The sequence below is a fragment of the Sebastes fasciatus genome, chromosome 10, assembly GCF_043250625.1.
Source record: "Sebastes fasciatus isolate fSebFas1 chromosome 10, fSebFas1.pri, whole genome shotgun sequence".
In the NCBI taxonomy this organism is placed as follows: Eukaryota; Metazoa; Chordata; class Actinopteri; order Perciformes; family Sebastidae; genus Sebastes; species Sebastes fasciatus.
The window spans coordinates 25,950,369-26,209,030 of NC_133804.1; the positions used below are offsets into that span (position 1 = coordinate 25,950,369).

At 39.2% G+C, this 258,662-nt stretch overlaps 5 protein-coding genes and 2 long non-coding RNA genes across 16 annotated transcripts; 3 read left to right on the forward strand and 4 right to left on the reverse strand.

Annotated features, from left to right (window-relative positions):
• Positions 1-14,730: 14,730 nt before the first annotated feature.
• Positions 14,731-72,885, reverse strand: gria2b (glutamate receptor, ionotropic, AMPA 2b). Of its 8 annotated transcripts, none has more exons than XM_074649179.1 (16): positions 72,486-72,885; positions 72,211-72,351; positions 41,857-42,096; positions 31,329-31,525; positions 28,762-28,815; positions 28,492-28,650; positions 26,417-26,584; positions 24,601-24,705; positions 24,329-24,436; positions 23,659-23,865; positions 23,198-23,565; positions 20,907-21,105; positions 20,242-20,489; positions 18,815-18,929; positions 16,581-16,715; positions 14,731-15,941 (listed from the first exon to the last, which is right to left on the reverse strand). In XM_074649179.1, the coding sequence occupies exons 1-16, from the start codon at positions 72,568-72,570 to the stop codon at positions 15,777-15,779; spliced, it is 2,694 nt and encodes an 897-aa protein (XP_074505280.1). In that variant the 5' UTR covers positions 72,571-72,885; the 3' UTR covers positions 14,731-15,776. The 8 variants fall into 8 exon arrangements, 6 of the variants coding, with proteins under 6 accessions (XP_074505280.1, XP_074505282.1, XP_074505281.1 ...); XM_074649181.1 differs by having other exon boundaries at positions 16,467-16,715; positions 72,486-72,700; XM_074649180.1 differs by lacking the exon at positions 18,815-18,929 and adding an exon at positions 18,210-18,324 and having other exon boundaries at positions 15,637-15,941; positions 72,486-72,700.
• Positions 72,886-83,350: 10,465 nt separating this feature from the next.
• On the reverse strand, positions 83,351-114,055 carry glrbb (glycine receptor, beta b). Its single transcript, XM_074649186.1, has 10 exons — positions 113,760-114,055; positions 110,369-110,507; positions 106,804-106,910; positions 105,072-105,139; positions 99,633-99,859; positions 98,392-98,474; positions 97,664-97,804; positions 93,063-93,215; positions 89,405-89,697; positions 83,351-85,437 (listed from the first exon to the last, which is right to left on the reverse strand). Exons 2-10 carry the CDS (start codon positions 110,488-110,490, stop codon positions 85,141-85,143), a joined length of 1,491 nt encoding a protein of 496 aa, XP_074505287.1. The 5' UTR covers positions 110,491-110,507; positions 113,760-114,055; the 3' UTR covers positions 83,351-85,140.
• A 1,647-nt stretch (positions 114,056-115,702) lies between these two features.
• Positions 115,703-228,151, forward strand: LOC141775628 (uncharacterized). Its single transcript, XR_012595638.1, has 2 exons — positions 115,703-116,010; positions 227,502-228,151. It is a non-coding gene; the product is annotated as an uncharacterized LOC141775628 (long non-coding RNA).
• Positions 124,293-178,407, forward strand: pdgfc (platelet derived growth factor c). 2 transcript variants are annotated; one of them, XM_074649188.1, is made up of 6 exons: positions 124,293-125,063; positions 160,053-160,245; positions 165,794-165,974; positions 175,812-176,019; positions 176,218-176,435; positions 177,253-178,407. In XM_074649188.1, exons 1-6 carry the CDS (start codon positions 124,952-124,954, stop codon positions 177,364-177,366), a joined length of 1,026 nt encoding a protein of 341 aa, XP_074505289.1. In that variant the 5' UTR covers positions 124,293-124,951; the 3' UTR covers positions 177,367-178,407. The 2 variants fall into 2 exon arrangements, with proteins under 2 accessions (XP_074505289.1, XP_074505288.1); XM_074649187.1 differs by having other exon boundaries at positions 124,294-125,063; positions 176,215-176,435.
• On the reverse strand, positions 145,254-146,001 carry LOC141774854 (uncharacterized). Its single transcript, XR_012595480.1, has 2 exons — positions 145,835-146,001; positions 145,254-145,730 (listed from the first exon to the last, which is right to left on the reverse strand). It is a non-coding gene; the product is annotated as an uncharacterized LOC141774854 (long non-coding RNA).
• Positions 216,723-227,461, forward strand: neil3 (nei-like DNA glycosylase 3). Its single transcript, XM_074649189.1, has 10 exons — positions 216,723-216,989; positions 217,071-217,180; positions 219,769-219,903; positions 220,304-220,517; positions 222,098-222,172; positions 222,479-222,645; positions 224,216-224,379; positions 225,851-226,265; positions 226,567-226,747; positions 226,938-227,461. Exons 1-10 carry the CDS (start codon positions 216,885-216,887, stop codon positions 227,118-227,120), a joined length of 1,749 nt encoding a protein of 582 aa, XP_074505290.1. The 5' UTR covers positions 216,723-216,884; the 3' UTR covers positions 227,121-227,461.
• On the reverse strand, positions 227,500-243,588 carry aga (aspartylglucosaminidase). 2 transcript variants are annotated; one of them, XM_074649191.1, is made up of 9 exons: positions 243,263-243,588; positions 238,404-238,557; positions 235,891-236,003; positions 234,658-234,770; positions 232,105-232,213; positions 231,297-231,372; positions 230,786-230,893; positions 229,236-229,369; positions 227,500-227,957 (listed from the first exon to the last, which is right to left on the reverse strand). In XM_074649191.1, the coding sequence occupies exons 1-9, from the start codon at positions 243,396-243,398 to the stop codon at positions 227,857-227,859; spliced, it is 1,044 nt and encodes a 347-aa protein (XP_074505292.1). In that variant the 5' UTR covers positions 243,399-243,588; the 3' UTR covers positions 227,500-227,856. The 2 variants fall into 2 exon arrangements, with proteins under 2 accessions (XP_074505292.1, XP_074505293.1); XM_074649192.1 differs by lacking the exon at positions 227,500-227,957 and having other exon boundaries at positions 229,357-229,493.
• Between the last annotated feature and the right edge of the window lie 15,074 nt (positions 243,589-258,662).

Genomic DNA, 258,662 nt, shown 5'->3' on the forward strand with positions numbered 1-258,662 from the left:
CAGCAATGCTTACTGTCCTCTACTTTACAGTTTCACAGACAAGAAAGTGATGTAATCTGACCACATACTGATCAAGGTCTGTCCCAGCTCGGATAACACAGCTGGGTTTTGCCTCACACTATACCTGGCACTGATCATGCTGAACAGGATCACAGATCAACTGTTAATAATGCATTTACAATGTGCCAGGATTCTAGCTGGTGGTCACCGAAATTGCAAAAGCTAGGTCACACCCACGTGTACTTATGTTTGTGCTTGCACCTACCAGCTGTAGACAAAGACAAGGAAACAATATAACACCTTCGCAGACTATTCCCCTTGGCTTCCCAGTCAGTGACGGTGCCAAAAACCTGGTGCTGCTGACAGACCTCCCAGCACCCTCAGCTGTTGAGTTGCACCTTGTCCAATGCATGGACAGATAAATAACTTTACCAAGATTGCTGCCACCATTGAGGGAAATGCCACAGCTTTATGAACAAAGTTGGTTGTTTGGTTGCATTTCATTGCCTTGTCAGATATATAAGGAAAAAAGAACATTGCAAGGCACTACTGCTGCTGCTATTGGTGTCTGTTCTCATTTTGGTACTGAAAATAAGGTGCAATTTTTATCTACTGCTAATAGGAGAGAATAGGGCAGGCCTTGGCTTCAGCAGTTACTGGTCATGGCCAACCAAACTGGGTGAATTCAGGCCAAGCCAAGAAGCATGGTGCTGTGACTTGTCCCTCGCGGATGGGAATCATCCTGCCGAACAGCGCCAGGCCACATCCTGTCCCAGTCCATCCCCATCCATGGGTATTTTCAACCCACCGAGAAAGGATGTCTCTCTCACTTCCTGTGGTGTCGGGGGGAAGATAGCATGAGTATCCACCTGCATTACACCCTTCTCACAAAAGTCCATGCTGACAGGTGAGAAGAGGTGGTTCCCCAGGCCAACAATTGGAGTTGGCAACGACAAGCGTGATAACACACTGTAGCTGGCTATGACTAAATAAGGGGATGGAGGATGAATCTAAAAATGTAAAAAAATCATCACAAAATCTACAACTAATGAGCTAGTTGTTGTAAATCTCAACCAGATCTAATGGGAAGACATATAAATAGCACAAAATTACAAGGACATTCCACATGTCATAAGAATTTTAGCCTTTTTGTGTGTCATTTGTACACCATGCAACAAAACTACGACAATGGCCGCAGTTAGGTTTAGGAAATACATTATGGTTGAGTTTAAAATAAGTACATAAACAAAGTGAAATATGTATAAAAAAAACGTAACAGAAGATACAGAAAACACATCACAAACGTCACCAATGTAACAATAAACAAATGACTCAACAACACTTTGGGACACAAACACTGGCCCCTAACACCGGTCATTGTCGGACGCATCCACTATAAGCCTATATATATAAACCTGTATCACACTTTTAACTACGTCACTAGCTCTGAGCTTAGCATATTTATGCGGATGCGTTTGCATTGCAGTCAATACAGACACAAATACATTACGTACAAATGACCATGCCAAAAGCCAGAACGGCGTTCTCACTTGCGAAACCGCGTCATTCATACGCCATTTAGTCCAAACAGGCTGGTAAATCTAAATATGTTGGTATGGTATGGGTGCTCAAAGCAGCCATAACTTTCCATTCTAAACATGATCAGAAGATCAAAACTGACATCAGGAAATATTTTCTGAGCCTCATGACCTGTTGGACATCTGAGCAAGGACACTTCCAAAAGATGGTAATTGAACATCTTTTTCAGCCTTTTAAAGGCAGCCCCTGAGGAGTCAGAATCAAAGTTTCTATGACATGTTTTATAGACATTTTATTAACATCAATGGAGACTTTCAACATACATCCTCATGAGATTCTAAATGAAAGTTTTGAGAACGCCTTTTAAGTCCTGTTATTAATGTTTAACAGACATCCAAAAGACATTTTCTGACATCATATGAAGGTTCCTCATTGATGTCCAAAATACATTTTTATAGGGTTCTGAATGAATGCTGTGAGTCCTGGTTAGACATCCAAGGCACCAGACTGACACAGACACATTTTCTGCTCATAATAATTCTTTCATTTGTTTCAAACACTTACAATTGGTTGTAAACACTGTGTTCTGTGAGTAAAAGAGAGCAGAAGTGTGATGATACTTGAAGCAACAGCAAAGAAGCCATATACTCTGAACACTGAGAAATGTACCGTCATCTAAACTTCCATTTTCTTTCACATTAGCATCTCATCACTGCCCTCACTGAACGCTACCATGTTACACAGATGTCCTGCTGAGTTCCACTGGGTATAGTAGGAACCATTAATCCAGTTGGGAAACTCCAGGTGGTTTGTACCAGTATGTTGCTGGAGGGGTTGTCCCAGTGGGGCTGTTTTTCATCCTATGACAAGCAATTTATGAATTTTTAGTCCACAGGGCTTTAAGAACCCATCCCCAGTCTTTTAATTTATGTTGTATGTCCTGCCTTCTTTCTTGTGCCCAGCTGTGTCTTTGGGGCTGGTCACTGCAGGCCAGAGCTGTGGGTGGATCTGTGATTAACAACCCAGTCGCCAGAAAAATATTGGCATAATACGTTTCTGCAAACTACGGATATGTTGAATGTGGACGTTTCTGATCCAAAACTAGGTTTCATATCAGCCTCATATCACGCTTTCAGAAACGCACAATGCCATGTGGTTGTGATTGGTTAGGTTTAGACAACAAAACTACTTGTTTAAGGTTAGTAAAAAGATCATGGTTTGTTTTAAAATAATAATGCAACAATGTAATGCAACATCCATAATGCAACATCTGTAATAACGTAAGCACGTAAATAAATAACCGCCCTTAGCAGACTTTAATTTTGGTTTCAGAAGGGACACTAACAGCGGCCTCCTGGATGAAAGTCCTGTATTTGTATTGTATTGTATCAAAGCACTTCGTCAGCCAGCATACCAACTGGTGGTATGTTCTCTGAAAATACTTCAGGGTTGCACGCAGGCTTCCTCCCTGAATGAATTAGATCCTCCTGAAGGAAAATCAATGGGCCTCCTCCTGAGGAGGTGTTTATGAGGGTGAAAACCGAGATGAAATCCCGGTAAGGAGACTGTATAACTGGTCGTCCATTCATGGAAACAGAGTCAATCCACCCTCACCTCCCCTGCCAAGTGTTGGCCTTCTGTTCTACCTTGGCTTTCATAGCCGAACCAGCCCATATGTCAAAAGCTCTCCTGGGACCATAACCATAACTCCACCTGGACTCTTGGAAAAATGAAAAAATGAATAAATAAAATAATGTTAAACGATATATGAACAGTATTTGAAAGTCTTTATTTAAATAAATGATGACACACAGGCAACCATCATTGAAATAATGCATTCCTTAGCCACTAAATCCCTGGTGTAACCAGCAGTTAAAACATCAAAGTTCCGTGGTAAAATTGGTGAACTTTGACCTGCAAATTTGAGCTATCTTGACAGTGCTGACCTGTAATGGAGCAGAGAGCCAGAGCATCTAAAATGAAGGAAGCTAGTGTTGCTTATTAGCTGTGTTGCACAAGCTACTTTTATGTAACCTTTCTGTATTGGGATATAAACTGCTCCACAAAAGAGTTATGGTTTGCTTCTTAGCTTGGAGAGCTTTTATTTCCTCTTCAAGTGACTCTTTATTTACTGAAAGTATGTACAAAAAAAAAACAACGCCATGTGCCAACTACAGTAGTACCAACTAGTCAACATACCACCAAGCTTCTCGAACCATATATTTTGAGAAGACACATCGATAAATTTTACTGTGCCAATTTTCGGAGTGACGGAGCCATAACTCTCACCTCAACCACCCTGCCTTGCACCTTATCTTAAAACTGATTGTAACCTTGACCTGCCTTTTGACAGCCTTTTGAAGCAGTGAGTAATGGCCGAAGTGCCCTCGCTTTCCGAACACGTCATCACTCTTAAAGGTCTAAAACTCAAAAATGGTCCTCACAATGATACAAGAACTAAAACAAACACACATATAAACATCCATCCCTCACACTTCTTCTCACACATGCACACACACACACACTCAGCTGCCGATCAGCAGCAGTATGAGCCTCTGCTCATGCATAGCTGAAAGGCAGTTTGCTCATGTGAATAGCATTGCAATCTACATATAAGCTACATAAATCAGGGCAAGCCAGGAGTGATGAAAGATTTAATCTTGGTGGTCTTCAGTGGACATGGAAGATCCATCTTCCCAGATGAGATGTCCATCTCCCCTGACGCCCCTGACAATGCCGGCTCCATCGGCAACTGAGACATTCGGAGGCAGATGGTGTCTGTCTGAGAGTGGAATCTTCCTTTGAAAACCAAATGAGTCCCGTTTCTAAACGCTCACCGAAGCCAACGCCTCATCTCCGGTTAGCATTTCATTTATTTCTAACTGAAATTAAGATTTTTGATTGCAGCATCAGTGAAAGATACACATTTCATATCAAGCTCAGACAACCGTCTATAAGATAAAACAATAAAACAATTCAAATTGCAGGTCTTTCTCAGTAGAAATCCATGTTTTTGAATAAAGGTGGACTGCAAATAGCAAGGGTCTGACTTTTACAGCTCAAGACTTTTTTTTGGACAGATGGCAACACACTGTGACACACCCCAAACAGCTGCTGCATAATTTGTCCTTCGTCAGATGAGTTGCAATGTTGTTTACCAATTTCCTATCACAGTCATCATTATTTTGAAACTTCCTTCATATATCATTTATAGCGCATCAACTCATGGTGGCATTTTCCTGAATTAGGATTCTGTTTTGAGTCAGTATTTGATGTTTTCTTGCCTTCTGTATTCAATATTTCAAAATTTCTATTACAAACCTTGGCAACCTTAAGGCCCTGACACACCAAGCCGACGGTCGGCCGTTGGACAGTTTGGGGCCACTGGTGAGCATCTGTAGTCTGTCGTTTTTGCGGTGTGTCCTGCAGTGTTGGCTCTAGTCTGCCCGTGTCGGAGGCTTTTCGGCCAATTCAGCATGTTGAATCGGCGGCGCCCATTGGTGAGAGAAATCACTCTGATTGGCTGTTCAGCTTAAGCAGTGAATCAGTGCACGAGAAAATAGATGGAAGTGAGCAAAGCAAACCAACAATTAAAGTCAAGAGGAAAAAAACAGAAGGTTATAAGTTTTATTATTTCCCTGGCTTTTGAGGTTGGCAGATTCAAAAATAGATTGTATGATCAGTGTGATTTTGACCTTTGCTTACATATGTTAATGATTTGTCAGTTTTCCATGAAATGGCTCGAAGAAAATCCTGAAATATCCTGGTGTACAGATGATCAAACACTGGAACAGCTGTTAAAAACTGTTTGCTAACTGTATTATACAGGAAATGTGAATTTTTTTTAAACTTTGTTTTATGCATTTAAGGTCTGATAAACATTATTCAAATGTTTGAAAATATATACGCAGCATTCTGGATCTGGCTTATATCGATTTGCGGTGACTTATTTGCATGACACAGTGATAAGAATGTATTATTGATTCATACGGTTGTCCCCTGGGTTGGGTAAAGTGGGAAGGAAAAGTACATCCAGGGTGGATAATATCCATACAGTACATTTCTCTTATCTGAATTGTATCTGTTGGTATGACCCATTCTCTTGAGAGCTCGCAGCAGCATCTCAGGATGGCCTCCCTCTGTACATCGTCATATATCCTACAACGTTATGAGACAGACCATTAGTTTATTGCTCAGCCAGCATCGGCAAGCAAGTGAGCGTGAACAATGCGAACAATAATAAGGGGAAAGGGAAACATTCTCCACCGATAAATTGCGAGATAAGATGGAATTGTTTGTTTCGGTTCGGCTGTTTTTGTTGTGTTCGTGCTGCTGGCTTGAAAGTTATACCAAATCACCCTCAAACTGTGAAAAACGGAAATGAAGATGGATCTTTGGATACACACGCAGACACCTGATTGATTGCAGCACATATATTACTTAACCTGTCGCACCACTGAGGAAACTCATAAATTAAACAAATGTGATCAAAGTGCAGATCTTCAGTTTGCTTTATTTTGAATGTCACTGCTATTAAACACAGCTGCTGCGTCTGCTAAGTTGCATCTGTGACATTTGCAGAAGAAATGCCACCTCAAAGCTGCTCGCACACCTTCGACGTGCTCGAAGCGATAGAAAAACAACAAAACAACAGCTTGCCACGGTCCGTTACCATGGAAATGTGTTTCGACCTCGTTCAGGAGAGGAGCTCTCGGTTCATTTTGAATCACCCCTCACTGTCACTCCATCCTCTGACATTATTATAAACCTGCTCCACAGATAAAACACAAGAGCTGTTTGTTTTATTCTCATGGGTGACTTAAAATGGTGGTATGCATGGAAGAGCAGCAAACCACCCTCCCCCCCCTCGTGCCTCACGCGCCAACGTGCTGCTACAGGGATGACACGCTGTACTGGAACATGAGAAACCCAGCTAACACTGTTGCCATGACAACCCAGCCAGAGGATAACTGTTTTACAGCATATAACACCACCCACCTCCTTGGCTGCTTCAGGAATATGTTGCTCTGTATGGCAGTGGCGAGATGCTTTTGGTAGTCACTCAGGGTTTCTAATCACTCACTGTGGTGATTAGACTACTTTCCCCATTAGAGCAATAGACAAATGAACAGAGTAAACACTAATGAACCGTTCTATTGTTGGCTGTGCATAATGCTGGCAGAAATTAATCGAAAATGTCACATCTTCATTGGAAATGTCATTGGTTTTTAAGAGGAGTACCCCAAATCATAACATTATCCTTTCTGTTTCTCTTTAGTACCACTTTAAGACTAAATTAATGAACATGGCTATTGTTTATTATGTCACTATTTTATCAGGGACATTGTCATCTAGCCACTAGTTGAAAGAAAGTAATTATGTCTTTGTAAAACGTTTAAAAGCAAAAATTTGGTTTCAAGGAGACAAAAAGCCCTCTGTTACGTGTTGATGCTATTTTGTGGTGCTAATGGAGTCAGCAGGGTAAGTTACTTTAATATATTAACAATTAATACTTGAATTTTATGTTTGTAAATTCTTCCTCTTCTTCTTCTTCTTCTTCTTCTTCGTCTTATTATTACGGAGTGTCTATTTGCACCCGGGTGAGAATAGTCACATGGCAGCTATTTGGCTATTTACATGCGCTAATATTAAGAGTAATGTAAAAAACAACAAAGTACATGCAAGTTGCAGGTGGATGGATGTGTCAAACTCAAGACTTTCACCCTGGAGACTAGGGTTTTAGTCCCGTGAGAAGCTCACATAGTTGACCTATTATTTTCTTTTTCTTTCTTTTTTATTATTATTCTCAATATTGAGTAACAATTTGGTTAGGTTAAGGCACCAAAACTACATGGTTAGGTTTAGGAAAAATATACATATACAGATACAGTATCTAATGGGTGCCCTGGTTGGGTGCAAATAGCATTGTTGGTTACTGACAACTTGGTGCTAATAGCATCTGCCTTATTATTATCATTATGATTCTTAGTTTTTTGCAGTCATGATAGTGTCAATATATGTATGGCATAAATAAAGTGTAAGTCAGAGTTGCCAGTTTTTTTCTGTATTTCAGTATAGATTAAAAATGGGTTTGGTATCATCCTTTTTTCTTCACAACACTAATTAGCATGCATCTTCCCCCAGACAACAAGATAATTGATTGGCTAGCAGGAGAAGACATTTTGAGTTAATTGACTCCAAGGGCTAATCAATTATCCTATATCTCAACCAGTGTTAATAACCTTTGTACATTTGCTGCATATAACATTAGAATTGTGATTTATCTTTGAGGCAATACCAATTCAGAAATTGGTAATGCATCAGTATAGTGCACCAGCAGAAGAATTTCCTGGCGCACACACCACAGGTCATATTTATCTGATGCTATGAGAATTAAAGTACAATGTAAACATTAATTCTGACAAGACCTTAATTTGAGACAAAAGGAATTATTTCACATCTTCTTATAAGATAAAAAAATAATTATATTGTTCCCTAAGGTGAAAAGAGACTACAGTTAATTAGGTGAAACAATTATGTGTGACCTATTTATCAAAAATAAATAATACCACCAAAGGATATTCAAACATTCAACTGTGTAATCTTGCTCTGTTGTATAAACATCACTTTGCTGTTGGGCTTTGCAAGGCACAAACAAATCCCTGTCCATGGCCATCTGAGTCATTGTGATGTAAATGCATTTGATCCTGCATTAGCATTGCTGTAGCTCAGGTGCTAAGAGGACTGGACACTGCCATCCTCCACCTTTCATCCCCAACGACAGTAAACCTGAGCTGCTGTTTTAGATGGCAGAGCTGTCGTTGTCATTTTAGTTGGTTTTGAAATTGAATATCGAGACATGTCAAATCAATTATATGTTCCATGTACCATTGGCTCCTTAAATGTCAGTATTAACTTGACATAAATTGTCACCTTGATTGCATTCTGGTGACATTTAGGTAAGGCGTCACCTTCATTAAGTTCAGCAGGCGGACTGACTACTAAGCTGCTAGACAAACCACAAATGTCACTGAAAATGTACGATGGATCAAAATAAATGAAACCAAATCTATTGCTCATAATTGATTCTTTATTTTAAGCAAGATGGAAAAAATGACATTCTGTCAATTTGCTGAAACAAAAGGTTGAAAGTATATTTAAGAAGCCTATATGACAATGAGTTGACATTTGTAATCACTTCTGGTTGCGAAAGCATCTCAAATCTGCACCATCATTGCTGTGTGAGCATTTCTGTGCAATTGCTGCATTTTAATGAGGCCAAGGCAGGCAGTCGGGCCTTAGTTAATAAACCTGAAGATGAAGCATTGCCCTGGCTGTGCTATTGATGTCTCCTATATGAGGTGGCAGATCCAGGCCATTCCCTGTGTACCTTCTGTCATCATTAGCTTCAGCCCAGGGAGGATCCTATCAGAACAACCATTGACAACCAACAACGTGCAACGCTGGAGGAGGAGGAGAGAGAGAGCGAGCTCGCGCCTCTCAGGCTGATTGCTCACATGGGTGAAGATTCATTTTGGTTAACCATCCCTTCGTGCTGCGATTGGCTGAACTAATGGCCCATAAGCACACTTGATTACACAAAGGTGGTGAGACTGATTGGTGGAATGATAGTATCGCTCCTGGGGAATGTAACTTCAATAAGTCATTTCCACATAGAAGAAAAACAAAAGTAGTATCAAAGGTTGGTTCACTTTCTAAAGCGAGGCACCAACAACATACATATTCATGATATTTGCAGAACTAGTTACCTTAGTGCTGATAATATTACTCCAAAGTTCAAAAGCAATAAATGGCAAGAAACCTCAGGCTGCAGTTACTCTCATAAAGGAGCAAAATGTTTGCAATGTGGCCATGGGACAGTCCTAACCTTTAAAAAGTCATTGGTCTTAAAGTAAAGGCTAAAACTACAAAAAGCTGGGTTGATTAAGGTTATGCAAATTTCTTTATTTTGCAGCAATATGGTGCTTAAATATAAAGGAGCTTGTAAATTATTCAGTGGAAATACAGGGCAAGGTGGCCTCTATATAACTGAAATAATTGATGATTTAGTTTACATTTGTATTCGGCTTTAAGAAACATGTATTACTTTTACTAGATAATATATGTCTTTCAAATGGTGGTCTAATTTTGCAGCTAAATCCTTCCATCATTAAAGGACTGAGGATCATAAAGACGTACAATAGGAAGGCTTAATTCTTCAACACCTTTAAGCTGTAACTCTGACACACAACTTATCTACCAAATTCCAACTTTACCGACTTTTCTAATTTAATTTCATCTTATGAGATGATTCATATTCAAGCTAATAATCTTCTGGCCTTTTTCTCGTTTGGAAATAACTCCCAAGGGCCTATAAAAATTGTATTAATCTATGGAAGCATCTTAAATATAGACAGATTTAGCATTAAATTCTAGATATACTGTATATGTTGTGAAATATGAATGCTGGCGATGTGCGCTTGGGTTATCCTTTTATCATAAACACTCTTGCATATCATAACCCTGGCTGTAAACTCTCCATATATCATCATGCCAAAGATGGATATTTTCTTCTTGGCACAGTTCTTTAAAAAATAAACAGCTAAACAGGTTTTTATCCCAAATGCATGTCAACAATAGCAAACACAAAAGGACTGTTGAAGGTGAGACCTGAATTCAAAGAGTTGTCCACCCGGCAAAACCCTCACGATACAGTATGTTTAGGCTGACCAGATGTGTCCACTAACCGTGAGCCATCTGATCCAACTCAACACCAGATGGTGAGCAGCCCCTCTCTTCTGCGCTAGTGTTTAGATCAGGTTATGTGAGTGGAGTGGAGGTGGAGTATGGGGGTGGGGGGTGGAGCAGAGTGTGATTTTTGCCTGAGGCAAAGAGCGGCTTTTCAGAAAGTCAAAGTGTTTGCGTTTCCTTTCTCTTTAAGATACCGTCCTCCATCCCATGAGTCCAACACATCATATATGCACATTCTACATTGTAATGTATGTAGGCAAGAACATCAAAGATTGAAATTGAAATTTGAATGAACTCAAACAGTGACAGTGAACCCCTAGTCCTCTTCCCAAAGGGAATTCATTTTGGAATCATAGGACCACCTGGGCTACGGTCAAATAGTCAAAACAATCTCGTCCTATGTCTTTTCCTAACCAGTTTCCTTTGACCTCATGATGTTTTCCATCGAGATCAAGGAAAATTGGTTAGGAAAAGACATTCGGACGTCATTTTTGGAAGAAAGTTATGAAGGACAATTCATAAGGACTCAGGAAAAATCAACTGCGGTGCTAGAAAAGGAGTAGGCTACAATGACAAACTCAATGCTGTACAATTAAAAGGAGGATTCATGTCCAAAACAGACCCACACTTCTTAAGAAGGATGTTTTAGTGTATTATAGTGTATTAAACAGCGACGGCAGATGTTATTGACAGCCGAATGGTGTGTCACTTTAAATGTTGCTGCCACAAGGAATTGTGCGATAGCATGATCTTCTTTCCTTTCGCAAAGGATGGTCCAGTGCACCCTATGCTAAAGGAGATAAGCAAGGACGCATTGAAGCACCTTTCCTTTACATTTAGATAATTGGACCAGCTCTTATCATGGCTGCCACTTGGATACTTCCAGTATAATTTACACATTAAATTATCAGTGGTGACGTCCTTCATGTGGAACCCCATATTGCAGCCCTGGGAGACTTACTTATTGATAATAGTTGCTTATTGATGACGGTTACTGTGGCCTATAATTCAGCTCACACTCACAAGAACCTATTTATGTCTAAAATTTCAAACAATCGACCTCTTAAGCACCACTTAACCTAAAAAACAAAGAAAATACATAGGGGATGTTTTTTTGTTTGCTGTTCAAAGAACATTGATGAGTGCTGAAGAAATAGTCGATAAAGCATTGAGTAAAACGTGTGCTAGATCTGCAGCCCCTGGGCGACAGTACACTTACTATAAAGGAGCGAGTGTGGACAAACATGATTATAATATGATGTAATTAACTTCAAGGTGATGATGGAAAATTATTACAAAGAACTGGAGAGGAGCATATGGCCTGGGTGGGAGAAAAGAGGGATTATCTTTATGGAGCAGTGGGAAGTCAACCATCTTCATGGAGATATGTGACATTCATTACTGCACAGCAGAAGGAGGGTGGACAAAATAAGACACCTCATCACTCTACTGCTTTAAACTGCTTTAAACTCATGAAGCAGATTTATTCTCCTCCATGGATTGTAACACTCCACAAAGGCTTAGACTTGAGTTGGTGGACAAAATCCTCTATTTACAAAAGGAGTTTTTGATTAAAAAAAATAAATATTTTAATGTGTTTTACAGTAACACAATTGGTATGGTTTAAAATGTCATGAGAGCTGGGAATGCTGCAGGAAATAATTAGATTATCCTTGAACAGAGTAGGAAAACGTTTGCATTGGCTGTTGTTTAAATACCATGTGTTTGATATGACATTACTTTGGGTCGAAAACTGCTTCAATATGTATTACTTAAAAAAAAAAAAAAGAAGAAGGCATTTAAATAATCCTGTCAAAGGATGAACACATTTATCTACATCATGTGAAACTATTGCGCAGATGAAGGCCCTCCACACACCTACACAGGTGTTTTCAGTTATCTGGCTGATCAGACCTCTGCTCAGTGTGAAGTTGGGTTGAGCTAATCCATCTGAGCCACACTCATGTTTTGAAAATATTGCATACAAAAGTGCTAAAACTTCTTCTTTTGCATTGAAAAACCTCAAAAGAGAAGAAGAAGAAGAATCAGGCAATATTGTCCTTGTTACGTTCTTGCCAATAACGCATGTTGAATTGAATTGTGTGGCCCCAGTCGTGGCCAGGGTAAAGATTTAAAGTCGATCATGCAAAGTGAGTTTGTTGTTGACTAGATTTTTAGCAGCAGCAACTATGCTTGCGTGTCAATAAGTTCTGCCTAATTCAGTCTTAGTTGATAAAGCTTTAAATGGGCTGCTGGTGGACTTGTCTCACATTGCAATCGAAGACTGTTGATTGTCAACTTTTGTTTGGGACAGCCCAAAATTGCAAACATATTACAGGGCCTTGAAGCACCTGCACACCCTAAACCCACAAATTCATGCCATGACAAAATGAAGTGAATTTCACTTTATGGTGTGCCTGTCGCCTTAGTTCATTTAGTTTGGTGACGTCAGGATGCTTCACCCAGCCTCAACCAGAGCAGAGGGCTAATCAGCCAGAGAAATTGAAAACACATGTGTGGGTGTGCAGAGCTTTTAACAGGAGAGCTGGAGTGATGTCAATGAAGCACACCTGCACACAATCCTGAGGAGAGGTCTAATCAGGGAAAATAACTCACACCTTTGTGATTGGATCATGTGTGTGTGTGTGTATGTGTGTGTGTGTGTGTGTGTGTGTGTGTGTGTAGGGCCTTCAACAAAACCACAACATAATGAATTTGAGAGATTTATATTTCTCCAAATCTCTTTTTTTGGATGGATCAACTCTTTCATCGATAACATGACACTGTTCTAGGACTGTACTGACATAACGATTAAAGAAATTATGAATCCTCTAAATTAGTTTGATAAACTGATTAATGGGATAGTTTGGGTGTTTTGAATTGTTTGTATGAGGTACTTCTCCATAGTCAGCATGTAACCTGTAGTAGATGACGGTCGACAAGCCCCCAGCATCGAGAAACAGACAGGAGTACCGACACCGGAGCAAAGCAATGTACTGTTGTGGACGGGGATGGCAGAAAAACACATTTTAGTTACCTAAAAGAAAGGCTCACCTAAAAAAAAAAAAAACTGATATCTGTTTAAGTGTACGCTATTTTTAGAATATTTTCCGATGGCGAATAACTTTCACTTCCAGTTCAGTTCCGTGTCGGAAAGGAGAAGGAAAGGGCTGTCTGACTGCAAGGTAAAGCGGTGATAATATTCTAAATATAGCGTACACTTAAATGGATAATGACATTTTTTAAAGTGAACCTTTTTATTTTAGGTGGCTAAAATTTGTTCTTCTGCCGTGCCCGTCGGCACTCTATTGCTTTGCTCCTGTCTCTTTCCTCAAACTGGGGGCGCACCAACCGCCATCTAGTGAAAGTAATACACCTACACTGGATAAAAACCTCATACAACCCCTTAGCTCCTGGTTGTCTGAAAGACAGACCAAACTCACCGTTGGTTGTATTTAAGTAAGTTAACTAATCATGTTTCATCTCATTAAACCTTTCTGTCCATTTAAGACATTTAATTACCACGGTTAAAGAAAAAACCTTTCACTTGTTCTGTGATGATTTCCTCATCCTGAATAAATGACACACGCTCGGAGATAACAAGAGATCAGCCACTTTTATTTAGAAAGAGTCCCAAAAAATAAACAAGTTAGCACACATTCCATATACAAAATGTCAGTGAGAATAGCCTGAATATGCGATGAAATTGATAAGCAACTACGGTATATGTTTCTATTGTTGATTACAAAAACAACAGTGATAATAATAATACAGTTCACCTCCCTTTGTGTTGCAGTAGAGGACTCTTCATAGGTCAATTTCAGAAAATAAAATAAAATAAAATAAAAAGGTGTCTTATAATTAGAAGTGCTCGTCTGTATAAGTTTTGTAAGTAACTTATGGACTGAATAACTGAAACAAATAAATTAAACTGTAGTTTCTGAATAAGTAACCAAATTTAGTATTTAATGGAAGCAGAGTAGCTTTGACACCATAATGAAAAGGGGCTATAATTGTTCATATTCAAACTTTTTATATAAAATATATGTATATATGTATATATTGTATATATGTCTAACATTGTATTTCCAATTTCAAACAATTAACCTCACAACTTCAACATTAAAATGAAAATGCATGTTTGGCAGTAATGAAATAAACGTATGTAGTATCTGCGGCAACAACATGCAACTGGTGCTACTTTATTGTCAGATCAATTCAAAACACATGGAGACTGGAAAACAAAGCGTAAAGGCTATTGTATTAGCACTGTCATTGCCACCAACTGTACACCTAGTTACAAAAGTTACAGAATGTATCATTTACATTCACTGAGATGACAGTGATTGATTATATTAAGACTATATTCATATCTACTGGCACTAGAATTTGGCACTCTTACTTATTTGGCATTTTAAAACCACCACGTAAAACCATGTGGATGTCACTTCAAAATGTGATGCGATAATACCAGACCATACTATTTTTTTTTGTTGTTTTGCATTGATGGCGTGTAAACAGGTTAATTTCCTCTTCAAAGTAGAACAACCCTGGTTCTCGTCAGAAAAAATACAAACAACAAAAGCACTGAAGCAAACAAAGGGACAAAAGAATAAAGCAAAAATCGCTGCACCAACTCTAACAAGAAAAACATAGAAGGATTGATTCCAAATGTCAAGCATTGACATATATTTCATATCAACACCAAATGTTAAAGAATAAAATATACAGGAAAGTTTAGAATAGGAATTAATTACATGATTTCAACATCTCAGCCCCATATGCAATGTATTTGGCTTTAAAAATATGGAACTAGAAGCTGTTTAGTATTTTTTTCTTTCTTAATACTCACAAGATGTTTATATCCAACCAGTATGTAAGCAAGTTTATTTAAAAGCTATTTTGTGAAAATACATAAAAATATTTTTTTTCAATAAACTTTTTTCTAGATTTTCTTAGAAAAAAAAAAAGGACAATTTCACATCTTAATGCAGATGATATCAAGTGTGCTTGAAAATCCTGTTTGGCGGTGGTGGCTACAGAAACAGTGTGTTTTTGACGACATCTTCCCAAGACGCACACACACCCACGCTCTTCACACACACACACTCAGACACACAAACACAGTTGAGATGACTGAAACTCCCAGAAGCAGCCGTTGCCGTCAATCAAGCCCTCGTTTCCGTCTCAGTCCAGACAGTTAGAAAGCGTGATGTCATCAGTATAGAAAAAAAGAGCCTCCATTTTATATTCCGAGATGTAATTCCACCCAGAGAGAGAGACAGGTGTTTTATACGGTGAGAAATAGAGACAGAGAGCAACAATACAAGTCTTTGTGAGACACAAAATGAAGCCTCCATCTCCTACCTTTCCTTTTTCACCAGACAGAGACAGAAAAAGCGCCAGAACAGAAGGAGGGAGGGCAAGGACAAGAACAAAATCGCTCTATTGAAACCATTGTAAGGCACTCAGAAGTTTCTCATTGATCAGGACAGATCTGTCAGGCTGACGTTTAGTCCCATGTCAGGTCTCACGTAAGGGACAGCGTGGACAGCTTTGGGAAACTCTGGAGTCATCACCCGACCATTCTCCCCAGTACTTCCAGTGACGGAAAGTCTCGCTTTGTTCCTCATGGCGTCCCCAAAGGTCATCTAAACACACGAAAAGTCACGTGTACACGCAGACAGCAAGCAATCACAAACATTAACACATTCACACGCATACAAGAACAAGGAAGCAACATGTTAGGTTAGGGTATCTCCACATCTGTAAGCTTAAAAGATTATAAATGTTCAAAAACATGACAATGTAGATGAGAACTTAACGTGATCTCCATGGGTAACACAATGCGAGATTCAAATGATCATGTAAAGGCATTATGCATGGTCATTGCAAGCATTATTGTTGAAATGTGTTACTAGGACAGAGGTATTAACAATCATGGCCATCAACAGTCATACATGAAAATGGTTTCAAAATAGCAAGGAAACTTAAATGGACAAACACAGTTTTAGTCTTTAAAAAGGGGGATATCTCTCTCTCTCTCATTAAATCATAAATCACCATTACATACGATCCTTTGGCCAACCTCTTCATTCACTAACACTGAGGGATGGAACGGATGGAGCCAAAAAAGCGTGCATTTGGGGGGAATTTATGAAATCCTCGTTCCCTACCCCCTAAATTTTTACACTTTCGATCCCATATACGTTGTAACCTTCCTTATAAGTTGCAAAATTCTGTGAATTCTGCGAGGAAGTTGGGTTAATATTCTGTGCATTCTTTGCCACCTTCATTCGTTTCGCCTCGGCTCGGGACTTGTAACAGAACTCAATCAAGGCCACCAGCATGGCCAAACCGAGTCCTCCGACCAGAATGTAGAAGACCCCAGCCACGTTGCTCAGGCTGAGGGCGCTGGTCTTCTCCTGCGGAGTGCACACGAGACAGAGGTCAGCGGCGGGGCAAAGGCCAAAGGTTGAAAGATTTTAAAAAATGTACACAAATAAAACAATCACATCCACAACAAAAACTAAAAATGCACAAAAATGCACCACTATATTTAATATTTCTTTTGACAGCCAATAATATCTAAAAAGCACAGAAAATAACAAGACATAACACACAGGTGCTTTTTTTTCATTTTGGGTAAATTTAAAGCAATGTAGTGGGTAAGGTTAGTACTGTAATCATAATGAAATGCAGCAGCAGTTTGTTTGCAGTGCATATACAGTCTATGTGTTGTGGATCTTATCCGAAATTTGTACTGTAGAAGGACCATTTACATGGGTTGCCCATTACAAAGGGCTAAGCTGTTACAAACGTGCTCAAAGACCTTTACTTATAGACAGAGACAAGAAGGAAGACAGCTTAGTAATAAACCAATTGGGGTCTGACACATACAGTACAGTGAAGTTTTCTTTAGCGTATATAAAACACCCATGTATTCATTTAAGGTGGATGCCAAATGGATACATAGGGCTCTACCTTCTCAAAGTGGTGCACAATATATGTGTGTGTGGAAACAAGACAGCCATAGACAACACAGTTACAGTTACATGTTTAAAAGTTGGGAGTATTTAAGAAGTGACAAGACAGAGGTGAGTATCAATTATCAAGGAAAAGAAACAAGTGCCAACTGAGGAAAGAGAATCACTCAGATCAAAGTGCTTCATTTTTTTTTCACACGGATCATTTCATTAATAATTGATGTAATTGATTTCATGAACACTGGGAAAAAGGGTAGGTGAAGGAACGGTTTGCTATTTGATTTTTTTTTTTTTAAATGGTGGATTTTCTTATAATTTGTGATTAATTTGAAGTGAGAGGTAACTGTTGTCTGTGAAATCAGTGTGAACTCTATTAATAACACACTAAGATCAACACGAGGCCACGCAAATAAAAAGAAAAACACAAGACTCACACAGTACTACACAGTGAAAGACAGTGATACAAATACAACAGAGAGGACATTTAACACCATTGGACACCCTTTATAGATGGTCCAGAGATTAGCCAATCACTGTCAGATTTCAGTATTCAGTGCTGTGAGCGTTTTCCTTTGTGTATAGCTGCGTCCAAATTATTAAATTCATAAATATCTCATAAAAGCTTTTTTGTAAGAAAAAAGCTTTCCATTTCTTTGGAAATTGGGGAGCTGGAAAAAGAGGATTTAACGGGTCATTTTGATAAAAGGAGTGCACATTTCAAGAATGACATTGCATGCATTACTGTATTATAAAATAATATAAATGGTATTAATCATTAGTAAGTCTGCAGGCATTAGTAAATTACATCTTACCAAGGCATCTCATGCTTTGTTTGTGCATTTGCTTGAAATGATTTATCATTACTTTAAATGGGGTCATTCCCACTAATAATTATGAGTGTGCTTGAATCACATAGAACCTGCAGCGACTAACCTTACTTCCAGAGTCCTTGGCTCCACATTCACCCTTATCGTACCACCATTTGTTTTTCAGCTTGTCTAAGACTCCTTGCTCACTGAGTTTCAATACCGCAAGGTTTACTGGCGTTCTTCACGTGGAAAATAACATAAATAACATTATCAATGTTATTTTATGTTATTATTACATTTACACTGATTAAACTTTTTTTTCTGTCTTTGATTCTCTTTCTTACATTTCTTTCTCTTCTTTCCGTTGCAGTGGCGATAGACGTTGATGCGCCATTTGGCCTAAGCAAAAGCGAGTTTTGCAGAGCCAAATGTGCATTAACGTATCGCCTGAAGTAAGCAGCAAGGGCAACAGATATACTGTAGTACAGTGAGCCAATGGGAAGAGGCCAAGCTACTGAGCTCGTGGTACGCATCTTGAACTTTCTTTGGCGACCTGATTGTCGGCTACAGAATGTGTTGGTGATTCAGGTTGCTGAGGGTTGCTGGCTGTGCAGCTGATTCAGCAGGTGACTGGCCTGCTGTCAGTGTGGATTGGGATCCTGTGCTGGTTTGCTGCTTACTTTTGGGAGTTGCAATGAGTTACCCATCACTTTGCTCACTGGGGCTGACCTTGGAATCACCTCCCCCGCTGCCGCACTCTCCTTTGTCGTACCACCATTTGTTTTTCAATTTGTCCAACAGGCCTTGCTCATTCAGTTTTAGTACTGCGAGGTTAACCGCATTTCTTGAAACGATAAAACATACTTGTAAGACAGGGTGAGGCACTTATCAATTGTCTGTCTATCACTCCCTCATTTTAGAGATTAAAAAATAGTTGATTTACGTCTATTACCCCCCTCCCCTCTCATGGTATTTGGGTAGTTCTATCACAAAATAGCTATCTGATATATATAATCAGGATCAAATGTGTGCAACATGAATGTTTGTCAAAGGTGGCAGAGCTTAGCCGTAACACAACAGAGAGGACAGAGTGCTAAGACTAGGGGGACTAGTGGCTACAGCAACGTACTCACATCCACAACATACATATAACAGTGTCTGGCAAGTGACTCCACTAAAAGAGAGACAGCAGAACAGCAGTAATGGGGAAAAAATGGTTAGACCTCATGGAAATATGTCAAAAAAAGCATGCAACATTTCCCAAAGAAATCACCATCTAACCCAACTACCCATAATCTATACTATGTTTAGGGATGGAGGGAGTTTTTGGTGCAACTGATCCAATTGAGGGGCACGCTGAGCAAAAGGCTATTGCTATCTAAATCTATATCTAAATGGCTTCAATAATGAACATTATACAGTGAATATTAAATACATATTGAAACCCAAGCAGTGCCACAATTAACAGTTGGTATACCATTTGTTTGTTACTTCCAATTATTTTCCACAAAGGAAATGTTCATTAAGTCATTAAGAAAAGCGAGTGTACTGCAAGGGTTTAGCAAAAACACATTAAGTAAATATACATTTAACTATACATTCCTAAAATATCTTATCATAAATATGCAAATTAATCAATCATTCAAAGTTAATCATACAAGAAAAAGGGCAGAACAGCAAGGCAAAAATGTTAAGCATATTGAAACATAGAAAAAGACATAAGCTAGGACAGTACTAGACAGAAAGACTACAGGAGAGCAATCTAAATTTAGATTAAATGGGTGAAGCTATAGAAGAGGTTCAAATTAAGATTCAAAATCTTATTAATAATAGTAATTAATTAGAATAGGTCTTAAAAACCTCAGCTGAAATCCAGCCTGGATAGGAGTAATGATTCTCACTATAGTCGTTAACAATAAGAATTTGGGAAACTATTGCAGGGAATTTGTCAAATACTCAAATATTCAAAAAAATGACAAAACATTTTTTTGCAATTTATCGACTTACAATAAATTGCAATGGTGTTTAAAGAATTTGAAGGGGAATGGGCATTACCTCATCTCCTTATACAAACCAGAGACAAATAAGCAAAGCTACATCAGGGTAGGTGGGATACTATAACAACATTGGACACATTGTTATACTATTCCACCCACCTTAATGAGGATCCTTTGGGCGTGGCGATCCCGTAGCCTTTGGAGTCCAGGTTGCCTCCCACCTTCATGGTGTCGCAGGGTTTCCGCTGCTCGATGTACTCGTTCATTGTGGACTCTAGCAGGTAGGCGTACTTCCCCTTGGACTTCCGGACTCTCAGAACCCCCTCGGCTGTGGTTTTCACAAACACGGAGGGCTCCGCACTGCGCATGTATGTCCACATTTTGTCAAAGAGGGCAATTTTTGAGCGCTGTTTGGAAAAAAGACAATGGAAGAAGCACTTGCTGTTAATACAATCAAATTATAAAAGCCTCCATTATTTCTTCCTCCAAACATTGAATGTGATGCTGATATGATTTTAACTCTATAATATATATTTCTTGGAGGTTGGTCGTTTTTTTTTCATGACTTCAAGACTGCTTTGCCAGGTGCAGAGTTATGGCGTTGAAAACTCAATTTTCAGTCCATGTTTTGGGATAAAATCTCACCACATACTGGAATTTCAAGATACTCCTTCAAGGAAGATTTAATTTCCTTCATCAAGTTGTAATTTCAGCTGAGGAGTTTGGTTCACCGAGAAGTGAAGTATGTTTGCATTTCAGCTACTAAAGCTAAAACTTAAAACCTTGTTTCCACAGGTGTAGAATACAACAAGAGTACCTCTTACCCTAAAAAACTCTTTAGTAGAGCCAGAGTCCAGAGTCCCATACGCTATCTCGGTCTGTTTTGCCAGGTCTTCTGCACTTTCAATGGGAGAGACCATCCTCTCGACAGTTAGGAAAGCAGCCAGGTTGGCGGTGTAGGAGGAGATGATGATTAAAGTGAAGAACCACCAAACGCCGCCAACAATGCGCCCAGACAGAGATCTATTGGAAAAATAAATAAAGACATATTCGCTTGTGTTTGTTATCATTCAACGGTTACTTTACACTGTTTTAACAAATCATTCAGCATCAACAAAATATTATGCAACTGCAGTGATGTGGTTGGATGTGAAAACCCATTTCTTGAGGGATATTGTGATGCAAGTGAAGTAATCCACCATGAATTAGTACAAAAGATGGATGTTGTCAGATTATTACAAATTGTTTTAGAAGTAAACATGATGTCCCCCACAAATTAAGCCCCCCTTTGACCCATCAATAACAAATGTCATCTTGATTTGACTTATGACTAAAAATGTTCAGGGGTTAGTAGTTTGATTTCTCTGAGTTTTGTCAAAATCCTACACATTGTAACAAATGCATGAACAAACAAATTAATCTAAAGAAACTTTTCTATTCATACCCCTGATATCATCATAGTTGACAATGATTTGCTGCACCCTCTGCAGTGTGCAATAATATTAAATCTATACTTAAAGTAATATGCTGAGGTTCTGTCTAGGGTTTAATAACATGCCTCCAAGAAACAAACAAGCTCAACAAATGCATAGAGGAAAGACAGCCTTGCTTCAGTTGGAGAAATAAACTAACAATATATTGATGTGGAGTAATGCTGACAACCTTCACATCATCGGGATGAGATGTAGAAGACATGTTGATTCATCTCTGTGGAACACATGACTCTAACCTTACTTACAAGTGTCTGCTGTCACAAGTTATTAAATCTGTATTCACAAAACTTTATATGACACTGAATTAATTAAGGAGAACCATTTGCCCAGCTCTGTTAATAAATGCAAGCAAAGTACAAACAAGACTTATAGGATGTGTAGAAAATACAACATAAAAGCATGAACAATCACAGAGAACATTTGCAGATATTATATCATTTTTTAGCCACTGATAAATAAATGATTACACAGCAGGACTGCTCCTTCCAACACTGACCCTGCGTACGTTGAAATATTTACAGCCCTGCAAGTGGCCCCATGAGATTGTAAAGCTCATTACCAACCAGAAAACAACAGTGTTGGATGGCTAAATATCAAAAAGACCATTTTTTTAATAGTTCTAAAGATTCTTGCAGGAATAAGAAAAATGTTGTCTTGTGTGTGGCAGCAGAAAAAAAGTTATTGTTGGCTAAATTAAAAGAGTTTAATTGCTCTGCAGTAACTACACATGGCAATATACATGTCCATCTTTCCAATGGCTCCTTATTCCGAAACCCCAATAATCCAAAAAAGGTCCCATTTGACCAAAAGCCCAGTTGTCCAACAATTTGTCCATTATCCCATAACCAAACGGCCATTGTTCTGAAGGCCCATTGCTCTGCAAATACACATGTTTCTGTGCAACAAACGGAAGCACATGGCTAATTATTATGCAAAATGACATCATCAGACCTGCATGATTTTTTTTTACTGGCAAAGGCATGACCCACCACGCTGCCTCTTATCACTAGTTTCCATTGTTGGTTGGGTTGGTTAGGTTTAGGCATTAGTTAGGGTAAGAATAGCAGGGTAAACCAATCAGATTATCCATGTGGTTCTATTCGTAACACAAGTTTGTATTTTGGGAGCAATGGGAGTTTGTTTTCCTTTATCATGCTAGCATTGCAACATGCTCAAATTTAGCATTTTAGTATGATGTGCTGATATTTCGCATTTGATTATGCTAAAATTAGCTTGTTAGCAGTAATTTCAAAGTAGTTACTGTCATTAGGTTTAGAAATGTCCTTTCATTGACTAAAGGGTTGGACAGTTGAAAAACAGACCTGTTGATGCAGATAGAAATGTGAGTGAATTGACAAATTTAATCATCCTCCTTGTCCATTGATTCTAATAGATACTGATACTTCACTAAAGTGTTGGACCAACAGACCTCCAGCATAGCTAAAGATACATTGGTTGTCTCGCAATTGCAAAATCACAGCTGCCAATAACCACTGTGAGCATTTACTGTGAAGTGTGATGAAGCACACTTGTATTCCAAGTTATAAATGCATGATGTCACAAGTTATTTTTGGTTAATTAAACTGAGAAAAACACTGCAGTCGTTGATTGTTGTGACCTACCTAGGTGAGATGTCACAGCCTTGGCGCATGAAGGCTCCAAGGGAGAACCAGAGGCTGTTGAATATGCCAAACTCGTTAGTTGACTCATTGGTCTGGATCTGCCCATCTTCATACTCTTCAGTGTGCCACTCGTACGGGCTGAAGCGGCTGACGAGGAACAGCACCACGCTGACACCGATGTAGGCAAAAACGATACACATCCAGATCTCGTAGGCCAGCGGGTCCAGGAAAGAGAAGACCCCTGGTTTGGACTTCTGAGGTTTCTTTATCATGATAGAGATTCCCAGAGACATGAAGGGTTTGGAGAAGTCAATCACCTCCTCTCGTACCAAAGTGATGGTCAGAGGAGCGACAGCAATGTCTGCTTTCTATAAAACCAAAAGACAAAACAAAAGAACCAGAATGAGTGGCATGTGGTGTTAATCAATGACTGAAGTTACCTCTTGTTAAAGACAACTCACCCCATACACCAACTCTCCAACCATCCCGTTCCAGATTTTGGTCTCTGCATCTCTGGCTCCATATTTCCCATCGCTCACTATTTTCAGTTGATATTTGAAGCCGCAGTGCTTCGCTATCTCCGCCGCCAGATCTACACAGTAACCCTCATAGCGGTCATTGTCTACAAGAAGGTCAGAGTTCTTTTTCAGCATCACATACGGAGCTTCCTGAAGGACAGAGACAAAAACAGAAAACACTGATCAGCACAAGAGGCTTTAATTAGCCTACAATGTTAAAAGCAGCTTCAAAAACATGGGTTTTACATCACCCTGACAGGATATTATGAATACACTGGTCTAAAACAAAGCGCATTGTTGTAGCAAGGCATTAGCGGCCTTTTGTTATTCTGGTTACCAGTCTGAAGACAAGATTAATACAGAAGTATCCTCTCCTTAATGGAAAATGTGAGATTAAAATACCTCAATCATACAGCCAAATTCAGTCTAAATCAAATAAAGTTCTATGTTAAAATAAATGATTAAGGCTGTCCTTGGCATTGGAAAATGTGGCACCATATGTCGGATTGGGAGCCAACTGTTTCCCCAGCTATTTATCACCAGTAGGGAGACACTGCAAAGACAATTAAAGCAGTTTATACTTAGTTATGCAATCATATATTATAGTATTTACCAAGATGGTCGTGACAATAACTGTTTTGTTTTCCATTCCTGTTGAGTCATTTGCAAAGACATCCGATTTGGTGACAGCCATTTTGTCAACTTCATTCCAGTATCCAATCTGTCGGGAGGAAAAACAGTAATATCCATTAAACATGTGTATGATTAATCTTGCGTGCTACTGTACATAATCTGGTCCTCGAATTCAAACCATCCACAAGATAAAAAAATAAATAAAAAATATTTAAATTAATTTCTAGATAAGGTGACCGTCCAGACGCTTACCTTTACGGGACCGTTCGTCTTTAATTCCATTATGTTCACTGAGTAGTTGACTCGCTTGCCATGTTGATCGAACTGGATGTTTCCTGTCAGGCCTTCCACACGCACCTTTGAGACAGAAAATCAAACTGTTACAACATGGCATCTAAAAACTGGCTGACACAGCATGTACACTACGACCGCTCTGTCGCATGAAAACAGCTTTTTGATGTGTTTTGCATAATTCATCACACCACATTCTGATTGAAACAGGTAGTTGGATGTAAGTTAAAGTGGAAGGAGACATGTAAGCTTGCGAGAAGCCTCTGAACTTTGTTGGCCAGGAAGCACAGTGGAGATGGGCGTTCTGTTAGTCTCTCCTCTTCTACAAAGTTAATGCCATGATCCTTAATGACTTCAAATGGGGTTTCATGTCGAGGAAACTATCGCTGTCCAGCGTGTGTTGAGACACTTGAAAAACATTTTCCATCTCTTCTTTTATTGGCAGCCAACTGAAATAGCAAAATGGCCAAGGCAGAAAAGGACCAGAAGGAGGCTTGAAAGTATCCTGTGGAGTTTTCTTGTAAACACAGTAATGTTTGAATGCAGTTTTTTCTAATCAAAACGCATTGGGTGTATCCTTGAAGCCTGACAAACATGTTGAATGGATTTCATTTCTCATAAAACATGTGAATAAATCATGGGCTTACCATCTGACGTGTTTGATCCCGACCCAGTAACTCCCTGTCTTGTCCCCATGGGGTGGTTTAAGGCAGCTATTCCTCATCTTTTACATACATATCCAAACTTCCTGTGTAGCAGGCGATGGCATCAAAGCCAAGTACTGATCAAATCACCCCCGGCTCTCTGAAGCTCTGTACGGCCGAATTCACAAATATGTAGGGCATTAGGCTACAACAGACATTCCTGTAATCTTGAGTCGCAACGTCGGCTGTATTAGCTATGTGTTTACTACATGTTTATTTGCATATAGAGCGGGGAAGTGAGATCAAATCACAAGTGGTCACTCAAGACGCATTTGTGGAGACGCATTCTAATGCCAGGTGTGAACAAGGCCTCTGAGACATTACCTACCAACGCTCCAATCATCACAAAGCTCTCACCCTGGATATAGTTTAGTTGTGGATGTCCTTCTCCACGGTGCCTCATGGCCAATGGGGCGAGAACAGGGACTTTTCACAAGTCACAGTGGTAGAGATACAGATAAAAGGAAAATCTTTTGAGCATCCCGCCAGTTGGTTGATGACCCTGAACTGTTGGCGCAACATCATAGGCATTTTGTCTTCATAAAATATGATTCACATATTTGACAGGTACTTTTTCTTTGAGTATATCCCCTCAGATGCTGAAGGTTGTACCCCAATGTTGTAATTTCAGATAAAGTAAATGCTTTCTGAATATGAATAGCAGTAACCTAAAGTCCAGAGTTTCTATTGAGATCTGTTATCAGTTGCTCTTGGCTCAAAAGGCAGAATCACTTACATGTTTTAACTTGAATTCCAAGTTCAGAACTTGTAGCTACAACCTAAAGAAACACTTTGGATCCACTTTGGCTGTCAAGTTTCATTTCTCAGCAGGAAGGAATTTAATCTTGTCTTGATTCAAAGCTCAGAGGACAGTCTGTGGGTAGACCGCTGTTTCTCTTCTGAAGAATAGCTGTCAGCATATCTGCGCGCATCCACATGCACGGTGAAAACACCAGTCTTTAAATGTGAAGTACTGTCTGTGGGTGTTTTGTGCATTTCCTGAGGGAGATCTGCTGTTACCATGACAACAAGTCTTCACCAACAAAAGGATGTGAGCATATGTAATGTGTTACCTGTTTCAGTGCTCGCTCGATCTCCATTCCCTGAGTCCAGGGAACGGCAGGATTGGCCAGGCAGTCCCCATTGTTGGCCCTCCTGGTGAAGTCGATGCGCTGTTTGTGCAGGTGGCGGAAGGCCTCCGTCATCACCTGAACGGCGTCGTACGTCAACGCTGATGTGTACTAGGGCAAGACAATGGAAATAGATGTTGGGAATGGGGTTGTCAGAGAGGTAGGACTTCCTCAGCCTAACCCTAACTCCTAACCATAACGCTAGCTCTCTCCCAACCCTGATATAGTTTATTCCTGTGTTGTTCAAGAACTGTTAAAACTCATCAATCATCTATTCCGTTGCACTGGATGGCATGTTCATTCATTGCATAATATACAAGGACACTATAGTTTATTTTGAGTTGAACCCACACAAAACACAAAGTTTTACTCCCAATTGAGTAACATATTCTACAGCAAATTGTATTGGTTCTGGTCTTTTGGGATTTGTTGACACAAATCTAGGGTATTTTCAGTCCAAACAACAAATTACGTAAAAATTAAGTACCCATAAAAGGAAACTGCATTATGAATTATGTTTCAAGGGAATTTTGTTACGGATTACGTGTGTTTTTGACGTATCACAAAGATGTTTGTAATGATAGTCCATGTAAGTCCACATAAAATGGAGTTTGGGGTGGTGGATGGGTCAAACAAACATAGGACTTTCACCTAGAAGACTACTGTTTGAGTCCCGTGGGAAACTAAATGTCAACATTCACTTATTTAAATTTATCCGTAAATAACGTAAAAACCTTTCCCATTCAACATTTAGTTGAATGGGAACATAATTTTGTGGGAGACAGGGTTGTTTCAGTCTCATCCTTTAAAGATGTAACTTTACATGTTGAGAGAGAAATGAGAAGCACAATATATAATACTGGTGAGAGACCTCAGGACATAGTTATATTCTGTCACTTGTTATGACTGGACAGATTTCCCAACAACTTCATTCCATTTGGGTAAAACGAGCAAATCTGTGGGGTTGTAATTTGCAGGAATTAGATGCTTTGCTTCACTGATGGCTTTGTAACTCGTCCCAACAGCTTCCAGGTATCTAAATATCAATCTGCAATAGTTTGAGACAAACTGCATAGGAGGTGTCAGTTCTGTGCCTCAAGTCAAACCATGAAGGTTGAACACAACCTCGCCTCATCAATTTTATTAGGGTTCGAATAATTAGTCGACAAAAGAGGCTTTAACTCTAAGTTCTAACCTTAAATTCACCTATCCGACAAGTGAGGCAACCAACATGAGCCACTGATTGATCCTCTTCTGAAGTTCTAAACACAAAGACACACCCACACTGCACCACCTGTTCATTATCCTCCCTGGTATTTAAGCATCTTGTCCTAATTAGAATGCGTATTATAGCCTATGTCAAGTGGTCTTTTTATTTTTTCTGTTGTATTTATGGTCTGGGCTGCACTAGTTTGTTCTGCGTTGTAAATGTCAGAGTGATTTTTCATCCAGACTTGAACCACTTGCAGCAGCCTGGCTGTGTGGCAATAAAAAAGATGTTGAACTTCTCACAACTTTGCAGACAGAAGGTGGGAGAATATTTTTGGCGATGGCTGATATTTCAAATGTGAATGGTTTATAGTATCTCTTGGAGAAAAAGAGTGGGAGGCGAGCTCAGTTCCGAGAGCTGATACTATATCAGTTATATCATTATCATCATTAGTTACATAATTTTCACGATTCAATATCATAACATCCTGATTTCAATTTCATTACATGTAACGATACAATTTGTATTAAACATGCTGGCACTCAGCTCATGGGAACATGTATGTGAGTTTATGTAACAGTGCTTAAGAATCATTACTCAGAGTAGTGTATAATAATGCACACGGTGTGGCTGTAAAGGGGGTGATTCAGATGGAGACAGCATCCTTTACTTACATTAGAGCAACTGAGCCACATTTAAGTGCTTGCAAAGACATTTTCAACCAACTACCCCGCCGTGCAAATAAAGAAAAATAAAATATGTGAGTATCTTCACACGCACTGAGGCATGTGCGCATGCTTTAACTCACCCTTATTTTACTGTCGGCACCAGGATACTCCTTCTCTTCTAGGGCCTCCCATCTCTGGTCAAACTTGGACACCAAAGGATCATCGAAATCGACAATTTGAAAGCCCGACACGTTGGCACCGCCATACTGGATTTTGGTTAAATCCCCATCAATGAAACCCTGAAAACATAAAATTGAGACTCAGATGTTATCTCCCTATGTGAGACCTTTTATAAACATATAAAGTGATAACACAATCCTTGAACAAATGTAGAAGTTGTGTCAACTTACCAGATTGGCTATAATGTAGTGGTAGCCTTTAACATGTCTGCCAATTGTGATGACCTGCAGGGTTATGAGACACACAAAGTATAAGCTCCCACTGGAATAAAGAAATACATCTCAGGCAAACATTATAGCATTATAAAAGTGTCTGAAACAAGTTCTTCTATACAGCTTTCTTTTGTAATAGAGTTTTTAAAATCACTCACCATGTGATTGCCAGCTATGTCAAAGCTTGTTCTGTTATCAGTATTATTTTTGGACAACTTTCATTGTAATTCCTTAATGGATCGAGAGTGTGACAACCAGAGATAAGATATTATATTCAGACATTATAATTTGTCACTACCAACCCTAACATGGCTGACAGTCGTGGCCATTATCACTGAATGAAACAAAAGAACGGTGGCGTTCACAGTCACACATGCTGACAGAGATATCCAATTGCAAATACGCTTCCCTTATCAGTGGAGCAGAAAAGCGGAAAATAACAGAAATATCTCAGCTATGTACCATTTCTGTACCTCACATAAATGACACACCTGAAACTAATCCTGCTGCCTGACTGGCACCTCCGTTTGTCAGGGGCCGCAACTTGAAGCATATTTGAATAATGACGTCTTGTATCTCCTACGTGAATGTCTTTGACATGAAGCAAGAAACGTCCACCTGAACTGATTCTGTTTTTCCCAGATAAACAGGTACCAAGGCTGTGGGCATTGATTTCATTCAGCATCCAGCTAAACAGACGTTGGCATGCTTTAAATGCTAATCGATAAGCCTCTCTCCTGGGTAAAAGGTAGAGTAAATATAACCTGTTTATGTGCATCTGTTTTGCCTTTAATTGCAGTTTTGTTTACAGCTTAAATGAACAATTAGCGTAATTGTTATGATGCCTTTCTACATCTGCTGGGCTGCCAGCTCCATGACAATGTTGTTTTTCAAAGTGCTGCACCAATGCACATATTTTGTCTGAATATAATTTCCATCCTTCAGTACAGGAGTAATTAAAGGACAAAAGGGTTGTTAGCATTTCCTACATACAAATGAATAAAAATACTACAGATAATTTCCTAGTTATTCACACTTGTTCTATTCTCATGTAATGAGAGATTGTTTTATTTTCCCTGCTTTTTGGCTGTTTAAAAATTGAGTATCATGACCAGATACAAAACAGAATATACCAATTCTATGTTTTAATTGTGTGAAATCAAGCTTTATTTCCTGTTCAGTTTTATGAACTGTAGTTAATGAAAGTTTCTTGTTTTGGTTTATCTATTGGCTTGACTGAGTTGTGATTTACTTAGGTTACTTGGTTAACTTGGTCTGGTATGACCCTTATGGTGGCTAATGTTGGCAAACTTTAGGTAGATATTGCTGTGTGATTCATGAATCAGTTCGCTGACTCTTCTCTACTATTCTCTAACATCCTGTAAATTTCCATTGTGGCCATGGTGGCCACTATTCAGCAATAGTTAAATAGTCTCACTTTCAGTTGGGTCCTAATTTAACCACATTATTGAGAATCAGTTAACAAAATCAGTAGATTGTGTCGCTCAGCATTACTGTTCTATTGTAACACTGAAAACACAAATAAAAAACGATAGAAAATACAAAAAGGAAGGAAGCAACAAAACCCAATATCACACTCATTTACATAGTCATCTCCTTAAAATATCTTTGTGGATTTCGGAACAAAACAGGGCGAGTCAGATCTCTTAGCTTTATATGTCATGCAGGATGCAACATCAAGCCAAGCAAACACGTCAAACGAAAAACCCCAAATTAAGAAAAATATCCTATTCAATTGTAATAATTGGCATTCCGTCAGCTTTGTAAAAGGGAAACCGATATCATCAAAATATATTTAGACACCGCTCAGTAGATAATATCAGCAGCAACCCAACCCGAGCCTTATGTTGTCAACAGTGTAAGTGCTAGACATCTACGGAACCAAAAGTAAAGTAAAGAGAGGATCATAAGAAAAGACAAGATACTAGCTTCCTTGAGTTACCACCACACCAGAGTCCTTTCTCACGCAGTGTTTACCACAATCTTAAATTCTATTCCCACACCAAATCCAGAAGCCACATAAATGTGGAGTGGAAACGTTTAAAGGAGACAAACTGGACCTGAGCAACCCACAGCAGTCAGACTCCTGACAGCCGCTGTAAGTGCATTGTTTGTTCCAACAGCTGAAAACATGGCAGCAGTATCCCATATTATTTTACCTTAATCCCAGTACACCTAACCCGCTTGAATGTCTGGTGTCAGCAGTGAAATAAATAACTGCCTCACTTACTTTGACACATCAAAGAAAGACAACAACACCAAAACCCCTGTGCTAACATTGTTGATTTGGACAACAAAGCCATCCACATTATGTCAAGATAACACTAGTAGACCTGCTGCAATGAATGTCTGCAGTTATTTAAGTTTTGCTCTCAAAGTTCATCAGGTTGAATCAATCAAAGATGTTGCAGATTCAAAAAAAGGACCCACGAGGACGGTCAAAATACTGAACATTGTGCCTATGAAGCCTGACAGTAGTAGTAGTAAAAAACTCTACTCTTTACCTGCTCCATGATGTCTTTGACTTTGTCCTGTTCACAGTCCAGGATCACCCTCCTCTCTTTCTTGTTCTCCAAATCTTGGAACAGAGAGCGGTAGGCCTCATCCTTCCTCTCATCTTTCAGGTTCCCCACGTTGATTGCTGTCACATGCCACTTCCTCTCTGCTGCTGTGTCCAGCACAACCTGCAGCGTCGTCAGGCCTGAGGACAGAAATAAAGTGGAATTAAAATAGTGTTCATACTCTCTGTCTGACTGATTTATCCAGATGGTATTCTATGAAACTAAAGACTTTTGGAAAACTGTTGGAAGTTTTAGAGATATCCTGCTGACAAATGGGACCAAAAACATTGTATCACCTTGAAAGGTGGAAATAAAGAAGACATTATGCATGGTGTTTCAGCACAGTATGTTTGTCTCTTTGTTGCCTTTTCTGCTGAAGTTATGCATTGAATTCCTGATTTCCCTGAAACCAGCTTTCCGGTAATAGGGCGGTTTTGGGTGTATATCATTTCCTGTGGGCTTCTTGTAAGGGCACAGCAACATACAAACTTTAGAGGTAGCCACAAAAAAGGAAAGTCATGATAACAGAGCAAAAACACTAAGTGCAGAAGCAGAAAGAAAATATGAAAATAAACTCAAAACAAATGATGTGGCAGACAAGACTTATTCAAAAACCATGGGTGAACATATTTCTTTCACTTCAGACTATTCACTGTCTGCTTATTCAAACCCTGTGGAGGTTTTACAGAGACTCAAAGCCTTATGTAAAGAGCTCATCAAGATGAGTCACAGGTGTTCTAGCATGAACCTCACCAACATGTAGGAGGAAATTGGGTCTAACAATACAATTGACTGCATCAATACGGAAAGTTTTATATTGCTGATTCCTGTTTGAAAGCAAGTTTTTGAGTGTTTTTCTTCTCAGTTTTTGAAACAATTTAGTCATTGACAAAACAATCTGCACTCAAGGTCCACTTAAACTTGTCACCGTGTCGCACAGCCTTCATCAGCATCTCAGTTGTCATGGAGCTACAGATTTTCAAACTTTCAATTATTTCCATCATTTCTCATTATTCTGAGGACATTGACTCTCTACAAAGTATAGCACTTTTCAAGTCTTCCGACCACTCACAGCCAACCTGCCAACCGGCCCATTAGGATGTAATCTAAATACTCATTCACACAACAATGCTATGGCCTTTGGGAGCAATTTGGGGTTAAGTGTCTTGCTCAAGGACACTTTGACTTGTGGCCAACATGCGACTTTAACCAACATGAAGGAGAAGTCCTAAAAGTGCTCAGAATCACCCGCTTCAAATGTTATCAGTCAATTGAATAGGTGTTATCAGTGTTTGTCAGCCTCATAGATATGGGTTAGAAGGGGCCTGCTACAACTACTAGTAGGTTCAGAAGGCCGTTATTCTTCTATTGATGTGGTTGATCACTAAGCCGAATACAAGAAGACAAGGCCAACCTCTAGTGGCCATAGTAATTATGACTTATACGGGAGCAAACTAGGAAGTCAGGTGACATAGTATAAAGAGCGACAAATCCATTTGGAGTGGCGATCGATCTTTTCCTGACCCTAACCAAGTAGTTTTGTTGCCTAAACCTAGAGTTATTTTGTTGGAATTCACAACATTAAGTTCCACTTTCACTTTCACAACATGGGAGGTGCAGGTTGGCCCATCTGAAGCATTATAATGGTAGTGATAGATACTGATAACACCCATTCAATTGGCTGATACTTTGAAATGGGTGTCAGAATAATGGAAAGGTTGAACATCTACTGTTCTATGACAATTGAGCAAACATCCTCTATTGATGAAGAGCGTATGCTATGGCCAAAAGCTCCAAAACAAGTGAGTAAACAGACCTTGAATAGAGATTGTTTTAAGAACTGTTGTTTCCAAAGTCAAGAATAAACTGTGAAGAGTCGATTCCCTTTCCCCACCCTTCTCTTGGCCCTCATTGGCTTCCCACCAGTGAGAATTACTGAATGTGTTTAGTCGAAGCACTCAGCCTGGCTAGAGGCAACTTACCCCTGTTCTTTGTCGCAGTCTGTAAGTGTTAATAAAACAATCTTTCCATCAATACCATCCTATGCACTCACCTATTCCATTCTTTACCCCAAAACCAATAAAAGAAAATGATAAAGAACAGACAGATGCTGCCATATTCAATTCAATACATGTAGCACCTTTCCATCAATCTGAAGCGAAGTCTGTTAAAAGCAAAGACTACAGTCTCCATTTGAACTTATATTCCTATCACCCTCTCTATCTAATTTCACAGCTGAATGTCTCTCAGATATTGATCCCTGGTCTGCAGAGGGCCATTTGAGAGCGGTTTGATAAAAAAGGTTGAGTGTTTCCTTGCTACTGTGAGGTGAATTACAGATGTAATCAATTTCATGCGACACAGCGGTGGTTTTATGATGGTGGGGAGGAAAATGGAGGCTTGCAGTTTTATCTGAATGAACTATACATCATAATTACAGTAAGGCCGTTATGGTGTGGTTAAATTTGACTGTTTCATCAATGCTTATTAAATGAGATAATTAGAATTCAGAGTGATTTACAGAGAAGATATAGCAAGGACAAAAGCAAAATATTACCGTAAAGGTTGATTCTGCATTAATGGTGGTTAAGGTTAAATGATAATTAAAGGATTAGTGTCTTTGAACTGTATGTGAGAGTGGAACTGACCTTGAATCATGCATGTCAGTGTATAATGTGGTTCTATCTGTTGTCAGTGTACATTGCAAATTGCTTATCATACTTGGTGATTTTTATAATTTCTCATATGTTGAATGATATTTGCATTATTTTTAGATGGGTCTCACATGCAGCAGCCTCATCACAAAATTAATCACTCATAGCTGGAAGGCTACTCATGTTAGCTGTGACAAAGCTACAGCTTTACCCAAAAGTTGAAAAAGATAGTGCAAACATAGTGTAATTAAAGGAAAACTGTATATTGACCAAAATATAAATATATATAATATATATAAATATATAATATATAGACATAATCAGCTCAAGTCGTGCAGCATAAAAAAATATATAAAAATTAAAAAAAAAAAAAAAATGCAGTCTGTAGTCGCAAATACCCCAGAGCTCCATGCCTGTGTGGTCACAGGCTTTGTTGTGCATTATTTTTTGATAACCACCTCACTTATACAGTCGACACGGAAAATGTTTATTTCTTTTTGGCTGACAGGTCTTCATTAAAACTGGATAACTAGACATCTAAAACATCCTTTTACAAGAGTTTAACCAATATTCTATATTAGGGCGCAAGGTAACCACAGCAACACTGTTTTTCCTTCAGTCAAATCCCACTGGTGTAATGGACCTAACCATGAGTGCAAACAGCCACGAGCAAACTATAAAAAATATATGAAGATTCGAACAGAGTTAGTCATTTTACGTGGGTAAGAGGCCTTCAGTGTTGGGCAACTTACTTGGAAAAGTGTAATCAATCACTTGTTTTGTATCACTCAAGGAGACAGTAATTACTTTATTAATTAATCATTGGCAAAATTAATTAGATCCATTGTTTGTTACATTACTTGCGTTACTTAGTCCAGCTTCAGCAAATAAGCAACCAAAACCTCCAAAGCCTTCAGACCAACGCTCACATGTTGCTGTATTTAACATGTAAAATAAACTACGAGAAATGTTGGTTTAACAAGCAGCAAGCCAACAATTTGGTGGGATTCACTGATCATCAAGAGGTAACGCTAGTTTAGCCCCGGCAACTGCACAGCCCTCCACACGTCCTTTCCTTACAGTGAAGCTTTATGGTTTACATAGCCCCCCAGAACTCTGAACTACACTCTGGTATGGTACGTGCTGAATGTAGTTTCACCAGTGGCTTGCCGGCCAGCTAAGAACACACATAGCATGTAAATAAGACAATTTTGGAGTTATCAAAAGGTGTAATCTTCCTCTGAAGACGATCCTCTCCCATTCCATCCTTCCCTGTGCCAAGCTAACACATCTCAGACAAGTCTCTGTACTAAACACACAAAACGTGGTTTCAAGTAATGAATGGGATTGGTATCTGAAACAAACGTTAAACTAACAAAAACTTTAAACAAGTAGTATTGCATTACTGCATTTGTTTTAATATTGGTGCTTTGCTGCTTTTTGTATCTCTATTGTTGATGTTATTGATATTTTATTCCTGGTGATCATTTGCTTATTGTTTGTCTTATTGTCGATTCCATTGATGTGTTATTCCTGGCGATTTTGTTGCTTATTGTATGTTTTGTTGTTGTTTTCTTGTCACGTAAGGTAACCTTAAGTGCCATGAAAGGTGCTGTTAAATCAAATGTATTATTATTATTATTATTATTACTACCCATGGTATTAAAATGAAAATAGACTGGATTTATCTTTGTATTTACTGCTGAGTTATTGGCCATAAAGCTATCAAAACTTCACTAGACCAGTGCTTATAATAATTTGACTCTCTTTCTCCAATCTGCTGTACATCCCTCTACTCTAGATATTATCTATCTGTACAATTAATCTTGTGATATAAAAATAAATAATAAAAACCTCCGTTGCTGCTCTAAATCTAGAACTCAAGCAGAGACTTGGCTTCACTGATTTCCTCTGCAGTTCAAAGACTGCTGTAGGATGCATTTTCCCCTTGGATAGGAATGGTTTGTTATCACTTCTCTTCAGAATGAGACATATGTTATGTCTTGGTTTGCAGCCAACATCGTGCCATCCATTCAAACAGGCTCGGCACTGCTAATGCACTGGAGAGTAAAGATGTTATGTGACCTCACATTTACCACTAAGTGGATTTAAAAGGTCAGAGGAGAATAAGGGGACATGACCAGGTATGCAAAGTAGCATTGTGTTATTCAGCAATTTCATAAAGCATAGAGGAAATCATAACTGTGATTCAGGAGTAACAGCTAATCATAACTTCCTTTTTCCCAGTGAGAAGATTATTTCTTCTCTTCCAGTGATCACACATGCAGCCTTGACTGTAAAAGCTTAACTTCATGCTCATTGATCAACAACATCTCAATGAGTTGATATCTGTGGCTGTATAATCATATGCATAATATGATGGAAAACTATTCAAATGAGGCGAGAAAAGGCTCATAAATAATTCATTGAGGAAAGCAGTTCAATACCAACAATTGCAGCTTCACATTAGCTATAATCTCTTTGCTTCAAGCCATTGTTTCCTCACTCATCCACCGTGGTCAAAGGTCCAACATCCTTCCCCAGGTATACATGTCCACTTTCTGCATAATACCAACTGAAGCACCACTTAAACCAGTTGGTAAGTGGTTATAGTCTCTGTTTGAAAGATATAAGAGCAGAATTTGGTGATTGCATGCAGTGCTGCCATTAGAAAACAAACTTGAATCTGCAAATGGTAATTTCCTTAGGAAGAAGGAAAAGAGTACTCATCCTCTAATGGATGGCCATGACTTTTTGCACTCTTTAAATAGTATTTTAACAGGTCTAAAGGCCCTAAATATTGTGAAACATACTAATTAAAACAATCAGAGCATGTAAATGGATACATACATTGTCAATAAGTAAGAACAGGTTTTTGTCTTGCCCAAAGCAACAACCCAACAAAACTAGGTCAAATAAAATGTTATCATAACTATATACAACCCTATCACATCCAGCAGATACAGTACAGAGCAACATTAACATTCATTTGGATTCATGTTTCTGACCAACTGATGGATATAAGCCCAATATTCACTCTTCTTCTTGCTCCATTTTGCTTTCAACTAACTCCTGAGGAAAATACCTGCCTTTTTGTTCAACGGCCGAGCGCCAACTGTAGCCACTGGCTGTGACCACAGGGCAAGTGGCTGGTTGTACCTAGACACAGGTTTGACACTGAAACAAAACTTAGCTGTAACAGCAATGACACAAGCCATAGCTTCAAAACCGTAGTCTACAAACCAATGGGTGGCGTCACGGTGACTACGTCCACTTCTTACATACGGTCTATGAGCCACAGCAGCAAAAGGCAAGCTTGGCTTTCCTCTGAAAGCTCAGTAGAGCTGAGGGGGAACTTCAGTTCATCACTACTAGCGACCTCTTTCACATACACATAGTCATTTGATCCACTGTTAATTTAAAAGCATTGATTGTAGCAGCTTTAAGGTTAGAGCTTGACTAAGGATAGGCAACTAAACACTCTATTAAGGTTATGGAAAGATCGAGGTCATGGTTAAAAGAAAAAAAGTTTTGAATTGTAAGTCTGTGAGGGATCTCCCACTCACTACTTAAAGGGCACACTACTTCCTACATTGGCATTAAACGCTGACACTGGACATTAATAGTGAGGTGCAGAATCAAACACAATTCCAAAAGATACTGAGCTGCTTTTATAGGAATGGTGATCAAAGACCAAGATTGTGAAACAATTTCCTTTTCTTTCCTTCCTTTCTTTGTTCGCTTCTTATTAATCCAAGTGGCAGTGCTAAAGTATGAAACATTTAGTAAGAAAATGCATTTTTAAAAGTCTGAGTGAGAACATGTCTGCGAGCCAAAGGAATGCAAAACACAACGCTTTGAGTGCCTCTCCGCCCACATACAGTACATCCATTATCTAAACTGACTTACTGGCAACGGCTGACTATTGTGATGTTGGTTCATCCATTAGTCTCAATGTGCTAATAGAATTCATCATAACCAGTGGCAACTCTATTGCCCCATCTTCCGCGGCTCCCTCTTTGACCCGCTCAGTCACTTACAATCCCTCTCTCTCTCTCTCTCTCTCTCTCTCTGTGTCTCTCCACACTCTCCGGTTGCCATGGGAATGAGTGGATCACACTGACCTAATTAGACAGCCATGCAATGATGAAATATGCACAACAGGCCCTTTAGTGCCATCGCGGACGTACAGTAGAGACAGCAGGTCAGAGCTAGCACTAGCATGGGGACAATCTCAAACAGCTGCCTGGAACCTGCCCTCTAATTTGGGAGAATGACAGGTTCTTCTGTCAGTCAGAGCAAGGCTGACTGGGATGATTAGCAATGGATTCTGGGAGAAGAGGAAGAAGAGGAGGAAGAGTATGCGGGGTGCAGCATAAAGGAGATACTGTATAGATCAAGTGAAGACTTGAAGGAGCATGAGTGTGTGAGGGGGTAAAGCAGTGGGAGACTTTAAGTGATGTGAAACGATAAGTTAAAAGTAATGCAGAGCAGAGATGCACTAAATCCCTCCTAAGCCACTGGCACTGCACTGTTCAGCCTAAACACTAGTGTATAGAAAGTACTGAGCCCACTTCCTGTTACCTTAAGCCACTCAGTGTATTAGTTAAATGTTCTGGTAAGCCATCTTTGGGCATTCATCAAGTATCATTCAACACCCTCAAAGTGCTTTCTGAAAGCGATCCTAAAACTCCTCCTTTTAGTGTGCTGAAAATAAAAATAATGGATGATTTTCATTCTGTAATGAGAAGCTTAACAAGTGTAACCTGACAGCCGAACATCCCTATTAGACAGAAAGAAAAACAAAAGACCTGATAGTGTTATTCCATTGTAACCGGATACTATTGAGGTCTTAATTCTATCCTTTCATTGCAGTAACAGTATTAAAACACAATGGACGTCTATCTGTGGAAGAGATTTCCTTTTCAGTGCTGGACGTTCCCTCTGTGCTGCAGGAGGCTGCATTGTTCTCCGAGGGTACAAGTCACAGAATCACAATTAGCAGATGACACGACGAAATGAGTTACATGGCACAGCACAGCGAGATAACGCACAAGCTGCAATCCTGTGTTCTTTTAGGCTTTTTGCCATTATCGTCTTCACACGTTACACACCATGTTGTGTGATATTCAGACACTAGATGTGAGTGGAGAAAATGTTACAATTTTAAGGATGATAAAGGATGTGAAGAACCATTCAGAGAGTGAAGAAAAACGTCTGCTAAATTAAAATTTCCAGACTATATGAGTGTCGAATTGAAAAAAAAAAAAACTGATGAAAGGGATCAAAGAATAGAGAAGGAATATATTTGAATATGAAGTCAGTCTGGATATTTTTCATCTTGCATAAAATCCGTCCATGATCTTATCCACGACCGCTATTACAGGTGCAGAGGCTAAGCAAAGAGACACTTTTACTTCTGACTGCAAAATTAATGATTTTTCTTTACTTAGATGTGCAGACTGATAAATAATGAGTGTTATAATGATACCATCCAACTGATAGACTGGGAGGTTGGTGATGCTTGACATTGAGGTAGAGCTTGTGACCAAATAATCACCAGTTTAAATCTACTGACCACCTGGATGTGTGTGTGTGTGTGTGTTTGCATGTGTGTGTGTGTGTGTTTGGTGTGAGAGTATCTGTCTCCTCACTAAAAAGCACCATTGACCGAGACTTCAGTACAAGGCAGGGGTAGCTCCCAGGTGTGAATGTGAGTATACTGTGTGAATGTGAAGCAGGGCAGAACTGAAAAAAAAGAACATGAACTCAATGCCCAACAAACCATACCTATATAGAAAAAAACAAATTGTTTAATATCACATGTGAAAGGAAGTTCTTTGCTGAGAAGGCAAACGTTTATTTTGAAAAGACTGTATGCCTACAACAATCATTAAATTTACATGTTGCTGGATAGCTATCATACAAACTGTTGCATGAGGTCAAAAAAATACCTGTACCTAACCCTTTTTGTACCGTGTCATTATTTTTTGGAAAGTGCACATGAAGGTTGGGTAACTGTAACTCCTGAAATCCCACAAATTGTCCCCTCAACAATACCACAACTGGTTTTTGCAACCACAAATATCCAAATTTGTTACAGACCATTCCAAATGTGTAATTTATCCTTACTTAAAAATGTTATATACTGCATCCCACATCCAAAACCTTTTTTTTAAAATTTGGGGACAGTTCTCAGTGCTTTCTGTTGTTGCTATGAGTGCAAAAACAAAATAAGGAAGTGTATCTTTATATAATGTACTTAAATTATAATGAAAAATGATAGTAAAGCAATGAGAGTTCCTGTTTTCAGTGTAGTCTCATTGGTACGAGGCACACTGGTGTCTGAGGATTCCAAATCGGAAGAAGCCCAGCTCATTTCCGGTTTAACGGTTCAGATATCGTAACACAAGTTTAGCATTTAAAGATTCTCCTTTGGCACTGCTGCATAATATTCAACAGCTAACTGACTGAAAAATTGCATAGAGAAAGGTGTACCACTAGAGTAGGGACACAGTTTTAGCTGTGCACCCAGATGCAATGCTTCTGGCACTCATTGTTCATATCATAAACACACAATGCAAACAAACCACACCTCTATGTAGAACAAATGTGGAAGTCTACAACTGCAGGGCACATTCACCTCTACTGTACGTCAGCGATGACTCTGACTGCCTCCCCTCCCCTTGATATTACGTAAAACACACTCTCAACACAGGAGGTGCTATAGTTGATTGTATGTGACAAGCTCTTTGTCAGGAGCCAAATTGCCCTTGATTTACCTGTGTTGTGTTACGTGCATACAGTCAGTGTGTTTTGCATATATCGGTGTTGGTGCTGAAAGAAGCAGTTGGAACACATCTTTCGATTGCATGAGGTCAAACCATTGCCCCCTTTATGGAAAGAGATGTGATCACATTGTTTAAGTAAAGGGCAATGACCAATGTCTTGTTAAAATGAAAATCATGGTATTTTCAATCATGATAGAAATAATTGCCTGCTCTATCAACCTGGTCTCACTCCCAACTCCCAATTTAATGTCTGTATGGGACGCTTCGGGTTTTACACTAACTCCAATGTAAACTCATTCGCATCACTATTTGATGGGCAGAGCAAGTGACGTAGTATAAAGAGCGTGAAACTCTGCTTAGGGTGGGCGGAAGGGGAGGTTTGACGGGTCAAACAAAAACCCTAGAGACCTCTGTCCGTGTCCCTTGTGAAACCAAATCAACGTTTACCTTTTTTTCTTGTTACATAACTTCTGTACTTAATTAACACTAGTTATGTAACAAGCTTAGCTATTTTAAAAAACAAACATACTGATTTTAACCCCAACCACAATTTTATTTTTCTAAACCTAACTAAGTAGTTTAGTTGCATAAGTAAACCTAAAAACTAAGTAGACCTATGTATGAAGTTTATTTTGAAAAGAGACTGTATGCATGTAACGAGTGTAAACTTTGCATTTCCTGTGAACGCAAACGTTTATTTTAAAAAGACCATGCATGTAACGACCGAAAAGTGACATGTTCAAAACTGATGTTAGTGGGGTACCTATAGCATCATAGTTGGAAGCGTAGAGCCACTGACCAAGCTGCCATATTTGACGAGTTGGGAGTGAGAATGCATTGAGTAGCTATAGCGCCATATGTATTCCATAAGACCCTGTCCAATTTCCAATGGAAAACCCATCAAAACAGCTGCAGCTTATGTCTTTCGTTTAGGTATTTGCTTAATGCCAACATAGGTGGCAACTTTTGGGGAATCAGATCTGGAAAGATGCTTTCAAAAGAGAAATAATGGTGTGTATGACTTACCTCGATCACTGTCGTACAGGTAGGCAAACTTTTCCCACTTGTAGTACTCGATAAGGCTGAGGAGGGGCCCCTTGATATCAGGTCTCATCTGGATGATAAACTGCTGATTCCCATCCAGAGGGAAGCTGGGCGTGATGAAGGAGACGTGGAGCGTCCCGCAAAACGACGTGATGGTGTTGACAGACTTCTTGTCGTAGAATCCGAAAATGGCGTAGACTCCTCTTGAGAACTGTGAACAGACTGAAGCAGAGGAAAGAAGTTTGTTACTGTGTGTCGCTTTATATTTAGCACACATCCTCTAAATCCTGATGTCTACTTGGCTAAAGGGTCGCATGTTGTTGAGTTTTTATTTCATGCCAGGAGTTACATTTTTCCTTTTTGAAACAAACTCTTCCGACATTAAGACCTTTATCACAATCCTTTAGAGCACATTAAGTCTGCACACGACTGTTAAGGGTCACCTCTTTCTGTTTCTCTTTGGACTGATTAATAGATAGCTTTCCATAAGCTCTGCCAGGGGAGTGCTTGTATTCAACAGTAAAAGATCCACTGTACGCCAGTAACTCTGTGAAACTTTTATGAGTTGCCCTATGACTTTCTGATACAGTGGGAATAAGCCACGTTGAGTATGTCAAGCATTCGCCAAAACTGCACATTAATTCTTCATATGGGATATCCATCTGTGCTGCACCATGATATGCTGTAATGGTGCTGTCTTCTGTTTGATTTCTGCTCAGGCAGAAAACCATTTCAGGCTTCTCCTATGAGAATATGTTGCAGGGCAGATATGCTACAGCGAACAGCTTCACCACCCCCTATTAGCAGAGTATGCGTCCACGGTAGATTATATACCATACTTAATACATCTTCTTTGGAGGCCTTTAGAGCTAAATGATCACCTTTGTTAGGATCCCTTTAGGGGTATGCAACCAGCATTTATGATGACTCTGTGTGTTTGCATCAGGTTATTTGTATTACGTCCTCATCTTGTTGACTGTGCAAAATCACCTTTGTTCAATAATTCATGACCCATGCACAGGTACATAGAGTACAGTGCCTTTGCTGGCCTCCAACATCCATTATGCACAGACCAGAAAAGGGCATTGTGCACTGAAGATAAACATGAATACTGAATGTCTAAGCAACCCTGAGGTTGCAGGCTGCTTCTCAAACATTGGACCAGGGTCAGCAGATTGGCACGTTGCTTGTAAATGTGTATTGATCAAGTGTACGTTAATCAGGCTTATTGATTTGGACATATGTGTCCTCCAATGTAATTAATCCAATGAGTAATTTCCTCTTCCACAATATAACTGGGATGACTTGCTGACAAAGGGAACTGGAGTCCATATATCATATATTAGCTAGCTTGGTGTAAGTACTGTAGGCATACTGCCACGTCCGTACTGGCTGTGGCAGCTATCATTGATGAGTTGAAACATGCTGGGTTGCATAAAGAGTGACTGCTGTGGTCTTAGCAGCATGGGAATGAGGAATGATTGACATAGAAGCTTTGCTCTTCCGCCTTTATGTTAAGAGGGGATGTTTCAGAAAGGTTTATTCAATTTCTGGCTTTAATGTTTCACATATACACACAGCGAGTAGTCTTTACAGCCACTTTCTTGTACGGTTAAGCACCGAGCAGCTTCATTAGGGAAGTTTGGGTCGAAATGAACAGCAGCTCATTAAAATTTGTCTCTGGCGAATGAATCAAGCAGCCCGCAGTATTCGGTCTTCGTCTATTCTCAAACTTTGTCCCTGCTGAACAGACAGATTCATTTGGACCATGAAACATTTAAATGAAACTAAAACCTTCTTTCTCCAATAGAGTTGTGAAGTTGGAGGAGTAATTTCAGACACCCACTGTTCTTGAAGTAAAAGTTAAATTTAATAAAAAGAAAAGGAAAGACAAATGTAACATTAAAAAAGTAACTTAAAACCTTGCTCAACACAGTGTATCATTGTCTCACTTCTTTGGATGACAGTTTGAAGTCTGTTTCACCTCTTAGGTGTGCTCTTTAGCACCTGTAACCACACCAGTGATGTACACGTCTACATCACTGCTGAAAGTGGAGAAGTTAAACCACAAGAGGTCGGCAGAAACATGATCTTCACCAGTCATGTTTCTCTTTAATCAAAAATGAATTGAGTGTTGCTGGTTAATACATACAGCACTTGACAGCCCCACTAAATGCACCATCCCTTGGCAAGTGAGCCAACATGTTTAAAAGTAAGTTAATTGCTTCACTCAAGTACACCAAGTGATATTTTGTGAGATAGTGAGAGTGCTACTCATTCACTTCAAAATCAGATTTTCTACTTAGACTGACAGCGTCTTCATCCTTAAGGCTACTTCAACGCCTGCTGTCTTTTACCCCCCAGAGTCCCAAAACACGCAGAGCTCATCAAGAATGGGCCAAAATAAACGGTGGCATGGCCAGCTTTCGGCCACTGTGCTGCCCAAATCTTCACCGATCCGTCGAGTCAAGCAATTAAATGTTCATCACAGTCGTCGGGGACAAAACGCTAACGGCAGTCCGATCACCTCCATCAGTCTGTGGCACCGTTTCTAATCTTTTTAGCAGATGACAGTGGCCGGTGATGTGGCCACAGAGAGATCAGACCTCACTAATCTAATTTCACTTTTGTCTAACTGGGAGATAATAGAACCCAAAGTGTGTCTCGTCTGTTTAACTGTCGCAATCTAATTAATCTAAAATTCAGCGAAGGGGATGAAACATCCCTCAGAGGAGAGGTTAGGTTACATGTTAAACAAGCCATGGCACTCTGTTCATGGTTGAGAGATGAGAACAATGATTTTTTTTTTTTTTCATTTTAATTCAGTTTCAGGAATTACATTTTTTTATTAGTTTTTAGGACGGATTTGCTTCCAAATGTTGTGAAAAAAAACTGAGTGATAGTGAGGAAGGGAATATTAGACCAACCCCTATTAAATCTCCATTACATGTTCTTTTTATGATCAACACTTAACTTAAACCAACCAGAACACATTTTTCTTGATGTAGTTTGCTACGTAGAGGTAAGATACCTGATGGTTAATTAATTGATGGTTACTGTGATTGCTCTTCATTTAGCTACTGTGGCACCTGTGCAATTATACACATGTAAACAAACAGTAAAACCCTTCATCCATTCTATATTACTTTATAAATGTTCCCACGGCTACATTTGAAGTCACTAGTTACCTTGCAGATTATAATTTTTTCAATTTGTGATTTTCACCGGTTTGTATCAGTTGTCTTAAATGTATTTAGCTACAAGAAAAAGCTATCCACAGTAATAAACAGTAAATAAACAGTAAATTACATTGGTAGTTTTCGAAAAATGTATCATTTTAAATTTAACTTTACCAGGGTTTTTGTATTACTGATTTTGTTTTCCGATTTCCACCCATTTTCTGATATCAGAAATAAACATTTTCTCTCAAAAAGTAAAAGATGGAAATACTGATGATACTTAATGGTGCTCTGCCTTGACAAAGCTGTTGGACAATGTAGTCTATGCCTTGTTCTCACCAAGAGAATAACGTACTGTACTATGCATATCCTGTGTTTCACAATGGACTCCTCATTCTCCTTTATTCTGCAGCATTACACTCCCTTTATTGCATCAAACTATCTACTGTAGCAGATGAAATAGCAGTGCATGTAAGTTCATGTCATATTTTGTTTTGCAAAACATGACACTGATGGGACTTATATGCCTGACAAAGCTCACATCTGTTCTTAGAAGAAAAGAAAAACATCCTATCTCATCATGGCACCATAGAACAGAATGAATATCTAACTTCACCCCCTGAAGCTAACAGAGCCGTAGCGTTTCCATCTGTCCCTGTGTCACGTCCGTCCATTGTCATGTTTCTAAGTCTCTCTTCGCTGGCACACTCTCGCTGGTGAGCTTGCTGAGTTTGCCCAGGATTAAAACTCTCTGAGCTCATGCTTAGAGACTGGATATCCACCATGACTGTGCTGCAGCTTATGCCAGAGCGAACAGTTTGACAACATGTTACTTTATTACCAAATTCACATCCAGAGGCCATGCACTTCACCCGTTTGTCAATGCAGCGGCTGTTCAGAGACGATTTTGCTGGCTCTGGAATGTGACAGCAAAAGAATGAAACAAAAGAGGTTTTTAATGGGCAAGACATCTACGTGTGCCTCTTCAATAAGGAATTTAGAAATGTTTCATTAAGGAAGAAAAGCCTGCCACAAACAGTAATGTTTAGAAACAGTGAGGATTGTGGAAAAAGCCATTAAGCCTCTGTCACATCTGACCAATTTTCAATGAAACCAGGGAGTATTTGCCCTCAGAAGTCCTTCTCCGAACACAGAAAAAAAATTAAGTGACTGGGTAAATCTTTTTGTATAGTGTTGATGAGGTCACCCTAATTAGTCACAATGAGCAAAATGTTGAAACAAATCGTATTATTGCTCACCGCAGGGTCTGTAAGCTGTGTTAAAGACCAAGTTTTCCCTCTCTATCTTTCTGCTCAAAAAGATAAAATAAAAAAAAAATTCAGTTCTCACTTAATCTGGGAATGTTTAAGTAAGATAAACACACTGTCGACTTGGGGACTTGTAATCCTGACATTGTAGTTACAGACAATGGTGCATAGCGCATAATACATTGCATGTACACGTATGCATGTATGTCTGGTTTGGCTGTGTTTGGCTGTTGGTGTGAGAGCTGAAAATTCATCTTGAAAGTTTTTAATTTAATCCGTAAATAAGTAATGTCGCCTTTTGACGAGGATGTGAAACATGTGGTGTATGCCAAAGCGGAAGCTGTATGTAGAACAAGAGCAGGACAGACAATAATTACTGTACAGTATGTCTCGGATTTATTCAGCTGCATTTAAAATGTCATCAAAAAGGTTGGTGTTATTTAGAAAAAAAGAAAAAGTACAACTGGAGAACAACTCTCTAAAAGTGTGGAATAGAAGATGGCCATGCATTGACACTTTCTACATTGGAATATTTGCAAAGAAAATTACTTCTTTATCAAAACTGCCTAGAGAATTACATTAATGGAATCTGCAACACCATGCTCTTCAGTGAGAGCCTTGGTTTCTGTTTCCTCTGCCTTCAGACTAACATTTTTGATACAGCAGCTTCAAACACACCACATGCTTTAAGGATTCGGGATCCTTAATGGTTATTTCCTGAACTTTATTGTTTTATCTCCTGAGCTGTATTAAAGGTCAAGACATACCTTTAAGATTTAAGGTTCATAATTTGGCATTCTAATGTCCTTTTTTTTGACTGGATTTGACACATGCTGAAGCTTGCAAATGTATATCTACGTATATCCACACACTGCCTACAAGTGGAATTGTTTTCTCTCCATACACACATCCCTGTACTTCTATCTTTGTGAGGACCCTCATTGACATAATGCATTCCCTAGCCCCTTACCCTAACCTTAACCATCACAACTAAATGCCTAACCTTACCCTAAACCTAATTCTAACCTGAACCTTAAAACCAACTCTTAACCCTTAAACAGGCCTTTGAAGAAGTGAGGACTGGCCAGAATGTCCTCACGTTCCAAAAATGTCCTCACTCTGTTGGTTGAAAACTTGCTTTGGTCCTCACTATGTAGCAAGTACAAGAACACACAAACACACACACAAGCATGCTCACACACACACACACAGGTGAAACTGTTTGTCTGATTTTCTGAGTATGAGTGAAGAAACCAATTTGCCCTTGTGAAGTTTTTGGACTTTAAGTTATCTGTAAGATTGTTGGGTTTGCTAAAAAGGTCTTTCAGTAGATTGGGTTATCAGAGGCAGCTTTAAATGGCAACATTTGAACTTTCAAAATCCAAGATAATGAGCTTATAAACAAATGTGCAAAGTGACTAATTTTACTTCCACAGAGAAAGTAAACATATCCAAGAGATATGTTTAAAGACCTGGTGGTATTATAAGTAAGGGATAATGTACAGTGAACTGGTCATTGTTGTGAAAGAATCCCCGACAGGCCGATGCGTTCGCGGAGGGGTCTCTCATCGCCCTGAAGGGGATTCTTTCACAACAATGACCCGCTATCTGTACATTAACCCTCTTATTACTTAAGAAATCAATAATTTGACACAAAAGCGGTCCGACAGTCCGACATCTGCTATAAAGAAATTACAGACTGCAGAACGTCGTGATTGACCAATCAGAATTGATTAACACAGCTGTGTAATAAAGTAGAATAAAAGATGTATCTCTCAAAATCTTTGTGCATTTTACTTACTTATTCCTTCATTGGTTAATTAATTTCTGTTTTTAATATAATATTAATATAATATTATATATAATATTTAATTTTAATATATTATTTAGGAGAATGATTTATTTATTGAGTACAGTAAATGCTTAATGAATATTGATATAATATCAAGATAGAAAAAATGCAATGTTTGCTGTCTGTATCCCTCCAAAGCAACACCGAAATATATATATATTTTTTTAATAACTGGCTTCACTGAAATGTGCCATGGATGTAAAGCATATGCTCAGTGTAGACTACTGCAGCATTAAACATAAATCAACATTTATCATTTGCAGTTACAGTTTGTTAGTTTTGTTTGTGATGTCTAAAGTTGTGTTTTAATGGCTAGACTCTGGAAAGATTATCTTTAAAGTAACAACTTCATACATTAATCCTGCAGTAGTTCCTGTACATTATTTGTACCACAGGTTTATAAGCACTCATCAGGCACTCTGTGGTCATCCGAAGGTCCTAATCACCTCATTATCACCAGCATGTTAAATTTGTCCCAGCTGTGACTCCGGCTATGTGTTTCACCTTCCAAGGAGAAGGTGCACCCTGTGAAATATATTTAGCTGTCCCAATTAGCTGACCTCCTTTTCACCACCATGGCACTGAAGGCAACTCCACCACTCCACCACTGTTTGAATTACTGCTCTGTCACTGATCAGAGATTAAACTTGCATAAATTAACTGCTAATAAAACATAAAAATTCTGCTGACGCATCTAATATGCCTTGCATCAGTGTGAAATATTATGACAGATCCTGGTAATTTATTTAGTCTTTTAGCAAACATTTGTTTTTCTTTCTGTGTTCACTTCTTTGCAAATTAATTTAGTTTGATAATTTCAAATTATAAAGCCATTATTTTTTTTAATATTTTCTGTATGTTTAGATGTGATTGGTGTCATACCATGTTTAGGCTTAATGACGTTTGCAGTATGTTTAAATTAACATAACTCAACGTTCTAGAACACTTTGGCATGCATTAGTGCTTTTGATTAAAAATTAGTTTGAAAAGTAACTGTAAAAAATGAAATAAAACTAGCAAGAAAATGTTTAACTGCAGGGTTTACAGTAGGTTTTTATGCAGCTCTAATGATTAGAGAGGGCATTCATTGAATCAGCAGTGGACACCACTGATATTTAATGGAGGCCCAGTGCATCAGCAAAATGATGAATCAGTTTAACACTCTCACACACACACAGACCACGTCACTGTGGTGGTGATGATCATCAGCACTCCAGTCACATCTAACAGAACTGACTGTTAGATATCTCACCCTCTTCAACACGCCTGTTCTCACCACAGAGAAAAAGGCTTCTGGGCTTTGGGACTTTTATGTAAAACAGATCTGTCACCAGTTGGCGAGGCGGCTTACAGCCACCACCCCTTTTGTCAGAGCAACCTGAGCACATTTGTCACTGATATAGTTGCTGCACGGCTAGATTTTGACCTTGTATACCTAAAATAAACTGGACAAACTGGGTGGTTTGCCAGTGCCCTCCAAAATGACCCATATGACTGGTTTAAAAACAACTCATGAGGGATTTCTAACCTGCCAACTGATGTTTAAGGTATGGTTTACACAACTAAAACTGCTTGGGTAAGGTTAGGAAAATATCACTTTCAGGATTCAAGAAAACAATATGTTTACTGTTGGTGACTAACAGGATGAGAACCACAGTCTCCAGTGTAAAAGGCATATGCTTTTTATACCCGACCAACATCTCCAGACTTTTTCTTTTGGCTTTTTGTCATGATTCTTCTGCCTTAGATATTAAATGAAATTTCATTGCAAATGCTGTTGTATGTTTGTTTGTCTTTCGTGGTCATCGCCCATGCATGTAGACCAAAATATCCTAGAGGCAACCTTGTGACCTATAAAATCATGGTCAAGTATAGGACATTGTCATCAGCAAATAGTTTTATAGTAAACATAAGGATGATTAGGTTTCTATACTGAACATATCTGTAAAATGTTCATTGTCAACATATCTCATTTGTTAATTCCTGCAATATCTCCTTGTTACTAAATCCAACCCTTTCTCACTCTCAACCTGTCTGTTATGTGACGCATATAGCTTTCAACTAACTCTAATGTAAACCCATCCACGTAATTATTCGACAGGCAGAGCAACTGACGTGATATAAAGAGTGAGACAATCTGCTTACGGCGGGTGGGAAACCCAGGATACCGCTCTTTGTGTCCCGTATGAAACCAAGTCAACATTGACTTGTTTTACTGTAGTTTTGTTACGTAACTCCCGTGCTTTACTAATGCCAGTTACGTAAGGAGTGTAGTTATTTTACGTAACAAGCATACTTATTTAAAGCTATGTTGGAAGATTATTTTGAAAAGACACTATGCATGTAACAAGTGGAAAGTGGCACGCCAGAATTGCCAGAGTTTCTTAATAAAGATAAATAATAAATAAATTAATACATTTTGTATGTTTCTAATTAATCATAGGCAGCAGGCACCTTTCAAGCATTTGGCCTTTCAGAGTCCTCCTGTCTGACTTGCAATGAAACAAGGATAACTCAAAGATACTTTCGAAACCAAAATCGTTGCTGTCGTCCTCTTGTAATATCAGACTCTTTTCTTTATTAAATATTAACTTCCTTATCATTACACTTCAGACAGAGATGTTTCTGACTTGAGGCACTGACACAAGAACAATTTTGACTTTCATCTTCTATTCTCGTCTCTGTGAAGCCCTCAACTGAATTCCTATTCACATCGATCCCAAAGGATTTCTTTAAGTTAAGGGATTATAAAAGACCTTATCACCGGGCTGTAACCTGCAACACTTAAGGAAAGTGAAAATGTATCAATAAGCTATCAAATTGATGGAGCATAGGCAGTGTTTTATAACTTCTAAGAGCTTTTGTCTGCAGCCCGTAACAACATGATCTGGTTTCATTCCCTCTGTAGACTGTTGCCAGGGTAACATATTTCAGCCATGTTCCCTCTCTACTGCAGACAATATTCACCTCGGCATGTCATTTCATGTAGAGTTGAGGCTTTAAATGTAATTTTTTCTGAAAGCAACTGAATAAATAAGCCAAATGGGTTAGATTCCTGCTCCACAGCTCCACTTGTTTTAAGCCATTTCTCAAAATGACTATGAATGAAACATGTAAAAAGCTTCCTATATGACAAAGCAAACATACTACTGAAATCTCATCGTTATTAAAATTATTTCATTGGTAAGACAGGCATATATTGCAGTGCAGCACCGCAGGCTGTTGCCTTGGGGGACAGCTCTCAGTCACGCTCTCGAGTGGCCGATAGGAAGACTTCTGGGAGGTGTCACTGTGGGCCAGCGAGGCGTACTAGGAGGTGTTTTTGTCTGCCTTCGAGCAGCTCTTCCGGCAGCTGGTCTCTAGAAGAACAGTACAGCTCAGTTCTTATCAACTTCTGACTCCCCCCTCCTCCCTTCTCCCATCCTATTTCTCCCTGTCTCCTCTCTTTCTCCCTCTCTCGCTTTGTCCACTGACCTGTTTCCTGGAGGCTTTCTGACTGAGGCTGTGGATGGAGGATGGAGGTTTCACAAGAACGGAGTCAGATGAATGTTCTCTATACTAACGGCCCAATGTGCGATCGTTGTAGAGCACCCCCAATGTCCCGATCGTCCTTTCAGCTCTAGCCTTTTGTTGTTATTTGAATGCTTCACCAGTAGCTGGAGGCATGGGGTGAGGAGTGATTGTGTGTGGAGCCGTGGAAGCTGCCTGAACAGCTCTGATATGCCAGTTACTGACTAAGTTGGATGGCTGATTAGAGTTGCCACTTGCCACTAACTAACATTGTACTGCACTTGACAGCATTTCTCCTGTGCATATTGAATCAATAGCATTAACAGCATCAAAACAGCTCCACTGATGTTATACATGAAAGTCGGTTATTAGTCATGATTAGTATTAGTCATTCAGCCAATGAAAACAGTAGGTCTATAATTCTGTAGCTCTGGAGGAGCTTTTTTTAAGTTTGTAACCAGTAAGATTTTAAAGCAGCAGTGGGTAGAATTGGTGCAAATATGATTAAAAAAAGTTATTTTTATAAAACGGTCACTATATCCTGACAGAAGTTCATGAGACAGGTAATCTGAAAAAAAAAAATGTGTGCGTCTGTGTCCTCCGGTGCTCCTAATGGCATCTGCAAGATTTCACAGACCCGAAGAAAACAACCAATCAGAGCAGCTGTCAATCACTCGCGAAACTCGTCAAACTTGGCAGCGCTGATCAAATATGAAACAATATTCTGCTACTGTAATGCCTATTTCTCGCCTCAAATGTTTTCAGAAACATCTTGTAGGGTACGGTTTAGCTGTAAAATTAGAAAGTTTGTGACCCGGCAGCCATGTTGAGATCAGTTGAGGAAATACCAAGCACCGCCCACCAGCCAGAGCACCGCCAATAGGAACGCTCTCTCTATGAAATGACCTATGGTTGGCCAAAGTCTTCCATCACGGGCCAGATTTTCTAAAGCCTGAAAACAGAGCCATGAGGAGGCACAGAAGGCTAGTTTTCTCTCAAAACACTTGAATTACAATATGCTGAAAGGTTGTTATGGCATTTTTTCCAGATGATGCCAAAAACATTCTGCCTACTGAAGCTTTAACAGCTTGGAAAAATCCTTTACAACATCCTCTGCAATAAACTCAAACAAAAAGATGACATTTAGTTGCACTGGTGTAGGATCTGGGGTTTTTGGAGCTTAATAAAAGTGATAAAGTGTCCTCTGAACAATTGAAAACCACTCTTTATCTGTCTCTTGCGAGCACCCCGAATGTATGGAAGTGCGATAAGACTCTTTTAACATAACAGCTGTATCCTTAGTGATATAATAGTGTACGTAATAGCAGCTAACTTTACTGATATCTTCTAATAAAGCCAGGTAAACGTTTCCCTGTTTCCCCGTTAACCCCTTTACCTTTAAATGACTTGAATTCAGTCACTAAAGGTGTGCGAGCGTGTGTGTGTGTGTGTGTTACGCTCAGAGTAATCTGCTCACCAAAACAATTGTGTTTAATTCCCTGTTCAGTCATGTGAGACCTGTTTTAAACACTGATCTGGATTGGAATTTTTAATAGACAGCTTTTCTGGAGGACACATAAACTCATGTATAAATGCTGCATATTTCAAAGAACCACTATTATTGGTCCATCATGAGACACACAAATGTCTCATTAAGTAGCACCTAATCTTGCAAAAAGGTTAAACACATTTCCAATTAGTAGCAGCTCAGTCTTACATCTTAGATCTGAAAAAAGAGAAGCGCTGTGTTGTGTTGCTGTGCACAACCACGCCAATCCATCCCACTAAGCACAACACAGAATTCTTCAGCCTTATTGATTCGATGATGTCGGCTCATACATCACACACAGCTACTTTGTCCGCATTCCATCTGCCTCCTGTAATAAAACATACCGTATGTCCGCTGACCTTTAGCGGAAATACCAAAGCAGACTTTAGATCTGCTGCTCTATGTTCTAATGATCTTGGAACCTGCCCGAGCTAAATTAGTTACATCTATAAAAACACAGCTTCATCCACCATCTGAGGGAGCAGCTGCCATAGCAACCAGACACTGAGTGTTCGCTGAAGATGAATAAGGACCAACTCAGAGAGGTGGAGCGAGGCAAAGAGACAATAAACATGATCCTCTCTTTGATGGTTCCTGTTTAAATGAAATTTTTTATATCACCCTTGGCCTCTCATCAGCTTACCATCTCCATTTGACCCCCGACTCATCCCCTCTTCCGAGGCCCTGAGCTTCTCCCTCTGTCCCCGACCTTCACACAACCTTCTATCCAGCATCCATTCATTTCAATAATTGAATTAATACATTCAGTGTGCTGTGGTTTAGTGAAAAAAAATGGTATTCAATTTCGCATTCTTAGAATACACATTAGTTCTACTTTAACATGTAGAAATTACAACAGTGATGAAGCTGTGTGGTTATTTGAAAATATAGTACATCCTCCAGTATGTCAAAAGCAAGTATTGTCTTTTGCCATTATACCCTATTGGGTTGATTTAGGTTCTACATTAGGCTCTGCTACCATTAAGCAGGTATTTAATGAATTATTACGAGCCAGGGACAAGGCCAGCGCAATAAAATAAAGGTCTCTAATCAAGGCTGCGTAAAAGACGGTGAGGAAGGGTGGAATCGCTCTTAAAACTGAGCCCAATTAAGCGATTGACAGCCATAGTACATTTAAACGGCACTAATCCTGTAAGCGCTCAGAACGGGCAAGCGTTCCAAACGGCTGCCCTCCGAACAGGCACGCCCCTCCGACAACGCTGCAAGCAGCAATACCGGTGTTATGTTGAATACTGTTTCCCTGTCAATATGTTTCCCCCTACCTAAAGACTGGTTTCATACACAGTTCGTAGCTATGGTAATGCACTGTAATTTGTGTATATCCCACAAAATCATGTACCAGGAAATATAAAGAGCGGTGAACGCCGAGGAGGATTTGATGGTATCACGTAACTGACGTACTTGAGTAACGTCATTTCCCGGAGTTATTTGAAGCCAACCACGATCTGTTCCTAAGTCTAACTTAGACGTTTTGCTGCCTAAACCTAACCAAGTTGTTTCCTGTTAAAACAGAAGTTTATTTTGAAAAGACTGTATGCATGTAACGAAACAGAAATTGACAATTGTTGCTGGACAGTCGCAGGAAAATGAACGAAAAAGGAGGAATAACTTTTTTGTAAGATATCATAGGAACCGTTGTATGACAATACGTTGACCTAAACCTGAACCAACCCTTTATCCCTAACCTTAACCACAGAGGGGGGCACTATCATTATAACAGGAGGTAAACACTATTTGACGGGGGAACAAGCTTGGACATAACGCATTTGGCCACGCCCCAAGCGGGCATTGCACTAGTACTTATAAAACAGTATACATTATAAATAAAGGCCTGTATCTTATATAAGCATGTTTCAAATACAGCACTTAACTTAAATAAAGTATAATGTACTGTAAATTCCTGGCCAATATTCGAAAATTTACAGCATACAATACTATACTGTAATACATTATATTGGGTAACAGAGGATATGCCATAATTAAACATTTCTGAATGTTAAAAAGGAGATGATGAGATGCACACTGACTGTTATTTGCATGAAACATCCCACTGAGAGGAAGACAGCAACTCCTGTGTGAGTGGCTTCATTTTTAATACACAGTGCTCCCCTTGTACTGCTTAAAACACGTTTGACATTGCACCTTTGTCAAAGCGCCAGTGAAATCTCCCGTAGAAAAATATAGAGATTACACAATACTCCGACTTCAAAAGGAAGCAAACGGAGTTGTGACCTTCCGGAGGCCTTGGTTTTCAACAATAAAGTCAGCATGAAAAAGTAAGATTGAGGTTGCAGCTGCGACCCTTTTAATGGGATTTGATGTCTTCCTCACTGTGAGGGATTTTCATATGAATTGGACTTTTTTTGACAAACAAACCTGTTGCACAGAAGGCTGCTTTGTTGTGCACAACACAAAACAGAACTTGTAATGTTAAGGTAACAATGGACCGTGACATGCTGCTATTTTCTCAGCAGTAATGGATTTGCCTGGCTGAAAAGTTAATAGCATAGAGTATAGCGGTGTATTAAGGTATTCAATGTGATTAGGAGAGTAATGTAGTAGAAATTGTGAGAATTATGGATGGTTTAATAGGTATTTTCCTATCTTTGTTCAGTCAAACTTTCTTTGATTGAGTAAGTGCAGCTTAATGTAAGTGAGTTGATGATAAACTGAGCCAAGTATCTGCAATGGAGTCTGGATAATGAATCTGCAATAAATTGGCATGGTGAAGGCTATTGGCAGAATCCTCTTGTTTCGTTGTCTAGATCTTTGTAATAAACAAGGGTGACCCTGAATAGTTGACAATTCAACCTAAGGAGCTGGATTCCACAGCCAATCTTACAGCCAAAGCATCGCAGTGGCGTAAAAATGTGGTTATGAAAGAAAGGATTATTCCATTCGAGCTATATGGGGCTGCTGAATGTCCGATTTTACACAGAATTGCTTGGTTGCTTCCAATAAATCATAATATAAAGCCCAATTTGGTATAAATATCAGCCTATTAATAATACTGTAAATACAAGTTTGAAAATAATTCACATGCTTTCAATCAATCTCCTTAATGTGCATGAATAAATCACCATATAGACTTAATTGCACAATCGAAACTTGCAGGACCATTGGAGCAGCATCTTGGCGACAGCCTCAGAAAGGTTAAACAACAACAACAACAACGTAAGGCTGCTGTTTCAAAATCAAAGAATACATTAATTAATCAGAGCAATCTTTCTATAATTATATAAAGCTTAAACAGAAAAGATGATCTACTTAAAAAGACCACTACGATTGTCCAACATTAAATATACAACTATTACAACTAGACAACTATTGGATGATATACCATGAAATTTTGTACAGACAGTCGTGGACTGTAAGGCTGGGGCGATTCGTCGACATAGTCGACGAAGTCGATTACGTAAATACGTCGATCACCTGACAAGAAGGCATCCCGGAGCGCTGAGTGGAGAAGACAGCAGCAAGACACCGCTGTAAGTCCTGTTGACTTTTTCCCCACCGGATCTATTAAGATTGCAAAAGCGCGGGCGTGTTTCTGTTAGCAGTAGTCATTTAAAGTCGTTTTAAAATGTTTCTTCATCACCACCATGTTAAAAGTATTGTAACGTAACGTAACATTACACCATGCGCAGTTTTATTTTTTTCTGTTTACTTTAACGGCGATGTGTGAGTGACAAAATGGCTTAAAGTAACATTACATATTGATCTACAGTCTGTGACTGTTAGTCTGTAAATAGTTTCAATTATTTATCTTGGTCCACACTGATGCAAAAGTACATTTGCAAGTCTTTATCTAACTGTATATTATTACAGTGATTGAATAAATCCATGTCTAAACCATTTTAAGTTTTAAGTTAAGTACTTAAGTAAAAATACTGATGAGGCTTATTATTATTATTATTATTAGCCTAATGTCATAACACAACAGTGCTATGGAAATTAGACCGATTTTAAAATGTGCCACTATTATCATTATTCTAATGCTTTCTGTGTCTCTTTTTCAGGACGAGACAAAGCAGAGTGGAGGACTTTTTTCACAAAAACAACATTGCACTTTATTCCTTTTACATGAATTTACAATACAAGCTCTTATTTTTATTTTATTTTGGAGAAATTTTATGTTGGACTGAAAAAAGATTACCAGTAAAGACTGGGATATTTTTCGTTGTTAAATAATGCCATAATAATATTCTTGTTTTATGTATATGTTTATAAGAGAAGATATTTGAATAAAGTATTGAAATAATAATGAGTCAAGTTTTTGATATTTATTTACTTATTTATAAAAAAAATATTTCGAATAATTGATGAATTAGTCGTTAGATTAATCGACTAATCGAAAAAATAGTTGTTAGATTAATCGTTAAAAAAATAATCGTTAGGTGCAGCCCTAGTGGACTGTCAGGATGAAGCCCATTGACTCTGGTGATCCTCTGACTAGGGCCACCAGCAGGTCAAAGGTTTCACTTATCCTATGAAATATCACAACATCTACTAGACTGATTGCCACACAATTATATACAGACGTTTCATAGTTTTCACAGATGATGAAATCTTAATGACTTTGATGATCTTTCACTTTTCCTCTAGCGCTACAATGAGGGTTGACATGAAATGTCTCGACAGCTACGGTATTGGCAAGATCACCATGACATTTGGTTCAGACTACATTTGGTTCGGGCCTGACTCAATATTTCATTTTACAATTATTGTGGCCAAAATTTTCATGGTAAACAGTGTCATCACAATAGCATCGAACTTTCCCGAAATACTATTATATCTAAAATACTGATAAGCTATTTCACACCATATTCACATTGGACTTGGTCAAACCTGACAAACAAAACAATGAACTGTGTCATGTTGGGTGCTAATAGTTCAAAGGCAGAATGTTAGATAGAGTTAGTAGTTATTTACCTTTCTTTTTCTGACAATGATCATAAACTGCATTTGTAAAAGTGCCTTAAATTTGATCGAGTTACAAGTAGAAACAACATGATACAAATCTGAATATCCCTGTGTATATTATCTGAATTCCCATGAGACAGAGCTATAGAGAAAATAAAAGGTCAGCATTTGGATGTATTTTATTGGATGTAATGTTATTATTCTTTTTTTCTATCTGGCCAGAAAATGGTGAAATCAGAAAATGTCCGATAATTTATGCAGCTGCCCTCTTTTCCCAGTGTTTCTCCTGCTGTTTTATCACAGCAGGGGAGACGTGGAGCTGCTAAGAGATGCAAGGGCTGTTTTTTTCATCTTGTTTCATTTTGAAATGTTTGTGTTGGACTTTATTTATTTAACTGCACATCAACATATATAAATAATAACAGAATATGCAAGGGAGGCCAAAAGCCTAACAGGCTTATCACGGATATCCCCCCAGTTGTGATTAAAACAATCAAATGAAATAAATTTAACTGATTACAATTTTGAATAAAATAATAATAATAAAAAAGTCTCAGACAGATATGAAAAGCAATATATAACTAAATAATAATCATAGAAAAAAATAACTCCAAGAAAATAAGACTAAACCTGGACTAAATGGCAGTTTTAGGATTATCTAAAAAATATGTTACATCATACTGTAGGTCCAAACCCATCATGTTCCAAACTCAGAGCCCACCTGTCCATGAGCAACCTTACTCTTGTCTACTTCATGACCAACAGTCTCTTATCTAACTCTAGTTTCACTGTGTCAAAATAGGAGATGACAGTTGGGAGTCAGTCTGGAGTCACCTCTTGCCTGCTGCAACACAACACTCATCCTGTCTGCTGCCTGAATGTGTACGTGGCTGAATATATGTGCTCTGAGAGTGTGTCTGTATGTGTCTGTTTGTTTGCCCTTTCTCTCAGACACCTTTTGCACACAATGATCTCACCTGCCAGTGGACACGATGCTGACCTAGTTTGGCCCGCCACCGGCCAAAGTCCTGTCTGTCTGTGCCTCGTCATATTTCACTCCTATTTGTTTTCTTATCTCCTTCTAACCGTCCATGTCGTTGTCCATTTAATGGCTTTGTCTGAGCACCTAATAAATACTCGTCTGTCCTTGTGGTTGATCCCTCTTTGAATTGGTTTTACTGTTGGGAATTTGACTTTAAATGACGCTGAGGAGCACACTAGATCCAGTTAGACATTATGGTTTTCAATATATGGCGCTGTATCATATTGTTTTGTGATTGATTAATTTGCTCAAAACCTGAAGATTGAATGCTTTCTTATTAGCATTGTTGCCATTTCTGTTGACTACTTCTACTACTACTACCAATGGAGGTCCGCAACGAGAAAGAACTGACCTATTAAATGCCCCATTAAAAGGTCAGTTCACCTACATTATAAAAAAAAAAACATTTTTTGCACTTAACTGTAGTGGTATCTAGCCATGCAGATGATTTAGAATTTATGGTGAATATGATTTAATTTGGTGCGTCCAGCATTGAAAAGTACAAATAATATAAGTACGCCATCACCGTTTTTTTATAGATATAAAGTAAGTAAATAAAAACCAAAAACGTTTGCATTGCTAGATACTGTACCACCAGAGATAAGTGAGAAAAAATGTTGTTTGTTTGTTATTTTGTTGTTCATATTTTTCAGTTATTGCTATTTTGATAAAAAGAAAGCCTCCAGCATTTAACCTCCAAGCCTCTGAGTGGGCGAGTCAGTACAGTTTATGTCTGTGATTGACAGCTGAGCTGACAGAGACAACGAGACACTGTCGCTGGTAAATGTAGCTTACGAGCCAAGGACAGACAGTATTTTGTTGCATGAAAAATAAAGACCATAATTTAAAAAAATGACCAGTCAAATTAAAGCGTCTGTCTGCTTGTAGATAAGAAGGAGACATCAGCTAAAACGCAAATTAAGTTTACAGTTCAAAGTCTGTGGCTCTATCTGTGTTTTGTCTCAGACCGTTGTCACTGTCGCCATCAATAACATCAATAACACAATGGTGATGCCACTGTTGGTGCAAATGAAAACTCCTTCTATACAAAGAGACTCAATGTTATTCTGATTCAGTTGTTAATGCACAGCAAGGATTTGCCAAGATCAAGGGCATACTTTTGTACTTTTAACCTGCAGCTGTTGTAATCTCAGTCTTGGAAAAGGTTTGGTGGTGTTTGACTCTTTTCTGCCACCTTTGCTATTATTGTTTCCTTGTCTGATTTTGAAATGCTTTAAGAAGTTGGGAACGGACTGTTCTTTTTCCTTTTAGAGCAGCACAGTAATAGACCAAAACTACACAAGAAAACATAAACACAGAAGAGCAGAAGAACACCCCCGCACAAACCTTCCTGGTACAAAGACACAATGTAACATCTGCTGCATAGCCAGCCTAAAAACCAGACAACTGTCCTGTTTCCAATCCGTGAACTCCCTGTACATTCCACTGAATCCATCCCTGACTGATCCATGAGACAGGACCGATCAAAGAAAGTGCCCACGGACGGTGGCCTTACAGACCTTCACATGGTGAAACACCCAGGGTTCCTTTAATGGGGACAAACATCATCTGAGAGTCACGCACTACGGGGGGGGCAAGATGGCTGGCAACCAAGTCAACTCTCCCTGTGAACACTCAAAACTTCACTCGTCTGTGATGATAATAAACAGTTCTCTGCATTGGAAGCTTTTTCAACTTTATTATCACCAAGGGGAGATGTGTCCTGCAGACAGATCACACAGAGACTTAAACATGAAACATAAAACTGTTGTCGTGCAGGGAACAGCGCAGGCAGGAAGGACCCAAATGCAGACTCAGGCGGTCTGATACAAAGAAAATACTTTTAATAAAGCAAAAAGGCTTACAAGCCGAGAGTCCAAAAAGCTGGCAGGAACAGTGGGCAGATACAGATAAACAAAACTCCGTGCAGCAATGAAGACGAGGAAGACGAACTGAGAAAAGACAAAGGACATTCCAACACGTTCTCATCTCACCTCGTCACATACTGACGCTTTGTCAGACCTCTCGGCGTTACATTTCGGTTACAGTAAACACGTGCTTATTGTTGTTAATTAACAAAAACACTTGATGGATTAGGCAATAAAATGACTTAGTTAGGTTTAGGAAAAAACATATTTGGGCTTAAAATGTCTACATTTGTACAGTGAAAATGTGACTTGGCGTTGTGAACAAGGGACAAGAAACGATCAGCTGATTGTAAAGTGAAAGTGAAACGTAACTTACAGCACACAAACAGCGGTCTCCTGGATCCTGTGTTGGACCCGCCTGTCCCATGTGTCTCTTTTGCTTTTTATAATACGTCACCACAGCAATTTATCTGAGCGTTTACTGTTGCCAGAGATGGTTTTACATTGTAGTTAATGGAAAGCCCAGTGCATCTCATACTGGTGCTAAAGCGTGCCTTGTGCGGCGGAATCAAACGTCAACCTGTTGTGACAAAGCGTCGGTGTTTGACGCCCTGTGAATGAGAACAAGCTGAACATACACAAGGGAAGGATGAAGAGGAACAGGTGAAACTCATCAGGGCGGGGCAGACAATCACACAGGCGGGAAACAAACAAAGGTAGGAAGTAAATCAGGACACAAGAGGAGGACTTTCAAACTAAAACAGGAAACAAACACAAACAAAAACCCTAGGACCGCATGACCAAAACGCTTTCAGGGTGAAGACTCGATGTTTGATGATAGCTTGATATGAATTTCTTATCTTTCCAAAGTTATATTCTCACTTCTCACTGAGACATTCCTTTTATCACATTGTGTCTTTTTATTTCTATCATATGTCATTGTCAAGACATAAAACCATAACAGAGTGAGTTGAGGTTGTGAAACATGAATGATAAATATCAGATTTTCCTGTGGGTCCCTCATAATAAAAAATAAGACATTTTTTAGATACCGATTGTAAAAGACACAGAAAACAGTTCAGCCTCAATAGACCAGAATGCAAAACAGCCACAAGGCATGCGACATTCTTTTTAATATATATTTTTAACAACATTTTAGGTTTTTGCTTTTTCCACCCAAATACACACCCAAAGTCGAATTCAAGCTCTGTTTACTGAAGAATGCTGAAAGTCATTCTGGGAAAGGTAGGTAATCAGTAACTATAGAAGTAGGCAAGGTAGACAAAGAGAATACCAGTAAAATGCAATAGGACTGGGCAATATGAAAATTAAATATATAGTGACATTTTTGATTAAATACCTCGATATCGATATTGCAATGATATTGTAGGGTTGACTTTTGGTGCTTTCATAATATATTTAGACAATGAGATTTTTGATAAATAATAATCAGTAATGTGGATGAATGAAAGTGGTTAAAGGAAAAGAATAGAACAGCTGTAACAGTCTGGTAAGTTCAGAAAATTACATTATTGTACTATAATGCAGCCTTTAAAACCAGGAAAAGACAACACTTATTCCATATTATGATATTACAATAACCAGAATCTAAGACGATATCTAGTCTCATATCATGATATAGATATAATATTGAAATATTTTCCCAGCCATAGAATGCAATGAAAATTACATAATGTTCACATGTAATGTAAGAAAACCTTAAGTTTTACTTTTTATTTATTATATTCTGTATGAGCAGGGAACATAGACAGTGTTATACATTTATATCAGTTTCACAGCTTGCACCTTCTGATGCATGAAGCAAACTCTATACGATTGTAGAAAATGCATCTGACAAGCCAACAGCTGCTGAGATGTTGGCTACAGTCCAGATGAGTCCTTTTGTTTAAGTAGAGAAACCATCAGGGGACAAGCTCTTACAAGAGCACAATAGCAATGTCTGCAGAACAGACATTACTTAGCAGCACCGCTGACAACATACAGAAATGTTTCAAGTGGATCAAAGCTTTAAATTAAGTTGACAAAGTTAAGAGACAAGGCTGAAAATAAAAGAGTAGACCTTCAATTAAATGTATTCATCAGCCCTCCATGTTGATTTATTGGCGTTGTTTGTAGGAATGACACTGTAGGTGACACTTTCTTTAACGAAAGGTTAAGAAAACAGTTAGTGTGAGTCAACATTACACATAATGAGACAGGATGAATTATGCTACTAATTAGATAAGGTGAAACCATTATATACTGTATAATGCTCAACAAGGCCCTGTGGAAGTACTAATAAATTAATATCCTATTTGTTGGGTTTCACGAGAGGTAAACTGCTGTCAAATAACAGATACTAAGATTTTTCCCTGATCGTATCACCTTTAGCCTGAGTCATCCTGCCCTTTTTAAAGGACACAGCCAGCCTAAAGACAGTTGCGCTCACATTTACAATACATCTACATTATGCTCAGCGAGACTGAACATTAGAACAACACAGGAGGGTCTGTCTGCTCACTGCACTCTGCTTATCACACCGTAAAGTTGTTCTGGCTCTGTCCTGTCATTTTCATTCATCATTTCCTATTTCTTTATCTTTCTCTCTCTCTTTCTCTCCACACACACACACACACACACACACACACACACACACACACACACAACACGGACACCCACTCAAATCCTAATAAGTTTGACAAGAACACCCTGTAAGACCAGACAAGGCAACCGGATCAAATCTTAATCACCACAATGATGGGAAGGACAGGTTCTCTTCTATGCATACTGATGAGCATCCCCGTGCAGCAGAAAAGGTTACTCCCTGAATTAAAGGAAATTTGACTCATTCTTTAGTAAAGTGAACTTAAAGTCAACTACAAAATATTTGAACGTGAAATTGCTAAACACTTTAAAAGCTGTGTTATTTCTGTAAAAATTTTAACAAATCTTACTTGCTAGAATTTCTATGGCAATTAAAAGATAATAATTGTCTTTGTCTAGTTTTAGTTAAGTTAATGTGTTCTAATTTGAGCTTTTTACTGTTTTACTTTTTTTTCTCTCACTTTTTACTGTTTTACTTTTTTTTCTCTCACTTTTTACTGTTTTACTTTTTTTTTCTCTCACTTTTTATGGTTTAACTTTATTAAACATCTGTCTGCTAACGATGGCAATAAAAAAAACGCTGGAAAACTTCCATTAAATGGTTCTTGTGCCGATTTCTTTTTTTTGGCCTAACATTATTCAGGTGATTTTTTTCCATAATTTGGCAATGAAATGACAGTAAGATTTGGACAACACTTTGAAAAAAAATGAATTAAAATAAAAATATATATATTTTTTGTAATTCAACATAGATATGTAAATGATTTTATTCAATTTTTTTGAGTTTTTTATGGATTTTTTTTCTGTCGAATAACCTTGGTTTGCTGTTAATTAAAAGTTCCTAAGCTGAAGCCTAAATGACTTAAATGTTGTGACCATCTGCTCATGTTTTTATGCATCTTTACTGAATCTCCATTCAACCACAAGCTTTAGGGTAACAGGGAGGGAGACGCTGCTCTTCATCATATCAGTGATGAGCTGTAGATGACAGCTGATCTATAATCATTCTAGCTACCCTGCCTCTCCGTGACACAGTGCCTGACTCTGATGATGGATTTAGCTCTTGCCACGCCGACAGCCCTGCTCTGAAACCTCACTTACTCACTTCCTGAAACAGATGGCTGCTGCCGTTGATCATGCTGTTGTCGCTGTACAAGCTTTTAGAGCTCGATAAGAGGCTGCAGAAGAATGAACGAGTTGTTTTTATTTTACAAATGAAAGATATGGGAGGGGACATCTAGATAGAGGGCCAAGGATAAAGCCTCAGTTACATCTTTTTAGGATAAGGATCTGTGTTCTAAGGAGACAATCTCTGGATCTCTGCCAAAGAAATTCAAAGACATAAGTCTTGTAGCTCTGGTGCAGAAACACATTGTGCTGGTACCTTAGACAAGAGAGAAGTTTGTATGGTATAACCAGCCCAGTCACACAGTAGTTTGCAAAGTAGTCACAAAATAGACACGAAATATATTTTTTTCCGTGATGGCCAGCACAAAATCAATGTTATCCACATAATTATGAACCTGGAACTATAAAGAGCAGCGAACGCCATGTATGAGGAGTTCGAATGGTTGGGTCAAAAACACCGGACTTTCGCCCCCCGAGTCCGGTGTTCATGTCCAGTGACTAAATAGTTTTGTTGCCTAAGCCTAACCAAGTCGATATTTTCCTAAACCTTACTAAGTAGTTTTATTTTGAAAAGACTGGAGCGGAAATTTTCACTTGCGCCACGGGTTGCCGGACAGTCATTGGAAATTGCACGGAAAATTTGTTGTTGAAAGTTGTGCTGAGCGTCACAAAAAAGGAAAATATGTGTCTATATACACGAATCAAATACATTAATATTTGTGACTATTTCACGAACTGCTGTGAAACTGTGTTGCTCTAACACTGTTATTGAATGAATGAAACCCAATTTATAGTAACTGAAGTCAGTTATCTGTTGCTCGCTCAGCAATGAAAGCCTATTAGGTGACCCCATATTGCATCAATTGTGCGTCATGTACTGAATTTTAATCTGCTGCTGTTGGTGTTCATGACCAAGAGGCTGTGTTTCGTTGTGATATGAACAGAGGATGAATAGTAACTGGATACTCATGTGCAAATATGCTAAATGCCAACAAAAATAACAACAACCAAATGGAGAAAATAATTGATGAAACTAAGTGTGAAAATCCACATTTCATGCTCTTCATCTTCATCAGTGAAGTTCCATAGTTATGTTGTGTGATGTAGGGCCAGCATCTGGCAATACGATAAGTATCGATAAGTATCATGATAGGTTACAATTGAATATATTGCAATATATTGTGATACTGTAAGTAAGGCATTAATGTGATATTTTTAAATTTAATTTTAGGAAAGAAAACACCACCATATGCATAAATTCTGAGTTAAAAATATATATATATATTTTTTTATGCAATCAGAAGAGTTTGATCTGCATTTGTATTTTTTACAGTCCCTGTGCCATCCAACATCATAATCGGACTTTGAAAGGACACATCTCTTTGCAAATGAAATAAAGTATTGACTGAGTTGATCTTTGCATGTAAACTATTAATTAAAAATTGATAAAGTGTTTTTGAGAATCAGTACAGTATCACAAAACATTATGTCGCTACACTCAATATTTTTTCTTACACCAATAGTGTGATGACTACTGAGTCGACTCTATGAAAACTGAATAAAGTTGTTTCACTGGTGAAAACTGTCAGAAGCAGTTGAAAGCTCTGGATAACAGCACCCTGGTGACTCAGCCAGGAGGGAAACAAACACAAGCCACCAGTAAGATCCTCTGAAGTTAAGCTTTGTTTTGACAGTCCATCTACTAAATAAGTCATCATTTTAAGGTCTTATTCTGGTTTAAAACATGTAGTCTGTGTGTTTAGTGAATTTTGAGCTGCACTAGCCACTGTCGCTGGAGGACAAACAACTTTGCTTCCTGCCTAGCTTAGGGCAAAATCCTTTTTGAGCCATCTTCCTCACTGAGCAAAGTCATTGGATACGAGACAGGAGGGGACTTCCAGCCGAGAGGCTTTGAATCGTGTTGTAACTGATGCTATCTCAGTCTTGTGTTTTTTGAGGACAGAGCGATAAGGGCTTGGTTGGGGGCTGTATTCAGGGCAAGCAAAGATCCACAGAGGCTTCTTTAGCCTCATTTTCTGACCGGCCAGCTCCCAGGCCTGTTTAATATTTCACAGCTCCCTCCTGAAATGGAGGGAGAATGCACTTAATTAAGTGTGAACAATAAATTGGCTATAACCAATGCTCCGCTGTGCATATATGGTCAGTTAAAGCTTTTGATCATGCAGCAAGGTCCCTGAATGCGTACGTCCCTGAGATGCAATGTGCATGTAGATGCATGAAATCACAGTATGACGTGATTCAACCATGACGAACTAGAACTTTGAAGTGTTAAATCGCCGGCCGGCTGTCAGTGACCTCAAACTGCTGCTGCTCTCAGAGGAGGAAGAGAGGTTTGCTTTGAAAGAGGTGGGAGTCAGAAATAAAAGCATGTGAGCATGCTATAGCGGAATGTAAAGTTTAATTTGGCAGGCAAATGCACAGACGCACACATATGCACATAGCAGGGTGGACTGTGTAATATAAACACTTTTCATGTATTAAAAGAAAAGTTCATCCCTACTATAGATAAGTTTTCTCTGCTAATTATTATGAACTGGTGATGTCCATTTTGGTGTAAATAACTGAACGATTTGCGATGTATACCCAGAATGCCTTTCAATGATGCTGTGCTGGAGTTGTGTAGGTGGTTTGTCCAATTATAAAACAGTGTGAGGATGGTGTTGTGCCTCAGTTGTTCAAGTAACACAAAAGTTGTCAGCAAAGGTGTCAGATTTTGCACTGTGGATGACAAAAGTGCTGCGCTGCATTCTGGGGACTGATAATTGGATGTGCATGCAAACTTTAGCGACAGAGAGGTTCCCAACTATTTATGCTCATGACCCCCATAATACAAAATGTCACAATGCAAGGACCAGGACAAAGGAAGGACCCAAATGCAGACTCCAAAAAAGTCTTACAGATTCAAAAAGGGAGGCAAGAATAGCTGTCAGATAAAGAACAAAGAACTAAGGTGGTGTAAATAGTGACTGACTAATGGGGGAAGTGAGAACAGGTGAGCAGGAGGTGAGTGAGTGCAGGACTAGCGAGGGACAGGTGAAACTGATCAGGGCGGGGCAGACAATCAAAAAGGAGGGAAAACTCACAATGATAGGAACTGAAACCAAACATGACACATGAGCAGTGAACTTTCAAAATAAAACAGGAAACAGACTATCAAAAATCCCAGGGCCACGACAACAAAGCAATGTCTACTAGTGACCCCTCGTCAGAGGGTTCATAACTATGAGTTCAGAGTCCAATCGATGAGCGACTTTACTTTTTGTTTTATCTGAATGATTATGGATAATAATGTGAGGTGAGAGATTAAAGAAAAGTCTGATAAACAAGCATCAATTTGTGTAGCAGAACGGTTCGACTTACTTTCAGGCCTGATAATTATCTCACAACTCTTTAGATTCATCTTGTGACCCCTTGTGGGCTCAACACCCCCTGAAACTAAATCTTGTTTTTTTCTGTTGATGGTTATTTAATCCCATTAGAGCTGTTCTCCGCCTATTTAGTATAGCACTTTTATAGCTGGGGACTAAGCTAATGACACGTTAAAAAACAAGAATGGTCAAAATCACAGCAGATACTATATCCTGACTTGTAGTATGAGTCAAGCTCTTAAAACACTCATTCCTACATTTCCCATAATGCAACTGCATAGCATCTTTCATTAGACTCTACCTGCAAATTCCAACATCTTTCTTCATTTTCCAAACTAAATGCCCCAAGGCCAAGCTGAGATAACCCTGATGACATCATCAAGAGTTATTTTCTTAATCTTCCCTCCAGACTCACATAAAACACGATACAACTGTTTTCACAGGCTGAACTAGACTCATCACGATGAGGAAACTGGCTTCTATGTGTGAATTGATGGACTGTCGCTTTAATCTTCAATGCGGCTGTGCATAATGTCTACATTTGCAGGTTTCCCACAGAAAGAAAATGAGAAAGTACCACTTTCTAACAAGCGATTCTTTAGAAGTGCGTTGTATTGATGTATTATAGATCATAACCTGGCAACCAAAAAGCTGTCCTTATTAATAGATTATTGCTGACCTATAAAGCACTAATATACTATTAGATAGGGCTTATAAACCCTATGTAAATTGAAAAATACAACACCAAACAATAACATGCCTGGGGCCTTGTTATTGATTAAAAAAATGACAATACCAGTACAAAACCAGAACCCTTAAAGTCATACCGATACCAATAGAGTACTTCATCCACTCCATTGTTTTACCTCTTTTCTTCATTCCAGACCCATCATGTGAGTGGAAGCATTCAGTTGCATGAAATCAAATGTCACCATCACTACATTTATTTTTGTCAGACGCCACAGGCGTGTAGTATAGCCATACGTTTGAACTTTTTGGTGGCATCTTGGCCTCGCTGAACCGCCAAATCTGTCAAATACACCACGCTCGACTTCACCATACCACAGATTGTATGGGTTGTAGCTGCTGCGGTAGTGGGCCAATCACACATTGCATTAAATCAAAGAATACTTGTGTTGATTGGTTTCCAGTAAAACCATATAAATAGTCTTTTTTTTGCCTATATGTGGGTATAAAAGGATGAAATGCAGGTACAGTATCGTTAGACTGGAGAAGTACTTGGTACTGGGTTACATCGGTCGATACCTTAGTAGTGTTGTGTTTAGGGTGCATTAGTCATTTAACCGCACAGGGTCTCAGAGGTGATTCTATTCTAGGAAGTTTGAACAAGAATATTTTCAATTTATCGCTCTGGGTGGACGGCACAGCGATATAACTGCACACACACACACACACACACACTACATGCACACACACAGTCACAATGACTCCCCTGGTGTTGGCAGCAGATGCAGGCCTGTCCAGATGAACCGTTATTGATGGAGGAATGTATCATCCTCCCTCCCACTGTCTCCGACACACTGCATTGATGAAGTATGCTGCTGCACAGGTCAAGTACAACCAGAGTGGGATACGGCTGTGGGTTACACATTCATATGCTCCGAGTCTTATTTAATGATCTTAAATAATATCTTTATCCTGGACTGGATTAATAAAATATACAATTAATTCAATTTTAAAATATCTGCTGCTTTGCTATTTTAGGAAGCAACACTATGAGGGCAAATCTGTCACTCACTTCCTGCAGTCCACTTCAATAACATCTGATTTAGTTTCACATTTCCCTTTTCATTAAATACAAATGTGCTTTTGTTAGATCCAAAGTGAAAGCTCACACCTGACACACAGCCACAGTAGCAGCAACTCCTCGGTAATGGAGTGTGTGAGCCTTTAAGAACCGGTCGTTATGAAGTTTTAGCTTTTAATATGCCACGTCAGCTTCAATATTTCTCCTTTTATTCTCCACTGCGTGCTGTCTCATAAAGTACATTTTAACAAAAGGCAAAGTGGCGGATGTTAATGCCCTATAATTACACATGGAGGTGGATTGTGAGGCAGACTGCCATCTACCGGCTTAAAAGCAACCCCCCCCCCACACACCTCACCCCTCCTGCTTCTAACTCCCACTCAAGTAGTCGATTGGAAGAGAAAAAAACAAATGCATTCAGCCTGGCTGCTGTGTTGATGGTCAAAAACACCCTCAGACTATTATCAGTCTTTTCAATATTTAGCGTGACAGTCATTCACTCGGCTCAACACCACACATCATGCATTTGTTCATTTTCTATAGCCACTCATTCCCCCCATTCAGGGTCACTGGTGGAGGTTTTCAGTAATTTGCTGTCCAAATGTTAGCCCAACAATAACTGAACCGAAGCTGTGTTGTCGAAGTGGGAGTGAAATATCCCAAATGTCAGCTGCATCGTGCAAGAGCTTCAGTTAATTGCATGCACACTAAACGCTCTAAATGCCAAAATAATAGCTCAACAAATTTACAAGTATTGTAGTTCATTGATTTCACCAAAACTCTGACTCTACATTATTTGATTAGTTAATTTCTGGAAAGATATGTGGAAGCAGGCAGTCATCATTTGTGCCGTAAATTAGGAAAAGGAACTGCTGCATGCTGTAGTTTGTGTTTACTTTCTGAATTGTTGCATCAAGTTGACCCCCTGACCTTTCTGGAGCATGTGCAGAATCAAAACATTTAAAGAAATCAGACTCAGGTAATAGCTGCTAATACATACTGATGCAATTGCTGCTTTCAACAGTAGGCTAAATAAGAAAACAATATTTCCAGAGTACCCAAAAATGATTATGCTACATCTTTTTTCAGAAGGCTTAAAATGTTTTCAAACAGAAGAAAATGAATATCTCTATCTTGCACATCGATATGTCTCTGGCTGTGATCTGTCGGATGCTCTCCAAGCAGGAAGCTTTTATATGGTAATGAAATCGATTGGACGAGATGCGCGCACCAATCAGAAGCGTTTGATTTATGTTTAAGGGGCTGTTGAGAGGAGTAGTCGCCTGGCAACCGCCTAATGAAATGTTCGAGCCGTGGCTATTAAAAAAGAGCCACCTCAGAACCTTTTGTTGCTGCAATTTCAAAGAAAATAAATCAGCATCTTCTGATGAAAGAAAGGCACGATACAAACTGAAAACTCTGAAGTGATGGAGTTGGATGTGAGACATCTTTTGAGTCGTGATGGTTTTGATCTATTATCCTCTATACATGTTACCAAAGAGCTGAATTTTTTAGGAGCCTCGGCTGTTAAATCCTTAATCATCCTTAATCCTCAAATATATGTTAAAGCGTCGCTCATTGAGCATCGGTGTATGTTTGCTGTCATATAGGAGCCAACAATGGATGAACACACACAGCTCCTTCCGAGCTGAGAAAAAGACGTGACACGGTGCACACTGCAAAAAAAAAAATGTCCATCTCAGCAAATCCTATCTTTTTTTCTTCTCGAAACATGAAGGAAAAAACCCAATTAATGAATATATTTGTTGCAAATGCAGGTTTTCTTTTTCTCATGGAATATGGCTGAGCAAAATAAGTCACATAGAAATGACATTTGGTTCAAGAAACAGGTTGATTCATTGAAGTACAATCTTGACTTTAGTAAAAAATCATTCGCTTTCAAAGGCAGTTGGATGAAAAGAAAGGAGTGTGGATCGATATTTGTGCAGCCTTGTTTGATCTCTGAATCTGAAGGAATGGAAATGGGATGGATGTGACTGTTACTGTGGAAACCAACTTTCCTCCTGCCTCCTACGCGATCCTCCTTCATCCTCAACTACTCAGCTCAAAGCCTCAAAGCTCAGATGATTTCCATCTCCATCGATCAACCAACATTCATCCAACACTTATCTCATAATAGAAAAAACGCACAATACTGGCACAAACATCTTATGAAATGACATGAAAGATGATGTTTTTCATAAAAAAAATATATATATATTTTTTGTCACTTACAGCAGTTGGTTACAGCAAAACTGTTCGCCACTTCCAGATTGTCAATGTGGGGCGTCAATCTGAATTCTGAGGTGCCAAACTGAACCATTCCTATCCGAAATGCGCTGTACTCTTGATCCGCACCCCTTGGAAAGAGTCCTCCTGAAAACCCAAATGCAAACATCAGCTTACACTTTGCATATTGTTCTCTTGTAAGACACATTTTGCGCACAAAAAAATGCTTTTTTATCCAAGTCGGGTTTTTTTTTGTTATGTTGGAACTAATGGATACCTACCAATCTGAACACTGGGCGAGCCTCCCAGCGCGCATCCCCATAAAACCAGCAGAACTGAAACGGATAAATTCACTATCTTTTCCATGGTTCCACAGTTTCAAGGTGTCCACATCCACCAGGGGAGTCTGATATTCCTCTAATGTGTCTAGAGATGTTTAGATCCGACACATATTGGAGAGCCTTTGGAGAGAAAAAACAACTCAAATCTGCAGCAAAAAAAGGAGCGTTTTTTTTTTTTTTTTTCTGCAGGTGGCTTTGCTGTGGAAAAGGACGCCAGCAGTGAAGGAATGGTCGCCTGCGATGTAGGTCTGTCTTTGCTGTCTCTTCTTCCGCTCCTCCTCGTTGCTCCCCTCCTGCCGGCAGCTGATACCTCCTCCTCTAAGAAACGCACAGAGACACTGCGCGTCTCCGCTCCTCGAAGCGCCGGAGAGATCCTTTCAGCATCACACCCACAAGTGAGGAATGTTAATGAGAAAGGCGGAAAGAGACGGAAAGAGCCGAGCGGAAGCCACTTGGTGACAAAAAGTGCACACGGCTTACAATGGGAATTAAACATCTAGTCTGTTTTATTATGCTTTAATTAGGAGCATTAAGCCATGAAAACATGGGACATTGTTGATTCATAACATCCTATAGGGGTCACAAGGCTATAATATCCTCCTGAGACTCAGCCCATTGCCATGTGTCCTCTGTAGTGGACATGTTGTCCACATGCATATCCTCTTACTCTTTTGACCAACTCTATCAACCCCTGGTGAATTGTAAAGAGGACATCCTAGGCTTTCCAGTGATATGGCATGTGTGTTTTGTTTTAATCAGTTTGAATGTATTCTTCGTTTAATATCACTCTACAGCCATAATCTGTTCATTTTTTTTGTTTATTTCACACTGAAATAGTCCTGTAGTCCACTACAGTGGACAATAAAAATAAAGTTTAACAAGCTTGAATTGTTAAGATTTTCGTTTTAACCCTAAATAGGAAGGAAATAACAAAAAAAGTAATTGGTAAACACTTTTTTTTAACTCGGTTCCTAGGAGGATATGTGAGCAGTTAGGCCCAGTGTTTCAACAGGTCAATCTGCTTTTATGTCAGAGCTCAGTTGTTAAAAGGCTTTCCAACCCAACACCAAGAACCTCATGTGGACTGATTCTTCTTAATCTTCCCCACCAAACTTGTTAACTGTACCTTCTTTTCTTATTAACCCATTAGAGTTTGTTTTTTAAAAAAAAGAATACTTTATTGAAATTCATCATCTTCCAGACATTTGTTTACTTCAAAGTCCATTGCACATTTGACTATACTTTTTTATACAACTTAAATACAATAAAAAAGAAAAGAAAATAAAAGAACTAAGAGACACAACACAAACAGCAAAATAAAATTAAATAGAATTAAATAAAATAAAATAAAATAGAATGAGATAAAATAAAATAAAATAAAATAACATAACATAACATAAAATATAATAAAAGTAAAAAAAAAAAAAATTGGGGTGGGTATGATGGAGAGGTGGTATTGGGGTTGGGATGGGGAAGGAGTACCTGTTTATTGCCAATCTTGGGCTAGATAGAAATAATATGTTATTTTACAGAGTCTATCTTTGGAGAAAATATGATTCCATTTTTGATATGATCTCTGATTGATGATTAAAGTTATTGTTAAAGTCAATATTCCAATAAACAGACTTAAATATAGCCTATTTGTAGTATCATTTTTAAATGTTTATACTTCTGTCTATTAGTCTAGTCGATACACATTCATTGAAACTCAAAAATTTTGTTTTTACATTTCATGCACGTGACTGATACTCCCATACGGACTTTGTTGGGGCTGCAGCTAACAATTGTTTGAATTATCTTTTAATCTGCGGTTCATTTTTTGATTAAAAGTTTAAGTCGTGCATTTAAACAGAATGATACATACTGAATATTGAACAGACTGATGAAAGCAGCAAAACTGAGTAAAACTGGAACCAGATAATGTTTGGCAAGTTTGCTTGAAATGAAAAACGGGTGTAACAATAAAAAAGATTGTGAAAATAATTTTTTTGTCCATCAACTAATCAATTCGTAGGTTCAGTTTTGACCTTCATAATGAGTGAGCAGGTTGATAAAGGTTGCTCTAGATCACTTCACTCTAGCTGGAATCAGACTTATGACCTTACAAGTATCATTTGTACCGTGTACACTGAAGATGTACGTGCTTTAATCTTAATTCATAAGTGACTCAATGTGCTGAAAACCTTTAGCTTATGGATTTTAACCATCTGGAAATCATTTCTCCCCTAATAGTTCCTGAATGCACAATGGAATAAAGCCAATAGCTGAATATATCTGCGACCTTAAGAACTGCTTTGTATAATTGACAAAATGTCAGAAAAGCAGCACAAATATTGAATGGACAACTTGAATTGAGACCTTGAAATGTTTTTCGGCCACTTGAAAAACAAGTCTCCTCTACACCACGCTAAAGGCCAACATTTCATACTGAGAAAACTCATCAAGTGCATCAGCTGGAGGCCATCACTCATGCCCTCCAGGAATGAATCTCCTCTTTAACTTTGATCTAGTGCTTATTTGCACCCTCTGCATACAAATCCAATGCAAATCTATCGCTGGTTGTAGCTGCCATTTTAAACAGGGCTAAATGGAGGAGAGCTGCCTCACAGCTAATAGGAAATAAATGGCATTCCTGTCCCCTTGTTTTATGATATGCGTATCTCAGGCTGCATGGACAGATGTATATTAATCATTGGACGGTGTGAGATAGCAGTATGGGAGCAGACTAATGAGGCGGAGAGCGAGTGGGAGCTCAGGATGCTGGATGTTGGAAGCAACAGTGTGTTTCAGATTTCAGCACCACGGACAGCACATCACATGTAGCACTGGCTCCATTCAGCTCGATGAGTACACACAGGAGTAGGAACTTTAAAGGGCATTTTGTCCTTTATAACTTTGTTTCATTTCTATTGGATGCAACACAAGAAACACAAGCGGTTGGACGATCATATAGGTTGCAAACAAGTCAACAGTTTGGTCAGATTATCTAATTTATTTGGAAATAAAACTGAAGGAAAACAGTCTGTGTGCACACCTATGATCCAGTAGGTGTGGTATAGGTTAAAATTGAACTACAAAAACCTTTATTTTACAATTCTGTAGTCCCCAAAGCATTCCTTAATACTGTCCGACACGTTCCAATTATATACCCCTGAAAGTTTTTTTTTATATTTTCTTATAACTTTTTGACATCACTTTTTCCCTCGGCCAGTTCAAACCAGTGAGAAAACCAAGAAGAAAAACACAACTACAGAAATCTGTAAAAATCTGAGAAAAATGTGTGTTTGTTGGAGTCCTTCACTTATAGTAAGAGGCTGATTGAGAACATTTCAGATAAATATTAATTTATCTGCCACGGTGCAGTGAATTTTTGAACACAGATTGGACCCAAATGCAGAAAGTCGAGGAGACGGTCGGATAACTTCAATATTTTAATTACATGTAGCTTTCTGTTGACAAGAGTCCAGTTAATCAAAGTCAAAAGACAGGTAACAAGCAAGCAAGTGACAGAAAAACAGGTAACTGGTAATACAAACTCTACAAAGCAGCGATGACGATCTGACAACAGAACAAAGGAAGTGGACTGGTACATGCAGTGACTGATTAACGGGGAAGTGGGAACAGGTGAGCGGAGGTCTGGTGAGTGAAGTGCTAACACTGGGGCTAACAAAGGGACAGGTGGAACTTATCAAGGAGGCGGGAAACACATGAGAGCAGGAACTGAAACGACTGCACAAAGAAAGCATAACCTTAGAGCAGAGCACATCATGACATTACCATATATTTATTATTCGTAACGTTACTTTTCATGTTGAATTGTATGCTTGCCTGTAGACAAATCAGTTGTTCAGTTGACTTTCACTGCTTTTTACTGACTTTTAACGACTTTCAAGATTGCATTAACAATTAGTTGCAATTAATTAATTGGACTATGTTTTCCCTATAATTAGAATATATTTAGAGTTCTTTCCAGGAATCTTCTTGGAAATTATTTAGAAATTATGGACATGTAAAGCTGGGGTTTGTTTAAAACCTGTATTACTGCTTGATTTGTTTTTCTGCTTGTATTCCTTACAATGTCATACTTCTGTTCTAATTCTCAGGGTGTCAAATACCGACGCTTGTCACGCCCCTCGGCGTGTGACACCGACGCACAAGGCACCCTTTAGCATCTGTATTAAGAGACTCAACGGGCTGTCAGGTAACTACAATGTAAACTTATCCGTGTCAGTAGATGCTCAGAGAAAGTTGTCGGGGAGTGTGGTCACGTGAAGAGCTAAAAAAGGGTCCAACAAACACAGGGCTTTCAACCAGGAGACCACTGTTTGTGTACCGTTAAGTTTCACTTTCACTTTACAAAAGTAGTAATTTTAAGCCAAGCCATGATGTTTTTTTTCCTAAACCTAACTAAATGGTTTTGTTGCCTAAACGTAAGGAAGTGATTTTGTTTGAATTCACAATGTTAATCACAACCGTAGTGGAGCGCCACACTTTGACGCGCTAAGCAACCCAGTGCGTTAGAATGTGATGCCAAGGGGTGCTGACAAAGCGTCAGTATGTGACGAGAGAGATGTCAGCATGTTCTCAGATTTCAGCATTTCATTTGGTAGGTACAGTATTTATATTGGCAATAGGAACGATGGCCAAAACTACGAAAATGAAACTCAAGTTGTATGGAACCAGAATGTCCCTCTAACCGCTGACTCCTGGAGTTTAAGTGACAAACCTGTTGCACTCTGCATGAACTGGACACCCAAACCTTTGCTGTCTGATGTCATCCTCATAGTAAATCCGACTCATGGCAGAGTACGTAGCTCGCTCAGCTGCTTGTGTTCCACATACTCACATACTATGTTCATCAGTTTGACCTTGTCTGGAGCTTATGTCATGCATGGATTCACTCTGCTGCTGCTGCTGCTAGATTGAAATGTAATTTCAGTTTCATTATCTTACAGCACATTCCGCAATTTACTGAATTTGCAGCCTGCGAGATAATTTAACTGTCGCAGCGCTGAAGAGCGTTCTAATGAGTTTTTGGGAATGAAATGAGAGTTACTCATAATCAAATCATGAACCGCCGCTGGCTGTGTGAGAATGTTTACCTTTGAGTTAATTTACGTAAATAAGCAAACAGAGAGTGAGATGGACATTTTACACATGCTAATGAAAACTATGGCCCTCCTGGAGAATCCAGCACTTTGTAGCCGCTCAAACCAAGTGAGTGACCTTTTGAGAAATGTTTAACCAGCATCTTCTATGTCCCAGAAATTCTGTGCAACTGCCTCCTAGAAAGCATTTACATTTCTGGCATTTAGTTGGCGTTCTTATCCGGAGAGACTTACAATGGGGAGCATTTTAGTATCTCACTCAAGTGTTATTCTGCAACAAGACACTCAGCGTGTGATGGACAAACACTGGCTGTTACTGTGGGGATCTGACACATGACCTTTCCGTAACACAATTTAATGATTTTAATGAATCCCTTGCCGTCATTAGCAGCAGTACGCAGACACAATGGATACATGTTTCTCCAGTTATTGTCTTTTCTAAATCACTTTCTTCTCTCCTAAATTGTTTTATTCTACATTTTGGAATTATGTTTGGACTGATCTTCAAACATGGATTTTTAGAGAATCTCAAGAGATTTGGTCTTTTATTTTAAATAAAAAAATAATGAGGTGAATCTACTTGGATGCAAGAAAATAAAAGGCAGAGTGACTATACAGTGTGAAGTATAGATTTGTAGGTTCCATCTTATAACTTGTTCACACATTATAAAGAATATGTAGCTGTGTCATCAATTTTCTTAACTGTCTTTTTTACTTTCAGGAAGTTCCACAAGGCTGGAGCCGGTACAGCCTGCGCTGAGCAGGAAGCACAGAGCACTGTATTTCAGACACGTCTGCACTTAAACACTACAAATGCAAAAGTTTCCCATCTAGCTGAACTGCATGTCTAAGGAAAAAACCTAGAATTAAAATCCTGAGGAGACAGCGTTAACAACCAAGACACTGTGCTGCCCTCCGGGCACCTCCACTACATAATGTAGAGTTAAAAATTCAGCATTCATCTCCCTCAAGACAAATATAATGATAACTCCAAATTAACAACTGGACAGATTAATGCAGGGTATGAATTATATTACAGGAAATAATGCACATAATGCATTATCCATCAATACATTTGCATATTACTGTAATATGATTGCAGAATAGCATTACCTCAGGTAAACCACTGATGCCAAGTGCACCATGTCATTAAACAGCTGAGACCAAATAACACCTACAGTACAAACAGCGTGCAATAACAAAGCCGTTCCTGCTTTTGGCGTGTCATTTGTACGCCATGTAGTTTGTACTGACTGCAGTGTAAACGCATCCGCTACACTCAGAGCTAGTGACGTAGTATAAGTGACGTAGTATAACAAGTGATAAAGACTGCTTATGGTAGACAGGAATGGAGGTGGATGGGTCCAACAAACACAGGACTTTCAACAAGGTGAGTGGTGTTTTGTTTAGTAAGTTATGTTAGTGACGTTTGTGTCATGTTTTCCGTACTTATGTTACCCTGTTTTCATATGTATTTTACTTAGTTTATGTACTTATTTTAAGCCCAACCATAATGACTTTCCCCAAACCTAACTAAGTGGTGTTGTTGCCTAAACCTTACTGTGGATGTTACCATACAGTAGTTGTAGCATGTCATTTAAATGATTCGTCTAAAATGCGTCCTCATGACATGTGGAATGTCCTTGTAATGCATGCTGTTTATAAACCTTCCCATGAGATTGGGTTGATTATGCCAATGATTCATTTGTATAAAGAGGTACTGTATTTAGTGATATTCACACATGTGTAGCTAATTCTATGAACTGCAACTAGAAGTGAAATTACTAAAGAAACAAATGCAGCATGAACACCAAACTGATCTTTCCGCTTTATTTTGACGAGCCTTTGGTGATTCTCTATGTTTTGTCAATTGACCAGCAGTCCCTCTGTGACTTACAGTATAGTACAGTCGCTGCTGATGTAAGTAAGTAAGTAAGTAAGTAAGACTTTATTTATATAGCACATTTCATACAGGAGTTGCAGTTCAAAGTGCTTTATATAAAATAAATTTAAAAAAAAAAAAACAAGCAGCAAGAGCAGTGCATGGAGTCAACAAAATCATGATAAAAATAATAAAACATTTTAGAACAGTAGAAATAGTAAAATATAAATAGTGCAGGATAAAATTCGTAGTGCAAGTTACAGAGAAAATGCGCTGGTAAAAAGATAGGTTTTAAGATGTCTTTTAAAAATGTCTAGCGTGTTTGCTTCCCTAATGTTTATGGGTAGTGCGTTCCATAATTTTGGGGCATAGTTGACAAAGGCCGCATCACCAATCTTCTTACGACTGCTTCTGGTGACCTCTAATAGACTTGCATCTGATGATCGCAGTGTTCTCGCTGGTGTGTAGTTTGTAAGGGAGTTAGCAATGTAGCTAGGTGTAGATGTGACAGTGACTTACTGTAGAGTAATGTAAAGAGGTGATGTGGATGCATAACAAGACCTTTGGACACGCAGAAATTGCCAAGCCAAGCATTTACTGCCATTAGAACAGTTCTGGGGAGTTAAACCCTGCAGGGATTGGCCCCAAGGTCAGACAGAGTGCTGAGACTGGACACTTTGAATGCATCAGCTTACGTCAATAGCATTCAATCTGTACCAATGTTGCACTGGGCTCCTTTTATAATTTGACCTCTAAAACACTGATTCAGCCTCGGATCAGATGAGAGGTTCATAACAGAAAAACCCATTCAATTCTTATCAAAGTAATACCTTTAAAGGAAGTTATTAAAGGGAAATGTTCATGTGCACAGAGTTTTAAGAACACAGATTCCAAAACTGAAGATGCCATTCTGAAACTGACTCGTACTGGAAGTTGGGTGTGGGTGTCTGAGTCATATTTGCTCACAAAATAGCACATCATTAATGACTGAAACATCTACCAGCTGAATTTGTTGTGCTCAAACTGGGCTCCTATGAAAGCATGTGACAAATGTGAAGAAGTGTTGTGCTGATAAACAGCATTCATACGCTCATCAACAAGCGTAATAGTTTCCAGCTGTCTGCATTGTGTATTTCATCTCTTGCATCTATTTCGTCTTCCTTTTACTAATGATGCATCCTCCCGAACCGCTTGCTGCTTGATGGTTTTCATGTTTCCAGTTGAGCAGTCGTTGTTTTATGACCCATATGGTCACGAACACCCATTCAAAACGTCCGTTTCAAAACAGCAAAAGATGCATTGAAAGTAGTCAAATTGTCTTCAATTCTTGAAAATACAATTAGAATTGAAGACACTGTAGTTTAATTTGAGAGGGGCACATTGTCTAGCCATCTTCTATTTCCTCCACGATCTGTAGTGGTTGAAGGAAGCAGCACAAGCAGGGAGGACCCAAATGCAGAGATAGATTCAATGAAGATACTTCTAATTAAACAGAAGAGTCCCAAAAAGACAGACAGGTATAGCTTGCAGAACACCAGCAAACAAAACTCCTAGTGGCAACGAAGACAAACTGACAAAACACAAGGGACAGCACAGAGACTAAATACCCAAGGAAAGGGAAAGGAGGGAAATAACGAGGGACAGGAGATGACAGGGCTGATGAGGAACAGGTGAAACTCATCAGGGCGGGGCAGATAACCACACAGGTGGGAAACAAACAAAGGCAGGAAGTAAATCAAGAAAAGACACAAGAGGAGAAAAACAGGAAACAAACTATACAAAAACCCTAGAAATTAAACAATCAGGCTTTTCAGATGGTGCTATTTCACCTTCACCACCTGTCTTCACTCTCTCTTTTCTCTGATTTGGGCAGAACTAACTATAACGACGGAACCCAGAGTCATGGCTATTTCACAGATTGGTCGAGTCCGGCAGGAACCCAGAGCTCCTCGCCACCTCGACCTATGACAGGAAATGGCATCCTCCACACTTTCCTCCAGACTCCCACATTTCAAAGCTCTGCCAAACATTCTGCCACCAAACAGCCACCGTGCCTGCGAGGGAGTGGGAAATTGCGGCTGACCTGAAATCCACTGTGGCATTCGGAAAATAGCCTATTATGTCTCAGGTTTCGGATAAAACCGTGACAATTCCCTCACGACACTGTACAAACATGACAGTGAGTAAACAAAGAAAACAGAAGTCAGCAGGCTGTAAAGTGTAGGTTGATTCATGATATTTTGATAGAAAATGATTGACAACACCGAAGATAACATTAGAATAGAATAGAAATTCTGTTTACTCTGTATGTATGTATTTTTGGGGGCTGGGATACGGTTATAGAAGCACAACATCGGTGATGTGTGAAAGCCTTGTTCACAGTAAATGAGCTCCAAATAAGCCCTGTGGCCTCTCCTCCCCCACGGTTCCCCCACTAATCATTGCCTGACTGTCATGGTGGCTTTCTTGGTGGCCTGGGTGGCAGCCTGGTGAGAGGTCATGTTGGATTAGAAAGCACCCTGTGTGATATAGGTTGCTGCGCTGTGCTGCTAGCAGGGTGCTGGGGTGCGGGGGTGGAGCGTGCACAGACAAGAGACACATGAGTCACAAGGACATCTGTCGACCCGGTGTTGTGGGCTTAATCATTAAACCCCTTAATGTTATTTCCTTACACCATTGGTGATCTGTTAGCTGATCTATTAGGATGTTGTAATAATAATTTGTTGCAGTTAAGAGCTTAAGCTAATGACCACGGATGTAAAATGTTAAACAGGTTTTACTGCTAACATGCTAGACATCACTTCAGCTCCTCTAAAGGTTTTTTGGCATTAATAATTTACAGTTTCACCACTGAGAATATCTTATAATCATGGTTTATGTTATAACTGAACGCCTTTTAGTGCATACACCTGTATTTTATCATGAAAGAGGAAATTAGACTTTTTCTGACAGCGCCCCATAATCATATTTTACACGCAACCTGGCACTACATCTGTTTCTCTCCCTGGAGAGCATTTTATCTCCTTATTACATTAAACAAATATAGATTTGGCCATTGGAGGGCACTGCAATGCAGAATCGTTCTCATTGCATATTCTGTCAGAGCTGAAATGAGCTTTCAGATGAGTCAGAATTCAACACAAATAGATGCGTTTTTCATTAATCTGTGAAAACATGTGATGATTCATGTTTCATCTGGTGATTTTAGAGGCTTTTTCCACTTGAGTCTAGTTTCAGTCTGACTCCCCATTCTGTGTCTCGGGCAGGTTTTTTTTGTTGTGACAGACAAAATTCCCATCCCATGTCTGTAACCATGGCAGCCACAGACAGAGAGAGAAAGAGAGAGAGAAAAAAAAAATCTTGTTTTCTGATTTTGTGCTAACCAAAAAAAAAAATCCCAGCAAATGACAATTTCGCTCTCCTTCACATGAACAATCCTGGTGTCATTTGCCTCAAACTTCATTAATATGACCCTGTTGTCATGACATAAGGTCAGCATCCATCTTGCTTCATTAAGCTGGAGACAGATTTCATATGAGAAGTCCCGCAAATGATAGTCAGGGGTAATTTTTCCAAGGCAGGTTTGCATGAATAATAGATGGCTGGTGATGGTTGATTAGGAGAGGTCAAGCCTCGGTGGAAGAAACAGCTGTGTTGTTGTGTGATGTGCGGCGTGCATGTCGGCAGAACAAAGGGGAGATGCTGGAGATCTACGGAGTTTATCCACCTTTTGCAAGTCCATTGAGGATTGAAATACATATAAGAATAAAGAAGAACAAAAAAAGAGTCCAAAAATGACATGCTGTGTTCAAATATGTGTTAATTTTTAATCACATCAAATAGTGAAAAGTCATTTGGTCATTTAATTTGTCTTTGCTTGTAAATTTCACAGACACATGGTCATAGCTCACTAGTGACCCATTTACACACGCTACAGGTAGGTGATGTCAAACATTACATTAGTTGGAAAGGTGGCAGTGTCACAAAACCATCTGAACAGGAACAGAGTGTTTCACGTATCCATTTATCTTCTTAAGAGCAAATTATAAGAATAATACAATTTAATAAATCATTTTATATTTAGATTTTATCTTCATATACATGCAATTTTTTTTTTAAAACATGCAATGTAATAACAATGTTACACTTTGCATTGAAGCTTAAAAAAAATGTGTTAACTTATTCAACTTGCGGACAGACTCCCAGTTGGGAGGGGTGAAAAATCAAATAGCTATTTACAAATGCTCTTTTATAGATTAGTGCATCTTCTGCTCGGTTGTTACGCAGTCAATCTTTGTGGATCTCACAACCGTTATATCTGCAAACCTGTATTAACCTTTCAAGTACCATTATCAATAAATTAGGTATTTCAAGACAATATGCTTTATATGCATTTTAGGTAAAGAAAGATAAAGTTATAATCATTGTTTAATACACAAATAATGATAGTTGTCTATTTTCATGTAAATATATAAATGTAATAATAGATAGAAGTTGTATTTTCTTAGCAAATATTTTGTATGGGTTAGATTCCCAATTTTCCATGAGTACTCCGATAGAAACCTCGGCAGGTAAACGCCTTAAACCTGGATACTGTAATGGTCATTTATTCAGGGATATGAATAACCAGGTTTTTCATGTTCTATGTAAACACCATATCCCAAATACGATCAAAAACAGGACAAGGCCCGGATCAGACAGAATGTGTTTTAGCAGCGTGGGGCGGCTTTTTGTAATTTTTTTTTAATGAGATTGAAGCCTTTTCCCCGCTGCTTTTGCGTTGCTGAACACCTCGTGTTTATTTACCCTGAATGCCTCGAGTTGAAAAAAATTCAACTCAGAGCGGAAAAGCAACACAGTCTCACGGCAGTTTGTGAAAAAGTCACGACATTTAATCTATTTGATTCGTCTACATAGACACCGATTTCCTTTTTTTGTGACGCTCAGCATGACTTTCAACAGCATATTTTTTGTACATTTTCCTACGAATGTCCAGCAACACGTCACGTAAGTCTTTTCAAAATAAAACTACTTAGTCAGGTTTAGGAATAGATGGACTTGGTTAGGTTTAGGCAACAATCAATAGTATACGAATCAATACATTCAATTTCGTGACTAACTGCTGTGCGACTGGGCTGGGAAAAGCGTCTGACGTCATTAGCGTTTTTTCTCACTGTGGTGACTTTTGCTGGATACCCAGAGCTAAGGTTTGACTTAACCAACAGTAGTTACTATGATCTGAGCAGAAAACAGCAGTGCACAAATTAGTGCGGTATTTAAGATTCCGGGTAAGCTGTTTTCATTCATTTAAACTGTTGTTAGCACTCATTTGCTGGTTGCCAAGCAATATAGAAAAATGGACTAATAAAAAAATGCAGCAAACTGCAAAAAACGCTCTGTCTGATCGGGCACCAAAATGGCAGTGCGGTGCGCCTTGAGTTTTTCACCTGTCTGATCAGAGCCTAAGACTGAAAACCAGGATACTAGTGTGCCTTAAACACACTCCAGGTTCACTTTGGAATTAAACTTTTTGAAAATAATCAGATCAATAAATAACTCGGGGGAGGGAAGTGGGGGGGTTAACAATACAAATATTTCAAAACAATCACAAGTATACGGACCAGTAAACCACATTGAAGAAGAGAAAGGTGAAAGGGAAGAGGGCTCGAGCGTACAGGTCGACCCTTTTGGCAGCAGAGGGGATGACTGGTTTCGGAGGAGGAGGTCTCTTGTTGTGCTTGGCCAGGGCTTTGCCGTGAGCGCTTGCGATGTCGATGGGCTTCCCGTAGCAGTCAAAGTTTGACAGCTCAAAGTCCCGCGGGAGCGAGCCCACGATGCTGAAGTCGTTGGTCCGCAGGTCTGATTTGGAGGTGCACACCTTCTTACAGCGAGTCTCCGCCACCTGGGTACAGGAGAATAACACGAGGGAATACAGAATCGATTGTTAAATTATGCAGCATTTCAGCTGAAACATCGGCCTATACTGTAGAAACCAAGATAAGATTGGACTAATAGTCTGAAAGCGCTGCTGGCAGCCACCGAGGCAGTGTAACCAGACCAAAGTGGTTTAAAACTGACTGACTGAGCAGCAGACTGGGATTACTGTGCATAGAGCCATGCACGCTGACATGGATTATTCCATCCTGCAGAATGAAATAGTATGAAATACAGTGGTCCTAAACTTTATACTAACTGTTACTCCAGTTAAGACTCATTCTGTCTTCTCTTCTTTTCTACAGAACTATGTAGGACTACAATAAGAATGAAATACAGCAAAAAAAATCAATAAGTGTTTATCCCACCACATCCACATTCACGCCTGCACCTCATTCCCTCATTCCCTCATTATTCACCCAGTATATATACCGGCTCTTTTTTCCCTCAGTCTTTGACAGATCGTCTATAGCCTTAACATTCTAGCCCTTGTCCTAGTTATCTGCCTTACTGTTTGATTTTGTTTGCCTTCGCTTATTCACTACCTGTTACCAACCTTTGCTCCAAAACCTGACGCCTACAAAACTTTTTAATTTCACCTGATCTGTGTCTGACTTCTGCTTCTGAGTCAATGCTGTCGTAATGCCATCAACACTTAATCAAACATTTCAACCACAAGGTTTCCATCAGGGCATCATGACTGTGCACATTTCAATCCATGCATTCCTAATTATTCTTTCTGTCTACAAACATAACATGACAAAATAAATCTATAACTCAGCAGAAGCTCGAAAAAAAACGACACCATCATGCATCTCAGAATAGAACAGAAAATTGGGCATTGATTTCAGGAATTCACATCACATCCACTCCATTTTGTCCCCTCTCTCTACCTCTCTGTGTCCCCCACTGGTATATTTGTGTATGTACCGGATTCAGATATGTATAGATACATGGATACATGTGCCACCACAACAGATGGCACAGACGGCTACTGCTGACCGAGCCCTTTTCGACCCACAGTCATCTCACAGTCTATTTAAGGCTATCCACTTATTGACTTTTAAAGGTGCATTGTGAAATGTATGGCCACATGCTCCAAAGAAATAGAGGGGCAGCATTTCACCTCTATACCGGATCCATACAATCACATTTTTTTAAATATAAAAAAAAAGCCAACAGCTAACAGCAGGGCAAGAATGTGACCAAACTGCTGAAACTCTGAGAGCCGGTCAAAACAACACTGTTATCTTATAATCTTCACATGTGGTGTCGGCCTATATTGTGTTTACTGTGGCACCAACCGTGTGTCGCTGTACGGTGTACGTTTTGATAGTTTTTTTAGTGGCAGAAATGACAAAAAAGACAGAGCTATAGTAGCACAAATTCAGCCAGCACAATCCTCAGTACCGAGGGTCTGATTCTGATCCCGGGGGATGACTTTGGATTCAGCTATTGGCGCATTTACAACTTTTACGATCTAATGATTTAATTAAGGTCTATTCATGTGTTCACACTGTGAAGTTGATTCACCTAAAATAAATTATCCACAGTGTTAAAAATGTCTCTTTGCCAATGTAAATCTATGGGAAAAGTATTTTCGGGCCCAGTAGCATCACGTGACGAACACGGAAGTTGTAATGTTGTTTGGCCACTACGAAAATTTGCTTCAAAGGCCGGCACTCTTCCTTGGGGCTTGACTGTGACTCCCGTTGCTGGGGTATGTGCTGGCTGAATGCTAGTTGCTACAGCTAACCACTAACTGAGGCTTTTCCCCCGGAGCTTCCGTCCACCCTCCTCCTGGCGAAGTGGTGTCCTGGTGGCGGCGAGGACAAAGCAAAAATAGCAGTCGTTTTCTCGTTTCTGCCACTTTGGATTTAATCCAATAAACAAACTATCAAAACGTACACGGACTCTGTACCTATGTGGCAAGCCCTTGGGGCAGCTCTGAATGTGGATCAAACTGCACAAATCATCAAACTGACTCTACAACTCAACAATCATATGGACAAACACAACTGAATGCTCCACTTTCTTCGACTACTGTTGACATAAAAAAAAAATGTGTACAGTAGCAATGATGTCTCTGAGACGTCACATCCTCTCAGCAGGTAGGTTTCATCTGAACAAGAGTAACATTTAAATGAGGCTGTTCAGGATTGTTGGACTCAATTGAAAACAGACTACCCTTTGAAAACCCAGTAAAGGAGCTGTTTGATCCTGAAACTTGGACAGAACTCCTGCTGATAAATCAAAACTTACTGTTATTTTAAGAGAAAAAAAACAAAGAAGTTTGGTGCCAAAATTAGATTTACTTTGTGCTCTCCAATGTTGCCTAATATGGTTTCTGTCTCATCTGTAACTCCTCTACACCCGCCATGTGCTATCACAGCGGACAAACAGGGCTCATAAGAACTATCAGCAAAAGGATGTAGTTTATTGTCCTCCAAAAAAAATCCCTTTCATCAACTTCCCTGAAGGCCTGCGGGGTGAACAGGATCTAATCACACTATGGATGCTTACTCACTGAAGTCATTAAGCTCATTAGAGCTTCATTATTTTGATTTGGTTTTGACAAGAAAACCCATTAAACCTCAATGGAATAATGTAATCCTCTCAATCCAAATGTGGTCCGGACTAGCACGGACTCGGAGGTAAATTAATTTCAATTAGGCGTACAATTTGAAAGACCCATACAACATACCACATGTGCATGTGAGTGTCAGACTTGAGTCCTGACTGATCTGTGTGCACAAGTGTGTTAGAGACAATGCCAATTTAGAATGATTTATTTTCCGTGTTTTGCATTTAGATTAGATCTCTCTGCCTCACTGGTGCAAACCTGCCTGAGGATGTTTGATGTGGATTATGCATTTGATCATTGTACTGTGTGTTGCTGTAGGTGGGAGGTTACTTGGAATCATATGCATAAACACAGACACATACAAACACACGCTTACACAAAGCAACTAAACAGCACCATCACTGAAATGTTTCAGTGATTATCTACAGCATCAGTACCCAAGGGGACATTATCTATACTTATGGATTTGAACGTAATACATTCCATATTTAAATCATATGCATATATAGGAGCAGTTTGCACTGTAACCGCTGTAAAGGTGCAAACAACATTCAGGATGACTTTTGATAAAGAAGAAAAATTCTAAAATATTCTTTTTTCTTTTACTCTTTTTTTAGCAATAACCTAATTTTAGATAGTGACAGTGTGGATTAGAGCTGTAACGATTAGTCGACTAATCGATCGTCAAAAAAACAATCGCCAACTATTTTGATAATCGATTAATCTTGAAGGTAATTTTCAAATAAAAATGCCAGAAAATGTTGTTTTCAGCCTCTCAAGTATGGATTTTCCTGCTTTTCTCTGTTCTAGATCATATTAAATTGAATATCTTTGGGTTTTGGACAAACACAATAAAACATTTAAAGACATCACCTTGGACTTTGAGAAACTGGGATGGACCTTTTTCACTATTTTCTGACATTTTATCGACCAAATCATTAATTTAGAAAATATTCGTCAGATTCATCAACAATCAAGATAATGGTTAGTTGCAGCCGTAGTGTGGAGATAGACAGGAAACAAGGGAAGCTCATGAGGGGTTTGATATGCAATAAAGGTCTCCGGTCAGAATCGAACCAGGGATGTTGCACGTATATTGTATGCCTCTTAACCAATAGACAAAAAGGAAACCCCCCAAAAACTAAAAAGCGTTGATGATCATGAGGCAAGATCTCAATTGCACTTTTTGTCTCAATGGATGTTCGATATACCACTGGAAAGAGTATCAGCTGATTTCAGCTATATAAGTATTATTCAATATACTGTAACTCTTGTAATCCCCGAATGGTGGCAAACACACACAAACACACACACACAAGCACAGTCAAGTTATCAAACGAGATCCACTGACGTGCAAGGTGCTGACATGCAGCGGCGTCCCTCCGGTCCCGTTGACCGTGTTGTTCTTGGCAGTGGGGCTCTTTCCCATAGCCTTCTCCTTGGCTGCAATCTTGGCCTTCTCGGCCTCGATGCGCTTCGGGCTGTTGAGCATCACTTGAACCACGGCGTACTCCACCAGCGAGGCGAAACCAAACAGCAGGCAAGCGATGAGCCAGACGTCGATGGCCTTGACGTAGGACACTTTGGGCAGTTCCTGAGCCAGGGAGGTGCACTCAGAGGACAGAGAGAGCACCGAGAGGATGCCTACACAAAGAAGGGAGACAATTAACCTTGTCAGTCAGGAAAGTGAGAGGAAGTTGATGTAAAAAAAAAAGAAAAATTTGAACTTTTGCGCCATCTATGATTAAAACATCTTAAATCCTGTAATCTGTAACAACCATGGTTGTCAACATACACTGCTGACATCAGACAGTACTTCTTGTGTAGCCTAGATGTTTGTTTCCACTGAGGAAAAACATTTTAACCACCTACTGCTGAGAGAAAAAAAAAAAAATGATGCATTTCCTCTTCAAAGCACAAAATACTGAACAAATTAATCTCCCAATATGCACAGAAGCTGTAATAAAATGCTCACATCCACACAGGGTTGCTGAGAACATGACTGCAATTAGAGATTCATGACCGTTCCTTTACCTCCTTTATTAGGACGTCTCCGAGAGCTCAGACAGCCTCTAATAGCAGTAATTCTAAATTGTTTTTATCTCCGATAGCTAACGGGATTACAAGTTAGAGAATCCCCCCGCACAGCAGAAACGCTTTCAGGCTACAGCAGAAATAATTACAACCGCTCTCTTCGGATGGTGTTATAACCACCAAATGAATGGCTTCACACCCCTTTCCCTTCCTGTGATGATTCTTTAGAGAGATAATAAATACAATGGAATGACCGATGGGTTTTGCCTCCAGTCCTCATTATGGTCAAGGGAAAGTTCCTACAGGGTTCAGGATTTGTAATCAAACTGCTCCTTCCTCACTGGAACAAAGTGCTAAAGTGGGCACTGTCATCCAGGAAGCCCACCTATTATCCATGAAGAGAGAAAAACATGGATGATGGCGATACTGAAATAGCTTTGTTTGCCTTGTTCCCCAATGACACACTCAGCTACGTGTACAGAATAAACCTGGACTTCGCATCAGACACAAAAACTCGAAAAACATATTTCTGTAATGCAATGGTAAACCCATTAGCTCGCACCACCTTCTGTGGAAAGAAAACACACTGTGTATACACGGACAAAAAATGCACAAAAACACAGATACACATGTACATGCACACACACACACACACACATAAAGGCTAACACACACACACACACACACAGAGGAGCAATAAATGAGCGTAGTCCCACACCTAAACGTCAACTGACCTGGACTGATCCCATTTAGAGAGAAGTCAGAGGAGGCTTCCATGAGGAGTTGGAGTGATGATGGGATGGAAGTGGTGATAAACAACTGGAGGGAGGATGGAGAAAAGGAGGCAGTGGATGACTGGAGTGGGATAACAATGGATTATCTTATCCGTGCAGCCCTGTACACACAGAGGTGCCCGTGTGATACTGTATGTGGGTGACACTGACATATTACACACAGGTTCAGTTATGGAGGAGGGAAAAGTAAGAAGTGAAGAAGTGGAATGGACACTTTTCCAGCAAACAGAAGCTTACTCTACCATAATCAACATAATAATAATCTACCATGTGCAGTGTTGGCCTGCATGTATGGGAAATATAGTAATATGTATAAAATACAGACAAATATATTAAGACATAATATCATAATGTAATACTTTGTTTGGTGACTTATAACCATAGACTGTATATACGAAGTGGACGTAGTCACCGTGACGTTACTCTGGTTTGTGGACTGACGTTTTGAAGCCTTAAGTTCGGCATTTTGGCCGTCGCCATGTTGTGTTTTTGCAACCAGAAGTGACACGAGAGGGTGGAGCTAAGTACAACTGAATGTTGAATAAGGCATTTTTAGGTGACCAAAAAGGTTATAATTAGCTTTCATGAACTGAACATACACTGTGAAAGGGTGAAAGTTGTAAGACGAAAACACGGACAACTCCAAGACCGGACAACGCCGTGGTAGCGACCTGTCAATCACAAGGTAGCCACGCCCTAAAGCATACCCTGCTTTATGGTCTATTTGACTATAAATGGGACCATAATTTCCTCTATACAATCAGACTTATTTTTGCAACCAGAGGAGTCGCCGCCTGCTGGCTGTTAGAAATAATGCAGGTTTAAGGCACTTCAGCATTTGCTTCACTTTTCAGAACCGGGGATAGCCCCACTGCTTATAACAAATGGAAATATTTTGGGCTGCAGTAAATGGTGAACAATGAAGATGTGATGAGAAGAGTATTATTTAATAAGGTGAGGTCATCACTTTCATATCAGTCTTGACCAAAAAAAGTGTATGAACCTAGTTTTAGAGTTTCTGCCCCTCTTTCATCATGCAAGTGAAACTAGGTCTGTGCCAACAACCAACACTGTGAGCAAGACGGATGCTAGGGATAGCTCATCTGTGATTTATTCAGTGCGTAAACAAAAACACAACAATAATTGAGCACTAGCAGTACTGAACCCTTCTTGCATTCCCTCAGGGGGTCAGGCTAACAGTCTAGTAATCTAGCTGGACCTTATTCAGGTTGGACAAATTGGGTGCTCCTCCGGTTTGGAAAAAAAGCAATACTGGTCCTCATGTGCCTCAGCATACCCCTTCATTAGTTTGGGTTAATAGGGATCAGGTGCACCTCGTCGGCCAGCTGAGAGTGTCCTGGTTCTCTCTGTCTCCTGAAAAACTCTTGTTTGCCTACACTGATTAACATAAAGATATACCAGTAAAACACAACTGCATGTACTTGTTTCTTAGGCAAAGCCTTTTACCTGCATATTTTAAACTTGAGTTGAATGGCGTGGCCAAAATTTGCTGTTACATTTTGGCAGTGAAAATCTGTGTATGTGGCTAAACAGGTATCACATCACAGTTCAACAGGGAGAGTGGCTGGCTAGAAAACTGAATCCAGTGGGTTGATATTATATGTTCCAGGCATTTAGATAATTTGATGTGCGTAGACAATCAATCCTATTTGCTTTGGGTTCTTTCCAATAACTAAAAACTTCTAATTTTACAGCAAAAAGGGAAGTTATTGCTCTTAAATGGGCTCAAATCCCCAAGTACTAAGACCTACACTAGATAAGCACTAACTTACCTAAAGCACCACTGTGGTGGGTCCCATCTGTCAATTTCAGCTATAGTCAGTGATTTATGACATATAGAACAACACTGGACATGGCACCATGCTTGACAGATAAAGTCCTTCATGGTGTCAAAGTGATTGATGTTGTCATGCTGGAGATGATTGGGGCCATAATGTCAGTGATCCTTAAAAAACATATAAATCCTACAGAGGGAGTTTTATTTGATCAACTACAATCTTTCCCACATTTCCACACCTCATTACCTCCCTCCACTCCTCTTTTTGATCTAACGTCCAAACATGCACTCGACCCCAGTTAAACAGCACAAGGAATATTTACACATTGTGTGTATTGGTAAATGTCAGCGTAAGGTGGTGGAATTGATCAAATAATCCGTACCCAAAGGCACCCTGGCAGCACTCGCATCAGGGTTGATCCAGAAGGACAGCCAGGAGAGGACCACGATGAGCAGTGTGGGGGCGTAAACACCCATCATGTAGAAGCCGACCTGTCGCCTTAGGGTGAAGATAACCTCCACACAAGTGTAGTACCCTGCATGAGGAAGGAGATTATGGTAAAATATGATTTAGATAAGTGAGAAACACAGCTTGCCTTGAAATTTAAAAATGAGAAGCTTGCACAGTATATACATTGGATACTGGCATCATACACAAGGTAATTGTGTTCCAACAAGATAAAAAACACACAGCACAAGCTGGTCTTATACACTGTTAGCTATACCTGCAAAAAGTAGTGCACTGTAATTTGTATATATCCCACAAAATCAATTTGCGTGTAAATCACGTAATCGTGAACCAGGAAATATAAAGAGCTGTGAACACCGCGTAGGGAGGAGGTCGGGGTGGATGGCTGGGTCAAAAAATACCGGACTTTTGCGAAGGAGACCGGCGTTCGTGTCCCGTCTTAAACAACAATTCAACGTTGATTTATTTGCCAGTTCCGGAGTTATTTTTAAGCCAAACCACAAACTTTTTCGGAAGCTTAAGGAAGTAGTTTTGTTGCCTAATCCTAACCAAGTCAATCTTTTTCTAAGCCTAACTAAGTAGTTTTATTTTCTGCACCTAAGAAAGTTGTTTCTTGTGAAAATAAGTGCTTATTTTGAAAAGACTGTATGCATGTAACGATTGGAAATTGACGCAAGTTGCTGGATATTTGTAGGAAAATGAATGAAAAATGATAAACTTTTTTCGTAAGATATCACCATTGTATGAGAAAAAGTAGCACATTGTAAAGCTCCTATAAAATGCTGAATTCATTGTTTTTACTGTTAATATAGTGGATTTTGTAGTTCTTTTCACAAAGTTTCCCAATATCATTTGGGTATTAGAAGGTGGCTGATGTGAAAATTTTTTCCGACTCAGCTGCTCGTAATCATGGTCTGAACAATGTGACATGAACACAGCATCAGACCACCTTTGTCAATTCAAAGTTGTTGGCCAATTATGACTTATATCGGTTTAGAAATGTGAACTTCTTTACTCTGAATTGAAATGGATTAGGTGAGAGAAATGGCCCTCTACTGACTTGGTCTATTAAATCCGTATTAGGCATTTAGAGGGAAAGGTAGTAGCCAGGTTAAGTCCTGTATCTGATCTGCCTCCTTTTGCTCCGGCACAAAGCAAAGCACAGCTGTGAGCACCATTAGTAACAGAGAAAAACCAAAGAGGAGGAAAAGAAAAAGGTCAATTGGCATCATCATTGGCAACATCATTCCAGCTAACTTTGTTAAAGCTGAGACCTGTTTGAGCACTCAGGGCAGCACCCCAAAAAAGCACTGCTTCCAATTCATAATATGCCTATTATGTAGGAGACTTAGATCTGTCCTCTGCCAGTTCCTATTTTTAGTGGATAGAAACATGTTCCTGTTTTCAGAAGATTAGCGTTCTTTGCAGTGCAGCATAAATTTCCATTCATAAATGATCAATTCTAACCGATCCATCTCTACTGGGAATGTGGTCTTCATTGGTCAGGTATGGAATAGGCATCAATACACTTCAGACCTCCTACAGCAGCGTTGTGTTTCTGCTCTTTGAGGCTGGTTGGTGGGTCCAATGGGATGCTAGAGTGGATGGGCTGAAGTAATATTTAACTAGCCCAGGGATCTCTGGGTGAGCTTTATACAACATATAAGGGCTGCCTGTGTCGCAGAGCAGGCTCGAACCAGTCGCACACAGAGGTGATCTTTGTGTCTGGCCAGGTTGCTATGGCAACCCGTTAAAAGGCTGACTCATTGCCAGCAGTGTGCCTCCCAAGTGCGAGAGCACTGAGGTCATACAAGCTCTGTTGGCTGATAGAGATTTTTCCATTTCATTGCGAATGTCGTTTTGTGCTCACATTGGTCTGAATATATGCATGGCACGGTACCAGGAGCCTTTTTAGTATTTTTTCTTTTATTTTATTATATGAATATTTTTTAGCCCTGCCAGCGTCCTAGGAAAAAGGCCAGAGTGACATGTTGAACATGAGTTCATCGTAGCTACCTCCACCCAACTTCTTGGAAATATCTACGTATGTAGACACACGACATTTCGTGAAATTGTACAATGCAAATCAAATTGTTCATGCAAAGCGTGACTGCTGCTTACTGACAATCCAAGACACACTAAAGAAGTAAGCAAAGGGTTGAGATATAAAATACAATATATAAATATATTTAACTTCTACTATTCTGCTGATTGACAAGAAAATGTAGTAATGTGCCAAGACAAAAACTGCTGGCGAATAAACGTGAATGTAGGCAATGAATGATTTAAAACGTAAAAAATCATGTGAGCGGAGTGGAGCGTTGAGAACCCACTAAATAATCCTAATACTAACTTGATACAACTCTGGTAAGGAGCTGTCTCAAAGCAAACACTTGGACTTGTCAGAGAAGAGTAACTCATGACATTATCAATTACTTCTTTCATTCAGTTCATTCAGAGCCAGGGCTGTGCATGCTGGCTGACTGGCATACCTCAATAGGATAAACACATAATCAATGATCAGTGACACCTGTGGTTGTCTGCACATAGGAGAAGTTTGCTTTCATGGCTTTCTGACAGAAATCTTCTTAGATTTAGGCAACAAAACTACTAGGTTTATGAATAGAACATGGTTTGGTTTCAAATAAACCCTGCCGAAAGTTCTAATATCTTTTAATTTAAGTATTTTAATGTGTTTCACTCTTTGATTTTAGTTGACTGTATGATCACACAACAGTGAATACACATCTTTGCTCTCTACTATAAAATACTGAATCTCCACACAGCGAAATAATCCACAGTTCATCTTCTATTGTTTGTTATTGAGGTGTTAAAATTGAATTTCCTTGAACAAACATAAGCAGGACAATTGGGGTGTTATAATATTCTGGCCTTTACCAGAAATAAATAAAGAAGTCACACAGCATCACCTTTAGTTCGATAAGAGCATGCAATTGAAGCTTGCTCGCTGCTGCTCATGATCTGATCTGCTACGATTTCATCTTTCAATCAACAGCATGGAAGTAATCCAGCCTGATCTCACAAAAATACGTGAAATGACCACAAGCACTTAACAGCGTATTACTTTGGCATGTAATGTGTTGAAACATACGTGCCGGCACTACGGAAACAATGCCAATGGAACGTCAATTAGGATCCTTTGTTGTGGTGGATACACAAATTCCCAGATTCAACAGAAATATTTTTATTTTAATATTTTAATCAAACTTGGGACTTTCACCAAGGAGACTAGTGTTTGTGTGAAACCAAAAGTCAAGGTTGACTTTTTTTAAAATTACATAGGTTATTTAAACCCAAATCATGATCTTTTTGAAGTAGTATTTCTGCCTAAACCTAAATTGTTTACGTGGTGGCGGCATGCAATTTTAACACATTACGTGCCACCACCACGTAATGCACTGTTAAGAGGTTGTGGTCATTTCATATATTTCTGTGAGATCACATTGAACTAATCTTACCTTTACAAAAACACCCATCAACTTCTCCTGATTTCTTTGACTAGGAACCTATAACACAGCTTGTATGATGGCTACAGCCAGAAGGATAACAGCCACAACTTAAAGACAATGCCCAACTAATAACTACCAACTACCTTTTTGAGATGTCATGACTTTGAGTCATGAAATACAAAATTAATTTGGACAGGGGTGAGTTAATAATAATCAGGGCAAGCAATCCTGTCGCCAGAATACAACATTGGCATTGTACGTTTCTGCAAACCACAATTACGTTGAATCTCAACGTTTCTGAATCAAAAACACGTTTCATATCAACATTTCTACATACATGTATATCAACGTTCTAGTGTTTTAACTGCTCATGGTGCTTTTGGTATTTTGAAAGTGCATTCTCAATTACGTTTAAGTTTAAGCAACAGAACTGCTTGGTTAGGTTTAGTAAATGATAATTTTTTGGGTTAAATAAGTACGTTATTTTTTGTCACCAGTCTCCTGTGTAAAAGTCCTGCATTGTACCTAACCATCCACCTTGTCGTCTTCCCTATGTAGACTTTGATTAGAAAGGTAGTTGTGATACGTCAAAACAAACGTAATCCAGGAGAAAATATATTCCCTCGAAACATAATTGGCAATGCAATTTTGTTATATAGGAACATCATTTTTAGGAGACCAGGCTGGGGCAAGCACCAGGCACATGAACATACTTTTGGGGTCCAAATTTAACAAGGACCATATAGCTTTGAGCCTATCCAGAAAAAAAGATTTTAAATTCTGAGAGAATAATTAATGGATGGATGAAATGAACAGCACTGAAGTCAAAACCTTGTTTAGCTTAAAAACTTTGTACTTGATGGAAATGCTGCAAAAAGTAAGTTTAATGGTTCAAAATAGTTCACTTTGCTGTATTTGTCAGTAGTGACAAATTCAAAAGGCAGAACTACTTATGGCTAGTACTGGCTAAAAGGAGTATTTTAAATGATTGAATATCTACTTTCCTTATAAATAAATATAATTGGATTGATGACAATGGCAGTACCTGTTCCCGAATAGAATTTGGTGCAGTTCCCATAATCAATATCTTCTTGTCTGATATCAAACTGTGGCAGAGCGATGGCGTCCATTTGCACCGGGTCTCCTGTCTGCCAGAAGAACTGCAGGTCGTCTGTGGTGTAGCCAACTGGACGAAAGAGGTACAAAGGCACACACAAAGTGAATACATATACAAATGTTGAAACCACACTAGTGGTTGCATACATGCATACATATTCAGTACCGTATATGCCCACAATATATGCTTGCATGTTGAGCACACTCAGAAACAGCAACATACAATCAGAGTACAAAAATATAATATAAATGCACAGAGACTGGCAGCAAACTACATGTCTCAGCAGTGGGTTAGCCATTAGAGGGAAATGGCTTGAAATTATTTTGCTTATTCAAGTCTAAACTGCTTTGTAAACAAGATGCAATAACCACAGTCAAGCTCAATTAGCTGTGAGACTTTCACAACAACCTTAAAATATGATGATTTATTCCACTTCTCTAAGTGTTCGCCACTGAAATTGGCTTCTAAATACATGCAAAAAGCTTTCATTTACCCTAAAACAACTATTTTATAAAAACAACAAATATATTCCCAACTCATAAATACTGTATCTCCCAAATACCAACAAGCAGATGTGTTGAAGTCCAACCAAAATCACATTTACTGAGCAGATATGTGGTTTGTGATTGGTGGTTTAAAGGTGATATTAGACTCACAGCTTTCAAGTTGCATTTTGCACCTCTGTGTGTCCATAGGGAACAATGTGAGATCCAGCGGACAGGAAAGGGTGACGGACAACCTGGAGGAGGATGAAGACAATTCTGTTTTCAGTTTTTCATTATGTTGGGTTTTTGTTACCCTCTTACATCCACTTACACTAACACAAAAGCCTTGTTTGCACGACATTACATTTAGATCTCATAGGATTTAAAGGTTTACCCTTATTGTGCATTTGCATGGGACAAACAAAATACATTACACTCACATTACAGACAAGTATTATCTCTGGAGACGATTGAAACCAAACAGCAGAGTTTAGCTTTTGCCCAAATTAGTTTACATTGAGCCCCTTTGGAAAATAAACATGTTTTTTTTCCCAAATGCTATGCATGTCAACAGTCTCATTATCTTTTTGAAATTTTGCTCTCGCAGCCCGCGGCTTCAATGATTCTTGACCCAGAAAGAAATTAAATGAAGAAAACACGGGGAATCCTTTCAAATAAGGCAAACAAGCCTTGCCTAACTGATTGAGATGCACACAGGACTCAAATAATCATTGGGGATTTGCAGGGCATTATGAAGACAAATGATCAATTATTACATGATCACATTATAGGTCTCCAGGTAATAGTCATATGCAACAAGGCCTTAAATCATATGAAGTGTTTGTTACGTCTTGTGCACACACATATTTACAGCTACATCATTAGGCAAGCTTTGCACTGAGCCTGATGATGCCATTGAATTGCCATTTTGTTTCACTGGCACTTCATTCTTTCCGCCTGACATCGTGTACATGTTGGCCAATTTTTTGTTTGTTTGGAAGGGGGTGTTATTTTGTTTTGTCCTAACCAATCAGTAGCGTGTGGCGTATCCAATATCTTTTTCAGTTGACATGGATCGGTAGTGGCATTCAGGACTAGTTAACTGAAAGGGTAATATTTTTCAACCTGGACCCTATTTTCCATGTAACAATGTAACGATACATTCACTAAAACCGCTTGTTGTGACCAGCCCAAGGCACACCTGTGTAAATGTCATGCTGTTTAATCAGCATCTTGATATGCCACACCTGTCAGGTGGATGGATCATCTTGGAATCTAAGAGAAGTGCTCACTAACACAGATATAAACAAATTTGTGATCTAAATTTGACAGAAATAGGCGCCGTTCCGTGTCATTCCGTGTCATTCCGGCCAATTGGCCAACACAGTGGAAAAAAATATAAGATCCATTACCTCATACTGATGAGGACGTCTCCGTTACGGAAAATGAAGAGCAGAATGTTCTCCTGGGTGACGTCGTGAAAGTTGGCGCTCTTCTCGTTAGCGAAGAACAGGTCGGGTTTCCAGAGACATTTGAACATCTTTGGATCGACGGTGAGAGAGTCGGACTTGAAGTCCTGCGGTAGCTTCAGCCGAGGGTCGTTCCAGCGCTGCCGCAGGAAGATGTTGACTCTGTAATCCTGTTAGGTGCGAGAGAAAAACACTGACACGGTTAATGTCTGTATCGTGTTAGTAATATTGGACAGAAGTTGGCTGCTTTTAAAGGGATTAAAGACCTCTCTCGGTTAATGCTTATTTTCTATTCACATTTTTACATGAAGCTTTAAAAAAGGAAGGTGCCCAGATGGACGTTTTTATTTTCATGACCTTTGAGCTCCATTAGAGATCCTTCTCCATAACACTGCGAGACAAAAACATTGTAGATAATTCTCTGATACCAATGATTTGATGTGCAGTCAAATAATGAGGAAAAAGGTGGACATTTTCCTGTTAGTACCTTTCCTATACTGCCTTTTAAGACATTTGTAACATGTTTAGGATACACCAGTTCCACCTTATTGACAGGTTCTTTTGACAAGCAGTATTTTCTCACAGCAAACATCTCAACAATAGCTTCAACAGACCACTTCAAAGTGCCAAGTGACATTTTACAGCTGCAGTGAAAACACTCGAGACATTTTCTAACATACAGAGAACACAGTCCACAGGTCAAATGTTATCAATACAGCAGCATGTGATACAGCAAAAGGCCTCATTAGAGAGCGTATTAGTGAGACTTCTACATTCTTGCTGGTGGGAAAGTATCACTCAGTGAGGCTGTGGGACGTTTGTTTTTTGTGCCTGCTTTGATGGCGTGCCTCAAGCTGTTCTGGGACCAGGTGCTAGGGAGGACTGTTAATGCTGAGTGTGAAGACGGATGGCATGTCAAATGAAGCCGCCAAAATACCAGCTGTATGAGAGTGTGGGTGTGCGTGTGTTCCTGAAATTAACTTCCACCTTCCATCCTTTCATTGTTCCCATTTTTTTTTAGAATATTGGTTGCCTCTTTTTAATTTTTTTGATGCAGCATCTTATGCAGAGTCTGCTAAACGCCAACATTCATCACTGCTTTATGCTCTGCACTCAGGGGTGTTCAAATGAAAAATGGTGCAATTTTTCTCATATAATTCACATGTGAATTGTTGACAACCCAAAGAATTTCCCCAGGATGAAATAAGAAAAATAGGGACACTGTTAAACTACTGCAATAAGGTGTTGTTTTTCCTTTAGCAAATTATTCTAGAGACAAATTCAAGTCAGTGAGCGTAAAGAAATCCATCCCTTTGAACCACACATGTATTAACATTGGATTAGGCGTTCAAACATGGTTATGCATTAATTTCAATGACATCTGCTCATCCAGCTGGCCCAGGTAAATGACACAAAAATATATATTAATACAGCTATTGCTGGTCTTAAAAAAAACCTAATGGTTGAAATGTTACCTGCTTGTCAGTAGTTCTAGAAAGTCTGATGCTGTGGTTTTCCTCTCAACCCGTTCTCATTCACAGGGCGTTAAAAACAGAGGCTTTGTCATGGACGTCGGCGTTCAATACCGCCTGCACCCTTTAGCGCCAGTATGAAACGCACCAAGCTTTCCATTAACTACAATGTAAACCAATCCACGGAAAAAGTAAACGCTCCGAGAAAGTGTGCCGGGAGTGTGGTGACGTAGTTTAAAGTGGGAAAAGACACACACCGGGCGGGATTACGATACGATAAACGAAAGATAAGATGTATGATTGATCCATGTAAATTGTTGTGATACATGCTGATGCACAATGTCTATGAGGAGACAAGAAACCAAAGGAATCTCTGTTGTATATGCATTATAAATAGGCAACTCGGCTAACACCGTTTTATACACATGGGTCTTAGGATGGTTTATAAATTCAGCTGTAACCCAGAATGTGCTATATTGTCCTGCCAGTAAACATTTTTAGGAGAAAGGAGCAATGGTCAAATTGTTGATGTCTCATTTTGGAAAGCCAGCCGTCATTTCTATACAACCTAGTCCTCAAGCGACAGCACGGATAGCTTCTGCTGGCTCTATTCTGTCTGACAGAGACGCAGGCCAATTCCCACACCTTCGCCTTTCTGAGAACCAGACAAGGAAATATATCTTCCCCTCTGGCTCACTATCAAGCTGCCTGTTACTGCATTCAACTCCAGAGAGATTTAACACAACCGCTCGCTGTAATCAACGAGGAAAACTCAAGCTGAGAAGCACTTAAACAAAACACACAGTCACAATTTATTTCACCTGACATCAGATTAAAGCATAAAGCGAAAATAGATATGTTAACTACAGTGGACGCGGGGTTGCGTTTGGCCTGGGGAGGTGTAAATGATGAGAGAAGGTTTCCCTGAGATCAGAGAGAGGTGACCAGCTGTCTCTTCTACTTCCTCCTCCTGGATTCGTTTTGAACCTTCCTCACTTTCATTTTCTTTCTGTCTGTCGTTGTGCGTCCAGGGGGAAGAGGGAAGACGGATCTGCCATCTGGGAGTCCCTCACTTTTCTTTCTCTGTCTCAGTCTTCTTGGCTCTTACTTGTTCCTTCTAGATCGTATCTCTTTCCTGCTCAATTTCCTCATTCTCTCAATTTCCTTCTTTTTCATCTTTGGTCTGGTACTGTCTTCCTCTTCACTTTACTTCTGTATTCCCTTTGCCCTTCTTTATGACACTGTCTTCTTCTTCAGCTTCTTCCATCTTCATTGTTCCCGTCTCTTCATCTTCCTCCTTGCTCTTTCTTTCTTCTTTCTCATCATTCTCCCTGATTTCTTCTTTTTCTCTTCCCTCTTTTTTTCTTTCCTTTTCCTTTCTTTTCTTCCACCATCTGTGCACCCTCACCATACTTTGGAGTGTTAAGGATTTCCCATGTTCAGCATTGGTCTGTAATTGGTGCTGGTGTGAAACTCCCCACTGGAAGATTTTACAAGCGGACACACTCTACTGATCTGCAGCCAAAAGAAATACTTCCAGAGTACATTTTCATGCAGCTCTAATTCCAGTACAGTATATACGATCCAAGGGTTTGTTCAGGGTGTCATGAAATGAAGTAGGAGAACACTCATCACTGCTTTGGACTGCAACTCAACAGGGCACTGGGAGCAAAGGTCTAAAATCTCTATCTGTGAGGTTGGCAATATTATTCCATACCAAAAATCGTATTGTTCATACAAGAACAATAGAAGGATTGCGAACAAAAAGGCACTGAATTGTACCTCAGCTGCCACACAGTACACAGGTCTGCGGGCTAAACTTGTCAAAAATGCTGAGTCTTTTAGGCTCGTATGCTAAGCTATGACTTTATGTTTTGTTTGAGGAGCATGCAAATTCTGTTTGCTCCCTATCACAACTTGTAGTCCTCTCTATCTGGCATGAATGCCACTGACCAAACAGTGCCAGTATATCCACATTGGGAATGAATTGGAATTTTGCGAGCAGCGCTGCATTTGACAGCAGTTTGACAGCAGTTTGACAGCTTTTTGCAAACAAATCACATCATGTCTTCATTTCAGTTGTTAGTTCAGTTGTTTTTGTTAAAAAAAAATACTTCAAGTTTATTATTTGTTATGTGAAAGATCCTATTCCCAGTCCCTTCGCGTTCTCAGGAAGGTGTTGTGTGAAACACGGAGAAAGTGAACCCTGAACACACAATGAGATAAAGAATGGAATAAAGTTCCCTTTTGTGAACTAACAAACAAACACAGGGCTTTCATCCAGGAGACCACTGTTTGTGTCCTGTGCATTAAGTTTCACTTTCACGTTACAATCAGCTGTTCGTTCGTGTTCACAACATTCAGTCTAATTTTCATTTTATAAACAGTAATTTTAAGCCCAACCATGTCGTTTTTGTGGGTTTGTTGCCTAATCCTAAAGTGAAGCCAAGGGTAGCTAAGTGGTTTTGATGCCAAAAATACAGTGACGACATATGAGGTGTGACAAAGAGGCAGTATATGAGTTGGGATGAGAATGTGTTGGATAAAATGACATGTCTGGACCACAGAAACAATGCCAATGAAAAGTCAATTAGGATCCTTTGTCATGGCGAACACACGTATTCTTCAGGTTCAACGGAAATACATTTGAATCAAAATACGCGTAGGGGAGGTCGGAGTGAACGGGTGGGTTAAATATGGAACATTCACCCAGGAGACCAATATTTGTGTCCCGTGTGTAACCAAAAGTCAACGTTGAGTTATTCTAAATCATATAGGCTACGTAGGAAGTTACGTAACAACCGTAGTTCTATGAACCCAAACCATGTTCTTTACTTTCCTAAACCTAATCAAGTAGTTTTGTTAATTTTCTTCTGAGGTGGCAGCACGTAATTTTACACATTATATGCTGGCACTATGTAATGCACTGTCAAGAGGTTGTGTTCATTTCACGTATTTCTTTTAGATCACATTGCACACACACTAACATGCACCCACGGCCGGCCCGGCTACCAAAACAAAGAACAGAGAATCTCGGATTACAACACATACAGAAGGAGAGCGACTTCTGTCTCTGCTCAGGATGCCATTACTCCACTATATCTTCACATAGTAAATAGTTGTTTGCTGCTATATTAATATTATCATATATGTCAGATGTAGTTCCTTTAAGCGTTTTGGTAGTATTGTGATGTTAAAATCATAGAAAAAACATTGCACTGCAATTAAAGTTCAAAATTTCAAACTTTAGTGTTTCATCAGATTTGGCTGGATGATCCATGCTCTTACTTATAGGCCCACAAAGTCTTTGCATAAGACAACGTCTCAAAGGGTTCTTTTATTACTTTGCTACTAATTATTCTGTGATAATGTGGGTCTTCTTTTTGAATAAAACTCCTGGATTAGAGGATAGGAAGAGCACGTTCTGTGAGCACCAAGTCAAACTGTGTATTCTGTCACACTGCACTGCATTCATTTCAATTACATTGTCACATTATTGAACATATTTACTGGTAGAGGCACACTTAATGTTTATTGGCTCATCCCAGCAGCTTTGAATTAAAAACACGCCGGTAAGCCGAGCTCATCAGAAACCTTCAGGAATGTTCCATTTATTGTTTCCTAAGTGATCGAGAGTCGACCCAGCGCCGTCCTTGAGTTTAATCTGTTCACTCGCATTCAGACTGCACTTCTTTATCAGCAATTAAGCCATCAGATAAATGAGGTGTGGAAACCCCCCAGCCTTCATAATGATTTACTGCTAAATGGTCTGATAGCGTCCAGAAAACATGCTCATGCATCCCTCTTAAAACTTGAAGGATACAGACGTTTTTCAGCTCTGATCCACTGCATCTGATTGGCACAAGTATTGATTACCAATGCCGTCACGCTGATTGAAGGGAATTCTTACCATGGTCGTTTCTTGGATGGAGCCAAAACTGTTGATGAAAATGTTCACTCTGTCTTCCACAGGAATTCCTGGATGTAGAGAGAGGAAAGAAGAGTTTGTAGTCTGCTGTGTTTTACAGCTGCTTTGCATTGACAGCGAGGTAGTGGCACCGCTGTGCTTACAGTAAGTGTTAGTATGCTTTGTAAAACTCTGCAAGTCTTTATTTCTACATATTGTACCTGGTAATTCAGTTGATTGCGTTGTTGATCAGGATTTGCGAAAGACTTTATCAACATTGCAAAGTCATAAAAATCCCCTCTCATCCCCTAACGCTGTAAACATATATACTACTGGCATCCCCCTCCACTCAGCCTCTAGCATAAACTAATAAAATCCTTGATAAACGCAGACTGCTTACACTTCTTTGAATAAATGATGTCCTTTGAGGTGTTTACTGGAGGCTCAAGAGTTTCACAGGATGAATTCGATCACGCAATTCACAAAATGAATGTGCATAATATGGAGGCGGCATGTCACTCACAACATGCATTAATGCAACCAAGCAAACTAACATATATTCAACACACACTTCTGGTGTTAGCTTAAAATTCTCTATAGGGTCTATAAAAGCAGCTCTCCATTTTATAGGCCTGTGCAAAGGAATGCACAAGGCACAGTTTAGGATGTAATTTGGGACATTATGACATGGATGTTAATGGACGGGGAGCTTTCGGCCCACCCTGAAATCAAGAGCAGATGTTTGGCTGCTGGACTGGTTGCAGGCAGTCAGAGAGGGGAGCTGATTCTGCTCACAATACATCAAACATTGAGTCCCACATACAGCTTCTGCTGCCAAGCGCCAGAGGATGGAAACTACCTGAAGACTGGTAAAGACCATCGGTCGGACGCAGAGGTCGTCAATCACCTCTTTGTTATTTTTATGGCTGTCTCTGTGAGACTGAAGCCTGGTACCCGGTGTGACATTTACAGTACACTGTAAACACTGTAAAGATGGATACTTGGTGGACAGTAAAGAATGAAGAAACAGTGGTAGATTAGAGGCAGAGATTTGAGATAACACAATATATATATAATATACCAGCTCAGTCACACAGCAGCTTGTTAAATAGTCACGAAATTGAATGTATTGATTTGTGTACATAGATCGAATTAAACATTTTTTTCGTGACAGTCAGCACAAAGTAATTTTTTTTGTAATCCACGTAATTGTGAACCGGGAAGTATAACGTGGCGAACCGTCCATCGACGCAATGGATCTGTGGACTGCGATCTTTTCCTAATGCTAACTACGTACTTTGGTGCCTAAACCTAACCAAGTTGATCTATTCCTAAACCTAACCAAGTAGTTTCATTTTGAAAAGACTGGAGCGGAAATTGTCACATGTTGCTGGACATTCATAGCAAAAGCCACAAAAATATACGTTGTTGAAAGTCGTGCTGACCCTAACTAAAAAAAAGGGGAAATTCATGTACATATCTATGTACACGAATCAAATAAATTTAATTTGTTGACTATTTCATGAACTGCCGTGACACTGTGTTGAATATCAGCTTATTGTAACAGTGTTGTAGTACATGTTAAATATGAAACCTGTCCCTACACCACGTTTATGGAAGAAATATGGAAGTACATATTCATAGTATACCCGTTTCTTTAATTAGCATGACAGCACTGCAGCAAAAATGTAAATGCAGAATAGACAGAGACAGATGAAGAGGAAAAGAGACTTGCCTTTGAAGTTGGGCCTTATTCTGGGATCGTAGGTGATCAGTAACCTATTCAAGATGTTACTGGTTGAATTGGCAGGGACTCGGGCCAGATCCTCAGATGACAGCTGTCTGCAAACATGCAATGCAAAGACAGAGAGGGAACTGCAGGCACGATTAAATTAGCAGGTCAAATTCCTGGCAGATGAACAGCAGACCCATGCACTTCTACTCTGTATACTCTTTGATTAAAGTATGACCTGAGACAGAGTTAAAGGGATTAAATTAGCTTTTAACATTTGGACCATGCAGGCAATGCTGACTGGGGAAGTTGACATGATCCTTCAGGCAGATAGGGGACATTTTTTCTACCTTCTAGGACAATTACATAACATTTTTTTGACAAAAATATGTGTCCCAAGTGTATTTGGTCATTAAGCATCATATTTCTAACAAAGATATGAGTCCATAGCAAATGTATATAGTATGTTATTGCACACTTTGCTGATGTATATAGTATGTTATTCTATGTTTACATTTTAGATTTGTTATGCTAGTTGTAGTAGTTGATTCAGGAAATTAATTGATTCATGGCACACTTTTTAAATTACATACTTTTTCATCTTTGACTTTGGGGGAAGGTATCAAGTATTTACAAGTAAAAAAGTTCAAGTCCAAGTGAAGTCACGGGTCATTAGTGTTGAAGTCCAAGTCCAGTTGAAAGTCGTTCTTGATTTTGTCAAGTAAAGTCTAAAGTCATCAAATTCCTCTGCTAATTAGCACTAAACACAGCACAGCTGCGGCATGGTTGTCTGAGGAAATTGTTTTTGATTTGTCTGAAGAAATTTGAAGATACTGGGGTCAAACAACACTTTTAGAAGGAAAATGGCAATTTTTTTGGAATAAGTTAATTTGCAAAGTAAACAACTGAAAAAATGGACTAAATTTTTATGGATTTATTTTTAGTTGCCTTGTGAACATTCTTTGAAGAGTTGAGTCAATGAATCTGTGATGTGGGTGGCAAAGAGCAAAATGAGTTGTTAATATAAACAGTATATTTATTTCTGTGTATTTCGATATGTTATTGAAACCAAAGTGAAAGTTTCCATTTGAACCATCCTGCAAAATAGCGAAAAACAGCTGTAAATTACCAGCATAACAAGTGGTGACTTTCATAGACGTTCAGCCAAACATCATTTGTTGTCTGAGGTTGACTGATGGAAAAACAACGGGACAGAGCGAGGGAAAGGGGAGAACAGGATCTGGCAGCAGGGAAAGGAGAAAAAGAAAGCCTCCTTGTGGGTGGCAACGATTCTCCTGCCAAAGAATTCCCCCCTCTCAAAGCACTTTACATATCATTATGTAAACCTTATCATGCATTGAGGATGAGTTAAAGTGCTCCGCAGGAATGCAGCGCAGTGTGTGTATGTTCTGCGGTTCCTCTGATCAAAGTGAAACACATAATTCCCATCCACTAAACCTCTTTTTTCCTTCTCTTTTAACAGACCCGTCTGACAACCTCAAGCACAACAGCTAAACTGGAACCAAGTGGTTCCCCTTGATCCACAAAGGCATCCGCAGCACTAAACTCGAAATATGTCATACAGCTTACACTTGCCAATACTGGGACTACATCAAACGCTTTCTCCCTCATTTCAAGAACGTTCATTGTCGAGCCATTTGTTACCATTTAAGGAAGCAGGGGTGCAGCTCTCCACGGCAGAGAGACAACGGACAGTCCAGAAGACATGTTAGGGCATATTGATTTTCTGTTGTTAGAGACAGAATTCACCTTTTCAGTTAATCCATGACCTTACAACTTCCTTATCTATTTAACACTTCTTTAAACAGCTGCATATGTTACCAGACGGTCAGCCAAGAGTAAATAAGGAAGTGCTAAAGCAGTGGCCAAGATAGCATCATTGTTGGACAAAAAGCTGTGACTTTTTTTAAACATATCACATTGTAAGTATTGAGTAATTGTAACACCACATGCTTCTGGTGGATTTGGTGTTGATTTATGCGATGGCCGTTGCTCCTATTGACTGTGTTACAGTTTCATATCATACTTGGATAGCTCTGCAGTGAAGCAGCTGATGAGATCTGGACAAACATAACTGGTGGATAAAGACTGGAAAGTAAAATCAATCAGGTGTAAAATAGACAAAGTTATGCTTTAACCTTAAGAGACCCACATAGAGCCATTTTTGTCTTTCGTTGGGGAGGAGCAGGGAATCATAATTGAGATGCAGCTCTCTGTGTCATGTTTTTCTAGTCATATATCTGTAATAAACATTGTGTTTTGATTAACCACCTATTCAAGTGTTGAAAGTGTAGTGTTTAAGAGCTTAGAACATTCTAATGGAAGTATATGATTGCCATCCCCATGCTCTATTATGTCTCATAAATTATTGCAGCAATTTTGGGGTCGATACCATTTGTTAAACAGATTTGGTGCTAAATTGAACCATTTTTTACACTTGAGAATTGATAAAAAATCTCTCCAAAATACCACATTAAGACACCAAGACCTTCAGGAACACCATAGAAAAAGCCATGCTGTGATTTGGTTTAACATTTTTTTGACATTTGAAGATTTCTGCAACAATTGCATTTTTCGGTGACTGGATGGCGAGCACTTCTGTTCTGGAAAAATGCTCAGAAACCCCCTTATTATCAATCTACCAAGGAAAGCCATTAATTGTCTGAATGCTCTATGTCTCTGGTTTGTCGATGTGAAGTTTCATGAGGCTGTGATTATCCTAGAGGTCACCACAGGTCATTTTATACAGTGATGTCAATTTTCAAAAAATGGTCTCACTACAATGAAATGGCTACTTTGGGGACTAACATCATTACACATGGATACGATTGGGCTCATTGGATCCACAGCTTTACAGTCATACCCAATTTATGTAATTCAAAGACTGTTTAGGGACCCCAGTATGCAGCGATATTCACACACACCATTTTTAGAATAAGCGAAAAATAACATTTATACCGCCTGAAAAAAAAAAGAACTGCATGGTTTTTGCTCCAAACTGCATGTGATTATCATAAAGTGGGCATGTCTGTAAAGGGGAGACTCGTGGGTACCCATAGAACCCATTTTCATTCGCATATCTTGCGGTCAGAGGTCAAGGGACCCCTTTGAAAAGCGTAAGTTTTTAGCGTAAGTTTGGAGCAAAAAATGGCCATGCCAGTTTCACTCGCAAAAAATGTAGTCTAACTTTGGAGCGTTATATATCCTCCTCCCCGACAAGCTAACATGACCTGGATGAAACCAATGGATTCTAGTTTCATGTGATATTATATCTAGCTTTAAAACTGAGTCCACTACGGTCTCTTAAAGACAGTAATGTTGGTCGGGATCGCCGGTCTCAGTTTATGCTTAACTACCGATATGGGCACTTCAAAAGGTCATTAAAGGGGAACTCCCCCACACATATAGGTCAGTTTATGAATCACTGGGGTAACTACCCAGCCAATGACAAACAGTTTCATGTCAGTTGTCGCTACATGAAGGACTTTACTTTGTCATCTCCACTGTACAGCATGACAGCCCATGGTGTTGTTTATCCCATACTTACGATGGACAGTAAACCTGCTTCCCTTTTTTCCTTCCCTTCTTTGTTCCTTTTTCTTTGGCAGACGCTCCCTCTAGACACAGAGAGAGCATCAGGAGAAAGATGGCGAGCTTCTTAATGCCCATTCTGGTGTGAGATGAGTCTGTGGAGGAAAAAAAACAACAAGCAGTTTAAATAAAGAGAAGGGCGGCACAGCATTTAAATTACTCGGGGCTTAATGGTGTGCAATTTAATAACCCGTACTGAACACTGTATTCTCGTCACAATCTCAGCATTCATTTTGCACATGTGACAGAAGAGAAGACAGTGGCTGCTTAAGCTTTGCCCTCGATGGGAGCATAAAGCTTCCGAGTGCTTTATCTGTTTTCTGAACGCTGTGACTTTTCTCTCGGCCTTCCTGACATGATGCGTTCCCATTTGCTCAGGATGCATGTCACATTACAGTTAATGTCTGAAATGTAAATTACTCAATCTGACATGGTTTAATCAAGTAGTGCAAGTTCAAACATAAATCCAATCAGCGGAGTAATGCACCTGAATACCGATGGCCTTTCGGGTCTCGTCAGGTGAATGTGACCCTGAAATATCCTCTACTTCAGTATACAACCTGCAGAAAGAAAGGCTTTATAATGCTGTTTTCTGCATGATTCTCTTTTCCATCGCCACAGTTGTTTATCACGATCTTTATAAGCTATATTGTTTGGTTTGATCTATGATAGCTGTGGTGTTATAGTTCAATCCTTTCTCACACAACAAATACTAGAATGTAGGAGATAATATGGTGCTGTGTATTTGCTATAAATCTCTTTGTTAGATAAGGTCAAACAGAAACAGAACTATATATGCACGCTTTTGCATTTCTTGATAGGGGCCATTAATCAGGTAGCACTCATAGTACCTGTGTGATTCATTCCCCCTTCGAGGAAACCGTTGCCCTTTCATTGCATAGGGACACTGAGACCAACAGCTAAGCCAACAGTCTTATCCCCCTCCCACCCGCCCCCATCCTGCCAGCAAGACTGTATATTAACTGAAGCAGTTTATTGTCTAGACAGAGACACTCTCCCTCACTTCCTCACTGCCTTGGCCCAGTAACTCTCTGACCGTCCCTTCGCCTGCACATTGATCATCATCTCCTCCAGCGGAAATCGTTCCCAGCGCTCTGTTCAGAGCCTTTTGTATCAATGCACACACCTCGCCTCACCTAAGCTAACACTGTTTTATTGATGTGGAATATTCCTGCAGAACGCGAGGTTGTTCGGTGTTCACATTGTGGAGGAGAAAGTGGCCGACATACGTCAGCACTGACCCACACAGATCAGATAGCAGCAGCTGGAGTGATGGGGAGTGTTTAACTTGGCAGCCAAGCACATTTCTTAGAAACCACTTCTTATGTAACCTACAATTCCTATGTCCCACCTCACTACTAGCATTTCTCTATGTGACAACTCCCATCTGAATATGACCACTGGCACACAGCACACTGTGGCAATGTTTCCAAACTTGTTTGGCTTGTAACCCGTTAATACCCAAGCAGTGTCCCAAATTACGTATCTTTAAGATGTGAGCAGATTAAGCAGAGTATCGTTCCTTTATCCAATTTCTTTTTTTTTTTTACTTTTAAAACATTTTATAGAGTCCTAAAGAGGTACAACTCTTCAGTAATTCATGAGAAAAAACTATTTAAATGCATCAGAAATGTTTTGTCTTCTGCTTTTGTGAACTATGTCACAACACATTATTTCACTACCCTTAAGATTTGTCGTGTGATGCAACTTGAGGGACAACATTGCATCCTTAGATTTAAATAGTTTTTAGAGTCATGATGAGGTAAAACTCAGTATGTCACAAGGAAGAAAAAAAAAAAAAAAAACGTTGTGAAAATAAACATAATTTTGTGCAGCGGCACCTTTGTTTCTTCTTCGTTCTTATCTTGTGGATCAACTCGTGACCCCTAAGATTTATTACTGTATTATGGGCTTTATGAAATTATATAATAAAAAATATATATATATATATTACATAACTGATTACCTACATGTTTTCATTAAAAAATATCAAAAGATAAGTTTATTACAATTAAACAAGTTGCACAACTCTTCTCCAATATACTATGTTTTATTACCCAAACATCAGCCTTAATCCAGGAGTTATATTAGGTTGTTTTTCTGTCATGCTACACTGATTCCTGTGCAGAGAAGTGTGGGTTCAGCAGAGACTATAGAGTCCATAAATTGACCTTTGGCACTGAGTCAACTGTGCCGCCGCTGAAGAAGAACATTACCCTTGGTGTGTTTTACTACTGGCAATGTTGAAAGTGCTGAGGCTTTGTCATAAAGTGGCTGACAGTGACTCAAGCAGGCTTACATGGTCTTACAAGGTCAATAAGCAATTCTGCTCTGCTCACATAATGTCCACTGGCTGCTGTGTATTTTTTGGACATTCTGAACCATTAATCATGTCATACTGTGACAAATAATTCAGATAAAATGATGATAATATTTAGGTAAATGGGTGATTTTAATGTTAATACAATAACACTATGTGATTTGGTGTAAATCATATTTCATTTTCACTATTTTGTCTAATAAAATGAAACACTTCAATGGGCTATGTGGTGTTCTTTAACTGCAAACTGCTTCAACCCAGGAGGACAGGCCTGTGTTATGAAAATACTGATATGCAACCACTGCAAAAACAGCCAGTATATATATATACCCTGACTATACCAGAGCTCTCACAACCTGTGGCTGCTCGTGGCTTCGGGTCTCTTTATAATAAGAGCAAAGTAAGTAGGAGAGGCTGACACCTGACCACAGCATGAGAGCATCAGAGGAGCAGAGAAGAACAACACAGCACACCATTCTGGACCATAATCATGTCATTCTCTGACAAATAATTCACATAAAAGGATGATAATATTTAAGTAAATGGGTGATTTTAATGTTAATGTGATTTGGTGTAAATCATATTTCATATTCACTATTCTGTCTAATAAAATGAAACATTCCAATGGCCTATTTGGTGTTCTTTAACTGCAAACTGCTCCAACCCAGGAGGACAGGCCTGTGCTATATGAAAATACTGATATGCAACCAATGCAATACAGCCACTATATATATACTGGAGCTCTCACAACCTGTGGCTGCTCGTCGCTTCGGGTCTCTTCATAACAAGAGCAAAGTAAGTAGGAGAGGCTGACACCTGACCACAGCCTGAGAGCATCAGAGGAGCAGAGAAGAACAACACAGCACACAGCGACCACCATGACATGGGGGGGATGGATGCAGGATGGGGATTCCAAATACATGTGATGAGCGCAATTACGCATCACAGGAGCGCACGTTGCAAAACATAAATAACACGAATCATCACAAATCATGCCACCTCTTACCGCTTGTGTCACCTGTCAATTCCTGCAGAAGAAAAGCTGGAGCCAGTGAAGCTGTCAGTGAAAACAGTCAGTTACCAGATCCTCCCAGACCGCTCGCTGTCTTTCTTCTCCATCCTCATCCTCATCCTCCTGCTGAAGCTTCTTTTGTTCAATTGATTTGTTGGGAAAGTTACATCTCGGCAGATTGCCAATTTTTTGTTTTTTTATTACCGCGCCCGGTTTGTTGTTATTTTGGAAAGCAGTGTGTGTGTGTATATATGGCTGCTGCCCTTTTTTTCGCCTCAGCTCTGGAAGCTCCAAGATGGAGGCGTTTTTTTTTTTTGCGTGGTACCTGTCATGCAACATGCGCAGTAGCGGCTGCACGGAGCCGGAGAGCATCATCAGTCCTCCCATCATCAGCACCACGGACAGCCGCCTCCCAGCATCCACAGCATCCATCCACACAGAGCATCCTCGCTGCTAAACGCTGACGTGATGGCAGGAAAATGCTCCCATTTACGTGATGGGTGCAAACGCATCACTATTTATGGCTGTGTGGTATATTTAGCAGCAGATGGACGTTGAACAGAGAGTGATGGATGGATGGATGAACCATAAAGAAGAGACCGACTGCAAATTATGGATGCAATATAGTTCAGGCCCATGCAGGCGATATATAGGCTGATATTTATTATTATGAATCCTGTGGTATTCAAAGACCAGATTATAGCTTTATATCATAGACTAATTTGCAATCTAATGGCCATTAGATTATCTAAATGTGACAGTGAATGAGGAAATTACAGAAAAAAAATAAAGGGCCAATCTGTATTTTTATCTATATATTTTATTATTATTATTTTTACCATAAGGTGTATTTGTATATATGATCATAACTGACATTACAGACCTATTTTACTGATGTGTTTACAAATATTACACTTACAAAAAAAAATATATATATAAATATAATATAATATATATACAAAATATAATATATATAAATATATATAAATATTTATAAATATAAATATATATATATATACATTTGAGAAAACTGTCTCACCACAAGATCAATTAACCCTCTCTGTTTATTTGCACTTTTGTTTTTGCTTTTTTTATGTAAAGACATCTGAACTGCTTTTGTATGATATGGTGCTATACAATTAAATCAAATTAAATTATAACATTATTAAGCATTTGTACAAATACATTTGAATTTAATTGAATTTACAGTAGCTTTCGAACACATTATGATCTTCATCATCAGATGAAGAACAAAGTCCTTTAAGTGACAAACTACATCTGCTGATGAGGATAATGTGACATGATTGAAAGCTCCTGTAACAGCTACTAAATGGAACTTGTGAGTGGTGCATAGATTGTTTTCTCAACTGCTGCTTCCAAGGTCAATAACTCACTTTTAGCTGTTGGCTATAGTGTGAGTCTGTCTGGAGTCATAGCGGGTTAATGTGTGATGTGCTTTTCTTTGGGTGACCCTTTTGTTTACATCCGGCTTGTGAATGAATTGAAGAACAGATAACTGACAGAGTGACTGATATATATATAATCCATATTAGAATCTTGAAAAATATTTGACAAAGGACCAACCAGTTACGAGCTCCTCAAACATTATAACATAATATGGTCTCATCATTGATTATATAAAGCCTATGAGTTAAAGGAGTTTTATGAAGCGTGTAAAGGACTTTTATGCAACACATGATTGATGTTCCTCTTAAGTACGAAGTACTCTGTAGGGAGCTGAGCATTCTGTGGTGGAGAATAAAATCTCAAGATGTCTTTCTGAACTAGAAATTGGAGGCTGAGAGGCTCAACTAGCAAAGACAGTAGAATACTGTTCATTCCTATCAGGAGTGTGTACGTATGTGTATTAGATAAGCTTGATGTAATGTCGACACCTGCTAATATGATAGTTTCCTCTCTGAGAGCAGCCACATACGATTACATCTTTGAAATACAAACCTGCCTGCTACCTCACCTAAAGGAATTTGATTTTCAAAGTAGAGATTGTGTCTACATGGTAGACGATTATTATTATTTATTACACGGCTTTGTTGAATACTTAACGCTGATTGGTCAATCACGGCATTCTACGGTTTGTTATTTCTTTATAATAGACCGTTGCTATGTATAACAGACCGTTGCTATGGACTCAATTCTGATGTCGGACTCTGGTGGACCAATTTTGTGTAAAATTATTGATTTCCTCAGTAAGTAGCCGTGTACTAAGCAGGATAATGTACAGCTAGTGGGTAATTGTTGAGAAATAAACAATGCGTCAGGGTGCAGCATCGCCCTGTCAGGTTTTATTTCACAACAATGACCGGCTCGCTGTACATTATCCCTTACTTAGTTTAAACTTTGGATGTCCAAATGGCTTATATAACTAGAATCAGCACCTTCATACATGTCTGTCCGAAATGTCATCACTTCATAATTTTATCATATCAGACTTTTGTGTGAAATTCTTGAGTTATGGCCAAAAACGTGTCACAGTGACCTTTAACCAAAACATTCTAATCAGTTCATCCTTCAGTCCAAGATGTTTCTGCCAAATTTGAAGAAATTTCCACAAGGCGTCCCTGAGATATCACGTTCACAAGAATGGGATGGACGTGAGGTCACAGTAACCTTGATCTTTGACCTTTGAGCACCAAAATCGTATCAGTTCATCCTTGAATCCAAGGGGACGTTTGTGCAAAAGTTGAAGAAATTCCCTCCAGGCATTCCTGAGATATTGCGTTCACGAGAATATGACGTTGTACATACGGACAGATTGCTGTCTCTGGCGTAGAGGCATAAAAATGCAGACTATGGTGTGATGAAATCTGAGTCAGACATTATAAATTGGTCACAAACAGAACTGATTATCTTGCTGTTGATAGAAACGACTCGTAATATGCTGTCTGTTATAAATCTTTCAACAGATTTGGCCTTCATTAATGTGAACCACAACATGCGCCTGGATTTGGTTGTGGTTCTAACTTTTCTACATACTTTTCCCAAACGTCAGAACTGTTTGTGTCATTTTTCATTTTGAGTTGAAACACATTAAAGGAACCGAGCAGGAAGCCGATCTTTTTGTTCTCTCAGTGAAAATAAAATCCATTGCAGAAGAACGCAACCAAAGCCGATTTTTCCCACAAATTTTTTCGATCCGTATCTCGTTCATTCATCACTTCATGTCAAACAACTTGGGCGGCCTTCCCACGTTGATCCCCTGTAGTATAATTTTGACTGACAAGGCATTCCATTCGCGTACACAAATTAATCAGCACCATATGCATCGAGATTAATGATTTATGTCACAGGGCATAGTTCTGGTGTTACAATCAAGAGGCTCGCAACGGAGCACAAGGATCCTTTTGTGTTGTCTACAAAAATGTTCAGTGGCTGGCTGCGAGCCATGTGCGTGACGGACAACCGTGTGCCGTTCCAGAAATATGTCTGGCTGGATTGAACCAATCTATTGTGGTATTATACCTGGCATGCAGAGCACAGTTCTACCACTACTGTAGCTCGGAGGAGTTATATGTGTTGTCACATTCTTATTCAAAATGAAAATAAGGCTTTTGACAGAGGGAGACTCACACAAGTGTTGCTGCTAAACATCTTTTTCACTTTGTACTTATGAGAAAATAGCATGTTTTCATTCCCGGCAGTTTCTTAACTGAACTCAGAGAAGCTTCATGGACATAACTGTCTTCAGATCACTTACAAGATAAATTACTTGGAAAAGGAAGAAGCAGACGTCATCTGTGCCGTCAAAGTGAATGAAACTTTAATGTAAATCATGAAGGATGAAGATAAAACAAAAGGCCGCAGGACTGGTTTGAGTATTTTAAACTGTATATGTGTGCAAAGTGAATTCGATGTTGGATTCAAAGTCATGTTGATGAATGGTAACATTACACAGTGTTGTGGGTAAATATAAATTAAAAAAAGAAGATACTTAACAGTAAGTAGGGATGTATGATTTTTATTTGAAAATCGTACTGTAGAAACATTGTTTATGGGATCTGATGTGTTCTCCTCGAGGGGAGTTACACAATAAATCACTTTTCCTTACCAGGACATCCATCATATTCATTATAGATGAGGGCTTTTTTCTTAAGAAGCATCCCATACCCAAAATAAAATGGTTGCTCTGCTTGAACTTTTTTATTATAGTCCTGATCCTGGGATCTTCTGAAAGGGAACTCTTTGACGTTTACTACATTTAACATTAATACAAGTGATAAATATATTGACTCACCTCTATTTTTCCTATTCTTTGTTTAATTGTACTGTTCTGCTTTGTTTTCACTACCGTTACACAATAAGCAGCTGATGTTGCAGTGATTCTGGGATTTTAAAATGCTTTACGCTGATAGAATTGTGAGTCTTTGTGCTTTAATGTTACTGTATGTATAGATTGTTAAAGCCGAGCGAGGATTCAACAGGATGTCGTCCCAAATATTGGGACAAACACTGCTGGCAGCTTGGGCCGCAGCTAACAGGGATTTTATAATAATGCTGTGATCCTTTTTTTTTTATTTAAAAATGTGCGAATAAAGAAATACAAATAATTTGTAAAACTCCGCCTGCTTGAGAGGAAGTGTCCTTCATTTTATGGATCAGCACCCTCATTACAGCAGCAGTAAAAAGGCAGTTTCACACAACATTGACATGTTCAGGTATTGGCATCTTCCTCGTTGCTGACTTCTCCCTTTAGTTATTGATCAGGGTATTCTTCTTCTGCATGGTGCTTTCCTCTGTCTGACCTGTAAACAAAGCCTGTATGAAGCCATGTTATACATGCTACAACTTGAAGCACTTTAATGTAAGACAGATTTGCAACATCTGTCATAAACACAAAACAGTGCCGACTATCCAAACTGCACATATTCAGTATGCATACTTTGTAAATTCAATAGGTAACAGTAGACATAATGCACAGAGATTCAAGCTTGCAGACAATTCATCACCTCCCAGTACTGGGCTCCAGTACAATACTGTATTGATGAAGTTTGGCAGTATAGATTTGACCCCTGGATGAGTAAATAAGCAGATTTCCATAATGGAAGCTGAGCCTTCCCCGTCAGCAGATGTTCCTGTAAGTGCAACACTAACGGAGATTATGACGGAGGCATCGAGCCAGAAAGCTGTTCAGCAGGAGAGCTTATTCTTTGTATTTTTAGACTCTACTCAGGGTTATATGTAGGGGAATCCTCAAGGAGGAAGAGGTCCTTTCTGAACTGAGATGTCCAACATTTTGTACGTTACATTGAATGAACAAACAGTGGTTTGCTTAGAACTGTTTTTGTGATCAGATGAATTCCAGATATATTATAATACAACACCGCTTGAGATTAGTTTTCCTTTCTTCAGCATTTATATTATGCCAACACCACAATAAAACACATACATTCAAATGAGATGTGCTGTTTCCATCCCAGCTTGTTCTATCACACTGCAGACTTCCTGCTGCCTCATTTTCAGAGTAACAAATAGAGTCAGACAGCATCCCAGAAGTAACAAGTGAATCTAAATTGAATTCAGTTCAGGTTCTGCTGTGAAACACTGGCTGCAGACAAATGCAAGGGATAAATGCATGAGACAAGAATATCTGTGTTTTGGTGTAATTAATGGGTGGAGAACAAAACTGACTGCTGCATTCGGTCTGTACCGGCCCACTGGGGCAACATGTACGAGTACTAACTGTACAGTAAGAGCTGTGCTTCTTTAACAGTCCCACAGTGCTTTTGATATCATACTCTATCTATCAAATAAAATGTGTTAGATCTTGTATATGAATAATTTGATTTGTGAGAATGATTTTGGATTTTTCTATCTTGCAGTAAATGATTAAAGACTCAATGTGTCGGTTTTATTTCACTTTAATTTAATCTCTAATACTTGTACAGGATGTGGACACAAAACATTACTTAATACCATTTTATGCCACTTTATACTCTACTAAATATTGTGCTTTTTACCACACTAGATTCATTTGACAGATTGTGATTTTACATACAAAACATATGAACAGGTGATAAAACATAATGCAATGCCTGATTAAACACCCCAACGGTGTATAAAGCACTTACAATAGGCTCCAACTCAACCAGTTTAAATAACTGATTACATGTTAATGCATCAGCAGTAATACACTAATATAATGATAAAGAGATATATTAGTAACACTATTAAAGGTGGCAATATGCATGTTGAGTAATTTTACTTTTAATATACACTGAAAAATATAAACATCACACTTTTGTTTTTTCTCCCATTGTTCACTAGTCTGAATAAAAGATCCAAGACTTTTTCCTAAGCACACAAAAAACTTATTTCTCTCAAATGTTGGTCACAAATTGGGCTAAAATCTGTGTTAGTGAACGCTTCTCCTTTTCCTAGATAAACCATTCACTCACCTGACAGGTGTGGCATATCATGATGCTGATTACTACACAGGTGCGCCTTGGGCTGTTCACAATAAAAGGCCAGTCTAAAATGTGCACTTTTGAGGGAAATAAGTCTTTTGTGTGCATATAGGAAAGTCAAGATTTTTTATTTTAAATCGTGAAAAAATGGGAGCAAAAACAAAAAGTGTTGCATTTATATTTTTTTTCAGTGTATTTCGTTTCTGCAGCTTTTTCAAGTCTTATACTTGGAGTGTTTTTATAAAGTGGTACAGCTACTGTTTTTTTCATATATCCTACAGGTGATCGTGTTAATGTGACCAGTTGCATATCATTAACAGACTACCACTCAGGAACGATGTGCCCAATATCAGTTTGTCTTACTAAATAAAGCAAACTACAGTTTAGTGCAACAAAGGCCACAGCGGGTTATCTCTAAATGTCCAGATCATAAATAAAAAACAGATTGTTTTCTTAAAGCAGCTGAAGCCTTTGGTGTCTAGACTGGTTTCAGAAGCAGCAGGTTCTCATCATGATTGTCTGGGGTTTCTGAGTCATAGTCAACTGCTTTTCTATAACTACAAACCACGACACTGGAAAAACAACAACATAACTTTTATTCTTAACTAATGATGACTGTTTTTAAAGGTGGAAATCAATGTGCTTGAAGATGAAGGCTCCAAGTTTTACAACGCTGAAACAGGATAAGCAGATTAGAAAGTGGATGGATGGATGATTCCATTAGAAGTTAACGCTTTGCCCTTATCATGATGACATTTTTCTACAGTACTTGCATCAACAAGTGTTCATTTGGGCAAATGCCTGACTGACTGTAGCCGTGAGGGGCACCACCAGGGGGCTCTGGTTTCAAAGCCATATGCAGTCAGGGGCAATTAATCACCATGATGCCACACTTTCCCCCATATCAAACTTAAGCACAAGACTTAAGCATTCATACAACTCAGTGATACAAAAGTGTGTCCACACGCTGAAGGACACGGCACCCTCAGAGCATTAGCACGCACTTGTATCTGTGATTCAATGATAGGAACTCATCAGGCATAACAATGACTGTAAAAGACTTCCAATTTGTTATAAACTCAGAGAAAATGTGAGTCATTCCTTTCTAAATTCCTCCGCTGGCACATTTCCCACGACTCCTCCAACACGAGACCACACAGCGAAAGCTCCTGCTGCTGCTGCAGGAGGTTTTTACCATATAAATGAAGTCATCTCAAAGGCCTTTTTTTTTTTTCTTCAAGATGTAAGGATGAGCAGGATGTAGGAAACGTGTCCCTTCCCCTTGTGTTTCACTTCACTTCACCTGGAACAAAACTGATGTTTTTTACTGTGTGACACTGTGACAGATGCGTTGTGTAACGCAGACTGATTTGAGAGAGGGGGGCATTTGTTTGTTTGACAGTTATGTGTCCCGAAAAGGCAAGCAAGTCTAATGGGATTTAGCTGTGAGCTGACGACTATGTGAATTCTCTATAGTATACATTTCCATCTCCAGCCTGCTTGGTGGACACAGAGCCCTCCTGGCTGGCATGTCTCTCCGTGTGTCAGCCGTGACCCCAAAAGATCTGCCTTGTTTCTAATTTCCTCTGTTTATTATATTTCTTTGTATCAAAGCCGCTCCACGTTTCCCAAGACCACCATGGAAGCGGCAATCAAATGTGGACAACGAGACAAAATACCCAGCTTTTACAGACAAAACCTCAAGGGGTGAACGAGTATGTGTGTGTGTGTGTGTGTGTGTGTGTGTGTATGTATGTGTGTGCGAAAGGGAGAGGGATTCCACAATGTGAAGTGCTGACATCTGCTGCAGGCCCTTGCAGGGCTGGAATGTGATACTCTCCTTTACACAAAGGGCCTTGGCCCTTGCAGCAGGCACAAGAAGACCTCTATATGCTCCTCTCCACGGGGGCAACACACGTATGAAATGACTGTATCAATGCCCCATGCCTTCTTTTCCCAGCCATTAACTCTGATTAAAACCACAAAAACCCTCCTCCATACCTTGATGCTGTGGAGACGGCCGCCCTGCGCTCTCTTTGAGGTGGTAGTTTCTGAGCTATGTGAGACTGCATGGGGGTAAATTGCTGCGGCATTGCATCATGTGTCTGGCTCAATGGGTTCAATATGTCTCCGGCTCTCCTCTGATTGTTGTGTCTGTGCTGCAGCAGACTTACCATACAGTGTGTGGGGGATACACTGCTGCTGGATTTTGCCATACAATAGAATGAGAGGGAGCCACATGAAACGCAGTTGATGAGGTACAACAGTGAGCTGGGTTAGAAAGGAAATTGGGAACAGGAGAGAGTATTGTTCTAAGCGGTGTCTCTGCTTTGATATGACAAATTGAGAAGCCCTTAAACATTTCCTTCCACAGAAACATTTAGGCAGAATGCACAACAGCGTGTTGAAGAGTCTGGTGTGGGTACAGATCTATCTTTCATCTCTCTAACGGGGGAAAATTAATCGAGGTTTTAAACAATCACTCCGTGGTCACAACAAGCATATTTTCTTATGGAAAGTTTCCTTTTGAACGGTGAAGCTCCTGATGTGAATATCCACCGCGGACTTCATTGTTTAACCTTGTATATGTTATAAATTTGATGGACCATGATGCACTGGGCAAAAAATGTAGGTGGGCCACAAAGGCCACAATGATGAAGCCCAATGGAGAGAGTAGGAAAAATATATTTATGAGCGCTAAACAAAGGGAGTAAATGAGAGACACACAATAGCAAGTCATTATTTTTCTTTTCCCAAATAGGTCAAAACTGAGCTTTTTTTTACACCGACATTAGACTTACCTATCCAGAAAAGTCTTTACATCACATATTATAATATGTTGTATTGTGCGAGGCGTAGAGTGAATTATTCTACATGGAATATAATACACATCTTCTCATGTTTAGCCTTAAAACTGTTTTTTTTTTCTAAGAACAAGTGACAAATTCAGCCGCTGATTCATGATAATTTTCTCGCTGATCATTTTGTTTCTAATTTAACAGATTTAAGCAGTTTGGGAAAGGTTATACTGAGAAAAAAAGAAAGGAATTCCAATGTTATTTCCATGGTCGAGTGAAGTTCAATCAATGTTAGTGAACATGAGCTCCTCTCTCTCAAAGCCAAAAACCAGAGAAGTAAGTCTCCAACTTGTGATGTCACAGGGTATAAAGTGTGGAGCTTCTCCATAGACGATGTATGGAGACTGATTTTATGAACCCACAGAATGTTTGTTTTCTTTTTTTATACCCAAATGAGCTTTATTCTATTGTAGTGTTGTGATATACTCATTTCCCTGGGTGCTCTAGAACATATCTCCCAATTCATATGGAGCAGCTCCACACTTTATACCCTATGACATCACAAGTTTGAGTTTTAGCTCTCTAGTTTTTGGATTTGGGAGAGAGTTGCTCATGTTTACTAATATTTTTTGCACTTTTTTGTAGTGGCAGCTTGCTCTTAACTGTCCTTGCCGCTTCTAGCAGGATGTAAAGGTTTCTGACTCACGTAGACTACCATGTCCAACTTCCACTTGCCTTCTGCAGACACTCACTCCCTGGTCAGCTTCAAATATGAGGCTCGTATAGTGAGTGAAAAGTTTATTCCACGAAAATTAAAACAAACAAAAATATATCCACATGACAAATCTTGGACTATCAAAAACGGACCAATTCCGCTGGAAAAATAACATCTCTCCCAATTCATATGGAGCAGCTCCACACTTTATACCCTGTGACATCACAAGTTTGAGTTTTAGCACTCTAGTTTTTGGATTTGGGAAGGAGTTTATTCATGTTTACTAATATTTTTTTGGACTTTCTAAGACCATAGGAATAACATATACGAATTTTGAAAATGGGCGTAGTTCCCCTTTAAAGTTTATTTTCTAATGTGGAGGAAACAGTCTGCAAAGTTATTTTAAAAGTTATCGAGACTTTTTTCTTCATAATAGAGTGGTGCTGAGCTGCTTTACTCTCAGTTATCTGGATACAGGTTTCCTGGAAACGTGTGAAACTGTCTCAACAAGTGGAACTGCATTTGACAATGTGTTACTGAAAGTGTGTGAAGCACCTCATTGGAGCAGGCAGCAGCAGCAGCAGCAGCAACGGAACAGTTAACGTGCTGCCGGGGAGTTTCCTCTACTGGGAAGTTGTACTTTATGTATAGCACCTGTTGTGCCGTCAGTTGTGCAGTCTCCAAAAAACCCAACCCCTCAGTCTATCTCAGTCTCCACCAAGTTATGACTCGAGACCTTCGCCAGACAACAGAACTCATTTCTGGGCACAGACTGTATCAGGTTGCTGCAGAGCTCTTCTAATACGTAAAAGATCTGCTGGGATTTATTCACACTGAGTCCAAGAAACGCACCGTGGACGCGCGCTTTTAGCCAAAATGCATCGGCGCTCTTCTAATGATCTTTGTACCATAGATGATCCGCCTGCATACGGACGCTTTCACAACTAATTCCAGGATTATCATCACTTAGTATCCAACTTTTTCTCAGAACCAACAGGTGCGCACTGGCTTTACGCAGGTCTCCAAGCTTTGGATGAGGATTTGTCTTGATTTATTGAGACATAAATTTCACTTTTTTCCCAAGAAGGACTGATGATTAAGATTATGTGGATTCTACTCTGCCTGTATCCTCTCCAAATGTGTCCAAAACAGCACTGGTGTCCTGTAAACGACGCATGTGCGTGGTGATCCAAAACCATCACCGTTCAACAGCGTTTTTGTGATCGCCAACCCACCACTCCATCCATCCAAATGATCCTTCCATTAATATTCCTTCTTGCATCGCTTCTCCAACAATATGGCTCGGAAGCTGAATCAAGTCATGTCAGCAAATTTCACCCTCCAAGTGTAAAGGAGCAGAACGGTGAGTTTCTCATTGTGTTATTTGTAATATTTAGAAAACAAGTTATGGAATTTAACTTTTTCCACACACATAAAGAAATTATTTAAAACAATATTTTTTGATTATTTAAAAAAAATATTTGTCATTATTTAAAAAAAATATTTTTCATTATTTAAAAAAAAAAATTTCATTATTTTTAAAAAATATTTTCATTCTTTTAAAACATATGTTTAATTATTTTTTTTAAATATTCTTCATTCTTTTAAAAAAAATGTTTCATTCTTTTTAAAAATGCACATCTTGCTTGAGTTTAACCTGCAATGAATGAGTTGCATTCAGCTCAAACTGCATTATCCAGGATATAGGAAGTGCAAAATTACCTTTTTACCTTTAAAGCGTATACCAGTGTATGTTTAAGGGGGAAAACCCTCTGAAATTCCATGTCCCCCGGGGCAAGTTTTCCCTGTGATCCCAAAAAAAAGGCTCCATTCATGCAGCAGCAGCAGCAGCAGCTCCAGGCTGTATGTAATTTGCTCAGAACTGCACTGAGCTGCACGATCAAATCCACAAATCTAGTTCTGTCAATGTTTTAATGTGACATCCAACATTAGGGCTGAAGTTTGAGTTGCATTAAGTAAATAATTACCCTCCAATTATTTCTTGCCATCATTTGCAATTTGGCAATCACATTCTTTGCTGTTAGAGTTTGAGTGTGTTGGCAACGAGTGTGTGTGGGCATGGGGCCATATTTCAAACTTGGAATGAAATAATTGATTTTCCAATAATGCACTGACTTATATAGATTGTTTTCTCATCCTGATGGAATTTTCTTTATTCTTTGCTTTTACCCACAAGACACTTAGATACATTATTATACTCTATTAATAGTCAATAAAGCCCATATGTTTAATACTAATGCTTTTTAGATCAGTTGAGAATAACTTTTTGGTTGCTATCCTCCTCCAGACCCTTGCTTTGTCTTTTAAACTCTTGAATTCATCAGGAAGACACATCCATTGGACTGTTGGACCACTTTTTAAGTTCATGTTAGTAATGGATTTTGGCTCAGATGTCCTACAGCTCTTTTCTAGAAGTTCAATCTATCAGATTGGTCTTCACGATTAATTAAAGAGCTAAAAAGACAAAGCAAGTGCTGTGCATGAGAATTTCCAAAACTTGGAAACTAAAAGGTTGTTCTTATAAATGGCTTGTGACTGCATTAGTAAAGCATTGATTAACTATCAAAAAAGCAAGTGCAATAAATAATGAAGCACTTGTATTGGACCGAGGTATTGACAGAGACTTGTACAACAATATAAAGAGACAACAGGACCTCACAGGGTGCAGTTGAAAGCAAACACAACGCCTGTGTCCTGCAGATGTTGCACCGGTCAAACTCCATTCATTACTCAGCCTTCTGTAGCCGGTGGGTTTGACTGGCCTTGTGTGAGGACATGCAGCGCTGACTTCACTACAGTAACAGTCAGGGCTGGGAAATCAGAGCCTCCCTCTGGGATCTCCAGGTTTAATCAGGACGGCTGAGAAAGGAAAACAACAGTGAGGAGAGAGGGGAGGCAGAAGGGGTGGAGGTGGAGGAGGTGGAGGGGGGCAGCGTGGGGTGGAGAGATGTTAAACTGTCAAAGAACTCTTTGAAACAGCGGTCACACGTCAGCTGAGGGCAAAGCTGGCCAGGGCCGGTCTGTAACCTTTGACTGAGAGCTCACCGTTCTGGCGCGCTTGATTGCCGATGCTCTGTGAGACAATTTGATATCGATCTGAGGGAGGGGAGGCAGCCAGACCTGTCTGGCATGTTTAGTAGTAGTTGCAGAGAGAGTTATGGTCCCCGGTCGTATTAAACTTGGCAAGCGGCTGCTGATGACTCCATAAGATATCAGAGGGGGCTGCCTCCCAGTGAGGAGCCAGTGCTGTGTGAAGTAACCATCTGTCACAATAAATGATTCGGACAGAAGTCTCAAAAACGCTAACAGGACGGGCATGAACTCTGAAATGTACATTTTGTGTGTTGTGGTCGTAAATAATGTGAACACTTCCTTCCTCCACCACCGAGGGTTATCATGTTACAATAACATGTATCGCATGTGTCATTTTCATGTGTTTGCCACATGGCTATACGGTTTCATGGCTATTAAGAAAAAGCATTGCTAGAAATGACATCTGCAGTCGCACTATGAAAAATGCTTTTTATGGTTTTCAGAAGTGAGTTGAAATGTTCCCATCCGCCCCGAACACCAACCGCAGTCTGTTTCTACAAGTTATACTTTTCTTTCGCTCATAATTATTTTACAGATGGTGGTATTTACATTTTAGGATATCAAGCTCATTATTATCATGATGACTGGTAAAAGGCTCATACAGTCTTCAGTTACAACGCTGTTTCCTAAAAATGACATTTATATACAACTACTTTGTATCGGCAAATGTGTTTTGTAAGAAACGTAATGCCGTCTGAATCAAGTTTTAGTCTGGGACAAATATTGAAAAAGTCAATGGTGACCCAAATGCAGTAATCTCCATAAACAGATTCTTCATTCGTATGAAGCCGTCTATCGACTGATGATGATTTAGCTTTTTATTGGTTTGAAATGAGCTTGTAAACTGGCTACTTGTCAAACAATCCAGTCATACACGTCGTCTCTCAACTCCAACTCCAGTCTTGCATCTCAAGTTGCTAATTGGACTGTAAACTAGAAGTGCACTCGGAGAGCGCAGACATCTGCCAAGGCAGGTTTCATGTACGTCGTTTAGAGGCTTATCCATCGGCAGACTGATAGCTGATGGGATCTGAGATTCTAAATATATTGACCTTTTTTAAATTTTTAACCGAAAAAAGAATGTGTTTTAGTTGCCTTACAACATATGATGCCAGCCCGTTCTCATTCCCAGGGCGTTGAATATCGAGGCTTTTTCACGGCGGTCGGTGTTCTGTACCACCGCACGCGGCACCCTTTAGCGCCGGTATGAAGCGCACCGGTCGTTCCATTCACTATGATGTAAATCCACCCACGGCAACAGTAAACAAAGTGCGACAAAGTGTGCCGGGAGTGTGATGAAGTAGTTTAACAAGCGAAAAAGACACACAGGGCGGGCGGGGAGGTGGATGGGTCCAACAAACAAGTCTTTCATCCAGGAGACCGCTGTTCATGTCCCGTGCATCACGTTACAATCAGTTGTTTGTTCGTGTCCCGTGTTCACAACGTTCAGTCTCATTTTCACTTTACAAACGTAGTAGTTTTTAAGCACAACCATGTAGTTCTTTCCTAAACCTAACTATAGTGGTTTTGTTGCCTAATTCTAAAGTGACGCTGAGGGGCGTGACAAAGCAGTGGTATGTGACGAGTTGGGATAAGAATGTGTTGGTGATGCAGGACATGAACCACAGACGGCATTTGTAAAAGCAAATTACTAGTAGGCCTATATGAATGTATTTTGTAGTAGATATAGTTGTGATTTATTACAGGATTTTAATGTCCGTGTATTTAATACGGTGGCATTTTTAGAGTTCAATTAATGATGTTCTCCCGTCTAAGCAAATAGACTCAGGCATATCACAATAAAGCTGTAGCTGCACCTTGTCTTCAGGCTTATTAACTAACGTATTATAAGCTTGTTTCATTTCTGAGATGGTCTTTGTTCATGCTACAGTGTTTACAGTGTTCCCATTAGGCTGTGATTTGCTGGCAGAGGCGACACTTGTATAACGCTGCACACTCAGCTAAAGATGCATCTCTCTATCGTACAGGTCATCTCAGGGGCCGCCTCATCACATCATCTCTCTTAGTTAAGTGGTCTGTCTTCACTTTCCCGTAGAAGGCCATGTTTCACCCCTACCTACCTAGCCCACCCATGCGCACAGGCCCAGGTTTTATTAGAAAAATCCGGCTGCAAATATTAGTAGGAGATGCGGATTACCTGCAGATATTCCCACATATCCCTCCTGAGCGCCACAGGAGGAAGGTATGCAACGCGCCAGACCTGCCAATGATCACAGAGGCTGCTGTTCCGCTAAAGATTACGAGATTAGGGGGAGAGGTGGGGTTATAAGGGTCACGGGCCCACGGGGACCATGTGCAGCTTTCCACGTATACATACACGGAGATACAGAGGTGCATTGTGCATTCATTAGATTGTGATGCTGACAAACAAGCAGTTTATAGTGGGGACTTAAAAAACAGGAAAGAGAGTGGGTGGCCTTTCAGGTGTACTGTGAAGTGGACATCACCTATTCATTCATTCATAGATGGCTGAGAACACAGCACACTTGAAAGGTTTTGAAGTGGGATTAGTTATTTTGGTCATTCAGTGTTCCGCAAGTAAACGTCCTGTTCATTTTTAAATGTTATGTGACTGACAGTTGAAGCACTTCTAAGGCTTATGTCTCACTCTTGAAGAGTAGCAACTGCATTGGAAAGTATCTGGTTCTTTCATCAAATGTCAAAGGTAGAACCCTGCATACTGTACAGAAAAAACTTCACAGGAGAAGCCAACTATGAACTCCCAAGACGCATTGTGATAAGAACCATCTAATCTAATTCAGCTGTTTAAATGAGTTCAGTTTTGGATTTTGGGTCAATTTTAGATTAACTATTGCAATGACAGAACATTCTAAATGTCTTCCCCTTAGAGATAGTAGCTGACGCTCTTGGGTATTGTTCTATTTAGAGCCATCCTCCACACCAAACTGACAGGAAAAAAAGAAACAAAGTTGAAATTGAAAGAGTTAAACATTACAGCCATAACATAAACCTATTATATTATTAAATTACTCAGGAGACTCACATGTTTCTGTATTGAGGAAACACAGGGGGATATGTTTAAAGAAACAGTGTATAATCACCTGACACTAAGAATCGTTGTGTTTTGGTTAGCTTAGAATGAGTCCTTCATATCTACATAGGGAGCGGGTCCTCTTCACGGAGTCCGCCATGTTTCTATACTAGCCCAGAACGGACAAACCATCTGAAGACAACGTTTCATGTTTTTACGTTACCCAAATGCCACCGTATAGTTCTCCAACACACTTTTGAAACTGCTGTAACGTGAGACACAGAGTAAAACCGCCGTCTGATTTCCGTTTCTCCTGGAGTAGTGTTATTGTGGTAAGGATGGCCTCTGAGCGAGGTGAACGTCGTTACCACGGTTTTGCACTCGGCGGCTCACGTTACCAAAGTCTTGCAAAAGGAGGTGTGAGCGAAGGGGTACTCAGTTGGTTGCAATTTGCAACCACACCACTAGATGTCGCTAAATCTTACAGACTGTACCTTTAATAGAAAACTTTCAAATGGGAATGAACAGTGACCAGACTTCACTGGTTTGACACTTTTAGCTCTAAAGTTGTTTGAATCTTTTCTCACACACAAAGTCAAGCACCATTATGTCGCCTCAAATCATATAGTCATGCGTGTTTCTCTCCTTCTCTGTTACCAAATCTGTCGTGACTACCAAACATTGGGATTTATAACTGTAGGTACAAGCCTCTTCAACTGGCTACAAGTGTGGCCAGCTGGCATTCCAGTTTCCACTCTGTTGTTTTAAGTGGTTTCCATAGTGCTTAACTCTGTGTTTTAATTTGAAATTACGATACGCCTCTTAAACCAGTGAAACAAAACTAGCCGCTCTTGGAATCTCCACGCATTCTTTAATACAGGTCAGATGTTTCCTCAGCCTGGGAAAGCTTGTTTCCAGTTAGAAGAGGCTGTACTTTGATGGATATGCTTGAATGAATGAACGCAGCACTCTGCAGTTTATCATTGTAGTGGGCAGTGCAAGAGCAGCCGCGGTATGCTTGGCTGAATTAAAACCATCAGAGGAAACGGACGGGTCGAATGTTCAATGTACTCTGCGCTAAGCAAAGACAGCAACAATTACACAGAGTATATCACTATTGTGAAAACTACATATAAAGGGGTTTGTCAGGATGGTTAAAATGATTTCTCAATGTATTTTTTTAATTTGAAGAATGGATTTGAGCCGGTTTCATGGGCCCTTCCATGCTGAAAGTCGCTAAACATATAAGTTCCTGTGTAAACATAAGTAAGTAAGTAAGAAAAAGAAAATCCCTGAATCTGCAGTTATGTGATTTTTCCATGATAGCAGCAGTAGAAACCCTCCACCCCTGAATACAGACAGGTCTATGTCTACTGCCGGGAGGAGTTTTTCCCCTCAACATCTCACTCCAGAGTGGGGGACCCTGGATAACAGTGTCTATGTTTTCCCTGTCAGCACTATTTGAACGTGGAGTGCTGTATTTGGCAAGCAAAGCATGCCACCGCCTGCCTGCTGTTTGTCATTTCAGGCGGCGAGGGCACCGTCTCCCCCGCTTCCTGAAGCAGCCAAGGGACTTTTCAAGGGATGTGGGTCGCAGGTTTAAGCTCTACTGGAGAAGAAATGTTCTCCACAGACACCAGGTCTGTCTGTGCCCGACTGAATCAATGTTAGTGATGTTTTCTTCGCTTACAGTCAATGTTTTGACCAGTGATGGTCTACTGAGAGCAGTATAAGCAGTAATACCGTGGTCTCTAAAAAGTGGATGAGCATGATGCTTTGAATCTGCAATAATAGATTTTTTGACCACTTGGGGGTAGCGTAACAAGCTGTAAACACAAAAGTGTTGACGTGGTCTATTTGTAGTCATGTTTCTGACCACCTGATAATTTTAGGTACTATATTCCCTTTCCTTTTAGATCTGATTTTGGTCTCTACCATAGACTGTATATAAAGATGGACGCCATGACAGCCAAAAGTTAAGCTAAAAATATCTCAATCTCCCCCTGGTGGCTGGCTGCAGTATAGGTCATAAAGCCCACCCCCTCCATGTTAGTGGATGGGACATGGGCCATACTAAAAACTCAAAGTAGGCCTACACATGAAATACATTTTTCCCAAAGATCGTTTCTGTCATTTTAGGTAGTTATTATTTTTCTGATAAGTTTGGTTTGACAGCTGCTCTCAGTGAAGTAGTCGCGCCGCCAGAGGCTCGGGAATTGTACGATAGAGGAGATGTAACTTTAACTTTCCATAACTGTCACAAGTAACAGTGAATAGTCAAATCACATTGATCATAAATGTATAGTTACAGAGATATTATGGTTAGTTGTTGTGTCTTTCTTGCCAAAAAGCTACCGTGGTGCTAATGTAGCAGCTAGTTGACTCACGCTAACAAGCTGCGGCCGTGCTTGGCTTGTGATTGGCATGGGCTTGACCTCGATACCGTGGCTCCAGCGCCCCGATCACTAGTGCACAGACTCTGGCTCATAATGACGTCAAAATTTCAAGATGGTAGCTTTCGTATCCCGGATATTTTAGCTTCACTTCTGTACAGTGAGAGGAAGTGGCGACGTGTCGTCCATCTTTATATACAGTCTATGATCTCTACCAACTCCTGAGGGAAATATCTGGCTCTTTAATTGCTAAATGTGCCACCGTGTTCACCAACTAGTTGCTAACTTTGTTTGGCACTTTTTAGTGCAGAGCAGGTAGTGTACAGTGGGTAACTAAACCAACACAATGAAGCTGTAGAGTGGAGTGGAAACTGGGTGATACTTGTCTGTGGGTTCGACACTACAAACAACCACTTTCACATTTAACCCTTTGTTTATATAAAATTATTTATTAGGCCAGCTTTAATGTGATACTCCAACCAAATCAACCATTTACACTTATGAGAGATGTATCCCATTTAAACTTGAAAAGTGGCTGTGAAACTGCTGTTGAGTAGGGGTCAGTCGGGGTTGCTACTAGCAACAGAACAGAATGCCCCACTGAAACCAGCTGCTAACAGATAACAGAATATAATCGTTATTTTTTGTAAATGCATCCACACCCTTATCTCATTATTAGCTACTACTGAAGTGCCCTTACACAAGGCACTTAACCCCAAGCTACTGAGTGGTATCAGGAGTTCATTGAGTGTATTTGCAGCTCCCAGGTGTGTCTGGAACAGTCTGAATAGAAATCAGGGTGTTGGTGAGGAAACGCATTCATGCTGAGCAAACATCGCCTGGATAAATAATGTCTTCAAATAATATCTTTGATGTTTCTCCAAGTTTCTCGTCTTTCAGTTTCTTATCGGTGCAGTTCTGTAGTGGTCTCATTGTCCTGCCTCCATTGACTGCCCTCCAATAAGAAACACAATTTCTGAAATATTACCATTTTTCAGATAAGGACTGTTACATCATCAGCTTGGCAATATCATTTCAAATGTTTGGCTTTGTCACTGTTTCATTGCCAATGCTACTTCTGAAAGCCACCATTTCATTGGCAGTTTGTAAAGATTTGATATTGCCACATTCTCTCTCAAAACTAAATAAATACAGATAACACTTCTATCATGTTTTTTTTCCTTTATCTACGGGATGAAATGACTCAAATCGAAAAGCAATTTAGCTTCCTTAGCGGAAGGACTTAGTGAATGTTATCAGCTGTTTCTGCACAATGACTCAAGTAGCTCCAGTCTGACCAGCTGGCAGCGAGCAAAGCAGCTACACATGAAGCAGACTGAGTAAAACAAAGCAAAAAGAAAGTGCATGCCTCTGAGAGCTCCCAGAGCAGAGAAATGTACAGTTTATAAATTTAGACCTCTAAACACAGTACTGTAAATAGTCCCAGTGCTAACATTGATTCTGTCGGGCAGAGGGAAGTGTCTGCCTGCTGCAGTCTAGTCTAAACATGAAGGGTGGAGTATGTCTGCCTAAAGTCAAGATTACTTGTCAGAGCAAATACCTGTCATTCACTGTGAGTTAGCATTGTTTCCTCAACTCCCTAGGTTTTTTTTTTTTTTTTACTGGGCCGATTGTCGTTTTATTAGCAGCTCTGAATGAGGTAAAGAGGACCTAATATGCAAATTGTGTGGTTCATACTTGTATTTTCGGTTTCTACTAGAATATGCTCACATGCTTTTATATTCAAAAAACGTTTTATTTTTTTCTCATACCGGCTGTGCTGCAGCACCTCTTTTCACCTTCTGTCTGAAATGCTCTGTTTGAGCTCCTGCCCCCCCCCCCGCCCCACCGAAAACCCCAGTCTGCTCTGATTGGTCAGCTGGACCACTCTGTTGTGATTGGTCAACCAAACCAAACTCTTCGAACTCCCCTCCAGCTCTGCTCTAACTAGCTTTTTTTGTGGGCATGCCAAACTAGCCGCTAGGCGGGTATCATGCAAATGTGTTACTTGGTGACATCACCACGTTATGGTAAAAAAAGGCGAGATTTCAATTAAGGCATTTTTGGCAGTTCAGGAGCAGTATTCCTGTGTGGAAAAGTAACTCCCTTTGGCGTGGACTTTGGGCTTTGTAACTTTTCAGACCTTTTACATGCACAAAAAAACTATATAACACACTGAAGGAAAGGGGAAAAACGCAAAAGCATAGTAGGTCTCCTTTAAGGAGGATTAAACTTAACTCAAAACAGATCAGAATTGCCATTTCCATTCAAAAAATGAAAAACAGTACAGTAGAGTCACCCTAAATTGAGTAATAATATGGTAACGTATGTGCATTTTGTACTGAAACCCGAGCATGTCAAGGCAAGAAAGTGTAGTTATCTTTTCAGCTAAGTGTATGTATGTATGTATGGAAAAAAGAGGAGCTCTGAAAGATTGTTTGATCTACTGTAAATGCTGGCAACAACAATTATCATTCTTGTTGTCACAAAACTGTAAAACAGAGGCTTCCATTGATAAACCATTCGAGGCTGTGAGGGTTTGAAACGTTGCCAGTATGGCACAGTTTTTATACAGACCTCAGTCGTCCTGTGAGGATTGGTTGTCTTATGGCAACTGGACTGAAAATCTTGGCAGCGAGATGAGTTGACCTTGGGCAACGTCTCTGGAGGGCATGTCTGCATAGCTTGGCAGATGTCATCACCTCCTATCAAAGAGTTTTTTCAAACTGTCCTGTAATGACTCTGCTTCATAGGCATCACCTTGCAGCTGACTGACAGGGAGCTTGACCCAGATCAAGTGCTGAAGAAACCCACAGCTGTGTCTTTTATGATGGTATAAGAGTCTCTTGGCAACACTTTGCAATGAGGCAGAGTTCCTGAATCAAGCACCATATAAGTCAATAGAGAACCGACTGCTAATGAACCCGTGTCTAATGATCTGCACACTGGCCACTTTCTTCCCTGATAAGCTCTATATCAGGTGGTAAATGAAACGTAACCAACAACCAACCATTAAGTCCTTATTGTGTGCATATTAGACACCATTTGTTCTCCATTCTGTTCCTATTTGTAAAGAATATCTACTTTTTAACCTGTAATGCACTATTAGTTCATGAATGACGCCTTCAATAATTGAACAACTTAATAATTATATAAATAAAATCCCTTATAATGCTCCAGACATTCATTCTGAAACTGCATTATGGCAACACATTGTGCAAAGAAAACATTTATTTAACATATTGATTATTGTGACCATGAAATGACCCAAAAGTTATTTCAGTCTGTTCCCGTCGGGACATATTTTCTAATAAAGTAAGTTGTTTATGTTGCATTTCCCCGGGAATTCCACAGAAACACTGTAGACAATGTAGCCACATCGCTTGGTAGCAGTCTCAGAGGTCATAGTATGCAAACTACGGCATAAACAAACTCAATTGGCCTCACTTTATTATGTCTCCCTCTCCCCCATCTTCATTATTATACGAGGGATCTAATGTGTGAAACCGAACTACTGGATTCATCCGATGCAGCAGAGACATTTCACGCTTATCAAGCACCATCATTAATGATGCTAATTTTAGAAAGCAGCAATGAGAGTTACTGATGCTTGAGAAGCCTCATGCAGTTTAGAGCACACACTAGACACCTCAGTGCAGATACGATATTATGCATGTCTAGTCTGATCAGTTAAAAGGAGAATATAATGAAGATGTGACCGCAGTTACAGCTTTTTACGGACTTCATAACATTATTGTGCAAATAAAAAGTGTGCACATGTGTTTACAGAATGCATTAGGGTACATTTAATGGAATGGGCTCAGTTAAGCCAAGATAATTAAGCTTAATCAATAACACAATGAATGCCAAAACACATTTGAAACCCCATCTTGTATTCTACACAGTTACTGAATGGAGTTACAGCGTACTGCTGCTCAGGTTTGTGCTCAATCAGACCTTAACACAGGAAGGACTTGCAAGGTAGTACTGATGGCAATCGCTATAAACAGATATCTACATATGAATGCAGAATCTGAAAGCAATGGGACACGATTTTGGTACCGGAACCATTCTGGTTTCCATTTGTAGCCTGAGTAGTATTGACCTTTCAAATTTGAGCGGGCTTTGGTTGCATGCAGGTAAATAATCCGCGTGAGAGCAAAAGAGGCGGAGCGCATTGGCCGAAATGCAATCTCGGAACCCACCGGCTATCATCTCATGACAGTTTAGCTTTTTATTGGTTTAAAATGAGTTTGTAAACTGGCTACTTGTGAAACAATGCGGTCGTACATGTCATCTCTTGATTCCAACTCCATCATTCCAACAAAAGCTTATCTTTCAATGAAGAAGTACTCTCCAGTTCTGATATAACTGATGCTATTGCAGCATCTACACTAACCTCTTCAGGAGCCACCATTGTTGTTTAGAATGAACAGTCGCTTCTCCGCATCACGTCACACACCTAAGCCACTTAGGTGAGAAGTAACTCCTCACAGTGCGCTGATTGGTCTGTCGTCTGACGAACGCGACACAAACACATTACTTGGAGCCTGATATGGTGGATTTTTCGTTTTACAATTGATCCTGCGACTCTTGCGCTATCTCGTGACTTCGCGAGAATCCAGCTGCCGTGCGAGGTTAATGGTGACTTGCTTGTCAGGTTCAAATGTTGGCTTATTTCTCACTGCATATATTGACACATATTGTTTTGGACTAGTGCATTCCTTGTTGAAACTTCACACCCTATATGTGATTTGATACATGTCAGGTTGTTACTGTTCCTGTACATTAACCTTCAACCAATAATCTTGATCATCCACGCTGGTCTACTTCAACAAATAATAACCTTTCGAACAACCCTCTGTTTGAATTTTTTGTTTACCTCATCTGTAAGTAGTCTTAATACTAAAGTCAATCACTTTTTAGATGTGTTTTTCCTGCATTGTGGCCTTGTGTAAGCTACCTTAGGTTCGAGAGAACTTCTGGAACACTGGTCTTGTTTGGCTCGCTAGAGTTCATGTACAGTATGCATAGCAATCGTAAAACTTAACCAAATCACCTTTTTTTTGCATCCCAGCGGCGCATCAATCTTTCTTGCTTTCAGTTTCCATTACCTAAAAATACTTACAATACCATCTCATAAGTCATGCATGCCCACAGAAATCAACCCACCACTGTGTCTCCTTTATGTGCCATCGGAGGAGAGTGAGAAACGAACCAGAAGCTATTAAATAGAGATGTGAAATATCCCAGCTCTAATGCATTAAGGGGGTGTGGTGGGAGGGGGGATAAAAAACACACCTGTCCCAGTAATCATCGGCATAGCTCCGTCCCATGCTGGCTGGATTATGTCACCTAGCACATGGTGAGATGTGATATACGACACTATGCCAGTGGCATACAGAGACGGTAACCCAATCACACAGACTATTTTGAGAATGTATGGCTTTTCCCGAAGCACAAATAGGTTTTCGGTGCAGACTGGATATGCTCTGCCACGGCATGCTTACACTCGGTTCCCCATGGGAGGGTATCCATTTCTACGGCCCAAATGGAATGAAAATGCACATTAGCTATTAGGTCTTATGACCGACTGGAATGATTTTGCCAACTGTGTGTGTGTGTGCGTGTTTGAGTGTAGCTGTCTATGCGCATTGAACAGGATCTGCAGCAATCTCCATTTAATAAAATAAGAGTGAAATTACCTCATACTCAAGCCAGCTCCTCGGTAATACTGGAAAATGTTTTGTCTTGGAGCTACAGCTTCATACCCTGTTACTGCTGGTGATCTGGAATTGTACTCTACCGTAACACTCACTCAAAAAGGGTAATAGAGGACATACTTTATACAATTTAATGATTTTTCACAATGATTTTTTTAAGGGCAGAGGTACATAATATCCTGACACCTGGCTTAGCCTTTTTCTATTCAACTCTCAACTGTTCATTGAGGAAACCGTTGTGTTGAATACAATACAACCTGCAATCTGTAATTTTGTTGCAGCGTGAGGAGCTGCTGTCCTTGTACGATGTAAAAACTTGGCAACCCGGACTGATTTACTGGAAGAATGCACTTGATTCATTCAACAGCCCAGTGCCGACTCACGTAGGCTCTTCCAGTAAGTCAGTTCGAGATGTCCAGTTTTTTTTTTTTTACATTTGGTTCTCTTGTTACTTGGACATTGACGTCTGAAGTACAGTAGCGACACTCTTTCTACAAGTCCTTGTACTGTGTGCCAGCCAAACAATGAGTAACTGATTTGTCTCTGCACATGATGCCATGCTAAATGTATCCTATACTTGATGATTAAAAAGGGAATCTGATTCTGATTGTGGTTGGGTACTTGGTGCAGAGGTGTAGAGAGGAAACGGCTCATTGCCCAGATGTTGCGTGGCTCAGCACCATGTTGAGGAATACAGAATATGACAAATTCAGTCAAGTGGTGAAAACACAGGCAAGTTTTAAAAAGATCTGGAATTACACACAAGCTTAGAACTGGAAGTAATGTGATATGTGCCAACTGGTTGATAGTTTATTTTGCCATGGAAGCCCACCACAAATCATCACATCAGCCAGCATAGCAGGAAGTCCTGGGCATGCTGCAAGTTTACTGGATGGTAGGGTGTATTTTGGCTACACTGTTCAGAAACAAATATTATTAAATGAATCTTAATCCTAGAGGCGTTTGGCTAGCTAATAGGCATTTCTCACAGCAGACATTTTGACTTGTCGTAGCAGGAAGGGCACAGGTGTTACTAATAAACTTAATTATGGTTGGACTCCATTTAGGTGTGCCAGTGAGCCGTGCCAATGGGTCAGAATGCACAACACAGGGGACCCACAGTAGAACTGGCATAACGAAATGCTGCGCAGACTTTATTAATGTTATTAATTAGACGTGTGATTGACAAGTGGAAATTTTCACCGTGAGAAAGATCCATTCAGTGTTGACACAACATGGAGTTACAGCTGGAGACGTAGAAACATGAGTGTCTGGAAATCCTAAAAAAAAAGTGTTCAAAAATAATGTGTGTAGGTTCAAGGCCTTTAATCTTGAGTGTAGTTAAAGATAGTGTACTTGGTCTGGAAGGGGTCCAGGTGGTAATTAACATGACATAAACTGGGCAGGTCGCCACTCAAGTCTGTAATGGGCATTAGGAAAAGGAAAATGCTATTTATTGGTGTTATCATTGTGTTTCCAGCCTTGGCACATTTGCTGTATGTTAATGTGTACGTTACACACACGGTTGGTTGCTGTCTTTCTATTCTGTCAGCACTTGTTTTCAGATTTATCTGCCTTAGTCTGGCATAAATCACACGCTAGACATTCGGGGCTGTACTAGTGCATCAGTGTACACAGCAGTCAACTGCTGCTGATTTGTCCAGTTGTGAACACAAACCATTTTTTGCACAGGAAAAAAGTGTTTGTAAATTTAAATTAGGTGAACTGTCACATCTCCAGTTACCAGTCCACAGTCTGCACTTGGTCCATACAGGAGCTTGTACCAGCAAACCCTCAGATTTCCAAGCTAAGTCCATATGGACTAAGCTACTGCCACACCTTTATTGCACTGGAAAAAAAAAAATTCTTGTAAAAAGTAAAAAAATCTGCCAATGGAACAAGTGAAAATTCTTTCACTTAATGAGATATTCAAGATGCATTGTTTAAAAACAAGTCTCTATATCTCTCTGAAATGTTACTTGTCAGATGATTGTGCCTTATATTAAGTGTTATGACATATTTCAGCCCAGTCGCACAGCAGTTGAAAAAAAGTCACGAAATTTAATGTAATTTTAAAAAAAAAATCAAGGAAAAAGCCTGATAGTACCGTTCACAATGTGTGTTTAACAGTTGGTCCGTGAGAAGTGCAATGCAAACATGCAATGATGAAATAAGTGCTCACATTAAATAAATAATATATAGAGATATGCAGATTAATTTGCAGAATAGCACTTTGAAGCTATATGAAACAGACTGACCAGAATGTTAAACACTATACTGTCTCTCTTCATATCTTTCTAAGACTTTTTTCACACTCCATTCTTCTTCACAGGAAAGATTGTGTGATAACAGCTTGAAAGAACGCCTTCTGAATGAGTAATGCTGAGAGAGAGACACACTCTGTCAGACAGGTTACCAACCGGTTAGCAGAAAAGGTGTTAAGCCCCCTCTCTCCCCCGCCTCCTTTTTTCTTTCCCTCCATATCTTACATCTGTTCAGCTGCCTCTAATTAGGGCTTTTACAGACGACAGCATTAAAATGGCCCCGGAACCACGCCAACTAATGAGATGCCATTGACAAGGCAGATCTTTCATGCACAACTCCGTTTGTCAAAATCTATCTTTCATTTTGTGCCTTGACAGCCAGCGTTTGTTCAACACTTTGTCTGCCTTCACACCTGTTGACAGGCCTTAGCTGAGATGTAAAGCGGGTCACTGAGTTGGCTTGTTTTTTGGCGTAGTTTGCAGCATCGGATGCTCGCGGTGATGGATTTTCTCAGGCAGATCATTGACATGTTTGCATGACATGAAGCATTTTTCACCACTCTGTTGCTGCCAGTATTTCTATTATGCCGAACAGAGTCAATCCATCGCTCTGTTCTTATAAAGCCTTTTTGTTATGAGAACATGAACCCACATCAGTTCAGTAGCTACATATCATGCATTGCTTTTTACATGCCATTACATTTCAAAGAGAGCACTGAAGCACACTGAAATTCCAAAACAAGCAATTTTGTGACCAAGTCTATTTTCCAAAAATATAAATTATAATAACGAGACCATAACTTGAATTCACAATAATGTGGTCTTGCATCGTCAAACATGCTCATTAAAAATGTAGATAACTACAATTTTGGAATGCATTAAAAATGATTGATAGTGAAAATAATCAAATAAATGATGATACATTAAAGACCACCTTATGATAAATATAATTTGTAGGAGATAGTTGTTTTTGGGGTACATGAAAAAGACAATAGTCATCATTCACTGCCAAATATGGGCTATTATTATCATTTCAGGGCTGTGGCTATAATAACCCTTTACTCTTTACTCTTTATATATACACCTATTGTTTCATGTATTTATGTACATAACAGTCCTGTCTATTATTTACCTTCAGTCCAGCTTTGTTGTCCTTGTTCCTAGCTGTTATTTCTATTTCTGTGTAAGTATATCAAGACAGATGCAAAAAAAAAATAACAACAAAACAAAGTCAAATTTCTTGTATGTGCACACGCACTTGGTAAATAAATCTGATTCTGATACTACCTCCAGTGTTGTTACTAGGAGGAGTAATATCAATATCTCATAGATTTAAGTCAAGTCAATTTTATAACCCAATATCACACATCACAAATTTGCATCATGGAGCTTTACAATATGTACAGGATATGACACCCTCTGTCCTTTATGACCCTGATGTGGGAAAACTTAACCAAAGAAAAAGAAAAAAATTAACATGGAAAAATGGACACAAATGAGTCATCTTAACTTGAAGAAGTGCTTATAATTGAAACAAATAACAATATTGTAGCTATTAGGTGATAAGTGATCAGTTCTCATCTGGTCACTGGTTGCAAAATATCGTAATACTAGCATTAATTAAAGCATTAACAAAGTGGTATTGTAAACAAAGAAGCATTAATAATGAGCAAAATGTATCAGCTAATTATGGTTAATGGACCTTTTTTTCCAGCAGACATTGTGGCTTGTTATAGCATGAGCAGCACAGGTGTAATTGATGACATTGAAACTGACTGACATCGTTAGTGAAATTTGTTTCAGCTGTGCTTCTCCTGCTGTGACAAGCAAAAGTAAACTGAACAAAACAAAACCAGGTGACCGGCGGTTAGATGTAGCAGCTAAGACACGACACTATGTACATAAGACAACTTTGGATTTACTCACTAGCCGCCTGCCCTCACCTCAAGCTTCTGTTGTCAAACTAACACATCCCAGACTGGAGACCAAAATGTGTAACACTGATGTAACATGTTAATGTCTCACCGTCCAACACTGACTGTACTGTACGCATATTAGATAAAGTCTTAGAAGACTATTTAGCATGTTGTTGTTGGTAGTGAGTGATGGGATAAAATCAAAAACTCAGGAGCGATTAATTATGCAATAATTGCATGGTTTTCTTGCCCACTTGGGGACAGTGTAGCAAGCTGTAAACACAACACAGATATAGGGCCTATCATCCATTATACAATTGATATGACATCCAGTCAATACAGAGCAACATTATAATTTATTTTGAATCATGTTTCTCGCTACTTAGGGGTGAGAATCGGACGGGCAAAAGTGACCAAATGAAATATTTACCATACTTTGTCCTGACTTTGTTTATGAAATTCAATCTTTAATATTAAAACTTCATAAACATGTGGATGACAATATACTTAATGACCAATATTTTTACGTTTATTGAAATATATATTTATTTCTCTTTTCTTACACTTACACTTTGGCCCCAAATAGTTCAGTGTGTTCAATGATAGGCCTTTTGGTTTTTGATTAATAACTCTGAATTGGTTTAGACTTCACATGTGCCCTTTTGGCAGTATAAAGAGCTCACCACGAGCTTTCGTTTGATATATGAAACTAATTTTTTGGCAAAAAATGTCACTTACTCCCCTCTAGTTCTCATCACTCATTATGTAAGTCCAATATTCACTCTCATTTTATCTCTGTTTTGGTCTCCACCATCTCCTGAGGGAAATATATGGCTCTTCAGCTGCTAAATGCTCCACCAATGTTCACCAGCTAGTTTTCTAACTGTGTCTGTCTGCTGTTTGAGTTTGTTACTACAAGTGACACCTTTCACATTAGTAATTTGATTCATTGTTAATTTCAAAAATAGTGATTGGAGCCGATACCTGATTTCATGCAGGTATAATACTTATGAATCTGTGTGATGGGTAAATACTTATTCAGTCTTGGTGGTCTAGTAGCTTTTCCTGATCAGTCACCAACCAATTCACTAATCATTTGTGATTTATTAGAAACTAATTCTGCAGTTCCTCATATACATGCTAATTAGTGGTGTCTGCTTGTTATTGCTTATTTGACTTGTGAAGTCTTTGTAAGACGTATTTACCCAAATATCAGCTTTTCAAAGCACTGGAGAGGAAGGAATGTGTTTTGTTACGTTTGTCTGGAAAGTAATTACAGGGCTATTGTTCCTTAAGTGCTGCTTCATGAATATTCATTGTTTCTAAAGATAAAATAAGGCTTTTAGTGGCTGGTTATGTTCCTCCATTTCTTGTTTATGTTTCTCTGATAACAATCGCATCAAACAGCAGGGGGTTATGTTTAGAGGCAAATGGACACAGATGATTGAAAGGCGTTTTTTATGAGTGCTTGGAGGCCTTTTGTGAGACGGTGGACAGCCGGAGGCTTAATGACCAGTGTAGACAATTAAATAGACAAACTGGGAGCTAAGTGTTTAGCATCTCCATTTATTTGTCATGTCTCAAAACGATTCCCTAAACAGGCACATAAAAATGAGACCCGCTGAATTTGGTGACATCACATTAGTTGTCAGCATTTATTAGTCATGGTGACGCATGTGTGTGTAAAGGTCATCGAAGGTAAAAGAAGGGGTTACTAAAGAGACTTAATTAAACCCCCCTGTTAAATAAGAGACTAATGGTTTGATGAGTTACAATTACATCTATCGAGCAACCGGGTTTTCTCGGCGTGAGTAAGTCATAATCACTTACCTTTTTCAATTACAGCGGCAGGTTTTGCATTTAGTTGGTGGAGGTGTTTATATGGAGCAGGCTTGTTTCAAATGACCAGTGTTTGCCTTAATTATTGCACTGAATTAGTCTGAAACAGCCGGACAGATATCCAGCTAAATTGAAGCACTGAATCCACAGCTTCTTCTGAAGTACAATAAGTGAATCAAAGGGTAAAATTCCACCTTGTATTTAATAAAACAGTAACCAGACTATCGGAGTCAATTACCTTTTCCTTTCTTTTTCCTTGTTTTTTGTGATTTTATGCTGCACGCGGCATGAGTCTGCGAACAGCGATAGGTGAAAGTAGTTGGTTACCTGGCTCTGCAGCTTATCCCCTGCAGCTCTCTCATCTAACAGCTCACTGTGTCACTGTGCAACTTCTTGTTCCATTACTCCTTACAATATTTCAAACTAATCCGCTGTCAAAAAATGACAAAAATGACCATTGTCTTGTTTTGTAGAGGCATTTTTGATGTACGATAGCGTTCAGTGTCAAGCTCACTGACAAACACGTCACATTTCCTGTGACTACTTCATAATTTAAGTCAACTTGTGTTTTAAATGCTTTTAATGTGAAGCAGCAGCAGTAGGAAATGTTCAGTTTGCATTAGCAGTAACTTAATAATACAGAATGTTTTGCAGGAATATTATAATATATAAATAATGTAATACTTTCATCTGTGGGCCATAGGCTCAATCACAATTGAGTTACCTCCTTCGGTCGATAGATAGTGAGTTAATAGGCATTTGATTAAATGAAAATCTTCGAGATTATTACTTTAAAGGTCACCTATTATGCAAAATGCACTTTTCCATGTCTTTTAAACATCAATATCTGTCCCCAGTGTGTCTACAGGCCACCATAGTATCATAAAAGACCATCCTCTCTCTTTTTCTCCTCCTCCGTTTGTCCGGAAATGGGTGCAGAAAAAAAATTCGCTTTTTTCCTTGTATCTTGACGTCATTAGGGAATGCAAGTCACGTGAGGGTTTCCTGGTCGAACCAGAGAGAACCTTCAGTAGCTGACCCCGGCCCACAGCGCGTCACTGTCTCTCCTCCTCAACCGAACTTGAGCAAAGTAGCTCCCTACAGTTAGTCTGCAAGAACCAGCAGAACAGGCTTCATGTACTCCCATCATCTAAATATAACATGTTCATTCACAAAGGCTTTATGTAATTACACTGTTTAAACAGATGATATTTATATATTATATATATTTGATGTCATGCATGTAGCAGATTACAGGTAGTAAATAGTGACTTGTAAGCAACACAACACATTTCTGTTTCACAGTCAAACTTTATTTGAGTTGACAGATGACAATATTAATTATTCACAGCATTTGTAATCATCCCACCTGTTAGTTAGTTATGTTAACATGGTACAGGAGAAAGTCTTCAGCTCTGGTAAACTACAGTAAGCTAAGCTCCGGTGGTCTGTAGTCATGGTAACACAGAGACAGCTACTACTGTAAATAATATACCATTACTCTGATCTTCCATACATTTATCTTTTAGCAGAAATAATGAACTGACTACTGTTTCACATCTTCTATTTTCCACCCTGATGGTCGCTGTGTTTACACACCGTGTCATAGCGGTAGCATGTAGCTAACCCGTTAGCATGTAGCTACATGCTAACGGGTTAGTTACATGCTACCGGGTTAGCTCTGTATCTCCATGTAAACAGAGCCATCTGCCCACAGCTGTCTGCTCTCCTCTGGGATGATTCTGTCGGTCATTTCTCACAGATGGATCTGTAAAGACAGACGTAAAACAGAGTGTATGTTTACGGTTTACAGAGTTGATGCATGAGGTAAACACTGAGCTAACTAACAGAGATATAAATAGTATTATTTACCTGAGAGAAACCGTCAGGAGAACCTGGAATCTGGACCGCAGATGTTCATCATGTGTCGCCGATTTCTGATCAGATTCCTCCGGTAACGTGCGCTGGGTGAAGTTTCTGGTTTATAAACTTTAAAGTGGTTTATAAACTTTATTCTAGCTGCTATCTCTCCACTCGTCTCTCTCTCTCTCTCTCTCTCTAGAGAGAGAGAGAGAGAGAGAGAGCTTCTCCGGGAGGGAGGGGGAGGGTGACGCTGTTGTTGAGGACGTTTGATTGACAGAAAACGCTGACCAATCAGAGCAGAGTGGGAGGAGACAGAGGCTACAGACACAGAAATCAGCACTTTTGGAAATGGGCTGAAACAGAGGTTATAGAGACATGCTGGAATGCATGATCTGATTGTTTTTTTGAAAAAAAAACTTCAGAGACATGGTTTGGAGGTGTCTGAGACCTATAATAACTAGTTTAAATGGAGTATAATATGTGACCTTTAAGTTAACACAAAAACTGCGGTAGAAGTTGAACAACAGCTGCAATATTTTCTGTGGATATTTTTTTTTTTTTGCATATACAGTAGCTAGGTAGCTAACTAGCTATAGGAAGACGATGCCCCCACCTAAACTCTGATTGGTCAGTTGTTTCGGGGTAAACAGACATAAATTGCAGATTTGAAAACAAATCTGAAGTGTAGACGTCACTTTAGAGTTCTGGAGTTCAGGAATTTGGTTTAAATTTCCAACTGCTGACTTAATTAACTTTTTTCGAAATCAAGATTATTTTACTAAACTAATTTTGGAGACTTTGTTTGCTTTTTCCCACCGCTATCGTTTGTGATATTTTCCTAATGTATGGTATCTCATTTGAAGCTTCTTACACATTTTACTCATCTATGGCTTTAACCAAGAGTAACTTAAAATAGTGAAAAGAGTTTAAATTCCTGTGAATCACAAAATTTCAAAGCAACCAACTGTAAAAACTGCAGGGGTCAAAGCCATCGTACTGCAGATCAGTAACTTCACTTCCTGTATACACTCCAGTGTATTTCTTTAAACAGTGCTGCTATAGTTTGAAATACAAAATCCTTTGGAAACCCCTGGATGAATAGATTCATAGAGAGCAGCTCTGTGAGCAACATTGCAATTATACAATAATTGTATTCCCCTCTTATGGGAATTAACCTGCAGACACTAAGTCACTGCCCTCGCCTTCAGACGTTTCCTCTCAGAAACATCAATTTTCCCATTTCCTAATCCTCAAATTGCTACTCATGTCAACTCCTGAATATCCAGGTACAAACTTACTTGGTTTTAGCAAAGCCAGCCCTTTGGCAAGTTGTTATGCTGGGATGTATGCACAGACATTGTTCCCTGGAGTATGGAGGACATGCTTTTGGTTTTGGCACTGATGCTGGAAAGCAGTGGACTGGGTGGTGGTGACTGAATTATTAGCAAAGGAAGCTCTTGACCAGGAGGTCGTCAGTTTGAACCCTGTGAGAGGTTTTTTTCGGGCAGTGAATTGGACGCACTCCTCACCTCTTTCAACAACTCCCGTCACAGTGCATTTGACCAAAGCAAGAAGCTAGTGGGTAGCAACAGGCCTATATCTGTGTGAGTGAGAGCTGGATGTTACAGGAAAAGAGCAGTTGTGCTCAGCAAACCCTCCCTTGGTAAATAGAGGTTGAAAGGAATATACTTTCATTACCCTGAGAACTGCACTGCAACTCCTCTCTAGACAGCTGGGCCAAAAGGTTACGGAGGCTTGGTGGGGTGGCAGTAATTAGAGATCCAGGGCAACCCGCTTAAAGAAATCGATCTGTATCTGGCAGCAGAGCCAGAGACCAGAGAATCTTATTCTTTAACTGCCACAATTAAAATGTTCTTTTCCTTGTCTCCTTGTCTGCTGCTTCGGATTAATCATTCAATTCGCCACAGCTGAAAATCTCATCAGACCTTTGGAGGCTTTACCCAGATTTCCTTGCATTGCTCCAAGCTTCTTAAAGGGTTGCTCGGAGGTTATGTTTGCTATGTAAATTGTTTGATTTTTTGGGAATTCCAGACAGCTGTTGTGATTAAATGGATATTACTTTGTGGCTACAATGCTCTAAATGCTCTAATAGCCGGCAAATTTAATACAGGGAGCATTGGGAGGTCTATGTTACTTGGATTTTCATGATTTAAGATCAGATTAAAGTAATGGGATAAGGGGAGGAAGATGTGTGATGACAGATTCACTCAGTGTGCGAACTTGGCCGTTATCCAAGTTGCAACCTAGGTTTTAGTGAGATTCCAGCGCAGATACGTGCGTCCAGATCACTTTAGAAGTCATCGGCTGGAAACATTATCGAACTTTTCCAAACTGTTCATCGCAGATTTTGAGTGTTTTCCTGCCTCGGAGCCAGGGAGCTACAAAGTGGATTGTGATCAGCTATCAATCCTCTCCGCAACGTTTATTGCAAAAACCTGCATCTTTGATCAGCCTTAATCGCAGTGTCTGGATCCGGTACGGCAAAGCTGTCTTCCAATCTGGCTCGCCACAGATCAAACTGTAATTTTCTCCCAACATCCAGCTGTCCAGCTCACAGATGTGACTACAAAGCAGCCTGGAGCTCCCGTCCACAGCTGTGGAGAGAAGTTTAAAAAAGATGTGGTTCATCTGTCAACGCCTGGTTCCCAGCCAGAAGGGGAAGTTAAGTTCGGCCTCATAAATTAAGCAATTGAGAGATATTTGCTAAAACAATTGATAATTTTAAGAGATTTTTACTTCAAATAAGAGACTACATTTGCTTGACATACATCATTTTATAAATTAAAAGGAGAAATAGTGAGGTTGGATGGGTTTATCCTTCATATTATTGCTGTTTTCGGTGGCGATATTATGTCTAAATCCAGGCTCATGAGCTCAGACGCAGAATACCAGAGGGTCAACGCAAATAGACGGCTGTAGTGAAAAGACTGACACTCAATCTTCCTTTCTCTGGATGCCAAACACAAGTGTGGGCACTAATTAGAGGCTCCAAGAAATCATTGAGGGGCGGGGAGCCATTGTAACCCGAGGAGAAGCTGTTGTGTGGTGACGAGTTCCAGTCGCTGCCCGAGGGGTTGAAAAACTTCACTTTAGCTTTGGTGTGTCCGCTTTTCACACAACATCACATGTGCTTGCACACCTCTATACCTTCACTATCATTAGCAGCCTGCAGCTGTGGCTGTACAAAACCTTATCACAATTTGTAATCATTTCTCAGATAACACTTTGTGCATATCATTAATTTCATAGCAGTTATGGAAGTTAAATCCTCCAAGGGCTCGAGGGCGTCTTATGTTATTCAACTCTGGTTATTTTTAATGAAAGAACTGGATATTAGTTTGTGTTTTAATTGTTTTCTAGCAACTGTGAGCAACGTTTAAGGCTTGTTATATTTATCATAGCATAAATATATATTTTTTTAATAATTTAAACTCATTTTTACCTGTATTTTAGGTTCCTAAACTTTCAAAAGTTGATGTTACGGTGTCCCTGAGAGTTGAACACACTGCAAATTAAGAAAACACATGCACAGCATATTGAAAACATCTTCACCAACTTCACGACGACACATCCATCCATCCATCCATTATCTGTAACTGCTTATCCTATTCAGGGTCACAGCGGGGGGGCTGGAGCCGATCCCAGCCGACAATGGGCGAAGGCGGGGTACACCCTGGACAGGTCTCCAGACTATCACAGGGCTGACACATAGAGACAGATGACCATTCACGCTCACATGCACACCTGCGGGCAATTTAGAGTCAACAATGAACCTAACCTGCATGTCTTTGGACTGTGGGAGGAAACCGGAGAACCCGGAGAAAACCCACGCTAACACGGGGAGAACATGCAAACTCCACACAGAAGGGCCTCAAGCCGGGTTTGAACCTGCGACCCTCTTGCTGTGAGACGGCAGCACCACCGTGGAGCCCTTTATTCTATTTAATAATAGAATTTTTCTTGGAGTTGCTTTATATACTATAAAATAATATAAATACACGTTTCCATCACTTTAGGGGATGTTACATTGACTTACATTAATTTCCTGGCCAGAGACTAACCCTGAAAGTAAACATAACTACCACTTGCCTAATCCTTATCCTAACCCTATCCCCAAATTTAACCTTAATCTAACTTTAACCTAACCCTAAACTAAGTCTTCAACCTAAAATGTATGTATAGACTTGCATTTTGTCCCCATAAGTAAGGCGAGTCCCCACAATGTGACTGTGTAAACAGATCTATGTCCCCACAACATGAGTAATACACACACAGACACACACACACACACAAACTAGTGGTATCAGGTTAGGCCATCTGATATGACCTGCAGATGTTTTGCTTTGCCTCTGCAGCAGGTGTCAACAGCTGTCTGTCCTGCCCACTTGGCCAGGTTGACCTCATAGTTAAAGAGAGACCACCCCTCAGTCAGCACCCCTGCTGGAAATGATCTGACATGCTTTAGTTTTCATTACAACCGTGCCCTCTTCAGGGTCACTGGTCTGGCCTCCCTGTACATAGAGGGGCATGGAAATGGAGCATGTCATAGCAGGGCTCAATAAAGTATCACATTATTATATTACGACACAGCAGTCTTTTCAGTGCTGGGACCGATTACATCTCTTGTGACCTTTGACCCCCTCGCTTAAAGGGATTTCACGGGTCATATTTGTCCACCTGTTGATGACAGGACTCGAAGTTTTAAGAGGTTTAAGAAGTGAAGTCAACAGGAGTGGGAGCTGTACTGTGGTCTGCAAACACAACGTTATCAGTGTGATGTTTTGCTTTTTTTACCCACTTTCTGTCGGTGTAAAAAGGAGAGGACACAGCTTGTCTGAGAGCCCTGCTACTGTTTGTCTTAATGGATCTTCACAGGTCTCAGTGAGCTTTCTGTCATGCTCTTATCTCCTCCTTGACCAGTGATGTAACATATTTGTCATGGGTCCTATCACGCACAGACACAGACTCTTCTCTATCATACAAACCTGTTTCTCTCTTTTGAGGCGAAGCAGGTTTCAAAAGTGATATGTTTGTTTTGCCCAACCCTTGAATGCTGAAAATATGAATTAATTTAAAAGTAAAATCTATGGAATGGATAGTATTTACACTGTGACTACATTTTCTATTGTGGAGCAGTCTTGGGTGATAGGACAGTTAGTATTGGTGAGCCCCCTAGAGGTTTTGGGCCCAACTGCATGTCTAATAGCTGTGTTACTGGAGCTGCCAGGACACATATGGCATAATATCAAACACTAGAATATAATTGTAAATAAAGATACTAATTATCTAGAGGAAATTATACTGAGTATAGGTGATGGATATTTACTTGCCAGCAACTGATGCACTGGAACAGTGGCCTGATGACAGTGATGCTTCTCTCCAAGCCAGCCAACCCTGACTATTGATTATATATTAGCATCATCATTTATTACATTAGTGAAAAGAACAAGTTATTTGAGTGAGTGTGAGTGAGGTAGAGGTGTGTTGTATATTTAGCTCAAGGGCACTTCAGCATGTCAGTTGTTGGTGGACACAGTGATCGATATTATCTGTGAAATTCTGCCATGAGATGGTTTCAGATCACTGAGCCAGTCATGTGTGGAGATAAGAAAGATTAAGTAGCTTTGCTAGCTGTCACTCAAACTGTATTGATTTAAAACATCTTCAAATATAGAACAATTTGTATTCATACTCACGATTAAAATACACACAGTGTACACACACATTGTATACACAATGTACGCATGCATGTGATGAAGATATAGGTAAAGACAGGTCACATTGGATCACACTAAATACCCGAACTGAATAAATGATCTTTCAAAGGGCAAGTGGATATGTGACTGCATTGCAACCCAATAAAACCCAGTAAAAAAAGTTTGCATTGTATGTTTATGCAAACCATGTGATATGTTGAATGTCAATGTTTCATATCAGCCTTGTATCACGCTTGCAGAAATGCACAATGCCACGTGGTTAACATTGTGAAACATTTGGTTAGGTTTAGGCAACAAAACTACCTGGTTAAGGTTAGAAAAAATATCAGAGTTTGTGTTACAATAATAATGCAACACGTAATGTAACAATCGTAACAATGTAACTACTGTCAATAAATAACAACCACCCTTAGCGGACTTTCTTGTGAAACGTTACGCCACAACCTTAACATCGTTATGTAACAAGTGCAAAGCAGTGGGCTACCTCCGAGTCTAAAAAGCGAAGCCAATGCTGAAGTGCCTTAAACTTGCATTCTTCGTAATAGCCAGCAGAGGGCGACTCCTCTGGTTGCAAAAAGAAGTCAGATTGTATAGAAGTCTATGAGAAAATGAGCCTACTTCTCACTTGATTTATTACCTCAGTAAACATTGTAAACATGAGTTTATGGTCTCAATCACTAGTTTCAAGTCTTCTTCAATACAGCATGATGTTCATTTAGTAAATTATGGTCCCATTTAGAGTCAAATAGACCATAATTTTATGCAAATCAACATACATGCATTCAACAGTCATTAGATTGTTGTGACACGTGTCTGTTTTGGTGAGGTCCTGATATCTGTCTGCCCTTATTTCAGCAACCTCTGCAGGGAATTTGGTTGTCAAACCTGTCACACCTGCTTCCTCTTCCGCACAACGCACAGGAGCATGTGCCTGGCAGATTAAACCGCCACAGAAGGGTACCACGCAGCCAAATTATTTTTTAATGGCATGAAAGATTCCCATGGCGTGTTTCAGCCCCTTTTTTTGCCCGACCGACTGTAAACCCAAAAGCAATAAATATCCTAAGCAGGGTGGGGAATTTACTGCACCTGTAGTAACCACTGCAACGTCTTAATAAGCAGCAGATGTTGGAGTGATTGCATCGAGCCTGAAACGCATGCATCATGAAAAAAAGGGAATTCTTTGTTAGGTACAGTTTCATCACCTGACCAAATCGGCTTCAGCTCTGTTGCTCAGGGCCTCACATTCATTTTGATCAGCAGGTATACAGGGCTGAAATTAAAAACAATCTGGATTTAGTGTCACAGTGACTCGGCTGTCGATTACCGGACAGGAAATAGCTGTCGTGAGTGGTTATTCATGATGCATGAGGCTGCTGGGAGAAAACAGTGTGGTACTGGACCAATCTTTAGCCCATAATGTGTGGAAATAACAATTTGGCCAATTTACTGAGCAAATACAGCCCCCATGGCAGTGTAATCCATACCAATAAGATTTGGCCCTGGTGGTATGATAAGTTTAATGTTTTTAATTTTAGTCAGTGCCAATTGAAGTTGTAAATTATGGCTGTTCCCCTTTAAAAAGTATCTTATCTGACCTCATATTTGAGGCACTCAGACATATTTATTGCTTTTTTTCGGGGCTGAATAGTGGCTCGGACTTTCCAGAAGAAAGGCATAGTTATGTCTACTATATCATGCCGTATGACCACCAGATAAACTCTAAAGCTAAGGGCCGATGTAGTGAGACACTGTAATGATATCCTGCGAGGAAAGATGAATTTAGTGAGCCTAACAGAAGCCAGAATGAATGGTTCTCATTCCTCCCGCTCCTTTTTTTTTATGAGAAACATGCAGCAGTCTGGACGAAAGGGGGGCTGCTCTCATTAGTTAATCTTTGCTTGAAGGCATCTAACATTTATTAATGCATCTGGGTATGCATGCACATGTGTGTGCATGGGCTTTGTGAGTGTGTGTGTGTGAGGGGGTGGGGGTTTGATTGTGTGTACAGTATGTATTGCTCCTTTAATCCTATTATAATTGTTGCTGTTATCATCACTAGTAGTAGTAGTAGTAGTTGTGTGCACGAACAGCGTGCACATGTCCATGGATCTCCGCGTGTGCACTCAAGTTTAGTTTTGGCAGGGGAAAGGTTAATGTTTAATAGCATGAATGGTTCACCCACTAACGTGTGAACAAAGCACAATGGCTGCACTGTATAGGCTCCTATTTATTCAGAGTCACTTCCTCCCTTAATAGTCGGCTCTACTTTCCTCACAGAGGGAAAAAAAAAGTAGGTCAAGGAAAAGTCATGTTTGAGGTAATTCACTCTAGGGTACCGCCACTCTGATCATTAGATGACATAGGTTAACCCCGAGAGTGAGGTCATTTTCAAGTCAAAGTTACACCCAGAATCCGGCCCGGCTGGTATAGCGTGTCACTGCCGTTTACAGTAGACGGAGGATAAATCAGAGAAGGAGGATATCAATGGGGAGTTTGAAAAGAGAGAAGCATGAAAAGACAGTATTGTTTGTAAAGAAAATATAATTAAAAAGCTTCAGGACCTTGTGACCTCGTGGATCTCGATCAAAGATCGGTTTGCAGCCGATGCGAGGAGTTTCTGCTTTGATGCAAGCAAACAAAAGATCCACAGCAAAGAATCACTCGGATAGTTCGTTCTTGAGCTCCGTGCACAAAGACCTGAACTGAAGAGGAATGCAAACACATTGTTCCCCCCACCTACTGCAATTACTTGTGATGAGTGTGCAAGGATTAAGCAGGATATTTGCAGACTTTTTGGATTAAGCATGATTTCATCCATGCAGATCTCTGGAATACCTTTTCACCAGGACCTAATGCTTTCATGTCCAGGCCCTTTTCTCCCCTTTTCTCTGCAACAGCAAGCTTACATTTTCCTTTCACATCCCCCTCACAGTCTTAATAAAGAGACATTTCAGTCATCATTTAACAGATTTTCCCAATGAATTATGTACAGAGAGAGCTCTTAAAAGCAGGCGTCTATTTATAATTGTGCAATTGAGTTTTGTTGTTTGTTTTGGCTACTTCTATTAAAACCACATGTGCACTTACTATCACACATGCAGTACAGTACATCTGGACTCATATATTAAAGAATCACTTTTTTTTTTACATTATTCATTTTGCACTTTATGAGCCTGTATGTTGGAGCCCACAGTAATGGGGGTGTAATTAAAAACATGTCATTGTGATGGAGGGCCAAGCTTTAATAGCATGAAAGCTATTGGCTTGTTTCCTCCTGAGCCAGCAAATGGATATAATAACAGTCAATCAAACATAGTGCGTCGCCGCTACTTGCACCAAAGATTAAAAGAGCAATCATCCAATCAGAGTAGTTTCTGCAAATAAATCAACTATATATTGACTGCAGGGGCCAAGAATTAGGTTTATTTGATTATGATCATGTTATTAACCTTGTGTTGAAGGTGAAGTCTTGACCCACAAAAGATGGCTTTGAGGGCCGTTTTATAATCCAATGCCAGATAAAATGTCTGTTTTCTGTCCTTAAGGAGTGCATGTATTAGTTTTCAAAAAGTTTGGTTTGCCCAAAGAAGGTGGCCCTTATTTGTACTCGAGGCCAAACTCTTCTCCCAGTTATGAAAGGGCCCGTTCATTGAGAAGTCATGCCTGGGCTTTGTTTTTCTTTGCATCTGGCACACTGTCATTCAATCTGTTCCCACCTGGCTCACCACCAAACCCAAATGGAAACATCAAAGGGATACCTGCTATCTGAAGTAATTGTTTTTGCTTTTTTTTAAGTGTCATTGTTGTTTTATCTATATTTTCTTTATTTGACAGACTGCATCAGTGGGGATGCCAGGAGAGAAAGTGTGGATGTCATCAAGTTACATCTTGATAAAAATGCTGTTTTTTATTGGATCAGAGAGGGCCTGGACAACTTTATATCAACAACCAAACACACAATTATGAGGCAATACAAAAATAAAGTTCACTGGGGCCATGTCAAATTGTGGCAGAGGTACATTTTATTATAAAATATGTTATTGTATTCTGAAAAGCTAATTTGACCAAATATTAAATCATATTTGTAATAATTGACTCCTTTGAAAAATGATGTGCATTAGTTTAACAATTGACCGTTTGCTAAACCCGTCGTCTGAACAGCAATCATAGCTTAGCAACCAATTAGGCACAGCAGGCCTGTCAAGCTCTGGATTTCCCCACATGTTGAAGTAGTGTCCATGGGGCTGTAGAAAAAGCAATATTCAGCATATAAATAAATTGGAGGACCGTGTCTTTTTTAAAATTGCCTCTTCCAAATCCCCAAAACACAGCTCTGGCTGCTCTGTTCTGTTGCTGACCAGGACGTTATGTAACACAGCGACGTGATCTCATTGGAAGGCATATAAATAGCATGTCACTTTTAAGGACATTTCGTGTGTCATGTCACACATTTTAAGCTTTTTGCGTGTCGTTTAACGCCAGTCTCATTCCCAACGCATCACATAAGGATGCACGGTCGCAGTTTAAAACACGGAGGATAATCGTAAATTCAAACAAAGCTACGTTTGTTTAGGAAAAGATCATGGTTTGGTAGGACGTTTGTTACGTAAATTAAGTTATGTAAGTAAGTTAAGTAGTCAATGTAAACCGTCACGTACAGATGCACGGTCGCAGTGTTAAACACGCGGTTAAGGTTGTGAATTCAAACTAAACTATTTGGTTATGTTTAGGCAACAAAACTACTTGGTTAGGTTTAGGAAAATATCATGGTTTAGGTTAAGAGAAGGACGTTTGTTACGTAAATTAAGTTATGTATGCAAGTCAACGTAAATAAGCCAACGGTTGACTTTTGGTTTCACACGGGACAAAAACACCGGTCTCTTGGGTGAAAGCAATGCTTTTGTTTAACTCACCCATCCACCCCGACCTCCTCACAGACTTTCTTGCTCTTTATACCAAGTCACCTGCTATCGGGGAGATTGCTCTGAGCGTCTATTGGCGTGGCATGAAATGACAAAAAGTGAAATACGTGTAGCGATAACACGCAAAATAACTAAAGAAATTGGCGCCATTTGGTGAGACGAGGCTGAACACTGGATAGTCTTCATCTTAAAAGACTTTTCTCCTGTAACATTCAAAATGAAAACAGTTTGTTTAAGTAACAGTTGTTGTACGTTAGCCATGCTGTGTGCCATTGTTTTGTTATTACTGTATGTTCTGTAATAAATTAATAAGATATTTGAATAAAATTAATGAAAATATGAACCAAAAAAAAGCATAAATCTCACCTCTTGGTTGAACAAGTATATGCTAAGCAACCGGACAAGGACTATCTAGCTCTACATTAGCTGGCATTTCAGCCTGTTTTTGTCTACCCCTGTCTGAAATTAAGGACACATTGTTTCAAAAGGTACTAAGAATTTGGTAAATCTCCCTCTATTGTCGTCGTAAACCACACATGTGCCCCGTGAGAAAGGAAAACTTGACAGGCGCAGCAACAGGGGGCAAACTTTCAATTCTCTTTGAATTGTTACCGACTTTAAATAATACAACACTGTGAAACAGACAGTACCCTGCTGAAGTTGGTTTCACTCATTTATTTCCAGTGACCACTCCTTCAGACAGATTTGTTGTCGTTGGAACCACACTGAGAAACTCAGAGTTGCTGTGGAACTGTTATTTGACATTATACAGGGTGAGAACATGGCACAAACCTAACCTGCCCGTGTTTTTGTTTCGGTTGCGAGCAAATAACCTCTGAATGAATCAGCCGCTGCGTATGAATCACCTTAAATCAAATTTATGGGCAAAATAAAGACTAATCAAGCTCAAAATGTGTTCCAAATTTGTCTAACAAGATGCACTGGGGAAATAGTTACTCATCTGTTTAATGCACTAACAAACTTCTCCTGAGTGCATTAAACCCCTGCTGGTTCCTCTGACGGCGAGACGTATTGGATCGGTTTCTGAATACTGAATGATCATCAGTGGCACAAAAATAAATACTGCTTAAACAAATTGAGGATAGACTCGGAGACAGAAACACAGAAGACACAGCATGTTGACACTAATGACAGTATATTGAACCAGTGTTAAAGCATATTGTTGTGACAATTAGGCCCTATACGAAACAAAGTCTACCGGAGTGTTAACAAGTGCTATATAGATTATTAACACACTGCAATGATATAGAAATTAGTGTTGTCTCCTAAACTGTTGCATTTCAATTAATTTCTTTGTTAATTATTAACTTTGCTAGGTTCAGACGACAAAGCTACTTGGTTAGTTTTAATAAAAAAGCATCATGGTTCAGATTATAATGACTAGGTTTGTTAAATTATTAAGCTACGGACATAAATTAGAATAAGCGAACATTGACTTTTGGTTTCATACGGGACACAAAAAGCAGTCTCCTGGGTGAAAGTCCTGTGTTTGTTTGACCCATCCACCACTGCTATGTCCTCCCTATGCAGACTATTATTACAAACGTATTTGTGATAAGTAAAAAACAAACATAATCTGCAACGAAATATTATTCCCTTGAAAGATAATTCACAATGCAGTTTCATTTTAAAGGAACATAATTATTAGGAGACAGGGCTTTTGCATACTTTCATAGCTCTGGACTAAACCCAACTGACACGTGGTTACTAGCGTGCTAGCTAACAAGATACAACATGTGAATAAGTTGCTGAAAGGCATATTTGTTTTACTTATGATGAGACTAGTTGTTTCCTCCTGCGTCAAGTGCTTGTGCTAAGCTAGGCTAAACATTGTATTGAAGAGAGTATTTGTGTAACATTTCGGAAATTGTCTAGTATTTCAGACTGAGCTGCAATGCGGATGATGGTGATTGTTCATGATGAGAGATTATAAACTCTTTTGAAAATTATATATTGATGCTACTTTGTATTGATTTTGATTGCTTAAAACATAACAAACTAGAGATCATCTTGTGATGGGATCACAGCAGTCGCAGCGTCAAATCAGACCATGGGCGTAAAGACGGGGGGGGTGATGATCCCTTCCCCACTTCGTACCCCTCTGCTTCCGGCACTTTTGCTCGGACCACGCCCATCTTCAAACTCTGCATTCATTTTGATGTCAACTACACACCTGTAAAGTTTCGTGACTGCATCTTGCACCGTGATGCTCTCGGGTTGACAAAATCTGTCCACAGAGAGACAGAACAGAACAAACAGAAAAATAAACACATGGCAAAGTACTCAAAACAGCTTCTGTGGTAGTTCCCGCTACAGTAGACGTCTCCAGGACCACATTTTCTCATGATGAATCACACACAGACTCACAATGTGCAACAATATCTTTCTTCTCATGTTCTTACATTTGATCTGATTATTTTGACCCGTTGAATTGTAAACAGTCCTGTAATCAGCGTAGCTTCAGGGTGTTGTCATTGCGATTGTTGTGAGGCTCAGGTGGAAGTATCGGGGCCTGTTGGGGCCCTGAGGGACACAGTGACGAGCTCCGTCACTGTGATTAAGTCCTGAAGCCACTGGTCCCAGTGGACCTTAATGGTTTTATGGGAGGAGGAGCTTGGTGAAACGCATCAGGCAGCATTTCCTTTGAAGTACCCTGAATTAATGTTTTAGATTTGTGGAGTGATGATAACAACATGCAGTTAAACACAAGTGATATACATACAAATAATGTGGAAATATACAAGTTTATGATTATAGACTTGTTCAATTTAGCTTGGTTTCTTCTGGAAGACAATTTTTTTCTTTTCATATTTTGCCCAGTTTGATTTGTTGCTGTCAGACTGTCCCTTCCCATCCTTCTTCAAGCATACACACCTCATATCTACACCTTAACCTCCTGTGTTTATCAGAGCAAAGCCCTGAGTGAGGCTCAGCTGCAGATCCAGCCTTCTTTTCATGGGTCAGGTTTATTTTCATGGTCTGAAAAGACTGTTTGCCTCCTCAGCGATTTCCATCATGCAATCAATACAAGTTGAAATGATATCAATAATGACAAATATCCTTATTTTTCCTTAAATTATTCCTTTAGATTTGTGTAAACGCTTTATCTAATTACCAGATATACCAGGATAAAGACAAACCCCAATGGAACAGTGAAGCTGGCCAATTATTTAATAATTTGCCTGTATAAATATGTTTTTTTAATGTAACAGGTATAGGCAATATGTTTGAGCAGGTGTCAGATATGTCAGATTTTTTCCAGGTAAGACTGTCAAAGGATGAATAAAACATTAAGGGAGCGTCAATCTGACGTTCTTCTTTAAAGTCTCACCTTTTATATTGGACAGCTGCTCAATATTTCCTACTGCATCATATCACTTTGCAAGGTGCTTGACATGTTTTCAAATCATGAGCTTAGTGTCTTCTCCAACCCAAGCCCTCGTCAGTGAAATAATGCATTCTAACTGATTTAATCTGAACCGATCAAACTGCTACAGTATATATTATGCACATCACAAAAAAACAATCTTATTTCTGTTTTAGGAGTGCAAGATTCCCATCAGGAGAAGATCATAACAGTGTCTGGAGAGGGAATGGTCCAGAGCCCAGACTTCCCAAACACTTATCCCAGGAATACCGCGTTGGTCTGGAGACTAGTGGCGACCAATAACATGAGGATCCAGCTCAACTTCGATGAAAGGTTTGGTCTGGAGGACCCCGAAGATGGCATATGCAAGTAAGAACAATGCTGATTAATAGCAATAGATTGTTGTTGAGTGAGTGTTGTTCTATATCCAATGGAGGTAGAAGTACTCAGATTCTTTACTTGAGTAAAAATAGCAATAACACAGTACAATGAAATGTGTAGGATGAGAGAATTGGTCAGCTCTGCACTTTAAATAATTTCCCAATTCAAGAATTTACCAATTTTGAGATGAATAAAGTACATCTATCTATCTATCTATCTAAAAGCAATAAGATAAGATAGAAAGACAATAAGTGTAAGATAAAAAGTGATGACATAAATCAAATGAAATACAGTATAACTTACTATATATCAGCCACAGAACTGAAAACATCTGTGAGGGAATGCTTGGCAATCTATAATAATGCATCATATTGTATCAGTTAATTTTGTATGTAAAATAAAACTAAAGCTGTCAGATAAATTTCGTGCAATAAAAAGTACAATATTTCCCTCTGAGATGTAGTGGAGTAGAAGTATAAAGTAGCAGAAAATGGAAATACTCAAGAAAAGTACAAGTACAGTAGGCCTATGTCAAAATTGTACTTAGGTACAGTAGGAATGTATTTTGTTGCATTCCACCACTGTTTATATCTAAGAATTGCAATAAAGTTAACTTTATAATGGTAACAAGTAACTTTTGCACCAAATATATTGTGGATAATTTTCCTGTCAGGGTATATGATGGAAACTACCACAAAGAAAAGGAAGAGCAGCTACAACAAAGACTGTGAAACTACTTATAAGCATTTATAAGCCGGAGCAAGGCGATTCTCAGAGTTTTTTTGTGAAATTTGCTAGTTATTTTTCAATTTCACAGAGGGGGAATACGACACGAGGCGACACAGTACATGTGAGTCTCACAAGAAACTTGCGACTCAAAAAGAGATGTGCTGATCAATGGATGCATTCGGGCAAAGCATAGAGATGTTACAAAATAAGGGGCAGAATAGAAATCTTTATTATTTAAAGTATAGTTATTAGTTAGATAGACATTATCTAAAAATTGTAGACTACAGTACCTCTCAGCCTTGGTAATGTGTCCCACGTTGTCCCACACAAACATACTCTTTGTCCCACATTTGGTTTGTTGGGACCTGGTCACCCTAGTCTAAATGAAATGTTCTCCGTTACACTCGATGAAAAGAATAATCTCCTTTAGCGGTTAGTTGTAGCAGTTTTTCATTAAAAGTTTCCTCTGCTTGGCCAGCTCTCATCAGATGTGGGCTTCCCCAGTTGGCATGCCAGATGTGTGCTGGTCTGGGGTAAAGACGTGTCCTGCCTGTGTTGTCGTCCATCTTTAAAGATTTAGAATCAGAATGTGGCCATTTGTGAAATTGCCTTTGGTCTGCCGTGGCAGCTCGTGAATATTGAAAACTCAGCAGCAGAGTGATTTGTTTCGTCCAGGTTCAGGCCGGCATATTTTAGTGGACGTAGTCGATATTTTTAGTTGCTCACGTGATTGTTCGAAAGACACCCGCCACACCCCCTGACTGGCAAAACATAAACACAAACACACACATATAGATACGGTACATCCTCTGCTTTATTGAGGAGCCCACTTTCAATTACTGCCTGGGTTTTCCTTCTGTTGCCATTCAATTTAAACAGGCATCCCGAGGAGCCCCGACGATCGATTTATCCACATTGCATTATGCTCAGTGCCCTGCTGTCAATATATCACAAGTGTCTGGTTAGCATGGAGGAGCCTAATCACTGGAAGTCGGAGAAGAGCTGGGGGAGGGTGACCTCGCTAGTCATTCCTGGAGAGCCCCCTAATGGATGACAAGGTGAATGACAGTTTGATGTTGGACACGGCAGTACCAGATTAACATGTATCTCAACGCTGCATATCAGGGAATTAAAAGAGGATGTGATTCAGTATGCGTCTGTTCAAGTGACAGTTCCTGGGCTTTCACTTTCATTGTGTGGTGTTTGAGATTCTGACTCAGATTTTGGTCCAGAGTCTGGTTAAAGATGGGTTTGCAGCTGATTTAATGTGCCGCAATGCAGGATTCACGCTTCTGTTTTGACAATATACTTCCTGTATTTTTTTGGGGATTATGTGAGTGCAGGTAATTTGAGCTCCCACCCCCCCAACCACACCTCTGTGCATGTTGACAAATGAGGTTAGTGTTTCTGTTGAAACGGAAAGTTCCACCGTGGGGCAGGGTGCAGATTGACAACATTTTGTGCCGTTCCTGCCCGTACAAGACGGCACTAGTCGGCGTCCTCAGGGAGAGGGGCGAGAGACAATAACAACATCCTTTTCAAGGGGTCATGCAAGTCATCGCCACGTCTACCGCTCCAGCTCTCACATTTTTCACTCCTTCCCCCAGACTGAGGCCCAACAGGTTTTGATCGGATCCCAAGATACACACTCTTGGCAGGGGCTGGCAGACAGATGAATGCAGCATGCAATCACAAGCAGAAACAGACACACAAGTCTCTGTGCTTGTCTTCTCTCTCTCACCCTCTCTCTTCTCTCTCATACACTCATTCTCTGTCCCACATACACACACACACACACACACACACACACACACAAACCTACTGCCTCTGGCCTAGTCTGCATATCTACTTTATCTTTCATGTGTGTGTTTAAAAATGTATTCACCCCTCAGAACTTCATTCCAGTATCAAAAAAATGCAATGTTAGTGATACGCCGCACTTACTCTTGTGTCACTGCACAATGCGATGCAAATAAACCAGAACAGTAATCTCCTGTCCAGTGATTCACAGCAATGGCAGGGGATAAAACAAACAACAGTAGGAGGTGTGTTCGGCTTTGGTAGCGAGCCTGGAGCGAGGGGCGAGGAGCTAAGACGAGAGGGAGGCTGTGTAGTCGAGATGCTCATCTGCTATTCTGTTTGTCCGTGGCGCGATGAAAAGCATTCTTACCAAATCCACTGGAGGAGAGGCATATTGGAGAGGGGATTGGTCTTGCTGCCGGTTGGCATGGCAGCAGAGTCGTGCTTGACGGCTCACAGACAGGACTGCTCTCAGAGAGGCATTTATGCTCTCTGTCTTTAGTCTAAAAGGAAGAACAGTGTTTGTGTTGCTAATCTGCGTCATGTCAGCGGTAGATATTATATCTATTAATAATGTACAAGGAAAAACACTATGTAGGAGAAAGCTTTGTGAATATTAAACACCGTTTTCCTTGCAGTGTGCAGGAAGGTAATCCTATCTGCTAGTATGTAACATTCCTTTGTTGTTCTGATCCTGTTCGCTGTGACTGTACGTACTGTACAGTTTGGTATGTATGTCAGTGCATTTGTAAATCTGAGAAACCGCTGTTCGACATGGTGATTCTGAACACATGGCGGTGTGTAATGATCAGGGCGTGCTGCATTATTGATGAGCCATCTGTCAAAAGCTCTGGAGCTGTCTGATTTTCAGAGAGGAAAGCTTCTCTCCTCATTGACCTCCATCGAGTAAGGCAGAGAGAAGCTAAACTGATATTTCATCCTTTTCCAAAAAACATTTCATGCCAGTCTGCTTCGCATTTATATCAATGAATGTTTTACAGTATTAACCATTTGTACGTTTAAACTGAATATATGGTTTTTCCGAAAAGCACACTTTCAGTTTTACCTTCCCCAACACGTTTTGTTTGCGCAGATTACCAACTTCCTGTATAACGTTCCAAATCAAAGGCAGCCGAGTCAGTAAATTTATCGACCCCCCTCCCCTTCAGTTTATTTAACATCACAGAAAATCCATTTTTTGTCTTGCTCATGTCCCTCCGTGTTGTTTTATTGAAACCAGCTTGAACTGAATCTGTCAAGCCTGCGCAAAAGGTAAACAATGTCTTTGAAATCCAAATATCCGAATTGGCAGCGCTGAATGAGAGGTTAGCGTGCCTGTTGACGCAAATGGCAAAGTGATTAATCCCAGACTGCGAAGAGTCAGTGAAACAAGGCTGTATTGAAGCCACTGGTTACACACACACACACAGGTATAAATAATAAAGGCTGAACTCCTGAACTTGCGTGTCTTAAGTGCTGAGGTTGGTCGATGTTAGCCTTGGCACACCAAAGGAGTCTAGAGCATGGCCATATGCTTCTGCACTTCATAGTGTTTACTGGTATTATGGGTTGGCAGGGTGGCCGGTGAAGAGAGAGACTGTCATGTAATTACAGGGTCACAAAGTCGGATCCCCACAACAAGCAAAAACACCAGCTTTTGTTTATATTTTTCTCAATTATGAAGCACTTTGAAGTGCATTTGATTTGTTTGACAGGTGGTATATGAATTAAGATTGATTGATTGATTGAATTAAAAATGTATTTAATTTTATTTAGTGAAATTCATGTCACTAAATCCTTTAAACCTGTTAAACTCATCATGTTAAATATAAATATTTTTTTCAGAAATGCATGGGATTTTCTCAAATGCAATGATTGATTTTAATCACCAATATCTTCTGCAGATTCAGTGAAAAATACTGTATAATTTAAACTCTGTTGCACTCCAATTGCATGGGTTATTTATGTGGGTATCAAAGAGAACTTTCTGAAAATAGAAATATGATCCTGAATAAGGTTAAGAGATAAAAGTACATTATTGCAGAAAATATCCTCATTCATCTATTCATACTGCATTTTTGTTCATACAGACACAAACACAAAACAGCAGTCGTAAATTTAAAAAGTGAGTTTTCAATCAACTGAGTCTAAGTAAAGAGACCACAGTCAACATACAGTACAGTACAGTGTAATGAACTCGAGGTTTAATTGAAACTATATTTCAATGACAGCATGTAGCATCAGTGTAATATGCCTGTCAAAAGGCTGCATCAGCAGCCATAACTGCTAAACAGTAAGAACAGCTGCTAATGCTGCACTGTCAACCAACCTGAGATTTGTCCTCAGTAGATGGGCCATCATTTTATTCTTTTAATTCAAGCAGTAAATAACAGGAACACATCTCATCTCTCAAAGCTCAGATATTTCTTTTTTTTAAATGAGGTTTTGAACCTTTATTTCCCTGGGCAGCTTTATTGATATTAACAACCTCATGTTCAGAAGGGCAAGGCAGAGCTGAGGAGACCACGGCAAACATTAACGGTGCTGACGAGCTTACAACAAGCAAAAATGCAATTAAAGTTAACTAACACGCACGTGTAGAGGTCTAAATCGACCATATGAAAACTCAAACAAAGCCAGTAGTAGCTGGAAGTTGTTGCTCAGTAAAAAGGAGTATTAGGCAAAGTTAAATTATAACGTTATCAGGATGTGTTCAAATGTAACCTTGTTAAATTTAGTTTTTGGCCAGAAACCTGAATAAATAGACTACAGTTGTTTGAAGGAGATGTTTTCACAGCAATACAAATAGATGTTAGAGAGGAAATGATGACCTGTTTAACTTCCTAACACTAGCTTGTTTATTGTTTTACTTTTGTTTTTTACCGTGGTATCAAATTGTTATCGAGAATTGTGGAATTTCACTGGTATAGATATCGACTACTAAACTGGTGATGTCTAAGAGACTAAAATAATCCATTTCTGCTCTTTGTCTGTCTCACTCTACCAGGTACGACTTTGTGGAGATAGAGGATCCGACTGAGAACACCATCCTGGGTCGTTGGTGCGGGTCGCAGTCGGCACCAGCTAGTCACACGTCCAAAGGCAGTCAGATCAGGATCCGCTTCATCTCTGATGAGTACTTCCCTTCTGAGCCGGGATTCTGCATCCGCTACTCCCTTCTTCCTCTGGTACGTACAGTACATGTGTTAACAGTCAGGAGTTAAAAAATTTGCATTGTTGCTGAGCACTTAGCTGTCATAGCATTTCTATCTCTAACTTCAGGGAGTTCACACATGGCAGTAAGCAATGCCTCCCCATGCAAGCACAATTAAAATCATTTGCTTGTTACATAACACAGTGTCTTAATTTGCAATCATCCATTTGTGCTTATGTGGGGAGAAATTATGTTCAAGCACTTCAGCACATCTGGCACCTGTACTGTCATTTATTTTTATTATTTTATGATGTGCAGATATTATACACTTATACATAGACAAAAACAAAATGCTTTGCGAGTACAGCCAAAACTACAACGATACCTGAGTTTTTCCTTCAAGGATTAAAATGGGAATTTTATATAATGGACCTTGGAATAGTTCTATGACATCAGACAGCACACAAAAAGTAAAAATCACTTCAAATGGTTTCAAACTGTAATTCTCTCGTTTTCTAGGGCTGGTATTGTTTCTACTTTTAAATAATCAAACTGTTATGTTCTATATTACTCTTCTATCTAAACCATATATACCCCGTTAACCTGCACAGTATCTATAGATCCAGTCTGACAGACGAGGTGTCTCAATGTCACTGTTTCATGGGACTGAAATGGAGAAAATAAGTGGCTTCACATTCACAAAGAGGTCGTCTGACCCTCGGGGGGATTCATTCAAGCCCCTGAAATGAAAGTAGGAATTAAGAGATAGAAGTGCTTTTTGTGGAGGAAAATTGTCACGCTGCTGTCTGTCTGTCTCAATTTCTCATCACGTACTGTAGTTCAAAAGTAATATCCCCTTTTATGTGTTTTTACAGTACCTCACTTCACAAAGATCCCCCTGTTATTTTACTCTGTACTTAGGACTGAAATATATTTCTGTCCTCCTTGCTGCTCTTCCTGTTATTTCTCTTGTAACACAGAATAGAATCACTAGTTCCATCCCTCGTTAATATTTCCATTCACCTTTTAAACTTTTGGCAGATATTTAGTGTGTTCATAGCACAAGCCAAAACTCATTCAGTGCCTCACCAGCTTTACTAAAGACCAGAAGAACTCAAGACTCAAGCAACAATTGCAGCCAAAGTACCAATATGTGTCAGAGTATCGGCTGCTGTGAGTACAAAAAGTGAATGACAAAGAGAGACGCCGTTATTGTCTTTCTCCTATCGTACCTCATGACCCTTCGCTTGACTTCAGTCGGACATCAGCCTGATAATCAGATTGAATTGCCTTTTCATTTCACTCCATTCAGCCTGACATTGTGCTCATGTTCTCTCATTTCTTGTGAGGGAGGAATGGGGTTATATTGCTCTGTTTTGCATGTATAGCTTTATCATTATACCTGTCCACCAGAGGATAGCGTGTCAGTGTCACGTTTTGCCTCGCTGTGGTGTGAATATTACACACGTGTGAGGGGCAGTACCAGCAGGGGGCTACAAAACCACTTAGTTAGGTTTAGAAAAAACATCATGGCTGGTCTTACAATAAGAACAGAAACTAAGTACAATACGTACGGAAACAACGTAGCATAAGTATAGAAAACACGCCACTAACATCACTAAAAAAACACGGCACAAATGTCACTTACGTATCAAAACACCGGTCTCGAACACCGGTCATTGTAGTCAGCACAGACTACATGGGGTACAAATGACACGCCAAAAGCAAGAACGGCGTTCTTAATGCACGCTTTTTGACTTACGCATTATCATTTCATTCATATGCCTATTCGTGCGACCGGGCTGATCTAAAAGACCATGCTTGAAAAGGGGAACAACTATATATTGCTGAACACAGTGAAATGTGATGCAGGAGGTCAAGAACTAGCTATGCTAGCTGGACATTAACATACCAGAAAAACTGCAGTTCTTTGGTTCCATCTTTTGAATTTTAACTTAATCAGCGAGATAGAGCAGCTCCGCCTCCACAAAAAGGATTGCAAACTACAGTAAAAAAAAGACGTCTGTCTTCTATACTTTTAGCCATCTTTGTCTTGATCCATCGTCTCCCCATTCCTCAAGCCTTCTGTCCTGGTGTTTAGACCACCCACACACACACACACACACACACACACACACACACACACACAGAGAGTCTCTTCGTCCCTGCTGCCTTCACTGACAAAAGCCCGGAGATAAACTGAAGAGACGACTGCCATGTTTTAACCTGTCATGTCTCGGTTCTGTTCACTTGCTTTAAGTAAACAGCTCCACTCCTCATTAATCCCTAATGGCCTGCAGCACTGTGAAATCTGACAAGCACAAATAGGCAACTGAGGTCACTGATGGCACTTTGTATTCTCTCTGTTACTTTTTTTTTCTGCTTCAAAAGCTTTCTTGTTCTCTTATTCTTCATACACGTTATTATTGCATTCCTTCTTCACCCTTAAAACCCAAAACAACTGACATGCTGAAAACACACTCGGTGTCAAGCTGAGGATCAAAGCTGTATTTCTTAACAAAAAAAAAAAAAAACAGCCAGTCATTACGTGTTCTAGCTCCCTGTGGTAGAGCAAATACATTTTGTTGAGTTATTGCAGATCACTTAGTTACTGAACACATGGTTAATTTGCAGTAATGATAATCTCCATGTTAGGAATGAATTGTATCAGATTGTACCATATATATTTACCACCAATAGACTCCAGTGGATTGTGATGTTAGAGCCACAAACAAGGCCTTGCTCCATCTAATGGAGATGGATTAATCCAATAAAACACTATTACAAGGAGTTACTCGGTTCCAAAATCCCTGAAGTGGAGCAAGTGTCATTTAATGATCAATTTTCACTTGTGTTCTTTTTATTTGAGCAACAGTCTAGTGCTGTTCGTCTTCAGAAGGGCACTATATGCAGGTATTGTTTTGTAGCCATTTTACACATTAATCATCATAGTCATTAGGTTGGATAGCGTTTGAAATTTCTCATTACAAGTGTTGACAGTGTCATTACGGTCAAGTCAAGTAAAATCGTGTATTACAAATTTGCCTCAAAGGGCTTTATAATTTATACAACATACAACAACTGCTATCCTTAGACCCTTGATTTTTAACATGAAAATGTCATATTGACAAAGTAGACAGAATATAATAATAACCATAAAATCAGACTATGGGCCAACAGAATGACAGTATTAGTGAGATAAATTGTAAACATATATGAAGAATATGTATCAAGGTAGACACTGAACAATTTCCTGGTGCCAAACAATACAAAAACACTTTCAGTAATCAGAACTTGTTTTTTTTCTGCAAAACCAATTTCTACATTTAAGAATAAGATAAATGTTGAAAAAAAAATATCCCTGTAAAAAACTGCCTAAATTAAATTAAAAAAAAAGACAGTTATGTATCCTTGAAACACATTTTGGTCGGTAACAAAAATGTATTGATGTTCAATACCCGGCCCTATAAACCATTCAGCTAGGTTAAATAATATTATGCTGTATGTAACGACGGCGTAATAGAGCCATTGTAGGTAAAAAATACAACAATTACAGAGCCGGGGAGGGGGGTAATATTATGAGAAGAAACTCAGAATTTCCGGGGTTAAAGTCATACATTTCCGAGAAAAAAGCTTGGATAATCTCTGAGATTAAAGTGGCAACTCACAAATTTGCAAGATTATGAAGTTGCAAATTTTCGAGAAGTAAACTCGAAACATAGCGGAGTACATAACTGTGGTAACACCAGCCACCGTTGGCCTCTGAGCAAGGCGAAGGTCGTGAAAGATACATACATTGTATCCAGTAGCTTTGCAGAAATGTGGATGTTTTGGGATTTACAAGTCAAATTAGATGATTTCGCAGTAGGATGAAACAATTCTACTGGTGTTCAAACGTCTGTCACTAAGTATATGATGGAATAAGAGACCAGGTTTGTCCTTCATATTCCAACTGTGGAAGGTGCGGAAACCGTGAGGTGGGGGAAAGGAAGCTTTGGCCTCTGCACGTTCAGTCTGGCTTCCCTTTGAACTTTCGTCCGCCGGAGGAGGAGCACGCTAGAACAGCGGCACTCTGTTTCCTCTGTGGTCAACCAGCAGCTACTGGAACCTCGTGCCACGCAGGGGCCAGCACTTTAGTTTATATTTAAACAAGCAATAATTCCTCCCCACCACTTCCATGGAATGGAAGGGGGGGAACAAAATAAGACCCGGTCTGTAATTCACAGGAAGAGATTTTAGGAAAAGCGAAAAGGCCCGAGAAGGCAAAGAGGTTGTTAAAACATAGAAGAGAAGGAGCCTGTTGAAGGGAGCATGAGGGGTGTTGAGTGGTGGGTTAAAGGAGCAAACAAAACATACATCATTGTCTCTGTGAGGTCCCAATCCACGATTAAACCCCACCGCTGCCTATAAGCATGAAGATCGCTCTCACAGCTTCGTTTATTTTAATGGATTGAAGAGAGTTTTACTCACTCAAGACTTGAATAGAGGGCGATAGGACCGAATAAGTAATATGCTAGTTAAAGCACATGGCAGTGACCATGCCGGAGGCTTACTGTTGGCATGATGAAATTGAGGTCTGTTTTTACACCAACCTCAATTGCAGTGTGTGTGGCGTTTAGTGAGAGTAAAAAACACTTTCTTCACGCACAACAGACCTTGTTGCTTACTCAAAGCTCTCTTGTGCAAGGAAGTGGTTTGCAACGCCATGCGAAAGAGAAGATATTGTTTTCCACAGAGCTCTCCCATGATGCTATTTCAGAAGTTTCATCTCAACATAGTTAGCTGAACCTGTCATTTTACTTACCAGAAATAAGAGCATGTGGTTGTGCAGTGTAAGAACAAAGAGAGCTGGAAATGAGGAAATCACAGCTTGGAAACAAGGTTATTTCTTGGGGGGCGTGCAGGGGGTTCAGAGAGTTTGGCAGTGATAATAGGTACATTACAAGCTTTCACACCTTGATTCTGTCTCGCAGTAGGTCATCTAAGGGAATAAAAAGACATTTGGCTCTTTTCAAAACACACAATTATGTCTATAGAGTTGTACTCTACATTGTAATCTTGTTAAATATGCTGCCTGTGCATATATATGTATCTGCTTGTATTGTAATGTGTGCATATTTTGGGACATTGGTTTGAGCATATTACCTCCACTGAGTCTGTAATTTCTACTTTCAGCCTGCCTTGGTCTGCTGGCTCAGCTATTTTTTTTTTTTTTTCATAAAAGATTGACATAGACTGCATCCAACAGAAAACTAATTTTATCAAGACAGCTTAAAAACTAGCATCATATAAGATAAGATAAAAACTGCAATTTGAGTTAATTTGAGCCTGTTCTGTGCAGAATTATTCAAGAAAATGTTCTAATTTAGTCCCAGATAGTTCAAAATTGTCACCAGAATTTTGTATTTTCCTGATCATGTTGTTCTGTTATATACTGTACTTCAAGACTTCTTACAAATAAGACCTAAAATGACTATGATTACATGCACACTAATATTCCACTATTATTCTGAATATGACAATATTGTGAATTTGATACGTCATGTAAACAGCATACTCCTTTTGGATATTCTGAATTAGTCCTTGTTCTGACTGGAGCATTTTCTGGGATTTGCTGATATTATTCAGGTTTTAGGAGCATTCTTTAGACATGTATACATCGCGTTCAGAATATGTGTCCCAATTGGTCTTTTTCCGGCAGTTTGCGACACACGTCCTCTTGCCTGTTTGCAGCCAGCTCTGTGCGTTGTACACAAACCAACTAGCCGACAGTTTGCAAGGCTAAGGTAGAGGTGCATGCCCAAAAGAAAAGCCCACATTTCTCGTACTAGGAGAAACACAACTATTTATAAACATTATGATTTTCGCAAATATTGCAACACCGACCTTCTCAAGAAGGTGGTTGAAGGAATGAAAGAAGGAGGCTGCATGTAAACCAGAATATTAGTGGACTATTTATTTTCCTTAGCTATGTAAACAGCTTAGTAGGAGTGTGTTTTTTGGAATAAGGGCAAAAAACTGAATATTTTGTGCATTTCTACGTTTGTTACCCAGTATAACACTTCTATACCATAGCCTTTATTCATGTAGACTATTGGATTCACCACATTCTTGTGTCACTGTTACTTGTCTTGTCAGTGTCAGCTTTTAGGAAGCAGGACATTTTGTACATGCTCATTATGCCTTTGGTTTTATAATGTCAGACACCTAGACACAAAGAAAATACCTGCAACAGGACCTGGACGTACCTTGTGTCATCTCAACATGTTATCCTGTCTACTCCACGGCTTTGTTAAGTGTCATTCCACTCATTCTGTTTCAATCATTTCTATTTATATATTCGTTAAACTGTCAACAAAAATGGCAACAAACGAAGAGCTTTTGAGTTATGTTGATTAAAAACAGCTTTTTTTCTGTTTAATAGCTAAAAATCTTGCTTCTTAAAAATCATCCATCATATATCTAAAGTCGAAATATGAATTAATTTTTGTTCAACTACTCCTCCAATACTGTCTGTGTTCAGGCGTCAAGTCTTAATGTGTGAAACGTGACTTGTGGACGCTGCTCTGATTTCATGCCAGCTAGAAGTTGGTGGTCCATTTAACTACTTTGTTTGTGAATTTCTTAAACAGGAGCTCTCATCTGCTACTTATAGCTTTATTCACACCATATTGATGTGTCTCTGAAGGATTGCTTGGCTTCCCTATCTGAGGCCGAGCTTGCAGAGCGTCGCTAATTGGGGGAGTGTTGCACCATCGACATTCACAAGCTGTTAATGGCTTCCAGTCCGCGCTGTATGCCACTGCCAAGGCTCAGCTAATAAGAATCACAGCTTTCTGCCGTTGTCTGGAAATACTGTATAGCTTCGCTCGGAGAAAGAACGCTTCAATTTACTCTCACTATATATGGCCGGTCCTTTCTCCACAAGTATTCCTTTCACATTTGTGTCTGTTTATCTCAGCGGGTGCCAAATGAACCAAAGATATGTTCAGTGGTTATGAAGGCAGACTCATTAGAATGAGTCAAATATGTGGCATGAACACAGCTGCACATCAGCTGTATTGTTGTAGCCTGTGGTGCAGCCATGTCAAACCACTGGCATCTTATTTTAAAATCTACGCCAAAGGGACTTTGGAGTCGGAGTGTCTTGCATGGACTTGTCAATAAATCTTATGGGTGTTTCCTAGCTTACACCTCGTATTCATTATAAAATACCAATACACTTGTTGGTCTGTTTACTAATTAATTTTTATGTCTATTGTGTCTAGTCCACTGGTTCCCAGCCTGGGGTCACGACCCCCACTAGGGGTCGCTAACGCTTATATACAGTTGGCCTCTATCTCAGCATTTCATCAATTTCTGTGAAGAAAACTAAAATGTTATTTTTAAAGTTTGGTTTATTCAATATATGAATTTAAAAAAAAATCCAACAGGAAATAATTGTATTAAATGGTCCTAAAAATAACAGAAAAACTCATCTCTGATACAATATATCAAAGTATTCTTATACAACGATTCGTATGATATCTTACGAAAAAGGGTTGTCAGTTTAATCAATGATAGAAAGGGTAAAAGGCTTGGGAGCCACTGAAAGGACTATATATATACACCTTAAATATCTCTGCTGGCTCTACTGGTGGTTGATATAAAAAACACTTTGAAAACAATTATATAAGCCACTTGATGGATGACTTTTGTCCAGGTGGTTTTACGGTACCATGAATACTGAAGTAGTAAATAAGAATCAAACCACAAATCCTTCAGTGTTAGTGCCATGGCCTCTGACGGATGGAAAACTTTTCCCCTCTAACCCTCATCTCTCACCGGATTCCTCTGTAATTCAGCCCTATAAGTCGTCAAAGGGAAGATAAAGATTCCTGGAATCATTTCTTCTTTTCAAACACTTCTGCCTCTCCAAAAGCTTAAAGACGCAGCTGCCAGCAGCCGATGTTTTCAATGCTCTGCAAGCTTCCTCTTTTTTTTGTAAGTGTCACAATGTTGCCTTCTACCTGTCAGTCACATAAGATTAGAGAGACCAGCGAGCTGACATGTTGGACAAACGCAGCGTCACAGGACTGAAAGGTTTAACAGATTAGCCTCTTCTCTCGTGGGAAGACCAACACCCCAGGTATCAATCTTCTCTGTGACTGCACGCTGCAGTCTGGAGGGCTGCGAGCTGGAAACAAATAACGCTGCCGCCTACGGCAGCTAAAGGGACAAATGTTGTTATGCAAAGTGAGCAGAGGAGGGTGACAGGGAAGTGATCACATTTGACGACGCAAAAAATGATGTTATTAATTCACATTTGCCTCTTGACTCCAGTGCATGGAACTATGTTGGATACAGTCAATATCATCATCTACTGTTTGTTGGAGTTCAGATGCATGATGACTTTGCTATTTTTTCTCAACCAGCCTTACTGTATATGCAGGATAACAGACTGAGGCTGGTGCATACCCAACATTTCCACAGTATTGGCTGCAGTTGACAGTTTGTCTTATATCAAGGATTGAACAAGAATCATAGATTATTTATATACATATTAGGGCTGTCAAAGTTAATAAAAAAATGTGTCTTAGCGCCACTAATTTCTTTAACGCATTAATGCAATCGATTTTTCTGAGGTTGTAGCGGATACTGGTATCATATGAAACTACAAAACCTAGCTTGTCGGAGACTAAATAACGCTCCAAATTTACACTAAATTTTGGTTACGAAAAACTGGAATGGTCATTTTCAAAGGCGTCCCTTGACCTCTGACCTCAAGATATGTGAATGAAAATGGGTTCTATGGGTACCCACGAGTCTCCCCTTTACATAGATGCCTGCTTTGTGATAATCACATGCAGTTTGGGGCAAGTTATAGTCAAGTCAGCACACTGACACACTGACAGCTGTTGTTGCCTGTTGGCCTGGAGTTTGCCATGTTATGATTTGAGTATATTTGTTATGTTAAATGCAGTACCTGTGAGAGTTTCTGGACAATATTTGTCGTTGTTTTGTGTTTTTAATTGATTTCCAATAATAATTACATGCATACATTTGTATAAAGCAAGCATATTTGCCCACTCCCATGTTGATTTTTGAGTTTCGTATTAAATACTTGACAAATCTCCCTTTAAGGTACATTTTGAACAGATAAAAAATGTGCGATTAATCACGATTAAATATTTTAATCGATTGACAGCCCTGCAACATATATATTTCTGTGTAGGTTTTCTACTTCCCTATCAGTTCTCAGAATCACGTGGCAGAGTGTTTATCCAATGCATTGGCCAGCGGATTGCTTTGCAAAATACATCAGTGTGTCACAACTCTTCCACACATTACCAGCACTAACACATTGAGCTTAAATTGGGTTCCCGCTGGCCCTGGACAGTCATGGTTTCTGTTTAACTCAACTCGTCCAAACCGCTGTAGCATTTAATGAGCCTGAACCTAATTTAAACCCAATTTAAACCATGACATACAATGTGCCATTGCAGAGTCAAATTCCCCTTCTTTTTATACCTTTAACACTTTTTCACATTGTAGACATAAAGCACATCTTGTCACTGCTGACAACGTTGTTCCCTATGTGTAATTTTCCTGTTTTAGTATTCGTAACCAGGAGTGAGCTTACAAGCTCTTAAATGTCACAGAAAGTGTCTGCTGTGTCAGTATCCAGGCAGTTGGTGCGATGAGGCGGTTTTGGGTGTGGAAGCTACAGTATATACTCTGGCAGAGAAAAAGAAGACTTTCTCAGAGTACAGATCCATCAAAAGTTGAAGCCTGTAGCGATATATTTTCCTGTTGTAACTTCACTGTATTTACTGAATAAATGACCTTTCCTCTCCGTCTCTCTCCATCTCATCTGATGGTTTTCCCGCAGAGTGTATCAGAACCAGAAGTCCCTGCCGTTCTGCCTCCATCCCAGCAGGGTATTGAGGAGCTGTCAGACGCTGTGGCAGGGCTAGGAACAGTGGAGGAGGTCATGAAGTTCCTGGAGCCGGAGCGATGGCAGCTGGATATAGAGGAGTTGTACAAACCTACATGGCATGTGCTGGGGAAATCCTTCATCCTTAATAAGAAGGCCAGAGGTAGGACACTATTAAATGTGTACATTATAATGAAATGAAATACAATAGTGAAGAATACAATGTTTGCAATTACAGTTGCAGTAAACACAAAAGTCATGCATAATCATAAAAAGGTACAATTTGAAAAGATCAATTGCAAAGTTATTTTTTTCGACACGAAGTGATTGTGATCATATCTCTCTGTGTTTTTTTGAGGAGGAGCCGATCTCAATCTGTTGAGGGAGGAAGTTCGGCTGTACAGCTGCACGCCACGCAACTTCTCTGTGTCCTTGCGTGAGGAGCTGAAGAGGACAGATGCCATTTTCTGGCCAAGCTGCCTCTTAGTCAAGCGCTGTGGTGGAAACTGTGCCTGTTGCTCTCACCGCTGCTACGACTGCCAGTGTGTTCCCGCCAGGGTCACGAAGAAATACCACGAGGTAAATGTCAATCTGATCATGACATACAAGGAATCATTTTGTTAATGTTAGTCAGTTTATGATCATACATTTCAGATTTTAGATTTCAAGTTACAGAATAATAATAGACTGATTAACATGACATTTGTTGGGCACATCCATACTTCAACTTTGGAATTCCATGAACCGTTATGTAGTGCCACAATGAGGCCAACTTAACATTTCTAACTCATACAGGTGGAGTCATGGAGAAGTAGGGGGCTGCGGCAACTAATCCTTAGCCGGTCGGGATCAGTGTTGGTGGGTCGATGTTCATTCATCAGGCTCCACCCACTGTACCCATAGAGTCTAGATTGGCTGGCTATGCTTATTCAAATTTTCAGTGGGCGAATGCATGCTAGTGATTGGAGGAGAGTATTACCCATAACGTCCAGTAGAGGGCTCCGCCTGTGCTTATAGAACTAGGGTTACAATAGCGTAACCTTTGTTTTACCCCACACCTGCTGTAGCGGCGAGGCTCGAAGAAAAGTAGTCCTGACATTACAGCACAAATACTATAGTGCTAATATGTCTTTGTCAGCTGTATACTTGGCTTTAAACAAAATGTAAAGGCAGACAGCTGGTATGGCTTGGAAATTGAGATTTGAGAGACAAATGATGAGATTAATCCACTGGTATTATCAAAACTCTTTAGACAAATTATCTTTATGTGCAATTGGTACATTTTGTCCTTTTAGGCCATGCATCAACTGGTTTAATTTCTCAATAACGTGTCCACCGTGCATGCTCTACATGAAATGTTTGCCGTCCAGCTGTTAACTAAAGCATCCTTTGACAGGTTCTACTGTTGAAACACCGGAGCGGTGTCAGAGGCCTGCAGAAGTCCATGACTGATGTGGCCTTGGAGCACCATGAGGAGTGTGCCTGTGTGTGTAAAGATGACTGGGACTGACGTCACACACGTGTAATAGCCGCCACTGGAATCACACGGGACGATAGAAATGAACGTCTGCTGCAACGTTCTGTATCTCATCCACTTCCACTGGGAGCTAACTAGATTGTCCCTTTATCCTGTTGTCCTTTCGCTAATTGGATGAAGCAGAACAGACTGGAATCTAATAAATCTTCTGAATGGATTTGACTGCTGTGGAATACCAATAGTGTGCTCTGAGTGCATTTTTAGAGAGACAAAAAATCCACTGGAGTAGATCTGGACTATTACCTATGTGCTCTGAAGACTATTTTCTCCAGCTCACAGATAAGAACATTGAGGTATTTTTGCCTCGTCTTCTTGAGGTCTCTTTTAAAGTTCAGCCAACGTGGGCTGATAGTGTCATGGAAAATGGGAGCTTCTTTGTTCAAGTACTTTTTTATGTCTATAAGTGAGCTCGCTCCAGCTGCCTTACTCCCTCCGCTCGTCTATTATTACCACCAAGGCAAAGAAAGGTGCTTTTTCATGAGCAGTTTTCCTTTGCTCCCCTCTTGTTTCACCACAGATTTAATCTGCAGCCACGGTATCGCTGAAATGCCTTGCTAATGAGACTGTATTATGTGTAAATATTTCATTTACATTTCCTTTCTGTACTATCGTGCCTTTTTCTACCAAAGATTTTCAAGGAGAAGATACAGATTGCACATGTAGAATCAGTTGGGTGTTGTTCATTACAACAATTCATTCAACCCATCTCAGCAATTTCTGCTTGCTTCAGGAATGCCTCGCCTCAAACAATTCTTGCTACATTTGAGATTGTTCATATTCAATATTTATTTGTTTAATGAAAGGGAAATTTAGGTCCAAAATGTCTTGTTTGTTACACGTGTCACTGTACAGTAGTATTAGCCTCCTGTTTTCATTCTTAGTCATTTTACATTGCCATTGTGTCATGGATGTTTTCAATTTTCTGTATGCCAAAGTTATTTATCTCTTCTTTTGCAATAACTGTTTGTTTATTTCATTGTACTGAACATCAAAAATAAATTCTTCCATTTCTAATTGAAGGTACAGTACTTAGGACTGGTGAACAGTGAACAAACTCAAACACACTAAAGATCTAAAACAATAACAAACAATACACAAATACTCCATTTACCAGAGTCCTAGAGCAAAGATAGGCAATGCTGGAAATGTTTTTAAAGAAAGAAATGATGATAATATTTGGAAAAGATACTATATGTAGTTTATAAGTATAGCAGGTGGGAGAAACTCTGACCATTGGTTGAGAGGTTCTCTGTGAAGCTCAACATCAATCATTCCACAATTCAAATAAGGTGAAATTGCAGAAATGTGGCTCAAGAACCAAACCTTCCACTACAACATATTCCTCTGTGCAACATATTCCTCTGAGCAATATAACAGTTAGTCTTAAATTCATTAGGAGCGGTGGGGGAGGATGGGAAGGTCATATTCATGTTGCTTTGAATTATTAATCTGATTTTCTTTCAACACAAAACAGAGGATTTCATAACAGCGAGTAATTTTCTCTTTGTAACATTTCTCTAAATGCAGCTTACAAGTACTTCACAGAAAATCCACAACAAAGACTTAAAAGAGACCTTGGGTTAACTTAACACAACAGCTGCGTTTACATGCACACTAATATTCCACTATTATTCCGAATATGACAATATTCTGAATTTGTTATGGGTCATGTAAACAGCATTCTGTTTGGATATTAGGCCTTTTTTTAGATGGAGCATTTTCCGAGTAAGACACGTGGGATATGCTGATATTAAAAAAACAGAATATTTTGTGCATGTAAACATAGTCATTGTCACAACCATGGTTTTTCCTTTGTGTCTCCTGTTTTCCCCTGTCTGCCTCTGTTTGTATGTGGTGTTGGCTGACTCTCCATCCTGATTACGACTCATTCACCTCACCTGTCCAGTGTGCACAGCTGCCTTCCATCTACTCATCAACTCCACAGTATATCTACTCCGTTTCTCCATCTGCTCTGTTTCTCCATCTGCTCTGTTTCAACTCTTGAAGTAGATTCAAGTCTCAGGCCTTCTCTAGTGGTTCTTCTTGTGAGGTTATTGTTGCAGTGTTGTTGTTTCTCTGCCTGTTCCTCCAGTGTCCTATGATCACTGCATTCCCGTCTGCTTTCCAGCCTACCTATAACCTGCCCACTTCGCCTCTGCTTTGCTCTAGTCCAGCCACGCTCCAGCATTCCTCCATTACTCATTATTCCCGCCTGCAAACCTCTGGACATTTATTTCCCCATCTCCAGCTTCCAACCTCAGCAATAAATCCCATTCTCTTAAAACCTCTCTCCCTATGTCTGTGTTTGGGTCCTCCCTCACCGATCACAACACATATACAAAAAATGAATAATGGAAATTGAAGTAGAAACAAAATTAAACAAAATGATTAACTACCTTAATTAAGGACCATAATTTAAATAGTTTTCCAAGTATTACTCAGCTGTAAATGGAAATGAGGCGCAACACTATCTAAAGAGCGGTCTAACAAGATTATCATGTGTTTATTTTGTTTTCAAATTTTTGCCATTCAATGCTTTAGTTGTACTAATGATTATCTACAGTAAAGAGTTCGGGCCCCCAGTTTGTATTGTGAACTTTTAACATGGCATCATCTGCATAGAAATGTAACAAAAGTTAATGTTTCCAAGGTGGCGTATCCCACAGGTTTGTTCTGATGGGACTCTTCAATGCTTCAATTTTGTAGCAAAATCTCAGCTAAAGGTCAAGTGAGTTGTCAAAGTGCCCCTCTTGTGTGACCACATAGGGCAAAAATTAACCCTTGCCTCTATCCTAAATACCAATCTTGAACCACTTGACTCTGATTTTGCATAATTGCATAAAGGTGCAGAGATAAAGATAAGCCTTCAGTTCATTTAACAATGAGCTGAATTATTAAAAGGAACCATCAGGAAGTGTTAATTAAAGAATCAGGAAACCTTTAGATTGCCAAATCTTTTTTTTTTCTTCTTCCGTGTGTTGTTGAAGAAGTTGAGACTTGGCTGACAATATTGGCTTTGTGCAGGAATGAGTAAGCCTGTAAGAGAGTAAAGTAAAGTAAGAGAGATAATGACTTAACTTGCTACTAACCTCGTACTTGTGAGTTACTCATTTTTTTTTCTGATATCACCTTTTAACCTATAAGCATTACCTTAAAACCTAAAGAGTGAGCACTGTTCCCCCTTAAGCCTTATTAGTTTTTTTCTTTGTTTCACTAGCTCCTTATCAGACACTCAGCAGCGTTGTTCATCCTCCCCCTTGGCCATCAGGTCACCCAGGAGGAGGTTCTCATTTGTCCATCTCACGCTGCTGTCCTGGCCAATTACTCTGATCTAATGTGCGCCCTGGCAGGCATCTGCGGTGACGCCAGATGCTACTGCATAAAGCCTCCGGCTCCCAGTTCCCACTGTGGTTTTTGTAATATTAAACAGACTGCCTTCCTTAGTTGGTGCAGTGTTTCTTTTCAGAGGAAACCTCACTGCATTGGCACAAGATGTGACACAGCATGGGCAGTTGGTCTGGTTCTTTGTGTGTTTGTGTATGCGTGAGACTGTGTATGGATGTGTGCAGCTATAATCCACCACTTATCGCTGCCACCCATCACCCACATGCACCCACTGCTCATTGCCTCCTTCGCTGTGAAACCAAAAGCAGCCTCAGTCAGGCTACACCGCAGCATCACGGTGCAATTTAAGTGTCTCTACTTAACGCAAGAAACTACATTTTAATTCATTTGGTCTCAGAGGAAAAATAAACTCTTAACCTGCACTCAACTTAGAAGTGTTGCTCAACTTGTGGGATGGACAGAAAAAGTATAGAGCAGTGTGAATAGAAACTCAAACTTTTCTAACAGGAAATCCAACCTGCACTGACACTGTGCAGACGAGAGGTGCAGACACTACACCAGTGGTTGCTAAGCCCAGCAGACGTTACCCAAATAACAAAAAGTTGAATCTCACTCACTGGCTGAAGTCTTTGAAAGCTTTTGGAGTTCGACACTTGCTCTGACCAAAGGTTGAGGCACAATGACAGTCTCTTTCTGCCTCCTCTACACATGACTCATCTCGACAATAGACGCAACACACTCCAACATCTCCTCCTACAAAAGACTTGTTAAATGAAATCACAGGACTGACCTCTAATAAATTACAGGTTTGACCTTTTCCTCTGCATATCCGAAGAGCTGAAAAGATGGAGCCTCCTACACTTCTATACACATCATTGGAGAAAATAATAAATCCAACCTCCAGTGCATCAAAGATGTAAGAGTTGTCCCTGACATTGTTCTGTCAATGGAAAGTGTGGAGGTTGCATCGTTATTATTATCTTATCTGGTTCCTTTACTGCGTTGTACAAATCCATTTGAATTTATCAGTCACAGTTTTGAAAAATATATGATTCAATCTGAATAAAACATGTATGTGTGTATTGGGAATGGATAATAGGTTTGTGAAACAACGACAAATGCGAGGCGGTAGGTCCTGGGTGCACAGACTGTGTGGGAGTCTCCAAGAGCACCTGTTCTTTTATGAGCGGCAGCACAAATTACTGAAAAGGCTGGTTGAAGGTGAATATAAATCAGAGGGTGTGTTGATTAATAGGCACACTGTCAGCCAGTCACATTACTGGACACGTTGCTCTGAAACAGCTGTGCCAATCACAGGGAAGCATGACAACAATAGGTCGGCAAATGGAAAGGATCTTCTGCAGGAAATCGTATTGTTGTGAGAGAGGCCTAATGTGAACACACAGCACTGCAAATCTTCAGCCAAAGGTGTGTGTTTCATCTAATCTGTATACAACAATGATAGAAATAAATGACAAAAAAAATATTTTTTAAAAAGTGTTTCAACAGTGGACAACTCCAGGGTCTGAGAAGTGAGGCCAATGCAGAAGTGCCTTAAACTTGCATTATTTCTAACAGCCAGCAGGGGGCGACTCCTCTGGTTGCAAAAAGAAGTCTGATTGTATAGAAGTCTATGAGAAAATGAGCCTACTTCTCACTTGATTTATTACCTCAGTAAACATAGTAAACATGAGTTTATGGTCTAAATCACTAGTTTCAAGTCTTCTTCAATACAGCATGATGTTCATTTAGTAAATTATGGCCCCATTTAGATTAAAATAGACCATAAAGCAGGGGATGCTTTAGGGCGTGGCTATCTTGTGACTGACAGGTCGCTATCACAGCATTGTCCCATCTGGGTGTTGTCCGTGTTTTCGAACTTTAACCCTTTCACAGTGTGTTTTCAGTTCATGAAAGTAAATTATAACCTTTTTGGCTCCTGAAAACGTCTTATTCAGCGTTCAGTTGTACTTAGCTCCACCCTCTCGTGTCACTTCTGGTTGTAAAAAAAATCAACATGGCGACGGCCAGTTACCAAGATGTTGACGGCCAAAATGCCAAACTCGAGGCTTCAAACTGGTAGTAGACAAACCAATGGGTGAAATCGCGGTGACTACGTCCACTTCTTAGATTGTAGAAATGTCTGGCTGCACGCATTATCATTCTGGTATAGGGAAAAAAACGCTCTGGCTTGTTTGTATTTCTTTAAGCCAGTCACAATCATCTTGGGCGGGGCTAACCACAGGATGCAGCGACGTTGCCTTTGCAAAACAGTAACACACAGATAGCTGAAGGGGAGAATGCCACATGAAATACACGGCCAATGGCAGGCTTATACCCACGGTCTACAACCAGAATCAAACTATATGATAGCATCGATCCAACAATATTTCAGTTTTCATTTTGCTGTATCTCACGTAATAAATGGTCACATCGGAAAGTAAAATGTGCTGCAACAGTCTTTGCACCGTTAAAAAAAAGTTGGAAAGTAGGCTGTGACAGACTTCACGTAATGTTGTCAAAAGTCTTCAGTGATTTCTGATAGAGAACCGGCAAATGAACGTCAGGATGGCACCCTCTTCTTTAGATTCACTTTTGTTCACTGGCTTCCTTTCTGCTTGTGTTGCAGAATATTGAGAATAAACTATATATGCCACTCTTGTCTGTTCCCAAGAGCTTAAAAACCCCTCTGGCCCTGTCTCAAATCTCAACCACTAGCACTTTAGCCAGGAACAACTGTGGTCATGCAGTTTCCACTTATCTCTGTCATTTCCCATCACTGCAAACTATTCCCAGTGTTGCTAAATGTGCATATGCACTACCTCCAAATATATGGATCTAAATTTACCTTCAAAGAAAACTGACATTTCAATTCCCACTCACCTAACAATCAAGGGGTATTGTGACATTTGTATGTTTTTGTATTTATTCTCCCTGAAGTGGCATGCAAGTGCTGTTGGCATGCCCCCAATAAAAACACGGGTCACCCACTGCTGCAAGTGCATAGTTAGCTGTGCCTGTACGGAGAATGCTAATGATGCCAACAAGACATTTTAGGAGCAATAAACAGATACAGATATAGAAGCTTATCTTTCACCAGACAGATGTCTGAACAACTACATTTGAAAATGCCAAAGTGTCCCTGCAAACAAACTCAAAAGAACATATTCAGTTCATCATCTATGCTGCATACAAAAAAGTAGATGTGATCCAGAAAATGATGTGTTACAGTCCTGTCCTATTTTCCTTCAAGTCACATTGTTGCATCTACAAGAGGAACATCTTGAAAGATTCACTACAGCCTTTGCAGAGCCCTAACATTTGCAACCATCCATCTCCTACAACTGGCATCTGACTATAAATTTCGACATGCAGCCAGGGAATCGATCGCAACTCGGTCGTTTATAACCGTGCTGGGTCTTTGAGCACTGACTGATGGGGGAAAATATGGCAGCCCCCATCCAGATGACATCTCCAGCATCCCTAATTGGTTCACAGTATATGGAGGGAAAGGCCAAATTGACGGGTGCATGTTATGTTTTGATAATTATAGGGTGCTGCAGTAGCGGTTTTCGGAGAACCGTCTGTTGTTGCTGGGAATGTAAGGTCCTCGACTTTAGTGTAGTATTAATCATGGGTCAGGAAATCATTTAGGAAGCAGCCCAGCAGAGGAGAGCTCCACGTTAAATATACTGTAGGTTGAATCATTTGACAGATGTCTCCCATTTCAGCCTTCATCTCCTCATTACGTCGAACGTTTAACCACTCCGCGTTACCACACCGAGATGAAAGGTTTTTACTCTGAACTCTGTAATACACTATACATTAAACATCCTGCCATACATCAAATAGTGAAGTGTACAGTATATACAACAATTTTACCAAACTGAGAAACCACAGGCAAAGTAGAGTGCTATACCTGAATATACTAAAACTACTAGAAAGTTCAACATTTAGATGTCATTCCCACGGCATCAAATACAGAGGCTTTGTCCCGCCATAGTACCGCCATGCATGTCACCCTTTAGCACCATTATGAAGCGCACCAGGCTTCCCATTAACTACAATGTAAACCCATCAGTAAACGCTCAGAGAAAGTGTACCGGGAGTGACTGTGGTTGTGTAGTTGAAAGAGCAAAAAGATACAATTTCATCCATCATCTTTCATTCAAGAGACCGCTGCTTTTGTCCCGTGCGTTTAGTTTCACTTTCACATTACAATCAGCTGTTCGTTTGTGTCGTGTTCACAACATTCAGTTTCATATTCAATTTACAAACGTAGTAGTGTTAAGCCCAACCATTTAGTTTTTTCCTGAAAGTAACCAAGTGGTTTTGTTGCCTAAACCTAAAGTGACGCTAAGGGTAATTAAGCGGATTTGTTGCCTAAACCTAAAGTGACGCTAAGGGTAACTAAGTGATTTTGTTGCCTAAACCTAAAGTGACGCTAAGGGTAATTAAGCGGTTTTGTTGCCTAAACCTAAAGTGACGCTAAGGGTAACCAAGTGGTTTTGTTGCCTAAACCTAAAGTGACGCTAAGGGTAACGAAGTGGTTTTGTTGCCTAAACCTACAGTAACGCTAAGGGTAACGAAGTGGTTTTGTTGCCTAAACCTACAGTAACGCTAAGGGTAACGAAGTGGTTTTGTTGCCTAAACCTAAAGTGATGCTAAGGGTAATTAAGCAGTTTTGTTGCCTAAACCTACAGTAACGCTAAGGGTAACGAAGTGGTTTTGTTGCCTAAACCTAAAGTGATGCTAAGGGTAACTAAGTGGTTTTGTGGCCTAAACCTAAAGTGACGCTAAGGGTAATTAAGCGGTTTTGTTGCCTAAACCTAAAGTGACGCTAAGGGTAATTAAGCGGTTTTGTTGCCTAAACCTACAGTAACGCTAAGGGTAACGAAGTGGTTTTGTTGCCTAAACCTAAAGTGATGCTAAGGGTAACTAAGTGGTTTAGTTGCCTAAAGTGATGCTAAGGGTAACTAAGTGGTTTTGTTTCCTAAACCTAAAGTGATGCTAAGGGTAACTAAGTGGTTTTGTTGCCTAAACCTAAAGTGACGCTAAGGGTAACTAAGTGGTTTTGTTGCCTAAACCTAAAGTGACGCTAAGGGTAACTAAATGGTTTTAATGCCAAAAATAAAGTGATGCCCAGAGGTGTGACGAGTTGAGATGAGAACGTGTTGGTAGCAACCATCAACAATTTTCAAAAGTCATCAGGTGTAAATTGTGTTGAGTCTGGCAGGTTGTCACCTCCCCTGCCTCAATCGTATCATGTCACTCTCAAACCGCTTAGCAAATGCCATCAGACTGAGACTTTATCCCCGAGCCCCTCTGGGCCACTGAGAGTGTGTGAGCTTCATTCACGTCACAGCATATCTCATACAATACACACACACGACACGGTGGCAGCGTTGTAGATATACCGACAATCCGGGACATGATGAGCTCTGACAAGCCTCTCACAGCTGACGCTGTTACTCACAGACGTCCAACCCTGCCGACGGCCATAAGGGAAATGCATCATTAATAGAGAGCGAGGTCAAAAGTCACGGGTTCCTCTGCCATCCAGTTAATTGGCAGTGTGCTTTGCTAACCCTGGAGGAACACTCTAATGATGAATTCAAACTAAGGGGAAGGAAGCTCATTCTTTTTTTAGTCTTTGTCATGCTATTTTAATATTCTGAAGGGCAAAAATAAAAGTATTAACTATAATTTAAGGGAATAAAAGAAATGTTTCTCGGAGTAAAACTATAGATGCTTGGGCTCACAGTCAAACAGAATGTATTAGGATGAACAGAAATAGTCCAATTCAACAATTGTTGTGCCCTCAGTATCTAACCTAATGGAAAGGGGTTTCACATGTGGTAATGACGGTGAAATTGTCAGAATGAACTGTGCACAAGCCACAGCAGCCATTTTTAGATGTCATAGCAAAAAAAAGCACAGGTAATTAATAATGTTCATTATGACTTCTTTTTATTATTTATTTATTATTGTATTTAGATGTGCCAGTTGTGTGCATGCCGACTCATTGACATAGACGCATCATTAATGTTTATGATTACACCTGTGATTTACCTGATAAGTCAAACTGTCTTCTGGGAAAAAAGCGCATATACAGCTAAACACATATTTAAAAGCTGAGCACTAAAGTTGTAAATGTTAAAATACACAGCCTGAATTTAAGGGCCGTAATGATATGTTGTGAGCACGTAGGTGATGCATGCATGCTCCATAAGGCCCTACTATAGGTGGTAAAGGTCACATGATGTCCCAGGGGTCTGTGGGTAATCATTCACTTGGAACTCCCTGTGGGACCCGGATCCCAACAATCCTCTGACACTGACTGATATCCAAGTGGATTCTCTGTGACACTTCAGGGTGTCCAAGGAGCTGATATCCTCTTTTCTTCTGAAAACCTAAATACATAAAGATATGTTAGTTTTATGTGTTGGACATTTAATATGTGTTTGAATTATATGTTTTGTTGTGTTAAGATTAAATTAACCGCATCGATGTGGCTCGGATGGTAAAGAATGACTCATATTTTGTGTAAAGCACATAATTGCCTTGTGTTAGTGTAGATAATTGCCACATGCTGTGCTACCTGCTGAAATGAGAACAGTGCTGACTGATTAGGTGATTTTATTCAAACAATGCAAAGGTTATATATATGGCCGTGGAAGAAGCATGAATGTTAAACATACAAAGGAGAGCTGATTTTTACTAACTTTTGAGATCAAGTTTTAGTTTCACTTTTGCATCACGCTGCCTTCATTTATAATTAATTCACAAAAAAAAATAAAAGCATGGGTGTCATGCTGGGATAGATACACAATCTGCCCAACAGTGTCACTTCTTTATAAGGTAGCCACAGTGTGACTGCCTCCTTTAGGCTGCATTCACACAAGATCAGGTGTTGCGGCAGTGTGGGAGAGTCAGGGCCGATTGACTGTGACGAGTACCGTTTGTTCCCTCATGGTTGGGTCGTACAGCTCTGGATCGCCGGTTACGTGATTGCCCGTGCAGCGTGACGTCGGGTTGCATTTCTCCAAAAGCTGATTCTGTTTCTACTTTTCTGTCGTAGGCCGCTGTGTTTTTTCGGCACCCCCTCTCTTTTTCTGGTATACTAAATAGTATGGTAGTAAGGGTATTGGAATGCAGACATCTAGAAACAGTGAATGGTGTTCCCTGCGCATTTTTTGAAGACATATTATACCTGCCCTGTGCTTTGCCTCTGCAAAGCTCTGTGCCCTACGAAGAGCAAATTACTTATCATGCGAAGGCAGCTTATAGAGAGAGAGAGAGAGAGCTCACTGCTGCTCAATGTTAGCTTTTACATCTGAGTATTCCCTAAACACAAGGTCTCTCTCACACACTAGACAGAGATTGATGGTTTCTAATGCCACTTTATGTTTCTTTCTGAGGGTGAAAGGGTGACCAGGTACCATATGTAAACAAGACTTTTTCCAGGTAGTGTTATTTTAGAGATGTGTAAGAGGTTCTTAAGCTGCACGGCATGGATCATCATGATGAAAAAGGACAAAATCAAGAAAAATGTGCACAATATCATGATATTTTTAAACGGATATTACAAAGCATAAAAGAGATTAGTAGAACTAATCTTCACTGTTATCTACAAAGTTCTCAGAAATGCCCTAAAGTTAAAACTTTGGCATAAAATGTACTAAAAAGATGGCACACATAGTTAAATTAGGAGGAACTGTTTCTAATTGCAGTATCTTCTTGTGAAATTGCGATGTTGAAATATGTCATATTCACTGAAGACCCCTTTGTTGGATAAAAGAAACGTACGGGATTGTGTGAAAGGGTTTAAAGTTTGCTTTGCATTTCAAGAGCCGAGCATTAGATCATGGATCGTGTGCAGAAAGCACCGGAGACTCTGACCATCACTGAATTATTTTCTTTTCTACACGCCTGGGCTTGCCCCATTGCCTCACTTTGAGTCACACGCACAAATGGGCCGAGTCAAATGGTTTACGCGTCCTGTTTTCTTTTTTCGACACTGTTTGAAATGAGGGTCACAGACCACATGTGAGGCACAACACAGGTCCCAGTCAGCAGTCCTTTAAATGTCCCATTCATGTCGAGGCACGGCTGAGCCGGTTCTTAAAAATCTACTCGACTGATGTGGTCACTGGGAAAAAAGAAAAAAAACACAACGGACGGGGTCAGTTTACGCTTCGTCCGGTAGCGAAGGTGTACAAATTTAGGAAACCAGCCTTGGCTGATGACATGGGGCGTCTTCTTTCCTGCATACTTTTCCAGTCATTCAGCTTCTGGAAAAACCTCAACACAACATCGCTCATAATTATACGAGGTACCGGTGAACACCCAACATCAGTGCTGATAGCATCAGCGCAGCACTAATCTGAAGCAAATGTTTGTCTTTGCGCAAACTAGAAATTAAAGGCAGCCCTTATATCCTGTTTGATTTAATGAGACACACGTCAAAGGAGAGCTCTGAATAAGTCCGCCTCTCTGTGTTTCCTCTCTCTGTTAACAATGTGGACAAGTATTTCAAATTAAGTCCTGAGTGAAGCTAAAATAAACTCTCCCATCGCATAACCTTATAAACATAGAGCGGCCGGCCTCCTTTTAAGGAAGAAAGAACAATGTTTGAACATACCACCATTTCTGAAACAAAATGGGGCAACATGTACTTTGAAGGGAGACCAAAGACAACATTGGATGCCAACTGTTTGTCTCTCCTGCCAATCTCTTAAACTAACTCAGCCTCTTTCTACTTTTTACATCTTTAAACTCAGTACTACATTATACCACAACCTTTTTTTTTCTTGGTTGCTTACATTTTCCCTTTTCAGTTTATGTTCTGTAGTAACATTTTTATCTACAAATGCCCAGTTTGGTCTTAAAGGGTGCGCTTGACTTTGACCACCAGCTGAGTTCCTGAAAGGAGCTTGGTACATATCTTCACTTGTGATTATTTAAAGGCTGTGAGGAGCCTGTGGGGTAAACTCAGTAACCTCAAACTCTTCATTCATGTTCCTATAATAGGCAAAGTGATTCCTTTTTGACAGCTTTGACTAATATCAAAATTTGTGTAGACGGGTTTTATTATTTCTGCAGGAGATTATGTATTCGGTCGTATGTGTGTGTGTGTGTGCATCTCTGCGTCTGTCTGTCAGCGGCTAATCTCGCATATTGCTGGTACCATTAGCATAATATTTTTTCTGCTCATTCATGACTGTATGTTCTAGGACCTCTCGTGGTTGCAGTGATACATACTTTTTGAAAACATAGATTATTGACAACATATTTTCTTTTATTGTTTTATACCGTCACTGACTGATGACTCTTTACTACTCTTAACCGACCAGTAGGGGCTGCAAGTGATCAACAACTGCTTCAGCTTGGACTCTTGTTTCCACTGTGGATTACAAATTGTTCCTCCCTTGATTTGCACACCTAAGTAAGACAATTGCATGTATGTATGGATGGATTGATGACTATCACTTAGCAAATGACAAACTGAACCAAGCGCTGACTACAACAGAGCTTATCTTCTCATGTCGGTAGGAGGAGAGCTAGTTTAGCTGTTAGCAGCCAGTGGAAGTACTACGGTGTGATTGGCTAAGAGAGCTAACAGCTAATGTAACTGAAGGTTTCTGTTCAGAGGAAGCATTAAACAGCCAACATGAAGCGTTACATAGTGAACTCCAGTTTAGCTGCATGGAGCTGATGCAGACATATGCGTTTTGAGCGACACGTGCGAGTGAAAAACGTGACAATTGTGGTTTGCATTCATCCGATCAAACATCACAGCAACAACTCTGAGTGCATCATTTTTTACTGGCTTATCCTTTGCTTCTGTTACCGTACAGAAGGTGTGTCGAAGTTGTACTTATCTATGGTGACAAACTTTAAAGTCATACCAAGATCAGTGTAATTTATGACGATGCTATTGAAGAAATTGTGGTTGGTTGCATTCTGATTTTCAACTGAAACTGAAAGGTCAGACTGAACCTGCACCTCCTTCCAAAAAGAGATAGTCTAACCTCAAATAGACCAAAGTGTTTGTCAAACAACTGTGTCATGACACACCAGGCCAGATTACCGATGAGCCTACTAACCTTATTTGACAGACTGAGTATTGCAACTTATCCACATTAAATATAGATCATTATAACATTTGGTGTTTCTCTGATCAGTTATTCAGTCACAGCAGGCCAGCGGGCATATGTAGCAGGTTAAATGTGAATATATAATATTGAGTTACACCTTCCAGTGGGTTTTTCAGTGCTATATATGCAGTGAGAGATTTTACTTGGTAAACATGAGTCAATGCGACTGTATGCTCCAAATTGAGGCGAAACAAGGCTGCTGTGAAATGGGACAATCCTTATTGAGCTGTTATGATGTCTACTGTCTAGAAATGCAGACATTTTGGAAGATCCAGTCCCTGAACTGGGACACAGCTATTGTTTAAGTGAACACTCCACTTTCCATCAAATGCAACTGAGACTTCTGAGTGTTTGTTATTGTTCTGAGTAATGTCTGCAAACACGCCCTGATACTGGATGTTGAAAATCCACCATGTTCCAAATTGCTCCCCAGATCTCTGGACATATTGTGAACATCAAATTAAATGAATAGCTATTTTGATTACTGCAGTGTGAAAATCAAAAGATACCATAACTTCACAACAGTCCTATGGTATATGTCCACCTGCTTGAAGTAGATTTTTTTAACTAAATATTAACTAAGAATCTCTTCTTGCCTCCTCAAGTTTCTCTGGAATCCTTATTAAATGATAAAACTGCAACCACAGTTACTGCAATTCATATTGCAAACAATTGCATCATGTTTTTGTCGGTAATGCGGTGCAGCTGTGGTGGTTATCCAGTAGAGAGGATAATTTTGGTAAATTGATGCTATCCTTTGTTGCCGGTGGTCTTCCATTTTTCCAATGAAGACATTTGTCACGACCTATTGAGAGATTTCCAATCAGGATTTCAATATAGGTTGAAGAGGAACAAGCTTTGATGTCAGAATGACAAAATGCAGCCCTCAATATAAAAGTTTGCCTTGGTTTCTCTTTTCTCTTGAGACTATCTTGCATTTAGTGCACTGCATGGATTTTATACTCTATCAACTACTGCAGTTTTCCTCGTAAAAATGTCTTTGAAGTCTGACTCAGATAAGATCAAACATTCTAATATAAAAACTGTTACAGAATTATTAAATATAGGACGTATCAAAAAAAAAAATAATAATATATCCACCCGCTCTTTGTCTGAAAAGGCATCAAAGCCTCCTGACTCCCCCAGGTATTGGCTTGAATAGGTTAAAGTAGCATGATAGGACTTGTGCATCAGTGATGTACCACCGCTGGCTGACAAAAGTCACGGATCTCCAACAAGCAAACTTTTTTTTGCAGAGAGCAGAAAGAGTTTCTCAGTGAAATCATTCAACAAGTTTGAAGAGCTTGAGGTTAATAAATGCCACAAAAACAAATGGGTAATCTGTTCAAGAACACTTTTGTGCTTTCGTTTCTGTAGCAACACAACATTTTCTGTGTGCCGAGCCACCCACCAACCCATAGAAACATTCAACAAGAGATCAACTTTGTCATCAAGCTCTGCATGATGGCATGGCGAATAAAAAAATTATTTTTTTGCAACTGTATTTCCTTTTTCCAGTGGCACAGTTGTTAAATAGATTATTCCTAATAGTTGTATTTTGACATTGGCAAAGCCTTTAAGTCGAGTCTTGGCCTTCTGTAATTTATATTGACTGTTCAACGAACAAGCACTGACTTCACTTTACATCTAACTATGATTTTTGCAGCTTGCACACTGTACATGCACGGCACTGCATGAAGTTGACGGGGCGTAGAGGCCGTTTTCATCCGAAAGCTCTGTGTGCCAAATAACTGCAGCTTAAATGAGGCTGTTTTTATTGGCTCCTTAGCGCTTGGCTCACGGAGAGTTTAGCTTCGAGCAGGCATGGCCCCGCAGTGTCTTAAATAGCTTGTGAGGTCCTGACTTTGCTTTCAACTTCACTACAGCGAGTGAGTCGCTTTGTAATTATTTCAACCGCGAAACAATTATTTACATTCCATCTAATTGATAAAAGCTTCACCTCCACATGTGTTTGGGTTTTTTACGACACTTCATGATGCACGAGGTGCTACCAGCTCATACCACTCAACCCTCGTAATGCTTCTGCTGAATATTACTGTGGCAAATGTGATGGGACGTTTCATTTATGAAGACCCAGGCTCAGCTACCTCATTCACCACTTAATGCATCTGTGGTGGGAGTCTGTATTTAATGAGAAAATAACTTCAGGGTAGTGTAATTCAGTTGCAGTTGCTTTATGTGTAAAAGATGTGAGCAGTGTGTTTACCATGCAGCACTTACGGTACAGAAAGCCCTATAGAAAACCTCCCTGTAGACGTTTCTAATGTGACGTTGCCCAAAGGCAAAGAACATCAAATCTTCTCACCTTGTCAATGCATGACGCCTGGGGCTATCTGATGATTATCTAGGATGAAGAATGATGAGGTCTCTGTACACTTTGTGGATATCTCAGATGGGACAATACCAACGCTTATAGCATTTTATACCGTTTTGGCAGAGTGAGGTTTGCATCGTCAAACTGTCAGCCTCTCGTTTACTGATCCTTAAGATTAAAACTGTCACCATCGCTATTATAGAGGTGCTCGAGGGATCATGCCACATGACATCAATGGGTTTATTTTAAGAACCAAAGACTGAAAAAAAGAGATTAAAGAATAAAATATAATAGAAGAATAGAGTTTTTTACTAATGTAGATTTTATTAACAAGACAGGACAGTGTGAGAGACAGATACTTATTTTGTCAGTTTATATTTATAAATTACTTCCATATTGTCATAGTTGTTCCAGCATTCTAGTTTTGATAGTTTTTTGTTAATATAATCCAACACATCTTCCCATATTTCTAAATAAAGGACAAAAAAAGGAATAGGAAACAATATATACTGTAGAGAGACAACACATTCTCATGGCATGGTTTGTGAAATAGTCACACAATTTAATCTATTTGATTTGTGTATATGGGCACAAATTTCCGTTTTTTCGTGATGCGTAGCTCGATCTTCAACAATGTGTCAATTTCCGCTGCAGTCTTTTCAAAACAAAACTACTTAGTTAGGTTTAGGAAAAGATCAACTTGGTTGGGTTTAAGCAACAAAAGTATTTAGTTGAATTTAGGGAAAGATCGCGGTTTGGGTTAAAATAACACCGGAAGTTACGTGACAATTAGATCAACGTTAACTTCTGGTTTCAAACGGGACATAAACACCGGCCTCCAAGGCGAAAGTCTGGTATTTTTTGACCCACCCATTCATCCCGACTTCCTCCCTACGTGGCGTTTGCCGCTCTATGTACTTCCCGGTTCACAATTACGTGGATTACATACAAACTGATTTCATGCAGACCATCACGAAAAAAAGGGGAAATTCATGTCTATGTACACGAATCAATACATCAAATTTCAGGACTATTTCACAAACTGCTGTGTGACTGGGCTGAGAGAGAACCACAAACAACAGTCAACATTGGCAATAAAAAAAAAAATAATTGAAGAAATGATTAGAAGAAGCTTAAATTGATTTTTTAGGAAAAACTTGCAGAGCCACAGCAGCAGCAGATTCAGACCTGCAGTTCCGTCATATGTCATATGTCAACATATAGACCAGGAAAGAAAGTTCAGCAGCAGTTTTATTGTCGATCTGCAAAAACATTAAGCCTCTATTTTTAACTAAATTGTTTAATTCCCCTTAAAGTATTTTCAATTTTAAATGGAGCTCACCGGCCATTATTGTTATACATTTTGGTGTAATGTAATAACGGTGGAATGATGATGTAATTCATTTAAAGTTACAGAGTTTAGGCTGGAATGTAAATGCCTGGCACAAAAAGGCAAAAAGCCACTCCCCAGCCAAACCACACATTTTCTAAATGACTTTAACAATTGTGTTTTAGGATATGGATATAAACGCTTTATTACTTATTTCCTCATGAATGTCTAGCATCTGCTTATATAAACATCTGCCTTGAATTATAGCCAAATCCAGGCTCAATACCAGAAATGTTAAATACATTTGAGAGACGTTCACCCTGAGGAAACTGTTATCCTCAAGTGTTTTTACATGCAGGAATTAACTGGCACGGTGGTACCATATCGCCTAATGTCTAAACCAGCAGCAAATATTATCGGTGGCGGTGGGTGAGGGAAAAACTACACTTAAAATTCTATAGTGTAATCATAAAATCATAAAATGTGAAGTAGAATGACTCCCAGAAACTCTTAGGAAGGGGCTGTAGGGAAATCTACTGCATATAGAGCAATTAAGAAGAATAAAGACTACCACATCCTTATTCAATATTAGACTTTAAAAGCGGTATTGTGCACCACTGTTTGCATATATGTCCAATAATTTTGGTACTGTCAATCACACCATTCTGTTAGAGAGGTTGCTTTCTATGGGTGTTTACTGTTCTACTTTTAGCTGGTTTAACACACTTTCCCTTTATGGACGTAGTCTCAAACTGTGGATGATTTCAAATAATGCACCTGAAATGTTGAAAATGGTGTCCCACAAGGATCAGTATTGGGTCTCCTGCCATTTACACTATACATAAATATTGAACTTGATCTTGTGGTCATGTTAAACACATTGATAAGACAATTAAAATTAAAACTACATCTACTTCTTATATATAGTCTATGCTCGCTAATCAAGTTGACACCAGTGAATTTGTGTGTCTTACAATGTGTCTGTCTGCCTGTGTGATGATTTAATGAGACGTTAACAACCTGAAGCAGTGGGAAAATAACAACTACCAGCAGGACACAATATTGACCACCATAAACCACTTCACCAACAAAAAATAAAACAACCAATATCTAGTGCAGACAGGAAATCAAAGCTGTCCTCGTCAATAGGGCCTGATTTCAGTTCCCTACAGTGAGAGAGAAGGTCAAGATGCTCCAAAATGTTATTAAGGGACTATTTTTTTGCCTTCTGGGAAAAAGTTTGTTGCAGGTAATGGTTTCCTAAGATAACCCGATAAAAGAGAGTGTGGCCATCCCAGTGGAGACGAGGTCCAGCGCTGTGTGTGAACACTCAAATAGAGCAGAGAGGGTGAAGCCAGACAGGCCTCAGTCACCTGCCGGGGGACCAGTCTTTATGAAGCATCACTCTGGTCAGTCGGGCAGATCTGTGTGGAGCCAAATAACCACAGTGACACTTTACTTTAAAGGAATAGTATGGAACATTTTGGGGGATCTATTAGAAGAAATATTCATAACTTTGTTTTCATCTGTGTATAATCACCTGAAACTAAGAATTGTTGTGTTTTTGTTAGCTTAGAATGAGCCGTTTATATCTACATAGGGAGCGGGTCCTCTTCACGGAGTCCGCCATGTTTCTACAGTAGCCCAGAAGGGACAAACCAAACACTGGCTCTGGCAAAGGCCTTCCAAGTTTTTACATTACCTGAAGGCCACCATAGTTATCCTACACGCTTGTGAAACTGCGCCAGCCGCCATTCTGACTTCCGTTGCTCCTAAAATAGTGTTATTTTGGTAAGGATGGCCTCTGAGCAAGGTTGACGCCGTTACCACAATTTTGCACTTGGCTGCTCACATTATAGTCTTCAGTTGGTTGCAATCTGCAACCACACCACTAGATGCCGCCAAATCCTTCACACTGCACCTTTAAGTAAGGCTATTTAGTATTTATAACCTATGTTTTATAAATGATTTATAATGTAGTTGTAAGCTGATGTATTGTTGAATGACAATATAGTAGAACACAGTTGTAAAAATATTGAATATGTCTTTATAGAAGAAGTTATATTTGTTGACAAATAATGTACATTAATAGGCAAGGCGAGGCAAGGCAGCTTTATTTGTAGAGCACATTTCAGCAACAGGGCAATTCAAAGTGCTTTACATAAACATTCAAGAACATTGCCACAAAGTGCAAAAGAACATTAAGACATAATTAAAACAGTTATAAAAACATAAAAAACATTAAAGACACCATGTTAAATAAACACTTAATCAATATATACTGCTTATAAATGCTGAATAGGGGGACCTAAAGTAAAGTGTACCCATACACATGCTTACTCTCCCTGTTTTGTATTTGGCAACACTGCAGTGTTAGCAATTAGCTAATCCTAGATTAATTCTAAGTGAGAGAGCCGTACGTGCAAATCCGATTAAAAACCTTGCAATTATTAATGCAGTTTGATTGACGCCCACTATGGTTATTGATTATTAGATTTTATTTTTTATCATAGCCAACAACATCATGGTAATGCATCACTTTTTTCTGTAGTAAATCTTCTGTTTGGTTGATTGTTTAACTGTTTTGCATTGAAAAGGAGATCCTGTATGTGGTGAAATGGACTGATGATAGAGCAGAGTTGATATAAAAATGAACTCTGTGGGAGGAAGCATGCAGGCATTGGTGGTCTGCCACTGCTGGCACTGGCTCAGAGTGTTTCCACTAGAGATGCCAAATGCAAGCTGTGCCAAGAGAGAGATGGATCAAGGCGACGGGCCGTGGTATTCCCATGTCTCTGATCACAGAAGGTAGACTCTGCAGGGGAACCTGGGAAAATCCAGAGGTGGGAACGGTTTCTGATTTGCTCTCTGAGCAGAGCTTTGACTCGCCCGCGCTGCAAACCTCTGCGGTGCGTTTTCATTTAGATCAAAGGGCCCAACCCCAATTCCAAGCATGCAAACACAGTGAAACATCTGCAGCAGAATCCATGATATTTCCCCTGAGGATTTTCCAAGTGGACATATTAAAACAAACTCCTCTATGCTGCCGGCCCCACCCCTGACCACTGCAGCTTTGACCACTCTGTGTCCACATCTGTGCTGGTTTGAGAGGAAAATACCGAAGATCGGCCTTTCTAATCGTGAGAAAATGAGCACAAAGATGTTGAGGCTTTTGTGTCTTCTTAGTTCACTGCATCTAAAACACAGTAGATGAAATACTGCATATTTGGCAGGGTGGGGTAAGTAATTTGTTTCAGTGAACACTTGTTTCTCATGCATATCAACTGCCATTTTTTTTTTACATACTTACGGGAGGATCTATGCTGCCATGTGTCAAAATATGAAGCAGATATCAAAACTGCTGAATCTGCACACAACACATCTGCAATTATCTCATCCTTCTGGCAGATTTAATTTCACATATATTCAGAAAAAGATGATTGCATCACTGAATATGAGACTAAATCATTTCAATGGACCTTTTTTCTCTCTATAACCGCCTTAAATACACAGATATCTGTGACAGATATCTCACACCTGTAATTTCAAGAGAAAAGGGGTCTAAACGGCAATGCTTCCGTTTTAAGCATTTAAGCAAATCTGTGAAAAATGTGTACACTGAATACACTATCATCCAACATTATATATGTCATGCTCTTGTGTAAGTGCATTCATAATTAATAAAGGAATCGTCCTTGTCTTTGATCAGATATGCATAGTTACAAACGACAGGCAGGGATGTTGCAACAGCCTGCGTGTCTGGTAAAAGCCCCCGCTCTAGCTTTCTCAGAGATAGCGTTGCTATGGAAATAGGCATCCTGGCTGGCACACAGGAGAGACTTCCTCTATAAGCAGAGTTCCTGTATGCAAACATCTCCCTCGCCTCGGGCAACACAGAAATGAGACTGGAAAGCGGATTGAGGGCATTGTGGTTGAAAAAAGGGTCATAATTTAATTGTGAATGGTTAATATGCTGACAGAAGTGAATAGGAAATTATTTAATCTCTCTCTCACACACATACATACAAATGACTTGCACTGTGCATGTTATCTAAATCTCTAAATTCAGGGCAACAATCTACCAATCATTAACAAAGAAAACTAGAGAATGTATATTCTGAAGGAAATGCAGGGTGATTGCTGGAAACTAAAATATTTTGTGAAAAGTCTTGGGTGAATCTAAAACTGTATGAAAAGCTGAAGATTTTGACACAAAAAAAAAACTATAAGTGACTGCTGATGTCTAATCATTCAATCACAATCAGCTACGTATGTGTCTGTGACCATGGCCTGAATTGAAACTCAAAATATGAGCCTTATAATACTTAGCCTTTAGAGCGTTCTACCGCATCTCACAGGCGTCTTCAGCAAGAAGCTCTAGCTCAGGTGTCGCCACATGACCTATAAGTGAACATTAACTTCAGTCTCATAATGGCAAGTGGTTTTATATGGGAGACCATCATAATCCCTTCCCTTTTTGCATTCGATGTGAGTGCCCTCCCTGAACTCTCAACGTTCATCCACTGATGGTAAAATGTGCTAAAAGTGGATCATTGAGGTTATATGTTTTTGATAGACAGTTCCCAAGGGTCAAGCATGAACATCAGACAACATCAGAGTTTACAAGATATTTGGATGTTCCTTTAGTTGGTTTGAAACTAGCACAAGATTTGAGTCCTGTCACTTTGATATCTGCATTGTGTTAGAGAGAGTGAGATGAACATTTTGCTGTATAAATTGCGTGTGAAGGCTTTTTTTTATTTTTAAAGCTGAAAAGTCAGAGAGGTTACTTTAAGGAACGGTGATGACGGAAAAGTACAAAGTGTCGCGATTGGTTTAAAATGTTAATGTAATGTGAAGTGTCTAGGTGACTTCATAAAGAGCAAAAATACATAGATGTTACTGTTGTTGACAATCATGGACGCAAGTCAAATGACATACAGCAACGGGGACACAGGAATGCCAGTTTGGCAGAGAGAAAACTCGCCTGGTAATTTAAAAAGAGTGGGTTTATATTTTTTGAGACTGCAGCTGAGGTCTGAGACTATACAACTGGTTGCCAGGCAACCACACTGCCAGCTCCTGGAACTGAAGTCTCTTGAGCTGAACCTTCCTGCCCGGCGTCGGTGGGTTTCATCAGGAAACAACTTAGATGAACATGGTGTCATTAAGAAGACGCACACACAGACACACACATTTAGACAGTTATGTGATGCTATTGCAGTGTAGGTTCAACACGTGTACATTTTTGACCCCGGTCCCATGTCCTCTGAGCAGCAATACATCTGCTGTGCATATATTTCTGATTTAATCAACTCTTTGTCAGCGATTGGTCGCACAGAACAGTCTATTTTAAAGTTTTTACTATATGACAGACGACCCCAAATTAATTTGCAATTGTCCTGTAATCGATCAAAGCACTTTTTCTTTTGATATGAGGCCATTGCTCAGAGATAATGACATCATGCTTCAAATTTAGTTTACAACGTGAGAGTTTTTTTTTTTTTTTTCTCTGCACTTGGCTCTGACATTATATTGTGCCTGTGGGTGAGTGTTGAGACCTGGAAAATCTGCCCATTAAAATGCCCAGACGAGATATTTCAGGCCTCGTTAAAGATCTGCTGTCTGGTCAGAAGATGAATTCCACCCACACCTTCCTCTTCTCCGTGTTTTCCTCTTTCTCTCTTTGTAATCATGCTCTCTCAAAGGATCCAATATCAAAGTCATTTGATGGTTCGAAGGTCTCGGGATGCTAAATAAACTCTCTGTGACTCTACTTAAAGTAAGAGTTAAAGTGCTGAGTCAAAGTAATAATCTTGAAGATTTTCATTTAAATAAATGTGTGTTAAGTGTTAAATATCTATTGCCAAATGACGTAACACAATGATCATTGAGCCTATAATGGCCCACTAATGAAAGCCCTTGCTTTTGCAATATTACGAACTGGATGTATGTGGCGACATTCCCGGGAAAACTCGCTCTTCAACTCACTTGTGCGTGAAGCAGCACACTGTTTTTTCTGCTAAAGTTGCAAGTAAACGGTTACTGTGGCCAAACAAACAAAGAACAGACTGATAACTATAGTTGATGAAACTTCAAAAACAAGTGCAAATCCAAAGAAAAAGAAACAAATTCAACATCACACAGGTGACACTGTTTGGATCTCTGGAGAATGAGATCCAAAAAACACACCTGCAATTACCACTTTTCGCCAGAGGTGCCGCCAAAGAGAAGGAAACGGAGATCTTCGAGATTGTAACTTTAAGTAGCCTAACAGTGTTTACCCTCGTTTAAAATTCTGTAGCCCCATCTCCCTGCGTCTACTTTATCAGTTTCTATTTAAATCTGTCTTTATTCCATTTATCACACCCCTTCTCTGCTTCCCTTTTCTCTTTCAAATTACTAAATTAAAATAGTAAACTCTGCATTTTCATTCAATACGTTAAAGTGAAGTGCTGACAACAAAAAAAGCTGAAGAAACATGTCAGTGTGTCTTACTTACAGATTGTCTTTCATTTATTTCTAAATGAATTAACCAAATCGTACAAATTAAAAGTATATATTTTCTATTATTGTACTGTGGAACCCTTTGTGTTGGCTACATCAGCTATTTTGGTTGTGTTTACTTTTGTTTTTACTTCCAAATAAGTGGGATATTTAAAGTGGTTACACTGTTTAAACATGTCTTATTGTGTGACCCTTGTATTATTTACCCCTGACTACCAGTGTCACAATGTTCCCAGATTTCAGCAATAGAATTGATAACCAAAATATTTAAGATAGAACAAATCCAAAGATGAAAAATTTTGCTTTTCACCAAGCTAGCATTTAGGTAACTTGCTGTCTAATCATAAATGTCAAAATAGTCATTGATGTTATGCTAATGCTGCTAATTAGTGGGGGGAAAAAAACTGCTAAAACACAGGTCAGCTGAATGTGATCATAGTGTCCACACAGGCTCACATACGTATATATATATTTATATATATATTTATTCTTTTTACAAATACTTGCATTAACATGTAAAACGTCGAAAACAATAACTAAATCAAACCCTTACCCTTGGACATGAAGGATGCAAGGTTATTTATAGCCTTCAAGTACAAACTATTTTCTAAGAAAACATTTATCTAAACTTTAAAACCATGAACTGTCCCAGAATGTATTTAACTGAAAGAACAAGTGAGTGTCACTGTATAAAGGTGAACAACTTTTGATTTATGAAGTATTTTAATAGATCAGTTAAATGGAGAGGAAAGGAAAGTGTAACTGTGCAGTAGGAAGTCTGGCAAAATAATTAATAGTTGAATTATACAGAAGAAAATAAAAAATGACAAATGACTGTGGGAGAAAGATTAAGATGAAGTTCCTCCATCTGTGTTGGTGGCTGGAGTCGCGCTGGGAAAGCACCTGTGTGATACAGAGCCCATTATAGAGCCGTTACAAGGCCATTTCCACAGAGGGAAGACCACAAGTGGCCAATTAGATAATTAGAGCGTCCTTTTTCTCCATGTCTTCCCCTCTGCATCTCATTCTCCTTTCTCCTGCTCAGAACAGGAATTTATAAGCCTGGACATGAAGTGTGTAACAGTGTCTGCTGTAGGCCCAGCTGGATGCCCAGGAAAAATGAGGGTTAAGGGTAGGAGAAGGAGTGTGTCATTTGTCTTTGTCAGCACGCCACAGGACTTGTTTACTCTCTTAACCCAAGTCATTACTACTGCAGACTGTGGAGAATAATTATGTCTGGATGCATCTGGATTGTAGCATGCACCCAAAACTGGCCATTTTGTGGAACTAAATTACACTTTTCTCTTAATTCCAAGCGTAGCCTCTTTCTTATTTATTTTAGTGTGTGTTGTGATTTAGAAGCACTACATCTTTAACTTGTTAGAGCGTGTTTACAATGTGTTTGGATTCAGTGCCAAAGGAGGAAATAGTATGATGACCTGGGTGTGGTGGTCAGGGTGGTGGTTTGGACATCCTGGGACACTGGGACTTCTTGTTCCATCTCTCCATGACTAAAAGTCAATGTTGATTCCCTTTAATAATGAATCCTTAGTTTGCATTTATTTGTAGTTTGCAGTTTTTTATCTTTAACATGTAGAGTCATAGGAAGCTGGAGCCTTTCCCAGCACCCATTGGGCAAAAGACGAGGTATACCCTGGACAGGTCTCCAGTCTATCACAGGGTTAACATACTGTATACAGACAGACAACCATTCACACTTATGTGCAATTTTAAGTTGCACATGCATGCATATCTTGGACTGTGGCCAAGAAGCAGCCCATGATAAAATGAAATATTGTCGTTTTTGTTCCACGGATTAAACCATCAAGATATAATGTCTTAATCAATGAGCTTTAGAGGTGATGGTATAGGTGCTGGTGTCTATTAGAGAAATATGGAAGTGGTAGTAGAGATAGTATGTCACACAAGGGTATTGTTAGTGGAAAATACCACGATTCAAGTGACAATTGCATCAACATAAAACTGTATATGAGACCTGGACAATTTGAAGGCACCAAATATAAAATAGAGGGTGTGTAAAGCTCTCTATACAACCAGGAAGCTAAAAGCCACCAAAAGTTAAAATGAGAAAAAGAAGCAAAGAAAACTTGAAATGAATATAATTTACACAATGCTTATTTGAATTGTGCTCTCATCCAGACTGCAGAACTATTTATCAGTGATAGAAGGCTTAATGGGGCATAGCCACAATGGAACAAACAGCTGGGTCGAGTTAGTCCTGAATCAGAGTGCTGATTAAAACTAAATTATTGGGCATGCGGTCGCCTGCTCTCTCAAATAATACTGTCAATAAAAGATAAATGTTAAATGGACTTGCATTTATATAGCGCTTTTTTAGTCTTTCGTCCACTCAAAGCACTTTACACTACATGTCAGGATTCACCCATTCACACACACACACAGTCATACACTGATGGCAGAGGCTGCCATGCAAAGTGCCCCTCAAGATCTAATCTAAATACATAAATCCCTCACTCTACCTATGAGGCACAGCCGCCCCATAAAGGCAACAAATTGCCAAAATAGCTTATAAAATATGTATTTTTTGAACAATCATATGAAAAACTACAGTAACAGCAGCAAACGGTTGCTTATTTACACATCCAGCAGTTACTTAGCAACATTATTGTTCATTTGGAGTCGTGCATCAGGCCACCTGATGAATGTGAGTCCAATATTCACTCTCTTTTAGCTCTGTTTTTGGTCTCTACCAACTCCTGAGGGAAATATCTGGCTCTTTAGCTGCTAAATGTTTCACTATGTTCACTAGCTTGTCGCTAACAGTGCCTGTCGGCTGTTTTGGTGCTGAGCAGGTAATGTTACTGCCTACTATGGCTGAAAATGGCACTACGGGAGTGCTGAAAGTGAACCAAAACAAGTTTGGGCCAGACCATTAAACAATGAGCTGAAACTCACTATAAAGCTCTGTAAAGCAAGGGCTGCTGCAGAGTCGGAGGATAATTCTTTGCAGGTTGATCACTACGAGCGATGCCTTTCACAGTGTCACATTGTTCCCACATTGTCATTTCATGCAACATATTGATAATAGCCTTACTTCAAGGTAATACACTGCACCATTAAATACATTTTGACCAAGAATGGTTGCAGATATACTGCATGTTGAAGCTGAAAAGCAAACTTCATAACTCAATATTTATTATTATAATTAAAACAATGAACAGAGAGAGATGTCCCTGCCAAAGCGATGATGCTCACTGAAACAGACCAATTAAAAATCACACTGACACTGAGCACACCAGCTTCGCTGTGTGTTGCGTGAGGAGGTGTATCAAAGAATAATAGAAGACGAGACTTGTTTTCCCTCGTCTTCTCTTCCCTTCTGGGCCTCGTGACACTCACTGATAAATAATAGAACTCAAATGCAGCCGGAGGCAGCAGAGAACACAGCGGCTCCCCAAAAATCAAGGCCTCAGATCAAAGGATTAGCCGTGGAAATCTATGCACCGGGCAAAGTAATGCCCGTGTGCTTCGGATGTGGGTGTGGGTGTGTGATTATATCAGAACTGTATAAATGAGAGACAGAGACACACACACACACACACACAGATGGAATTAAAATGGCAAATGGAAGGTGTACCTGTCGCACTGATTGAGTCTTGACTGATTTCATTGTGTCTTCGGAGTGTGACCTGTAATCATATTTCACGACGAGGTACAGGATGATAATATTCATGCATGACTGTCATCCACGTGCTAGGAGGGTGGAGTTTGTGTGTGTTTGTGTGTGCGCGTGGTGGGGAAGACTGTTGAGGGATTATAACCCGAAACCTTTACCACTTGCCCTTTTTTTTTCTTTTTCAAGGTCTTTTATTTATGTATAGATTAAATTTGCTGGATTCCGATGGCCCTTATAAAGATGATTATATTTCTTATATCACATGGTATTAGGGCTGTCACAATATCAGATTTCCTCTACATGATTATCATGGCCAAGAGAATCCATGATAATATCAATTCAATATCTATAGAACTCAAAATATGAGTGTAGGGAGGTGGAGAGAGAGAGTCTGTAACTGTATAAAATGATTTAAGAGGCACTGGATTATTTACATAATATAATCTTCTGTGTATTATTAACATTATATCAATAATTATTTTTTTAAATATCATGATTATCATCAATACCGGTATATCACGTGACTCCTACATGGTATCAGTTATTTCAGTCTGCTATCTAAAAATACTCAATGAAGAAAAGAGTCAAAAAGAGACAAATAAAAAGAATGGCAAATAAATGTAACAGATCCCTCAAAAGCCAAACTAGGAAGATCACAAAGAGAAGTCTGTATAATTTTTTTACTGTAGTACAAGGACAACTGAGTACAGAGTAATGATAATGTTACTCTAGAGAGCAGATATATCCTTGAGAGTATTTTATGTTGATCTTACATGTTGAGAGAAGACCACGGGAAGAAGACAGAAGCAGCAGGGCTGACAGGTTACCTGCAACTCTTGACTTTCCACTTTGTCAGAATCAGGCTGTTTCGGGACTTAGGTTTGCACTTAGTGGGAGTGTTTTGGCCTTACATGTTTCAAGCCTTAGGTGGGCTTGCCAAGGTACAGGCTGCACTGAGTCATCCTTGAGCCAAACAGACAAATAGGACGACATGAAAACTGTATAAAGATATCATAGGGTGGGTGGTTTTACAGCTGGTGACTCATGTGGTTTTGACAGACAGCTGAAGTGTGCTGTAACCCTCTATGATATCAAATCTCAGATATACCTGAACATGAATCCACGCTGGAAACTACTAGAGAATAAACAACAACATGTTTCTGCAGAGCAGCACTTGTGGATTATGCCTTGGATCATATACTTAAATTAATTATGAATTATAAAAGGGATTGAGGATTGAAACATCTGCTAATTCAAAATGTCAGCCAAAGTGAAGTTGAGTTGGAGTTGAGAGAAAGTGCCTGGAAATATGAACTGGAACATTCCTTTTGTAGTATCTGCTTCAAAAGAAATATTTCAAAGAGTACGTGGGTATCACAAACTCCATGAAATGATTATTCAGAGCACCGTGCATACTGATAACTGGGAAACATAAAATATGCACATATCGATATCAAGTGGAACATCAGTCCCTCTTTTAAGAACTGGTTCGATTGAGTGTTGAGCGAGGACGGTTATCGTCTTCAGACGGAGCGTCTGGTCGACAAACTGCTCCAAATCACTGACCTGAGCTCCTGCAGGTGTAAAAAAAAAGAAAAGAGTTTATCAAAATTATGAAACTCTCAGTGAGTTCATTGTGACCAAAGCTTCTGTTCTGTTATTCCTGCATGTCAGTACTTTCATTAATAAAGATGGGAATATGTCGCAGCTCAATTATTACCAAGACAGATTTATGTGCACGGCTGAGCTCTGCAAATAAATTCATTCCAATTCTGATGAGTTGAGTTGAGTACAATCAACAGAATTTGTCATAGAGATTTTAGAAAATTGAGCCTGTTAAAGCTAATTTGAAGTTGTAGGTGCTGGATTTCGCTGCGGTGATGCCCTGCCTGCATAGTTTACTAAAATACATTAAATATAATTGTTAGACTAGCTGTAATGATACTATGTTGTCGTGCAATTAAGATAAATTTAGTAAAATAATAGCTGTTACATGAGATATTCACATGTATGGAGCAGGATGTGTCTGAATTTGCAGGTTTAAAAAAAGAAACTCACTTTTTGACAAAAGAAATGTGGCTACTACGCTGCTTTATGTCTTCAGAATTTGTGAGTATTACTTGTGCAATATGTTGGTTGTGTTGGTTTGATTGCATGCTACCTGCTGATGAGCCCCATGTAAGGCTCTGCCCAATATTCTTCATATTTATACTGTGGTATTAAAATCCACAAATCATCGCTACAGCCTCATAGGAAATGTTGAGTTAATCATTCAGTGTCATTTGGCAGGGGTCGGTTTGTTTGGTATTAATAAACAGTGAGACACGATGTAATTAGGACTGGCATTTTCCCTCAAATCAAGAGGGAGGCATGTTCTGAATCTTTGCTCGCAAGAAAAATTACATTATGCAACTCCCCCTTTCCCTTTTGACAGTTTAAATAGGTTTCTTTTTCAGACATTTCAGCTGATTGAGAAAGTACAATTTCTAAATCTAATCAAGGGCAATCTAATAATTGGCTGCATTTGCTGTTTACCTTCTACATAATTACAATTATTTAAATTGTACAAGTGTAATGCAGGGATTTAACTTGGCAACACATAATGCTAAAACAAATATAACCTTACTTTTACTCGGTGTCACAAAAGGTCAGTAGAAAAATTTAAAAAATGGAAATGGGACCACTATTTCTTGGTGGAGTGCACACATGAAAACGAAGACTAATATTTGAGCATTGAATTCCATTCTTGACCTTTGGGAACAAAACATTATACATTTAGTGAAATGGCAAAGACCCTGGGCAAAAGATTGAATGAACACTGGAAGCCACTGGCTCCTCATTAAATGTGATCACTTATAGAGCTCTGCATGGTCAGGAACCTGACTACATTAGAGATCTACCGTACTGCAGCTAAACAGTATGTCACTAAGGTCCTCTCATCAGGGTTTGTTCTTCACTCTAGATTTAAAACTAAAGAAGACTGTTCTCTTGAGGTCTCCTAAACATTGGAACTCTCTCCCTTTGGACTTTGGACTTTGTGGAGATTTAAAAGTCACTTCAAGACCCTGTTTAGACTTTATTTCTATGGTGCTTTTACTCTTTTTACTCTTCTTAAAGGGTGAGTGTGTAGCATTTAGGGGGATATGTGGGCAGAAATGGAATATAATATTAATAAGTATGTTTTCTTTACTGTATAATCTCCTGAAAATAAGAATCGTTTTGATTTCATTAGCTTAGAATGAGTCTGCGATGTTGCACCACCATGTTTCTACAGCAGCCCAGAACGGACAAACCAAACACTAGATAGGACCATTCATGTTTTCTGTAGTTCTACTTCAGTCAGGACCACTTTAGTCAAAGACACTTATTACATTGCAGTAATATATACATTATATTTGGCGGTATGGCTCTGCTCTGGGACCTCCCTGCCCATCCACGCGCATACGTGGATCCACGAGCCTACGTGGTAGCATGAGGCAAGGAGAGCACTCCTCCTTGCCCTTCCATGTGCACACATGGAAAGCCAAAGGCAGGGAGAGCAGCAGCAAAGACCCCCCCGGGTGCAGAACAGAGCCGGAATCAATGACAACAGAATTAACATTGATTAAGTCATAAACAGTTAGGGGTGGGCGACACATCGAATATAGTTGATGTATCGCGGCTTGTCCCCCGCACGGTACAGAAAACGACTACATCGCGAACATCGAACACAAATTGTCATGTAATGTTTCCAAGCCAACCCTTTTTGTATGAAAGATTAAAATTGTTCCAAATAACCACTAATGAATATCAACAGAGATTTTAATGCAGACATATGCTGCAGGGACTACAAGATCATAATTTTGGTGTGATTGTATGCATCAAAGGGTTAAATTGAGCATTTATGAAGTGCTTAGAAGATATTTGAAAATATTGCGATATATATCGTGTATTGCGATATAGCCTAAAATATCGCGATATTATCCTAGGCCATACCGCCCAGCCCTAGAAACAGTATTAAAAGGAGGTGGTGGGGTGGAGGTGGGTTGCGAGCGGCTTGTAGAGGAAGCAGCAACGGTAGGCCGGCTGAAGCAGCTTAAATAAGGTGCCCTGTATGAAATTGACCAATGAATGCATAGAGAGGAATCAGCTGATCTGTCAGCTGATGCATCAGCTGATTGGGCTGGCTTAAGATCAGCTGTTATCAGCTGATCGCCATGTATGAGCAGAGCTTGACATCATGGCCTGCCTGAACTAACGCTACGCTCGATTTCACGCTTGGCACACGAGAGAAGTTTCAGTTGGTTGCAATCTGCACCGCTAGATGCTACCGGATCCTACACACTGGCCCTTTAAGTCTGTATTTTATGTCTGTTGCTTTATTTTTTAATTGTGAATCACTTTTTGAAGTGCAAGAAGATGCTAAATAAATGAACTCAGTTACAAAATCAAATGTTTGTGAACATCAGACCAAAACCAGTCACAGAGAAAGATAATGGACGCGATTCCAAAGCAACAAACCATCGTTGAACTGAGACAGATTACAACCTCTCCTCCGTATACAGCCACTTGTTGTAATATGAGCTAGTAAATGGACCATTAAATAACTTTCATTAGCAAAGCAAAATGTCTGTTTAAAGTAGAAACACAGGAATGCAGCAACATATGTTTGCGCCGTCCTGGATGGATTCCATTATGAAATGATTTTGCTTATAAAAGAAAATCCATACATCAGAAAACATGTGATTCAACAAGCCATTCAGATTTGGCTCCCCTTCCTATGTCACATGCAGGCTCATTAGAATATATCGCCCACAGCTTGATAACTACCTTTGCAAAGGTGCACCATATTTTTCTTGCAAGCCAATCAGAGTAGACTGGGATTTTTGGAGAGGGGTTCTTAAAGAGACAGGCGCTAAAACAGAGCGTTTCAGTCAGAGGGTGAATACAGGTATATTCAGAGAGACAGTATGAGGAAAAATAATATGTTTTTTGAAAATTTAAGCATGTAAATATGTTCAAGTATAAACCCAAAATACAAGTATAAAACTGTAAACGAGCATGATATGCCCCCTTTAAGGACACGTCAGCAGGGTAACTGGTTTGAGCCCTGATCTGGTCTGACAACATTATACTGAGATTCCCTCACTGAGCTATAGCTTCATGTCCATTACCGCAAGTGCCATCATTTACATCTAATTAAATGCACCATTATCAAATTAGTCTAACAGTAGGCTATGCGCTGTATGGGGGTAATAGAGATTACAATAATGATGCAAACTGACAATTAACTTTTCCTCCTGACAGCAGCATTTGGATGAGCTCAAAGAGCTTGAGGTCTGGATTTAACCGAATGCAGTTATTTTGCTGCCTGATGTTGCACCAGTTCTCCCAGTGACAAGTGCAGCCTGGTGGGAGCGGCGGGGGAAGAAATGAGCGGTTTTGTCCAATTCCTTCCAGAAGAGAGCATCACTGATGAAGAAGGGAACGCTGCCACCTAGAGGAGAAATATGTTACACTGTAGCCTTTTCCCTTCAGCCATTTTGTTCTGAATGAATTCATCACTATCATGTCAAAAGCAACTTAACTTGACTTTGCGTTGTGACATTGACAGAGCTGCAGGGTGTCTGTGTATCTGCTGTTTTTTGACAACATTTTGCCCCTTTGACTGCCTCTGGCATGCATGTGTGTGTGTTTGGGTGTTTCTGTGATGTGTGTGTGTTGTTTTGTTGCAGTGACTGACTTCCCATTAAAAGAAACCGGGTTAGGTGTTTCCTGTTTTCCAGGTCATTCCATGGTTGACTCAGTACACGACTTCACAGGCCGCACAGCCGACCTCTCCATCTCCCAGTGGGCCTCTCCACGTCTGAAAGGTGCCGTGTGTGAGTCAAGAGCTGGGATGTGGTTTGATGTGGTGAACTGTGCTGTGGAAACCTGAGGAAGCAGTTCTAAAAAAAAAAAATGTCCATCTTAACAAGTCATTTTTAAGTTTTTGCGTAGCGTGACCTGTCATTTACAAACTATGAAATAACACTGTTGGATGCAGGATGTTTCCAACTGAGAGGGCCAAACAAGGGGACCTTTCTTATGAAGGTATTAAGGGACTGTGCGTGTGTTCAGGATGGAGTGGAATAGAGCGTCACCGGCTGTTTTTCTTTCCTTTCCCAATATGTGCTACTATTCAGAACCCTTTACCAAAGAAAATACTGATGCAACAATAATACAAATCCTCCAGGCAAGATGACACAATGACCATATTGTTTGTGATGTGAATTTTATACACCCGATTAGGGAGTAGGAGCTGGGGTGTGGATGTCTATGGAAAGAATGGACTGTACTTTTTAGTAGAGGAGGTTGTCGAGGTTGGAAATATTTTTGAAGATAACTCAATAATATGACGTTCAGAAACAGAAGAGGATTGTTAAGCTTCTCTATGCACTATGTACATTTTCATTCAGGTGTTTGTTTTAACTGTTATCCTCTGCTACTGACAGGATCAACATTTGATTAACCTGAGATTCCCAAGTCGCCAACATTATTGGTAGCACTCAATAATGGCATATGAATATATACAGTGCCACTGCATCTTGCCCCTGGAATAATAAGATTATAAGATAATAAGAAAAAAAGCAGAACTTACCATATATATATATATTTCCTGCATAATACAGCATATTATACAGTACATTCTATAGAATATTCACATTTGGAGGGTTGCAAATGAGAAGCTTTAAAAATAGCATTATTAGAAGTCATCAGTTCCTGCCAAGCTGGTGGAGACAGACATTGAAATGTGACCCTGGTGCGGCAAGTACTTTTGAAATCCCAGTTGCATAGCAACGCATCTCCATCTGCAGTTAAGCTTCTCTCCACCAAAGAAACAACTGTCATTTCTGCTTTACAGGCAGTTTTATACAATGAAACTTTTCAGGAGAAAAACATAAACACCATTCTGTTTGAAGAGTATGGGCCTATTTTTCTACACTCTTCAAGAGATTTGTGCCACATTTATACTGTAGCTAGTTTGAAAACACATATGAGTAATTAACAACCAGATTCTGCACAGTCTGTGGCTCATCTGTTCTTTCAAAATAATATTTGTTTGCTTTAAATAAAGGCCCAGTATCTTATAAAACCCTCCAAAAAAATCCCAAACGAAAAGTGATTATTTTAACACAAAATGCCTTGCTTTAAGCCAGAAAGAGGAGAATAAAATGTCACAAAATCACATAGTTGACTTAACATTCCTTGTTAAACTAATTAACTATGCACTGCAAGTCAATAAGCAGCTCATTGCTTTATTCTCATCTTCCCAGCAGTTGAATAGGCTCTTGATTCTGGTTTAATGAATGAAATCTTATTTCATTTCAGACCTCGTGAAGTGCTCATCAAACAGCCACCCAGACAGAAAGAATTGCAGTTTAATGACCAAAGATAGGCGCACAAAAAGTGCATAAATATAGCCTATATACATACATATAAAGAGAGTAACAGCTGCACACCGGCTGCAATCCCCGAATGTAATTTAACAATAAGGAGACCATTAGGAGAATTAATAGATTTTTGCAAGTCTCAAGACAGTTTGCTTCATCCATTAGTCTCATAATGGTTCAGTGAAATCTGTGGATTGGAGTTGCTGTGCAAGCCTGTACCTTAATTTAAAGTACATCTATGCTCCTCTGTGACACACACACATAGCACAGAGTACATGCAGGTCTGAAAGTGACTGAGTCTTTGAGCTATTGATCGACAGCCGTATCAAAATAGTATTATTGTCAGAATGTGCTGTTCAGCAGTCCTTCGAGCAAAAGCCCAGAGTTATTTATTACAAGAAAATCACCAGTTGGTCCAAGCATCCCGAAGCAATGCACTGAGCTCCCATCAGGTATATCAACTTTATATTTTCTGGACACAAACATCTTTTCCTTTTGGCAGATCATTTTCTAACTTTAAGAGCTCGATGGCCGGCAGTAGCAGAGTTGTTGCACTGCCCACACTGAATGATTGCCAGATGTGATTCTGTGTAAGTATAAGCACACGGTCAAATGGGAGGCTGATTAAAGGGAAATTGGTACTTACATGTACAAAAGATAATTTACTTGCATGAAAACTGTAAACACTGTGGACTCAACCTGGGCATTGTTTCAAGTCAAACCATAACCAAAACATGACCCAAGACAATTTATTTAATCCAACTGTAACCAGATACAATTTAACTCAAACTGACCCGTACATTTCTGTGAGCGATATGAACTTGTGCTGCAATAACAATAAATAAATTGTGGTGAAAATATGTTGTCAATCAACATTTAAAGTCTTGTGAGACAGACAAACTACATCTGCTGAATCTGAAAGTTTTACATGAACATTTCCTCCAATATATATAAACAATATAATAGCTATTTCTAACAGGTAACATTAATTCAAATATTATTTCAGCAATTATATTATGCAGTAGTCACTGAGGTTAAAACTATATATCATATATATTCCTATCATCATGGTAACTCATAGTTAAATGAGTTGTTGCAGAAGAATATGATTCCACGTGTACAGTACTGCCCTCAGCAGTCAGCACACCTGCACAGACACACACAAATACACACACACTTGCATACCCGCCTCAGTTTGTCCACGCACCAGTTGAAGTTGTCCAATTCCACATTCTGAGGATCCACTTTGGCTTCCTCCTGTGTGTCACACCTGAGAGCCCGATGCATTTATCTTGACACACCTTGACACTTTCCCCCCCAGTGCTCATCAGTTTGCTGGCCACGCCTGGATGATCATCTAGATCCCGAAATACTGTACTTCTGTAGCTGCACTTTTTAGATTTTAGCTGACAAACTGCAAGACCCCGTATTGCTCGCTCCATTGAGTCTGTGGCTGAGTTCAGTCTCAGAAGTTTCACTGAGCAAAAACCCCTTTAAAGATGTTTAAGAGCCTACAGTATGCCCTTTCTTGTGCGTAGTCAAAGCAGATGTCACTGTCTTGATCTGGCAGCAAAACAACACAGGGGTTTTCTTGGTGAGGGTTGGTGTGGGGGGCACATCAGCAACTAGAAGTTTCACAGTTCAAACTGGTGCACAAAGCAAAGCAGGGAAAACATCAACCCATTGCCTGCCAGTGCACAGGGAGAGTGAGGGATGTAGAATAGACAGTAGGGTAAACATATCAAAGCATAAATTAGCTATTAAGCACAATTTATGCTCAGAAAGCATGAGAAAATGTGTTTTTTTTATGTGTGGATCAGGTAAACTCAAAAAGGTGGATTAAATAAATTAGAGGCAATGTAGTATATGATCATCTGTCCTTAGCTGCTGAAACAACTTTAATAGAAACCGGCATTGGGTCCAATATCCCAAAACCAATGCATAAGATGTTTATCTAGATAGTTGCTTAATTTATGCACTTGTTTGTACTTTATTATTTTCTTAGCATTGCCATGTATCCTTCAAATTTACCCCAGTTTTAACATTTGACCACCTACTGTTCTAACCTTTGGTGCAAGCACTATGGAGAACTTCACAGACTGCTAATACTATGAAAACCTACATGGAATATATGTATTAATAGATTTGTTTTTCATCTCTACAGTCTTTGTGGCCATTTTCATCAGACAACATGCCAGAGTACTTGACCTGTAATCTTTAATATATCTCATTTCAAGATACACAGGGGAACATGTTTTTGCTTTTATCTTGGGATACTGTATCTCTTGAGGTCTTGAGGCAGCAGAGAGGACTGCAATAGGGCACAGTCCTTTTTTTTTTTTTTGCAACTTGGATTGAATTAATTCCTTGGGTGAGACCCAGCTTCAAGTGCACCACTTCCCTTGGAGCCAATGTGAGAGAGCAGCTTCAGATGTTAATACACTTTATTGCTGAGTGCTGCCTTTTTTGAAGGAGGGCATGGCTGTACACTTGGCTGGAGAACATGGGAGTCTATCTATTTTTATCTGGGACCACAGAAGGGCTTCTGGATGGTGAAACTGCAGAGCAAACAAGTTGTTGCAATTACGAAAGCAAGCCATGCAGAAAATCTTTTGACAATAATGCAAATTATAACTCCTCTGATTTTTTTTTTCAAAGCCAGATGGGACACCCATGGTAGAGGTATGGAAGGTAGTATGACTAGACCATAAGGCGCACATCTGGCTGTTAAATTCAACCTGGGATGATGGTATAATGGATGGAGCTAGTGAGACACATTAAGGGCATTTTCAGGAACTTGAACACACCATGTAGTGTGAAATAAAGGCCAAGTATGTACTTACTTGTTCTTTATATTTTCACATTTGGAGCTATGATAATGTGTGGATCAATGGCACTAGTATTTGAAATTCAGAATGAATACCCAAACATGCAGAACAAGTCACAGATTTGAATGCTTATTGCTATCTATCTATCTATCTATCTATCTATCTATCTATCTATCTATCTATCTATCTATCTATCTATCTATCTATCTATCTATCTATCTATCTATCTATCTATCTATCTATCTATCTATCTATCTATCTATCTATCTATCTATCTATCTATCTATCTATCTATCTATCTATCTATCTATCTATCTATCTATCTATCTATCTATCTATCTATCTATCTATCTATCTATCTATCTATCTATCTATCTATCTATCTATCTCCTGAAAAATACTAATTACAGGTTACATCACAGACATGTCTTTGTGTGGGCAGCAGGTCCAAGAATGGTACAGCAGCGCCCTCAAGTGGACAATCAATAAAACTACTCCCACCTCTAGATGTAGGCCTGTCACAGATTATTGGCATCTGTAAAATGTCTCAAAAACTGAACAGTGTAGTAAATCCTTATATTTAAATATGTTATACTTTATCAAGGGTTTTGCATGCATGTGTAGGCTAGTGCTCAAACAGATTACAAAAGAGTTGAGAGCAGGTGATGTCCAAGAATTAGTTTTACATGTTATTTTAAATTGTAGGCTGAGCTGTATAATGAAGGAATACATAACAGTATTTGAATATTAGGAAAAATCTTGTGCACATGTGTATATGTGAGTGTCCAACCAAAGCATCAATTTCAGTGTATGGCCTGTATTATATTATCTCCATTGCTTTATGATGTCACATTTTATTGTAACCATGTTTGGTGGACTATGAATGAATGAGTAAATGATTGAGGGGAAGGAAGTAGACTAATACATCAGTATCACCTAATTAGGCTAATAATACTAATAATACTATAGGGCTGTCAATCGATTCAAATATATTATTATTATATTAATTGAACATTTATCTGTTCAAAATGTACCTTTAAAGGGAGATTTGTCAAGTTTTTGAAACTCTTACCAACCTGGGAGTGGACAAATATGCTTGCTTTATGCAAATACATGTTTATATTTATTATTGGAAATCAATTACCAACACAAAACAAGCTTTATGCTGTGTAAATGTAACTATCAGTGATATAATCCTGTGAGTTGTGTGAGATCATTTGACTCATTGCTCTCATTTATTCTGGTCCTGTAATAATGTGAATTGTGGAAAGATGTCAATAATTTTATACTTGTTAACATTTTCTCAGATTTTGCACTGTACTATAGAAATATTATATTTGGTTGCTATGATTAAAGTGACAAAGACAGTAATGCATTTTTTCTTATTAATTTAATTTTAATTCTCGCGAAGTTCCACATTCACAAGTGTAAATTTACCAAAAGAAAACTAATTTCTTTGTATTTATGAAAGAAATTTCTTCCTCACAAAACAAAAAAGCAATGAAAATAATTAATGTATGCAATATCTTTAAAGTTTTTAAGTGAAATTATTGTCATACTCTCGCGTGGTCTTTTTTATTTTTTTTTATTGTGTTTTTTTTTTTTATTTTATGTTGGTTTTGTTTCATTTCTGTTGTCCTTTTATGTTTGGCACAGCTTTTTGTTCATGTTTTTCGCTATGCTTCTTCTGTATGTAAATGTTTTTAATGTGTTCTGCTGTTACTATGGATACAATGTCACATGTGTCAAAAAATTGACACATGTGACGCCTACTTCCGGATACAAATCCTACCACGCATGTGCGGAATTGAATCCAGTGGCGGGGAATAAAAGACGACAACAAACTTTTTATCATCTATTTAACCGCTGCAGGACAGTTTTACTTAGTTAATACTTTTAAACATTTGAACTGGAAGATGGTTGAAGGTCCGGGCGTTACATTAAACGGAGAGAAAATCCGCTCTAAAGTCCAGAAAGGACAGAAAGTGAAGGCAATCAGAGGCAGTTTGACGACATCCACAGTAAGTTACGTTATTATGACACAATGTGCTCTGTGGGTTTGTTAACCAGTTGCATGTTAACCGTCTTATGTGTCTTTACAGAGGAACAACACCGAGGGAAATGTCTTCCTCAGGTTGTCTGGGTGTCCGTACACCGGGGTGGAAACCCTGGGCAAGGAGCTCTTCATGTACTTTGGTCCAAGAGCGTTGAGGTAATATACACTGATGCTACCTGGAGCTTTGGGGTGTTACACTAAATTCTGTTACCTGTCAGATTATGTGTCCTGATGAGGGATTTCAGCTATATTGCTACTAATAGTCACTACTTAGTCACTGATTTTGTTTTGATAACTATTACTAAACATGGTGCCTCCATCATATTTAATGTACTCATAAATGTTGATAGCTGTGATTTGGGTGTACCAAGATATCTGTGTCACATTAGTTATTTTTATATTATTGATTTTATTTGTCTAATTGCAGTCCTGAAATGTTTTAATCCTGGTTCAACCATGTGAAGCACTTTGCAGCTTTTTTTAAAAAAAGTGCTGTAGCCTATAAATAAAGTTATTATTATTATTATTTTTATTATTTATATAGTGACCTTAGAGGATTAATTAGTTACATAAAAACACCAAAGAAGAGTCAGATATTGAGAGGTGAGGTGTTACAGCGGTTCTACCGTTCGTTTTATCACAATTATCAAAATTCTATATCTCGACTATTTGTGTTTATTTTTGTTTATTTATTTTGCACAATTTAAGACTATACAACATAACAAAAAAATAAATGAATAATATACAGTGCAGGAAGAGGCAAACAACCCACTGGGCTTATCTGAAGCCTCCACCCAGAGACAAGATTAAAAAAAATAAATAATATGACTACATAATGGTGATAACAAACAATTTGGACAATATATATATATATATATATGTATATATATATATAATAATAACAATAAATATATAAAAAAAAAAGACAATAGCTGGTAATAGCTGCCTTTAAGAAGTAGTTTGTGATTAAGTATGGTAACAATGTTAAAGCTAAAACTCCTAATTGAGTCAAAGAATCTGGTGGGTTAAAAAAAAGGTGCAATGCCTGTTAACACGTTACAGTTTTTCCTCTTTCAATTTTGCTCAATTCTTGGATGAGAATTTCAAAATTCAAATCTCTGAAAAATTAGTTGTTCAGAAAATATTTTAATTTTTTCATTAATTCAAGCAAATTGCACATGTTTTGGCACATATGTGCAAAAGAGTAAGTACAATTGTCTACAGTTTGCACAGTAACCATTTGCACATGGCTTGTTGAGTTTTCACTGAGTTGATTCTCAGCGTTGTACTCTTCACAACTTCTAAACATTCATCATCGTTTGAGCCATCACATGCAAAATTATCCATTTCATTATCTACATAAATCAGACATACATGTATATTCCATAAATATCTATATGACATGATGTCATTTTGTGGCAAATTTTCTGTTCACTGTATATTAATTTACACAAAAGATCAAAGGGGAATTTTCTGTTTACAGTACATTTAACACATTGCTACACAAATAAATGTAGTGTAGCCTAGACATACAAATGTGTATATCCTGTTTCTGTGTATTACAGTAGTGTAAAGTATGGACTTTTCCCAGTAAACTTTTACCTATTGTTGAAATCAGAATCTAAAAAGCTCAGTGCGATACACAACAGCATTCAGTTAGACAAATCTGACATTCTTGTATAGTCCAGTAAGCAGTCAGTGTCAACAACAAAGTAGAACAAAACAGAGATTTGTATATAAGACACATTTCCAGGTTTGACTGCCATGTTGAACAAACATCCAAACATTTTGACCAGAACAGCTCACATGATGACAAAACAACTTTTCATTTCGGTGGCATTGGCCAGTTTACTGACACAATAACTAGGTTTTTGAAGCATGAATGAAGTGTTTTGGGTGAGTTACTACCGTTTTGCAGACATGCAATAGAGTTGTGATGTCCCATCAAACAGTTGTGATAGTTGCACTTACAGTTTAGAGAATGCTTAGACCGTTTCAAAGAATGAGCCAAAGCGATTGAGACAAACTGTAAGCAGACATTTGGAGAGAACATTTTCCTCAATCTTCTCACTTAATTTAACTTAATGTCAAATGTATTTGTTTGTGTGTTTGTGTTGTATGTTGGGGGATCATTATGGAAATAAGTTCATTTAGTTTTATCATCCTTTTATGATTGTAAGAAGGGGTGGCCAATACATTCTTGATTTCTCTCTATACGTGATTTTATACCGCAATATCAATAAATACATTTTCTATCAAGTCAATTTAGAAACTGTTTAAAAACAAAATAACTAAACACAGTTGTCTGTTTTTGGCTAATACAGTGAATCAAATACCCGACAAATCCAGATACTTCTATCATTGATTTGCATCGGTCACAACAGTCATATATATGACAGGGATAACTTAAGCTGTATAAACAATATCATATAATTTTCAACAGTTGACATACTGTACTCACAGTACTAAATTCATTCAGTTCATACAGCTGTATTAGTGTGAACAAGCAGGTAGAAGTGTTAGTGCCCTTGCGTGATAGCAATTTCAGCAGTTTTAGCAGATAGACTCCCGAGCTACTGTTCGGTCGGAGCCTGTGACATTTGTATTTACACAACAGAGTCTCCAACCACAAGGCCACCTGTCTGCCCTTTTGTTGCCAAGTCTTATATAAATTGAGACATGCTATCTGTAAGTGGAAATTTGTCTTTTCCTCTCCTTCTTTCTTTCATGCTCACATCCTTTAGAGTCCACTTTGGTATGAATGGATCGATGCGTATAAATCCTGCTGAGAGGAAGGAAAGGACTGGCTCCGCACCAGTGCTGGAAATACACCTGACTAACGACATTGTGCGCTTCTTTGACAGCACTGTGGAAATAAGGTAACGGGGACACTGGCACAGCCTAGATAGATTGAGGTGACAGTAGTTCACCTTGGGGTATGAGTCTCATTCAGTGGGTATGTCCTACATTAGGCTGTGTCTGAAGACGGTGGCTATTGTTGCATGAAAAACACAGCCTCGACATTTGTCCTGTTCATTGAGTGTAAGGTCCTGGTGTACTATTCATTCTGGAGCCAGACAGACATTTATTTCCGCTGTCTTAAAATTTAACCTAAGCTGTCCTATCTCATAACAAACAAAACTGAAACAATATATGAAAGAAACAATTTTGAAACGTGTAACCTCGAGAATGCACCAGTTGACCTCGTGGCACACTTTCAGTAACAGCAGCCATATATTTTCTATATTCTTCCAGTACTGTAAAACTGTGTGCTTGCAGGTTGACAGAGGACTGCGAGCAAAGGGTGAGGGCTATGGAGAGTCTGGATGTGTGCTCATCCAAGTTCAGCTTCTCCCGCTCCGAGGAGGCAGTGAGGAGTCAGAGTAGCAGGATGCTCTGTGACGTTCTCCTAGACCAGGCCGTCATGCCAGGAGTCGGCAACATCATTAAAAACGAAGCCCTGTTTGACTCGGGCCTCCATCCAGCCGTGAAGGTACTGGAAAGATGATGGATTGTGTTCAGCAGAGGAACAAAAAAAAAAGGGAATACAAATGCAAGACAACTCTCAGAGAAAAAAAAAAAGTTTAAGCTCTTGTATGATTGAGTGATGCATTGCAATGAGGAGGGTGCAACAGGGAAAAGACAAACAAGCGCATTGCGACACAGATAAGCCTTCCGCTCGGTGGAGTTTGGAGTGTTTTTCATTTATTTTCATGAATGTATATAGTCTGTTTTGAGACTCAAATAAGGGCTTTTCCTTTGACTTATGACATATTTATAAAAAAAACAACGTAAAAATTTATTATTCATGATCTGGAAACTATATCACGTGAAACATGAAAGATCCAGTTTTTCACATTGCTCTTAGGGAATCATTTTCATAAGAAAACTATATATTTTTATCTGAGTGACTTAACGGTTCGATATTAATCATAGCCCGTGCGTGGCCACAAAAAGTTTTTTGGCCAACAAATATCTAATCAAATCAAAGCAAATATAATATACATAAAAATTAGGGCTGTCAATCGATTCAAATATATTATTATTTTGTTAATTGCACATTTATCTGTTCAAAATGTACCTTAAAGGGAGATTTGTCAAGTTTTTAAAACTCTTACCTACATGGGAGTGGACAAATATGCTTGCTTTATGCAAATGTTTGTTTATATTTATTATTGGAAATCAATTAACAACACAAAACAATGACACATATTGTCCAGAAACCCTCACAGGTACTACATTTAGCATAAAAACATGCTCCAATCATAACATGGCAAACTGCAGCCCAACAGGCAACAACAGCTGTCAGTGTGTCAGTGTGCTGACTTGACTAAGACTTGTCCCAAACTGCATGTGATTATCATAAAGTGGGCTTGTCTGTAAAGGGGAGACTCGTGGGTTATTTTCATTCTGTTAATGTCACAGTTAATGAAGGCTGTGTTAAGTTGTGTTAAATTGCCTTTTCTGTATTGTTTTTACATACGTTTACATTTGGCCACCAAAAATGTACTTTGGTCACCAAGTTTAGGTGGCCCGTGGGTCCAGTGCTTAAAAATAAGTGAGTAAGAGACACTTTGCAGCATGAATACTGCTATTACTCAACTATTACCAAGGGTTTTGCTCTGCTCACCTTTAGAAAGTATTAGAGGGGATTTAAGAATATAGCACACTGGACCAAAACATTAATCTAGGACTTCCTTCTACTGGGACCTCTGAATCTTTATGAGCTCCCCCTCCATTATCGAGCCCCTAGGTGTCCTGAAAGACCTGTATGTTTGTGTGCTTTAGATCTTTTCTTTTTTTTTTTTTACACTGTCTGAGCCAGAGTCAGGTTCTGGCTGTCTGGGCTCCAAGTCTTGGAAACACATTGGATGTAATTTTGTCTCTGTTGCATCATTTTAAATCCAGTTTTTCATTCATGTCTGGTGGTTTTTATTGTTTATATGCTTGTGTTATTGATTTGCTGACTGTGAAGCGCCTCTCATCTCTGTTCTGAAATGAAGAGCTATACAAATAAGGTTTATTCATTCTCTGGCTGTGAGCTGTAACTAACTGCACCGCTTCATTGTTTAGGTTCAACAGCTGAAAGACGAGCAGATCCACCACTTGGTGAAGATGACGCGTGATTTCACTCTTCTGTTTTACAAGGTTAGACATTTGTACATCAATAAAGTATATATTTAAAACAGTTTTTGGTGGTAATCATATTTTATTTATACACATTTACTTGTAGCAGCTGACACCTCATTTAGACTGACTTGCAGTTATGGATTAATTTAAAATCCGGTATTGCAGAGGAAGGAGAGAAAAAGCCCCACTGCCTAGGGAAAAGATAAAACAAATATTCCTGTCCATGCATTAATAGTAAGGAAATGTGAATGTTTTTTTTTTCTTCTTCTCTTTATCCTCATCTTTTGATTCACTCTTGTCTTCCCTCCTCCTCATCTCTATCAGTGTCGCAAATCCGGCTCTCCTCTCTACAAACATTACAAAGTCTACAAGCGTCCCCAGTGCGGCCAGTGCTTTCATGTCATCACAGTCTGTCGTCTTGGTGACAACGGCAGGATGACTTACTTGTGCGAGAGCTGTCAGAAGGGAGATCCCAGCGGGGTTGACATCAGGTAGAAATCCTCATACACCTTTGCTACTTTGACTGAAAATGTGTTGTTCATCGGAGTTTGATCTCGGTGTTGCTCAAAAATATTTGTTTCCAGTACCTGAAGTAAGATAAACGACCATGCTCCTTTTCATCACAATTCTATATACATTTAGTGTATTTACTTTTTAAGAATAACTAGATGATGCTTAATTAATTTTTCCAATATAGGATAAAACCAGGCATTTTGGTTCTTCTTAATGCATTTTAATGTTTTTTTTTAATTTAATACCAAAAAGCAAAACGATGTCATTTATCAAAACCTAGTCTTTTGCAGAAAGTTCTAAAGCCTTTTAGATAATACGTTCAAATTTAGCGAGGCCATCTTTGCAGGCAGATGGGCTTGGCAGGGAGTGGGAAGTATTATGGGGGGGGGAATTAATGCGCATATAAGGCTGTGTTTGCCAGACAGGGCACAGGCTCAACACCTCCTGGGTTGTATTTGAGCAAGGCTTTGCGAGGGGTTAGAGCCTAAAGCCCTTACAACGCATTACACAGCTGATAAAGCAATCTGTGAGGAAAGTTTCCCCGAAAGCCGCCGTTACTTTCCTCCTCCATGACTGTTGGCATTGCAGATTTGCCTTCTTGTCAAACATAGTCGAGCTTCATGTCAGAGCACTAACATGTGTGCTTGGAGCAATTATATGTCGCGTATCTTCATCCTCTGCTTGAACTGCAAATGTTTGTCTAGTTAAAGTTGCCTCTTCTCTTTGCCTGCATTTTTTTCTATAATCGGGTTACAATAATAGCGTGTTGAATATTTTATATTTATTGCTCGGTTTGCATTTTGCCGTTTCCTAAAGATTAATCCCTGTAATATACGTAATCCAGGAAATTTATGTTTACATACGCACGCATTGTAAATAATTCTGTGAGACTTTAAAGTAACACAATGAAATAGTCATTTATGGAAGAGTCATTTATTCCAGAAATAGAAAATACACTCAGTTGCCAGTTTATTAGGTACACCGTGTTAAAACTAATGCAGTGTAATACAAAAAGCCCTCCAGAAATCCTGCCTTCATAAAGGTCAATCTGCTTTCTCGGTTAAAGTAGCGGGGAAGTGGAATCCCATACGACAAACATTAGAGACTCTGAAAGCTTCGCCATATTTAAAACCAGCCTCAAGTTTTATGTAGTGTATTTATTGTCATGTGGTTGTTTTTTGTCTACATGCCCATGGACAACCGATGCAAATTAGCTTCTAGCTAACTCTGGTGCAATTGGTTTTAATTGTACAAGACATCCCTGCAAAAATAAACAATAACACCAAATAAATTCCATCATTGATATAAATGGGGTAGACAATTTATTAGAAAATGTTGAAATATTCCAAACATTTTGTCTCCCCTCATTAATGGGTACAAGTGTGTGTCAAGTGTTCATAATAGTGTACTGTGAGCACTAAAGGAACCTGAGTTGTTTTTACACAGAAACATTATTTCTGCTACAGTGCCCACGTTCTACTCATTAGCACGCCTGTTTTAGCAACAAAAGGTTTTCACCGTTGTCACTCTCGTGTGTCCTTTATGCAGTAAGCTCCCAGTCAGAAACAGTTTGATTGGCTGGGCCTACAATGACAGAACCAATGACAGCGTGGCTAAGAGGGAGGAAGAGGACTGGGCCTGTCAACTCTGCACGCTCATCAACCAGCCAGCAGCAAAAGCCTGTGATGCCTGCCTCACTCCAAGACCTGAGGGTGAGTGAAATGTTCAGTTTGTACAGTCACCGAGTTTAATGGGGTGACAGAAGGTCCTTGTTAGCAGGACATAACGTAATAGTAGCTGTAGTTTGGCTGTTTAGCTGAATGATCCCAGAGTGATGCTGTTTGCCGTTTGAGTACTTCTGAGCAAGGCAACAGACACCGATCTGTTGAAGCGAAACTGCAGTCAAGCAGGCAGACTTAGTAGTTGTGTGTATGTTCAGTATATTGCTGCACAAGTAATGACTGGATCTGTCAGTTGGCCATTTTTCTCTGACTATCTTGAGATACATCATGGCAGCAGTGATCTAGTGTTTGAAAGAAATGTCCTTGCTGTGTCTCTGTTGCAACCTCCAAACCACAGCTGAGTGGTTTACTTTGTATTTGTTTTATTTATTTTTTACATTTTTTTAGGATCATACTGCCAAATTTTGAATTAAATCACATTTTCTTAAAATGATAGCAGATAGTACAGTATGCTGGGTTTTCCAAGCATGAATAATTGCAGACGATATGTCATGCGTCAGACTTACATTTTGGCCTCGACTCCTGCAGTTGGTTCAGATAATTTTTTGCATGGCAGCTATTATCGCGATATCACAAGCTCTCGCGGGATCACAAACATTTACAGTGCCTATAAAAATAACCATTGCATTTATTATATTTTAAATTAATTTAGATTCCTTTGTAGAGATCTTTTTTCACTTTGCCATAAAAGAGTATTTTCTTGTTGATGGATGCCAAAAAAGCCACAACAAATACCCTTTGAATCAAGGGGGTGAATACTTTTTACAAGGACTGTACTTGTAACCTTAGTTTTTGTCGTCAACTGTTGAAAATTTCAATAAATATGAGTCCACTAAATCTAAATGTGCCATACATATGTGCAAAGTACAATGACAAATGTGCAAAGTGCAATGACAATAGTTTAATTTTTGGATAAACTCTTCCTTTAAAATCTGTGTAAATTAAGAGTGGGCTCTTATTTCTCCACAGAAAGTTGACTGAGCACACTTGCGCTGCAGTAATATCCTGATTTGCATTTGCACGGCTATATATGTACATTTTCTACTGTTGACCTCTGAGCTGCTTCACTAAAACAGCGGGGGGTTAAGCGCCTTGCTCAAGGGCACATTAATGGTTGTTGAGCGAGTGGAGAGTTCTACTTAACGACTCTGATGTCAGGCATCGTAGTTCACCATTACTGAAAACATACTTATTTTCAGAGTTTTATTATATGGGGGGGGCTCACAGAATTTTGCATAAAGGCATCTTCAGCACAACAGATTGTGACATTTTATTTGACGACGCAGCGCAGCAGTCTGCTGCTTACTGGTAAATTTTATGGCAAGATAACCACTTAAAGCCGACAACAACCTGCATTTATATGAGCGCAGCCAGTGCATGAGACTAAGCTGCAGCTGCTGAACATGAAACGAGTTTTCTCACTCTGGCTCCATCTCCACAGTCCACAAAGATGACATTAACACTGAGGCATCACCCTTCACCGCTGATTTGATTAAATACCCCTGCACTGCCTTCAAGAAGCCACAAGAGGAGCTCAAAGTCAACTGGAGGTCTGCATTCGGGACTTCCACCCTTGTGTTCTCTGACTTGAGCAAGAAGCCAAAGCCTGTAAACTCCCCACTCTCCCCAGCCGGCAGTCATTTGAATTCCTTGGCGACAGAGCGAGGTTTATATAAATACAGCGTCTGCCAAGGGACAACAAGCCCCAATTATGCCTCTGGTGGCTGGCAGAGGCAAAGTGCCGAGCTCTCCAATGGGGAATCACTGGCCTCCTACAGTCACCCATCCAAGAAAATGAGAATTGATCACAGTCCTTTTCCCAGTAACAATGCTCAAAATGGAGCCCCCAACTCAGGGTGAGTGAATCTCTTGCTTTGCTTTTCATGAATAAGTTTATAATAAGAGAAGTTTTTTGCAACCTCAGGGAGATAAGTGGGATAAAAAAGCATCTGCCTGTGGAATTTTAATGCAACATTGTTAAGAAAAAGTTCAGATTGATGAATAGCCGTCGTAGGATACAATGCAAATACCAACGTATCGCCACACACAGTTGAAGAGGTTGTTTGTTCGCTAATAAGGGTTGATGTGACAGGTATACTTGTGCTTTAGTTTCCATTTATTTCAAACTAATAAGACTGTTTTCTTCACTTGTGTCAGTACGCGCAAAATAGAAGCGACGAGCCGCAGCTCCTCCATTTCTTCCAGTCCCAGAGCCCCTGGCTGTGCATCCCATCGTCGTCCAGCTGTCCTCAGAGTGGTCCACAAGGAGGGGGAGAATAAGGGAAGACAGTTCTACGCCTGCTCGCTTCCCAGAGAGACCAAGTGTAACTTCTTTGAGGTGAAAATGGAAAGCAAGTTATCTCTATGGCATTAATGTAGCCCGGGATATAAACAACTTTAAATTATTCTTTTCAAGTACTTTAGTTTTTAGCCGATCCACAAACACCGCAATATGTTGGCATCAAAATTAAATGCCTGAAATAAAAGTTAACAACAAAGTTCATAAAACCTTATTTCCTCTGTTGCAGTGGGCTGACTCGCACTTCCCTTCTTGTCACCACGGGAAACGCTGTTTAATGAGGACGGTTCTGAAACTGGGACCCAACAATGGCCGGAATTTCTACACCTGCAGCTTTCAAAAGGGTAAACAGTGTGAGTTTTTCCAGTGGGCAGAGAATGGACCAGGGGTATCCATCCTCCCTGGTTGTTAATGTGTTTCAGCAATGCATTGCTTCTATATGAAACTCTGATGCGTATGTTGATATACATCAATGGATATAGAAAGGGGCCTGATAACACATCATTAACTTCGGGAAATACGCAGGTTTTTACTGAACTATAGATTAAATGGACAATATCTATCCACTGTATAACCTTCAGATCATGCCCAACCACTTGTTTGTACAAAAATGTTGTACCTAATTAAGTGTCTATATGCATTTATTACACGGTGTTGTTGAATACTCAATTCTGATTGGTCAATCACAGCGTTCTACGGTCTGTTATTTCTTTATAGCAGACCGTTGCTATGGGTGCAGTTCTGATGTCGGACTCTGGAGGAGCATTTTTGTACAGGGATAATGTACAGCTAGCGGGTCATTGTTATGAAATAAACCCCTTCAGGGTAATGTAAGTGCCGCATCGCCCTGTCGGGGTTTATTTCACAACAATGTCCGGCTCGCTGTACATTATCCCTTACTTGATTTGTATCATGTCCCATCAATGTCCATCTTTAAAAGATGTATGTTTCAAAGTTATCACGAGAACAGATGAATGAATAAATAATATAAACAAGTAAAAGCAGAAACAATTCAAATGTCCTGTGACATTTTTTTTAAATAACATTTTAATTATGAATTAAAATCGAAATCATCAGCATAAAAATACAGTACAGAGAGCGTTAATTCATTTAACTATATAAAAGAGACACATACAATCATACACCATTTAAAAGCAGTCCACAGATTTCAGGACAGGCGAGTTTGACTCCGAGTTTGACACCATGTAGTGGAACTGGGTTAAGCCACCGTTTTTGTTACAGGCCGCACCTTAGGAGATTAAAGAGAGAGAAATCAGACGCTACAGGTGAAGCAAAAAGTGTACTCTATTTTCATTAAGGCCCAATTTAATACTGGTATTAAAATGTGATCTGTGTACAGATCTGTCATACAAATATGCATCCCCTGTATTACACAGACCTATGAACACAGCTGTGAAAATAAATTCAAATATCACAAAATTGCATCATGTTTGATTTTTCCTTTTACAGCCAAACAGGTTCTCATGCTCACTGTCAATGTGCCAGTCATCAGAGTCAATGTTAAATGGCCTAATTTCAATGTTAATGGGGACATATCATGCTTATTTTCAGGTTCATACTTTTCGGGGTTTATTTGGGGTTTCTACTAGAACATGTTTTCATGCTTTTATGTTCCAAAAACATTATTTTTCTCATACTGTCTGTCTGAATGTATCTGTATTAACCCTCTGTATGAAATGCTCTGTTTAAGCCCCTGTCTTTTTAAGCCCCACCTTCCTGAAAAAGCCCAGTCTGCTCTGATTGGCTTGTGAGAAAAATGTGGCGCACCTTTGTAAAGGTAGTTCTCAAGCTGTGGGCGGTATATTCTAATGAGTCTGCATGTGACATAGGAAGGGGAGCCAAATGTGAACAGGTTGTTGAATCACGTTTTCTGATCTAGGCAGCCCACAAAAAAATGACTGGGTTGTCTTATTTCACATTTTGTGAAAGGGTTGGTAGGCACTCCAGATACTCAAATATCAAACACAAACAATGTTTTTCATGATATGTCCGCTTATATTACTGTAGCAAGGCGATGCAAGACAATTCAATTAATTGTGTGTGTATATATAATTAGTTCAATAATTGGGTAATGGAAGTTTAGATAACTTTTCAACATTAAACATTTTAGATTAAGCCCATTTTAAAGCTTCAAAAATGCCGACATCCTAACAGCATGTGTAAACTCGGTAATCAGTAATATTTTAATGATGATCATTTAAAAAGAAACAGGAAGCTGTTGAGATTACAGCAACCCGTTTTATTTTTCATACAGATATTTTATCTATTCAAAACTAATTTACAACTGACTGTCTTGTACATGTTTTGAATAAATTCTTTGTTATGAAATTTGTACACGCTTTCTGAATTATTTATACAAATTGAAAGCAGATGCAATTTAAAAAAGAAAAAAAAAGACTGCCCTTATCAATGTGTCTGCATCTGCTTGTCCACATCTGTGTGTGTGTGTCTTTTAGTACATTTGGCAGTATCTGAACAGTCTGTATTTGTGAACCTTAACACTCACCATAATGGCCTGTTGTGTTAGCACAGATGATGGCTCCAAAGAACTCTGAGTAATGCCTCTTGATTCTGGAGATGGCCGTCTTGCAGGCTGCCGAGGGATCTGCCCCAGCCCTCATCAGCTCCACGGCCAAGTAACTGTTGGCAGGATTACACGCAGTACTCATGAGACGAGCTAACAAGTGCTGTCAGGGCCACCAACCAGGATGATGATGGGGATGTGCTTGCGATTATGGCGGGGATAAATCTGATGCAAACAAATCTGATGTCAAGAAACACAGATTAAATATGATTAAAAAAGTAATGCTTCCAGCCTCACTCCGTGGCGTGCAAGAGAGTCGTCACACTACTTTTTAGGTGTTCCCAAGTGTGTAAAATCAGCAAATGGGGAGAAATTGTAGTAATTTACCATCAGCATGATGCAAATTACTTTCTTTACACAGACACTATGGGTACCATTAACTCCATTAACCTGGGGTCAATTGTATAAAAAACAATGAGTGGCACGTTGCAATTTCCTAAAATTGACTTCTGTAAAAGTTTGGGATTTTAAAGTGGAAAATGTGTAGCAACCTTATTCCTCAGTGACTACTTCTGACAGGAGATGCACCATGTTAGGTGTTATTTTCCACACAACATAGCAAGCTAATTAGTTTGAGTAAAATCAAAAAAAAATTTGAGGTACCTTACATTTTAAATGTATCTCCTAAAACTCGTTAAAGAGAAGATTCAGGATTTTTGGACCAGCATGACAGATGTATTTTTAAAACGGCGTATTGCTGGTGATGTGTTACTGCTACATTTTGACAGTTGAGTCCCCAGGAAGGCTTGTAACCATGCTTACAAAAAAATGTGTGTGGCATGGAGAATGAATGATAAACACACTTTAGTCCACACTAGTCGCAAGGTCTTCTTGAAAAAAACGCAACCCCCAATCGTTCCAGGAAGTGACTCAGAAAACTATGATTGAAATAGGCAGCCCTCAGGTGTGGTTGTGTGTGACTATGAATGCAAAACTGAGTGCAACTTGGAGAAAAAAAAACAAAAAACAGTAGCCTATGTGTACTCCCCAAACTATCCTGGATAAATAAATCTTACAAAAATAACCCTTCTGAGACTGCCATATTCTCACAGCCTGGAAACAAACAGCAGCTTTAGTCTCCTAAAAAATATATCGCCTCTTTTCGTGCAATGTACATATGACAGTTTTGGGGCAATGTAGTCATGCCTCCACTCTTTATAATACTATTGTTGCACTTGCAGCAGGAGGTTCACACCAGAAATTGTCTGCTTAAAAACTACAAGTGTCACAGATGTCAATATTCTCTGAAACACAATTCGCCTGTCAAGGAAAAAGCCATGTCCTATTATTCAAAAAAGTTCCAATAAACCCTGGTTAGGGTGCATGGAGGAGTTGTGATCCAGTCAAATTGTCTCATGGGTTTTTAAATGCAACACTGTTAGAGAAATTCTGATGGATGACTAGTTATGATAGGACGCTATTTTCACATATATTTTGAACTGGGGAGGAAACCAGAGCGAACAATGGGGTACCTTGGCAGAAAGCGCATCATGAGGTCTCCATCTCCGGTAGCGGCAGCACCACCAGCTGAGCTATCCGCATATGCCCCCGCTCCAACGATGGGAGAGTCCCCAACGCGACTGCAGGATGGGAATATGACCAGGGTTTAAACAAACAACGATGCGAACATGTACAGACAAAAAAAATAAAAATGTTTAACTCTATTTTTTTTATTATAATCCATAAAATAGTCTATGCTTCTGTCTCTTTTGAAAATGTTACACATGGCCACCAAATAACTGCACTGTAACACTCAGATTTGCAGCATAATTTTGTTTTAGTATTGCAATTTATTATGAAACCTTTCAACCAAACTGAAACTTGTCAAACAGAAGAAAAATGAATCTTCATCATTATTGTTCTATTAAGTAGCTCAATCCAAAGCTCCCATATATTTACTGATTAGAACTGATTTAAAAAGGTAGTAAAATTGTAAAAAAGCATGCTAAAACACAATATAGATTATGACACTAATCTACATACCCTGGAACTTTGTGAGTTAGTCCATTGGTCGATGTACCAGCAGCCATATGACCGTCTTGATCGAGAACAATCATCCCTGGTGCAAAAACAAAAGACATGGTATTGAAATGTCAGCCATCACCGGGGTATCCTAGCAGCTAAAGTCATTTAAAGCCCTTGTGTGAGGTAGCGCTTAAAACTTAAACCTGAAGGGTTTTGAGAGCATAATAATACATTCCTAGCGACTCCTTCCAGGTGCCCTGATCAGCACATTGGTCTAGCTCAGACCACATTAAAAATGGGGCAGGTAAAAATACAATTTGTGAAGCAATAATTAATCATCACTTTTTTTAAAGGGGACAAATCAAAAAAAACTTTTTCAGTGCTTGTGCACATACATTTTTCGGGAGGGGTCTTAAAGAGACAGGCGCTAAAACGGAGCGTTTCAGACAGAGGGTGATTACAGGTATATTCAGACAGACAGTATGAGAAAAATAATGTGTTTTATGAACATTAAAGCATGTAGAGATGTTCCAGTAGAAACCCCAAATAAATCCCCCAAAAGTATGAACCTTAAAATAAGCATGATATATCCCCTTTAAAACTGGAATTTCTTTGGACAGATATAAAAATTAAAGACCTTAAAACTGAATTGTTCCCTACTATCCTCTACTTCAGTAGGCCTGTTTGTGTTCCTTTTTGTCACATTATGCTGCTAAACTCTCTCATCCATGTCTAGTTTCAATGAAGTACTTAAATACTAAACTGTATAAAATGCCTGAGGAAAGCTGGCTTCACTTCACATTCTGTGCTAACAGATAAAACCTACCTATGGTGTCATGGGAGCGCGCATTAGCATGCTGTCCCCTAATGTTCTGTCTCACTGTCGCCGCGGGCTTGTAGGGTCCGCAGGACTTGGAAGGATCTGGAAACACATTCTTTTGACAGGAAAGAAAACATCATCACTGTTTGCATAACTGCAAAAATCCTTGGACTTAGTCATTGTAATAGCACACAAGGCGTGTGGTAAATTGCAGCCATTTGATTTGCTGTCGTGTAATGAAATAAAAAACCATCAGCACTGTTGTCACCAAGTGGTTTGGCACCTAATAATAAACAGTAGGGAGTCTTGTTCGGTTTGGACTCTCTCTAGTATTTTATTTCCAGTGACTGAGTCATTAAAGCTGGAGTTGGTAATCTTCTTCAGAAACATTTTTGTTATATTTGTTGAAATTCTAAGTACATCTCGACAGCAATCAATAAATCAAATTCTTTGACAAAAAATAAATGAAAAAAAAAACAGGTGTCTGTGGCTTCAGGACTGTAAAAAGCCCGGCCTACCTGCCTTTATGTCCAACACATTCTCACTCCCAACTCGTCAAAAACCACCGCTTGGTCAGTGCCCCTCGGCATCGGAGAGTGACGCACTGGGTTACTTTTGGACGAACCAGGGACGCCGTGTCAGTATACGCTTGTTACATGCATAGTGTCCTTTCAAAATAAACTTCCGTTTTCACAGTTAGAAGTTAGGTTTAGGCAACACAACCACTTAGGAAACGGTCGTGGTTGACATTACTGACTAACGAGTCATGTGACTAGCGACTCACATGACTCACAATAGTGACGATAACAAGTCACGTCACTAACGACTGACGTGACAAAAGAAGTCAACGTTACTTGAAAACCTGTCTCCTTGTTGAAAGTCTTCCTGAGTGGACTCTCATGCTATCAATACTACGTCACTTGCTCCAACCGTCGATTAATGCCGCAGGTTGATTTACATTTGAGTTTGTTGAAAGCCTGGTTCGTCACATACTGTCGTCAAAGGGTGCCTCTGTGTGTCGGTTTCCGATGCCGAGGGGCGCTGGCCAATCGGCGCTGGCCAATTGGCGGTATTTGACGAGATGGAAGTGGTACCGGGTTGGTCTGCCCTACCTGCGCGCACTCATTGTGCATCACCAGAGTCTTCCATAGCCTGGTGGCTTGACAGCTAAGTAACAATAGTCATGTTCGTCGTTTACGTTCATTATGATAGTTTTGGGGGAGTGGCTTTGGGAGTCCTGACACAACGGGCTGTCAGTGTTGCCGACGTTCTCACTAGATTTAGCGACTTTAGGAGCTAGTGCTGCTAGCTACTTTCAATGGAAAAGAGTTGGCAACACCGGGCTATTTTTGGTAGAATCAAATCCAGTGCACTTGTGCTAGTTTCTTAAGATTACCACCCCTGGCTTTAAATGAACAAGACATCCGAGTTTAAATTCCTGCTGCAGCCAAAACGTGTCCTTCAGCACTCAAATCCCATGTTTTATTGAGACCGACAACCTAGTATACCTGAGGGTAGTGTACTTTGAGAAAAGGTTTCCCTGTCTCTCTACCTCAAGGTGTCTTCTCTGCTCTTGTGAGTGACTGATGTACCAGCTTGACCTGCAGGGAGGTGTGAAAAGTTCATTCTGCTCCTTTGATGTTACATGTAAGTGGAAGTCTGCTAGAAAATGTCAAATTTTGAGTTCAGGTGAAGAAAACACGGGCCAGAAAAAGGTAAACTTAAATGTTAAAACAAAGGTCTTTTCATATAGAATGTTGTATCTGTATCAGCATTACCTTTTTTACAAGGCTCCCATCGTGCCATTAATAAACCAAAGTTGAGATCAACTAGTCTGGTTTATGAAAGTGCCTGTGCATTATTCATAAAGCAAAGTCTATAATATTCCATTTCATGATGGTGAAGGTAAAACTCTTGAAAAAATTCTCAGTCTTTAGTTATACAAAATGTAGATACAGTTGCTCTCCTGTGACCTCCGCAGCAATCTGAAATTTTACACAAAAAAAAGAGAGTTGTGGAAGTATTGAATGCATACATAAACCAACACTCAGTACTCTCTCCTCTTTTTGTGTCTAAATAAAGTGATTTATAGGCATGAACCGTTGGGCAGTAGTTGAGTGGTGGAACTTTTAAGCTTTGTCTCTTTCTCAACCACTGTCGAGTTGACCTTCAACAAGGTACTGAACTCCTAAGTTCTGTAGTGAAGCAGCTCAGTGGCCATTAGTGGAGGTCCTTGAACTGGACAGCCCCAAGTGTAAATTTGATCAATAGGGCACCGCACTCTCTCTGGAACAATATCTGCTCTCTTAAAAGGAAAAAAAAGAAAGAAATCTTATTCTGAAGATTTTGAGGCGTTACTGAGGAAGTGAACAGGTTCGTTTTAAAAGAATAGAAACAACCCGTCGCTGTAGGGCATCACCTCCACCACAAAAGCTGACTTTTTTATGAACTTCTTTAGTATGCCTGTCAGTTTTTCTGCTTATTATCAATCTTTTAGAAGCAGCGCGCCTGTAGCCCATACAAGTGAGGAAAAACACACTCTCTAATACACACACGCACCTTTCGATAATTAGGTTGGCAGTTGCCCTTCAGCCACTGTGAGAAAATATTCACAGAATTGTTGGTAGTCAGGTCTTCTGCGACGAAGCCCATGTTTTGAGCAAACACAGAAGCTATAAAGAGAGAAGCAATACTTTCAGGTCAAGTTACACATTCAGGTCCACGCTGACCTTGGGTTATAAGGAAACAAAGGGTCACAAACAAAGGAGGGGCTGGAGGCAATCTAATCTCATTTTAGGCTTGTAGCTTTGGCATGTGAGGGAGGACAAGTCTTACATCGCTACAGTTTTGAAACAGCAGTGACCTTACCGTTCCCATAACAATGATGTTTCAATTAAGAAGACTATTTGATTTAATGAGTTGAATCTCACTGTTTTCTGGAAATATTTGCTGTATTATTTAGTTTACAAGTCACTTATCACAGTGGAATAAAACGTTTTAATATTGGCCTTCAACTTCCTTTAAAATACTTGCAGAGTTGTGCTCCTCCTGCTCCTCTATTCATTTACTGCTCTCATGAAAAAAACGAAGGCCACACATTCATCGCTAACTGCTAATGTTAATGAACCAGGGATCATAGCTTATTCAAGTGTTGCAATCAACTCATGCAGTTTCAAACACTAAGGTGTCTCCTTTAAACATGTGTGTTTGTTGGTCAGTACATTTAATTTACACACAGTAGGCCTATGTTGTGTAAATATGTGACTGGATTTAAAGGGGTAGTTCAGGTGTTTTGAAGTGGGGAAGCAGACAGGAGTTAACGTATGGAACCAAAGCAATGTACTACTGTGGACGGGGCCGGCAGCAAAACGTATTTTAGCCAAAGGCCCACCTAAAAAAATCAATATATATATTCAAGTGTACGATATATTTAGAATACTTTTACCACAACAAAACATGAATGAAAAGTACAGATTTCACTTTCAGTTCAATTCCCCATAGGAAAATATTCTACATATAATGTACACTTAAACCAATATAGATTGTTTTAGGTGGGACTTTCTTTTAGGTGGCTAAAATTCATTTTACTGCTGCCTCCGTCCACAGCAGTACATTTAATTGCTTTGCTTCCGTGCTCCAAACTGGGGGCGTCACCGACCGCCATCTACTGTAAGTAATACACTGACTATGGATATGTACCTCATACAACCCCACTTCAAAACATATATCATCCCTTCCAACATTAAACATGCTTTTTTTTTTTTGCTTATGTGGACATAAATCCACTCATACCTGACTCTCCCACTAGCAGTGTGTGGTCAGTGTGCTCCATCACAGCTCTCGCCACTCCAATGGCATTCTTGATTCTTCTCAGGTCAGCAACTGCACCCACCTCCATTGTATCCCTGCTCACAGAGAATACACAGAAAACAATCATGTCTACTGGTTTAGTGGACACAAGTAGTATATGTTTAAAGGTAACCTGTGGAGTTGTTACACCTGGCGCTGTAGTTACAAGAGGGTTTTAAATAAAATCCTTCGCATTTGATTGGACCGCTAAAAAAGTGGGCGGGCTTAGAATGTAGATACGGAGCCTCCACACACACACATCCCTCGTCGTTGCAGATTCATTGATGGATGGATGTCATGATATTATTGGTTGAAATTGGTCGGTGCTAGCTTACGTAAGCACACGTATTTTGTTTTACAGGAAGAAAAGATAATTGGATTTTGATATAAAATGATGAAGAAATTGATTTTTTGTATGTATTTATTTATTTTTATGCATAAATTGCTAAATAGGTGCACAATATGACGAGGATGTGATCTAAAAGAGTTAAAAAAGGCATTTTTCATTTCATCTCGACTTTAAGAAAAATCTGTTTTGCAAATGTTTTATGAGGAAGGACATGCATTCATCACATTTGTTAGACCTCAAAGACACACATTTTGGTAACACTGAATATAAACTGCACTTTTGTTTGTTTACAAGAAAACTCCACAGGGAACCTTTAAAGGTCCCATATCGTGCCCATTTTCAGTTTCATACTTGTATATTGTGTTTCTACTCGAACAAGTTTACATGCTGTAATGTTAAAAAAAAAAAAACTTTATTTTCCTCATACTGTCTGCCTGAATATGCCTGTATTTACTCTCTGTTTTCGTGCATTTCAACGGAATTGCAAAGGAATTGCAACGGAATTGCGTTGCTAGGCAACAGTTTGGGTCCATGTTTTTCCTGTCAGCTGATGTCATTCACATACACTGCAAACGTAAATAAACTGGGGCACACTTAGAATGTTTATGTTTAAAACTGTGAAATGGTCTAAATATTGTACATTTGTGACATCACAAAATCACGGAAATCCTGGCGGCTTTTTTCAAACGTACAGTTTCTGAATACGGGCTGTGTGTATTTCTCTGTGTATTGAGTGTTTCGATACTTTCACAGTATTTATATAGCACTTAAACCTTCTTTATAATATAAAAGACATGGAAATCTCACTTTTTACAATACGGGACCTTTAAAGAGGCAGCAAACCAGTATTGGTGACTAGTATAAACTGCAACAACAGCTGTATGTCTCTGACGCAGCTCCTCAAGTTAACGTGTATTTCTATTTAGTATTTGTAACTCCTGCATATTGTGGTTGAGATTAACTGATTAGCACAATGAGTCAAGCCCATAAAATGCTACTCAGGCTAAAATCATAGTACCCAATATCTGATATGTAAGAATTAGATAAGTATACAGAAAAACAGAAACCCCCTTTACAGTGTGATGCAAGTTACTAGAAATGCTCTGTGATAAATACTACATCTGTTAAACTTTGTTGTGGTGATGAAATTAATTGCATCATAGAGGCGTTTCTAATATTAATGCACCACAACTAAAGTCTCCTCTTGCCGTAGAGTTCAAATTCCCCCAGATACAATATCAAAAATGTAACATTATACTTTAAATTTAGCTCCTATTTATTGCAGGGATGTTCTATTGGATTGCATTAAACTGTACAGGTGTTTTCAATTATTGTGCTCAGTTAAAATATACAATATGTCTGCTGGTGATAGCCAATGTATTTCTTATGCAGCTATATTGGATAGTGCGTGGGAGACTATCCTCTTCCCACAATGTATTCATGAACCAAAAAAAGTAATTTTTCCTGCAAAATGGAAGGAACATTCCATAGAGTAATAACAGACTGCTTGCCTTTTGTCTGTCGTCGTCGTCGTGAGCTGACATTTGCCTCCCACAATAACTTCCCAGTGTGTAAATGTTTGTAGTTTAGGACTTAATAACTGACAGGCTTTCAGATCCTAATGAGAATCTGAATTAGTGCTTTATTAAAGAAAGGCTGGCTGGAAAAGGTCAACCAGTTATTGTTGTAAATGTTAACGATGCATAGACAGCACCAGCACAAATTGTGACAGTGACACAATATGCAGGTCATGCAGATGTCTTATTAGAGTGGACATTTTTAATTAAATATAGGTCATTTCTGTGCATTTACAGTTATATCTTGTTTATTTTTTCAAAGTTTTAGGGAATTCAGAACGACGGCATTGCTGGAGATTAAAGCTTTCATCGAAACATAAGATTTGTAAAGATAAAACTGGGCTTGCACTGTAACAGAGCTGCTTTTAGGATGCACAAATGGCAGCTGGATAGAAACAAAACAGCTGTTGAATTCCAATAGCCTATGCAAATATTCTCTTCTGCTTAAATCAACTGCTTCTTTATGCTGCATTGCAAATATTCTTTACCATGCCATTTCCTAAAAGTGCAGTTTTATATCCTCGGTTTACCCGTTCATGATCATGGCATCCAGCGTGGTCTCTCCAGTCTCATCTGGGCTCCCGCCATAGCCAACACTGCCATCACACTGTTCCGTTTCACAGCGGGCACAGCCCTGCTCCACTGCATCCAACACTGAGCCACCGGACTGCAGGGCACTCCATGCTACAGTATAAACACAGCAAAACATCCATTATACAATATACTACAAGACATTATACCCAGGATAGGAAGTAAGCACTGTCCACCAGACACTTTATAGTATGGTGAATCTTTTGCAATGCTGTTGTCTTCCACCAAACCAAAGAAAGTTTGTGTCCTGTTCTGAGGAAACTTTACTGTGACAAAATATACATTTTGTTTTAACGCAATTTTGACAACTAATGTCAAATAATCTGATACCACAAAACACATTTTGCTTGCTTTGGTTGTGTGTAACAGGTTATATACAAGTGGTGTTTCCTTATCCTATAAATACTGAACAACAATAATCTCCCAACTCACCCATGCTTTCTTGGGGATTGTGATTTTAGATTATGTTAAATATGTAATGAAATTAATTGAATCTATTTGTCCAGTTTAAATATCTGAGCAGATGAGCTAAAGGTGCAGATGTCTTATTAGTTAACAAGTTATACAAATCTTGAGTCTCAAGCTCCATCCAACAATGTTAATTAAATATGCTTAATACGCGACTTTGTTGAATACTCTATTCTGATTGGTCAATTATAGCGTTCTACAGTCTTTTGTTTCTTTATAGCAGACAGTTGCTATGGATAACAGACCGTTGCTATGGGCCCAGTTCTGATGTCGGACTCTGGAGGACCATTATTGCGTCAAATTATTGATTTCTTAAGTAAGTAGCCGTGTAATAAGCGGCATTGTTGTGAAATAAACCCCATTCAGGGCGATGCAAGAGCGTGCCCCATCTCTCTATGACCGGCTAGCTGTGTATTATAAAACAAAAATCACACAAGAAAATACTAAATGAGAATCTAAGACATAAAATAATGCAAGCTAAAATATAGGAATAAAATATAACATGTTAATAAGTAATATGAACTTGTGGTAGACAGTAATTGCGAATTAATAAGCTGAATGTAAATAGGAATAAATGTATATGCATAATGACGATGATGCATGAGATGACCAGTACAATGGTTTCCTAATAAACAGGGAATGTGAGCTGACAAGCATTTGGTCACTGATCCCCCAAGTGCCCATGGGGGATCAAAATACCAACTGGTAGCACTGTCAGCAGCTTGCCACTAAATTCTCAGACCATCACACTGTGTTCAGCAGGATACTATACCACAAATTCCTCCTCTTATCATTTATGATTTATCCATCTATAAATTCTGTCTACCATCTATGGTAAGAGCTCTTGTCTGGGGATATAATTCTTTTTTTTTTTAATAACAATCCCTTTCACTTAGAAAATGCAGCAGAATGGAAGAGGAGATTAGCCTGCTATTCTCAGCTGCTTCTGTAAGCCCCCTAAGGAAAAGAGATCTGCATGGGCAGATCAATAGTAGGGAGCTCACAGACTACACTTTTAAATATCCTCCCACAGAACAGATAGCATTTTTCATTTTCATACCCACCTCAGGGGGAAATAGGTGACGTACATCTGATAAATTAAAGGGTATCCATCTATCAAATGGGGAGATTTTTCGAGTTAAATTTAATCACCTGCAGGTTTTGATTGAGATGTTTTGAACGCCGTTTCTTTTTCCCGTGTCGAGCCGTGCACCTGGTGGATGTCCACTTGACAGATAAGTCACAAGCAACGCTGAAATATTTTCCGTTTCAATTTGAACATGTCCAATGTATCATCCTGAAGGAAATCAAATAGAGTTAGGGCAGACCTGGCAATAGCAGTTATATGAAACCTAGCGGTTTCTGCCCATTTCCTATCCCCATCTTCGACTCTGATGGTCTTACATACTTGCAGTTAAGCTGTTGTGGAGTCACACGGATACAGCGAAAAAGCACTTTAAAATAGTGTAGAGGGGGAAATCCTGAAAATGCTGGTTATGGAGCCTGCCAGGGGATCAAACTGTCTCCTTTCATGATGGGAAAATTGCTCTTAGGGTTCGATCTTGCAGTCATAAATAAACAATAAAATTAGACAAAAATAAACATTTCAATTATTTTAATTATCAATTAATCTGCGGATATTTTTTTTAATTTTTTTTTTATTAATTGATAAATCAGTTGACCTATAAGAATGCCCTTCACTATTTACTAAAGCTAAAGGAAATGTCTTTAATATTTATTTTTCAACCAACAGTCCCAAACCCAAAGAGATTCCATTAACCATCGCATATGACAGAGACAAGCAGAAGCTGGAACCAGAGAACGGCTGATGTATTTAACTGATAAATGACTGAAACAATTAATCGATTATAACAAATAATACATTTATAGTTGGCGAAATGACACACGGTGTGCACAGCTATGACTCGGTGCTACTTAATTCATTTATAAAATGACAGCTACTGCTCTGCAATTAACAAGTAGGGTTATAGCAATAATACCGCGTTATGAAAGTTGACGGTTATCATACTGTGTACATTTACTTATCATTTGCTTATAGCTGCTGTATTGGAAAAAAAACTGACGTGAGTGCGTGTGAGTTTAATGTACAGACAGGAGCAGTCTGGCTCTGCTGTCCCGCACAATAATAATAATAATAGTGTAATACCGTGATACTGTGATATTTTCTGAGACGGTTATCCTACTGTAAAATCTCAGTGTTACACCAATAACAAGATGGTTAGACACATAGTTGTTATTTAATAAGTTAAAGCAGATGCATTTCATAAAGCAGAGAATATCCTGGAATGATAACAAGTCATATCAGACTGTCAGCAGGAGGGCAGATGATATTCAACCTCTGCTTCTCTTTCAAATGTCATGCCTCACCTCGTAATGCTTTCTCTGCTAAGTCAAATAACTGCACCCGGTACAGTATGTTTACATCCTTATGAAATGGCTTAAACAATATATTTGTAGTTTGACTGTGAGGCTCAATAACCAGCACTGTGAGAATCTCCCTCATAAAAAATACAGAATATTTTGAGACCATTTAAGTTTGTTTTTTCCCAGGTACTTAGCAATTCATCTGGTGACCAAAACAACTGTTTTCATCTGTCGGTCAAAAATCAGACTCAGGAGAGGAAGGTTGGTGAACATGCAAAAGACCCTTTATTTGCATAAAAAGATCTGAGCCTTTGCGTTTCAGCAGTCAACACAAAACTGATTCGTATTTCCGAGTACATCAGTATATCAAAACAACATAACACACACCCTCCCTTAATTAAGGTAATGATTAATCCCCTTCTGTTTTTCCCGTAAATCCCAGATCTGGCCTGTTCTGGTCTAATACAAATAGGAAACCAGATATCTCAGGATCAAAGTCTAATGACAAAGGTCACTAATGCTCTGTCACAATGGTTTGATGTTAACCTTTCCATGCCAGCATATTGTACTGTGGTTAATATATGTATCTTTACAGTGTGGTTAACCACAACACATCCTCAAATTGAAAGTGAAAGTAGGCCTAAAGTATACACAGTACAGTACAGTATGGAGTGCAGTAGGCTATATCTGCAGAATAGTACAGTACAACACAGTATAAAGTACAGTATATTGTAGAATAGTAAGCCTATACTGCATGCACTACATTATCCATGTAACTGATCTGTCCAGTGACTTATTAAACGCCTATAGGGATATACAGAAGTGTTCAAAACAATAAAAAAAAAAAATTAACCCTCCTATTGTCTTCCGGTTGACCTTGCAATTTTTGGTCTGGTTTGACGGTTTATGAAGCATACACTATAAATTATCACCTAATTCTATGTTACACCTTTCTAGCCAACTTCGTTCCGACTCAGTACCACAACTTTTTCACTTTTTTTGTAATTTATGGTCAATAAACCTCATTTACATGAAATAAAACCTAATTTTTTAGTAAAAAAAAAAAGAGGCAGGAATTATTAATTATTTTGACTATAGTTAGTATCAGAGGAACATCATGTTGATGGATATATGTCAAAGTTTAGTGAGAATATTATAAATATTATAATATAAAACATTTCCAATGGCAGCACATAATGACACCTTTTTTAGCTAACTTCATTCCAACTCATTACCACAAATTTTACACTTTGTTTTTGTAATTTATGGTCAATAAACCTCATTTACATGAAATTATACCTCATTTTTGAGTAAGAAAAACCCCCCAGAAATTATGAATTACTTTCATCCATGTTATGTTGGGACAAAAAGATGAAAGAAACCCAATATTTAATATAAGATAAGATAAGATATTCCTTTATTAGTCCCGCAGTGGGGAAATTTGCAGTGTACAGCAGCAAAGGAGATAAAAAAAACAAGATGCATCAGCTAACACAGTAAAAAAGAGCTATACAAAGTGTAACAAAACATGAACCATTTAAATAGAAGGAAGTATAAAAATAGGAGCAATATATACAGTATTGACAATAAACAGACTATTAACAAAGTTGCACAAGTGGAAAATTATATTGCACAGTGAGAATGAATGAATGAATGAATGAAATTCCACCTGAAAATATCAGGTAATTGTTTTTTTATGATATCATTTATGATATGATGAAGTTTGAAAACGGGTCAAATTTGACCCGAGGACAACAGTAAGGTTAAGCAACCTACACAAATAAATAGAAACATGTCTTGTGGCATTATAGTTGTGTGTGTGTGTTTGTCTGCAGATCTTGGCCACAATGTCACATGACTGAACTCTTAGACTGAATGAAACTTCTGAAACAATTCCCTTTATAGCCTCTAAACATGCATTAAGCAACGTTACAGTGCGTCCTACCTGCAGCAGTTGCATTCTTGAATGGCCACGTGTTGATAACCAGAGGTAGTGATGATGAATGTCCGAGTGGAAACACAACAGTTAAAGTAGAAATCAGGAGCGATATATACATGTTGTTCCTGAGCTGCATGAACATTACACCCACACAGAAGACTTATTACGTTATTTCCTATTTATTGCTATTTGTTTCACGCCACTGTGAGTATATATGCAGTAATATCCCTGCAATCTGCCCAAACAAAGCAGGTTGTTACATGTTTTAAAAGAGAAGTCGCTACACTTTAGTTTAATGTAACGTTACATTGTAAACTTCCTTGTTGTGTCACATGCTTAGTGGGCGGGTTCTTATTTAAAGGGACAGTACAAATAGATCACATCATCCTTTTTTATCCATCATTCTCTTTTAAAACACCATCTTTTCATCCATCATTCTTTTACTTCTATCTATCTACCTATTTAATTTAATTTTACTTTATTTTATCTTATTCTTTTTTAAGCTTGCCTTAATTTGATTTGCACCCTGACTGACAGCCAGCCATCCCCACCCCTCTCAAGCACACACACTGTACACAGTCACATGATATTGATCTTGCCCAGTTATTTTGGCTTTTTTAAAATTTTCTTTCTTTCTTTATTTCTTTATTTATCTATTTATTTCATTTTATTTTATTCTTTTATTTTACTTTTATTAAAAAATATTGAATATTTATTTTTATTTAATATTTAAAAATAATGATAATAATAAAAAAATGATATATTACTTTTCTTTTCTTGTTTATATATATATATATATATATAAACAAGAAAAGAAAAGTAAAAAAAAAAAAATCTCCTCAACTGGCCGGGCATGGGCCGTGCTGCCTCAACACCAACTGGGCTCCTCTTCCATCTCCTCTCTCCTCCCTCCAATGATTGCCTATATGGATAGAAAAGGGCATAAACCCTGAGCTATCAAACCAAGCTCACAAATTTCCGAAAAAAAAATTCGATCTGGCAAATCAGATCTGTCATGCACTAGTGGTACGTGTGGCTTTATGTGGCAAATCAGGTAAATATAAGAGCCAATATATATTTAACCAATTCAGCAGTTGTCTATACCAGACTTGTGTTAAAAACTGTTTCAACACTTTTTTTTCTTTGTGGAAATTTGGGGGAAAAAATAGTGGGAAAATAACTATAATAGGGAATTAGTTGTGAATTATTTTGAAGATAATCAATTAAGATGTAAGGGATAATGTACAGCGAGCCAGACATTGTTGTGAAATAAACTCCGACACAGGTCTTGCATTGGGGTTTATTTCACAACAATGACCCATTAGCTGTACATTATCCCTCTTATTACAGGCTACTTACTTATGAAATCAATAATGTGACGAAAAATCAGTCCGACATCAGAACTGTTCCCTTAGCAGCGGTCTGTTAATACATAGCAACAGTCTGCTATAAAGAAATAACAGACCGTGGAACGCTGTGATTGTCCAATCAGACTCAAGTATTCAACAACGCTGTATAACAAGTATGGGATAATGTACAGCGAGCCAGTCATTGTTGTGAAATAAAACAATTACTGTATGAGAAATAATGTTTTGAGGTTGCTGGCAAAGTCATAAAATATAAAAAACACATTGTCTAAATAAGTTGTTGTTGTTAGCAAACAAGAGTAACCCAGAGAAACCACAATTGTGTTTTCATTAGCTAATAATCATTAGTAACACTGTGGTCAATTTCTAACATTACTCACTAAACACTTAGCTATGGCAGGCAAAAGCCAGCTATCATGCCACATGTTACATGCTAAATATCCACTTTATGTTCTGCAGCCACCAGTGGCAGCACTGAGCAGCAGGTGAGCAGGGAAGAAGTGATGTACCATCCTGGATTTTACAGCAGCCTATTTTGACATGGCACAGCAGGAAGAATAGCACATTAATATCCAGAAGTGCACTCCAGCGGCAGGGCCCTGCTATTGTGCATGCTGGCTTGTTTGTATGGCTTAAAGGAACTGAGTCATCATTAATAAAATGTTTTTCACAAGAGATAAATCAAAATGTCAGAAAGGTCTATTGACTTTAATGGAAATCACCTTGACATTACCAGAGTAATTTTTGCTTTATCTGACTGACATTCACTTTTTTCTTTCTCCGTTACATTGCTGAGAAGTTCATTTTCCCTCCGGTGAGTTTGTATTTTCAACATTCTTCCATCAAAGAACTTAATAAGCATTGTACCTAAAATGAGTGGGTGGATTGGACAGGACTTGTTAAACTAGTAACATCCAATAATGCATACAGGCCCTGCAGGATGCCTTTTGCAACCTGGCAGTTTTCACCGGTTGCCCTCATTCACACCAGAGTGCTCAGACTTGACCACTTGAGCTGAAACCTGACTGTGCTGTTGGCAGCTGGGAATCGCGGTGACTTTTCTCAAGGGGTTCATTCACTGCGGAGATGCCGGGAAACCAAGGTAAGTATTTGTTGCTTGTGCTTTTAGTTGATGTTACTGCTTGTGCTTTTAGTCGAGGTCTTGGCTCAGGACAGTCTGTTTTGTGCTTGGCAAATGTCAGCAAGCTGACTAAGCTGCCCTTGTTGCTGACTGTTTCTGTCCAGTTTCAGCTTTTATGCTGTGTGATTGGCAAAGATTCAGTTTATTTGCTGCAGGGTCTTAATGGCTGTCCTGCAGATATCCTGGTGCCTTCTGTCTGCTTCTCTAGCAAGCTATAATGCACCTACAGGTACCCCAAAGGTATTGATTGATTTGATTTGATTAGTTTTCTGTTTGGCACATGCTATTTATGTCATTAGTGAAATAAGAGTATTCGTATTTGAATATTCTTAAATGCTATGTATTTTTTCATACTTTTTATAATGTTTTTTTTCACTTGTTCGGTCAGAAATCTTCTTGTCCAGAGTATATTTTTACTTGCCCCTATAGAAATTGTTCTATTTATTACCGGTTATCCAATAACAACAAAGACTAAAGTTAGTTGACATGTTTAATCTTTATTTAAGTATATTAATCTGGAGTTTTGCCTACATCTTCTAACGTCACCCAACTAAACTCCTGTTTCCAGGATAAGTGAAATGCTCTCTTGCGCTTCAGCTCATAAACTTTGTCTTTAACATTTTCTCGCGAGTGCCCTATCGGTACCGCGCATGTGCAACTCTGATCAGAGATGAGAAGGAAGGGTGATGGCTCACTCCTTAGCTACTTCCATCATCAGCTCCGGATGTGTTTAATTACTAGCCCGACGTGGCATTTTACTTGCCCTGGGCAAGCGGGAAATCTTTTTGTTGAGCCCTGTTATGTGCTTCATCTTTTTATATGCATTTGCTAATTTGGTCTGGGGCCTAGTTATGTCTCATTGTTGACAATTTGTTGTTTTGTTTAGGGACGTAAGTCACTGTCTTGCATTATTTATTTCTGTGTAATTTTGGCTTCATGGATAATATGGCTATTGTTACAAACAGTAAGTAGTCACATTTACTTTTTGTTCTTCACATACTTTATATTCAGCTAAGCGTTAGAAAATGTAGTATTGGTTTACTCTTCTTTATACAGCTATTTCTAATAGCTAATTTGTTTAATTTGCAGGTATGCGAGAGGGCGTTGATTGCCTCTAATAGCAACGTGCATTGCATCCATCTACATTTAATTATCACATATTTCCCTTGTGTGAACACACTATTAGTATCTTGCTGCATGTTTGAGAGTAGTTTGGCACGATTACTGAACTATACATCTCAAAAGAGAAGGGCTGTGCTGCTTGGATTGTGTGAAGTTTCTATGAAGTGTAGAGCTTAACAACCACAATAATCAGGCATTCGCTTGATGTGTCTGACTGATCTGATGTTAACAAAGTACAAAATCAAAAACGAATGAAAGCTGAAAGTCCAAATAGATGTGTCCCGACTGAGAGGCTTCGAGCCTCCAAAGGATGTGCTCCACAAAGGTTGGTCCCTCAGAAGATCTGAAGCCTATAGTCGGAGCCTGCACCTCTTCCCAAAAATGAGATGGTCTAACCAGAGACTAAAACTAATTGGACATTCAGGCAGCGGTCCTCATCAACTCCTAAAGTAAAAATTCAAGTTTATCATCAGGCGGTTTCTCTGAAACGAACAGAGAGTTTAGCAGTGGTTAATTGGGATAATGATGATAATAATGATTAAAAAGAAGATGAAGTCAATGAGATAAAAATGCTTGCAAGAGCACAACAAATGACAAATACCTAGTTGACAAGAATAACAATGCCCCATTGTAATAGTCCAAAAAGTAACTTTACTGTGACTCAGTCAAAGTTTTAGATTAGCCTCAGACAGATATAAATCATCGAAACATAGAAATGTCAGTGCTCGAAGAGGCAGGAAAGGTTTTGTTTCCTATAAAGGAATGCAGGAAATAGATGATAAGCCCTCTGTAATGGAATATACTGTAGCCCAGATGTATCATGATTGATTACTTTATTTGTCTGTATGCTATAAATAAGGAGCAGACAATCGATGCAGAAGCCCAGAAAAGTCAAACAGGCTCACAGATTTTTCTTTTTCACTGCGCATGTAGCATACAGTTTTAGTCCTGTTCAAAAGTATGCTTGTTTTCCCTGCAGGGATCCGTTCATAAAAATAAATTGCATAACAGTCTAACACAGCTCACTCATTCCTGCTGCTCAATGTAGAGATTATTGGCCTATCAAAGAGTGAGCAAATGATGAATGTAAACCTTTGGGTTTCTTGGTTTGGATTTTGATTACAAGTCACACATCAAACTTAAAATTTCCTCGGAGAGCAGTTTTAGCATCGAGTCATCAGTTAAGTGTCATCTTTAATCATTTGAGCATTTATAAATCAATGTTCCGTCCCCCCTTTCTTCATCTCCTTCAATTTATCTCCCAGTAAGAAGCAGGTGATTGTGACAGAGTGACGGAAACAGGCTGTGGTGAAAAGTTTTGGCATACTCTCCGAGTCATACCATATGGCACTGCCTCGACACTACATACCTCATGCTGGGTCTGGAATTTTTTCCTTTCAAGTTCCTGGAATAACATATCCCGGCGGAGGAGGCAAAGTGTCCCTCAGAACGGGAAACTTGATAGAATTGGATCCTCTCATTTCTTGCCAAACAAGAACAAAGCGTAGGCCAGGCGGGGGAAACTAACAATATAGTCTAACCTTGAGACGTGGACGCCAACAGCGTGCCCTCTTTTACATTATTCATATGAAAAATACAATTTTCACTTATATTTTATTCATTGGTTTTTCCTTAAACAATGGGAAGTCCTAGTGTGATTTTGACAGGGGTATCTGACGGAGAGAAAATGTATGAGAGAGAAAGAGTATTATTACTTTCACCTGTGTTATTGATCGAAATTAAAGAACAGCCGCTAAAAGAATAGCTTTTTAATAATAACTTCATCAGTCATCGATGTCCTTTCAAGTTGTTTCATAATGTCCTTCGTAACAGTCTCAGAGGGCATACACAATGTCAGTATGGGTGAGTGCAATGGCATCTTAAGAAATGCATGTGTGTGTATCCAAACCTCTACCCCGCTGTATATGATACCTGATGGACAATGTCTGCTCACTGATGGACACCTGCTGACAAAATGCTGTTGCAATGTACAGTAGATGATTCCAATTATAGCCCCAGTGATACTGGATTTTTGAGACCATTACCAATATACATATTTTAGAGTTTAAAAAAAATAATTATATGTATCAGCCGATAGTCTTTTTTTTATACAAACATATAACATAAACAAACATTTTTTTTTAAGCAGGACATTTTGTATTTAAACTCGCCATTACTCTCTGGTGGACAACTAAGGAGACACTTTTTAAATGACCATAAACATATCTTTGGAATTAATGTACTGTAGTTTCTTTATAGCTAGCAGCCAACTTATATACCAATACTCACTTCAATACATTATAACAAGCCAATATTGGCCAATATGTATAGGTCCATCCGATTTATTAGTCTAGCTGTAATCCAATTAATATCGAACACATGTAATCGATAACACTGCACATAAATTAAGCTGCTAACAATTTCATATCAGAAACCCCTAGCTATTAGACTAAGTGCATCTTATTTAAGTCAGGATCTGCAACGTGGACAAACTTATGTAAATGGGTCCAACAAACACAGGACTTTCAACCACAAGATCTGTGTTTGAGACCGGTGTTTACTTTCGTGACATTTTTGACGCGCTTTCCGTACTAATGTTACGTAGTTTACGTACGTATTGTACTTAGTTTATGTAATAATTTTACGCATGAAGTTTTTCCTGAACCTAACAAAGTGGTTTTGTTGCACCCTGCTAGTACTGCACCTTCATACAAGCATGTAATATTCACGCCTCGGCGAGTCAAAACGTAACACTGACACACTATCTTCTGGTGGACAGGCGGGTGTATTACATGCTTTGATGCCGGGTTGTAAAAGTATGTAGTGCGCTGTTGTAGTGCAGTGCAGTGCAGCAGTCCGACATGTTCTTCTGTCTGTCTTCATCTCCCCCGTTTCACTGCCTTGGACTGTGCTGCTTTATTAAAAAAAAAAAAATTATTAATAAAAAAAAAAAAGCATTTGAATAGTGATTTGGAGGGTTGATTACCATGGCAATGGTCGAAGCTTTGAAGCATTTGGGTTAGCCCTAGTAACATGATCAGCCAAACCAAACCTAACCTTGACCTTAGGTATATCTAGTTGCCTAACCTTACTTAATCATGAGCCACGCGCGGATATTGTATACATGTTCCTAATAAATCCAATAGCAACACTGTTTCTTCTAGGTTGTCTCATTGACTTAATATTTATAACTTTATGCATCTTATGTAGCCAAGAGAAATAAAGTCGTCAAGACTCATTAGAAAGCTTTGTTGTGTCAGTAGAATAGAGTAGTTATCTTGGTTTTGAAAGACTAAAAAACAAGGCCAGGGAGATACAGCAAACAAAAGATGTTGAAGTTTAGTTGTTTCCGAATATAAATGATGGGAAATGGCTTTTCTGGTATGAGTAGAAATAAAGCAATCTCATACTTTTTAATTGAGAATTCTTGCTGTTTCATTGTGAACATGTTGGGCACACAATGTCAGCAAAAGAATCTGGGCATGAGGAGGGGACTTTATTTCTGTTTTAAAACAGCACAATTTTGTTATTAATTTTGATGTTTAATTTGAACTTCGTTGATGTTGCAGATGCTTAGAAAGAACACTTAATGATTGCGTTTGAGGGAATACCATCTCAGTGAGACCATTTTTTGTCCGATTTTTTTTTACACAAATTAGCAAATCAGCATTTTTCAATTCATCCTCTGAACAGAGAAAATAAAGATAGAACACAAAAAAAATCCACTGCAGTCTCAAGAGTTTTTCTGCTTTATCTTGAATGCCAGCAAAGTCTATTAGCTCCGTTTGCACGTTTTTCCATGGTGTCCAAAACAGATGGTACGAAGGTTTGTCCAGAGACCTGCCTTTGTAACAGTTGCAAACGGAGAAGTTCAGATGGTAGCATCGACAGGTCTATTGGAAGATAAGTCGACTTTCAAAGGCAATAAATGGGGTAAAATGCCAGCTAGGTAAGCTGCGATACCAGCTGTCAGCCACAAGAACAAGAAAAGAAACCCAGTTGATGCCTGGCACTGGACAAAGTGTTCTATATATCAAACAACATCAGTTTATAAAGTACTCCCAACAGAAAAGTTTTTTTTCATGAAGTAAAAAAAAAAAAAAAAAGTGGAGGAATATCCGTTTTGTTCCCTTTTTAAAGCATAGCCAAGAAATCCCAATTATCTAGCTAATTGCTAATTTATTTTACACACCTTCTTTTTCACGTTTAGCGACCAACTGTGCTACTCACCACTCATGTATGAAACAATTGTTGGGGCGACTATCACTTATAATCTTTGGAATTTTTTGTCAATGAGAAAACCTTGTTGATATCTGTATCAACATTTAATTCTTTTTTTTTGTAGCACTTTATATTACAGCTCGGTAATAACACAGTAATAGTGGGGTGAAAGTTTGATAATAGAGGTACTAATTAAGTAACATCTTGCAATTAAAAAATTAATAACCTGGTACAGTAACAGCTTGTGAATAACAATGGATATATCTGGGTTTGAAATGTATGTTAAGGGGCCAAAAACCAAGGGAAACAATGGGGAAACACATTTAAAGATGGCAAAGAGGCAAAACTATTTAGTAATAGTATAGTAATATTTTGGTAACAATATGGTAACCTGCTAACAATAAAATTGAATTAAAAAAACGCTAATATGGTGACATTAATGGGTTAATAACTGATAATAATGAGGTAATATAGGTTGATGTTTTCACAATGTTATTCAGTGTAATACCTTAAAAATCACATGAAATTATTGGAAGTTAAAATCTGTGATTATCCCATTATAATGCTCAAATTCATCCTTGCTTATGTTCCAACCATTCCCTTTTGTTTCTAGATAATTCTGTACTAATTATATGTCTAATGTTTTAGACTTGTTACCTGAGACACTTGGGGTATCCATGAATCAGGGCTGCAAAATGCTAAACTACCTGTTTCTATTTAATTTAATATTAGATTAAAGGACCACTGTGTAACAATTAGTGGGATCTATTGGTAGAAATGGAATATAATATTAATAAATGTGTTTTCTTCAGTGTATAATCACCTGCTAATAAGAATCGTTGTGTTTTTGTTACCTTCGAATGAGCTGTTTATATCTGCATAGGGAGCGGGTCCTCTCCACGGAGTCCAGCATGTTGCTCCCTCATGTTTCTACAGTAGCCCAGAACGGACAAACCAAACACTGTTAACTTTTCCTGCTTGGGCCGAAATCGATAACGTTACTCGCTCCCATCGCCGCCGTTCACTCTCTCTCGCTTCACCACTCACTTCCCACGTACACACACACTCTACGCACTGGCTCTACTCCAAATAGCTCTAGAGAGGGCCATTTGAGTTATCGCGTCGGCCACCGTAGCTCTCCAACACGCTTGGCACTTGGGAGAGGCTTCAGTCGGTTGCAATCTTTTCACTTCTCTTTACTGACTGTGTGCATTGTTGTTACATACTCATTTCGAAAATTACTTTTTTTTCCCATTGTTACATGTTATATAACGAATGCCAATAAAAGAAAAATTTGATGACTAAAAAAGTCAGTCATTTTGAATTGCAAAGATCTTCAGCTCTGAAATGTTTAGGGGAATAAAAGAGCGCATTGTGGCTCTTTTCAGTGCAGCGGGGGCTGGCTTTTCATTATGCTCATGTTTTCAGGCAGCTTTGAAATAAGTCACACAAACGCCTACATTGCATTTCATTGTATGTAAAATCACTCTTGTCAATACACTGTCCTATACAGAGTTTTTTTGTGCACACAAGTGCACACATGGTAAAATGTCAGTCAATTCCTCATTTGAGCCAATCCACTGTATAAACCATTCCATTTTTTTGAAACATCCAGTCATGTCAGCTCTTGAGATCATGTTAGCAAATCTGCATAGTCAGTCAGCCATCTACAGAGGCTTCAGGAGCTTAGATACAGCTGTATTATTTGTGATTGAATGTTTGAGTCTCCTGCAAACTAGGATTTGAGGCCATCCAGTGTTTGCTTTTTCATTTAGTTGAAGCTTGCTGAACAGACTGTCAGACATGCCGGATTAAAGATAAATCCATGCATGTATTTCTAACTAACAGTCAGACTTCTAACTAACAAGAAGACAGTGCCCAGTTAGATGTCATGTACACTGTGCTGCAGCTCCAGGGGGAAAACAGGCAAGTTTAGCAGAGTGTACTTTGCAGCGTGGACCACATAATGGTTTTGTTGTCATGATCCAATTCTGTCTGTGGGTGGATGAATTCTTTGGAGAAATTTACAACCTACTGCACATTCTGTTTTCTTTTTACTAAAACGAAGGAATAAAGAGCCCGTTTCTGTGTGTACAGCGGGGCACAGTCTGCTTTTAAGTTTGATTTAAGGTAATCGTAGCATGAAATATTTGAACGCTTTCATGTGCTATGCCAATATTTCCTTAGCTGCAAAACCTTGGATCTTTTCTTTTCGACATTAAACGGTATTCCAGATCTGTTTTTGTTAGCGTCGTGTCCTCGATAATTGGTAGTATTTGAATAGGGCTGCGTATTTGGCAAGAATCTGGCGATACGTATCACGATACAGGGGTTATGATTCAATATATTGCGATACTGTAAGCATTAGCAAAGGAGATATATTGCGGAAAACTTTCATAGCATAAAGAACACACCACCATATGCATAAAATCTGAGTAAAAAAGTTTACTATATTATGCAATCATCTACATTTGCATTCACAACAGTCTCTGTAACATCAAACATGAAAGCACAACACTAAATGAACCCCAAATCGTTGCATGTAAATTAAAAATAGATAATGTTTTTTAGAATCAATACAGTATCGCACTACATAATATTGCGATACTCAAGTGTATCAATATTCTTACACCCCTATATTTGAGTAGTACTCTATTAATGGCCCAGACATATTTTTATCTGACATGTATTTGTGTGCAAAAAGCCAACTGACGACTATTCTCCATATACAAGCAAATGTATAATCTCGACCTGGCCGGTGTGTACGCCCTTCTTACCCTCTATACTCTCTAGTATATGTACTGAGGTATAATGTACTCTCTTTTTTACGCTGCAGTTTTATGATAAACGATGCAATAAGTTGTAGCTTGTTTGCTGAATATATGAAAAACGGCAAGAGGAAATTAAGTACTACTCTTATTTATTTTTCCCTTCACTTTAAAGGAGATTCATCTCCTCTGGAATCAATTTGAATAAAGTTGAACAAAGAAGGCCCTCACACATCAATGATAAATTGGACTTGGGGAATTAACTACAATACATTAAAAGTCCCTTTGCAAAGTTACATCTGGGACAAGGCTCCTTAATTCTATTATGTACGTTTCTGTGCTGCTCTTTCCATTTATCGAAATCGCTCGTCACTGCTCTTTTTGTTGTCACAACTGATAAATTTAAACACCTCGGTTAAAGGATTTAGATGCACTGCACATACTGCGGGTCTATTAAAGTCACTCTGCCGGGAGGGGAACTCGCTGCTTAGACAAAGGGAAGTGACAGAACAGTGCTCATCAGTAGCTTTAGTGATCCAGCTAAGTCAATCACAATGTAATTGTGCCTGTGATCCAGAGGATGGGGCTGAAGCATTAACCACACAGTGCTGTTCTGCTATTCTGTTTATGACACAGTGTGCCTAATGATAAAGCTGCAGTCCTGTACTCGCATGACTCTTATTTACATGATTTGTAAATTGAATTGCAGCTCACATCGAGACAACACCAGATACTTTCAATCACATTTCCAAGCGACTAAGTTGACAGCCTATTGATGTGTCTGAATTGTTTGAATAATGGTAAAGCCACCATAACAGCATAATACGAAAGGAAAATGAGGTGGATGTTGGGACTATTCTCCTGAAAATACAGTGTTCCCCACATAGAAAGGATTCTTCCAGTACACTGGATCCAACTACTGCAAAAACCTGATCCCTAAACATCTTCCAAAGATGTTTTAGGGGGGGTTGAGATGTCTTTAGAGGAGAAAACGTACGTCTTGGTAAATGTATCACAAAACCACAGGTATTACCCTGGAGATTTAAATTCCTCTTCACGCATAAGAGAGCAAGAAGAGGCACTTTTTCCAGCATTGGCAGGGGCACGTCTGTCTTTTCTTTGTCGCTCTCTATTCCCTACTGCCTGAGAAGTCCTGATAAGACACACAAGTATCTGGGGAGGAGTATAACCTCAGCCTGCTGAGGTGGGATTCAAATTGTTTGATGGAGTGACTGATTAACTGTTTTTATTTTTTTATTTCACTCCCCGGTGTTGCTGTGGAAAGCTAGTCTTTGAAGTTGTGATGGTGGTGCCATTCCAGTTTTTCTGCCAAGCCACTGTGAATGATGGTAGGGATTAAATTATTTTGACATTGTATTACTGGCAGACACGTAATTTGCTCTCAAGCACAGCTACTGTAGGGCCATTCTGGTTGCTAGAGCTATATTGAGAACTTTTTTTTTTTTTCTGTTGCAGAAAATTTATGCAAATTTGTTCGTTTTAAACATATGTGAAAATTGCAATCCAGAATACGAGACTGCAGCAAAAAAAATCAAACCGCAATAAACTTACTTAAATATCCCTATTTTTTCCCCTCAAGACTTTAAGTCCAACAGCCCATTATAAATAGTTTTAACCTAAACATTGTGACTGTCATAAAGCCCTGAGAAGAGGCCTTAAACATTCTTTAATTAGATAAATATATAAATAATATATATTTGTTGCTAATGTACTTAAAGTATTTTTTATGTGTTTTCATGATGCATGCAAAATGTACATGTATGAGTTGATTGGTATCTACAAATATGACCACAAAATTATGACACAGATATGATGTGCTATTAAATTTTATTACACGGCTGTGTTGAATACTGGATTCTGATTGGTCAATCACGGCGTTCTGCGGTCTGTAATTTCTGTATAACAGACCGTTGCTATGTATAGCAGACCAACGTTGACCAATTGTCAACAAAGCCCATGAAAAGACAATTCCAACGATGTGTCTGTCTTTTACGGTGAGACACCCCAGTCAAAAACACTGTTTTTCATGCACTGGTCAATTTTGAGATTTTGGGCTATTTTGCCTCCATAACATGTCTTCTCTCAGACTAGTGGAAAGAAAACATCTAAAATACATATTTAGGTATTTATTGTATTACTACACCATCTGTAGATGCTCCTAAAACTCCTAAATTCACCAAAAGTTAGCATTGCTTCATTTGCATATTTAAACATACATTTTCAGAAAACTTGTAATACAAAAAATAATTGTCTTAATGTAAATAATATAATAGGGAAGTTTCATGATGATATCTATTAGTTAAAATATTTTACCCCACTGTAGTATTGCAAAATGTATGGGATTTTACAATCAATATCTTTAACGGCCGTTTTCTCAAAATGAGGTTTTTCTCAGACTTTGAGCCAGAAATCTCCACTTCAGAAGCACTTACACTTCCCAGTTTTATTCCCATCTATATTCTGAAGGTTTTTACAGAGGGGATTTGTTCATACAGTATATCATTCATAGCCTGAATTCTATAACATTTTATGGCGAAAATGGATTTTTTATGGTTGTTTACGGTATTTTCTAATTTATGGAGTGATAAAGATATCCAAAACCCCCTCAGTAAAAACCTTTAACTCTAATGTGTCAACAAAATGAAAAAAGTTGAGCTTCATCCAGTGTTCACATTTCTGTTCTGGAAATGTATGCACATTAACACATGTTAAATAAGATAATGCCTTATTTGCATGTATAAACATAAGGTTATTTTGTTTACCCTATTCAATAGAGGTGTCTCCCCTGAATTCAGCCCCAAGACCATTGGTTCCTACTGAAGTCGTAAGACTGCTCACAAATATATACATTCATTTTTAAAACAAAGACTAAATGATATTCTAAAACGGTTGGACACTGTAGATTTTAGCAACCGCTACTCAAACAGGAGTAAATAATTAATTTATTGGGGATGTTTGCTGCACTAGTGAGCATTCAAGGCAGCTGGACAGTGTATGTGATGTCTAAAAATAAACAGTGGTCATGGTATTGAAAGACCATATCACCCAATTTGTCACCCAGTCAGCCCAGCGTGGCGTATTGATGTGTTTCTAATAGTTTTTGGCACAGAGGAATAAGCTATATAGGCTTTGGATACACAGACAATGTTCAGTCAGATCAATCAATTGCTGGTTTCGGTCTTTTTCTTGACAATTAGGAAAATATAGAATATCCCTATAGCCTTATTTTTTTAAATACAGAAAGCCATACAGTTGTATAACTCTCCAAAATACAATGCTTTATGCACCGCCCTTTATTAACCACCCAGATGAAGGCAAAGTAGCTGCAAACAGAGTAAAACACGGTGTATTGGAGGGTTGTTGTGCGACTAGTTTAATTTTGATGGACTTGTATTGAAGCACTGCACCACTCTGCACTTTGCTGTGCATGCGTTCTCAATATTAAAATGACAACATAAGAGTTGTTGATGAGTTGATGTAAAATATAAATGCTCATCGACCACCCTCATGTCAGTAGTATTACTTCCCGACATGTTATTCTGACATCAACCTTTACCTCTCTCCATGTAATCCTTTTGTGTTTGGGAAACTTAATTAGAGCGCAGTATCCACTGTTTGCTTTTAAAGACATAATGTCTTGATGAGTTTGGGGTCAAGGGCCTTCGTCGATGACTTTGTGTCAGTGTTTTTCTGTACTAAAGAAGTAACTCTTGGAAGCCAAGCCCTCAGTCACTGGCTCACTGAGGGAATACAGCCTCCCATCAGGGATTGAGCCAACCACCTTATTAATTAGCCTTTGCAGCTTTAGGCCAACCTGCTAACCCATTTAATGAGTAAATAATTGCTTCTTAGGTCTTATGTCATCATGTCTTTTATTAATATGGGAAGTTATCTCAAAATTACTCTTGAACCCTCGGAGTGCCAAAACGAATTTGGAGCAGAGGAGAATTTGGCCCAAAGATCTTTCTTTGGGCTACAAATCTTGGAGGATTGGTTCCAAAATAAGATAAATTCCGATTTGATTCCTCAAGGATGTAAAGAATTGTCGAAAGACTTTTTGACAAGGGATTGTTATCAAATAATTGGAAAAGTACATCCAATTTAAATATCTTTCTAGAACTTGTACAAACAGATAAATGAAACGTCTGGCTCCCTTTCAGTTGTTCACTGTTATTCCTTTTTACCTTACCTTGTTTTCACTTTCAGATTTGCAGACCACTGAGTCTAATAGTGCATCAGTTTTACTGAAAACTAATTCATTTAATTATATGAATAATAATGACCATACAAAGTGTACACAGTCACATGCACAGTGATAGATAGATACTTCATCAGCCCCCAGGGTCAAACTATCAGGGGCAGCGGAGAGAAACAGGTAATTCTAGTAACTCAGTATCATTTTACATGTTGACTTAACTTTGAACAATTCTCTAAGGCTTTAGTGGCTGTTTGCTATGCGAGTAACAGCCATCCCTCTTTCCACTGCAAATCAATAACGTGTCTTTCTTGGTCTATAGGCGACTTGTGATTGATGTATTACAAATCAATGAGGGTTTTTTATGAAGTTGATATCTTTGTTACACTGCACCGATGTGATGTCATTCATTCACATGTGTCAGCGTTGAACTGTGTTCCTCTGCAGTTAATCATGTCATGAAACGGATGTTTGTCTTTGAAGTAGATGTATTGTGTTGCTAACTGAGTTCCCCTCTTAGAAGGCTGGTAATCCAAGGCTGTTTAGGTATCTGTCGGTATATATGTAGGGA

What these genes read in the sequence shown, in the direction of transcription:
- gria2b (XM_074649179.1), bottom strand. Translation starts at nt 72,570, where the DNA reads ATGGAAAAGATAGTGAATTTATCCGTTTCAGTTCTGCTGGTTTTATGG. An exon ending in ACTACATTATAGCCAATCTG is followed by an intron (nt 28,651 to 28,761) that starts GTAAGTTGACAC and finishes TTATGTTTTCAG; the next exon opens with GGTTTCATTGATGGGGATTT. An exon ending in CCGAGGCGAAACGAATGAAG is followed by an intron (nt 15,942 to 16,580) that starts GTGGCAAAGAAT and finishes TCGTGTGTTTAG; the next exon opens with ATGACCTTTGGGGACGCCAT.
- glrbb (XM_074649186.1), bottom strand. Translation starts at nt 110,490, where the DNA reads ATGGGCATTAAGAAGCTCGCCATCTTTCTCCTGATGCTCTCTCTGTGT. An exon ending in CCATCCAAGAAACGACCATG is followed by an intron (nt 99,860 to 105,071) that starts GTAAGAATTCCC and finishes CGCACCTAACAG; the next exon opens with GATTACAGAGTCAACATCTT. An exon ending in TGCATGTCAGCACCTTGCAC is followed by an intron (nt 85,438 to 89,404) that starts GTCAGTGGATCT and finishes TCCTGTACCCAG; the next exon opens with GTGGCGGAGACTCGCTGTAA.
- pdgfc (XM_074649187.1), top strand. Translation starts at nt 124,952, where the DNA reads ATGATCCTTCCATTAATATTCCTTCTTGCATCGCTTCTCCAACAATAT. An exon ending in GCTACTCCCTTCTTCCTCTG is followed by an intron (nt 165,975 to 175,811) that starts GTACGTACAGTA and finishes GTTTTCCCGCAG; the next exon opens with AGTGTATCAGAACCAGAAGT. An exon ending in TCACGAAGAAATACCACGAG is followed by an intron (nt 176,436 to 177,252) that starts GTAAATGTCAAT and finishes ATCCTTTGACAG; the next exon opens with GTTCTACTGTTGAAACACCG.
- neil3 (XM_074649189.1), top strand. Translation starts at nt 216,885, where the DNA reads ATGGTTGAAGGTCCGGGCGTTACATTAAACGGAGAGAAAATCCGCTCT. An exon ending in TTTGGTCCAAGAGCGTTGAG is followed by an intron (nt 217,181 to 219,768) that starts GTAATATACACT and finishes CACATCCTTTAG; the next exon opens with AGTCCACTTTGGTATGAATG. An exon ending in AATGGAGCCCCCAACTCAGG is followed by an intron (nt 226,266 to 226,566) that starts GTGAGTGAATCT and finishes CACTTGTGTCAG; the next exon opens with TACGCGCAAAATAGAAGCGA.
- aga (XM_074649191.1), bottom strand. Translation starts at nt 243,398, where the DNA reads ATGTTCATGCAGCTCAGGAACAACATGTATATATCGCTCCTGATTTCT. An exon ending in GATGCCATGATCATGAACGG is followed by an intron (nt 236,004 to 238,403) that starts GTAAACCGAGGA and finishes CTCTGTGAGCAG; the next exon opens with GGATACAATGGAGGTGGGTG. An exon ending in ACTGCTAGTGGGAGAGTCAG is followed by an intron (nt 234,771 to 235,890) that starts GTATGAGTGGAT and finishes CTCTCTTTATAG; the next exon opens with CTTCTGTGTTTGCTCAAAAC.